The 222500-nt window shown below is 37.1% G+C and overlaps 2 protein-coding genes and 1 pseudogene across 2 annotated transcripts in view; 1 reads left to right on the forward strand and 2 right to left on the reverse strand.

Moving 5' to 3' along the window:
• Positions 1 to 43923: 43923 nt before the first annotated feature.
• On the reverse strand, positions 43924 to 179072 carry BTBD8 (BTB domain containing 8). The gene is given in 19 exon segments (XM_074221683.1): positions 43924 to 44814; positions 46124 to 48472; positions 49908 to 50044; positions 50552 to 50639; positions 51026 to 51734; positions 57530 to 57591; positions 59990 to 60119; positions 60935 to 61072; positions 62011 to 62193; positions 105616 to 105718; positions 106164 to 106252; positions 110393 to 110489; positions 114697 to 114777; positions 129566 to 129655; positions 151366 to 151483; positions 152980 to 153245; positions 171694 to 171896; positions 176553 to 176718; positions 177480 to 179072. Coding segments are annotated over 19 exon segments (7008 nt in total). The 5' UTR covers positions 179006 to 179072; the 3' UTR covers positions 43924 to 44341.
• Positions 67882 to 68843, forward strand: LOC141510828 (polycomb group RING finger protein 3 pseudogene; annotated as a pseudogene).
• Positions 179073 to 188793: 9721 nt separating the features above from the next.
• EPHX4 (epoxide hydrolase 4) overlaps positions 188794 to 222500 on the reverse strand; it is a 35307-nt gene continuing 1600 nt past the window's right edge. Inside the window, exons 2-7 of the mRNA XM_074221689.1 lie at positions 219040 to 219125; positions 206152 to 206309; positions 205011 to 205139; positions 200397 to 200500; positions 195658 to 195806; positions 188794 to 194141 (exon numbers count right to left, since the gene is read on the reverse strand). Of these exons, the coding sequence (XP_074077790.1) occupies positions 193910 to 194141; positions 195658 to 195806; positions 200397 to 200500; positions 205011 to 205139; positions 206152 to 206309; positions 219040 to 219125 (858 nt within the window). The 3' untranslated portion in view covers positions 188794 to 193909. The remainder of the gene's footprint in view (positions 194142 to 195657; positions 195807 to 200396; positions 200501 to 205010; positions 205140 to 206151; positions 206310 to 219039; positions 219126 to 222500) is intronic.

The raw sequence follows: 222500 nt of genomic DNA on the forward strand, positions 1-222500 counted from the left end.
ATTTTTCCTTCCCAGCATGTCTAGTGCATCAGGTATATTAATTAATTTGGACCCACAGGCCCAAGACTTGATTCAAATTAGGTCAGAGCTAAAAGAAATGAGGCTGAGTTGCTAAAATTTTTTTTACTAAAAATGGAATTCTATATCCAGAATACTGATATTATGCATTTCCTGGTTGTGGAAGTTTAATATTGTATAATTCATAATAACTAAGACATGAATAGATATGAAAAGGAATGGAAAGGAATTATAGAAATTTTTTGATGTGGTACTGAGGACACAAATCCAAAACATAGCACAGAAAATGGAAACACATTAGATTTTAATCTTGTACATACCACATATTAATTGTATGACTTAAAAATTCACTTTTGGGGAGGGCTAGGTGGTTCAGTGGATAGAGCGCTGACCCTGGAAGTCAGGAGTACCTGAGTTCAAATCCAGCCTCAGATATGTAATAATTACCTAGCTGTGTGGCCTTGGGCAAGCCACTTAACCCCATCTGCCTTACAAAAACCTAAAAAAAAAAATTCACTTTTAGGCTATTATTATGAACTCAACTATCGACAAACTTTTCCCTACACAAAAATAATATAATACTGTAGCACAATAAGGCAAACCAAGGTTCGCAAAAGGCTTTTACAAATATCTCAACTGATTCCTCACAACCTTAGAAGGTAAATCCTATTATCACCCCTATTTTATAGATGAGGAAATTGAGGCAAATCAGTCAAATGACTAGCCGAGGGTCATACAACTAGTGAGTGTCTAAGGCATCTTCTGACTCCAGTTCCAGTATTTCTATCTACTACACTGAATATGAAACCATGAAATTCCACTAAATAAAGCTTGATTTGGAGGTTTGGGGAGTTTGTCTGTATTGGTATAGTTCAAATATAACATCACAGTACCAACATTGTCCTTGTCTGTGTCTCTTGTACTTTCTTCTGTTCTCATGTTTATTTTTTGTTCAGTAATTCATTGAGCTCTTTTTTCCTTCCTTTTTTTTGTACTGTCATCACTACTTCCCCAAATAAAAGCAACCTTTGATAAGCAGTAAGGATAACATGTGAAACATACTTTTGCATTGGATGTTTGAAAATGTGCACCCCTAACTAATCACTTCCCAGCTTGAGAGATGGGCAACATCTTTTATAATTTGTCCACTGGAGGCCTGGCTGATCACTGCATTGACCAGAATTCTTACGACTTTCATAATTGCTCTTGTTACAAAGTAATATTCTATAAATATTTATATAGAAAGTATGATCAGGAATCTGGACAACTTGACCAGATTAAAGGGGTAAGCTTTTGTTTTAGTTTGTTCTTGTTTGTTTGGGTTTATTTTATCTTCACTTACACATTTACACAGAAACATTCTCAGCATCACCACATTTGGGGACTTTGGCTAAATCTTTATGAAGTTGTGAAGCTGTGACAGCTTGGTAACAGTGGAAAGAATGTTGAATATGGAATTAGGAAAACCTGAATTTATATCTTGCCTCATATCTTCACTAGCTATATGACCTTGAGCTATTTTCTCCCCTGTCTCAGCCTTAGTTTCCTCATCTTAATATGCTGATAATAATAACACCAAACCCCCAGGGTTATTGCCAAGGTCAAATGAGATAATATATGCAAAGCATTTTAAAAGCCTTAAAACACTAGGAAATGCAAACTTATTTTATCAGTACAGACTCACCACATTGAGATGACATCTTTTTTCTTTTTCTATTAAATATTTTATTTATTTTGACTTTTACAATTTTTCCCCTAATCTTACTTCCCTCCCCCACCCCCAACAGAAAGCAATTTTCCAGTCTTTACATTGTTTCCATGTTGTACATTGATCCAAATTGAGCGTGATGAGAGAGAAATCATATCCTTCAGGAAGAAACAAAGTATAAGAGATAGCAAGATCAGACAATATCACTTTTTTTCTCTAAATTAAAGGTAATAGTCCTTGGTCTCTGTTCAAATCCACAGTTCTTTCTCTGGATACAGATGGCATTCTACATTGCAGACAACCCCTAATTGTCCCTGATTGTTGCACTGATGGAATGACCAAGTCCATCAAGGTCGATCATGTTGCTGTTAGGGTGTACAATGTTTTTCTGATTCTGCTTATCTTGCTCAGCATCATTTCATGCAAATCTCTCCAGGCTTTCCTGAATTCCCACCCCTCTTAGTTTCTAATAGAACAATAGTGTTCCATGACGTACATATACCACAGTTTGCTAAGCCATTCCCCAATTGAAGGACATCTACTTGATTTCCAATTCGGCAAAGAATGGTGGCAAAACCATAAACAGGGCTGCTATGAATACTTTTGTACAAGTGATGTTTTTACCTTTTTTCATCATTACCCATTAGTGGTATTGCTGGATCAAAGGGTATGCACATTTTTGTTGCCCTTTGGGCGAAGTTCCAAATTTCTCTTCAGAAAGGTTGGATGAGTTCACAGCTCCACCAACAGTGTAATAGTGTGATTTCCCATAGCCCTTCCAACAATGATCATTGTCCTTTCTGGTCATATTGGCCAGTCTGAGAGATGTGAGGTGGTACCTCAGAGAAGCTTTAATTTGCATTTTCGAGATGACATCTTAAGTGTTTATACAGAATCTGATGTGGAGAAAGGTCCTCTTTTGCCCACATGTACAAAGGTCTAGACATGAACTTTATACTGAGATACCCTAGAGTAAACACTGGATTGGAGAAATACAAGCCAAAGAAACAGATATTTTAGGGTCATACTCAAGATTGGATTTGACCTATATGGGGAATCCTGAGCCATTAGTTACAAAATGGTAGAATGTTGAACATTCCATTATAGCATTAATAGAATGAAATGAAAAGAGCTAGGAGAAAAAAAGTATACAAATAACTGCAACACAACTGTGAAAGACAAGCCTTCTAATCAATGATATACACTAAAAACATGCTACTCTCTTCTTGAGAGATGATTCAAGGTATAGAATGAAATGTACATTTTTGACATAGTCAATGTAAGAATTTTACTTGACTATGGATATCTTTTTTTTTTTTAGTTTTTGCAAGGCATTGTGGTTAATGACTTGTCCAAGGCCACACAGCTAGGTAATTATTAAGTGTCTGAGGTCGGATTTGAACTCAGGTACTCCTGACTCCAGGACCAGTGCTCTATCCACTGTACCACCTAGCCACCCCTTGACTATGGATATCTTATAAGGTTTTGATTTTCTTTGTTTTTTTTTATTGGGGAGATGGGAGGGAGAAAAGAAGCTGATAATATTTCCTCAAAATGGAATAATAATATAATAATAGTGTATATATTAATATAAATAATAATGATAAAAAATAAGAACAAAGGAAAAAAGGATCATTGTAGCATGTTTTATTGAATTAAATGGAAGAGAAGGAAAGCCAGAAAGACAGACAAACAAGCAGTACAGCTTTGAAAGTTATATGCTGTATTTATTATAAACTTAAAAGGCAAAGCAAACTGTACATAATAAAAATTCATGGTTTTATATACATTTTTCTTTTTCTGTTTTTACTTTTTGTGTGGAAATACTGATTTTATTTGGTATCTGTTAAATTCAAAATAAAACAAACAAAATTTTAAAATAAACAAAAATCCCTACAGCATCGACTGCAAACAGAGAAAAAGTGAAGCCAGAGCTGGGTTCTTATCCTAGAACCTGCAAAATTTTTGAAACCTTTTTGCATCAAAATTGATTCCTTTTATAATCCTGTGTGTTTTATTTATGCATTTATGCATTAAATTTTTAAAATTTTTACAAAATTTTTCATCAGAATATGTTATTGGTTTATAAGTAAGAGAAAAAGAATAGGGGCAGGGGAATAGAAGCAAATTACACTTAACCTAATATATTAGTGTTAAGTTGACTTATCACACTTTATGAAGTTGTTCAGTTGTTTCAATTACATCTGACTCTGTGATTCAATTTTGTAAAAATTTTGTAAAAATTTTAAAAAGACCACTTGGAGAGATGCAAATAGGTCAGAGTTTATTTTTTTAATCTTGTTTTGTTCCTTACTCTTAACTAGAGAAAACAGTGGGCAGATGGCATTATCTTGTGACACCCCCCCATTCCCCCTTATGCACCTATAAAAGTCAATGTCTGAAGATGGAGAACTGGACTCAGAGTCAGGAAGACCTATCATTCAAATCATGCTTCTGACATATAATGGCTGGGAGGCTCTGGGCAAGTGTTTTGACCCCTTATTGATCTAGGCAGCTCTCTCAGACTCTAAATTTCAGAAAAGACAATCCTAAATTGAATTTCCCCAACAAAATGCCAGCACTGGTGGCTAGCACTATTCCCCACCTAACTCAAAACTTTCATATAGCTCAGTGATTCTTAACCTTTTGTGTCATAAATCCCTTTGGCAAATGTGATATATCTGTTAACTATCAGAATTCAATTTGGAGTTTTCTTGTCAGAGATATTGGAGTGGTTTGCCATTTCCTCTCCAAATCATTTTTCAGATCTGGAAACTTGGGCAAAAAGAGTGAAGTGACTTACTGAGAATCACACAGCTAGTGTCTGAGGTCACATTTGAACTCGGGAATATGAGTCTTCCTTACTTCAGTCCTGGCACTCTATCTACTGGTCTACTTACCTGCAAAAAGGGTGGGAATCAAGAAGGAAAAGTTTAAGAGACTAGGATGGAAGGGAATACATAATTAACAATTATAGGGGTGGCTAGGTGGTGCAGTGGATAGAGCACCAACCCTGAGTTCAAATCCAACCTCAGACACTTAATAATGACCTAGCTGTGTGGCCTTGGGCAAGCCACTTAACCCCATTGCCTTGCAAAAACCTAAAAAAAAAAAAACAATTATAACTGTGAATGTAAATGAATTAACTCATCCTTAAATGGAATAGGATAGAAAAATAGTTTAGAAAGAAGAATGTTATATTATTTACAAGAAATATATTTGAAACAGAAAGATGCACACAGAGAAAAAAAGGAGCTATAACAAAAGCTATTGTTTCAACTGATATAAAGAAAGCAGATGTAGCTATCTTTATCTAATACAAGGCAACAGCAAAAATAGACTTCATTAAAAGAATTAAAGAGGGAAACTATAGTCAATGAGCTAACATTCAATATTAAACATATATGCGCTAAATGATACAGCATATAACATTTAAATAAGCTACAAGGAGAAATAGTCGAACTACAATATTGGAGGACGTTAATTTACTTCTCTCAGATGTAGCCAAATCTAACAAAAAACAAACAAACAAAAAGAAATGAAGATCCTGAAAAGATTTTTAGAAAAGTTACATATGATAGATCTCTGCAAAATTATTAAATAACAATAGAATGAAGCATGCTTATTTCTCAATATTGCAAGACACCTTAACAAAAATGGACCATGTATCAGGGCAGAAAAACCTCACAAACAAATGCAGAAAAGATGAAATATTAAATATATCTTTTACAAGCACAACCCAATAAAATTATATTCAATAAAGTGTCACTGATAAACAATTAATAATTATAGGAGATTAAATAACACTCATAAAGACAAATCATAGAAATAATAATTTTATTAAAGATGACAAAAGTGAGATAAAATACCAAATACAGCCAATATACTACTTAGATTTTTTTAAATCTTCAAATATTTTTATGAGTAAAAGAGAGAGAGAGCAGATTAATAAATTGGTCATGGAATAAAAAAAAGAAAATCAACAAATTAACCCTTTCCACTTAACAGTGAGATAGAAATTCCAAAAACCAAAAAAGGAGATTTCATGAAATCAAAAAAGAAAAATTTTAGAATTACTAAGTAAAACTAAGGAACTAAGGTTTTTTTTTTGGGGGGGATATAATCCACTTATTAATTGATAATTGATTTTTTTAAAAGAATGAAACATCAATATCAAAAATGAAAATGGAATTCATAGTCAATGATGAAGAAATAAAAAGAAATTATTAAGAATCATTTGAACCAATCATATACCAGTAGGACTAACAATCTAAACAATCTAAATAAGATGTATAAATTTTTAAATATATAAAATACTCAGTAAAAAATAAAGTATTTAAAGAGCCTAATCTTAGGAAAAGATATTGAACAAGATATAAATACCTTCCAAAGTGGAAAAAAAGACCAAATGAATTTCAAAGCAAATTCTTCCAAACATTTACAATGAATCCCAATTTTATATAAACAGTTTGAAAAAATAGGAAAGGAAAGGGTATTACCAAATTTCTTCTAAAATACAAACATGGTTCTGATACCTAATGTAAGGAGGGTCAAAACCAAGAAAGAAAATTATAAACCAATATTTGCAATGACTATTGATGCAAAATTTTCAAGTAAAAGGAACTACTAGAATATAACAAAAGACTGTATAATAGGACTAAGCTGGATTTATACTAGGAATGTAGGGCTGATTCAATACTAGAAAGATTATAAACATTATTAACTATACATATTAATAAAAAACAATGAAAATCATAGGAAAAACTTTTGATATGATAAAACACTCATTATTGTTTAAAAACTGTAAAAAAAAATGATCAGAAAAGAAAGACATTGACAGAATAAGCATAGTCAGAGAGGAAGTAAAATAACTACCTTTTGTAGACAATACGATAATTTATTTAAAGAACTCTAGAGAGCCAACTAAAAAATTAGATGAAACAATAAAAAACTTTAGCAAAGTTATAGGATATAAAATAAATCCACATAAATCATCAGAATTTCTGCATATTATCAGCAAAGTTTAACAGGAAGAGATAGAAAAATTCCATTTAAAACAACAATAAAACATATAACATACTTTGGAAGTCTACTTGCCAAGATAAACACAAAAACTACATAAACAAAACTATGTTTTTATACATAAACCACCATATAAAAATAAAGGCATGTGGCAGCTAGATACTGCAGTACTGAACTTTAAGTCAGGAGGATCTGAGTTTAAACCTGACCTCAAACACAATACTTACCTGGCTGTGATTTGGGCAAGTCACTTAACCCCACTGCCTTGCAAAAAGCCAAAAAATAAAGACAGATCTAAATAATTTGAGAAAATTATGTAGACCTGTGTAGACCAAGCAAATATCATAAAAATGATAATGCTGTCTAAATAAATTTACTTATCGAGTATCCTGCCAATAAAACTATCAAAGGATTATTTTATAGAGTTTAAAATTTTATCTGGAGGAACAAAAGATTAAGAATATCAAGGGAATTAATGAGGACAGAAATAGAGAAGAATAGAGCCTAGGAGCTTACAAGAAGAATTTTTTAAAAATTATTTTTATTGAAATTTTATTTAATTTTCCCATTTTCATGCAAAGGTAATTTTCAACATTCTTTCATTTGCAAGCTTATGAGTTATAAATTTTTCTATCTCCCTCCCCCTCCCCAAAGCTGTGAACAAACTGATAAAGTTGCACATGTACTATAATTCCATATTAGTCATGTTGTGAAAGAGGAATTAGAGTTAAGGGCTGGGAGGAGAATCATGAGAAAGAAAGGAAAAATATAATAGAAGTTTTTTAATTAAAGATTTTATTTATTTTGAGTTTTACAATTTTTCCCCTAATCTTACTTCCCTCCACCCCCCCCAGAAAGCAATTTATCAGTCTTCACTTTGTTTCTATGTTGTACATTGATCCAAATTGAGTGTGATGGGAGAGAAATCATATCTTTAAGGAAGAAACATAAAGTCTAAGAGATAACAAGATCAGACAATAAGATAGCAGGTTTTTTTTTTTTCTAAATTAAAGGGAATAGTCCTTGAACTTTGTTCAAACTCCATGGTCCTTTATCTGGATACAAATGGTATTCTCCATTGCAGACAGACCAAAATTGTCCCTAGTTGTTGCACTGATGGAATGAGCAAGTCCATCAAGGTTGATCATCATCCCCAGAAGGTTTTTTTTTTTTTTAAGTAAACATAGTATGCTTTGCTCTGTATTCAGAATACACACTTTGTTCTCTGGATGTGGATAGCATTTTCCTTAGCAGCTCTCTTAGGATTATCTTTGGTCACTAAACTGTGGAGAAGAGTTGCAACCATCATAATTGATCATCTCCCAATGTTGCAGTTAATGTGCACAATGTTCTCCTGGTACTGCTCACTTCACTTAGCATCAGCTCAAACAAGTCTTTCCAGGCTTCTCTAAAACCTAACTACTCATCATTTCTTACAAAACAATAGTACTCCATAACATTCATATACCATAACTTGTTCAGTCATTTTCCAATTGATGGACATCCCCTCAATTTCCAATTCTTTCTCTCTACAAAAAGAGCTGTTATACATACTTTTGAACATGTAAAACTTTTCTTGCTTTTTATGATCTCTGGAGTATAGACCTAATAGTGGTATTGCTGGATCAAAGGGTATGCACAGTTTAATTACCCTTTGAGCAGAGGGTTGGATCAGTTCACAACTCCACCAACAATGCCTTAGTGTTTCAATTTTACCACATCCCCTCCAGCAATAATCATTTTCCTTTTCTGTCATGTAAGCCAATCTGAAAGGCATGAGTGGTACCTCAGAGTTGTTTTGATTTGCAATTCCCTTATCAATAGTGATTTGGAACATATTTTCATATGACTATAAATAGCTTTAATTTCTTCATCTGAAAACTACCTGTTCATATTCTTTAACCATTTATCAATTGTGGAATGACTTGTGACTTATAATCTTGTAATTACATATTTTAGAAACGAGTGCATCAGAAACAGCTGTGAAAATTATTTCCCAGTTTTCAGCATTCTTTCTTTTTTTAAAAATTTATTTAAGGCAATGGTTTAAGTGACTTGCATAAGGTCACACAGTTAGGCAATTATTAAGCATCTGAGTTCAGATTTCAACTCAGGTCTTCCTGACCTCAGGGCCAGAGTTCTTTTCACTGTGCCACCTAGCTGCCCCTGCATTCTTTCTTAATTTTGATTATTTTTAATTTTTATTTTAGGCAACAGGGTTAAGTGACTTGCCCAAGGTCACACAGCTAGGCAATTATTAATTGTCTGAAGTCAGATTTGAACTCTAGTGCTCCTGATTCCAGGGTCAGCACTCTATTCACTGTGCTACTTAGCTGCCCCTTTCTGCATTCTTTCTCATCTTGAATGCATTGGTTTTATTTGAGCAAAATTTTTCTAATTTAATATAGTCAAAATAATCCATTTTACAATTTATAATGTCTTCTATTTCTTGTTTGGTCATAAACTTTTCCCCTCTCCATATGTCTGACAGAGTATTTCTTGTTCTCTTAATTGGTCTGTGGTATTGCTCATTATGCCTAAATCCTGAACCCAATTTAACCATATTTGACTATAGGGTGTGTGAGATGTGGGACTATGCCTAATTTTTGCCATATTTTTCAGTTTTCCCAGAAGTTTTTGTCTAATGGTGAGTTCTTATCCCAGAAATTGGAGTCTTTGTATTTATCAAACAGTACATTATTATTGTCACTTACTGCTGTATCTTTTATACCTATTCTAATCCACTGGTCCATTACTCTATTTCTTAACCAGTACTAGGCTGACTTTGTAGTATAGTTTTAGATCTGGTATAGCTAGGTCACCTTACTTTGCATTTCTTTCATCAATTTTTTTTTGATATTCTTGACCTTTTGGTTTTTTTTTTAGTTCTGTAAAATAGTTTTTTGGAAGTTTGATTGGTATAGCACTAAATAAGTAAATTAATTTGGGTAGAATTGTCATTTTTCTTATATTAGCTCAGTATAACTATGAGCAATTGACATTTTTTCCAATTGTTTAGATATGACTTTATTTTTGTAAAAAATATTTTGTAATTGTGTTCATATAGTTTCTGGGTTTGTCTTGGGAGGCAGATTCCCAAGTATTTTATGTTGTCTATAGTTATTTGATTTTTTTTAACTTTTTAAAAATTTATTTAGGGCAATGGGGCTAAGTGACTTGCCCAAGGTCACACAACTAGGCAATTATTAGGTGTCTGAGGTTGGATTTGAACTCAGGTCCGTCTGACTTCAGGGCCAGTGCTCTATCCGCTGTGCCACCTAACTGGTCCATTTATGATTATTTTAAATGGGATTTCTCTTTCTATCTCTTGCTCTTGGACTTTATTGATCATTTAGAGAAATGATGAAGATTTATTTTATATCCTGCTCTTTTGCTAAAGTTGTTGTTTCAAGTAATTTTTGAGTTGATTTTCAAGGATTCTCCAAGTATACCATCATATCATCTGCAAAGAGTGAAAGTTTTGTTTCCTCATTGCCTATTCTAGTTCCTTCTATTTCTTTTTCTTCTTTTTATTTCTAAGGCTAACATTTCTAGTAATATATTGAATAGTAGTGGTGATAATGGGCATCCTTGTTTCACCATGATCTTATTAGAAATGCTGTGAGTTTATCTCCATTACATATAAGGCTTGCTGATGGTTTTTGATAGATATTGCTTATCGTTTTAAGGAAAACTCCATTTATTACTATACTCTTTAGTGTTTTTAATAGGAATGGGCACTATATTTTGTCAAAGGTTTTTTCAGCATCTATTGGGATAATCATATGATTTTTGATTTTTTTTCATAATGAACCTTGCCTATTTGGTATAAATTTTATCTGATCGTAGTATATTGTTCTAGCAATAATTCATTGTAATCTCTTTGCTAAAATTTTATTTAAATTTTTTTACATAAATATTCATGCCAAGCTACCAAAGGATTATTTTACAGAGCTAGACAAAATAATTTAAAATTTTATCTGGTGGGCCGGCTAGGTGGCACAGTAGTTGGAGCACTAGCCCTGGAGTCAGGAGTACCTAAGTTCAAATCTAACCTCAGACACTTAATAATTACCTAGCTGCATGGCTTTGGGCAAGCCACTTAACCATTGCCTTGTAAAAACTAAAAAAATAAAATAAAATAAAGCAATTATTAACTCAGGACTTCCTGACTTCAAGTCCAGAACTCAACTCACCATACCACTCAGCTACCTCAGAAATGGCCCCAAGTTATCATTCCCATATCACTGTCCTCACCTTTAAAGGATGGGCCTGCTGACCTTGAAGTTCCTTTCCAGTTATTCATAGCTTATGATATGTATATATACTATATATACAGTGTATATATAGAGTAACGCAGATGTATATATCTATGTCTATATATCCATGTGTGTGTATATATCTAAAAATATGGAGGCCACTAATAATGCAGAAAAAGTATTGATTCTAGAGTCCAGGTACCTGGGATCAAATCCCACCTCTGAGGTTTACTACTATTGGGATTTGGGGACCTAATCTCTAGAGGCTTCAGTTTCCTCATCTATTAAATGGGGGTGTTGGATTAGAGAGTTTGTGAGGTCCCTTCCAATTCTAAATCTATGATTGAAGTGCACATGACTAGGACAATCACTTCACAAATTGGTCTGTCTCTATCCATCTCAATCCTAGTGACAGATCAGGTTTGTAACTGAGGCAGGTCAATGGAAGTCGGCAGTAGTAACCCATCCTTTCTCTACTGCAAGTATGGCCCTTGATTGTGGAAAGGTTATGGAAGAGTGAGCTGGTCTGGATTTTGAAAAGGTTAATGGTGGCAGATGTCATAATGGAAGGGAGATCACAACTGGTTCATATATAGGGTGATGACAGCTCAGAGGCCTGAACAGAGAAAATGTTTTGAATCTTAACATCCATGCTAGACTGAGGAGTAACAGAAGTAGAGGTAGTGATAGAAATAGTCTCTCCTTGGTAGCAGTGGTTTTTTGCCAACCGTATTTTGTAGTGATGGAGGTGAAAGTAGCCACCAAATTGCAGATGGTAATGGCAGGGGACACATGGAAATAAAAAGTAGAAAGAACATGATCTTCATAGATAGTATTGGAAGTCAGGAAAATCTTATGGCAGAAGACATAAATCCCAATAGTCTATAGGGACATTTTTGAGGAGCATGCATCCACAGTTCCATTGGGAATTTTCAGGAAAATGGTGATTCATTGTTTGCATTTGAGGCATAAAAAACTTCCTGCTTCTGGTCATGAAAGGGTTTGAAATTTTAAAATGATGTGGGTAGTCCCTTGGTCCTGCTCCTACCATGTGATAACATCAGGACACGAAGTGATGTCAAATCAATCAACAGATATTTTATTAAGCAAAGAAAAATAAAACATGGTACCTGTCTAAAGAAACTCACATTGCAATGAGGGAAATGCCTTGCAAATAAACATGCTGCATACAAGTAAGGCAGTTGATTCTCTTGGCTGTGATGCCTCTATGGGACAAATAATAAATATACTCTGTCACTAGGTTCTAGTAAAGGGGGAGTAAGCATTGAATGGCACTTCCTTCACCCCAAATATGGAGTTCTCTGAACATAATATTCCATTTTTCCATCTCCAGGCTTTTGCAAGCTTGTCCTCCTTGCAAACTGGAAGGTACTCCCTCCTCTCTTTCATCTGAGACAATCCCTAGTTTCCATCAAAGCTCAGTTGAAATATTAGCTCCATTTGGAAGTCTTACTTTGATACCCTCAGCTGCTGAAGCTGGGACTTTCCCAGAAATTACTTTCTTTTGTATTTAATTTTTGTGCATTTGTTTGTTCCCATCTCCCAAATACTGTGGCCACTCTTTTTTGTCTTCAAATTCCCAGGACCTAACACAACAAGTGCTTAATATTTTCTTGCTGAATTGAACTAAGAATCTTTCATTCTTTCTTCTTCCCTTCACATTTCTTATCCAATCACTTTCCAAATCTTGTTGCTTCTGCCTCCATTACATTTCTCATATCTATCTTCTCTCTATTCATGAATCTGCCACACTAATTCAGGCCTTCATCCCTACTTGCCTGGACAGTTATAGTCTGCTCACTAGTATCTCTCCCTCTAGTCTTTTTCTCATCAGTTAATCCTTCTTACGGCTGTCAGCTGCCAATGGTCAACTTCCTACTGCTGTCGATTAATATTTCTAAGGTACGACTCAAAGTATCTCATCTCCCTACTCAAAAAACTTTCTATGCTTCATTTTCTCTAAGATAAAATACAAATGTCTTGACTTGATCTAGTTTCACATTTCCAGCCTTATCTCATATTATTCTCCTCATACTTTACTTTTCAACTAAATGGAATCAGACACTGTTCTCTAACTCAAAATTGCATTTTCTACCTTCTACCTCTAAATCAATCTGCATATCTGAAATGCATTACTTTCTCTCAGTCTTTTAGAAGCCTTCTCATTATTGGTAGGCAACTTGTATATATGGTGGTGAGAAGTAGTGATTTGGACAGGGACCAATGGGATTGGAGTAGATGGAGTAGCATGTTAGATACCCAGAAAAGGGATTGCTCTGTTAGAAGCATTTAAATAATGAAAGACCTTAAAAGATTAACCTACCTTCAAAGAAAACAAAGGTCTAAACCACTTATTGAATTCCACTCTAATAGAGTGCCAAGTATCCATAGCTTTCAGGAAGCTCCCCCACCATCAATTAATGTGAAGAAAGGATCCAGATTTAAAAAAGCTTTCAAAAAGTGGGAGGAAATGTAGCTTGCTTTATTTCAATTTTAAAAATTGTGATTAGGTGACACTTTGTTCATTAGTAACCATAGTGACTTTCAAGGAATCTCTTAGTTTGAAGGGACTAGCCAAGATGGTTATACCCTGTTTTGCCAACATCTACAAAGGTACTACCTCCATGTTCAAGAATTTTGAAATCTCCTTACCCATCCTTCAACTATTGGCTTTCCACCTCTCCTTCTTTCTTCCCTCATATAACGGTATTTTTTGTCCACATTATGACCTCCAATCCTCCAACTCCCCAATTTGCTCCCAGGTCATCACCCCCAATCAGTTTTCTCCTTTTTAATTCTTAAATCTTAATCCCTTGGTGAACCAATTCAATTATAGACTTCTTCAAGCCCTTGATGCCCTTATTATAACATCAATTGTGCCCTGTCAAGTCTTTGCCTTGGACCAGTCTCTCTCATTATTTATAGCCTTTGTTATGAGACATGCACTGGTGAAGAAAGGTGGAGAAATCATCTAATTGTTCCAACTGGGTTCATTAAAAATTTGTTATATCATCTCAACTGGATCCTCACTGCTGTTTGGTGGTCCAACTATGCTCCCATTATCAACTCATTCTCCCACTCTCCACAGCAGTTTTTCCAAACCTTCTCACCCTTCAAAGCTCCCATGTTTCTCTTCCCCAAACTTCTCAGTTGAGAAAATTGCCTCATGTTTTACAGAAAAAATTGAGGCCATTCACTATGAACTCTCTCATCTCCTACCACTTAGGTGCCATCCTCTCTCCTCCTTCATTCCTGTCTCATATGAAGATGTGGTCTTACTTCTTACCAAAGTTGATCCCTTTACTTGCATAAGTGATGCCATTCTATACTGTCTCCTACTGTATCCTTTCTGTCATCACTACTCCATTATCTATTTTCACTCTCTCCCTCTCTACTTGCTCATTCCCTACTTTTACAAACATTCCCATGTCTCCCTTCTCCTCAAAAAACCCTTACTTGACTCTTATATCTCTGCTATAAATCATCCTATCTCTTTTTTGCCCTGTGGTGACCACAGTGAATGCCTCTACTTTCTTTTCTCTCACTCTCTTCTTAACCATTATCATTCCACTGAAACTAGTCTCTCCAAAATTACCAGTGATCTTTCATTTGCTAAACTGTCCTTTCTCAATCTTCATTCTCTTTGACTTCTCTACATTTTCTCCTCTTTGATACTCTCTTCTAATTTTGGGGATGCTATTCTTTGTTGGATCTCCTACCTAGTAGACTGCTTCTTCTCTGTCACCTTCTCTGGGTCTTTCTCGAGATTACACCTCCTGACTATAGGTATCCCTCAGAGTTCTGTCCTGGACCTCTTTCCTTTTCTCTCTATACTACTTTACTTGAGGATCTCATCAGCGCCCAAGCATTTAATTACTATCTCTATCCTGATGATTCTCAAATCTCCCTATCCAATTCCAGTTTCTTTGCTGAACCCCAATCTTGCATCTCCAATTGATTTTCAGACATTTTGAACTGGATGTTAAAAAGACATCTGAAACTCAACATATTCTAATCTTTACCCCCAAACCCTTCCCATCTCTTATGCTCCCTATTATTCTATACAGAAAAACTACCCTCCCAGTCCCTCAGGTTTGCAACTTAGGTGTCATCCTCAAATCCTCACTATTCTTTTATTGTCAATATTCAATCTATCTTTAATGACTGTCAATTTTACCTTGCAACATTTTTTTTTTAGGTTTTTGCAAGGCAAACGGGGTTAAGTGGCTTGCCCAAGACCACACAGCTAGGTAATTATTGTCTGAGACCAGATTTGAACTCAGGTACTTCTGACTCCAAGGCTTTACCCACTACGCCACCTAGCTGCCCCTAACATTTTTCAATTTAGCTTATCAATGTCCTTAAAATAAATCAGCTCTCTTAATGCGATTTATGATTTTACCAGGTTTTTGGCTACTATGTCATTACCATAAATGGACTCAGTTGCTTACTCTGTATGACAGCTCCCCAAATTTCTTTACTCCTCAGTTGTGTTCATATTCTCCTATTTTGGAAAAAAAATTTTCTCTGATTTATATTGAATTTTCAGTCCATTAAGACTCCTAGATCTTTTTCAGATAAATTAATGTCCAGTTCTATCTCTCCCATCTGGTGCTTGTGAATTTGTTTTAGAACCTTTACTTTTAAGATCTGACCTTTTTTTTCCTTTTTCTCTTTAAAGGCATTGTTTCACACTAAAGAGACAAGGAAAAAGATCTGTTACAGATGGTTTCAGGACTCACAAACAAATATGTCATTAGGAAAACTCAAAATTAGGTCCATTAATTTGGAGCTTTTAGTAACACATTTCATTTTCAAAAGGAGGATCACCCTTTTCCCCCACTAAAATACTTTGACTTTAAAAATTAATATGACAAATAGTCATTGAAATTATAATATAATTATTTGAGTTTTAAAATAAAGGGAACAGAAGTATAAGAATGGAGGTTATTTTAACAGAAATCCAGTATGGCACAACTCCCACAGATGACTCAGGCAACCACTCACCTCCTCCCTAGAAACTGCTCACAAAAATCTCACCAATTTGCTAAAAAAGGATTCCCTGAGAATCATCATGGCAAGTAAACATCTTTCTTCACTTGGTAGCATTACTAAGCTGGTAATCTATTGATCAAATAATAGCTTCAAAGGCTCAGAGGCTAATATGGGATAGTGGAAAGGAATGGAAAGAACAGAGTGGACTTGAAGTAGGATGACTAGGACTTGGGTTTGGAGTCATGTGACCTTGGGTCAGTAAATCAACAAACTGCTCTGGTTCTCATATATGTCAGTGACTCTCCCCTTAGACTGTAAGCTCCTCCAGGGCCAGGGCTCGCTTTTGTCTCTTTTTGTATTCCCAGTGCTTGGCATAGTGTCTGACCCATAGAAGATGCTTAATAAATATTTACTGAATGATTGATTGAGGCACAAGAAACATAGCCTAGTACTTGAAGTCAGAAAAACTTGGATTCACATCTTACTGACTGTGGATTCTGGACAAATTGCTTAAACTATTTCAGCCTTAGTTTCCTCATCTATAAAATGGCAATGATATCACCTTGAACTAAACCCAGCCTTGTTGAAACAATGAGGTACTGTTTATAAAGTACTTTGCAAGCCTTAAGGTCCTATGTTACAGACTTGTACCCATCAATTTTTTCCTATTCCCACCTCTAGTTCAAATGTTACAAAATGTACCTTCATATCAGCTTCTTAAGACCAATTATGTTGTGATGATAAAAGTTCCTGGGAAACTTATTTTAGGGGCCAGGAGCTGGAAATGTGCCTTCTCTCAGTCTCTTAACAAAATTTTTGCTAATTCAGTTCTCAATTTTTTTTTCTATCACTGGAATACAACTTATAGTTTGGCACCAGTTAGGGGCTCCAGATATAGGATTCAATATTATACATTAGTAGGGACGTTACAGGCTGTTTAATACAATTCCCTCCTTTATCAGATGAGGAAAGGAGACCCAGAAAGGCTGAGACTTGGTCAGGATCACATAGCTCATTAAGTAGAGATCTAGGATGCAAATCAAGGATTTCAAATCCAAGTATAGCAAACTTTCCAATGTAGCATGATGACTCAGTTACTCTATTCTACTTATCTCTGGTCTAATGTACCAATATCACAATCACCCTTGGGAGTTCTTATTGAAGAAAGCATATTACTGCCTCCTTTGCAATCTAATGTATCATGGGGATCATCACTTTAGATGAGAGTAGATATTAGAGTAAGGGCAATTTGAGTTCAGATCTTCCCTCAAGTGTGAATCTGAGAAAGTAATTTAACTTTTGTCTGATTTCTCAGTTTCCTCTTCTGCAAAATGGGGCATTTGTTTCCCAGGGTTGTTATGAGGATAAAACGAGATAATATTTGTAAAGTACTTTGTAAACTCTAAGCTACTTTATAAATTTTAGTTATTATTATTATCATCATCATTATTATTATTATATTATTGTGATTATTTACCATCCACCATTTCAATTGAGACTTGCTTTTCCTTCCCTATTGCTGAATTCTTGTTATGTGGCAAGGCAAAATAGAACACCAAATAAAACTATCCAGATAGGTACAGATGCTTCAGTAGGAGGTGTGAATGGAGAGAATTTTTAGAAATTCCCAAGTCTGGTCATTATTAAAGATGATGTCAAGGTGAAATGATTATAAGAGATTTTAGATGTATCAGTAGTTTGAGGGAATGAGCTAAAACTGAATGGTTTACTTCCTGCCACTCTCACAGAAGGACAAAGTAGCAATAAGTAACCTTCTCTGATATATATCTATGTTGCAAATTTGAGTGGCAACATAAATGGAGTTAGGTGCTTGATCTGTATGATGACTTCCAATGATTTTCATCCATCCCTCTATAATGTTTCACATTGTAAATCTGGGAAAAAATACCAATGTAGTCAATTTAATAAGTATGTCAGTCATGTCTTGATCCAAATTATGGAGAATTGTAGGTGCTTTATGAATACAGATTGATTCACTAATCATTTTTTATTATTTTTAAACTTTTTTTTTAACATTCTGAGTTCCAAATTTCATCCGTCTTTTTCTCATTCCTTCTCTCCCCCTTCCTCCTCTCTGAGGACAGTAAAGCAATCAGATATAGGGTATATATGTGCAATTATGTAAAAGATTTCCATATTAGTCATTCTATACAGGAAGACTCGAATAAAAGAAAAAAATGAAAGAAAATAAAAAATAGCATGCTTCACTTTGTATTTAAACAAATCAATTCTTTTTCTGGAGGCAGGTAGTATGCTTCATCAGTAGTCCCTTGGGGTTTTCTTGGATCATTGTATTGCTGAAAATAATTAGGTCATTCACAGTTCTTTATTGAACAATTTTATTGTATATATCACTTTTCTAGGTCTGTTCACTTCACTATGCATCAGTTCATATAAGACTTTCCAGGTTTTTCTGAAATCATACTGCTTGTCATTTCTCACAGCACAATAATTATAATCATGTAACACAGCTTGTTTAGCATTCCTAAACTGATGGGCATCCATTTGATTTCCAATTCTTAGCCACCAAAAAAAATTGCTGTAAATATTTTTGTACAAAGTCTTTTCCCTTTTTTTCAATATCTTTGGAACATAGACCTAGTAGTGGTATTGCTGGATCAAAGATATGCACAATTTTATAGTCCTTTAGCCCTAGTTTAAATTGCTCTCCGAAAAGGTCGAATCAGTACATAATTCCACCAAAAGTGCATTAGTGTTCCAGTTTCCCATATTCCCTCAACATTTTCCTTCTGTGTCATATTAGCCAATCTGATAGATGTAAGGTGGTATCTCAGAGTTGTTATAGTTTTCATTTTTCTAATCAATAGTGATTTAGAGCAATTTTTATATGATTATAGATAGCTTTGATTTCTTTGAAAAGTGCTGTTCATACCTTTTGACCATTTATCAATTTGGGAATAACATGTACATTTATAAATTTGATTCAGTTCTCTATATATTTGAGAAATAAGATCTTTATCAGAAATACTTGTTACAAGGTTTTCCCAGTTTTTTTGCTTTGGTTGCATTGGTTTTGTTTGTGCAAAAGCTTTTTAATTTTTATATAATCAAAATTATCTGTTTTACATGCTGATCAAATATAAATGAAGACCTCTGAGATAGTGCTTTGACCAGAAGTAGTCATTCTAAAGAACCTTTCTCTTGTCAATGAAATTTGTTTGGTGGTGTCTAAAGTCAGTGTCACTCATTTTTTTTCTGAATTGTCAGTTTTTTCTGACAGTGAAATATTCAGATTTCTTTTCTTTTTTATTATTGTCATGTGAAAAGCAGCTTGGTATAATGGATAGAAAGGATTTAGGCTGATTATAGTTCCTTATATAGATATGTCACAGGTCTAACCCCCCCCCAATTTTTTTGTTTTTAATATTAGCCAAGTTTTAAATTAGTAACTACTTTTTTTTTTAGTAATTACATGATCAGGTATGTTAAAGGAAGACTTCACATCATCTTTTCTTTTTTCTCCTTCTCCTTAGACAAAGATAAATTTTCTTTTCAAATCCCTGTTTAATAAACTGCTGTTGATTTGAATGAACATGAAAAAAGTTAATTGGATGCTATGCTGTTAACCTGGGGCATGAGGGTTTCCTGATATCTCCTAAGAAGTTTTTTGAGTAACCTAGGTCCAGTCTTTGCTTATTAAAGCCAATGCCTTTAAATACTTTCTTTCAATTGACAAGCTTTTATTTTCTTTTACTATTCCTCTACTGGAAAAAAATGAAGAAAACCTTTTTAACAAATATGCATAATCAAGCAAGACATATTTCCATATTGGCTATGTCCAAAAACATATCTCATTCTGGATGATTCTTCAAAAGATGGGTATAATCCTTCATGATCAGGCTTCTAGAATAATGTTTGATCAATTGTGGACATTATATTGATCAGAGAACTGAAGTATTTCAAAATTTTTGTCTTTACAATGTTGTTTTGATGCAAAATGTTTTCCTGATTCTGTTTACTTTACTTTGCATCAATTCATACGAGTCTTTCCAGGTGTCTCTCTCAAACTTATCTCTTATGGTGCAATAATACTCCATTACATGTATATACTAAATAGGAAAGTGATGTATTGGATAGAATATTGGGCTTGGGTATCAGGAAGACTCATCTTCATGAGTTGAAATTTGACCTCAGACACTTACTAGCTGCATGACCCTGGGCAAGTCACTTAATTCTGGTTGCCTCAGTTTCCTCATCTGCAAAATGAGCTGTAGAAGGAAATGGCAAGCCACTCCAGTAGCTTTGCCAAGAAAACTTCAAAAGTGGGGTCATGAAGAGTCAGACACAATTAGACAACCATACATATATATGCTATTCAAAGAAATTTCCAATTCTTTGCCACTACTGATAGAGCCACTCTAAATATTTTTGTATAACTGAAACTTTCCCACTCTCTTTCTCCCAAAGAAAGGTCTAGCAGTAGTATTTCTATATCCAAGGATATGCACAATTTTGTAACATTCTGGGCATAGTTCCATACTACTTTCCAGAATGGTTACACCAAATGACAGTTCTACCAAAATTGTACTAATGTGTTTATTTCCCCTTGCCCCTCCAATGTTTGTTGCTTTACATTTTTTGCCATTACCAATATGACAGGTATAAAGTGGAAACTCAGAGTTGCTTTAATTACAATTTCTCTAGGTATGAGTGCTTTGTAACATTTTTTCATATGATATCTTATGAAATTTTTTCCTCTGAAAAGTGGTTGGTCAGATCATTTGAGTATATATATCAATTGGGGAATGATCCAATGCTTTTTGACAATAGTGTCATTTGATCCTTTGATATTGGCTCTTTCTATCATTGTGAAGCTAAATAATTAGACCATCGAGAGATAGGTTAGCTGTACCACATTGTCAGAAATTGTAAATGTACATGCTGATGATTAGATTATCCAGAGACCAGTTAGCTATACCATCTTGTCACCAATTTGTCACCAGAAAAGCACATGCTGGCACTTTGTCCAAAGTTGTTGGAGTATATGGTGTCTTGCTGATATGGGAGGAACCCAGCCCAAACCAAAGACTAAGGACTCCCACAGCATCCAGACCATCAAATCCTGTTTCCTATCAAATCAGACCATGGGGTGAAGAAGGTTCTGGAAAAGGCAGTGAGGGGCAGCTATGTGGAGCAATGAATAGAGGACCAGGAGAACCTGAGTTCAAATCCGGCCTCAGACACTTAATAATCACCTAGCGGTGTGACCTTGGACAAGTCACTTAACCCTATTGCCTTGCCAAAAAAAAAGCAGTGAGAAGGATGTCTTTGCACAAGATTCCCCTCACTATAATATACATATTGTCCAAGTCATGCCATCATTTATTTGATGTCATGATGGAAGACAACAATGACCATTCTTTCTACTTTTCATGAATCCATGGACTTGGTTATAATGTGGTTTTATAATGCCTATATTCAGATTATTTGATTTACTCTTCTGATTTTAAAAATAGAAAAATCATCAATCTTTTTGACAGTCACATGGACACAGGTAGAGAGAAAATGTTGCAAAGAACTTCATTAGCTGCCTCTTTCTTCAGCATTCCTGCGTAATTTGCTCCAAGGGAGTTGAGGGAATGAAATAGTGAATGAAAACATTTATAAAGCAGTATTCATGTATCAGGGGCTTTGTTAAGAGTTGGGATTATAAAAAAGAAAACAAAACAGTCTACCTTCAAGGAATTTATAGTCTAACAGGGGAGACTATGTATATGGGGATCCACAGCCAGATATGGTTAAGCAGAGCCATAAGAGAGTTAAATGACATTCCTTTTCCAGAAGCACTAGCAATATTGATTTATAGTTCCAAGAGCAAAAGATAAGGTAGAAAGGGAAGCAGGAGGTGTTGGCTCTCCCAGTATAGTGCTGGCATACATCCTATCCCACAGGACAGATTCCTGGATGATTGCTCCAGGCTCAGTGAATACTGAGTCAGCATTCCTAACCCCATCTCTCATAAGCCCCTCTTGATGTGTTTGCTTTTAATAGCCAGCCAGAGGACACAATTAGCTCAAAGCCTGAATTAGCATAGTAAGAAAGTGGTAATAAAACCTCTTCTCCATAAACCTGGAACCACTCTCCTACAAATGTATCTGACATCAGCAGGGAGAAAAAATAGATACACATGGAGGGCATAAGTAGGGAGGTATACACAAAGGGAACATAAGCCAAGGCTCATATATAGAAAGGGCAACACACATCTCCAGTGCTGAAAGTCTATGGAAATGTTGAGGTCCCATGGCATAGGAGAAAGGTCAATGGCAAGAAAATGGCCAGAGTGGATGACTAAGTGGGAGGTGAAGCATAGTCTGATCTGGGCCTTCCTAGATTTAATGGATTTTGTGAATCTGTGCTTATAGACGCAGCAATTAGTACAGTTCAGCCCAAACTGAGTGGATTAATTCTCCCAGGGAATGGTCTTTGGAGCTCTGATTATGGGGGGGGGGCGGAGACAAGGGCATATGGATACCAAAAAAAAACTAGAGGAGACAGATGACTGGATTGGGAAGGATTAGTATTTATAAAATGGAGTTACAAATAATTGAAAAAAAAGCAATTAAAAAGACATTCTTTATCCATATCTGGGATAAGAGAAAAGTAAAAGAAATAGGATCATTTCTCAGGGTGAATGAGATGGTAACAGAAGAGCAGAATTATCAGCTCTAATTTTGCATCTTATTTATATCAAAGAGATCATCATATGGGGAAATAGAGAGCAATGTTATTTAACAAGAGATTGTGATCCCAGGTAAATGAAAGGGTAGTAAGAATTGAGTTAGCTGCCTTCAGTGAACTTATGTCACCAAACCCCAACAAACCACTTACCTGTGCCCTAAGACACAGTGACTGCTTCTTTGAAATTTCACATGAGTCTGTTTAAGTGACTCCCTTGCTCAAGCATCTTCAGTGGCTGCCAATTTGTCTCTGGGATAAAAACCAAATTTTTTAGCTTGATTAAATACTAAAGAGTTTTAGATCCTTCTAATCAGGCAAAAACTTGTCTTTCCAAACTTATTCACATTATTCCTTTTAACACAATTTGCATCCTAGCAGAACAAGACAACTTGCCATTTCTCAAACTCAGCATCTCACCTCCCTCCACTGTATTGATGCAGACTGTTTCCTATGCAAGGAATACATTTCATCTGCACCCTTGTCTCCTCTTCTCCCCCAGTCATTAGTACTCTGACATGTCTCAAATGACTTTGAATTTATCTTTTTAAATATTTTTGGCACAATGGAAGTCCTAATAGAGCCAAAGATTATTTGATATTTTTGTCTTTGTGTTCCTAGCAAATAGCAGAGTAACTTGAATATAGCAGGTGATTAATGTTAATTGGATTGACCCAATGATTTTTAGATATAAGTTCTTTCTACAACCACGAACACCATAATCCCTCCATTCCTCATTGCATTCTTCCTTGATTCCTCTACAAGGTGACCACCCAGTGTGCAGGGGGATTTCCTTTGGATCTCTTGTCAGGTGTGGAAGCCAATGGAGCATGGATATTCTCCTCTTGCTACATGACCAGCCTCACTCACTTTTTTGATCATACATTTCTTTGATGACATTCTTTATAGTTCTCACTTTATCAAAGTCAGGCAAATTCAATAAACATTTGTTAAAGTCTCTACTTTGTGCAAGCTACCATTCTTTGTGTCAGGGTCCAAATGAGATCCAAATGCACTCTATTCACACAGATAAACTAAATGAATAAATAATGCCTTTTATCTAGACTCTTATATAATATGTAGATGATTGAACAATCATTGTCATCAGTAGATGTATCTTAGTCAGACATTACAAGTGAAGAGTGAGTTGCTCTTGGAAATGAACAAGAGGAGAGTAGGTTGCCTTTGGGAACATGCAAAGTTCTTTTAATAGTTCCATACATTTTTCTGAAACAAAACCCCATCTTTTCAATACTAATACTCTTGTTTTATTTTTTTAATTTTTAGGGTTTTTTGAAAGGCAATGGGGTTAAGTAGCTTTCCCAAAGCCACACAGCTAGGTAATTATTAAGTGTCTGAGACCAGATTTGAACCCAGGTACTCCTGACTCCAGGGCCAGTGCTCTATCTACTGCACCACCTAGCCGCCCCCAATACTAATACTCTTCTAATGTATATCCTTGAGTCATAGAACACTAATGTCTCCAAAGAACTGAAAGTGAAGATCACCAAAAAGCCAATGGAAAGATACCATGGCAGACTCCAATAAGTTATCATTATTTCACAAATGAAATATTGAAGATTATAAGTGCAGATGTAAATAAAGAAAGGTATGATCTACAAAGAAGTGGGATTCGTCACATAGGGAGAGTGAGGACTATGGACAGTGATATTGAGAAAACTCAAGCAAGGCCTTTGGCAGATCTCTTAATGAATCCCTCTCTTCCCCAGTATGCACAGTGGACTTATGGAAGAACATAGACAAGAGAAGCAAAATGTATGCAGGTTGGGTTGGGGTCTATATCATAGGAAAGTGATGAGATCACAGAGCCATTTGAAGATAAGAGCTTTGGTTTATTCCAAGTATCTGACATCCATCTTTTTTTCAATTACATAAAAATCAGTGCTTCATTGATTTCACAATTACATCACCTTTCTCCAGGGACCTTTTCTGTGTATGCTAGTGCCAATACTGGTCCTTATATTTATTTTAGAGCCCTTCTACTTAAAAATACAACACATCAGAGTGTCTAAGTGTGGAGGCTTTACTGTCATTGACAGAAAGATGAGATTGTTACAGAAATATTCACAAATCATCTTCATTTTTCTTAGGTTCACTGTTGTACCATGTTCATTCTCCAATATCTTTGGGATAGTCCAGCTTAGAGAGGTCTGTTTCCAAACTTCTAGAAAATTTGTTTTTTTTCTAGTTCTTTCTCAGTATTTTTCTGAGGTAATATTGCCTGTCGTTTTTTTTCCATAAGATATTGCAAATGAATTTAAATTCTAAATGAGTGTTGCCCCTGGCTGCCAATTCTCTCTACTTGTCAAGATCAAGTGTTTGCTTTTATATTCTTTTGGTTTCCTCATTGTGGAGATTAATTCATGTCAGTTAAATTTCCTAATGAAATTATGATAGTTGGTGTTCATATATGTTCTTTTATCCATTTTCTACTTTTAGAACATCATATTGCTAATTTAAATGCTAGAATGGAGTTAGCTCAATAGTATGCTAAATCTTTTCATTTTTTAAATTTCATTTTTGTATTGATTTTGAAACTTTTCCCAACAATTCAGTGATCTGTCATAAAATTTTATTTGACAATGACTCCCCCATCAATCTGTCTATCTGTTAAAATATATTTAATTTAATTTCTTGCAATGTTATTTGGAAGTCATGATACTTAATGTCTAAAAAAATTAAACAATCTTTAAATGAACTACTAGAAGGAAAAAAATAGGTCCATACAGACTTACAATTGAATCCATTAAACATTAAAAAAAATTAATTCTAATTCTACATGAATTGTTACACAAAAAACAGAGAAAGAAAGAAAGCTACCAAATTCCTTCAGTGAAAAAAATATGGCCCTGATACCCAAGTCATGGAGAGATTAAAGCAGAGGGGAAAAATTCTAATAGATAAAGCTCTTCATCTTTTTTTGTATTATGGATCCCTTTGGAAACAGCCTCATGAAGCCTAGGAATCTCTTCTCAGAAATATCTTTTTACATGCACAACATAAAACATGTGGGATTAAAATGAGAAGCAATTATACTAAAATGTAGTTATTAAAATATCTTTGAAATATATTAGGAATTTTTGTTATAGACCAATGGCTACTAATAAAGTTCAGTGCAAAATTATTGAATAATGCAAAGAGGCCATAGAAATATATTAAAAAGATTCTATCCTATATGAGGAATATAGGGATGGTTTGATATTAGAAAAGTGATAATAAAACTGCAAACCACATAAATAATAAAAAATACACAATTTTATCAATAGGTACATATCTAGAGCCTCTTCACACTCTTTTTTGAACAAAGTATATTCGTGATAAAGAGATGTGAAGCTTTTTTTATCACTTCTACACTTCTATCCTCTTGAATTTTGTATTTTTTCAAACATGTTTTCAACCATCTTTCCCTGTTCTCACCTAATTAGGAGAGTCTTATTGAATTCTTTATAGAATTTCTCTTCTTTCTTATACTCTACCATAGATGTTGGTGCATCAGTTCTAATTATTTTCAGGATAGTCATTTTCACAAATGCTTATTTTGAATGTTAAAAAGACCAAGTGTTTCATGACATAGATTTTCTTGTTGCATTTGTACAGAGGCTACACCAAACACAAATAAATCCGTTGACTCTTTTACTTTATTATTCAATGAGATATAGTTAACCAAACTTTCATTTAGATGCAATTTCATTTTGCCTTCCTGTTTGTTTCACTTAGTGATACTTTAAATATTGATATGGTTCAGTTCCTGCAATAGTATATCTATTCATATTGCTCAATGGACAAGACTCTTACACTGAGAATACCATTAGCTAAGTTATTATAGTCTAAGATGTGTGATTTTTTAGCAGTCTCTACTCTTTTTTTATACCCCTCTGTCACAATCACTGAAGAATCAGAAGGAAACCATATAAGATTGAGAGAAATTTTGTATTTTTCTTGGATTCATGTATTGCCACAGTCAAACAATTCATCATAAAATAGTCAATCCATTAATGGCAAGTTTCTTTCTATAAATCCATACTATGCTGGTCTTCAGAAAGAAGAGAGCATCCAAAACTTTTCTATTATGCCAGAACCTGCCACAACCTTCAATCTATTGGCAAGAATACAGGGTTGTCTCCAGTTGAAAAGTATAGAGTCAGGAGATATAAAATAATAAGGAACAACAATAAAGCCACTTTTGCTGGATTGTAGAGTATAGGAGAGTAAGGTATAAAAAAAATAAGAAATGGAGGGAGGAAAAAAATTGCAAAAGATTTAAAAGCCAATCAGAGAATTTCTTATATGGTCCTGGAGGTGAAATGAATGGGGAGGAGGGAATGACATGGTCAGAACCACCCCTTAGGAAGATCACTTTGACAGATGTGGAGAGGACTTGGGAGAGACTTGTGGCAGCAAGACCAATCAGAAAATTATTGCTGTTGTCCAGGTGTAAAGTAATAAAGATCCACACCAGGTTCCTAGCTGTGTGAATGGAGAGAAAGAGATTTATATGATATAGTGAACCTGGAAATGACAAGACTTGGGAGGAGTGAGAGTGAGGAAGTGAGGACACAGAGACTGTGAGCTTGGGGGATGGTAGTGGCCTCTATAAAAATAGGCAAGTTCAGAAGAGGGAAAATTATTTTGGAGGGGGATAATGAGCTCTGCTAAGGACATGTTGAACTTGAGATGTTTACAGAAGTTAGAGATGTAGGCAGTTGGTGATGTAGGACTGGAGGGCCAAGATAAAGTGTCTGATAATTAAATACACAAAATAATATGAAGGATGAAGAGAAGGCCAAGGACAGAGTTTTGGAGGAAACCCATAGTTAGTGGATACCACTTGCATGAAGATCTAGAAAGGACTGAGAAGAATCAGTCAGATAGATAAGAACAAAATCTAGAGAGAATAGAGAAAGAGAAGGTGACTGTCAAAGAATGCAGACAGTTCAAAAAGGATGAGAAATAAGAAATGTCTCTTCATTTTAGCCATTAAGAGATCATTTGGAGAAGGAGTTTCAATAGAATGATAAAGTTGGAAGAGACAACAGAAGTTTGGAAAGGAGAGGGGAGGTATTTTAATTGAAAATGCCTTCCTCAAGGAGTTTTGTCTTTAAATAAAAATTCTGGGGGATAGGGAAAACATGGGGTATGTTTATAGGCAGCATATAGATAAGAAGCATTTGAAGATCAGTGAGAAGTTGAGGACAATAGAGAAGGCATTCCATAAGAGAAGAGAGGATAGAATGGGATCAAGGTTCATGAAAAGAAAAGAAGGGTCACCTCTTCATGAATGAAGAAATAGTAGCAAAAGTCTTCTGGGTGATACGAAATAAGGGGAGAAAAAGAGAGTACATGATGAATGACAATTTTTTCAGTGAAATATGAGGCAAGAACCTGGCTGAGAATGTGTGTGAAGGGTGGGGATGCTATGAGAGGATTGAGAGATAAAAAGTTTGGAATAGCTGCTATGATGAATAGCATATGAATTGTTTTGGAAGGAATAAAAGAATTGCCTTGCTGCAGTGAGGGCCCAGTTGAAATTATGTAACATAAATTTGTAATGGACCCAGGTCAATACAGTTTAATAATATTATCCAGCTCTGTTTAGCACTACGTGACTAGGGAAAAAGGCAGTGGGATATAGGAATAAATCAAGGATAGGGCAAAGAATGATTGCTTGCCTGCAGAATAAGTGGACATTGGATTTTAGAACAGAGGATACAATATAGTTGAACTGGTTCATCAATGAGTTGAGAGAAGGAATGGAGAAGAGTAACCCATGCAGGGATAATGAGCTAGGAAAGAGCTGAGAGCGATCAAGAATTAAAGGTCATGGTGTTCAGGGTTCACAGTTACAAGGTAGAGGGAAAGATGGAATTATTAAATAATCAGATAAAGGAATTTCAGAGTCCATCACTAAAATGAAATATATTTGAATAGGAAATGGGATGGAGAGAAAGACTGTGAGGCAAGCACTTCAGTGAGGAAGAACAGAGTATCTTGACTGGTTAATTAATTTGGATTGAATAAATCTCAAAGTAGGAAAGGTTGTAATGGTGGCAGAAGGAGAGCCTGAAAATGATAAGGAACAAGGAGTATTGACTCTCCCACCATAATTCGTGAGGATGGCAATGTGTGGGTAGAAAAGGGAGGATTATGAATGATGTACAACCAGTTCTGGAAAAGGAGAGTCTGTTACCAATGCAGTGGGCATCACAGAAAGTACAGTGGAAAGGTGGGGAGATCTAGGGTGTGACTTTGGCTAGGTTGAGGCAGATGAGACTGAGGGAGCAGACAATGGGACCTGGGAATTATAGTTTGTATTAAGACAGCTGAAGATTCAGAATCACAGAGAGTATGGGGGGGAGGGAGTGTGTTCTATTTGTTGAGGGAAGCAAGTAATTAGATTATTCACAGCCCTACAAAAGGTCCTGTGAGGCACAGAAGGTAGAATCTAGAGGAGTTAACAGAGGAGGTAGGAGCTGGCAATTCAGGGTGGGTCTTAGAGACAGGCCTCTGGAGCATGGGGGTGAATACAGAGATTACAGACCCAGCAGCCTGGATCCAGGGCCAATGCAGGGATAACTGGAAAGTCTCAGGAGTCAAATGGGGAAGGGGAGACTTAGATCTGGATCTGAAACTCTATCAGAGTGGGACTTTGGAAAGGTACTATACATGATCTTTGATAAATCAAGGAGAAAGGTAGAATGCTTTAGGACTGGAAATAGGAACATGCCTTTATTTCCCAAAAGGATAAGGTTTAGTCTTTGGAATATGTGATCTTAGCTTTGATGGCTGGTGAAATTCTAGATTGCATTGTTAAAAGGGCTTATTTGAGTGTATTTACAAAGTAAAGCAGTGATCAGCAAGAAGCTTAAGATCATGCATAACAGGTTATCCACATTAAAATTATTTTCTTTTTTGACATAGTTATTAGATTAAGAGGCCAGAAGAATGCGGGAGGTAACATTATTGAGTAATAAAACCTTTATTAAAATCTCATGATATTACTTGTGGATGAGAGGGATAGATGTTTGCTGGGTAAAGATACAGATAGGTGGATTTCAGACTGAATAACTAGACACCAAAAATAGTCATTGATGGTCCAATGCCCAACTGAAGTGGTATCCCTCGTGTAGTGTTCCAGTGAATTGCCCTTGCTTCTGTGCTTTTTTGACAGTGTCAATGAATTTTATGAATAGATTGCATGCTTATCATACTTGTAACTGGGATGAATAGCTAATCTTCTGAATGACAGAATCAGGATCTTGACAAGCTTGAGTATGGCAGTGACTCTGATGAACTGTTTTTTCATTGGAATAAATGTAAATTTGATTTGCAGTGACACTAGTTTTCTTTCTGTTCCTTCCACATGATACTTTATGTCTCAACTCAGGATCTTTTTACTGGTTGCTTTTCATCCCTAGAACTCTCTCCTTCTTCCTATTTCCATTATTTTCTTTCCAGTCTCAGTTTAAGTCCCCCCCCCTTTTGCAAGAAGTCTTCCCTAGGTCACCTTAATCTTGGCTTCTGAGATGACATCTAATTTATCCTGTATATGTCTTCTTTGTATATAGTTGTTTATATGTTGTCTCCCCATTAGAGGGTAAGCTCCTTGAGGGCAGGGGTTGTCTTTTGTCTTTGTCTCTCCAGAGCTTAGTATGGTGCCATTTTTGTTTTGGTTAAGAATTAACTGTACAGTGGTGGCTAGGTGGCGCAGTGGATAGAGCACTGGCCCTGGAGTCAGGAGTACCTGAGTTCAAATATGGCCTCAGACACTTAATAATTACCTGTGTGGCCTTGGGCAAGTCACTTAACCCCATTGCCTTGCAAAAACCTAAAAAAAAAAGAATTAACTGTACAGTGGGTATAAAGAAGGAAACATTGCTAGACAACAGGTCCATATGAGAAGAATTTTCCTGCTTTAGTGAACTACAAACTCAAATTGTGGTCAATAGTGTGATGTGACAGCCAATAAAAAAAAAAAGCTACTTTGTCCTTGGGTTGCAAATCTGATGGAGGTGAATGTCACACTACCTTAGCCATTCCTCCTTGACAAAATTACATTTGGAAATATTGTGTTCAGATCAGGTAATCCATTGTAGGAAGGGCATTTATAGGTTGCAAGGTTAACAGAATGATAAGGACACTAGACCCTGAACCATAACAAGGACACATGAAGGAGCTGATAATCTTCTGCCTAGGAAAGAAAAGAATTAAGGTGACATGATAGTTATTTTCAAGTAAAGTATTATAATGGAAGTATTGGTCTTGGAATCAAAATATCTATGTTTGAATCCTATATCCACTATTTTTTAACTTTAGGCAAGTAATCTCCCAAGGCTTTAACTTCACCTTTGAATGCTGATTCAGTTTTTAATTTTTCTTTGTTTTCCTATTACTTGCAAGAGTGTCTGGCACTCACCATTTCATAAATGCTTATTGATTGCTGAATCCATAAAATAAGGGGGTGATGGTTTTTGAGGTGTTTGTGAATCATTCTATAGTTCTCTTTTCACCCCTAACAAATCATATGCAGTATTGACAGGAGTCACCAGGATAGAAAGACATGGATGACTTGGGAGGGGAATCATTACAAGGAACATCCAAATGGATGAAATCAGAGATTCATATGAGTAATGAACTCTTTCGATTTGTAAACCTGTTGTAAAGTCCTATAATCAGTGTCAGCTAATAGAGTTGTTTTTTTGTCCCCAAGGGAAGCTTCAGGTTGTAGTGATACAAAATTCAGTTCAATGTAAGAAAACTTCCAATGAAAGGTACCCCCAAAGGAATATGAGTGAGATGATGAATTCTTCATACAGGAGGCTTTCAGGTGGAAGCTGGCTGTCCACTGTTTGGGGCAGTTGGGGGCAGGGTGGATAGAGGTCAGAAACTAGTTTGCAGGAGACAGCGAGAACAGCAGGAGTGGAGGCAGTGAAAGCTTTCTCAAGTTTAGTTAAGAAGAGGAGTTATCTAGGACAACAGTTGGTGAGAGTTCTTTAAAGATGGGGCAAGTGAGTGCTTGTGGGAGCAGGGAAGGAGCCAGTAAATAGGGAGAAAGGAAGAGTGGGGAGGATTCAAGGGCCATGTGTTGGGGAAATTAGAAGGGATGAACATCTAGCCATGCATTTTGTGGGACTGGCTTTGGCAAGGAGGGCCATCTCTTCATGTGAGACTGGAGTGAAGACAATGGAGGAAGATGAATGATATGAGAGGAGCAAGAGGGGAAAGGGGGAACTCTCAAGTGAATGGCCTCAATTTTTTTTCAGTGGAGGAGGAGACTGAAGGGATGAGGGAGCAGGTGCTATGGGAAGTTTGAGGAGGTGGTTTGAAAGTCTTAATTGAGAGTGGAAAAATTGGATCAATTATAAAGAAATAGCTCCTATTAAAACACTTAAGCTTTACATCTTGTAGTTAGCAACACTATTAAAAGAGGAAACTACCAGATGGCATACTCTCCTGACATGCTGTGAGTTTCTCCTTTCATGAGGCTCCCCAGTGTGGCAGTATCCTGGAGTCTTTCTCCTCATCCCCCAACTGAATGCTTGGGTACCACAATTTCCAGTGACAGTTTCTAATCAGTTCTTTCAACTAATATTCAGAGGACATTATCTCAAGGCTCTTTTCTGTATGCTTTCCAGAGTATCAATGCTATCCTAAATACAGTATTGAGAATTTAATACAACATTCTAGGTATATTCTGACATGACAGAATACAGGGGGACTAGTCCCAAATACTTCTATTAAAGCCTAATATCACATTGGCTTTCTGTGCTACCCTATCAGCATATTGGCTCATAATTAGCTTGCAGTTCACTAAAGTTTACAGATGATTTTCAAATTTCTACAGTTATGCATTCTCCATTTCTCACTTGTGAAATTCATTTTTTAAAACTCGGAAGACTTTTGAAAAAAATATTGTTAAAGTTTCTTGTAATTTCAAACTCCATCCTTATAGATTGAACCTTCCTTTGTACCAAAAAAACAGTGAGTCTCTTAATTCTACAGCTTTCAGCCAATTCCTCCAACCAATGGGTATTCACTTTGCTTCCACTTCTTTGATGCCACAAAGAACGTTATGAATATTTTGATTATTTACTGGACCTTTGTTTCTGTCTTTGACTTCTGTGAAGTATGCACCCAGTAGTGGGATTGCTGCATCAAAGAATACAAATGGTTTTAATCACTTTTCTGATGCAATTCCAAACTGATACCCAGAATTACAGAAATGGAGAGCTGGAAGGTACATTAGTGACAATCTCGCAGTCCTTTACATGAAAGGAATCCACACTATATTGAGACTGACAAATGATAGCCTCTGTTTGAAAATCTATCACGAAGAGGAATTGCACCACTTCGTAAGGTAGTCTGTTTCAGTTGTGGACAGTTTGAGCTGCTTTCCCTAATAAATCTAAATTTGTATCTTGTACCTCCACTCATTGCTACTGCTTCTACCCTCTGGGTCCAAACAGAATGAGTCCAATCCCTTCTCTGCCTGAATTTTTCATTATGACCCTCCAGCCTTCTCTTCTGCAAGATAAGTACGTCCACTTGCCCTTGACCCTCACATTCCAAACATTAAGCCATGCTTTTGTCTTTCCATTATTCAAATAGCTGATTTAAATCAATGTCTTGATTTAAACAGGGGATCCCAGAACAGAAAACAATGCAACATTTAATGTCTGATAAAGGCAGAACACTAACATTCCTACTCTTGGAAATTTTTGTCTTTTAATGTAGCTCAATGCATTCTGTTTTGGCTATCACATTAAACTATGGACATATTGAGATTGCAGCTCCACTAAAACCTCCAGCTTTTCTTTTGAACCATTCCTCCTCAATCATGCCCTCCTTGTGTAAGACTTAATACTTCATCTCTTACTAAATTCCATCCTAGCACTCTAACTTGTCAATCTCTGGGTCTAGGCTCTCATCCACTGTATTAGCTATCCCTCCCAGTTTTGTGCTGTCCCTAAGAGTTGATCATAGTTCCCTTCTAACTACAGACTATTCCTTTTTGTCATTTGTTAATAAGCATAGTGTCTATTGCATTCCTACTACCATTAGTGATTTGGAACATGATTTAATGTCATAGGTCACATCACATCAAGTCTTAATGATACCTGTAAAGTAAAAAATCCTTGTTTTAGGTTTTTCCAATTCATTTTGCTCATTACCCATACTTCATGTATTTATAAGCCTTCTGAGTCCTCCCTTACTTCCTATTCATCCTCCCACCATGTGTTATCTTCCTCCATTAGAATGTAATTTGGGATAGAACACCAGCTCTGCAGTCAGGAGTACTTGAGTTCAAATCCAGCCTCAGACACTTATTACCTAGCTGAGTGGCCTTGGGCAAGCCACTTAAACCTATTGCCTTGGAAAAACCTTAAAAAAAAAGAATGTAATTTGAAGAATACTGCTAAAAGCCGTGCCCCAATTACATATTTACATATATAGAAAAAGACACAAACTTTCATGAAATTGTATTACTAGAGAATAATTCCTTTGATGTATTACATCCCAGGAGTTTCCCAATTAAAACCGTTTATCTTTATGAAGAGGAGAAAAACAAGCCCTGAGCTTAAGAGTCCCCCTAGAGCAGCACAGTGGATCAAGCACTGGCCCTGGAGTTAGGAGGATCTGAGTTCAAATTCGTCCTCAAACACTTAATAATTACCTAGCTGTGTGACCTTGGGCAAGTCACTTAACCCCATTGCCTTGCAAAAAAAAAAAGAGTCCCCTAGAATTGAACTCAGGTCTGAAATTCACCTCTGATCTTAAGTCACCTAGACTTCAATTAAGATTTGAAATCCCCCCCCAGTTAAAACCCTTCTTTCTGGTTTTGTTTCATCATTTGTAAAATGAAGGAATTCAATTAAATTAACCTTTTGGGTATCATGGACCATCTTGGCAGTCTGTGGAAACCTGAGTGTTTTGTTGCTTACATTCTAAAATGTTGCCTACGTGCCAAGTTTCATATATAATCTGAGGCCAATTGGGCTATTAGCTTTCTTGGACTTCTGTTTCTGGGAAAATCTGGGTGTTTTAACTCTTCTTCCTATTCTATGTTCTATAACTTGGGAATACACTAAAGCTGTTTTCTCCCTTTCAAAACCTTTTTTTATTATATTGCAAGACTCCATCCTAATACATTCTTACCAGCCCTTGTTACATTCAATGAAGAAAAATAAAGATTTCCATGTGGAGGGCCCATTAGAATTAGGGAATATCTTTAATGTTCCAGGTAGCACCACCTCCTCTAGGACTTGAATTTTTATTTGCAGGGTGTATCTTCTGGTAAACAGGTCTCGCAGTTTCAGCCTCCATCTCTGCTTAAAATGGAAAATGCCTTAATTCAACTGGGATCTAACATATCTATTATTACCCTATCAAAACCCCAGACAAACAACAGTGTAGGAAAAAAGCATTTAATTTGAACATAAAAGGAAGCATTCTTAGCTTTCCATCCTCCAAATATTCTCCTACAGACTCACATGTCATTGGGGAGGGTTTTTTTTAACTTGAGTGTGCATTTTTGTCTTCCATTGAAGCTGGAAAACTTGAGTCCTTATTACTTTGTCTCAACTTCCTGCCACAGATCTGAAAGCCCACTAAAGCATTTATCTTGACTTACTCCTCTGGGAACATCGGGTTTCTTGAAGGATTCTTGAGTTTGAGATATGCCATATACCCCTGGTTCCTTTTACCTATTGTTTTACTGAATATCTTATTAATAACTGCTTCACTCTTGCAGCATTCAATAGTCTCTCCCCATCTCATAAATGGTTATTCTGTTAACTTTAGGACACAAATCTCATAGGAAATAAAATCTGAGAATTTACCCTAATAACTATGTTCTTTGGTCCCAAACATATTAGAAAATGGATTCTGGGGTATTTTCCCCTTGACTATAAATACTTAAATAACAGATTTGGTAGGATTGTACAACTTCTTCTTGTGGTACTCAGCAATAAACAGGAATCAAGAAAGCAGATGTAAGTGATGATACAACACTAGGACTTGGCAAGATATGAAAAGAGGACAGGACGGGGGGGTAGAAGTCTATATATGGAGCAATTGGCCAACTCTATAGAGTTAGGTTTGTGAAGGGACTCTAGGTCTTGGTGAGAATGAAGAATAGGACTAGAAAGAGATACAAAAACAAGGCTCATGATAGGGGGTGAATCAGGGTGGCAGTTATAATTTGACATTTAACTTATGATCATCTCTTTGGGTAGTTAAGGGGAGAATTAATTTGGAATGGAGGAAACTGAACTGGGAAACTAGTCCTTTTTTAAAAAGAGACAAACACTTTTGTAAATCAAGGAAAATGATCTATTATAAACAATTTCCTCTTCTGATTAAGACAGTGACAAAAAGTGGGGCTCACCTAAATGCTTAGGAATCAATCACCTAGTAAATAGGATAAAATTCAAAAAATTTCTGCCTTCCTCTCAGGTACATATTTACACTCTTACATTTTTTTCAGAAAAATCTTGATATTTTATTATAACCTGATATTTAAGCAAGTCATACACAAAAATATTACGTCAATTCAGTTTTAAAAAAACCAAACCAAACCAAACCATTTTCTAAACATGTGCAAGGCACCGTGCTGGTGGAAAAATGACAAAGTCTGCATGTTAATTGAGGGCTGAATAACAACATCTTAATGTCTTAATAATATTCTATTATCTCTATCAATACTACATTGCAGGGGTGGCTAGGTGGCACAGTGGATAGAGCACTCTCCTTGGAGTCAGGAGTACCTGAGTTCAAATCTGACCTTAGACACTTAATAATTACCTAGCTGTGTGGTCTTGGGCAGGCCACTTAAACCCACTGCCTCGCAAAAACTTAAACAAAAAAAGATTAAAATACTATATTGCAGTCCAGTTTTTAACTACAGTAAATTAGCCAGGACTTTCCCAAGGGTTATGCAATTTGAAGGACATAGATATTAACAACTGAATTTAAGACCTACTTAGCAAAGCTAATAGTTAAAATGAAGTGCCACCAGCAACTATGGTAACAATTTTCTCCTTTTATTGTACTAAATTTATTTTAATTGCTTGAATTACTTTTACATTATGATTTTCAAAGTTGATTTTAGTGTTGCTTCATGGATCTCAGCATGTTGCTTGCCCTGGGCACCAAAACTGTAAGTTAATGGCTCTGTCAAAATCCTCTAGAAAACATTACAATTTTGTTACATCAAACATTACATCAAATTAAATTTAAATTAAAGCTATTGAGATTTAAATTTAATTTCTTAGGATACTAATTATATATAGCTCATTAAATGAGTACTTATTAAAATTTAGCATCTTAAATCTTAAGTATTTTTGATGCTTAACACTCCAATAGCATTAGCTGACATATTAAAAGTTAATCACTGAAACTAGTGTAACATTACCTTGACTATTTAATGATAGTGCAGTCGACTACTATTGCATCTGGAATGCCAAGACTGCTTCTATCAAAGCTGTGCTATATTAATGAAAAAAAAAGCCACACAAAACTTTTAACTAGGTGTAACTGATATTCACACAAAAGATAATACATAGAAAATGAGTTTAAGTTGCAGTTATGAGAAAGATTTCTTGATGTTAATGTCAAGGCTTAACTAGATGATTTAGGGTCATAAGGTCATTAGATTTAGACCTTTAAAAAAGAATTTATTCAATTATAAACATTAATATGAAAGAGATGAGAAAAGCAATTATTCAAATAATTCAAAATATCAGGTATCAAAAATAGTTGCCTTAGCTCATATATGACAGATTAGTATTTGCTGAAATACTCTTTTCTTAATCTTGTTTTCTTTAGAAGAATGTAAAAATTAATATGCATCCCTCCACTGTCCCAGGCACAAACCAAAGGCTAACAGAAAAACCATATAAATTTCCCAGAGAGTAGTAACCACTTGGGTTGGGATTGAAAATTTATTTCTTAAACTCTATAAAGTAGGAAATTAAGAGCTGGTTCAAGTTAGTGGATAAAGGTTAATATAACAAACACAAAAAGTGAAGGACTGTATCACACACTTCTTGAATACATATTTAAATATATTCTATCTTTATATGTTTATTAAGAAGGAAGAATTCAAACTTATCTTCAATTATCAGATTGAAGAACAACCCTTGGAGTAAAGTAGAAGAACCAAATCAAAAGATACTGGAAGAAATTCATCTACAGACCTGACTCCTATCAATATTCAACAAACATTTATTAAACATCCCCATGTGTAGAACAATGTGCAGGGGCTAAAAGAAATACAAAGTTTGGTAAATGAGATATAGTCATCACTCTCATAAAGTTTATAGTCTAATAACCCTGGGCTAGGATGCATTCACCAATAACCATAATATAAAATATTACATAAGCACAAAAGAGAGGTAAAAAATTATGTAAAATATGGGGGGAGTCATGATCTACTAGGCAAATCACTTAAGTTCAATATGAAAATAAATCAACTAAAATATAAGAAACATCACTATCTCAGCAAAAGTTTATTTATTGCTGGAGAGTGAAATTTTTTCATTATATCTTTTTTTCATATGATTCTGAACTTTTCAAGTGCCTTATCACTCTAACAAGGAGTATATTTCAAATGAAGCAAAAGTTGGGGGTGGGGGGGAAGAAAAAGCCATACACAGAACACTCAGAATCTGGCAGCAAGCCTATAAGTGCTCCAAACCAGCCTGACCCAGAAAGAAACCTCTCTATAAAATTGCAGCCATCCAACCTTCTTTAACCTGAAGAACTCAAAGGAAGGAGACAGACCCATTGCTTAGTCTATGCTTGGTGAACTCTCCTTGTTACAAGAGCTGTCCTCAACCACCAACCCTAAATTTGCCTCTTGTAACTTCCATCCATTTTTCCTAGTTCTGCCTGCAGGGCTCAAGCAGAAAAAGCCCAGTCCCTCTTCCAAACAACAGGCCTTCAAATACTTAAGATAGCTCTCTTAATTTTAATTTCTATTTGCTGTTTACAGAGTACTTCAACTACATCATCTATTTTAAACCCTTCAACAAGCCTATAAGGTAGGTACTACAGGCTTTATTGTCTTTTCTCAGAATGGAAGGTTTTAAAGGGACTTTACTTGGAGGGTGTGATTTTCCTATGATCAAACAAGTGGCCAAGGTAAGAGGTAGCATCTGAACCTATGTCTTCACGTCTCCAAACCCAGAACTCTGTCCAATATGTTCTGCTTTCTTGTCTACCTCTTACTCTTCTCTCTTCAGGCTAAAAAAAGCCAGTCCTTTCAACCAATCCTGAAGGCATGATCTCAAAGCCCTTTGTTATCCTGGTTCCCTTGATTCTGTCCTGGAACTCTGTGAAGAATTGAAGTTAAGCTCATTGATGTATAAAGATTGCTCTTTTACTTTAAAAAATGGAAAAATAAATTGGGACAATTGCCCTTTTCCAAATCTGCAATGCCTCTTTGCTTTCTCCATGATCTTTCAGATAATGAATAGTGGCTCAGCAACCACATCAGCCTTTGATGGAGTTCATGTTGGCTTGGTGATGGTGAATTTATGAGGACTAGAGCTAAATGCTCTCTTATTTTCTCCCTACTTATCTTTTTTTATTTAGTTTTTTTTGTTCTGTTTTGTTTTGCAAGGCAAACGGAGTTAAGTGGCTTGCCCAAGGCCACATAGCTAGGTAATTATTAAGTGTCTGAGACCAGATTTGAACCCAGGTACTCCTGACTCCAGGGCCGGTGCTTTATCCACTACGCCACCTAGCTGCCCCATCCTACTTATCTTGTTTATCAAATCTACCTGTTAGCCACATTGGTCCCATCCTTTTCAGTCCAGAGGTCATTCTCCCTAGCAGAGAAAACAGAAGAAAAGTAAGAGATGAGCAGCTCTGCCTTCTTTTTGTTGTTTGTGTTTGCTGTCCCATCTGTGTCAAACTCTTGTCAGCTTGAAAAGAATTAAAAATGGCCCAAAGTAAAGAACTCCAACTATAAGCATTTCTTTGAGTTAAGCCAATGTCAAAAGGTCCCATCACAAGTAGATTGACACAGACACCACCTTAATCAGAAATGTGCACTCTCCTAAGCAAATAGTTATATGACAGTTAAGGGCAACAATGGTGCAGAGGACAAGTTCATTTGCAAAACAATAGTAATGCCTTTGGATGATATAAAATTATGAGCAACATATTATTCACCAAGCACTAAAAAACACAAATAAACCCTCAAAGAAACTAGACGTGAGATCCATTTATATATGAAAATAAAAAGGACAAATCAGTATAAAATGGAATGGTTCTGCTGAGATTTCTATACTGATCTATTTTCATTAAAGACTAGATGATGATTATGATCTATCAGATTTAGATTATTAGAACTGATATTCTCTAGTAAGAAAGTAGCAATGATACTTAAGATGATTAAATCAGAAAAAGCCACCAACCTGATTAAATATATAATAGTAGGAGTCTATTTTGGAGGTAACATATCAATACATTTATGGTATTCCTGATGAAAATTATAACATGGACGTTTTGAAGATTATTTTTCCAACATCTCTGCCATCACATAATTAGTTAACAAATATAGAGGGCAAAAGATTCCTGTTTTTTGTTAACTTCAACTCAGTGAAACAAAAATGTTCCTTTGAAAGTTCTTTAAAAATAAGATTTCTCAGTTAAAATCAGACCAGACTCTATGACAGATGCAACTGTGGAGATAGCTTTGTTCAATAATTTTCTCAAAATGAAGTATAAATAAGATTTTATCAATTATGAGGTTTTCCAATTTGCAAGTGACATGTACTAATTTCAATGAGCCCTAGAGGGCTATAAAACTAAACAGACATGTTCTTTCAAAAAAATCAGACTATCGCAATTGGAAAAATCAAAAAGGATAAAAACATGCATAATAACACATTATATGTAATTGGATAGGCAACAACAGTCTTTAATACCATTTGTAAGTGATACAGACGGCCAATGAAGATGCCCAAAATTAAGTAGAAGATGGGGTTGGATTACATTTAACTGGCAACTAGGTGGTTCACTGCAAAGTGCCTAGTCTGGAGTGAGGAAGATCCAAGGTCAAATCTGGTCTCAGTTTTGTAACCCTGGGCAAGTCACTTAATCCTATTTGCCTCAGTTTCCTGTAAAATGAACTTTGCCAGAAAACCCCAGAGGGATCATGAACAATTGGTCTCAAACTGAAAAACTAAACACCACACAACAATTAAGTATTGTGTGCTTAGGTGCTTTTTCAATTGTGTTACTTGTCACAAAAGTCTGGATTTTTATCATCAATGTTCTTCAAGAATTATGGAACCCAAAGATCACAGAAGATTCAAAATACCCAAAAGGCAATGGAAAGAATCGTGGTTGGCTAAAGTAGACTGTTGCATATCAACAATGATGTCTTGGATATAAAATGTGACATAAAAATCATTGAAGATGTATGTGATAAGAAAAGAAAGTAAGCTGGTCACACACCAAGTTGGGGACAAATCAAAGTCAGAGTGCTTCATAAATATTAAAATTAACTATAAATATTAAGAGAACTAGGAGTTCTCTAGTACATTGGGTGGAACATATAGGAAGGAATTCCTGAAACACACTGTACTGAAATTTCACCTAAAGATGTTAAGTTCAGTATCAATAGAAAAAGCATTCAAAAATGATAATTACATAGATCCCCTGAACTATCTAAAAGATATTCAGGTTACTAAATAATTCCAATATATAATAATCCCACAAAATAAACTATTACTGATGATTATATTTACTGCTAACAGAGTTGCAAGTTTCCAACTACAGAATCTTTGCGACAAGTCTTGTTTTCAAATACAGGGAACTGCGTTGTTATCTCACTCTGCTCTCCTCCCTCACCCCTAACCCAAGAATATAATTCAATTTGATATATAATTAGTTAATAATGACCTTCCATGTGCAAAGGTGATTTATTAAATGCTGAAAATACAAAGATGAAAAATAATAATCTCTGTAGCTTATCTTATAGTGGGAATAGGACAAATGCACATGATACAAAGTAGAATGACAAAATGGAGTCAGGCAAAGAGTTCTAAGAAAATTTGAAAAAAAAATCAATTTAAGTCTGGGGGGGGATTAAGAAAGGCTTCACAATACAGGAGAAAAAAAAAGATGTGTACTTCAGGCCTGTACGAAAACAAGGTGGTAGGAAAATGCTGGCCTCAAATATCAAACAGGTAATAACTTAAGTCTGCTAGGAATATCAAATTTGTAGAGAGACTGGAAGCAGAATATCCAAGGGCTGAATGCCAGGATAGAAGCTTGTTTTTTTCTCCCTATCAAGGGCAATAGAGAGCAGGTTTTTGCACAAGTGATGTGGCTGGACCTGGACATTAGAATCTCTCATGAAGCAACAACAGTAGATGAGGTAAAAAGTAATTAGGTGCTCCACCAAGAAAGGAAGAAAGGTACAGTTAAGAAGACTTCTAGGAAGCAGGGAACAAGTCAAAAGGGAGCCCAACTTAAGCCTGGGTTTCTGGAAAGATGGTAATGCCCTTAAAACTGGATGACAGCTAAACTCCCTTCTAACTTCAAGTCTATCATATTAGGAACAGAAGTAAGAAACCTGGGAGAAGGTGAAACAAAGAACAAGGTTATGAGTTCAGTTTTAGTTATGTTGGTTTGAAAAGACAGAAACATTTAGAGAAGACACTTAGGGGGCAGGGGATACTGTGATATTTGAGCTCTGGAGATAGGTTGAGGCAAGCTACCAAATCTGAATCATTCATATAGAATAGATCATTGAAACCTTGGGAATGGCTGAGATCCCCAAGGAAAGTATAGCAGAGAGATAAGAGGGCCAATGATAAGACGGTGGGGGGGTGGGGTGGGGGCGGAGAAGGGTAACCATACTCAGAGAATAGACAAAGTAATGAATGAAATCAGGCTGAGAAGTTAGTGAGTTTCAAAGGAAAATTGTTATGGAAGCTAAAAGAAGAGAGAATGCTATCAAGGTTGAGTGGTATTGATCAACAGTATTGAATCCTGTCTAAAAACTGAGAAAGTTAAAGAAGAAATAGTTTTTGGAGTAGGCAATCCAGAAGTCTATGGGATTGTATATCAGAGGGAGATGAGGAGTATAGTGAGCAAAGAGAAGCAAGTGGAATGACTCTGGCAAGGCCACATCTTACTACAAGAAAGAATTAAACAAGACTGAAGACGAGAGTGTTGGAATGATCAATGAAACAACATCCAATTAGAAGGGGATGGGATAAGGTATAAATGGAGGGGTTTGCCTTGGGGGGGAGAATAAATGAAAGCACAGACATTCGGAGAGATGGCAATCTTTCAAAAAAGTAGGAAGTAAAGTTATCTGCTCACAGAAAGTAAGTTAGGGATGGAGCTGGGACCTTAAAGAGAGAAGAGGTTCAGAAGAGTCACTGAAGAGACTGCTATAGTTAATCTGTCAGAGTATAAAAGTATTACTGTCTAACAGTGAAAGTTCTCTGTAACATAATTGATTTGCAGTGAACCAATCCTCATTGTTCTATGACTTCACAAAATTTCAAAGCTGAAATCATTTCAAGTAATGAGGAGATATAAAATGTGAACTTCCCCAAAATGGCTAGGCTGAGGTTGTTAAATTAAAGGGACAGTGTATTAGAGCCTATTTAAAATAGTTGATTACATTTTATGTCAATCTAAGTCAAACTTAGTTATTCAACTACTTATTTAGGGGTAGAGTACAGAGTAACATTTCATCTTCAGTCTTATGTGGTAATCAGAAAAAAACAGGAACTAGGAATTAGAGCCAAACAAAGGTCACCAAGTCAACCAAATCCTAAAGAATCCCCAGAAATCTCCCCTTACTTAGGGGTTGATATCCACCCCAAATATACTCTTCCAAGAGATTTCTCTCATGAAGGTAAGGAAGAATATCTGTTTTAAAGAAGGAAGATGAACTTCTTCATTCTTTCAAAGCAGGAGAATTGAGGCAGGGAAAATTTAAATATATGCCTCCCCCATCTCCCAACATGATTTAAATTATTTGCTGCTTCTCTCATCCAACAGAGTGTGGTAGTTAGTGGTCTTAGGTGGGTCAACATCATTATTTCTTTACTAGAAATCAACTCAATGCCAGCCCAATATGGCACCTAGCCATTCATCATTTGAGTGTTTTAAGCATAGAGGAGGTGCAGATAAACTGACACGAGCACAGTGAATCTTTTATTGTTGAAAATTACCATGTTACCATATGCAGAGCAAAAAGAAATGAGACTGCTCTACTTATTGTGCATTCATATCTTCAGTATTAAAGGACAAATGACCAGTTGGGAAAGGAAAAATGAAACAAGAATTTTCATACAAGTTCTAATTTCTCAAAGAACTATAGCAGCATGCCCAAGATATTTAGAAAAAAAATCTGCTGAAGCTTCTTCCCTGTCTGTGATTATATCTCATTGACAAATGAACTACAGTTACCTTGATAAACTGGAAAGACTGTAAAGTCCTCCATACCTAGGGCTGTCTGCCTTTGGCTAATGCAGTCATCATATGGATACACGCATAAAAAATAAAGGGTAACAAAGTTCAGAATTTTCCAAAATGTTTGACCTCTCTAGTGTTGAGTTTCTAGTTCAAGAATTGTCCATTCTCCTTGGGGAGAAGAACAATCATCAGAGGAAAAACTTGTCAGAGTGAGGCTTGTTGAAGAATCATCAAGTGGAGATGTGAGATCACTCCATCTGCTCAAAGTGTCCACGTGTGCTTTACCCTGAGGTTTTGAACTGTCTCGTGCTAGAAGCAATGTCTGATTGATCAGATACTGTGCTAAATTTAGATCTTCAGGAACAGTGTTTTTTATGTTAAGATTTGAATTCTGCTCAGACAGCAATTGTTTTAGAAGAGTCCAATCTTGCTCTGCAAAGTGTTGGTCATCTTCATAACCCATGTCTCTGACACGTGTTTCTGATTCCATTTTCTGCTCAAAAGCTTCTACAACATCCATTTCATAGATTGGAGAAAGGATTTTTGAAGGTCGATGGTCATACATGCAGGTTTGGGCCAATGTGCCACAATCATCTATGACTCCTGAAATAATTCATAAGACTACACAATGTAAAAACTGCACAGGTGGCTGCCCCCTCAGGGTTCTGTAGATCAATATTAACTCAACAAAACAGTGACAATTCAACAAAGTAATAGAACAAAAAAAAGTTTATACAAAATTGACAATTTTGAAGCATTTGTTTTTTTACATAAAAACAAAAACAAAAACAAAAACAAAGGATGTCATTTTTAAAGTGGAGTTTAAGCAGCAAAATCACCACTAGTAATTCACAATAAATCTCCCTACTATAATTAGAAAACTTCTGATACAGAAAAAAACATAAATCATATAAACACAAACACAGAATGCACACAAGCATCTAATAACATAAAGAGAAAAAAAGACATGGTAATTTAATGGTGACTTTTAAGGTAAGTCAGTGTGAAGAAGAGAAACAAAAGCATTCCATCCCAAGGCTTGTTCCTCTACATTGCACATGCAAGAGAAGCTGCAGGCAAGGACAAACAGACATACAAAAAAGTCCAACTTGGAGATCACCTGATCCCTGGTTATGGTTTTGCTGACCGTGCTGATCAGCATGTCATTAGTTCAGAATACACAAGAGCTGATAGATAGCTTTTGCATACTTTAAACATGGGTCACTAGTTTTAAGTACTTGAATAATAAAGGCAAAGGCAAAAAACCAACTAGACAAGAACTAATAGGATCATATGAAACAAGTCAAAGCTCTTTCTTATGTGATCATTGCTTAATATAATCTCTTTTAGGAAATTTATTTTTTTATTGGAAAATTTTAGAATAGAATCATAGAGATCCAGAAAGTCTTAATCTCTGTAAAATTTATATAAATTGCTATAATAATGGATATAATTGTTAAAATAGGTCAATGCTCTTGTTACATTGTTTCTATAGTTATTGCACATCCCTCTTAGATAAACATTGGCATAGTTCAATAAGCACACTTGATATATACCAAAATTTCTACTAATAGTCAATAATGCCTGTTAAATTAGACAGAAAATAAATATATTACAGGAAATTGAATTCTTATTCCTTCACATAAAATCTCTTAATAGAATGGCTCTAATAACTATCAAAAATTTTTACTAAAGAGTAAATTATTTTCATTAATATTCCAGAGAAGCAGTAAAGAAACAAACTAGCTGATTCAGATTTAGAAGAACTTTTAAGTTTCATTTAAATTTGAGATAGTTGGCAAACAATTATTCTACCTTGCTAAAATGGAGGCCACAATGCCAGGCAACTTTAAAATCTGACTGATAATTTAAGTTTTCTGAAGGATTTAGTGTTTCTAGTTCTGTACATTACCTGCAATGAGAGCAGTATTAGCATTTTCAGTAGAGATATGGCAGATTTCTCTCACTTGACCTTCCTGAGTCAGAACCTGGCTCCGCCGGGAGTCCACAGACCAGGTAGAGTTGATGGTCTTTGGTGTGTCTGAACTGGGTTCTCTTTGATGAAGCGCCAAATGACAAGGTCTTTCTTGAGATTTTATTTCCCCATCATAAAGTTTGCTGCACTGTTGTGCTTCATTGTTCTCTTCATTCCTAACACTAACATTCTTGTCTTCTGAGAGACAAGGTCCATCTGTTTTGCTCAGCATATCCACTGCATGATTTCTTCCTGTAGCTGAAGTACCCTGTTTATCTTCTGCAGATTCAAATCCATTAGGATCCAAGAAGGGGCTCCCATTTTTTTCTAATTTGTCACTTTTTTCATGCTGTTTGCATTCTAAAAAACTATCTTCAATTTCTAACGAGTATCTGGTATTTGAGGTTTTTCCATGATGTTCAAAAGAAAGACCATCAAAAACCTCAGAAGTCAAAGAATTGACAGAACGGTGAAAGGGAATGATAACTTCCCCATCATCAGATCCCAATTCCTCACATTCATCCACGGAAAGTAAAACTGACCTTTTAAAATTTTTGGTTGCAGGAAACCCTCGGCTCTCACTGTCAGCTGCATCTTCAAAAGCCAAATTGACAATTCCCTGAAACTGCTGAGGAGCTGGGTCAGACAAAGGGAATTTTTCTGTAACATTTTCAGCTTCAGATCTTTCATCTTCTGTTTCATCTGCTGAGGAAGAAACTTGATCTGTTTCCTGAGTAAATGGAACACCTGCCCGTGGAAGATGTTCTTTCTCCTGAGGCTGATCTACTGCCATGCCTTGTGGAGACAAATTTTCAGGCCTTTTTCTAGGAATTTCATCATCACTTGTAGAATTAACTTGGAAAATATCAGTGTTGCTTTGCTTTTTCACTTTTACTTCTATTCTTAAACTACTATCATATATTTTTAACTCCTCAGGAGTGCTGGTATCACTGCTACTTCTTCCAAGAAAATCATGACATAACATAGTGCTGCATTTAGAAATTCCTCTTTCATTTGACCCATCATCATCCTGAGACCCTCCAGCATCATAATCTTCTGATCTAGGCTTTATGTCATCAGATGAGGTGGTTGCACTAGCAGTATCAGATTCAGGACTTTCCCTCTGGTGTATAATACCTGTATTCAAATTCCAGTCTCCCACAAAATGAGTTCCCAGATTATCATGGCTCTCTGGTGTTTCTGTTAGGTTCACATCTTTAGGAGAATTTCCATCTGATTTGTTTGCAACATGCTCATTTTCTTTTATGGAATGTTCATCAGGTAAATGACTAGTAATGGTCAGTTCTTCTACAAAAGTATTAGGTTTCCTTTCATCTTGTACAAGATTAAAAGTAGCATTTATCCTTTCTGAAAGGCTATCTGAAATATCTTTCTCACTTTTAATGTCAGATATTATATCTGTACCCTTTTGCTCCAGATGGTTATCCCACTCTGATGACAAATGCTTTCCATTTGCTGAGTCTAAATATTTGTTATCCACAAAGTTACAAATAATTTCACACTGTTTGGTGGGATTTGGACTTGAAATCATAGATTTTAGCTTAGTGCTGCTAGAAAATGTTGAGTCAGCATCACCACTCCCATCAGTACTGTGCATTTTGGGTACAATGTAGTTTTCTGCTTCTACATCACCAAGATATTTTATGTCATTTTTATCCTTAGAAATCTGTTTGTATTTTACTTCATTTTTTGCTGCTTCATTTAATTTAGGAACAATCTGAATGCTCATAGGAGGGAGTGATAATTCTGATTCCATTGTTGATTTATCATTTTCTTCATAATTTAATGGCTTTTGTGGATCAGATAGACTTGATAATGGACATGCTTTCACACCATTGGTTTCCAATACAGGATTACTTGGTACCCTATATTGCTTTTGTTTGGCTTTGTTACTATCATTTGCTTGGAACCCAACAGGTTCGATTTTCTGGCTCCAGTTTTTTGGTCCATCATTATGGGAATTCTTTAGAGTCACAGGTGATTCACTTCTTGAAGGTCTTTGAGAAGAAAACTGGCACTTTACTGTATACTGCCCAGAAATGGTTTTCTGTTTCTGGTCTTTATTGATAATGGTTTCCCCTTTCTTTGAGGGCACTTGAATTTTGGTCATCATTTTTACATTGGTTCTTGCCAAGGATGCATGTCCTTGCTTCATGACTTTTTTCTTAACTGTTGGTATAGAATAATTTAACTGTGTCACATTTTCTTCAGAATGTTTTAGAGAGGCTGTAGATTTTAATGAATTTGGTGAATCTCCTTGGGATCCTAGCAAAACAAAGTTTAAAAATACAGTATCTTTTAAACAAAGAATGAAAATACAACAATTAATTTTATATTACTTCAAACAAGTAGTTAAACTGAGCAAAGACAGTACTGACTACAGCTAAACAGGAGATAATAGAATCTTTATCTCTTAAAAAACCCCCAACACTTTGCTGCATTTAATCAAATAACCATAAGGAATCTTAGTCCTCAGTGAAAAACTATCAAAATAGGAGCTATCTATCTATCTATCTATCTATCTATCTATCTATATCTATATATCTATATAGACCTCTTAGGTTTTAATATATAGATGATTATTTGACACATTTCAGGGGTAGGTCTTTTGTGAACCTGTCACTTCATTTTATTCACTTGTTGAAAAAACATCAACTACTTCTAATTCTCAACTTTGAGGTAGTTCTCATCAAGTTCATAAATATATTAAGACAACGAATATATGTTGAAATATTAATGGAAAAAAATGGTGAAGGTGGGATGAATTAAATTTTGGGAACCCATTAAAAATTAAAATCCCCTCTTCCCTTAATTTCTAAAAACTTTAATTTGGATATTCAAGTTTTCCAAGAAGTTAAACATTTTAATCATTTAATTTTAACCTCTCATAGGAACCTAAATAACAATTTTCATCTCCATTATAATTTTTTTGGTTCTTGTGGGGCAATGGGGTTAAAGTGACTTGTCCAAGGTTAAATAGCTTGTAAGCATCAAGTGTCTTGAGGTCAAATTTGAATTGAGGTCCTCCTGACTCCAGGGTTAGTGCTCTATCCACTGCACCACTGAGAAGTTCCTCCATTATAATTTAATTCATATTCATATACTTTGTGCTTTTAAAGTTGTTCTCATCCACATAAAAGTTAAATCTTAAAAGAATAATGTTATAGAAATCAGATGCTGCATCTGATTCATAGTTTAGTCACTTTTCTAAAAGAACTGCAAATTGGCACACACTACACATTCAGGAAAAATTTTCTCCTGCACATTTTAAATTTCTTAGTTATATCATCAATTTAGGTTCATTTTGTATAAAGAACTCCCATATGTATCAATGAAACTTTCACAAATAATACATGGGAAGAAAACAAGGACCTAAAGTGTAGAATTAGATGGAGATTTTTCATGATTATTTCATCTTACTTATAAAAAAAAGTTAATAGGAAAGAAAAAAGAAACTCAACCATTTCACTGTTCCTCAACTAAGAAAAGCATATACTGCACTAAAGAAGTACAAGGTATAAAATACTTCATATATTCTGAGACTATATGGTAAATTAAAAAAATGATATGCAGATTCAATGGAGAAAAGCAAATTAAAAAGCTTTCTATGGTATTTTCACTGCCTACTCCTCCAGTTCCAAATTGGTGTTGAGCAGATGAAGCAATAAAACAGCTCATTTTCAAAGTCTTTTCACTTTACCTTGGGTTTTAGTAAGACTAGATGGGGCACTCTTTGCTCGTTGTAGGACTGCAGCAGAACTACTGTTTACTCTCCTCTTCAAAATTGCTTGGGAGGTATAATCACCAGACCCCTTGCCAATTACCTTTTTGATTGTACTATTAAGGAAAAAAAAAGAAAACATGTATCAAATTTAAAACCCAAAATGTTGTGAAGCCAAAATAAATGTTCATGAAATATACATTTTTATTAATAAATTACAAAATATTCATCCTACAATTAGTACTTCTCTTTTGAAAAGCAGATGAAAAACTCCAAGTTTTACATATTGACAGTTTTAGAATTGAGATAAAACAATCAATTTTAAGTATCAAAAACATCTTATTCTCTTCTTTCTACAAAAAAATGCAAATTTTTGACACTATTTAGATCAAGGTTCTTAATATGAAGTCTGTAAATTTGTTTTAAAAACCGATTGTTTTTATAATTTTATATTTTTTTCTTTATAAATTTAAAAATATTATTCCCAGAAAGGGCTTGGAGTTCATTGGAGAAGTTATGTAGGAGGTCCATAACACAAAAAGAATTAGAATCCCTGATCTAGACACAATCAGAATATGATTAAAAAACTAACATGCTTACATTAAGTTTGAATGAAGACCTACCTATTATTTGTATGAGTCTCATGTTCATACACCCTCTTTTTGTTGGAAGCTCCCTCAATATTCCTTGAAATAGGTCGAGATTTCATTGCTATAAATTAAGCAAAATGAGTTATGGGCTAGAATATATTAAATATAGAGTAATTACACAGGGGGTCAAATTGTACATTGGTCAAATTAAATGGCCGTATTTCTAAAGAAAATTTAATATTACAGGACACAGATTTAGAGCTGAAAGACCTTGTTCATCTTGTTCAACCCACTCAGTTTTACAGATAAAGTAACAAGAGTTCTTGAGATTAGGAAATTTGTCCCAAATCAGATTGCTAATTATTGAGTTAGAATTAGAACCCAGATCTGTAGTATAGTGGACTTTTTCCCCCACAGCCCTTAAATCCTATTAAAGGCCATTCAGGTTCACTTTTTTCTAAGAACTTCAGTAGAAACTATTAAACTCTAAAGGAAGTCTCCACTCACCTGCAGCAGAACCTTTGGGAATCTCCAAGATGCTTCTCATTGTTTGGTTTCCTTGAGGAGAATTACAAGATGTTTTACTGTCCAAAGGCTTCTCTTCCCTTACAGACCCATTCTCCTTTGGTTCATCCAGGGACTCAGTGGGACTTTGTAATTCCACGCTTGAACTGGTAGATTTGCTGAGAGGGCCTAGACAGGAAGAATCCTTCCCAGTGGTTTTCCTCAGAGGCTTTGCTTTAGCTGGCGTGTTTGAGTTTCCAGTGAGGGTTTTTGGCCGAGCACCTGCCCCTTTTCCTTCCTGGGTTTTTACTCCTTTGACAATCGCTCCTGGATTTTTCTGTCCATTTATGGAGGAGGAGGAAGAGCGCTCGATATCTTGTCGAGCAAATATATCGGTCTTAGTGTTATCATTATTTTCTATTTTGGACTTTATAACAGCTCTAGGCTTTCCAGAAGCAATCTTTTCCCCAGTTTTAACATCTTTTGCAATCTTAGAGATTGTTTTTTTAATGTCCTTTCCCTTTAAATCATCATGTTTTGAAGATTTATTCATAGTATTTCTATTTGTACTTGATGAATGTCCAGAAGCACCTAGCCCATCGGATTTCATTTTCCCTTGATCGGTGGAGAGGTAACTACAGTAGTCTTTCTTGTCTTTTCCTCTCCAAGATCTGTTTTTTATATCACTAGAGTCTGAAATGGATCTACTTTGCTGAAAAGAAGAGAAGATATGTAGTGATATAAAAGAACATGTACCATTTTATGTGTGTGTGTGAAGCAAATATATATTAATGAATCAAATTCTGATACATGAATGAAACACTACTATACTGTAAGAAACAATGAATGCAATTAATACAAAGAAACATGGAAAAATCTACACAAATTGATGAAGAGTAAAAAAATAAGCAGCATCAGGACACCAGCTGATAATTAACCACAACAATAAAAAAATCTAATGCACGACAATAAAAACTGAATTTTCAAAATTATAAAGACAGAACCTGGCCTCAAAGAAGGGATATCATTAAATTTATATTAAATTATATATAAATTTATATTAATTTTTTTCAATGTGTTGCCAGGCTTTGTTGAAATTTCTTTCCCTTCATCTTTTTTTCTTCTGTTCTTTGTTATAAGGGAGGGGTTTTATAACAGAGGGGAGAAGGGAAGTATGCAGAGGAATTATGGATAAACATAAAAACAAAAGTTCAATAAGTATCTATTTTTTAAAAAAAGTTATCTCCTGCAGAAGACTCTGATGGAATATAAAACTAAAGATCAAAGAAGCTTGCATGGATCAGGGAGACATTTTTAAGCAGGTGTAATATAAGGAAAAGTCCTTGCTTAAAAATCTCCTCCCCAATTATGCCTAAATTCTACCACTAAAGAAAAACATTTTTTTTGTGTTAAGAACTGCCCATTTTTGGCAGTCTTCTTATACAATACAAATACTACCAAGGAGAAGAATAATAAATTGAAATCCTTATATTATAGCATGGAATGGTATAGTAAATAGATGAGGGGAAAAAGAAATGCAGAAATGGAAAGCAGTTGGGCACCTTCATTTGTTTTACAACTCTGTTTTGCCTGACTTGTCATGACATAAGTGGATTAAAATTTTGTAAGGTGGTAGCCGGATTGAGAGGGACTGGAAAGTGATGAGGAAATAGAAAATGATGAGTTGGAAAAAAGCCTTCCTAGGAGTTCAACCATGAAAAGGAGAAGAGATAAAGGACAATGGCCTGTGAGGGTGGTAAAAAGATCAAGTGAAAGATTTTGGTTGCTTTTTTAAGAATGGGAAATAAGTAAGCAAGTATATAGATGGTGAGAAAGTAGTCAGTGGTTAAAGAAAAAAATGAAGATGAGAGAAAAAGGAAGGATGAGGGATAAGCTTCTAGTATCAAGATCACAGGGTTAGCAGGTCAACCTCAGTAAGGAAAAGGAATCCTCTTAATTAGCTTTGTTGAAATTCCCTGGGAAGACATGAGCTGGAGCTCTCTCCACTATCTCAGACTATGCCCTCCTCTCCTTCTTGTTACTGTCTCATTCCAAAATCATTGCCATCTGTAAAGATTTTTCAATTTATTATTGATGAATTGTAATGTCAATACTTTTTTTTTAGGTTTTTGCAAGGCAAATGGGGCTAAGTGGCTTGCCCCAAGGCCACACAGCTAGGTCATTATTAAGTGTCTGAGACTGGATTTGAACCCAGGTTCTCGTGACTCCAAGGCTGATGCTTTATCCACTACGCCACCTAGCCGCCCATGTCAATACTTTTAACTAGATTCTGTATCCCATTCTGTATTTCTGGTACTTTTATTTACTCCAGATTATTGTTTTTCATTTATTATGCTCTCAACTAATGCTCTATTGTGAAAAACTTATTTAGGACACCCAACTTATTGGAGTTAGTCACACTGTCTTGGCAAAGACACCAGAAATTTAGTAGATCATGAGATTGTCCATAGTGAAATTGTTCTTTCATAATCTACAGCTGCTCACAGATCATTGGAAAGGGTTACAAGTACATGGAACAAAGATTTGACTTATTCTGCTGGAATTTAAAGGCAGTTTGGCATAATGGATCCAGTGAACTTGGAAGAAAGAAGACTTGGCTTTAAATCCCACCTGAGATGCTAACTACCTGAAAGGACTGAATTTCTCTGTGCCTTAGTTTTTCCTCCTCTGTAAAATATATGTCTGTGTGTATGTGTGTGTGTGTGTGTGGGTAGATTCTAACATCTCTTCTAGTTCTAAAAACTTGCGATCCTATGAACAATGGGGACAGAAAGTAAAAAAAAGAACCAGAGTCTAGAAGTATTTTAAGAGTACATCACAGAGCTATCTCAAAGTGGAATGGTCAGCCTCCACATGGGGAAAGTTCCCTCTCGTTGGATTATTTTCAAGCAAGTGAGGACCACTTGTCCAACAGGTCATAAAGGAGGCTCTTGTTCAGATTTGGCCTTTGAGATCCTTTCTCATTCTTTCATGCTGTAGTCTATGAAGATGATTGCTTCTAAACTGCCTCAACCAACCAAACCATCAATACACTGCTCAAGAGGTGAATTTAAATTCTTGACCCTGAGCCCCTGGTATTCAAACCTCTTATTATTACTAGCCAAATGTGTCTGTGAGCCATGGAATACTCTTATCCCCAAAGATTTAAATTTGAGAGGCACCTGAAGGGCAATAGATAGGAACCTGGGGAAGGCTGTAATATGTTATCCTACCAAGAACATGTAAGTGAAACTATGTGAAGGATGCTGTCACGGAAGGGCCCAGTCATATGGAAAAAATGAATCATAACTGGTGTATAGCAGGTATATTCCATATAATATCAAGAGATTTAGATTAAAATCCCTAGTATTACCAGATGTATAGAACCTCAGGGAGGATATTTGAATGAAAATGACTGGTAATCCCATAAGATGAAAGTGTCTGAATGGTTTGTGATATGTATCATAGGAGGAATACCCACACTGATGTCATCATAGGATCTAGACCTGTAAGGGCCCTCAGAGGTCACTGAGTTCAACCTCCTTATTTTATAGAAAAGAAAACTGAGATGAAGTGACTTGCCCAAAGTCATACTTAGGTAGTAAGTATCACAGGTAGGATTTGTACCAGGCTTTAGACTTCAAAACCAGTGTCCTCTGTACTAGACCAAGCAACCTCAAATGACAGCGCCATTGTAAATGTTCTGTGCACTGGGTACTTTACAATTTCCAAAACACTATCACTCTATCCTTAAAGTATATATGCATGATGTATCAGTACTAGCAGTATGGGCACCATTTCTTTTTCAGACGATGAAATCAAGACTCAGAGACCAAACAATTTGCCCACTGACAGCTGGTAAGTAATAGGGATTAAAGCTGAACTTAGGCCTTAAATCAAATCAAAGGCTTTTTTCACCATATAAGTTTGCTTCTCTAAATGTAGAAATAGTCTTTTGTGGGCCTCTACATGAGTTTGGTGATTACTGAATTTATTTCTTAACTGCTAGGATTGGGACAAATTGCTGATTTGTTTGCTGATGCTTTAAATTTTTTAATTTAATTTTTTTCTATTAATAACCCCTCTCTCATTATCTCTATCTCTCCTCTTTCTCTTTTCCTCTCTTTCTCTCTTCTCTGCCTCCTTTGCCCACTCCCAGTGAAAAACCAAAAACAAAACCCTTTTATCAAACATGCACAAATGTTAAGCAAAACAAATTCCTACATTGGTTGTATTAAAAAATATTTTGCCTAATTTTAAAGTGTTATTTAGTATTTGGCTGTTATTCCCAACCCCCTTCTCTGCTTTGGTGCCAATTTTTCTCTTTTATTATGATAAAAAAAAATCATCAATAAAAACAGTTAAGTTAACAAACAAAATTACATTAAATAACGTATTCCAAAGTATTTTAAGTTTATATGTGTATACCTATATAAAAATTTTATTAAAATAATAGCAATCACATTTGCTTGTGTGTTCCTATCATTTTTTCCTCTACTATCTTCAGAGATAGTCATTTTTAAACATATAATCATAACTAGAGTTTCTTTCAATAAAGTCTCATCCTGGAGTGGCATTTTGGGGTCTTGAAGGTTTTACCAATCTGTACTGGATGTGGAGTCATAAGACCTGGGGGTTCCAGTCCCACCTCAGACACATAGCTGACTGAGCAAGTCCCTTAACCTCAGCCTCAGTTTCCTCATTCAAGAAATGAAGAGAGGAGAATGACAAGAGGAGAAGGGGAGAGGAAGAGAATAGGAGAGAGTGAATGAAAGAGGAGAGGAAAAAAAGAGAGAAAGAGATGAAAGAACAGAGGAAGGGGAGGTTAAGAAGGGAAGGAGAGAGCTCTTGAACTTTAAACTCCTCATCCAGGTCAAGGACAACATGTAGCAATGAATACCAGCTTTTGTTACTTGCCTCTCTGTATTTGCTGCTTTCTGCTCTTAGATAAAGGAGGCAGTTAGGTGGTTCAATGGATAGAGCCAGATTCAGGTCTGGAGTCAAGAAGAATGGAGTTCAAATCTGAACCCAGACATTCACTAGCTGTGCAACACTGGGCAAGTCACTTAACCTAAGTTTGCCTGAATCTACTGGAGAAGAAAATGGCAAAACCACTCTAATATCCTTATTCAAATATATATGATTCATCATCCTGGTTCTTTGATCAAATCTTATTTTAAGGTGTAGACTTTAATAACTAATTTCAGATTGTTCTCAAAAACTTGCAAAAGGATAAATGTTGAAAACTACCTTAGATGTAATTGGAAAAAAATTATAAAAAATAAAATAGGGGGTGGCTAGGTGGCACAGTGCATAGAATGCAAACTAGATGACAGGCACTGCTTTATTCATGTCTTTGTATGCTCAGATTTGCCCATAGTTGGTGCTCAATAAATGCCCATTGAACATATGAATGCTGTATTTGTAGGCTGAATGAATAAATAGTATAATATCATTATAATGTAATTGTCCATTGTGAGAAATTCCATATAAAATGGATCTATTTGGGATCTTGCTCAAAGGTATTTTAGATCTTGATGTAACATAGTTTCACCTAATACATGAAGTTATGCTATGAAATCATTTATGCTTATGTTTCATGGTGAAATGCTTTGATATACTATGGATGAGCTATAGCCCTGAAGTATAAGTCCAGTGAAATCAAATATTTTGAGAGGCCACCAAATTCATTGCCATGCAGTCTTCAATGTGACTAGTTTTGGAAGAACTCCAAAGATGGAACTGCATGTATATATATATATATATATTCATTGAGTGAATAACTGTGAAGTCTTTATTTTATTTTTTTTAACTCAGGTCCTCCTGACTCCAGGGATGGGGCTCTATCCACTGTACCACCCAGCTGCCCCCAAAAATTAGATTCTAAACTGTCTGGGATGTAGCGTGGGACTGACAGGCCTGCAGTCCCTCAGAAGGGTCTGGCATCTACTGCTGCTATCCCGAGAGTAGACTGGCATTAGTATCTGTCAGTTCTGTTAGTATTCTGGAATGTAGTTCATCTGGGCATGGGAATTCAAATACTTTAGCTTAGGTGAAAGAGGAACAAGTGAAAAATGTAGCTTGTTAAGAATTAGGTTAATTAGGAAATTTTAAAATTGAAATAGATCTACAATTCAAGTATTTGAATTATTGGTACAGCTCCAACATGCTTAGTTGCCAATAGGACTTTCAAGGAAATGGAAGAAGTATACCATCCACCACTTGTGCCAACAAGATAGTAAGTACTACAAAATAGTCTAAAATAAAACTTATTTATTATCTATTTATTACTTTAAGTAAAACTCATTAAAACTTAAAAACTGCACTAAGGTTTTTGGAACTTCTATATAAAATGTTAACTTAAATGACAAAAATTATCCAGTGAAAAAGAATCATTAACAATGAAGTAACAGAATTGAAACATGAATAATTTCAATACTCAACCCAATCTGAAATTATTCTTGAAAAATATTTTTCTAGTTGACATGTGAAGATGAAGAGATTTACCTGAGAACTGCTGAATACAGGCTTTTTGCCAAGTCTTCGATCATCACCCTTATCAAATGCAGCTGTAAAAGAAATAGTGGTTCATTTCTTTAGGAATCAATTTGTTTTCATAAAAGGAAAATACAGTAGGTAGGAAAAACATGTTTGGGTGGAGATATTTTTGAAAACAATTACAGCACACTTCAAAATTCCCTGCAAACTTCAGAATAAAATCTGCATGGTTTGCTCTGGTTCTCATAGTTTCCTTTTCAGTTAGTGGCGACATTATGCTCACATCAGATCTGAACATGTCCTTAAATGAGATGAAAAATTGATTCTCGTGTACAAAAGATTTATAAATTAAGTGCAAGTTTAAAAATTTTTAGAAATGAGATAATTAACTTCAATTAATTTTCCAATTTCAAAGAATCAACAGCTTTTAACAACACATAGATCTTTTTAAAAAACATTTACAATATCTCTATTTTTTTAAAATAATTTTTTAAGGCAAATGTTGAGTTTGGGGGGAGGTTGGAGGAAAGTGGTGTTGGGATTTTGACAAGATCTAATGATATGGATTAAGATATCTAACTAACCATATGTATTGCCATAAACAAAACATTCATATGCATCATCCTTTGGGGCTAGCATTCATGTATTTCTTCAAATAAGTGTTCTATTGGCACAATGAAAATAGAAATAACTGAGTAAGGTTATCAATACTATAGAGCTGATATCTATTTCTCTGGAGATTTTTAAAAAATCTATTTAGATCATGAAAATATAGTTTTCTTAAATTATATGATTTATATTAAAACATCCAACAAAAAGTATGCTGAATTTATGGAGGAAGTCACATAGCAATCTTCTCCATTCTATAGAGTCCATGCTCTAGGACAAAGCAGTCCTGAAAATGGCATTGCAGGGATTGATCCTTGGTAAGCAAGTGAGTCTTTACATTCACATCCATAAATATATTAACAAAAATCACTTCCAAAGATTAGTTAACTTCAGTGAGATCATAAGAAATGTATATGTGAAGTTATTCAGTTTCTTCTCTTTTGGGGGATTGTGGGGTGGGGTACCCAATGCAGTATTTCTGCTCAGCTTAGGTCTCACCATAAATTTGAACCAATATGAAATTTAAAGTGTTTTATTATAATACTAATATTTTTATAAATCAGTATTTGAAAAGAGGATGTTCTATGTATTAATCATCTTTATTACTAACTAGACATTCCAAGTTTTGAATGATTTTCTTATAGTTTTAAATAATTTAAATGCAAAACATTATAAGAATCTCAATTTGAGGACATGAAATATTCAAAGAGAGCAAAGCAAAAAAAACAAACAACCCCCCCAAAACTTTGCTACCAATCAGGAGAGAGTTTTGAATGACACCTAAACCACTGAGACTTAGTTTAAAAAAAAAAAAACTATAGGATTATCAATGGATAAATATAGGTGCTATATAAATTTGCAACAAAAATGCACACCATGAAAAAAATTATTCTAAATTTTTAAATGCAAAAAAATGGCAAAACTCTAGACTACACACTTGTCAGATTGTACTTAACTATACCCCCACATCATAGTAATAAAAGGTAGATAGATTAGATCATTCACTCAACATGTAATCAAGGAATTTAAAGGATGAAAACTACCACCATAAATACTTTCTATTACATGCAGATTTCATGTATATAAATTCATAAAATGACTTGTTTTGTAAAATACATAAGGCAAAATAACATAATCCAAAACATTTTTAAGTATATATTCTTACTGAATATTTCAATGTTTTCTGTACCATCTGCTTTAACAAAGATGGTCCTGAAGCCATTTTCAGTTCCACACCCTTGACAGTTTATTTTTAACATTTTTGAAACAAAGAAATATTCAGAGCAAAAAATGTTTTTAGTTCAGTTCAAATGTGTCAAGTGGTATCTGTTAAATGTCAGAGAGCATGATGCTGCTCGTTAGAGATTCTGCAATAGCACACACATATCACTTTACTATCAGTTGTGGAATAAATCCACGTAATTTATACACAACTCACATGAAACAGATTTTATGTAAGAAATAAAAAGCTTTAATAATAAAAATAAGTAAAAATGAGAACGTATACTCAGTAAATTGTTCTATGCAGATGAAAATTTAATGTTTTATGTAAATAACATGAAAACATTTTTACTAATATACAGGAAACAGAAACAGACAGATGTATATAGGAAAAGGGAGTCTTGTCTCCATTTTACACGAGTTAAAGCTCTATAAAAACAAAACAAAAAAGAAATTCTCCCAAAACTGTTTCATCAGTTTCAAGGCTGACTGAATATACTATCACTAGTTGTAAATGGCAACTTAGTACTTTAAAGAATAGAAAGCATCCCACCTCTAATCCTGGTACTTAAGAATTTTCAAAATATATATAAAAAAATAATCCTCCTATACAGATCAAGAATTCTATAGTTAACACACCTGCTTGGATCTTCTGTTGATCATCTGGTCTCATCAAACTCCAGCTTTCTGTGTGACGAACAGCATAAAAAGACTGAACCAGGAAGAGCCACAGCTTATCACGCAGAGCCTGGATCTTGCACGTAAAACCCTGTGTTCAAGCAACAAATCAGCAGCTGGGGAGAGCCATATTGTCATAGCAACCGGCCATTATTCCTTTCAGAATCTACTTACTCCTTAAGCTAGATGAATGATGTCATCACTTAGATTTTTAAGACTGTAGACTACACATTCCTAAAGAAAGCTTACTGTCCAGTACAATTCTGTAGTGCTGTATTAAACCAGATCTCTTCCTTTCAAAGCTGAAAAAAAAACACTGCTTTAAATCGCCAGTGACCTCTTTAGGAGAACCTTCCACGTGTTTTATAATAGGCTAAGTCACTACAAGGTCAAATACTCGAGGGAACAGCATTAGATTTGATTAAATTTTTATCACTCTTGCTGGAAAAATACCACTAGCCTATAGTAACTTAATAATTAACATCGGCTAATACATGCATGCAAAGTATTGGTATAGTTTAATTTTTATGTTTTATTCAAATCACTAAAAAACTCAGGATCAAAACCCAAAATCAACACCAAAGAGAAAAATATATATTACCTCTGCAAGAATATTTCAGGTAAATTTTATACTCAGAAAATTCTGTATGGTTACATCATTGTTTGGGGATAAGTATTATTAACTAATAGTATATAATACTGTCTTATTAACCAATGGGGTACTGTTGGCTGTTAGTAGTTTAAAATCTCTACTATTTCAACAAAAGGGAATTGATTATTAAAAATTTTAATGTAAACCATTTAAAAATTCCTAATTCCAAATCATTACAAATTTATTTCTTAATCTTAAAAATATTCTAGATTTGAGTAAATGTTATATTTTTATTATAACATTTATATCAATACCATTTCCTTTGTACTTTCAGCATTCAGCAGTGTATCCACAGCCATTAGGAGTAAACAGCTATTCTCAGTGGTGATGTTTTTCTTAATTGCTTTAAGAATTTTATCCAAGAGATCTGCTGTGCTACTCATTGCTTGTGACTATGGGGAAAAAAAACATACAAATATTCACATACAATGAAATGTACAATGGGATAATTTTCCCTACAATTAATAAGATTAAAACTTGAAAAATTGGCATAAGAGTAGAAGACTCACCATAACTCTGGTGACATGAAGTAATCCAGAAGTTAAATAATTCATTCCTTTATTCCATCACTCACCAAAAAGTTATGAGAATTCCATTAACCCTCTCTAATTTACTAGAACCTAGAAGGTCTTCTGTTTTACATGGAAATTCTTATAATATTAGAAATGCCTTTCTATTAGTACTCTGGTGACCAATCTGGATGGGCAAATAGATTTATAAAAATTTGAATCTAGTGAGATAGCTAATTTTGCCCAAAAAACAATTCTATTATTAGTTGAAAAACACCATCACCATCAAATTGTGCCCAAGTTGTTTTTATACGTTCAGTTGGAAATCTGTGAGCCACATCAACTGGAAAAACAGAGTAGGCTATTTTAATTTTGGATCATGCTGAGGCCACTTCAGCCTCCTCTTTAACCTCCAAAATGCCCATCATTAACACAAAAAGGATTATTAAACATGTAATATGGTAAAGACACTATCCTGGGAATTGTGAAGTAAAGCAGAAATAAATAAAGCAAGATTTCTATCTTGTCAAACATACAATCTAGAAGAGAGGTGAGGTACATACACAACTAACTGCTGGACAAGGTAAATAATGACAAATACCATAAGGGAAATAGAAAATAACATGCAATTTCAAAGGCAAAAGAGCATACTCAATTGTGGGGAAAAACGATAAAGGAGGTGGCATTTGCACTTGGTAACATTTATGGAAATTGTGTTATTTTATATTTAAAAAATATTACTTCAAAATGCTACATAATATAATAAACAAAAAAAATAAAGGGAGAGGGGGATTGAAAAATAGGGTAAGGTAAGACAGTACCTGTAAAAGAAGAGCAAAGTTTTCACTCTGTATTATCTGGGAGAAGTTCGCCACAATAAATGCTATGCATTCCTCTTGTAGCTTTGAGGCCATGGTCAATGCTGCTTCAGTCCACTTCACTCTGGGAAGGCTGATGATTAGTCTGTCACTTTCCATCAGAAGAAAGGCGGCATTTTTGTCATTCTTTGATTAGGAAAAAAAAAATGTAAGGAATCATCTTCTGAAATGATTTTTCTAGTGTTCTAGAATGTTTCTGATTTCAGAGTTGGTCAGCAGGTCTGGCCTGCTCTGTGGCTACCAAAACAATTCCAGGTCTCAGGAAGTTGAATCTAATGGAGATGACCTGCCAAGACCACATACAAACAAGCTAGAGGATAGATGGAAGATGATCAGTGAAGGGAATACATTAGCATTAAGAGGGATTAGGAAAAACTCCTGAGAGCAGATGAGAGTTTACCAGGACTTGAAGTCAGGAAGGCCAGAAGGTGGATAGAAAGAGGAAGAGAATTCCAGGAATATGAGACAGTCAAAGAAAATACCCAGACACAGGAGATGGGGTATCTTGTGTGACCTAAAGCAAGAAGACCAGTATCACTGGCCCTGTGAGGGAGGTATGTGACAGGAATTAAGATTATATATAAATATAAATAATAAAAAAGCTAAGGAGACTATATGGGTAGAAAGGAACTAGGTCATGATGGCTTTAAAAGTAAAATAGAGGTGCGGCTAGGTGGCACAGTGTAAAGCATCAGCCCTGGAGTCAGGAGTACCTGAGTTCAAATCTGGTCTCAGACAATAATTACCTAGCTGTGTGGCCTTGGGCAAGCCACTTAACCCCAATGCCTTGCAAAAACTAAAGTAAAATAGAGAATTGTACACATTTTGATACTTGAGTTATAGAAAGTCTTCCAGTGAAGCATGGACTGGAGAAGGGAGAAAATATGGGGCAAGGAGACCAATTAGAAAACTCAGGTGGGAAGTGAAGAGGACCTGCACTAGAATAGTGACGGCGTCAGAGGAGAGAAGGAGCTAGATTCAAGAGATCTTGTGAATGTAAAATGAAAGACTAGGCAACTTTTTGGATAAGGGGGAGTTGGTGGGGGAAGAGATGAGAGTAAGGAGTTGAGGATGGTCCCTAGATTGCAAACCTGGGTGATTGGAAAGATAGTGGAACCCTTGATAGTAAAGTTAGGAAGGGGGGAAGAAGAACTTGGGGGTAAAGATAAAGAATTCAATTTGGGGCAGTTTGACTTTGAGATATCTCTGAGATATCAGTTTAAGAAACCCAAAAAGCAGCTTCTGGTGAAGCTAGAGAAGTAGATCTAAAAATCATATGCATCAAGACAAAAATTAAGTCTGTGAACTCATGCAAGCTCTCGAGATTTTATCATGAGATTTGATGATATCATCAAGTAAAACAGTATGAAGAAGAGAAAGCCTAGGAAAGAGAGTTGGGGGACTCACCCAGTGGGTTAGTTCTGAAGAAGATACAGCAAAAAAGACAGAGAGTGGTCAGACAAGTAGGAGGAAAACCAGTAAAGAACAGTGTCCTGGAAACCCAGAAAAAGAGGATCAAAGAAAAGAAGGAGATTGTCAAGAAGGATGAAGACTGAGAAAAGATTTTTGGAAGTGAGAGGGGGAAAAAAAGTGGAAGAACTGACTGTGGATGGCTTTTTTCAAGAAGTTTATCTAGGGAGGCTAGGTGGCGGGTGCAGTGGATAGAGTACCAGCCCTGGAGTCAGGAGGACCTGAGTTCAAATCTAGCCTCAGACAGTTAATAATTACCTAGCTGTGTGGCCTTGGGCAAGTCATTTAACCCCATTGACTTGCAAAAAAACCCTAAAAAAAAAGAAGTTTATCTATAAAAGAGAGAAGAAATCTAAAACAGTAGGTAGGGAGGATGGAGGGGTTAAGTGAAAAATACAACAGTTTCCCCAAAATTACAGTTAATACGATAAATATACACACCTTTGTGTATATATGCATATCTACACACACATCCTACACCTATACATCCATGGATTTATATATGTGTGTGTGTGTGTGTGTGTGTGTGTGCGTGTGCATATATATGCTCAAGTGAATATACAATCCATTACTTTATGTAAATCACTGAAGATCTGTTAAACAACTCAAAACTAAGCACAGACCATTAGGCCTCCTGTCATGCTGCCAATGAACCCTTAATAACTCTTTGAGTCCAGTCATTTAACCAGGTTTAAAACCAGACAAATGTAGTATTGTCCAATCCATACCTCTCTATCTTCCCCACAAGAGTAGTATGACATGCTTTATTAAAAGCTATTCTAAATCTACAGGTCATACAAAGCCACTGCATTCTATTTGTAACTTAATAAATTTATCTCATAAAAGTGTAAATAAGGGGTGGCTAGGTGGCACAGTGGATAGAGCACCAGCCCTGGAGTCAGGAGGATCTGAGTTCAAATATGATCTCAGACACCTAATAATTACCTATCTGTGTGGCCTTGGCCAAGTCATTTAACCCCACTGCCTTACCGCCCTCCAAAAAAAAAAAAACTAATAAAAAAAGTATAAATAAGCTTTGTCTAGCATGATCTAATCTTGTTGAAGTGATAGGCCTTCTGTAATCTACTTCCCTTTGAGGATTTAAACATTGGATCTGTTCCAGAATTTGCCAGTCAAGTTCACTAGTCTATTGTTTGCAAATCCTGTTTTCTTTTATTTTTTAATATTTGGGTCATTTTTCTTGTCCTCATATTGAGGTGTTATTTATATTTTTTATGATTTTTCAAATATTACCAACAATGGTTAAGTAATTACAATTACTAGTCCTTTTAAGACTTGAACTGATAGTTTATCTGGCCCAAAGACCCTGAATTCATCCTGGGCACCGAGTTAAAGGTCATACTCCTTTTGCAGAGAAAATAGGAAAAAAAAGTAAAACTGGAGCACTTCTTTCTCTACATTGTCAGTCACAATCATCCCATTCTCTCAAACCAGGTCCTAATCTTTCCAAGACCTCTTTTTCCTATCAAAATGATTTCAAAAACCTCACCAAAAACCCAACCCTTTTGACTACCCTTAACTTTGGTGCCAACCTCAAGCATGTGAAAACTCTGAAAATTCCTGATTGCTTCTACAGGACTGAGTTAAACTCTCGGGTGTCTCTCTTTTGTTACCTGGTCTTGTTTCTTCTCCAGTATATTTCTTTCCAAAATCTATGTTAGGTAAGCTTTGGCCAAATACCATTTTTCCCCTCCTTATTGGAATTAATTCCTTTTGAATCTTCAGAATTTGAGTACCTCCCAGGTGTCCTGAGCTAACTTCCCTAGAAGCCTATCTATTTTTCTGAAGTCTCTAAAATTCAACTTTCCAAAATCTAGGACACATGTTAAATTACACCCAGGAAAAAATTCCTTGAAAGACTAAAGTGAAACTGTCAGATTTATAAATTAAGATTAAAACAACAAACAACAAAAATAACCCTTCTACTGGGGGGGGGGAGGGGAGAAGAAGGGAAATCACATCTCATTGTGAAGAAAACAATAAAAAAACCCCAAAAAACAACCCTTCAGTCAGGCTGACAGTCAATTTACAAGGGAAAAAAAAAAGGCTGTGGAAGAACATAATGTGAAAGTAAAAAAAGTCCCTCAAATAAAAGACTGTTCAACTAGGTCTTTTTCAGAGGAAGATAACCTCAAATTTAACTGACTCATCTAAAGGAGAGAGCTTCAATTAAGGCTAATCACAGGAGAGAATTTTGGTGTCCATGGTAAAGGAAAAGGCCTAGTGGGGGGGGGGGGGGTAAAGGAAACATTCTTATCTAGATTCCTTCCTGGAGAAGTGAAACCCCAGAACTTAACTCCTGAGGCCTGAGGCCTCAGAAACAAGAAATGAATAAACAAACAAAAAGGACTTCTAGGATGCCAGGGATGACTAAGACACAAAGATGAAAGAGAATAACTCAAAAATATCTATAATCAAAAACCTCAAAGGAAAAAAAAAGTTTGTCAAAAGGAACAAGTAGAATTCTTCAAAGAAATAATATGAGAATTTTAAAAAGATATTATAAAATAAATGAGAGTTATGGCAGAGAGAACTGAAAAAATAAAAAGAGCCTGTTAACAAAACAACATAACAAACTCCTTAAAAATCAAAATGGATCAAGTAGAAATTAATAACTCCAGGAAATAAAAATTCTTAATGCAAAGTCAAATGAGCAAATAGGGTAAAATATCTCATATCAAAAACAACTAACTCAAAAAAAAGATCAAGGAGAAATAATTTTTAAAATTATATGATCACATGAAATTCAAAATCAAAGAGAAAATAACCTAGATGTCTTATATCAAGAAATTATTACTTAGATATAATAGAACAAGAGGACAATGCAAAAACAGAATTCTCCAATGATCTCCTGAAAGAAACTTCAAAATGAAAACTCTGGGGCGGCTAGGTGGCAGAGTGGATAGAGCACCAGCCCTGGAGTCAGGAGTACCTACCTGGGTTCAAATCTGACCTCAGACACTTAATAATTACCTAGTTGTGTGGCCTTGGGCAAGTCACATAGCCCCATTTGTCTTGCAAAAAACAAAAAACCAAACCTAAAAAAAAAAACTCTGAGGAATATCATTGCCAAAATTCAAAGCTTCCAGACAAAAGAAAAATTCAAAAAATAATTCAATTCAAATAATTAAAAAAAATCTAAATATTGAAAAAATAATCAAGATTGTTCAAGATTTAGCAGCTATAAATATAAAGAGATGAACATAGAATTAGGCATGAGACAAAACTGAACATCAAGAATAACTTACCCAACAAATTTCAAAACAATCTGACAAGAAAAAAATAATCTTCAATGAAATAGAAGATATTACTGATTTGAGTCAAGGGAAAATTAAAAATGTAGCTATAAGGGAATAATCTGTGCAGAGTCAAGTCAGGTCTTGATGCCACCTCCTCAGTCTCCTCAGGTGGGTTAGGATGCAGTATGTTGTTGGAGGAAAGATTTTGGAGGCCAAGAGGGTATTTTTCTCATTTCTAGCTTCAAGAGTTCTGAAATCAATGTGTCTCATCATAATCTAATGACTTTTTAACCTCTCCCTCTGCATTTCCTTTATCTATAATGTGGCCTTGATCCTTCAATTCTCTCCCAAGCCATTTTCCCTGAACTGTTACTCTCTCATCTTCACCCTATCTTAATTCTGTGATAAATTCCAGGACCAGATAAATTCAGTGGTAGAATTCAAATAAATTAACAATTGGTTCTCTGCCTTAATGACTGTTTTAAGTATACAAAAAGATATATCAAAATGTAGTTTAGTATTTCATGCATTTAATACTCAAATAAAAACAATAAAAGAGATACATAAAACTAGATTGCATTACAATGTGAAACGTATTCTTATGGTGTGAAAACAACCATATGACCATAGTAGCCAATGTAGGAACACATGCAGAATCAAAACTCATTCCACCTATTCTCTTTTTTTCTTTTACTTTCATAGTTTCCAAAACAGGCAATAAGATAAGCCTTGAAATCTGTATTTTTATCGGTTCATTGTGTCCCAACTTCCTATTGGTTTCACTGATCAGGGAAACCAATGCACTAATTCTCAGGAGAATCCTGGGCATAACACAAAGCAGAAACACGTGTCAGCTTGTCATCCCCTGTTTATTTGGCACTTTTTCTCTTTATGTTATATTTGTTTACTGAAGTAACAGAAACAAGGGAATTAATTAAAATGTAGTATTTCATCAAAGGTATAATGAGTTTTAAAAAATGAATAAATAAATATTACAAGCATAGTTTGCCTATGGATGGAATTTTTTTCACTTAAGGATGGAATGAACATTACTTAAGGGTGCTTAGAAAACACTGTTGCACAAATGAACATTAAAAAGTTAAGGAATCCTTTTCCCCTTCCCGCGTGGCTCCCTGGATTGGCGACTCACAGGTTTCCGCAATGTAGCGTGAGATTACAGTCTGTCTGCTAGAAAATGGAAAATATACAAGGGACAGAGGAAAGGAATAAGGGTGAAGAGCCAGAATACAAACTAAGACAGACTCCCTGAGATAACAGAGTAAAGCCAGTAACATAAAAACCCAATGAGAAGACAGACTGAAGACAAAACATCTAGAAGACACCAAAGATGTTGAACAGAAAGATTTAGCTTTGGGATATAAATGCCCATATCACATCTACCACTTCTGCAGAAGTTGCCTAGTAAAATATTTGGAAGAAAATAACACTTGTTCTACATGTAGAATTGTTACTCATCAGAGTCAACTGCTCCAATACATTGGTCATGACAAGACAATGTAAGATATTGTTTACAAATTGATATCAGGCCTCCAAAAAAGCAGAAATGAGGAAACAGGGAGTTCTAGAACAAATTAGGCATGGAAGTGCTGGGAGACATCAAAGGCAGACACGTTTTGCCAAGCAGCACTAGACTCACACTGGAACAGTGATAGTAACAACAAAGAAAGAGGGTAATAACTATCACAGAAGTGATGAACTGGTAAGCATCTGCCTGGAATTCAATAGGAGGAAAATTATGTGAATTGGAACGAAAATGGATCCATTGCACAGCACAGGCAACAGTCTTGCTTCTAAAGAAGTTCACTGCCAAAAAACTTAATCTTTCATATTTCAATGAGCTGGATATACATTATGCCATGGAGAAATTCTTGGCAAGGACCACACAGTCGAGTTGTAGTTGTTACTAGATGGAGATTTAACAAAATGCCTCTCCTGCTACATTACAGACCCCAAATGGATTTGCTATAAGAGACCTTTAGTGTCCTTTGGGACAGAGTTTTTTGCAGAGACTATCACCAGGCACCTTCTCAGTATGTCACTTAACTCTCATCACATGACCCAGTAGAATTGTTCTGGAGGACCAGTGATCTCACAGCACACCACACTTCAGAATCTTTCTTCTGGGTGACATGGGAACCAGATTTCTGAAAGAGAATATTTATACCTTTTTGTACGAAAAAAGAATTCACAACTCAACAAGATACTACTGGCATTAAGTTTACAGATTATGAAAACACTTCAGTTTTATGTAGCTTTAGCATTCGTTTCTTTGCTGCGATTTCACAAGATAGAATAATAAATGTAATAGTAATATAAACGTCATTTTCCTGACAAAAAAAAGATAAGGAATGTAAATTTCACAAGGTGGAGGAAGGGCAGTCACCCACCTTAGAGAGAACCCTGATTACAAGTGTCATTTCAACAACTGGTTTGCTGAACCCAACATAAAATTAGATAGTGGTTCTGCCAAACTAGCATGAACTGGTTGAATCCCCCCACTTAATAAATTCAAAGGTAAAATTCCATTAAACACTGAAAGAACAATTAATTCCAATATCACATAAATTATTTGCAAAAATAACAGAAGAGCTTATACTAAATTCTTTCTATTTCATAGATATGGTTGTGATACATAAATCAGAAGAATTAAAACAGTACAAGAAAAAAGATCAATATCTCAAAGAACATAGATGCAAAAGTGAAAAATAAAATATTAGCAAAGAGACTAAAAATAACATTAACTCAACTCTGTTTAAGTCTTTATCTTTCAAGTGGGTTCTATAAACAATATATCACTGAATTTTCAAAAAATTAATTCCAGGGCCAGCTAGGTAGTACAGTAGATAGAGCACTGGCCCTAGAATTAGGAAGACCTAAGTTCAAATCCAGCCACAGACACTTAATAATTACCTAGCTGTGTGACTTGGGCAAGTCACTTAACTCCATTGCCTTGCAAAAATAAATAAATAAATAAATAAATAAATAAATTCCACTCATCACTTCCATTTTATAAGTGGATTGATTCTATTAACAATCAGTTATGACAGTAACTTTTTATTTTCCCTATTGTGTTCTTGTATTTTCTTCTCAAAAATCTTCCTTCCTTGTTAACTTTAACTTATTTTACACTTTTTTCTTTTAACCTTCTCTATATTATAAGCTCAACTATATGCTGTCTAATAATAATAATAATAATACTGATGATGATAATCGCAGTTGATATTTATACAGCACTTTAAGAGCAGCAAAGTGATCTACATATATTACCAAAGATTGTATATTATGACCAGATTGCATTTATATCAGAAATGCAAAATGGACTTAATATTAGGAAAACTATACCCTTTAATCACATTAGTAATAAAATTAATGAAAATCATAAGATTTTTCAAAGGGTCAAAAAAGATTTAAAAATACTTTTTAAAAAAAATAACTAACATATATCTAAAACATAGAGCCATCATTATTTGTAACAGATAAACTAGAATTCTTTCTAATAAATTCAGAAAACTTCTATCTGATTAAGTAGCAGAAATTAGCAATAAGACAAGAAGAAGAAATTTAGGGAACAACTACAGGTATAAAAAAAGAATCAAAATTATTACTTTTTATTCATGATATAGTGTACATAAAGAACCCTTATAAGTCAGCTAAAAATCAGTCAAAACAATTAAAAAGTTTAGCAAACTTGCAGAATATAAAATAAATCCACATGAAGCATCAACAATTCTATATGATACTAATAAATGCAGAAAGAGGAAATAATAGGACAAATTCCATTTGAAGTTACTATAGAATGCACCAAAATACTTGAGAGTCTACCTTCCAAGATACATATAAATACAGCTAGAAACAACTGTTTACAGAAATAAAGAACTAAATAATTGAAAAAATATTCACTGGTCAAGTATAGTATGGGTCAATATGATAAACATTTCAATACTACCTACTTTAATTTATTTATTCAATCTCGTGCCAATCAAATCACCAAAGAAATACTTTATAGAACTAGAAAAGAGCAAAATTCATATGGAGGAAAAAAGTTAACAATCTCAAAAGAAATAATGAAAATAAATGGAAACAAAGGAGGACCTAGGAACAAAAACAGTTAATATTAAAACAATTTAGTATTGCATGAAAATAGCTCAATGAGCATATAGAGCCAAAAGTGGAGTGAAAGGCAGGGACACTTGCTTGAGCTCTCCCCCAAACCCCTCCAAATGACTTTAAATAATGACTCTAAACAAATTCAAGAACAGTAGAACCTACAAAAAGATGGAGTGAAATAATTTTCCAGTCCAAGACAAGTTAGAAGGTTGGCATCAGGGAGAGAGAAGGCCCAGGCCAGTGCAGGTCAGCCCAGACCTGGCCTCAGCAAACTAGGAAGAAACCTGGGGATGACTGCATGGAGAAGCAGCAGGGGTGATGTCCAGACCTCAAAGTCCACAGAGGAACCCAAGGACAGAAAGGGGGGTTGGATAACAGTCAGAAGGATACTTATAGGGGGGTCCCTTGCTGCTCCCAGGGGCAGGACTCTATTGCAATACCTATATTTTGAACTGAGGTTGCACTTCTGGGTTTTGTCCCAGTGTGAGGGGGAGCACTAACACAGCAGAGCTTATGGCTTCAGGGGAGCAGAGACCCTGGTGACAGTTCTAGGGTTGAAAAGTGTGCTTGTGGTCACTCACATATCAATGCACAGTATTAGAGTAGCAAACACACCTCTCCCTGGACCATACAATCTTGGAAGAACCACAACTTACAGATCCTCAGGATTACACAGCTGCACAAAAAATCTGAAACTTGGGACAGTGCTCCTTCTACTTGGGAAGCAGAATCCCATTTTAGCATAGAGCTAAAAGTCAAGAAATAAATTGGCTAGAAAATGAGCAAACAAAATAAAAAATATGACCATAAAAAGTTACTATGTTGACAAGAAGATCAAAATACACACAGTCGGAAGACAACAAAGTCCAAATTCCTGCATCCAAAGCCTCAAAGGAAAACATGAACTCAGGTCTTGGAAAAGATCAAAAAGGAATTTAAAAATCCACTAGGAGGTAGAAAATAATGGAAAAAAGCTAACAATTTTGGTAAAGGAGTCACAAAAAGGATACTAATACCTTGACAGGTAGAATCAAAATGTGGAGTTAAAGGTAGGGACTTTCATGGACTCTCCCCCAAACCACTTCAAATACTTTTAAATAACTCTAAACAAAGAAAGACTGAGTGAAATAATTTTCCAGTCCAAGACAACTTGGAATATCCAAGGGAAGGGTTCACCTGGGTTAGAAAACGCCATAGGATGGACTGGCTGTGTTGGTGCAAATTGGTTCCAGCCATCCAGGAACCAAGGGACCCCTGAGGTTGGGGGTGCTTTCCAGATCTCTCAGCCCAAGGATTGCCAAAGATAACTGGGAAGCTCAGAAGGAAACTCTACCAAACCAGAGTGTGAGGAGCCCAGTGCAGGTCTCAGGGCAGGCCTCACCCAAAGGGATTAGGAGCAGGTCTGCAGAAGCACCCAACAGCTGCTTCCAGAGCTTTTAGTCCACAGAAGGTAAGGGGGGATTGGAGAGATTGCAGAAGTTTTTGTTACTATACCTGAGGCAGGACTCTGTTGCTTCATCCATACTCAGATCTGGGTCACAGTCTGAGGCCCAATCCCAGCATAAGAAGCAGAAGCTTATCAGAGAAACTGAGAACTTGCACCTCCCTGAGGGGCAGGGGGGAGTAGGTTCCCTGAGAACAGCTACCAACCCCCCCCCCCCAAAAGCCTGGGACAGTTGTGGAAATGAGCAAACAACAGAAGAAAATGAATCCCATACAATTACTTTGGTCCCATGGAGGATCAAAATACACTCACAGAACATAACAAAATCAAAGCTTCTGAATCCAAAGATTTAAAAAAAAATATGAATTGGTCTCAGACTATGGAAGAGTTCAAACAACATTTTGAAAATCAGGTAAGGGAGGGAGAGGAAAAATTGGGAAGAGAAATAAGAGTAATGAGAGAAAAATCATGAAAACCAAGTCAGCAGCTGGGTGAAGGGGATACAAAAAAAAAAATAATACTGAAGAAAATAACATCGTAAAAATCAGTCTGATCAAAAGGAAAATGCAGTCAAAAAGGTCAATGAGAATGCCTTAAAAAGCAGAATTGGTCAGATGGAAAAGAAGATTCAAAAATCCCTGAAGAAAATAATTCATTCAAATGTAGAATTGAGCTAAAGGAAGCGATGGCTTTGTGAGAAATCAAGAAACAATAAAACAAAGCCAAAAGAATGAAACACTAAAAGAAAATGTGAAATATCTCTTTGGAAAAACAACTGACCTGAAAACAGATCCAGAAGAGATCATTTAAAAATTATTAGACTACATGAAAGTCATGACTATGAACCTAAATGTCATTTTTCAAGAAAATAATCCAGGAAAACTGCCCTGATATCCTAAAAGCAGAGGAAAACATAGAAAAATGAGGGAACCCAATGGATCTCCCAAAGGGGATCTCAAAATGAAACCTCCCACGAATATTATAGCCAAATTCCAGAACTCCCAAGTCAAGGAGAAAATATTACAAACAGTCAGAAACAATCAATTCAAATATCCTGGAGCTACAGTCAGGATTATACAGGATTTAGCAGTATCTATATTAAGAGCTCATAGGACTTGGAATGTGTAATCCAAACTCTTGCCTTCTGGAATATCAATCAAGAATCATCTACCCAGAAAAACTGAACATCTCCTTACAGTGGGAAAAGATGAATATTCAATGAAACAGGGGACTTTCAAACTTTTCTGTTGAAATGACCAGAACTGGGGCGGCTAGGTGGCACAGTGGATAGAACACCCGGCCCTGGAGTCAGGAGTTCCTGAGTTCAAATCTGGCCTCAAGACACTTAATAATTACCTAGCTGTGTGGCCTTGGGCAAGCCACTTAACCCCATTGCCTTGTAAAAACTAAAGAAAAAAAATGAAAAAAAAAAAAAGAAAGAAATAACCAGAACTGAACAGAAAGTTTGAACTTCAGGTACAGAACTCAGGTGAAGCATAGAGAATGTGGACAGGAAGGGCAAAATTATGAGGGATTTAATGATGCTGAACTCTGTGTATTCCTGCATAGGAAGATGATACTGATAACTTATATGAACCTTCTCATGTATTAGAGCAGTTAGAAGGAGCATATATAGACAAGGTACAGGAGAGAGTTGAATATGAAGGTATAATATATTACAAAGATGGAGTTGATGGGCAAGAAAGGAATGTACTGGGAGAAAGGGAAAGGAGAGGTAGAATGGGGTAAACTATCTCACATAAAAGAGACAACAAAAAATTTTTGCAGTGGAATGGAAGGGGGGGGATGGTGAGGGAGAGAGTGAACCTTTACTCTCATGGGAAGCAGCTCAGAGAGGAAATAACATATATACTCTGTTGGGTACAGAAATCTATCTTACCCTAGAGGAAAACAGGAGAGGAAAGGGATGGAAGAAAGGGGACAAGAGGAGGAGAGGGCGAGGGGTTAGGTATAGAAGAGAAGGAAGATCATGGAAGAGGGTAATCAGATACAACACACTTTTAAGGAAGGATAGGGTAAAAGGAGAGAAAGAATAGAATAAGCAGGGGTGGGGGAATAGGATGGAGCTAGCAATAGCAACTGTAGGGAAAAAATAATGAAGCAATTTCTCTGACAGATTTATAACGAATGTGATCCAACCCAGAGATAGAGAAGACAAATACAGATTGAAGCCTATTTTGCCCTCACTTTATTTTTCATGAAGTTTCTCTTTCTTTTGGGGACAGGAGAATGTTTACTTTACAACATGACTATTGTAGTGATGTTTTTCATTTTAAACCTATACCAAGTAACTTGCTTTCTCAATAGGGGAAGTGGGATGGGAGTAAGGGAGAGAATTTGGAACTCAAGGTTTTGCATCTAGCTGAGGGAAAATATTTAAAAATAAAATAAATAATAAAAAATAAAATAACAATAAAAAACAGAATAGACCAAATGTTAAATGAAGCACAGAAATCCAATGAAGAGAAGAATGCTTTGAAAAACAGAACTGGCCAATTGAAAAAAAGATAGACAAAGAGTAGAATTGACCAAATGGAAACTGGAGGTCCAAAAGTTCACTGAAGAAAATAAATTCCTTACAAGCAAAAATTGGGCAAGTAGAAGCTAATGATTTTATGAGACACAAGAAACAATCAAACAAAATCAAAAGAAAGAAAAAAATAGTAGAAAATGTGAGATATCTTACTTAAAAAAAACCCTTGGAAAATAGATGAAGGAAGGGGGTAGCTGGATGGAACAGTGGATTGAGCACTGGACAGAGCATTGGTCCTGGAGTCAGGAGGACCCGAGTTTAAAAATCAGACTCAGGGGTGGCTAGGTGGCGCACTGGCCTTGGAGTCAGGAGTACCTGAGTTCAAATCCAGCCTCAGACACTTAATAATTACCTAGTCGTGTGGCCTTGGGCAAGCCACTTAATCCCATTGCCTTGTAAAATTAAAAAAAAAAATCAGACTCAAGCACTTAATAACTGCCTGGCTGTGTGACCTTGGGCAAATTACTTATTCCCATTTCCTTAAATAACTGATTTAAATATGAATAGGTAGGTCCTTAAAAGATGAATTCCAGGCTATCAAAAGTCATATAAAAAATTCTACAAATCACTATAGATTTGAAAAATGAACATTAGAGCAAGTAAGAACTTCTAACACATTTATCAGAGTAACAAAGATGAAAAAATTATAAATGTTGAAGGAGATATGGGGAGAACAGGAATATTAAAGCATTGTTAGTAGATCTGTGAATGGAACCACTTTGGAAAGCACGTAGAAATATTTATAGCAGCTTTTCCTGTGGTGAGGAAAAAAACTAGAAAATCAGTTGCTATCCATCAACTAAGGCATCAAATACAAAATGCTCTGTTTGGCTTTCAAAATCCTTCAGAACCTAGCCCCTTCCTACCTTTCTTGCTTTTTCATATCTTTTTCCTCTCCCCCATTTTCTCTTGTAGCAGCCAGAATTTAATAAAGGGCAAACTAAAGAAAATCTTCAAGCAAGATATTCTTTATTAGCAGAGGTTCATGACTGTTTTTGTACCATGGACTGACTCTTTGGCCTTATAAAAGTCTATGGACCCCATTTCAGAATAGTATTTTTAAATGCATAAAATATATGGGATTATCAATTAAACAAATTATATGAGAATAGATATAATTTTTTTTTTAAGTTCACAAAGCCCGGGTTAAAAACCTAGGTCTTAAAGGGGTTGGTAAAAGAACAGGAGGGGCATTTCAGGCATGAGAAAATATTAGACGAAGAATATTTAGGACAACTATAAGGCAAAATACTCTGAAATGAAAAGGAGGTTAAATTCTCTTTAAAAAGTAGTGGTGGTGGTGACTAGTACATATTATGCTAGGGGTACTCTAAATCTCTCAAAACAGAAATAATGGTTGGAAAAAATACTTAAAAGGCATCAGCTATTTACCTTCTAGTTAATGAAAAAACTATCTGTATTCTCTGGGGAAAGAGGCAGGCCAGAGTCAAGTGTGATAGAGGGGAAAATCTGGAGCCAGATGATTAGGAAATTTGTTATTTGGGGAGGAGGGGTTTTTGTAAAGACATATGAGAGCACTATTTTATAGATGCTGAAAGCCTTGGGTCGATTTGGAAAAGTTAAAATTATTCTACTAGTCCACTGGTTTAAGAAAAATGCTATATATTTAGCAATGGCAAAGTGTTGTTAATTTAGGGAGTTAGAAATTATTTCGGATTTCTGACAATGTGAGGGAATAAACGCTGACTTGTTCAATAAACAGCAGGGAAGGAAAGGGGATCAGGGAACGCTCATAAATTTCTGTTAAGGAAAGTTTTTTTTTAAAGAAATAATATTTGATTTTGATATTAAATTGGTTGTAAAGTTTAAAGATGAAGTTATCAATGGGAAATTGGGACAGTTATTATTTGGGCTATCACTAATAACAGAATGAAGTAACACTTATGAAAAGCAGTGTACATTAAATTTGATTGTCCTCTGTGGTGGACTTCTAGAAATATCCAAAAGGAAATCAGATCAGTGGACTAAAATCCAGAACTACTAATCCTCATACCTAATTTGGAAACTTGCAAATAGAGTGCATTATTTAGGGGGAATTCTTTTTTTCAGGAGAAAGATGGGTGGTAATTGACAACTGTTAGGTTTATCTTTCATTTAATTACAGATCTGAAAAATTACTATGCCATTTGTGAATAAAAATGAATGAATACCAGATGTAATCCAAATACCTGAAAAGGACTACATCTATATCATCATTCTAGGAATGTACTTTGTAATAAGATGGATTGAACTAGAGTAGATTTTCTTTTTTTTTTTAATTTTTTTTTTTTTTTTTTTGGTTTTTGCAAGGCAATGGGGTAAAGTGACTTGCCCAAGATTAGACAGTTAGGCAAGTGTCTGTGAGTGGATTTGAACTCAGGTTCTCCAGACTCCAGGGCTGGTGTTCTATCCATTGTGTCACCTAGCTGACCTAGAGAATAGGTTCTTAACCTTTTTTTGTATCATGATCTCCTTTGGCAATATGATAAAGTCTTAAAAGTCCTTTCTCAGAATAATTTATTTAAATGTATAAAACAGGGGCAGCTAGGTGGCTAAGTGGATAGAGCACCAGCCCTGGAGGCAGGAGTACCTGAATTCAAATCTGGCCTCAGACACTTAATAATTACCTAGCTGTGTGGTCTTGGGCAAGCCACTTAACCCCATTGCCTTGCAAAAACGTAAATATATAAAACACTTAGGATTTCAAAGGAACAGTTATCAAAACATATTTTTTAAAAATTTACAGAAAGATTCTAGGGAGATGGCAAAGGTCAGAAAACCTTTAGTCTTTCAAATTTCCTCCACAAAAAAAAGACAGAATGTCATTTTCAGAGTGAACATAGCAGGGCAGCTATATGGTGCAGTGAATGGGGCACCAGCTGGTGGGGAACCCTGCTGACTGTGAGCACTTGTAGGGGAGCAGAGTATTTAGTTTCACTTCCAGGACAGAGAGAACTGCTGCAGTTTGCAATCCTTGGAGGATCACAAAGAGTAAGAGAATTTGCAAGACAACATGTCTGGGGGGCCCCAGGTGAGGCTTAGGAGTGGAACAAGTGCCCAAGGCTGGACCCAAGAGAGACAGCTCAGAAAATAACAGTAAGAAGGCAGCTTAGAGCGTCATTCCCCACCCTTCAGGGGAATATTTCCACTTGTCATTTCTTCCTTTGAAGGTATAATAATAGTTGTCAAAAATAAAACAAACTAGGGGCGGCTAGGTGGCATAGTGGATAAAGCACCGGCCCTGGAGTCAGGAGTACCTGGGTTCAAATCCGATCTCAGACACTTAATTATTATTTAGCTGTGTGGCCTTGGGCAAGCCACTTAACCCCGTTTGCCTTGCAAAAACCTAAAAAAAAAAATAAAACAAACTAAAAATAAAAATGATTAAGTAAAGAAAAATGCCCCAAATCATCAATAGTTATTTTGGGGATAGGAAAGATCTGGGTTCATATTAAGAGAAAGATAATGGAGCTAAAAAACCCACTCCTTTTTGATAATTGTAAAATAGTGCAATTATCAAAACTAGTCCAAAAAGAGTTCTTGGAAAAACTTAGAAAGGGCTTTAAAAATCAAATAAGAGAGAACAAGGAAAAATTAGAAGGAAAAAAAAATCCAAGAATATCAAGGCAATTATGAAAAGAAAGTCAACCAACCAGCAGTAGAGAATCAAAAACTCAAGGAAGAAAATAATTTCTTGAAACTAGAATTGGAAAAGGGAAAGGTAATGATGTCATAAGACATCAAGAAATAATAAAACAAAATCAAAAGAATGAAAAAACAGAAGAAAATGTGAAATATCTCATTAGAAAGCCAATCAATCTAGAGAACAGATCAAGAAGAGATAATAAAAGAATAAATTACCTGAAAGTTACAATTAAAAAAAGAATCTTGATACAATATTACAAGATATTATCAAGGAAAATTGCTCTGAAGTTTTAAAGCAAGAAGGCAAAGCAGAAACAGAAAAATCTGAAAGAAATTCCAGAAGGAAAACTTACAGGAATATAAACCAAATTTCAGAGCTCCCACACTAAGGAAAAAAATATTGTAAGCAACAAGAAAAAAAACAACAATTTAAATATCATGGAGCTACAATAAGGATAACAAAAGACCTAGCTAGTGACTACTACAATGAAGGTTCTTTGATCATGTAATACTACTTTCATAGAACAAAAGAAGTAGGGGTTATGATCAATGCTAAGTTATCCTGAATGGGGAAAAAACTGACATTTAGTGAACTAAAAAGTTTTGAGGTATTTGTGACAAAAACTGCAGAACTTAATGGAAAATTCAATATATAAATTACAGGAGAAATATATGGTAAAATATTAAAAGACTATAAGGCACTCAATAAAGTAAAATATTTTACTTCTTATATGTGAAAATGTAATCAATACTTTTATGACTCGTTATTTGGATAGTCTGAAAGAAAAGCTTGAGCTAAGCTGTATAAGATAGAATGATTCTAAAAATATAAAACTAGAGAGAGAAGTAAAAAGGAGTAATTATCTCATACAAATGAAACATGAAAGGAGGAATTGATATAAGAGAAGCATGTGGTGGGGGAAGGGTGGGTAGTACTAGAATCTTACTCTCATCAGAAATGGGTTAAGGAGGGAACAACAAATATATCTAGAAGGGTTTAAAAGTCTAAATTTATAAAGAAATAAGAGACCATGGAGACAGGGCTAGGGGCGAGGATAAGGGACAGTAGGTAGATTAAGGAATAGGAGAGCAAGGTAGTAGGTAGAAGTAGATTAAAGGAGTGGGGTAGGGTAGATAGGATGAGAAGGTTAGTGAGAGAAAAATAGGAAAGAGGGGAAATACCTAAGTAATTATAGGTCTGAACGTGAATGGGGGTTGGTGGAGCCAAAATGGCAAAGAGAAGCTAGGAGCTTCCTTAAGCTCTCCTGGGTTTCCCCTCAGAAACAACAATAATCAAGCTCTAAATGGATTCTGGAGTGACAGAACCCACCAAAGAAGAGTAGAGCATCTTCGAGAAAGGCCTGTCTGGGTGGAGCATGAGTGTGACTGGTAGCAGAAACTGAGAGCAGCAGGCAGGTGGGGTGTGGAGGGGCCCAGCCATAGCAGAGATCCATAAGGAAGTCCCAGGAGTTCTGGCTAGGCAGGCCCACTGGGAGGGCTCTAACACAGGTACCCCAGACCCCTTGCTCAGTCAGAGTGACTGGATTCTCAACAGGGAAGGTCTGAGAGCAGCTCCCCTCTGCTAAGAGAAGAAGCTTGAGTCAGGGCCCAGGGTCTCAGAATGAGTAAGAAAAGTCATAGAAAAGTTGGGACGATAGAAAGTGACCTTGTAGATATAGACAGGCAAAACACCATTGCAGAAGAGGATGGCAGAGGGGCAGCTAGGTGAATAGAGTGAATAGAGCACCAGCCCTGGAGTCAGGAGGACCCGAGCTCATATTTGGCTTCAGACACTTAATAATCACCTAGCTGTGTGACCTTGGGCACGTCAGTTAACCCCACTGCCTTGGGAAAAAAACTAAAAAAAGAAAAGAAAAGAACAGGATGACAGAAAAAGTACTACATGTGAATAGTGATAGCAGGAAACAATGAGCATAATTGACCATGTCAATAACAAAACTAACAGAAATCATATATTATTTCAATAGATACTGAAAATGCCTTTAACAAAATACAGCACCCATTCCTATTAAAAACATTAGAGAGCACAGGAATAAATGGATTTTTCCTTAAAATCATTAAGTAATATCTATCTAAAACCATTGGCAAGCATTATAAGTAACAGGGGTACGTTAGAAGCATCCCCAATAACATCAAGGATTAAACAAGGATGCCTGTTATCAACTATTATTTAATATTGTAATAGAAATGCTAGCTTTAGCAAAAAGAGAAAATAAATTGAAGGAAGTAGAATAGGTAATGAGGATATCATCACTTTGTAGATGATATGATAGCATATACTTAGAAGATCCTAGAAAATCAACTAACAACTACTTGGGGGCGGCTAGGTGATGCAGTGGATAGAGCACCGGCCTTGGAGTCAGGAGTACCTGAGTTCAAATCCAGCCTCAGACACTTAATAATTACATAGCTGTGTGGCCTTGGGCAAGCCACTTAACCCCATTTGCCTTGAAAAAAAAACTAAACTAAAAAAAACTACTTGAAACAATTAGCAATATTAGCAGATTTGCAGGATATAAAATAAACCCACATAAATCATCAGCATTCTATATAACCAACAAAGCAGCAAGAGATAGAAAAAGGAATTCCATTTAAAGTAACTATAGACAACATCAAATACTTGAAAGTCTACCTGCCAAGATAAATTCATAAGCTATATGAAAACAATTACAAAACATTTTTGCACAAATGAAATCTAAATAAGCAGACAAATGTCAACTCCTCATAGGTCGGGTTGAGCTAAAGCAATAAAAATGACATTTTTGTGTAAATAAATTACTCATTCAGCCATACCAACCAAAATACTAAAAAATTATTTTACTGAGCTTGAAAAAATTGTAGCAATATTCATATGAGGAAACAAAAGGTCAAGAATAACAAGGACATTAATAGAAAAAACAAAAAGGAATGGTCTAGTCATAACAGATTTTAAATTATATTCTAAAGCTTCAGTCATCAAAACTGTTTGGTACTGGCTAAGAAACAGAATGGAGGATTGGTGGAATAGATTAGGAACAAAAGAAACAGAAGTAAATGACTATAGTAATCTACTATTTGATAAACTCAAAGACTACAGCTTCTTGGATAAGAACTTATGCTGTGGAAAACTGCTGGGAAAACTGGAAGACAGTATGGCAGCAACTAGGCAGAGACCCACATCTCACACTCTATACAAAGGTAGAAATGAGTGCAGGATTTAGACCTAAATCTATAGGTCTAAAGTGACTATAGCCAGTTTGGAGAACAAGGAATGACTTATCTGTCAAATCTATGGAAAGGGGAATTGTTTATAACCAAAGAAGAGATTAGAGAACATTATTAAAATGCAAATGAATAACTTTCATTACATTAAATTAAAAAGGTTTTGCACATATAAAACCAATGTAAACAAGATTAAAAGGAATGCAGTAAGCTGAGAAACATTTTTTAGTGTTTCAAAGGTCTCACTTCTAAAATATGTAGAGGACTAACTCAAATTTATAAGAATAGGTCATTTTCTAATTGATAAATAGTCAAAGGATATGAATAGGCAGTTCTTAGATGAAGAAATTAATGTTATCTATAGTCCTATGGAAAAATGCTCTAAATTATTAAAGAAATGTCCATTAAAACAACTCTGAGGTCCTACCTCACATCTATCAAAATGACCAATATGACAAAAAAGGAAAATAATCAATGTTGGAAGGGATGTGGGAAAACTGGACAATAACTGATAAGAGTTATGAACTGATCCCACATTTCTAGAGAACAATTTGGAATTATGCTCAAAGAGCAATCAAACTGCTCATACCATTTGATTCAACAATACCACTCACTCCCAAAGAGATTACAAAAAAGGGAAAAGACTCACATCTACAAATATACTCACGGCAGCTTTTTGTTAAGGCAAAGAATTGGAAATTGAAGGGATGCTCATCAATTGGGAAACGGCTGAACAAGTTATGATATATGAATGTTAAGTATTATTGTTCTATAAGAAATCATGAGCAGAAGGACTTTAGAAAAGCCTGGACAAACTTGTATAAACTGATGCTGAATGAAGTGAGCAGAACCAGAAGAACACTATGTGATGATCAACCATGAAAGACAAAGCTCTATGTGATCAAAGACAATTCTAAAGGACTTGCGATAAAAAATATTATGCACATTCAGCAATGCAGACTTACTATTTTCAAATTTGTTTTATGTCTTATGGATTTTCTCCTTTTTGTTAAGATTCTTCTTTCACAACATGATTAATCAGGAAATATGTTTAACATAGGTATACATGTATAATCTATATTATATAATTCTAACTGGGGAGGGGGGCAGAAAGGGAGGGAAAAAGAAAAATTACAAAAAATGATTGTTGAAAACTATCCATGCATGTAGTTGGGAAAATAAATAAATAGAAGAGAATGTGAATAAGATGAACTTAACCATAAAATGGAAATGGATAAAAGATTAATAATGTGAATTCAACAATATGCTCCAACAGTATATACACAAAGATAAAATAAAGAGCTGGAGTAGAATTTATTATGCAAAAAAGCAAGCATAATAATCATGATCTCAGATAAAGTTAAAGCTAAAACAGATTTAATTAAAAAGAAAAATAGGGAAACTACAATATTCAATACTATTAGGTCATTTAAAATAAATAGACAGTATAAAGTATCTGAGTATAGTTGACAAAACAGATATAAATACATTTATATTTAAATAATTGGAGAAATATTTGTTGTTTATGGGTAGATAAAAGCCAATATAATAAAAATTTCAATTTTATCTAACTAATCTATTTTTCAATGACATCACAATGAAATTACTAAAAAATATTTTATAGTTAGAAAAAAATAATAACAAAGTTCATCTGGAAGAACAAAAGGTCAGGAATTTCAAAGAAACTAGGAAAAAAGCTGTAAAAAGGAGATTCCACATTATCAGATCTTAAACTATATTGTAAGGCAAGGGTATTACTGAAGTACAAAATACTTCATAATAATTTTAACTTTATGTTAAAAAATTTTGCAAAAACAAAACCAATATAGCCAAGAATAGAATGCAGAAAATAAGAAAATTGAGAAAAATGCAAAAAACCTCCAGAAAAAAGATAAATGGAAATATGTATACAGTAATCTTACGTGTACATGTATATGTATACATGTATAGATATTTGTGTGTGTGTATACATGTTTAATTATAGCCTTTAGGGCAAGGGGTAGGAGGGAGGGAAAAAAATCTAGAAGGAAGCAAAGAAAAGCTAGGTAGCTTAGAAAACAAGTGTACATGGAAGTAATTTTTAAAAAATTTTCTCATTTTCTTTTAAGTTTAGAATGAATAAAAAAAGAAGAAATAAAAAGTTTACAGACTCCAGGTTAATGATCCCTGATCTAGAGAATTATTAATATATTTTATTAGTCCTTGTAATCTTTTTCAATGACTCAGATCTCATGAAGACTATATAAAACTAATTAAAAAAACCCAAAGATACTGTAAAATTATCATATCCCTAATTTTACTACTTATTTATATTTATGCTCATTTTTTTAAACTGGTGTTTCTGCAACTACTAGAATAAGCAACATCCATGCAGAGAAAAAGGTTGCTGTATCTGTCTAAAAATAATGAAGCATATGATATAGTCTTACATGAATGAGAGGTGGGGCTGGAAGCTTAGAAATAAGAGATGGAAGGAAATTGAAAAGTACATTTCTAACTATGGTTTTGGTAAATATATTGGGGAACCCTTAAGAATCATACCTGTGATTAGTCATTATTCTGACATTGATTCTATGATGATGCTCTTAGAAAGACATTTGCTTTGAAATAATGCTGAGATGAGCAGAACCATAAGAACATTGTACACCCTAACAACAACATGGGAGTGATGATCAACCTTGATGAACTTGCTCATTCCATCAGTGCAACAATCAGGGACAATTTTGGGCTGTCTGCAATGGAGAATACAATATGTATCCAGAGAAAGAACTGTGGCGTTTGAACGAAGACCAAAGACTATTACCTTTAACTTAAAAAAAAAAAACAAACCTGTTATCTTGTTATGTAATTTTACTATCTCTTATACTTTATTTTTCTTCCTTAACTTAGATCATGTATACCATGGAAACAATGTAAAGACTAACAGACTAAAGACTAACAGATTGCCTTCTGGAGGTGGGTCGGGGGAGGGAAGTGAGATTTGGGTGAAAATTTTAAAATTCAAAGTAAATTAATTAATTAATAAAAAAAAACACATTTGCTTGAGTACAAGCAGTCTTACTTATTCCCTACTGTTTGTTTCCTCAATGATCACTACCATGATCTTATAAATACTCTTCCATGACACTATGTCACCCTTACACTGGTGAAGCTGGAAACTGAATAGAGTACTGGGGGAAAAAGATAACCTATCTCAAAAAAAAAAAAAAAACTGAATGGGCAAAAATTTAAAAAACATGTAGGCAAATTGTATGAACTACAATTAGGAAATAATTCAACCCAGCATTCAAAATAAGATAAGAAGATTAAAGAGATCAAATCCAGTAACAATGTGTAAATCTATTTCTTTTATAGTCTTGACAAAGCTCAGTTCACAAAACATCACTCTCCTTTTTCCTAGAGTAAAAATTTTGAACAGAAACACAACTTCTATATAAGATTTGGGCCACAAGTTAACTTATGCAGAAAAAACTGGGTCCTGGGGGATGGAGATTGGCAGCTAGTTAAGTGAAAATGGGAGAAGGAAAAATTGAGCCTAATGGAAATGAAATGTAACCATACTCGGATTGGAAGGTTAAGAGCAAGTTGTAAGAATCAAGCAGAAATAGAAAATATATGACTCATGCCCCAGTTAATAATTCAGGAATAAATCAATTAATGACTCAAAGATTTATTAAACGTCTATTACCAATTTGGGCCTGGCACACAAATACAAAAGACAACTCCTACTGTCAAAGACCTTAAATAGGAGGCAACAACACTCAGTAGGATGCAATGGCCAGGGAAAGGAGCTTTGTCTGCAGAATCTCTGGGAGTTCTTGACAGAAGCAATGGTGGAATTGATTTCATTATTAGTGCCAGAGTGGGGTAGAAGAGGGCTGGTGGGGCGAGGTCACCCAGGCTGGATGGATAGATGGATGGGAAGCCTGGTCTGCAAGATAAAGTTGACTAGGTAGGGCTGTACTGAAATGCAGAATCTCTGGAGTTCTGGTGGGTAGAGTGAAGTGTTCCAGGTCCAGGGGGAATCAGGAGAGTTGGGGTATAGGTAAGATACATCTGGGATGGATGGACAGTCACTAGACATTCAGAAGAATGAAGTTATGCTGATTTTAGGTATCAAAGAAGATTTTATAATTAGTGATAAACACTTTTGGGTATGTTGGAAAGGAGATCTAGGGTGGAACAGATGGTTTCTGAGGTTCATTCCAAATCTTGAAATTGTTTACATGTTTGTCATAAATTAGAAAAAGGCATAGATGCTTATGTCCATCAAATGTTCAAATGATACAAAGTTATAAGGGACAGATAAGGATGGCATCAGGATCCAAAAAAACTTGACATTTTATGACATAAGGTCAAATATAATAAGATAAAATTTATTAAGTAAAAATGTAAAGTCCTATATTTGAATTTTTAAAAATCACCTAAGTACCACAGAGAATAGACAGCATTTGATTGGGAAAAATCAAGGTTCAGTAGTTTAACATACTTAAGGGGTTTTGGTGCATTACAAGCCCAAGAAGTCAACTATATGATTACAGCAGCCAAAAATACCCAACAGGATCTTTGGCTGCACTGAGAGCCAAGGAGTAAAGAAAATGAGAGCAGCCACGTACATTAACCTGTTCAGACCACTTCTGGAGGATGGTGATATTTGGGAGAACATGCTGAACTACAGGGTATCTGGAGGAGGTCTAGAAGGAAGACAAAGGATTTCAGGTTTGCAGCACATAAAGAGACATATTGTTCCAAGTCCCAGCCTCCAGTTGATACACTATGCAAGCATAACAGAAAAGCCTTCTTTTTGGACTTTGTGCAAGACCCCCTTCAGAACACTGGTAAACACATTAGGTAATTATATGTCTCCCTGTTTTATGGTTCTCTTGATGACAGAACTTCCCAGGCCATTGAGAAAAATCATCTTTGCTGTTGCATCTGTCACAGAATTGTATAATTAATAAACATGGAAGACCCTTTGCTTTAGACTCTTCTTCAAGGCTGCATTTGGTGCCATAGAATTTTTTCTTTTAAATCCACAAATATACCATAATAATAATGACTGAGTATCTTGCACAGTGCTTCAGGAAAAAAATTAGGGCCTGACCCTCTGGGGTTTTTTGACCTACAGGTCTCAGATGAGGTGGCATATTCGCTGACCCATGTTCTTAGAGAGCCCTCTAGTGGAAACCCATTGACAAACACTGAGTCACTTAGGGTCCCACAACTGAATCCATTTTGTGGATTACAGACTTCTGGACTAGGCTCTCAGCCAACCCTATGAGTGAAGAAAGGAGACATGATGCACAACGCACACTGATGAAGTGCCACTTTGGCCCAGGCATGAGGCCCTTCACAAAGGGCTGTTAAGATTGTCCCTATTTCATGCAGAGGGGAAGTGACTTGCCTAAGGTCACACTAGCTAGGGCATGTGTGTTGTATGAGGGAGAGGTGAAAGAAACATGCCTTTCACAGCACAGGAAGGGTCTAAAGAAGCATGCAAGGCCGACTGACTCCAAGTCTGGCACTATTTACAATACATGGACCACCAGAGAATAGAGCACTGACCCTGGAGTCCACAACCAGATCCAGACCCTTCCTGGCAGAGGGAACCCTGGGAAAGTCACTTAACCCCTGCCTACACCAGCTTTCTCAACAAAACTGGGAATAATAATGGCACCCACCCTTCACAGCTTGTTGAGAGGATAATACTTGTAAAGTGATCTCAGTCAGCTGTGTGACTATAAAAATGTAGTCTTATGGAGAAAGTAGTTTGTGATGTTGAATGAGGACTTTTTTTAGTTAATTAGCAACTGCTCACAAATAAATTAAAAAAAACCCAGGGATTAGCCTTTCACTATAACCTCCTTCTGCTAGAAATGTTTCCTATTAATTTGGTTTTACATTTAAGATGAAGTTAATGGGTAATAGGGTTCCTTGAGGACCATAGTTGTGAAATGACAAAGGTAATAGTTTAAAGACCTCCTTGGCCTCTTGTTGTTTTGCAAACATACTGGTTTGGTTTCCCAGGAGACCAGCATGACCCAAATTCCTTTGCTTTTCCATAAGATCAGCATGACCCAGCTCCTTTGTATCTCCTGACATTGATCAAGAATTGCATTATAGCAAGAGCAATGAAGTATGCATGAGGATATGTAACTGTTTAACCAATGTGTAATGATCTAACCAATATGTGATCTTTAATATGATTGATGCTTAAGCTGGTAGCATGAATTGTCCACGAGTATAGAAGTAGACTAGCAGTTGTGTGACCCTAATAAAATTTGGAGTGCTTTGCCATCTCTGCCTCCCATCTCATTCAATGCAAGCTGAGAATGGTTCTCTGCAGGTCAGAGAACTCAAAGTAGTTGGTGCACTGTACATGTGGCACCCAACGTGGGGCGCCCTAGGGGATTAGAAGATCAACCACAGGGTGGATCAGCCTCTAGAAACAAAAGGGGTCTCTAGCTGCAGCCCAGTATATACGGACTGGTGAGGTAAGAAAAATCTTATCATGGGACGAGTACTAGGAGTTTCAGATAAAGAAACTCATATAAGGTTATTATATAAGGCTTTGAAGAAGCAGGGGTGTACAGTACAAATTAGAGACATAAAGCAATTGATAAGAACTGATTGTAATCTTGATTGTGAAAAAGCCTTAATAGGGAGTAGGCAGGATGCTTCACTGGCCAGCATGGGTTCTGCCACCTATTCTGCACAAATCATGGCACAAAGCATGACTCAGGGCTTTCAAAAAAATAGTATAAAATGTTTTAAATGTGGAAGGATTGGATATATAAAAAAGGATTGTAGAAATAAAGGGGGAGGTCCTTGGCTAATACCTCCGTGTCCAAAGTGCAAAAAACCAGGACAATGGATAAGTGAAAGCTGTTTAAACCCAATGTGGGGCCGAACCCCACAGGCCCAGGAAAACAAATGGGGACTGCTAGGAATGGAGGAGGAAGAGGTCAACTCTGGGACAAAAGAATTAAGAAAGAAATATCAGGAGTTAACCTCTCACAGGGAGCATTCTTAATCCATCTCTATTCCTGAGGAGATTATTTAATTAGAGCTGGTACCACAGTCACAGTCACTCTTCCTATACAAGAACCAAAAAAATATAGTAGTAAATGTTTAGTGATAAATGCACCAAGTATAGACTATACTGGCTTACATATCCAGGTTGCTGTAATAGAAGGGAATGAAATTTCAGTTTTCAATCCCCTACAAAATCATATAGAGATTGAAGTCAACCAAATAGTAGCACAAGGAATATTATTAGAAAATTCAGGTTCTACACCAGTAATGGGAATGTTTACAAAAAAAAAAAACACAAGTCCTCTAAATCTATGATAAACATAAAGGCAGTTCAAAGGAGTGTGTATGTTTATCTGGTATCTTCTTGTATTTTGTCTTTGTGTAATGTTTAAGGGGACTCCTTAGTGTGAGAGCAGAGTGGGTTTTCCCCAGATTTTGGGAGCCTCTCTGGTTCTAAATGCTCTGACTCCATTTATGTGTCTATATCTATTTGCAGAGAAAAAACTCTTAGTTGTCTCTCAGACTTGCTGTTCTCTGTGTTCTGATTGGCCAATCTTATTTCCATTCAAAATTAGATCTTTTTTTCGAAAATTCATGACTGGCACCAAAAAAGGAGATTTTTCCTGAGAATCATGTTGTTTTTGGAAGAGAAAGGGTTCTATTATTTTTCTCTTATTTTCTATTGTCTCTTTTCTGGTCTGATAGACTAAAAGAATTTTATTTATTGATTTGGCAAATTATACTTATAAGGGACCTAGAAGAAATTGAAATTGTCCCTAAAAATTATTTTTGGACTGGTCTTAATTAGCCTGTTTAAATAATTAGTGCATAGTACCCTGATATCTTAAAATATGGGGAATTTACAATTCCCAGAACATCATTTGTCAGTGAGGATAGAAAGTTCTTTTGAGTTAGAGCATTGAGAAGTTAGAATAGCACTGATGTAGACAAGAAGGATTTGCAAACTTTTATAATTTGAATAGGAAAGTATTTTAAGGTAATTTTGAATATGAGTTTGAAATTTATAAGATTATTAAGAGAACTATAAAGAAAATCTTGTAATAATATAAAGGGATTTTAGAAACATCTGGTCTCAAGAAATTTTTATGTATTACACAAGTTTTAGGAAGTAAAGGTAATATACATTAAATTGAAATGTGTTATGTATAAATGTGTTATGTATAAATGTGATGTATAATATGTATAAGGTTACGTATAACCTTATGTATAAGAACAGATTCAGACTATTTTTTGAAACTTTAAGATTGTGTTACAATAACAAACAATGAAAGAATTGAAGTATTATCCATCACTTTTGTAAAGATTTGTTATAAGGAAACTGAAGAATACCTTGCCAACAAGGTCATATCTCTCCAGGTTTTTTAGCTCTGAGATTGTGAAAAGCTGTGTTCTTCCACCTAGTGTTTCTTAAAGGGAATATTTCTTACTTAATATCTATTATTTAGGAAGAAGAAATTATATATGTATCCTGTAATTCTGGCATTGGTAAAAGTTTTACATTGGATTTTTTCAAATTATTATACATATATATGTATAATTATATATATTATATGTATATATATAAAACTAAATTCACATACAGATAATTTAGTTATAAGGTTAACTTTAAGAGAATGAGATGTCTCCCCAGTTGACAAATGATCAAAGGATATGCAAAGGCAATTTACAGATGAGAACAAAGCAATCCATAGTTATATGAAAAAGTGTTCTAAATCATTACTGATTAGAGAAATGCAAATTAAAGTTTCTCTGAGGTACCACCTCACACCTCTCAGACTGGTCAATATGACCAGAAAGGATAATGGTCATTGTTAGAGCTGTGGGAAATCTGGGACACTATTACACTGTTGGTGGAGCTGTGAACTCATCCAACCTTTCTGGAGAGAAATTTGGAACTACGCCCAAAGGGTAACAAAAATGTGCATGCCCTTTGATCCAGCAATACCACTACTGGGTCTATACCCTGAAGAAATGATGAAAAAGGGTAAGAACATCACTTGTACAAAAAATATTCATAGCAGCCCTGTTTGTGGTGGCAAAGAATTGGAAATCAAATTCAATTGGGGAATGGTTTAACAAACTATGGTATATGTATGTCATGGAACACTATTGTTCTATTAGAAATCAGGAGGGATGGGAATTCAGGGAAACCTGGAGGGATTTGCATGAACTGATGCTGAGTGAGATGAGCAGAACCAACAATGTACACCCTAACAGCAACATGGGGGCGATGATCAACCTTGAAGGACTTGCTCATTCCATCAGTGCAACAATCAGGGACAATTTGGGGCTGTCTGCTATGGAGAATACCATCTGTATCCAGAGAAAGAACTGGGGTTTGAAAAAAGACCAAGGCCTATTACCTTTAATTTAGAAAAAAAGACTGATATCTTATTATCTGATCTTGCTATCTCTTACACTTGATGTTTCTTTCTTAAGGAGATGATTTCTCTCTCATTACATTCAATTTGTATCAATGTATACCATGGAAACAATGTAAAGACTAGCAAATTGCCTTCTGTGTGGGGTGGGGCAAGGGAAGTAAGATTGGGGGAAAAATTGTAAAACTCAAAATAAATAAAATCTTTAAGAACAAAAAAAAAGGAGAATGGGATGTCAGCATGGAAACATTATGTTTCAAGCAAGTTAAGAATTTAATGTTTAATTTTAAAGAAGCAAAAATGGTAAACTTAGAAGAAGGTTGTATAAGAGATTGGGAATTTGAAAAAAAAGGGAAAATTAGATCATATCTGGTACAAGGACTTCCCATGATTTTATGGGGAAGAGACTTGCTCATGCAAGCAGGACTCACCATCTCTATGGATTTTTCATAGGGCCACTGAAAGAAAAGAAAAATTAATGCCCCCTAGAATAAAATGGAAATCGCTTCATTTGATCTCCTGTTTCTCCCAGTTTCCATTAAAACAGATAATGGTCCGGCATATGTTTCTAGATCTTTTAGAACCTTTTGTAAGGAATTTAACATTATTCATATAACAGGAATACCTTATAACACCCGTGGTCAGGCTATTGTGGAATGTGCAAACAGGACACTGAAAAGCTTTCTTCAAAAGCAAAAGAAGGGGAATTTTGGGAATAAACCTAAAGTTAGGATAGCATGTTATACATACAATTAATAACAATGTATAACTCTAGCCATGAAATACTATTGCCATCCACAAGTAAATGGCAATAGCAATTCTAAATTAAACAAACAACTTGTACAAAAGGTACATAATAAATAAGTTATGTGGAAAGATCAGGATGGAATATGGAAAGGACCTAACAAGGTATTAACAAAAGGGCCAGGTTTTCTTTGTATCTCTATAGATGGAGGTGAATACTGGATTGCTCAAAGAAATGGGAGATCTATCATTAAAAAAGATCACATAAAAGGGGTAAAAAGAAAAACAAGCAGAGTATACAAAAACTATGGATTGTTGTGATGCTGTTATCTCAAATGCAGACTGGTGTGGTGGAATGCCCAGAGGAAGAAAAGAGATGTTTTTTTTTTATCCTCAACCAACTTGGGTCCGAGTTGTGGAAGAAGGAGAAAAGACCCTTAAATCTTTCACAAATAGTTCAACCACAATTTGAACATGATCCATTTTACAATCATACTAATCCTCCTGTTTGAATTAATTTTACCAGATTATCAGCAAAAATCTCCTCTCTGTTTCTCCAAAATAACTGCATGTGTATTCTAGTAGTTCTGGTAACTTATCATCTAACAGATACCCAATGACATTATTCCTTTACTGCAGACAAGCCACCTGCTATAATAGATATATTTATACTTTATCATGGATTCCCTGCTCCATTATATATATAGATACGTGGGGCAAAACTTTAGGAGAAGGCTGGAAAATAGCTATAATTATGGGACTAAGCCATCAAATAAAGAGATACTTCTAACAGTATCACTTCAAATGAGACACTGATGGGAAGGGCTTGTCTGGGGAACAATTAATTATGCCTTTATGTATGAATCTACTGTAAATATATCAGTAATGGATGGTTATTACAATGTATCCTGTCTAAATTGTACTGTGACAATATATTGGTAGTAAAACCCTAGGAACAATATTTATCATTACTAAACCAAGGTATATGATGATACCCATAAAAGCCCAGAGGTGGTTTCAAAGTAGGGCTGATCATGTGTTTTCTGAAAAAGAAACAAAGGATTTCTCAATATCCTATAGAAATAAGAGGAAAAAAAAGATGCATTTTATGTGTTATTTTGGGATTTATTATTTGGGATATATAAATATTAGTATTTATTATTACTTTATCAATTGTTCTAGCAATGTCTGTAAGCACAGTAAAGAATGAAATAGCACAGGCTCAATTTCTAGAAGAGCTAGCTAAGAACATCTTTCTTTGGGATTCAAGGAATAGCAAATTATAGATGAGGAATTTTATAAAGCCACCAAAGCACTAATGGATATTATTGAGAATGTTGGGGATAAAGTAGATATGATAGAATCTATATAAGGCTAGTTTGGCATGTGATTATCGATATTCATCCTTTTGCTTGACAAAATTACAATATAATGAATTCCATCACTGATGGGAAAGAATTAAGAATCATCTTAATGGAATTATAGATAATGGTAATAGTTCTATGCAAACTGAAGATTTCTATGATTTAATACAACAAATTAATGATGCTTCTAAACAACCAGATAAGACAGCTCAAAAAAATCATTGATTACTTTAGTCATCTATTTTTTCCTTCTTGGGGACAGCACACCTTAATATACCATTGATACCACTATAGGAACAACCCTTCTAGTTTTAATCATACTATCATCTCTTGCTCAATTTGCAAGGCCTGCTCTGCAGAATAATCTTGATCAAATGAAGGCCCAATTATGGAAAAATTAAAAAGAGGAGAATTGGTAGGGATCCTTGAGGACCATAGTTGTGAAATGACAAAGGTAATGGTTTAAAGACCCTCTTGGCCTCTTGTTGTTTTGCAAACATACTGATTCGGTTTCTCAGGAGACCAGCATGACCCCAAATCCCTTTGCTTTTCTATAAGATCAGCATGACCCAGCTCCTTTGCTATCTCCTGACATTGACCAAGAATCACATTATAGCAAGAGCAATGAAGTATTGCATAAGAATGTGTAACTGTTTAACCAATGTGTATTGATCTAACCAATATATAATCATTAATATAATTGGTGCTTAAGGTGGTAGCATGAGTTGTCCACAAGTACAGAATCAGACTAGGATATAAGCAGCTGTATGACCCTAATAAAATTTGGAGTGCTTTACAATCTCTGCCTCCCATCTCATTCACTGCAAGCTGAAAATGGTTCTCTGTTGGTCAGTGCACCATATAAATGGGAGCTTTTTTTTTTAAGGTTTTTGCAAGGCAAATGAGGTTAAGTGGCTTGCCCAAGGCCACACAGCTAGGTAATTATTAAGTGTCTGAGACTGGATTTGAACCCAGGTACTCCTGACGCCAGGGCCGGTGGTTTATCCACTGTACCACCTAGCCGCCCCCAAATGGGAGCTTCTTGAGTGTGATTTTACTTCTTCAGATCAAGTATATTTTATATATTTTGTTTTACTTTACTATGCATATTTATTATAAAGCTTTGTGTTTTTTTTGATTTTTTTTGTTTTTTGTTTTTTCAAGACAGTGGGATTAAGTGATTTGCCCAAGGTCCCACAGCTAGGTAAGTATTATGTGTCTGAGGCTGTTTTTTTTTGTTTTTTCAAATGGGAAGGTGAAGAGGAGAAAAAAATTTGGATATCTGTCTATTGACAAAATAAAAATAATTAAAAAAAATCTAAAATAAATGACAGATACTTGACTGAAATACTTAGTTTGATAGTCTTTGGCATTATGGTGATTTTGGAAAAAATAGTTAATGTTTAAAAAGGAGGGAAAGAAAAATCTTTCTAGAAAACAGGCAGCAATTTTAAGAATTGGTATAACCATCAGATTTTAACTCCTTATAAATTTCATTTTAGTGTTGTATAGAATATTTATAAAGCTATACTGATGAAGTATATTTAATTGTTATCCAAAACAATGTCTTCTCCATACTGTCAACAGAGGGACAGCATGGTCTTCTCTACTTTCTAGTTCAATTAATCAATAAGTCTCTATCTGGTGATAAATATAGGTTCAGTATGGTGCCAGATACTTTAAGTAATAAAAATAAGTCCTGATGAATCAGAGTCTTTTCCAATTGATCAGAAGTGAAATAAAGATTTCTCATCACTCCTATTTGACAAAATGCTAGAAATGTTAGTGATAGAAAAAAAATGAAATTGAAGAAATAAGATTATGTGAAAAGTATATAAAATTATGGCTTGTCACGGGTTGATAAGATGTTATACTTTGAAATTCCTAGAGTCACCTAAAAATTACTTGGAACAATAACTTCAACAAGGATATAAAATAAATCAACACTAATTATTAACATTAATACCAATAAGAACCCACCAGGAAGTAAAAGAAAGAGCAATTCCATTTAAAATAACCGCAGACCCCCAAGGGACCAGTGATTAAAAGAAAATCCCCAAATACATCAAAATAATTATAACAAAACATTCTGTGACAGTACATATTTAAAAATCAAGTAGATGCTTATTGATTGAGAAATGGTAAAAACAAACCATGGCAGATCACTGTAATAGACTATTACTATGTTGTTAGAAATCATGACTAAGAGGAATACAGAAAAGCATGTAAAAAATCTACATGAACTGATGCAGAGGAATTTAAGAGAGTGAAGAAAATAATATACACAATGTCTACAACAATGTAAATGGAAAGAACCACAAAAAAAGATCAAAAGTGTATTCTGCCAAATTATAAAGAATTATCATGGCTCAAAAAAAGACCCACCTTCACCTTATCCCTTGGTAGAAGGAGGCCCACAAAGATACATAATATATTTTCAGACTTTTTATGCTGATTTACCCCCTTCTTCCTCTTTAAAAAAATATTATTTGTAATATGAATGCCTTTCAGAAAGAGGGAGACAGAGAGGGAGAAATACTAGGGAAATTATGGGCATGTAAAAAAAGACAATAAAAATTGTTAAAAAAAATAAAAACAAAGTAATTACAGAATATATATAAACACTTAGGAATTTATGTCCCAAAATATACAAAGGAACTGTGAATATAACCATAAAAAAATTGTTCATAGAAGAAAAAATATCTAAATTGACATAAAAGAATTAATTGCTCATGGAAAGTCCAAGGCTATGAGAGAGATGGCAGAACCAGAAAAACATTGTACATCCTAAGAGCAACATGGGGGTGATGATCAAGCTTGATGGACTTGCTCATTCCATCAGTGCAACAACCAGGAACACTTCTGGTCTATCTGTAATGGAGAATACCATCTGAAAAAGAATTGTGGAGCTTGAACAAAGACCAAAGACTATTACCTTTAATTTAGGGGGAAAAAATTGGTATCTTATTGTCTGATCTTGCTATCTCTTATACTTTCTTTTTCTTCCTTAAGGATATGATTTCTCTCTCATCACATTCAACTAAGATCAATGTACCATGGAAACAATGTGAAGACTAAGAGACTGCTTTCTGTGGGGGGTGGGGGGAGGGAAGCAAGAATGAGGGAAAAAATTGTAAAACTCAAAATAAAATCTTTCTAAAAAAAGTCCAAGTCTATATAATAAAAATTAAAATGATAATAAAATTATGATCAACTTACTTATTCAATGTTACAATAAAGTATCAAAAGACTGCTTTAAAGAATTAGAAAAACAGGGCAGAGCCAAGATGCCAGCTTGAGAAACTCCCAGAAACTCGTCCCCAAAAATTATTACTACTCTAGCCAAAATTTTGAGGGGCAGAATCCACAGAAAGACTCAGTAATACAATTTTTCCAGTTCAAGACAAGAAAATCTGTGGGAAAGGTCTGTTTGGGGGTTGGAAAGAGCTGCAATGCAGTTGGCCGCAGCCAAACCTCATCGGAACAAACCAGTCCATTCTTCCAGGACCAGCCCAGGGGTGCCTGAGTCCATGGCAGAGGGGGCAATTTCCAGACCTCTTGATCTAGGAATTGTTGGGGATGGCTTGAAGGGGCTGTGAGAGAACGCTGAGGCTCAGTACCAGTGAGTGCAGAACCTGGGTAAGTGCTCAATGGGAACCTATGGAGTCACCAAATAGCTGCTTCCAGAGCGTTCAGTCCACAGACAGTAAAAGAGACTTCAGAGGTCTCTCTGCTCTCCCTGGGACAGGACTCTGCTGTTTGCCCATACTCAGATCCAGGTTGCAGTCTGGGTCCCATATCACTATAGAGAAGCAGGGACTCTCCTCACAGCTTCAGGAGAGAAGGGAGTGCTTGTGGTCATCCACAGACCATTGCACAGGCCAGGAGACAGTCAGAACCTCACATAAGACCTTGGAGGAATTAAGGTCCCGTTGGGGTGTCCAAAAATGCCCCCAAACCTTGGAAGTATGGTAAATCAATCATAGACTGAGTAAATGAGAAAACAATAGAAAAAGAAGAACCTGACCATAGAAAATTACTCTGGTCCCATGGAGGATCAAAATACATAGTCAGAAGATGACAAAGTCAAAGCTTCTGTATCCAAAGTCTCCAAGAGAAATTGGTCTCAGGCAATGGATGAGCTCAAAAAAGACTTTGAAAAGCAAGTAAGGAAGAGGAAAAACCAAGCCAGCAGTTTGGTGAAGGAAATACAAAAAAAAATCCTAAAGAAAATAACACATTAAAAACCAGTTTAGGCCAAATGGAAAATGCAACCCAAAAGGCAAATGAGAAGAATGCCTTAAAAAAAAGCAGAATTAGCCAAATGAAAAAAGGAGATAAAAAAACTCTCTGAAGAAAACAACTCCTTCAAATGTAGAGTGGAGCTAAAAAAAGCTGATGACAATAAACAATGACAAAAGAATGAAAAATTAGAAAAAAATGTGAAATATTTTACTGGAAAAAAAAACTGACCTGGAATACAGATCCAGAAGAGATCATTTAAAAATTATTAGACTACCTAAAAGTCATGACCAGGAAAAGAACCTAAGCTTCATTTTTCAAGAAATAATACAGCAAAATTACTGAAATCCTAGAAGCAGAGAGTAAAATAGAAATTGAAGGAATCCACTGATCACCTCCTGAAAAGAGATTCTCCCCCCTCAAAAAAAAAACTCCCAGGAATGTTAAAGTCAAATTCCCAAATTCCCAAGTCAAAGAGAAAATTCTACAAGCTGCTGGAAAGAAACAATTCAAATATCCCTGGTGCTATAGCTAGGATTACACAGGACTTAGCAGCATCCACATTAAGGCCTCATAGGGTTTGGAATATGATATTCCAGAAGGCAAAAGAGCTTGAGTTACAACCAGCAAAACTGAACATCTTCTTTCAGGGGAAAAAGATGGACTTTCATTGAAACAAGAGGGGGATAAAAAAGCTACTCAATGAAATAAGGGACTCTCAAATGTTCCTGTTGAAATGTCCAAAGCTGAACAGCAAGTTTGATCTTCAGGTACAGGACTCAGATGAAGCATAGAGAGGGTGAACAGGAAGGGAAAATTATGAGGGATTTAATGATGTTGAACTGCATGTATTCCTGCATGGAAAGAAGATACTGTTAACTCATATGAACCTTCTCATTTACTAGAGCAGTTAGAAAGAGCATATATAGACAATGTAAAGAAGGGAGCTGAATTTAATGGTATAATATAATATAGTATAAAGATGGAGTCAATGGGTGATAAAGTAAAGTACTGGGAGAAAGGGAAAGGAGAGGTAGAATGGGTTAAGATATTTCACATAAAAGAGTCAAGAAAAAGCTTTTGCAATGGAGTGGAAGCAGGGAAGGGGGGGGGGAATGAGTGAGCCTTAATTCTCATCAGAAATGGCTCAGTGAAGAAATAACACACGCATCAATAGGATACAGAAATCTATCTTACCTAGAGAAAAATGAGAGGAAAGCAAAGGGATAAGGAGGATGTGAGAGTATGTGATAGAAGAAAGGGAAGATCATAGGAAAGGGTAGTTAGATACAACACACTTCTGAGGAGGGACAGGGTGAAAGGGACAAATGGGAGTGTTCAAGAAGAGAATGGAGAATTACAGCTAGTAATAGCAACTATGGGAAAAGATATTGAAGAAACTTGTCTAATGGACTAATGATAAAGAATGCAACTCATCCCAGAGACATTTTTTTTGCCTTTCAATTCATTTCTCTTGAGGTTTATCTTTTTTTTTTGGAGGGGTTATGTTTACTTTCACAACAATATTATTGTAATAATATGAAAACAAACCATGAAAAGGAGAAAAGCAAAAAAAGAATTAGAAGAATAATAATAACAAAATTTATCCAGAGGCACAAAAGGTCAAGAATCTGAAGGTAAATTATTTTTAAAATGAAAAGAAAAGGAGCCTGGCTACCAGATCTCAAACTACACAACAAACAGCTATTTTTTTAAATTTTTAATTAAAGATTTTATTTATTTTGAGTTTTACAATTTTTCCCCAATCTTACTTCCCTCCCCCATCCCTCCACAGAAAGCAATTTGTCAGTCTTTACATTACAAAACAGTAATTATTAAAATGACCCTGGTAGACTATCTTTTGGGCTACAACTCACCAATTGATGAAAACTGCAGAGAAAACTAGACAGGAACATGGCAGAAATTAAGTTTAGATCAAAATCTCCTAATGTATACCAAGATAAATTTCCAAATGGATACATGACCCAACTATTAAAGGTCATCTCTTAAACAATTTGGAAAAACAAAGAAGAAATTACTTTTTAGAGCTATGATTGGGGGAGAGTCATGCTCAAATAAGAGATTGAATGTCACAGAAAATAAATAGATAACTTTAAATACATAAAATGAAAACCTTCCTGCACAAACAAATTCAATACAACTAAGATTAGAAGGGAAAGATTTAAGTGAGGAAAAGTTTTTTTTTTAGCAAATTTCTTTGCCAAAGATCACTATTCCAAGAAAAGAACTAAGTCAAATTCATAACAATTAGACCCACTCCCAAACTAGCATATGACTGAATATGAAGATAATTCCCAAGAAAAGACAATCTAAGCTATCTTAGAATCATATTAAAAATGTGCAAATCACTAATAATGAAAGAAATGCCATTTAAAGCAATTCTGAAGCTCTCTCTCATACCCATCAGATTGGCAAGTCTACCTAAAAAAGAAAGTAACGATGTTAGAGGGGCTATGAGAAAACAACCAATTGGTAGAACTGTCTAGAAAGGTATAGCCAAAAATAGTAATTTTAAATTATGGCCCCCCCAAATTACTAAGCTATTGCCATGCTCTCTGGACCGGATTTCACTACTAGGCCTTTATATCAAAGAAGCAGAAAAAGAGGGAACTGTACTATTTGTATGAAAAAAATATTTATAATAACTTTAGTAAGGCAAAGATTTGGAAATTAAGGAGTGCCCATCAATTAGTGAATGGCTGAATAAATTACAGTATATGAATGTAATGGAATACTATGGTGCTTTGGGAAAAGAAAGATAGTTTTTTAAAGAGACTTGAGAAGATCTGCATGAACTGATGAAGAGTGAAGTGAACAGAATTGGGAAAATAACTTACACCACAGTATCAAGATTGTAAGAAATGAATTCTAAAAGACTTAAATCTGATCAACAAAATGATCAAGCACAAATTCAGAGGACAAAGAAAGAATGATGCCTCTGTCTTGAGAGAGAAATGATGGACTGGCATGCATAATAAGAAATGCATTTCTGGGTGTGAGTGCATAACTGAGCACAAATGATAAGAGGATTCCATTCTTTTCCTTCTCCACTTTTTTTCTTTCAGTGGTAGTAGCAGGATGGGAAAGGAAGACAAAAATAAATTTTTGTTAAATGAAAAAAATAATTAAAATAAGAACTGTACTTATAAATGTGAGATAGCTTTTAAAATACATGTTTTTTTAAAATGATCCTGTTATATTTATAAATGTAGAGCATGGGTCCATAGAAGCATCTGTCTGTTTCTTACTTTTCACCTCAACAGATGAGGCTCCTCCAAACCTTATAGGGAGGCAGGAATGACAGGCTCATTAACTTTTCAATACTCCAGTAGATCTGTCATCTTATCTCCAAGGGTTACAACAGAGTTGGTCCCATCACATTCATACCATCAGACTTTGTGAGACTCTGATCTATGTCCACTCATAAATCCTCCCGAGGGGATTCACCCAGTGTGTCAGTGGTCTTATTCTAGGTTTTTGGCATCAATGAGGCATTGCCTACATGACTGCTCAAACCCTTTTTCCAGTCATACAACTTTTAAACCTTATTTTTTATTTTACTTCCTGTGCTCATTTTATTGATAGTTTAAGAACAAAAACTATTCTTTTTTTACTACTCACTCTACATGTTCTGTTGGCAATTCACAACTTCAATTTCACAGAGGTTGCAATAAGTTCACTACCATATAGTATGCTTTTTAAAAATGAGGCAATAAAAATGATATTTTCTTCCAAGAAGATTCAACTGCTCTTTTTTGGTAGTACAATGTGAATTTTTTAAAAAAATTATTTAATATTCTTTCATAGTTTGAGAATTTATCCTTCAATGTCCTTATAATATCTCCAATCTAGAAGAAATTAAAGCTATCTATAGTCATATAAAAATGCTCTAAAACATTGATTAGAGAAATGAAAATTAAAACAACTCTGAGGTATCACCTTACATTAATCAGATTGGTTGATATGACTAAAAAGGAAAATGACCAATGTTGGAGGGGATAAGGGAAAAACGGAGACACTGATGCCTTGTTGGTGGAATTGTGAACTGATCCAACCTTTCCGGAGAACAATTTGTAATTCTGCCCAAAAGGCAATAAAACTGTGCATCTCCTTTGATCCACCATTGCATCTATATCGAAAGAGATCATGAAAAATGGTAAAAAAAAAAAAAAACCCCGTATTTACAAAAATATTTATAACAACTCTTCTTGCCTTGGTTTATTCCCCTGCAGGCTTCAAATTAGGCTAAAAACTGGAAATGAGATTTCCTTTTGCTCCTGAAGTCTGAGTCACACAACTGCTGACTAATTCTGAACCTGCTCCCCTTTCAGTACATTGCTCAGAGACTTTTTTCGTTCCTTACCCTGAAATGTCACTCCTGTGCACAAGTCTCTTCCTCCATCTGCTCTGGATTTGAGACTAAGAAATGAATAATGGATGATAAAGATTCCAAGTGGCACCTGTTCCCATCAAGGAATAAATCTGGTATAAATCTGGGATCCACTCTTGCCCAGGGACACAGACTGGAGCATTACATGTGGCTGTTCCTAGCCAGATCCCTTCACTAATGACTGCAGACCTATCTCATCTCTCTAAGTTATCCTGGAAAAATGAATCGCTGTGACTTTTTAGATTTTCCCAATGGGATTCAAATTGTATAGTAGAAATTTGTTTTGTTTTTGTTTTAGGGTTCACTGAATAGCTTCCTACTGCTCCACTATGTGCTCTCAACTCCTCGCAAGGAGGATAGATTATACTACAACTTGGTAGACTTCCACTTACAAAATCATGGACTTGGAGACAGCTAGTTGGTATGATAGAGCACTGGAGTCAGGAGAACCTGAGCCCAAATCTGGTCTTAGACACTTGACACTTCTAGTTGTGTGACATTGGACAAGTCACTTAATATCCTTGCCTTACCCCTCTTCCCCGCCCAAAATCCAAAACATCACAGACTCATAAAATTAAAATTACTATCTGGCCCAATATAATCCAGAATCCTATTCCATGTCCAATGAGCTCAATAACTAGTTATGTACCCTTTGTTTGAAGAAATCATAGGAAGCCCATAACTCTTCTGAGTAGCTCTAAAGCTTTTCATATATCACACCTAAATGGACATCTTTGTAGCTTTTAGCCAAGTTTCCCAGTCATGCTCTCTGAAGGCAAGCCAAACACGTCTGCTCCCATTTTGAACAAGAACTCTTGAAATAGACTCAGTCTTCACTTTTCACATTTAAATAAGTGCAGTTCCTTCAATTTTCATATGGCACGATCTCAAAGTTCTTCACCATTCTGTTTGCTCTCCCCTAGATGACTTCTAACTCATAAGTATCTTTGCTAAGTTATGCTGCCCAAACTGAACACCACAATTCCCTGGATACTAGACTTCAAAGCAAATCTAACTAGTTACATCACACCTGAGCTATAGTCTTTTTCTTTGACGTCAAGTATAAAACAGAGTCCTGTTAATCTGACCTTATTCAGTTCAGTCCAATATCCCAGCCAACAGAAATCTTTTCTAGATAATGAATCCATTATCCACTGTATGTCTCTTTCAGCTCTACATCCTCTACAAATGTTATAATTATGTCATTTAGTCCTTTATCCAAATCATTGATAAAAAAATAAAACAATTTTATGTCAAGGAAATTTGAGGCTATTTTCTATATATGAAATCTCAATATGATGAAGTTTGTCCTTCATTCTTGAAGAAAATCATCTCATGAGAGATGATGCCATAACAAGCAAGTGAACTGGATTGGAGTGAGGGGGTGCTGGGTCCAGAGGTCAGACATGAATCAGGATGACTGGAGATGGTCTTGGATGTGAGACAGTCAGGGTTAATTGATTTGTCCAAGGTCACATAGCTAGTAAGTGTCAAGGGTCTATGATCAGATTCAAAATCCCATCCTTCTGACTCCAGGGCCAATCCAACTGTCCAATATAAGACTCATGACACTGGAGTTCTACTTGATATGAAATCATGAAACCAGCCCTAGGTATAATATAGTCAGAGTTGAGATGAGAAGTGGGGATAGGGAGGAGGATTAGACAGACCCCAACAAAGATGCAGTACCTATTTAGTTGCTACTCTGGGAATCCAGAGAAGAAAACAAAAGAGCTCCCCTACCCTTTCCAAGCCCTTCAGTCCTCCAGGGACAATACAGTCTGTTGTTGGTAAGGACAAGGTACATCAGAAGGAGAAGAGAGGGTCTGGTCAGGGTGTTCATACAAGGAAGCATGTGCACTGAGCCTTGATGGTCACAGCTGGTTCAGAGGTGGACAAAAGGAAATGAAAGGCCAGGTTGAGGGAATAAACAAGTGGGTCAGTTTTGTTTTATTTTTCCTGAAACAATGCAGGAAGGGAAGGAATACAAAATGTCACTAGCTGGAGGGATAGACTGGTGCCAAATTGCTAAAGGTTTTCAATACCAATTTGAAAAGTTGGCATTTTATCTGAGAAGATTTTTGAGAAGGGAAATGATAGATTAACGCTAAGGGTTGCAATGTTGCTGCTATCAGGGAGCGGACAAACTTGAAGTATCTGGAACTGGCCCCACTGCAGAGCATCATGAGGGGGTCAATGCCTTGTCCAGGGTCACACAGTCAGTTTTCTCTCTAACCACTATGATATGCTGCCTCTAATAATAAGTGACATAATAATTATAACAACTAGTAATTGTACAGAACTTTAGGGTTTGCAAAGCACTTGACTTATTTCAGACCCATGGAAAATACTGTGAAGAATGAAATGGGGAAGGAAAAAAGTGGGAAACAAAAGACTAATAGGGAGACTGCTGAAGAAATAGTTTAAACCTGAGGTGATGTGGACATAGGACACTTGTTAGGATCTGGAATGGAGAGAACAGAAGGGAAAAGGGAAAAGATTCAAAAGATGATGACCAGACAAAATCAACCTAACAAGGAGCTGTATCTGAGGGGAGGAAAAGAAAAGAGTCTTGAATGACTCTGAAAGGCTGCACACCTGGGCAGCCGATCTGGTGAACTTAAACTGGAATGAGGAAGTAGGGAGGAGGGAAAGGTTGGGGGGGGGGTGTTGTTAGAGTAGGGGGGCAGAAAAGGAGCCCTATTGGAGACATCTTACTTTTGAGCTGAGAAGGGGAGATTCCAGGTCAGGCTGTCCAGAAAGTAGTCTGGGACATCATTGGGGGGTAGAGTTCAGTAATGACAAACAGATCCAACAGTCATCTCCCAGGGATGGTATCACAGAGTAGGGGGAAAGGAGAGATGGGAGGGTGGGTCCAGAATGGAGCTTGAGGTTGGATAAGCAGGCTAATGGGCAAGAAATTACAATATTTATTCTTTTTTTTCAATTATATTTAGGGAAAAAAATCAAGACCAGAGTATCTGGTAGATTCATGGTACATTAACTGCAATTCTGTATCTTTCTCAAAAGCAACCTTCTAGTAAATAAGTTATTACTTTAGTAATGGTCACCAACCCTGTAAAATAATGATAAATATCTATTTGTGATTATTCTGTCAAAAACATCTATAAGGAGCGGCTAGGTGGCTCAGTGAATAGAGCACCGGCCTTGGAGTCAGGAGTTATCTGGGTTCAAATGCGACCTCCGACACTTAATAATTACCTAGCCGTGTAGCCTTGGGCAAGCCACTTAAACCCATTGCCTTGAAAAAAAAATCTAAAAAAAAAATCTGTAGTACTCAATTATATATGTAATGCTCTAAGCTTTTTTCTTTTTTGAGTCAATATTCCTTAAAAAAATCAGAATCTTTTCCAGTTCTTCATATAATACAACCATATAAATTTAGTGACTAAAAATTATTTAAGGATCAGTTGATATATTTTTATATAAAAATATATTAATAATACAAAATATAGACATTATTTTAGAAGATAATATTAATAGCAAAGTGTTTTGTTTAAACTGCCTTAATTAACATGTTTAAAAGATTAAATAATTTAGCCCTACCTTTAAAAAACTGAATAATCTCAATAATAATTTTTTAAAAGTAATTCAGGATATACTTACTAAAGACTGAATCACCATGGTAAGGCAATTTTCCTGGATCTCAGGAGGTATATTTGCAAAACTCCTCTCTGACCAACACCTGGCAAAATGCTTTACAAGCCACCTATTAGAAGGTCAAATTAAGAAGAATTAAAATTATCTCCTACTATCTTTTAATGATACAAATAAGATATCAACAATTAAAACTAGATAAAATTATGACTAGAACTTATGGTTAATATTCTTAATTCATTTCATGATAGTATTAACTGAGCTATCTTTTGTAGAAAAACAGCTTTCAGCCCAACATTGGGTTTGGCCAATATAAATAGAACGAAACACAATAAACTATATTTAACAACTGTGGATGCAGTTAATTCTGTCTACCTTCAAAGTGAGGACTGAACTGGGAAATTAGTTCAATTATCCTAACCACTTGGACAATACAATTCTAAAATTATGCCTAAAAACAAAAAGAAAAAACAGATCTGAAAGTGCTATCAAAATAGGGAAATCATATAAATAGAATTGCCAAATTGATAGCATGAACAGTATTTCAGATCACTTACTTCATACAATCATCATAAAGACTTTCCACTCCCACTGAATGAGCAATAATCAGACATTCTAGTATAGCCTCCAATCTCCCTGGGACAGGCTACAACAAAAAAACAACAAAGCATTGTTCTTTATCAATTGAAAGGAATAAGCCTTCATTATATAAAGAATCAGTGAGCTAAAAAAACATATTTTTAAAAATAATTTGGTACAATTTACACATCTATAAATTTATGTGAATAAGTGCCCTCAAACAGTCTAGAATTCTTTTATAAAATCAAAACAAGTTAGAAAAAAGCCTTTGGTTTTTACAGAAGAGCATTTGACTCATTTAGATTCCAGAATGACCAACATTTTGATTGTAACTACTTTGCCTTGCCTTATTGTAATCATTTTTTTCTCTACACATTTAGCTCTGTCATGGCTAAAGTCATGAAGAATGGAAAGACCATTGGACTGGGAATGAGAAGATCTGTCTGCTGTTCTTCACTTGTAACCATGGATGGGGCACATACTTTCTGGGTCCCAATTTATTCATTTTTAAAATGAAGGAAGCAGAAGAATTGACATGTAATTACAATAATTATAAACAATGTGGTTATTAACTAAAATATATATTCTAAATGGCTATATTTATGTGTGTATGTTTGTAAATATATATGTATTATATGTATCTATCATTGAAGTTTCTGCACTAACCTAAAATAAAAACAGATAAAGAATTAAAATAGATTAGTGAACCAGAAAATCAACCAGAAACAGAGAAATTTAGGCATGATTAAAAGATAAATATCACGGGGGAAAAAAAACATGGAATCTAAAGGTCAGCATTGCAATAATATTCTGAAATATCCTCAAAATTTAAAATACGATGTTTAAGTCAAGACAGTCCTAATAAAATATTTCCAAAATAAAACTTCTGGGTGCTAACTGGTCCAAATGAATTACATAGAAGTTAATTTGCTTTATCCTTATTTTAAATTTGGAATCACAATAAGGCATAGCAGTTGTCAAATTTAAATATTTTATAGTACACAATTTACATCTAAAGTAATACGCTTGAGAATAGAGAAAACTCATCTTCAGCTGAGCACAGTCACTACCGTGAGAGCTCTTCTAACATGACCATCATTTTTTGACTCATTTTATAAAATGCCATAAGTTTGGTTTTATAATAATTCCCTCTGCTTCTGGACTGGCCTTCTGTGTCCTCAGCAAATGGAACTCCTGTTATGAAAGTGGTGCCTACTCTGCATAGCTGGATGAGGCCGTGAGATGTCAAGGGACTAACTCAATATCACATAGCTAGAGTATGTCAAAATACAACTGTAATCCAGGTTTTCTTAATTTTAAGTCTGGTTCTTTATACCACATGGCCTTTCTTAAAACAAAACAAAACTGAATTAAAGTTCATCTACTTAAATAAACAAGCTTGGAGATAACTTAAAATACCCTGTACCCTGATTAGTTTAACAGACTTGAAAATCATTTTATAGGCAATAATTGCTAAACAAATACCTAACTTACAAAGGACTACATATTTTTGAATTACCATCCCAACTCCATCATTAGAGTTCTTCTTTCCACTCTCTCCTCCATTTCCACAATGATTATATATATATATTTCATCTGTTTATTATAGTAATATAATCTACTTTGAGGAGAGCCTAACTCTTGTTTTGGAGAAAACAGACTGAAAATTGCAAAGAAAGAAAAAAATGTCCATTTTTAGAAAGTTAATCATCAGAAGTATTCTTTATCAATCCTTTTTGTCTGCTTGTGGTTAGGTTGCAGCTGTACTTCTCAATCTAGAAAGAAGTGGGACACAAAGGAGGGAGTGAGTCCACTAAGTCAGTTCCAAAGAGAACAAAAAAGGATAGCTCTCCTCTGTAGGTTACCAGATTGCTTTGATCTCAAGGAGATGGTAGGTACTTGAGAGAAAAAAAGCTGAATATGAATGGAAGTTTGTGACCAATAGATAAGGGGTCTTACAGGCCAAAATGCAAGGGAAGGCTGAATGGAATAGGGACAGAGGAGCATGCAAAGGTAAATGAGGAGCTGAGGGATGTTGGAGAAGTCAAAGGGGAGGGGAGTTTTTACCTAGCGACAAATTCTCAGATTTCTAATCACAGCCACGAGAAGAAAGGGCTTACTATCCTCAGATCATAGAAAAATAGCTTGAGTTGTTGTCGTCATTATCATCATCATCATCTTCATCCTCATCAACATTACTACCTTAGTCTGACTAGGTCTAGTAGTAAAAGGCCTGTTGGTTGGGCCTTTGCTGGTTAGGGATCAGTGGGATTTTTCATTGACCACAGCCCATGCCCCAGGACTGACAGTGTGTGGAAGAGGGGAAGCTTCTTGCCCTGGGCAAGTCTGAGGGCATGGCAAACAGAGATCTGCATTTTGGACCCACACTGATCATGGGGAGGGAGATTTGCTCACTCTCTCTAGTCAGGAGGGAAACATTCTAGCTTCCATGTTGATTTGATTTGATTGCCTTCCTAGTTCAGAGGACAGGCAGAGGGGGTCTGAGGCTTTGCTCTTGGTCCTGACTACATCTTCCAGTCCTTCTTGAAAGGTACATGTTATTTTTTTCTTGTCTAGCTGCACATTTTTATAGTCCTGAATACAGTAATTCCTATATCTAATGTTGAGCATAAGAGATATAAAGGGACTGGAGTAGCTGAGTGATTTGGGCAAGTCACTTAATCCCATTGCTTTATCAAAAAACAAATATTTCCTTTCTTTAAAAAAAAAGAGAGGAAGAGGGAGGGAGGGGGGGGAGAGAGAGAGAGAGAGAGAGAGAGAGAGAGAGAGAGAGAGAGAAAGAGAGAGAAATAAGGAATATACTTCACCTTTAACAATTCATTTTTTTTTTGGTTAAGAAAAAAAGAGATGCCTCAAGGAAAAGACAAAAAAAGTTCTATTTTAAATTATCGTGATTCAATTGCAATTTTAATTCTATTAGCAACCCATTCAAGAACAAGCTCCTTTATATAGAATTTCCTTCTGATATTGGATCAAGCTGTGATTACATTTGATCCTTCAAATCAGGAGTACGCTTTTCTCCCTTCACTCAGGAAACCAGTAACTGAATCTTAATTTTTTTGTAAAAAAGAAGAAAACCATAAAATAGATTATCAACATTCCTGGAAATTAAGGACTTAAATGGTGACAATTAAATTGTCCACCTACTTGAAATCATTCACAAATGTTTGTAATCCTTTCTTTCTTTTTTCCCTTTCTGAATCACCTTCCTTTATTTTTCAAATATTTTATTTTTTCCAATTACATGTAAAATTTTTAAAGATTCAGTTAAAAATTCTTTCCAATTACATGTAAAGACAATTTTTAACATTTTTTAATTCTTTTTTTGTAATTTTATTTACATTTAAAGCAATTGGGGTTAAGTGATTTGCCCAAGGTCACACAGCTAGGCAATTATTGTCTGAGGTCACATTTGGACTCAAGTACTCCCAACTCCAGGGTTCTATCCACTGTGCCACCTAGCTGCCCCTTAATATTTACTTTTTAAAGATTTTTGAGTTTCGAATTTTCTCCCACAAAACAGTAAGCAATCTGATATATATGTTGCCTGTTTCCAAAATGAGTTGAGAAAGGTAGGGAAAAACACAGGGGATGATAAACTATATAAAAATGGAATAGAGGTAGTTTAAAGGAATATGTAGATGCTTTCTCTGGCACTTGAAAACAATTTATCACTCAATTTTATTCTAAAATTTCTCTAAAATTTTGCTAATACAAAAAGGGAAACACACTGCTATGTAGATTTGTTTTCTGACAAATTGAAAACATATTCATTTATAAAAACAAAATTATTCCCAAAACTAAATGCAAAGGAGGAATTTATTGTACGCAAGGATCCTTAGATAAATAGAACCATGCATAACTAAAATTCCCAACCATACAATAATCAAAATGAAGAATTATTGACAGGCTTCCTATCTGCTTTTAGGCAAAAAGTTTCACATTAAATCATAGCCTAGTAAAGGCATTTCTATAAGGCCCTGAGATAATGAGGTCCAAGTACTTCACTTTATGATGGTCTAATATAATGCTTGATAAATACATAAGGCTGATTGATTTTTCAAATGGAATCAACTTTTCCTAAGTATAGGAAAGAGCTAAACATTATTTTCTCTTAAAATTCAAAATCCTCTGGGTATTTTAGCTCTATACACTGGATATAAGATTTCAGTTATACAGTACATACCTTTTGGAAGAAATTGCAGTAGTCTCTTTTAAGAATATAAAGTGTTACTTCTTTTAACCCTTCTAATCCATACATATCTGCCAGATTCAGTATTTGACTAAAGCAAAAACAGTAATGATCAAAGTCAGATAAATAGATTTTTGTAATTACACACAAAATTTTCTTTTTTTAATAAATATTTTGTTTTCCAATTATTTACAATAGTAGTTTCTACTATCATTTTTTGTAAGGTTTTGAATTTTATAATTTTCCTCCCACCCTCCTCTCCCTCCTCCCACTCCCTCACAGAAGGCAATCTGATAATCTTTACATTGTTTTCAGGCTAGATATTGATCAAAATTGAATGTGTTGGAAGAAAAATCACATCCTTGAGGAAAAAAATAAAATATTAGAGATAGCAAAATTATGACAACTTTTTTTTAAACTGAAATTAGTAGTCTTTGGTCTTTCAAACAAAATTTTCTTAAAAAAAATACAGCACATGTTACTTCCACTTCTTTTTGTTCTAAATAACAAAATTCATCTTTTATCATAGATGTCAGAAGGCAAGCATGGATGCCAACTGAATGAAGGGCTTGTGGTGCTAACTACTTGATCAGTGGAGATCAAATGGAATAAAGGAAGGCAAATCAACTCTGATCTTTTGGGCCTTTCAGGGACAAGTTATTTGTCCAGTGGAAGTAAAAGAGAATACAATGAAAAGTCAATTTATGAAATAGAAAAGCAGATCTCTCAGTAAAAAAATAACAAGTCAAATATGGGGTGCAAGTCAATGATTCTTTTACAATTGCAAATTAACTTCTCAGTGCTTAAAAATCATCTCATAGAGCTGAGAGAAGTCAAGATCATCTAGGAAATCAGAGAGAATGTCAGGGCTTTTTAACTAGAACTACCAGTTTGGTCAGTTTCTACTGTTCTTTTTTTAGGACTCAAAGAAAAAACAGAATCCATAACCATATTGTTACATAGAAAAACATGAATTTTGGGGCGGCTAGGTGGCATAGTGGGTAAAGCACTGGCCTTGGAGTCAGAAGTACCTGGGTTCACATCTGGTCTCAGACACTTAATAATTACCTAGCTGTGTGGCCTTGGGCAAGCCACTTAACCCCATTTGCCTTGCAAAAACCCCCCCTAAAAAACCCCCAAAACCCCCCATGAATTTGGACCAACTTCTTAGATTATCATTTCTATTATAACCTATCACTGAAAGTCACATTCCTCAAAATTACCTTTACTGATCATTTTTCCAGGGAGTTAAAGAAAAAGCTTTAAATTTAAGTCATAAAATCAGTTACTATAATTATAACTTTTTTATGAAAACACTTTAAATTTAAGTCATAAAATCAGTTACTATAATTATAACTTTTTTTTATGAAAATACTGAAGAGGAAACCATAAGTTTATGGGCAATTTTGTCCTGCTTTTACTTTTTGGAAGGATGGAAGAGGGTCAACAGAACCATGTCATACAGGGCAGTAATTACAAATTAGAGAAAAGTCATTATCTCCACACTCTTGTAACTGAACCTTAATTTTAAACAAATAATGTTAAATTAAATCACAAAAGGCAATAAGGCATAGCAAGTAGCTAGCTAGCTTCAGTCAGGAAGACTTGAGTTCAAGTCCTTCCTCAGATACAATCCTGGATTTGTGATATTGGGCAAATCACTTAACCTCAAAGCTGTCAAATAAAATCACAGCTCTGAACAACCTCATTTTCCATCCCAATAAAATCTCAGCCAACATCCCTATTAAATAAGAGGAAGAACATTTTAGGCCAGAGTAACCTATCATGATTTTTTGAGGACAGGTAGAGAATTGTCTGATTATTTTATTTCTTTCATTCTAAAATTATTCTTAGTATATACTCCATTATTTCAAGGACTGTGCATATAAAAGGTAGACAATGAAATACCTGACCTACTGAAGTTTACTTTGCGAATAAGAAGACAAAATACAAAGAGAAGAAAACAATTATGATAAATCCAAATGCTAAGGGGATATGCAGGGATGAAGCTATGAACTTATCACAGAATACACAGATTTGGAGCTGCAAGGGACTTGGGAGACCAGGGAGGCCAATCCTTCCTATCTGTGAATGAGTTCAATTCACTCATTCACAAGAGTGATGAAATGAGCTGGCCAGGGTCACTGAGCTGGTTCAATGCCTGAAGTGAGAATCAAACTCAAGTGTTCCTGACTCCAACCTGTTTTTCAACATTAAAATGAGTACATAACATAAACAATAGGGAGAAATGATGATCTAAAAACTTGCTGAACAGCAGGGGGATTCAAGAAAGATCTGTAGATACATTCACATTTAGTAAGATCTAAGAGAATCAAATTTTAAATCTAGGAAACAAGTGGTTTTTATGATTATTTGGCTCAGACCCTCTTTCTTACTTCCTCTATTCATTCAGTTCCTTTCTTACATTCATTCCTTTCTCTTTCATCTCCTGAAACCAGAAGTAGTCCAATCCCATTGACTTCAGAAACAATTTCCCCACAGTTTTCTTCAACCCTATTTCATTTAGTATAGCTCAGTCATGGAACTCACTCCTTTGCTCAAAACCCTTCAAAACTATCTATTACTAAAAATTCATTCTCCCTTGTTAAGTCCAGAGCTTCCATTCCCTCTTGCTATCCAAGCCTTCTCCCAGAAGTCCTTCCCTATACTCTCTAGTTCAGTCCAACCACACACTAGCCGTCTGCACTAGATGTTCCTTGAATACTTTGCTCATGTGGCTATCTCCTATATAGAATGAGATCCTTACACTCTACCTCATCCCACCCCCCGGCAATTTATTGATCTCTTTACAATCTTTCAAAGTCTATCTCCCACAGGATCCTTTGTTGATGTCCCTAATTGCTAATATCCTTTCTCTTCCACTGACTTCACATACCACTCTGCTTGTTCCTCTCAAGGATGTATATTATTTTGTATTGTTGGCTGTGTCACATTTATGTTTTGGAACCTGCAGAGTTCTCTGCAGAGTACTTAAATGTATGTTGAGTTTTAACAAAACAAAATGTTCATTTAAGTTTACAGTGGCAAACTTTCAATATTCAATCCTTCTCCCTCATGGAATTTTTTTCAATGGAATATATTAATGAAGGTAATAGAAAAATAGCAAAGGGAAAATCCATTTTAGGAGATTAAAGTTATAAATGCTTATGCTTTTATTCTTTTGGAGCTAGCTTATAAACAAAAAAATAAGCTTTCATAAAAACTGATGGAGGGGGAAACTTTATTAGCTTTCTAATAAATTAGGTTAGACAGTTTGTTGAATTGGCATTTTGCAATTTAACAAAAGCTTTACTGACATGACACTTTTAATACCTATATTACCAAATTAGTCTAATCTTTGAGAAATTTTTTTTCTGGTAAAGGTTAGATCTAAAACTCAAAACAAATATTCAATATTTCAATAAAAAATTCACTTTAAATTCAACAGTTAAAATTACATAAATGTAAAGATATTGAAAATTATCCTATCATTAATTTTCCTTATAGAAATGAAGACTTTCTAAAGCCTAATCCAGATATCTAGACCATGATTTCTTTTAAACAAACAAGAAGCACTATTTCTAGTTCTTTTAAAAGCTTACTTTGAATGTATTTTAAAAACAATAAAATTGATACAGTTTTAAAACAAAAACAGTTGGGCTGATGTTTGTTTCATTAGTCCTATAATATATAATTCATTAAGAGAGAAACAAAGATATCATGGAATACTATTGTTCTATTACAAAGCAGTAGGGATGGGAATTCAAGGAAGCCTGTAGATATTTGCATGAACGGATGCTAAGGGAGATGAGCAGAACCAGAAAAACACTGTACACCCTAACAGCAACATGGGGGGTGATGATCAACCCTGATGGACTTGCTCATCCCTTCAGTGCAAAAAACAGGGACAATTTTGAGCTATCTGCAATGGAGAACACCATCTGTATCCAGAGAAAGAATTATGGACTTTGAACAAAGACCAAAGACTATTGCTGTCAAATTAGAAAAAAAAGCATTATATTATAAAAAGCATTATATTACTATCTCATACTTTATGTTTCTTCCTTAAGGATATGATTTCTTCGTCATCACATTCAACTGAGATCAATGTATAACATGTAACCAATGTAAACACGAATAGAATGCCTTCTGTGGGGGGTAGGGGGAGGGAAGCAAGAATGGGGGAAAGATTGTAAAACTCAAAATAAATAAAATCTTTCTTAAAAAAAGAGAAAAACAAAGAATCAACATAAGATTTTGTCGATTAAGAATTAAAATCTAAAATGGTGAATACATACCCTGCATTAGCTTTATCTGGAAAGCCCAGTGTTCCTCCATATATAAAATGCAACATAATATTCATTTCTATTGGTTTTACACTGAAAAATAAAAGTATATGTAAATATGAAGTTTCTATATATGTATATAGGAATAATCAATTTTCTTATATTTTATTAATATATACTTGAAGTACTGAAATAGTAACTAAATCTTTTCTTTGTATAAAATATTATACAGAAAAATTCTAGCAGTTCAGATTCCCAATTTTTTTGCAATAACTGTATATATATATATATATATAAACATTATATAATAATCACTATTGTTATACCTATATATGCAAACCACTAAACTTAAAAACCACTATTACCACGGGAGTAATAGAATGTCATAAAATGTAGCTGATCAAATCAAACAATGTTTGTTAAGCACTTCATGAGAAATGACAGTTGTTAAACTGTCATCCCTAAATCATTAAAGGAAAAAGAGGAAAGGTTTTAGGACATGGGATAGATTTTTTTTTACGACGAATTTATGGAAAATCCTATGCTGTGTAAAAGGCAAGAATACATTAACTTATACAATATGAAATAAGAAGACAATCCCTATATAAATCAAAATTCTTTTTCTGTCCTTGTTTTCCTGCTAGTATTTTTAAAATGTCAATTCCTGCATTTATAGATTAAACTGTTACTATTGACATATACATATATGTATATGTTCAATAAAAACATTTATTTAAGCATAAGTAAACACTAATTATCAAAAATAGAGGAAAAAATCTAAGAAGCAAGAAAAACCTTGGCTAGAAAGAAGATTGGTATTTTATTTTCTTTGTCCACAAATGATCCAATTTAAGGATGACATTGCAAACATAAACTATAATAATATTTGTTTGGATGAGCTGAGAAATAAAACTAATGTACAAGATGACAGAATTAGTATATAAAAATTGCTGTAGGGTCATCAATAATGTCAAATAATATGATATTTAATAGGGATATAGGAAAAGTCCTAGACTTGGAATTTAAAAAATATCAAATGCAAAGGAAAAAGACAACTCTTCTTAGAAAAAAAAGGATCTAAGGTGACTACAGTAGATGGCCAGTCAAATTTGTGTCAAATAGGTAAGCTGGCGATCAGAACAGTGAATCTTAAGTTGATTAAACAAAAGGGAATTGAGAGTCCCACTGTGTCTTGTCCTACATTGACCAGAAAGGAAGTATACTGTCCAGTTCTGGAAGCTATGCTTGTGAAAGGAAACAAGCTTCAATGGCAGAGAACATCAGAAAGAGAAGGGGTTTTAGTTAACAGCTAGTGGAACCCATGCCTGAAAAAAAAAAAAACGATCACTGCCTAACACTTTTTTTTTTTAGTTTTTTGCAAGGCAAATGAAGTTAAGTGGTTTGCCCAAAGCCACACAGCTAGGTAATTATTAAGTGTCTGAGGCCGGATTTGAACTCAGGTACTCCTGACTCCAGGGTTAGTGTTCTATCCACTGCGCCAGCTAGCTGCCCCTGAATAACACTTGACTTATTATCTATGTCTTCTATCCCCTACCTTCAAAGGCACCTTATTCCCCTTCTCTATCATGCTGATAGGTGGTCTTTCTTGACACCATGACTAAATTTTGCTTGCAATTTCTACCCATTATTCCTGGTTCTGCAACCAAAGACCAAATAGGTTATCCATATGGCAGCCTTTTACAGACTTTCAAAGACTAATATTACTGCTGCTCTCAAGTCTTTTTTCCAGTCTATATTTCTCCACTTCCTTCAATTCCTTCATTCAAGTCTCTTTGTCATCTTGGTCACCTTCTGTCTGTTCTTCAGCTGAATCAGTATCAAATTGTATTTTCCTCCATTGTAGTTAATCCTTGGCCCTTCAGTGTCTAATGGGTGTGAGATAGACAGCCTGTTTTCTTTTTTCCTATCCTTTAAATATGCTCAAAGGGCTTTCAGAGGTTAAAGGGTCTAAAGTTCAAGACATATAATAGCTATCACAATAGCTAGCTCTTGTCAATATAGTGCTTTCTGGTTTGCGGAGTGCTTTTCTTTATCCCATATGAGAATGTCAAAGGAAGTAGGGATATTGAGAAAAGAAGAATGAAGAAGAAAAACTGATAGTTTTCTTTAAGTACCTGGAGAACTGTCATTTGGAGGAGAAAGAGTGTTGTTTTATTTGGCTTCAGAGGGTGAACCTTAGAGAAATGCATAAAAGTTTCAGAAAAGTAGATTTAGGGTTTGAGAGGAAGAAAAGCTTCTAACAATTAAAGTGGTCCAGAGGTGGCCCTTCAGGCTAAGCTAGATGAGTATGTGGGATGTAAAGAAGGGATTTGTGCTTAGGTATGAGGTTGAAGTTGATGATCTCTGAAGTTCTAGCCAACCTGGAGATGCTGTGACAAAATCATCTGTTTAAGGGAGAAGAATGACCTTTAGAGCTCATATAGTATAATCTCTTACTCACAGAGGAAATATAGCTTTTAAATCATCCCTCACTAATTACCCTCCAGGCACAGCTTTAAAATGTTCAGCAAAGGGGAGATCACAATCCTGTGGGAGGCAGTTCTATTAATTAGAAAGTCCCACCATATGTAGAGCTAAAATTTGTGTCTTTGTAACTTTTCTCCATTGGCTCTAATGTGTTGTGTTGTGAGGGAACAAAGAACACTAGGTCTTGGTCATCAAATCCCCAGTTTTGGTCTTCCCTTCTTTAGTCTGAACAAACAGTTCTTTTAAAGTACACGACTTCTAGGTTCTTCAGTCTCCTACTCATCCTCCTCTGTACACATCACAGTTTGCCAAGACCCTTCTTAAAGTGTAGAACTGAACTGGAGATGAGATCAATGGAAAACAGTACAACTCTTCTTTGCTGTCACTGCAAAGGTAGGAAATCATGGTTATGTAATATTCCATGGAGTATCAGATGGGGTAAGTGGGTTTTGTATAATTCTTTTTTTCTATTCACAAGAGAAGCATTGTAGAAGGGGAGGATGGTAAAGAAAATCCAGATGGAAAGTGAAAATAAAAGAAATTAATAAAATTAGCAAAGAATAAAATAAACATTCATGTTAACAAATAGCAATGTCTAACTTACTGGATACCATATTCACTTATCCATTAAATATTTACATACATGACAAGTATATAATGATGTTTAAGATTCAAGTCTGTGGCCTTAAGAAATTTATAATTTGATTGGAAAAACAAAAGTTGACATTTATGTAGAGATTTCAGTTTTAAAGAGTACTTTATATTCATTATCTCATTTGATCCTCACAAAGTGCTAAATAAGTAGTACAAGTACTATCCAAATTTTATAGAAGAGGAAATTGAGGCTCAGTGATGTTAAGAAAGTTGACCATAGGGCGGGAGTCAGGAGTACCTAAGTTCAAATCCAGCCTCAGACACTTAATTAAAAAAAAAAAGTTCACCATGAATTAAATTTTAAACTAAGTTTTTCCTTTCTTCATACCCAATACCATAAAGCATTTTAAAGCTGATGTATACAGTCATTGTACAAAGAGAAGCTGGGTCACAGGTAGAATCATGAATTGAGGCAAGTTTAGTCTAAGGATAGACTAAAACCTAGGTTCTGAAACAAACAAGTCAAAGCTCTGATGCTTTGACCAATACTTCATAGGAATGAGGGTTTTTAATTACAGAGATTGTCTAAGGCTTGGAGGTTTGGGGTTGAGGGGTAGAAAAGACAGCCCTTTTTCAGTCTTAAAAAGTCCAAGACTTATCAATACAAATTGGATTCTCACTGGCAGAAGCTAAGTGCTCATATATCATGTAAGTATCTGTACACCTAGGAGGGTAGAGTGCCAGACCTAGATTTAGGAAGACCTGAGTTTCAATCTTTCCATTGTTTCTTCAACTGTACATTGTAAAATAGCACCCCCACCCCCTTTCCCAGGGTTGTTGTAAGGATGAGATATTTATTTTTAAAATTTTTTTCTATTTAATTTTTAAAAAAATTTTTCCTGATTATGTAAAAACAAGCTTTTAAAAATTTGAGTTCCAAATTTTCCTCCCTTTCCTCTTACCTGAAACCCATTTATTGAGAAAGAAAGTTATCTGATAAAGGTAGAAATATACAGCCATGAAAAATATTATCACAACAATCATGTGTTAAGAGTAAACATAACCTCCCCCAAGAAAAAAATAAATTTCAAGAAAAATACAGTTTTAAAAAAAAGTATGCATCAATCTGTATTCCAGTACTGTCAGCTCTGTCTTGGGTCATAGCACTACTAAGAAAAGTTAAGTTATTCACAACTGATCAGGATGAGATATTTATAAAGTATTCCATTCTGCCGTATATTTTGAAATGGTTTGGTCTTCCTGGGGAGTAATCAGGTTCCCCAGTAACTGAGCTGAGATGTTGCCCTTGGTTAAATCTTTCTTCTGGAGGGCCCCCCCATACCCATCCCAGCATGGCAGGGATTGTTCTACAATTTGAGATAGGTCCTTTAAGCCCTCAGAGACTAACTTCCTCCTTTCTAAAATGAGATAACTGGCCTGGAAGGTTTCTGTATAAAGACTGATGATATAGTTTTAATATTGGACCCGGAGTCAGGAAGACCCAAGTCTAAATCCAGCCTTATATACTTTCTAGTTGTAGGAGCTAGACAATCCACTTAGACTGTCTGGCTCAGTTACCTCAAATGTAATTTAGGATAATTATACCCTTCCCTGATAGAATTGTTGCAAAGCTCTGCACAGTACCTGTGTAGGTTGTGTAGTAGGTGCTTATTTCCAAACTTAACATCTAAATATTATAAGTAAGGTCAACTGAAAGAGAACTCAGAAAAACCTGGCACTTATGGAAATCACTGAGGACTCTCAAGGATGTTTTCAGGAGAGAAGGATTAAGAGTCAAAAAAAAGGGGGGCCTCTAGATGATGTGGTGGATAGAGAACTGGCCCTGGAGTCAGGAGGATCTGAGTTCAAATCCAGCTTCAGACATTTAATAATTACCTAGCTGTACCTTGGGCAAGTCACTTAACCCCACTGCCTTGCAAAAACAAAAACAAAAAGTCAAAGAAAAGGAGTTATGTCTTGTATTTTAATTATCTGGAACAAGACAAATATACTTCAGTCTGCCCAGATACAGCATAATGAGCATTTAGATTAAGTCTAGGCAAGTCTCCAACTCAACCAAAACACACATGTCTAGGTGAGCACCCTATGATCTGAGTCCTCTGAGAGACTCCATTCTTGGGCTTATGCAGTCAACCAGCTCCCAAGTCTCTGGTGTAAAGAGAAGAAGGGGAAGCAAAAGGGCAGATTAGTGGGGAGTACGAGTATTGGACTTCTATCTCCTACAGGGTTCTATCATGGGTCCTCTTCTCTGGCTATAATACTTCACTGGTGATCTCAAAAGCTCCAATGAATTTAATTATCATCTCTATGCTGATAATTCTCAAACCTCCCTATCTAGTCCTAACTTATTATGTCTTTACCTCCAGTCTCAGATCTCCAACTGCTTTTCAGATATCTTAAATTGTATAACCAGTAGACAATTTAAATTTGACAATCCAAACTAAACTCACTACTTATTTCCCAAAACCCTCCTCCTTTTTAAACATCCTTATTACCACCCAGTGCACCCCCATCTTCCTAGTTCCCTAGGCTCACAATCTAGGGGTCATCATCCTTGACACCCCACCATTTCCAACCTGCTGCCAACTAACAAGCCTTTCAATTTCACCCTTGCAACATCTCTTGAATGTGTCTCCTTCTCTTCTGATACTGCTGCCCTCTAGAATAGGCCTCCTCATCACAAATATGGACTTTTGCAAGTCTCTGGTTGGTCTGTTTGCCACAAGTTTCTCCTATTGCAGTCCATTTTCAGTAAGTCATCAACTTAGTTTCTCTAAAATACAACTCTGACCATGTCAGATCTCTACTACCTATCCAATAAACTCCATATAATAAACCCTATCTACCTTTAGGATCAACACAAAAATCCCATGTTTGGAATTCAAAGCACTCCATCTTTCTAGTCTACTCACATCTTACACTTTGCCTCCTCCATGTGAGTGACACTGGTCTCCTTGTGCTTCCATGGGCAAGATATTCCAGCTCTTGTTCCAGGCATTTTCTCTGCTAGGTCCTATGACTGGAAAGTTCTCCTACATTTACCTTCTGGCTTCCATAGGAAGCCTTTCCTAATCCCTCTTAATCTTAACACCTTCCCTGGTTTATTTCCCATTTATCTGGTATATAGCTTGTTTGAACAAATTTTTTTTTTAGGTTTTTGCAGGACAAATGGGGTTAAGTGGCTTGCTCAAGGCCACACAGCTAGGTAATTATTAAGTGTCTGAGACCGGATTTGAACCCAAGTACTCCTGATTCCAGGGCCAGTACTTTATCCACTGTGCCACCTAGCCGCCCCTTGAACAAATTTTTACTTATTGTTTCCCACATTAGATTTTGAGCTTCTTGAGAGCAGGGGGTTTAACAGGGTACCTTGCACATAGTATGTACATGACAGATCCTGAATGACTGCTATCTGGACCTTCTGTAGGAAAGGTTCCAGGGGTTGTGGCTCCATGTGGTGAGCAAGGTCAAAAAAGTTTCTAGCTTTTTTTACTGGGATTAAGTAGCAATTTTCCAATAGAAAAGAATGTTTAAAATGGTAGTTAAAATCTTATAGTCCATTAGCATATTTTAGTCGTACTACAGATTTTTTTAAGTTCTTGTAGATGAATCTTTCTTTTTAAAAAAAATTTTAGTCCTTTTTTTTTTGCAAGGCAATGAGGTTAAGTGGCTTGCCTGAGGCCACACAGCTAAGTCATTATTAAGTGTCTGAGGCCATATTTGAACTTAGGTACTCCTGAGTCCAGGGCCAGTGCTCTATCTACTGCGCCACCTAGTCCACCCCCCCAATCTTGTAGATGAGTCTTAAAACCTAACTACCACTGACAAAACGGAAACTCCAAACTACTAACAATCAAACTTTTGAAAAACAATTGTTTTGTAAATTTAGAAGTATTTATTAAGGCTTACTATGTGACAGACAATGAGGATACAAAGAAAAGTAAAAAAATACAGTCCTTGCTCTGCTCTTGAAATTGAATTTTCTAATGGAAGAAAAATATGCAAAGAATTTAGTACACAGAAGATATACAAAAAGTAAATAGCAAGTAATCTCAGAAAGAAGGGAGTAGGAATGATTCTGCCAGAAAAAGGATTTCCTTTTGCAAGAAAGAGAGCCAAAAGGAAGAAGATCAAAAGGTTGAAGTAAGAGGAGTATTCCTGGCATGGAGGGCAGATAGTGAAAGACACTGTCATATCTGAGGAACACCAAGGAAGTCAGTGTTGTTAGACTAGAATACTTTGGTGGGTGGAGAGTATACAAAGACAGGAAATTTAGGAAGGGGACAAGATGTGAAGGGTTTTAAGAGACAAAGAGGATTTTATTTTTGGTCATATAGGGACCTGAGAATCACCAATATATATTGGGGGGCAAGAAAAGGGAGAGGTGATGTAGTCGGAACTGTGTTTTAAGAAGGTTGCTTTGGCAATTAAGAGAAGAAAGGCTGGAATGGGGAGAGACTTGAAGCAAGGTAAGCAACCAGAGGGCTATTGCAATAGTTCAAGCATGGGATGGCAAGGACCTGTACCAAGTTACAAGCTGTGAGTGAAGAAAGACTATTTAAGAGATAGTGTGAAGGTAAAAATGGCAAGACTTGGCAACAGATTTGATATATGGGGTGAGAGTGAGAAATTCAGAATCATCAAGGGCATAATTTTGGCTGACTAGGACAGTGATATGGGAAGAGTTTGGGAGGGAAGATAATGAGTTACTTTGGATGTGTCAAGTTTGAGATTCCATGAGATGTCCAATTTCACATGGATGAGGTAGAATTGCAACTCAGGAGAGAGACTAGGGTTGGATATGGATTTTTAAATTTGCTCCATAGAGATAAATGGTTCCATGAAAACTGATGAGCGCAGCAAATGAAATAGAATAGAAAGGGATCTTAACCTTTTTTAAGTTATGGACCCATTTAAATGAATCCATAAATACTGAAATTGCTATAAAAGTATTTTTCAAGATTTGTGATAATAATATGTACTTCTTTATTAATGTATTAAATAACAAGACAATGTATTTAAAATATATACATATTAAAATTAATTTTTTTAAGATATGAAATGTTAAGTTTGAATAAGAACATTAAACTTGGGGTAGTCTTTAACAAAAAAAAAATGACTGTTAAATTGGACATCCAAATGATTGCTTTTTGGTTGTGCTGGTACCAAGTACTGAAAATTCCAATTTGCAAAGATATATTGTTTGCAAATGAAACTAAAGCTTCCATGGTTCAATTTAAAGGTGAGGGCTCTTTTAAGGAACATCAGAGTTCTCCAAGGCAGGTGGAATTAAGCTCCAATTGTAGTTTTTTTTTTGTCCTAGAAGTAATGAGTTGGTCTTTAGCTAGGTCACCATCTTCAACACAATTTCCATCAGAAAGAAAAGGATTGCAAAGACAGGATTAAACTGTTAATACCATCAAGACAGAAACAACTTTTCAAAAGAGTTCTAAACTGTTTTCAGGTATATGCAGAGTTCACTTTTCCAAGAAACAGGAAAGATAATTTTATATCTCAACTCCATCTTGGTAAAGCATATTTGAAAGTTTTTAAGGATGCTGGCTTCTACTTTCTTTTTCCATATTGGCACCTTAGTGAATCCATAATGATGACTTTAGGACCCTGAACTGAAACATTTATTTCAATCATATGGTTTAGACATTCTCCAAGTAAGCCAACCAAACCTTTCCTTCAAAGTACTCTAAAAGTGTTTTTCCCGCTTGAAAAAAAAAAGGGGTGGAGGGAAAGAGAAACTTCTCCTTTAGTATAAACAAGCACTCTAAGATTTGTCCTACTGAACCTCAGCAAATAACTGTGGTAGAGAAGTACTATATTTTGCTCCCATTTCTTGACAAAAATCTTTTCAGCTTGCTTCTGATAAAGTTGATGACTAGTCTGTTGAGAAAACTTTCAAGGTTAATGGGAGAATCTTTGTTTCCAGTTCACATTTGGTAAAAAGCAATGAATGATGATAGTGATATAAGGAGTTTCCTTTTTCATTAAAATAGAAAAATCAGATTATTACAAAGCATTAAAGGAACTCCATCTATGCAAAAAAGCAGATAACTCTTCTTTCCATAAGAGTTCTATTTGGCAAAACAACCTTTTTTACAATTTTTTCAGAAAATGGCTTTTGGGGGTGGTTAGGTGGCACAGTGGATAGAGCACTGGCTTTAGAGTCAGGAGTACCTGGGTTCAAATCCGACCTCAGACACTTAATAATTACCTAGCCGTGTGGCCTTGGGCAAGCCACTTAACCCCATTGCCTTGAAAAATCTAAAAAAAAATGGCTTTTGTGTCTTTCCAAAAGGGATTCAAAAATAAGAATTTTTATTTGACAGCATTAGATTGCATGGAGCTGGCTACACTGAAATAATCCTGACATTTCACCTGGTTGCCCACTAAAGAGGAACAGCAAGACTACTAATTTCTTAATCACCTGCTTCAAAAACATTCAAAGAACTTGGAAATCTAGAAGTATTGCATCACCTAACAACAGAACCACTTTAGTCCACAAACTGGTTCAACCAACCCTAGTATACAATGCTCTACTAAAGCCTCCACAATGGGGCTTCCTTTGTCAATCCAGTAAACAACTTTATAGGATCCTTTAAGAAAAGTTTTGTAAAATGGCAGATCCAGTTTTGGAAGGGTTCCAATCTCTTCAAATTGAGCTTTCTTAGCATGAAAAGACCTGAGATCTTTAGATGTATCTTCAGGATGGACAGATGAGAAGGAGCTCTTTCAGTCCTGCTGCCTCCATGCTTTCATTCACAAGAATTTTCCCCCAAAAAACACTGGCTTTTTAGTCCACTCACATTCATTAGAAGAAGTGAAACTTTGTAACATAGTTTTCATCATACTTCTTTCTTCTTCATTATTTTGAACTAAAAAAACCTAATTCAATTGATTTTTTGAAATAATATTTTTGTGTGGTTTTAATAATTATGATAACTCTATTCAGAAAGAAATATGTGCTGGTATAAGATTTGAAAACTTCTATGATTAGTAAAACAAAGTAGATTTTACAATTTAAAAATCAGTAGCTCAAGGGCAACATATCCTCCCAGGAATTTGGATACTCCGGTAAAGGGAGTTGCTGGGCTTCCTGTGACTTCCCACATGTGATGGCTCTTATTTCTGCTCTCACTGACAGTTTCATGGAATAATAATATACAACTATCACTTGCACAAATGTATTTTGTGTGTATGACTTGATTTTATAACACAGAATGTACCAAAAAAGGAACATGAAAAAAAAGTCCAATGGCCTCTCTCCCCCAGAAATGACAACCCAGTATGGGACCCACATCACTGTAGTCAGTCAGCACAAGAAGGAGCCACTTTACGAAACACATTTCCACAGTTATCTTAATGTCAGATGTGACTCTTGTCTCCCTTTCTATGAAACAAAAAGCCACAGGGAGATTCAAGGATTCTCACTGAACTGTGGAGAAGATGAGAGAAGAAAAAGTGCAGGCCTTAAATCCCAAAGGGAAGACAATTGTTGGAATGATTGGATCAAGTGAGGGTTTATTAAGGATGAGGGAGGAATGGCTATTTGTAAGGAGCAGGGATGCAGCCAGGAGATCACAGAGAAAAATGATGGAAAGAGAGCAGGAATGACAGAAGAAACCATCTGCTGGAGAAGACGGATGAAAGGAGATTAAGGGTTCAAAAAGAAGGATTTGCCATGGTAGGAAGGGCTTCCCCTTTTTCTAAGGGAGAGGTGAAAGAGATAGGGAAGTTACCAGAGTTGATGGGAAGGAGAGAGAACTTTCTTATGACTGGCCTCAGTTTTTTGAGGGAAGTTGGAAACAAAGTTCTTACCTGCAGTGGGGTAAAACTTGAGAAGCTGGTGGTGCAGTGGGTGGAGTGGTGGTCTTGGAGACTGGGAGACATGCGTCTCAAACTTAGCCTCAGACAATGATGAGTTCTGGGACCCTGGGGAAGACATTTAACTTCTCTATGCCTCAGTTTCCTCATTTGTAAAATGAAGATAAGAGAGGTACTGTTGTTATCATTATCACCAATGTCATCATTCTGAAAAGATTGGCATTAGCGAGCCCAGTAATAACACTTAGCATCTACTAGGTATCAGGCTCAGGCTGTTGCAGGGAGGACCCAGGGAAGGTCATGGAACAAATCTGTAGGAGGGAGAGTTGCAGATGGTCAGAGCAGGCTGGGGTCGGATAAGGGAAGACTGGTGAGAGAACATGGAGCTACTGACGAGTCTTAAATGTGGAGCTGGTACTCTGTGCAGAGGTCCAGAAGTTTCTGAGAGAAACTTTACTTTTCAGAAAACCCACTTGAAGGGTTGGGCTGTCAAAGGAGACATGAAGCATCTTCTGCCTTTTCCTGGGATGGGGATGTAAAGGGAGGGGAAAGTTTTTTTAATTCCTACTGGCTAAGGAATCTCAGTGGACAGTGGACGTTCAGGGCCCTTCAGTTGCCCATGTGGCTGCAGCTAGCTGAACCAGAAGCCATGGTCTACAGAGAGCTATGTGATCTCTCCAGGGACAGAGTGTGCTCCATGAAGAGTGGTGAATTCATATCCCAAGTGTCTCCCATAGGGTGGGGAGCATATAGGTAATAACATTTTGCGTGGAGGAATCCTCTTCCCTTTAGATCTATATGGGGCTGTGCAACATGATACAGAATTGGGAGTGTTAGGTTTTTAGTATAAGAAAAATATAGGTTCAAATCTTGTGCAGGACACTAACTATGTAACCTTAAACAAGTCATTTACCTAATCTGAGCCTCAGTAAAATGAGGTTAACAATAGCAGGAGTTCCTAATTACAGGGTTGTCTTTAGAGCAAAATGAGCCATTTGTTAATTATTTTATAAGAAATTAACATTTGTATTTATAATCTCTTTTACTTAAGGCATTATGAAAATGTCTCCTATTGTCAACATTCTTATTAATACTCAATAAATATTTGTGAGTTATTAAGGAATGAATCAATCAATGCACTGGAAAGTAGTTTCCCAAACTATAAGGGGAAGGAGGAAGGAGATGCAAATGGAGAGAATCATAGATATTTTAGAGTTAGACAAGAGAACCATATTTCTTACAACTACTACACATTGATTAAAAATTATTACCATCTTTGTAATACCTAAATGAAAATGTCAGATCTAATAATTAAGATATAGTTGTGTTTTCTATATAAAACTTTAAAATGATTACTAAAATAAAGAATATCACATATTAGCTTCTTTCACATCCTAAGGAGCTATTAGTATTAATGAGAATGAGACATACAACTTAGAGAAAAGATTCTTTAAACAAGCTCAGGCTTAAGTAATAGATAATGATGACTAAACAAAGGAAAACCTGGTTTTTAGCACAGTAAGGAGCAAAATCAACAGACAGTTCAGTCTATGTATTAATACACTGGATAGCTATAAAAACAGCAAGAAATAGTTTCCCTGCTGTCTTAACAGATGTTTCACTAAGCAGCATTTTCATTATTACAGAGTAAGTCATCTGTACTTTATATCTGTTTAGAAAAACATGACCACCGACAATTTAACACCTACTGACAAAAAACAATCTATCTTGCCAATGCTGAAACAGTCCTTAAATAGCTAACAGTTTCTATTAAAATGAAATTACAGACACTTAGAACATGAAAAGATTCTATACAGGTAGTATTCCAGAGAAGATAGACATTGCTGCTAAATATCAAGTAATTTTGTGTCCTAACAAGAGCTTCCCTGAAGCTAAGGCTTATAAGCCTGAAGTCAAACAGCTATAAAGTTATTTCTCTTGGTAGAGGACAGTGATTATTTGATAGATCAGTCATATACATAGTCTCTCCATGATCAAACACTTCCCTCTTCTTGATAAAGAGGGGGACAACAGGAGGAAAATAATACATAGACTAATGTTACATCCCCATTCAATTTTTCTTTCTCAGCAGCTTGTCCCTTTCTATTATCCCCATTCTCTCACTTACCTTCACTCTCTCTGGGCCTAATGGCTTCTTCCTACTACCTACAACAGGACCCTGAAGCCATATCCTCAAAATACCCTCATTTAATCTGTCCATCCTTGCTGACCATCATCCCATCTCTTCTCCCTTTTGTGGCTAGCCTCCTCCAACAGGGGCCCTCCACTTCCTCTCCTCACACTCTCTTAACTCTCTATAGTCGGGCTTCTGACTTCATCCTTCAATAGAATGAATTCAACAGAACTTTCCAAAGTGACTAATGATCTTTTAAATACCAAACCTAATGGCCTTTTCTTAATGGTTATCCTTCTTGAACTTCTCTGCAGCCTTTGACTTTGTAGATCACCCTTTCTTGATAGGTTTTCATGACATTACTTGCTTTCAGTTCTCCAACTGTCCATTAACTTGTTTTTAGGGCTGTAAGTGTTCTACAAAGCTCTCACCTAGGTCTTCTCTTCTCCCTCTATGCTTTTTCATTTGATGATCTAATAAGATCCTATGCTTTTAACTATCATTGCTAAAAAGACAATTCTGGGATTTATTTTTCCAGCCCTAACACCTCTCCTGACCTCCAGTCTCACTCACATTTCCAACTGCCTACTGGACATTTTGAACTGAATTATCTACAAGATATCTTAAATGAATTCAAAATTAAATTCATTATTTTTCCCCACAAACCCTCCAGTCTTTCTAACTTTCCTATTAAAGTCAAAGGTATTGCTATCTTCCCAGTCTCTCAAGCTCATAAGCTAAGAATCATTTTCAGTTCTTCATTCTCCATCCCATATCCAATCTATTGCCAAGGCCTGTTGGTTTTACCTTCATAACACCTGTCCTATATACCTCCTCACCTTGGATACTAACTACCCTCACCACTTCATGCTTGGACAGTACAATAACCTGCTGGTTGGTCTCCTTGCTACAAAACCCTCTCCACTCCAGTCTATCCTTCATTCAAATGTCAAAGCAATGTTTCTAAAGTTAATTCCTAAAGGTCTAATCATGTTACCCACCTACCGATAACCTTCAGTGGTTCTTTCTTACTTCAGGATTTAATATTAAGTCCTCTAGTATTCAAAGCCATTCATTATCTGACCCTCCTACCTTTCCAGTCTTCTTACACCTGACACCCACCATCCCCTACAGTCACTATGTACTCTAGCAACTTGGTCTTCTTTCTCTTGTACAAGACACTCTGTCTCCCAACTCCACCTATTTTAATTGCCAGAAAAGTTCTAATTCTTGGATGCTATCAAGTTTGCTTTTTATATATCTGTTTGCATGTCATCACCTCCACTAGTCAGTAAGCCTCTCGAAGACAGGGATTGTCTTTTGTCTTTGAGTATATCCCCATACCCAGCACAAAGTAGCTGCATAATGTATACACTTAAACCTTTGTGAAAGGCATTCCAAGGTATTAAATTATTTTTAGCAACTGATGAAAGGGATATGAGATCTAAATAAAGTAAATGGAATAGGAAAGACAAAAAATTCTAGAAGACAAACACAAGGACATTATTTTAGACAACATACAGATTAAAATGTAAATATGTATCAAACACGCTCAGGGTTCTATATGCTGAATAGGTACACAAGTGTATCTGATTCAAACCTTTATTTACTGAACTACCCATTATATGCTGAAAATAGTAAAAGAAGTAAACAATGCTACAAAATTCTCCTACATGAGGTACCTTATTACACTGAACATTCTGTCAAAAGGGACTCACAAAAAGTGCTTTATATGCAGCATTATCTGCAATGATTTGTAGTCAAACTGCCAACTGCTGTTCCCATTTGACCTGCAAAAACTATGCTTACCCTTGAAGCGTGATGTGCTCTTGGGAGCTTTCAGCCCAACATCCACTCAGCATTGCTGCAAAATAACGAGACCTGGCACACAAAATCGCCCTAAGAGGGAGAGAAGAGAATAAAGGAAAATGATCTCTGCATCATGTAAAATTATTTTCCCTGTATATGGTATGTAGTGATATTTAAAGTCTATATTTTCATTAAACTACTTCTGCATATATTTTTATTAAAAATGACAAGCCCATATTTCATGCTATCAAATTAATTCTGACCACTAAATTACTATAAGAAATTTTTTTTAAAAAATCTTTAAGGCCCTTTGACAAGAACAATAAGAACTAGGAAAACAATATAATCAAATAATCAAGAAAATATATTTAGTGCTTATTATGATTTCAGTAACATGTGAGATGCTAATAATAAAAAAATTAAATCATTCCTCTCTCTGAGAAGCTCATATTTTATGGAGAAGACAAGACACATAAATATTAAGATGTGTACAAAATTAAATGAGGAGAGTGAAACTCTGAGTTCATTGATCTAGGAAACCCTAGGGTGAGGAGAAAGGTTTTTCTCAACTCATCTTTAAGAACTGCCTAGAACACTGCAAGGTTGGGAGACTTGGCCAGGGTGGTCAGACAAGAGGTCCACAAGATGGTTCAGTGGAGGACAAAGGTAGGAGCTGAGCCCAGAGATCAGGGATAGAGGGAACATGACCAACATGAAGGGCGCAGGAGTAGCTAACCAATTAGAAGAAGGGGGATCGGCCAAGATGAGGAGGCGTCTGGGAGATGATGGGGGGAAAGCTTGGAGGGGAATGCCACCTCAGAAAAGGACATTTTTCTTTACATAGTTCTGGAAGTAGCAAGGCATATGTAGTGAAGAGAGGCCTGTACTGGGGCAATAGCCTGTTATCAGGTCACCCTGCCTCAAGTCTTTCTACCTTAGACCACAGACCACAGAGCTGACAAAGTGATCTTCCTTCAGTACAGGTCTAAACGTCACTCTTCTAACCCAATAACTTCAGAAGCTTCCTATTGCTGATAGAAAAAATATAAACTCATTTGGTTCTTCAAGCTCCTCGCAACCTGGTCCCAAACTACTTTTTTGGTTGTACTTTCTATCCCTGTCTTCCTGTCCTCTCTAGTGAAGTCAAACTCACCTTTTCTTTGTTCCTCACAAGGCATTTCCATATGCCTGGAATCACTCTGTGTGTGATAAAAATACACTAAACTAAATCTTCAGGGTCTGAGCAAAAGAAAGTTTCTATTTGCTTTCCTTGAGAGAAGGGTACACTCCAAGTCTCACAAAGAAGATCAAGGAGCTGCCCCGAACTGACAAACAAGCAAGATTACATGGCTTACAATATGACCAGAAAGGACAGTGATCAATGTTGGAAGGGATGTGGGAAATCTGGGACACTAATATATTGTTGGTGAAACTGTGAATTCATTTCGATCTTTCTGGAGAACAATTTGGAATTATACCCAAAGGGCAACAAAAATATGTATACCCTTTGATTCAGCAATACCACTATTGAGTCTATACCTTGAAGAGATTATGAAAAAGGATAAAAACATCACTTGTACAAAAATATTTACAGCAACTCTGTTTGTGGTGGCAAAGAACTGGAAATTGAATGAATGTCCATCAATTGGACAATGGCTTAACAAACTGTGTATGTGATGGAACACTAATGTTCTATTAGAAACCAGAAGGGATGAGAATTCAGAGAAGCCTGGAAGGATTTGTATGAACTGATGCTGAGTGAGATGAGCAGAACCAGAAGAACATTGTCACCCTAAAAGCAACATGGGGGTGATGATCAACCTTGATGAACTTGCTCATTCCATCAGTGCAACAACCAGGGACCATTTGGGGCTATCTGCAATGGAGAATACCATCTGTATCCAGAGAAAGAATTGTGGAGTTTGAACAAAGACCAAAGACTATTACCTTTAATTTAAAAAAAAATAACAAACCATTACTTTATTATGTAATTTTGTTATCTCTTATACTTTATTTTTTTTCTTCCTTAAGGATATGATTTCTCTCTCAGCATATTCAACTTAGATCGTTGTATACCATGGAAAATATGTAAAGACTAACAGACTGCCTTCTGTGGAGGGGGAGGGGAGGGAAGTGAGATTAGGGGGAAAATGTAAAACTTAAAATAAATAATTTTTTTTTAAAAAGATTATATGGCCTAACACAATCCCTTCTTCCTCCCCATTCTCTATTACCTCATTGGTTAGTCTTCAGAGTTACATTCTACTGGTAAGAATCTACCCCAGCAACAAAGAAAAGAATGAAAGGTTTTCATAAAGTTTTGTCTTAGAACTCAAGGTCTTTCTAGGAACAGTCTACAATGCTCCCAGTTAGTAAAAATATCCTTATCAAGAAAACAGGTGGTGTTTCAAGTCTCATTTGGAATGCAAGGCCTTTCTTCTAAGAATAATCTATGAATAATGGTTTGTTTTTCCTTAATATTTCTTAACCCTGAGAGGGTTAATATTCCTAGTGAAGGCCTAAGAATGTTTAATGGAACTATTCCACTCAACTCCCCTCTCACTTCCACCTCAAAGGACCCCTTGCTTTCTTCAAAGTTCAGCTCAAGCATCACCTTCTACATTATGCTTTACCTAATCTTGCAAATTGCCAGTGCCCTGCTTACCAAACTCCTATATATATATACATATATATATATATATATATGTATATATATATATATATGTATATATACATATATATATGTATATATACATATATATATATATCTTCTACCACTTATTTGATTTTTAAATCTTTTTTAAAAAATATCTTTCTTTGGCTGTTCTTAATTTCTTTAGCTTTCAGAAATATTTGCATTCTTCTTTAAGACTTTTCAGGGGCAGCTAGGTGACCACACCTAGAGCATCTCTGCAGTCAGGAGGACCTGAGTTCAAACTCAGCCTCAGACACTGAGTGACCTCAGGCAAATCTCTAAATCCCAACTGTCTCAAAAAAAAAAAATAACTTTGTGTCTTGAGCTTCCCTCTCACCTGAGTAACTTTTGGTGATCACATTCTTTTGACATTGTTTTTCAGCTTTCCAGCCTAGTTCTTGATTTTGAACAGTATGTTAAAGTGGGGCTCTGTTTACCTCTAGAGATACAGCTGGGGTGCAGAATGTTCAGTCTATCTACTGATTTTTATATCTTTGTTGTTTTCACACTTAGGTCTGGAGGTTTCTAAGTTTTTGGTACTTCCAAGGTAGAGTAATGCAGAGAAGGGTCACTGCTTACCCAGCCTATGCTCTGGGCCTTAAGCAGAAAGAGTCTCTGCTCCCTTATAACCACAGCTGCGAATCTCAACCTGAAACTGAAATGAGTAATGGGCATCGAGTTGTCAAATAGATTAACAGACCTGATCCTGCACCCAGGGCTAGCATAGGTGTCCCCTGGAATCTATTTCTGACTAGATGGTCAATGCCTTTCCTGTTCTTTACACTGGCACACTTGATGCTATCACCTACTGAAGTACTATCACTTACAACCAGTGCTGCTTTCATTACGTGGTGTTCCCAGTCAGACTCCCCTCCACTGTCTGCAGATCTCTCAGTCTTCTTAAGCTTCCTGGGATTGGAAAAATGACTCATTTGGGACTTTTTGTTGACAGAATTTAATGTGATACACTTTTTAAAGTTGTTTAGAAAAGCAGGTTGGAAGAGCTTGGCAAAACTGCTGACTTCTCTCCTCCGTTTTGACTCCACCTACTGCCCTTAACTTTCCTATTATTGTTGAAGGAACTACCATCTAAGTTTGAAAACTAGTTGAAAACTAGGTGGAAAACATCAATATAATTAATGATCTTAAAAACTAAAGTATCCAAAGGCACATAATCATCTCAATAGGTACAGAAAAATCTTGAAGAAAATTCAATACTCTTTTATGCTAAAAATTATACAAAATATAGGATTAGAATGACCTTTTAAGAACATAAAAAGTGTCTATTTAAAACCAAAAACAAGCATTATATGAAATAGGAATAAACTAGAACTTTTCCCAATAAACAGGGAAGTGAAGTTAGGATTCCTACTCTCCTCAATACATTATGATGCAGTTCTAAAAATGCTACCAACAACAAAGAGACAAGAAAATGAAATTAAGAGTTTGTAAAGAGGTAATAAAACTATCCTGGTTTGCTGATGTGACCGTTTATGTGAAAAATTCTAGGAAATAAGCATTTAATACCTTTCATAATGTGTCCCTCCCCTGATCTTTCCAATATTATTTTTTTCTTAGGTTTTTGCAAGGCCAGATTTAAACTCAGGTGCTCCTGACTCCAGGGCCGGTGCTCTATCCACCGCGCCACCTAGCCACCCCTCAGTTCCATTTAAAGATAAATGCCTTCTATTGATTCTCTCCAATTGGCCCTGTATCTATCTGATTTGTAGGCAATTGTTTGCACATTATCTTCTCAATGAAATTGTCATCGTGAAATTTTTTTGTATCCCCATCACAGAACAATCTAGGATTCAATAGATATATAATAAATTCTTACTGACTTAATTTGATAAAAAAAAAAAAAGCTCTACACACAAGAAAAATTGCCACAATAAAACTCTCAAAAGCTGTCTAGTTAATGCTTGAGGGGAACCTCTCGCCTGTTCCTTGAACCAGTCCACTCCATTTCTGAACAGACAGTTTGAATTGTTAGGCAGCAGGCCTAAATTTGCCTCTTAGTGACTTCTATCTCACAGCTCCTGGTTCTGCCCTATGCAGTCAAAAAGAACCAGATTAATCCCTCCATATGAAAGACCTTCAAATATGTAAAGACAACCCCCCCCAAAAAAAAGATTTAGAGGTGGCTAGGTGGCGCGGTGGATAGAGCACCAGCCCTGGAGTCAGGAGGACCTGAGTTCAAATCTGGTCTCAGATACTTAATAATTACCTAGCTGTATGGCCTTAACACCATTGCCTTGCAAAAAGCCTAAAAAAAATGTAAAGACAGCTATTCTGTCTCACTAAATCTTCTCCTCTTCAGGATAAATATGCTTTGGTTCCTTCATCTGATCATCACATTCAAGTCTGCTGATTCATAATGAACTTGAGTCCTCTAAAACTTCCACTCATAATGAACATGAGTCCTCTGAAACTTAGACTTTACCTGTGCATACTTTGAGAATTATTTCCTTCAGAATTTCTTGTACTTTAGAGATACAAGGATGCTGTCTTTCTTTGCTGCTCTCCACTGAAAAATAACTCACTGACTTTTTATTGGCTTTTCTTTTTTTGTTTGTTTTTTTATTTTTATTTTTTGCAAGGCAATGGGGTTAAGTAGCTTGCTCAAGGCCACCCAGCTAGGTAATTATTAAGTGTCTGAGGCCACATTTGAACTCAGGTACTCCTGACTCCAGGGCTGGTGCTCTATCCACCGTGCCACCTAGCCGCCCTGGCTTTTCTAATCAAAATTCAGACTAGTACTCTGATAATCAGTTATTAGATAAGAGGATGATAAGAAGCTAAGGCAAAACTGATAGATCTCTTTCTACTATCTTGATTTTCATCATCCCATACTACACGTTTGAAGCCAATGTATTGTACCCAGGATAAGACTTTACATTTACTTCTATTGAATTTCATCTTATGTGTTAGCCTATTAAAATCTTTTAGGATTCCAAGCATTCCTCAATGTTTCAGTCACCTCTCCCAAATTTGATGAACATACCATCTATCCAAGACATTAATAAAAATGTTAAAGAAAACATAGGGATAAGCACAGTTCTCTGGGGTATTTCCCTGGAGACCTGCTCCCACCTTAATACTGAACCATTAACAACTATTCTTTGAATCCAGCTATGTAACAAGCTCTGAATCCATTTAAGTGTATTGCTATCTAATCCACAACTCTCCAGCTTCTATACAAGAATAAGAGGACCAATTTTATCAAAAGTTTTGATAAAATCTAGATAAACTATATTCACAATAATCCCATCATCTAATAGTTTAGTAATTAATCCTATCCAAAAAAAAAAAAAGGAAGAGTTCAGTTTTAGGGGAAGTCTGCTAGCACTCTGTAATTACCACTTCCTTTTTACAATCCTCAACTATCTCTCTTTTAGGGTTTTCCCCATGAATTTCAGTCGAGTTTAGTGAATGATCCATAGTTTTCAGACTCTACTACCTCTCTCATCCTCTCTAAATCAAGACTTCTTTCTTTTTCCAATACCGTGGTACCCCTTTCTGATTTTCAAACATCAAGACATGTCAACAATTACATCAGGTGGTATGAGCCAATTGAGGGCTGCTTGGCACCCTCTTACAAGGTCCTCGAGTATCAATTCCCAGTTGATTATGTGGTTCTGTAATTTCTAGAACAAAGGTCCTTCTCACTGGCAAAGAAAAGGCTCAACAGCTCTGCTTTCTCCCTGTTACCAGTTATCATCTCTAGCAGTCCAAGCCAAGGTTTATCCTTTTTTCTCTGAATAGAGCTCTAAAACAATAGAATCTCTTCTGCTTGTCCTTAGCTTCTCTCATCAGGCATGACTGAGTCTGACATAAGTACTTCAGACACTTATTTGTACACGACCATCATGCTTTTTATATTCAAACAAATTGGAAAACTCTATGACCCTGAGAAATAGCCAAGTCTCCTGGATCCTAGTTCCTTGTTCTTCCTGCTATAATCACAAACACTGATAAACAAAGAAGTAACTATCAATTTCATTTTAAAATTAATTAAAACTTTATTATAAATATTAATCATAACAAAACTAGTTGGTAAAGAGAGTCTTAACTAAATTCAAAAAATGCAAATTATAAATCATGGTCGCTTTTTATATTTACACTTGCCTTCTAATATCTTGCACATCACGAAACAAAGAATCCAATGATACCAATGTGTTTTTTATCCCCTTGAAAGTATTATTTATAGGACTCTGTAAACACCTGGAGCCGCAGCTCATGGCAGCGTGGGTAGTCTCCTGACCTATACCCCTGGGAGCACCTGGCACAACCTGGAAGATCAGTTGGGGGGGGGGGGGCTCTGCCAAAACAAGCACATGAAACCCAGTCCTCAGGGCACTCAGCAAGCAGTGTGGCCAGGGCAGCCCAGATCCAGGAAAAGGAAGCAGGTGGAACCTGTGAGCAGGAGGCCCCAGGCAACTGAGCGCTCAGCCTACCAAAGGTAGGGGAGTGGAAATAGACTTCTGAGGACTGTCCTCTATACCTGGAACAGGACTCTGGGGCTCTGATCACATTCACAGCCTAATCACAGTCTAGGCCCCCCATAGAACAGCAGAGGCCCCCCCCATCTCAGCCTCATGGCAGAGGGGTGCGCTTGGGGTCATTCGCAGACCAGGAGGGAAGACAGAGCTTCACACATTGAGATCCTTGTGGGGGGTGTCCTAATAATACTCAAAAGCTCAGGAAGCACCCCAAAACCAGGCACAGGCTAGGGAAATGAGTAAACAGAGAAAAAAGAGGAACACCATTGAGAAATACTTTGTCTATGATCCCAAGAAGGATCAAAACACTCAATCTGAAGATGAGGAAGTACAAGCTCCTGCATCTAAAGACTCCAAGAAAAACGGAACTGGGGCTCAGGCTATGACACAGATCAAAAAAGATTTTGAAAACCAAGTGAGGGAGATAGAAGAAAAATTGGGGAAAGAAATGAGAGTGATAAAGGAAAAACATGAAAAAGAAGTCAGCAGCTTAGTTAAGGAGATTCAAAAAGATGCTGAATAAAATAGCGTGTTAAAAACCAGCATAGGTCAAATGGATAAAACAGTTCAAAAAGTTACTGAGGAGAAGAATGCTTTAGAAAGCAGAATAGGGGGTGGCTAGGTGGCGTAGTAGATAGAGCACTGGCCCTGGAGTCAGGAGTACCTGAGTTCAAATCTGGCCAAGCCACTTAACCCCATTGCCTTGCAAAAAATAAAAACTAAAAAAAAAAAAAAAAGCAGAATTGGCCAGATGGAAAAAGAGATAAAAAAGCTCTCCGAGGAAAACAAATCCTTCAGATGTAGAATGGAACTGAAGGAAGCTGCTGACTTTATGAGAAATCAAGATAATACTTCAAAACCAAAAGATGAAAAATTAGAAATGTGAAACATCTCATTGAAAAAACAACTGATCTGGAAAACAGATTTAGGAAAGATAATTTAAAAACTATTGGGCTACCTGAAAGTCATGATCAGGAAAAGAGTCTTGACATAATTTTTAAAGAATTCCTAAGGGGCCGCTAGGTGGCCCAGTGGAGGGGCAGCTAGGTGGTGCAGTGGATAAAGCACCCAGCTCTGGAGTCGGGAGTACCTGGGTTCAAATACGGTCTCAGACACTTAATAATTACCTAGCTGTGTGGCCTTGGGCAAGCCACTTAACCCCATTGCCTTGCAAAACCTAAAAAACAAACAAACAAAAAAACTGAACATCCTCATCCAGGGAAAAAGATGGACTTTCAATGAACCAGGGGAATTTCAAATGTTCCTACTGGAATGGCCAGAGCTGAAGAGAAAGTTTGATCTTCAAATGCAAGACTCAGGTGAAGCATAGAGAGTAGAGAAGGGTAAAATATAAGGGATTTAATGATGATGAACTGCATGTATTCCTACATAGAAAAATGATACTGATAATACTCATGAGAAACTTCTCATTTAATAGAGCAGGTAGATGGAGCTTTTATAGATGAAGCACAGGAGAGAGCTGAATTTGAAGATATATTGTAAAAATAGAGTCAGTAGCTAAAAGGGAAATGTAATGGGAGTAACAGAAAGGAGAGGTGGAATAGGCTAAGATATTTCATATAATAAGATTTTTTTATTACAATGAGCTATTGCAATGATATGGAAGGGGGGAAGGCAAGGGGGAATGAGGGAATATTCGCTCTCATCAGAGGTGGCTAGGAGAGGAAACAGCATATATAATTAATGGGGTATAGGCATCTGGAGTAAGAAGGAGAGAAGGTGGGCAGGGGGAAGGGGGGGGGGCGATGTGAGTGATGGAGGAGAGGATGAACCATGGGGGGAGAGTGGTCAGATATAACACATTTTCATTTTTACTTCTTGCAAGGGGCTGGGATTGGATGGTTTGTCGGGGATCACAGGGCCAAGTGGATTCTGGGAGTAAGGGGTGGTATGTGGGCTTGGGGCCTCTTGGACCCAGGGCCAGAGATCTGTCTGCTGTGCCACTCAGCTACCCTAAATCACATTTAAGAAGAGGGACAGAGTGAAAGGAGAGAGAAAATATAGTACATGGTAGTGGGGAAGTACGAATGGAGGGAGCTGCAATCAGCAATGGTAGAAAAATATGAGAGTAGCTTTTGCAATGGACTTATCATAAAGAATGTGATCCACCCACGACAGAGCTGGAGGTGTTGGAACATAGACTGAAGCAAATTTTTTATTATTATTATTTTTGGGGGGGTTGCAGAGCAAATGGGGTTGGGTGGCTTGCCCAGGGCCACACAGCTAGGTAATTGTTGGGTGTCTGAGGCTGGATTCAGACCCAAGTGCTCCTGGCTCCAGAGCCAGTGCTCTGTCCACTGCACCACCTACCTGCCCACCCCTAATATTATTATTACTATTATTATTATCATTATTTTGGTTTTTGCAAGGCAATGAGGTTGAGGTGACTTACCCAGGGTCACATAGCTGGGTGGGTGATTGTTGGGTTCTGGGGCCAGATTTGGGCTTGGGTGCTCCTGGCTGCTATTATTATTATCATTATTATTATTATTATTATTAATTTTATTTTTTTCTCTTTACTTTATTGCTCATGAGGGTCTATATTTTTTTGGGGGGTATTATGTTTACTCTTAAACAAGAATATTTTAGTAATGTATAAAAAAAATCATTTGTACAAAAATAAGGAAAAAATAAATAAAAAAACATAAAAAAGAAACAAAGCTGGGACACAGAAGTTGGCCTACACCAAGCAGCCCCAGGGGTGGCTCAGGAGAGAGATGGCACACATTTGAGGGCTCTGAGGAACCAATTCTGAAGAGAGCTAAGAGGGGAAGATGTCAATGGTGTAAAAAAAAAAAATCTCATACTTTTATTTCCCAGAAAAAATTTACAAAAACTTGAATAATTACAGACCACTCTAGGTAAGGTCTAACTCAGGCCAACCCAATAATACAGGCTTGAGACTGAAACTTTAACAATTAGGGACTTTATTAAGAAAAAAAAGAAATTTACTTAATAAAAACCTTAAAAGGATATAATCACTAATTCAAATATACCATGGAGACAGTCTCCAGTCAGACCTGCACAGTGGCAGGCAATTCAATCAAGTCTGACAGCTCTCCCTTCCCAGAATCTGGGCTTTTAGGTGTCCAGTGACCAGGAAGCCATGCCGATAGCTCAGACCCTAGTCATCAGTCACAGGTGTCTAAAGGTATCAAACTCAGCAGAGTCACTAAATCAGACATAAGAATTCCTGTGCACTACACATTGACTTAGCTTTGAAATATAATTCTATATTTTAGTTTAATTTTATTTATTAAACATTTCCCAATTACATTTTAATCTAATTCAGGCTGCACTCAGGACAGTTGTGAGCAGACCACATGCTTGATCACTGAGGACCACCTCCTCAGTCAAATCAATGTCAGATCTGCATCTACACACAAATGCCCTTCCTAGCAGCCAGATCCATATGCTTATGTCCATATCTATGAAAATAACAAATAATCAAAGAACTCTGTGGTTCCAAATTCCTAAGACTATCTAATTCTACCCAGTTCTAGCTAGAAGTGGCTGATCAAATTCTCCAACAACCTTGCAGAGTCTGCATGGAATTCTATCTTTCTCATCTTGAGTCAGCTTTCCTGGTTAATTTTTTGAACCTTCCTCCCCACCAGAGCTACTAGTCATGTTCTCTGACTTTACCATCCTGTCAGCCATATGACAACTGCCAGGACAGATGCTCCATCTTAAAACCCTATATTAATCAGGACCCCTAAAGTTCTGAGTTTTCCATAGAAAATGAATTCCACCTTTTATTTGTGCCACCACTCAGTATGTTATTCTGTGGAACAATGGAGACAAGAGAAGTCACGTGCAACATCAGTGATTGCAACTGCTCACACCCTTCCTAACTGTGCAAGCCTGTGATAATCACAAACAATTCTAACCCACCCCTTTCTTGAAATTCTGCCTTAAATTTGCATGATAAATTTTTATAAGACTAATATACACACACAATGAAGGACTTTCTTAATAAAAAGAATGAGAATGAGAAAGGAACAAATAATATTTCACAACTGACAGTCAACAGCAGACTATAACTTCATTATCACACAACTGAATGGAAAACATGGAGAAGGCAAGATACCCTTGTACCTATTTGCTGATTATTTAAAAAAGTATTTTGGTAAAATAAAACACTATCTTAAAGGCCCTACTCCAAAAATGGTATCTCTCAAATGTGAAAATCAAAATCATGCAAGAATTAACAATAGCAATGACCTTGAAAATTATTAATATAAAAAAATATATAAATCAGGGTGATTTCCAAAGGTGATTACTGGGGGCGGAGCCAAGATGGTTGCATGAGGGGCAGCATTTCCCTGGAACTCCCCCCCCCACCTCCAAACTCCAAAAATACAAATGATGACTCCAGAACCCAGAAAGGGGCAGAAAGACTAAGTGATACATTTTCCCAGTCAAAGATAACTTAGAAGTTCCGCAGGAAAGGTATGTTTCACCAGGACCAGGGGTTGGAAAAAAGCCACAGTGGCTGTGAAACCCAGCCCAGCCTAGAGATCACCAGCAGCAAATTAAAGCTTCTCTGAGGTACCACCTCACACCTCTCAAACTGGCCAATATGACCAGAAAGGACAATGATCATTACTGGAAGGGATGGGGGAAATCTGGGACACTAATACATTGTTGGTAGAGCTGTGAATTCGTCCAACCATTCTGGAGAACAATTTGGAATTATGCCCAAAGGGCAACCAAAATGTGCATACCCTTTGACCTAGCAATACCACTACTGGGTCTATACCCTGAAGAGATGATGAAAAAGGGTAAAAACATTACTCGTACAAAAATATTTATAGCAGCCCTGTTTGTGGTGGCAAAGAATTGGAAATCCAGTAAATGTCCTTCAATTGGGGAATGGTTTAGCAAACTGTGGTATATGTATGTCATGGAACACTATTGTTCTATTAGAAACCAGGAGGGACGGGATTTCAGGGAAGCCTGGAGGGATTTGCATGAACTGATGCTGAGTGAGATGAGCAGAACCAGAAAAACACTGTACACCCTAACAGCAACATGGGAGTGATGTTCAACCTTGAAGGACTCGCTCATTCCATCAGTGCAACAATAGGGAACAATTTTGGGCTGTCTGCAAAGGAGAGTGCCAGCTGTATCCAGATAAGGAGCTGTGGAGTTTGAACAAAGTTCAAGGACTATTCCCTTTAATTTAGGAAAAAACACAGTTATCTTATTGTCTGGTCTTGTTACTTCTTAGACTTCTTGTCTCTTCTTTAAGGATATGATTTCTCTCTCATCACACCCAATTTGGATCAAGTTACAACATGGAAACAAAGTAAAATCTGACAGATTGCTTTCTGGGGGGGGGTCGGGAAGTAAGATTGGGGGGAAAATTGTAAAACTCAAATAATATCTTTAATAAAAATAAATTAAAAATTAAAAAAAAACTAATTTAGGCCTAATGGGAAAAAAAGCAAAACAAAAGGCAAATGAGAAAAAAGAATGCCTTAAAAAAGCAGAATTGGACAGCTGGAAAAGGAGATAAGCAGAGGGTAAAATTGAAATCGAGAGAATTCACTGGTCACCTCCTGAAAGAAATCCCAAAAGAAAAACTTCCAAGGAAATTATAGCCAAATTCCAAAACTCCCAAATCAAAGAGAAAATTCTAAAAGCTGCCAGAAACAAACAATTCAACTACCAAAGCTTAATTATATTGAACTCTTTGTATTCCTGCATGGGAAGAAGATATTGATAACTCATATGAACTTCCTCATTTGTAAGAGCAGTTAGAAGGAAAATATATAGAGAGGACACAGGAAGGAGTGGAGCATAATGGTATAATATAGTAAAAAAGATGGAGTCAATGGGTGATAAAGGAAAGTACTTGGAGGAAGGAAAAGGAGATGAAGAAGAAGCTAAGAAATTTCACATAAGAGTCAAGAAAAAGCTTTTTCAATGGAGTGGAAAGAGGGAAGGCAAGGGGGAATGAGTGAGCCTTCATTCTCATCAGAAATGGCTCAGAGAGGAAATAACATATAAATTTAATAGGGTAAGGAAATCTATCTTACTCTAGAGAAAAATAAGAAGAAAGGGTTGGGATAAGGGGGAATGGGGCAGAGGGAAAGTGGGAATAGGTGAGCAAAGAGAGGGAAGATCGAGGAAGAGGGTACTCAGATTCTTCACACTTTTGGATAGGGCCAGGATGAAAGGAGAAAGAGAATAGAATAAATGAGATTGGGGAGAAATAGAGTGGAGGTACAGCTAGTAATAGTAACTGTGGGAAAAATATTGAAACAACTCTGGTGGACCTATGATAAAGAAAGCAACTCACTCCAGGGACAAAGCCATTGAAATCTGAATGTAGACTGAAATACAATTTTTTTTTCTCTCTCTCTCTATTCTTGAAGTTTCTCATCTTCTTGGGGGGGGGTGTTATATTTACTCTTATAACACATTCAATTTACATCAATATATAGCATGGAAACAATGAAAAGACTATCAGACAGCCTTCTGGGGGAGGGGAGGGAAGGGAGGGTGGGGGAAAATTGTAAAATTCAAAACCATACAAAAAATGATAGGTACTTATTGCTATTGCATATAATTGGAAAAGAAATACAATGTTAAAAGAAATACAATGGTGATTACTACTATCATGGAAGACAAGTAGGACAGAGTCCAAGTGGAAGGAGGATTCCCTCTAGCAGGGTCCCTTCAGATGATCCTGAACTTTAAGCACTAAGCGTGAGGCTCCCTAACTTGGACTATAGGATCACATATATATTATGCATGTGTGTATACATGCATTACACACATACAATCATGTATGTATTATACACATACTGTATGTGGTATATTATGAAATATATTGTATATCACAGAACACTATTGGTGTTGTTATTTGTTTTTCATTCTCAAAGACCACATCAGGGAGGTGATGCCATGACATGAACATGAATTGGATTTGAGTCACCAGCCTCACTTTCACCTCTGGTGTCATCTGGATCCAGTGGCCAGATAAGAATCAGGACAACTGGCGATGGTCCTGGATGTGAGGCACTCAGGGTTTAGTGACTTGGCCAGAGTCACACAGCTAGTGAGTATGAAGACTCTGAGGCCATTTGGACTCAGGCCCTCCTGACTCCAGGGCTAGTGCTCTATCCACTGGCACCTTAGCTGCCATCTAGAACATTATACAGCATAACAGTATAGAATATTATTTTACCAAGTATATCATAATATATGTGGCCCTACAAATTTAGCACAATATGACACATTTATTATATGATCAATAACAAATTGTATATTACAATAATATATCAAATATAAGATCATATATATATATATATCTAATACATATAAACTGAGTAAGTGCTATTAAAGGAAGTTTGTGTGTATGTGTATGTGTATGTGTATAAATGTGAGCTATACATGGAGATGCACTTAGATAGCCACTGAAAATGGACAATGAGGAGGGGCCCAGGTTAAATAAACAGAATGGACTGAAGAACATTTGGAAAATGGTACAATCCTTTAAGGATCCCAAGCATACTCCTAAAATCAAAGCATGCTTGATATTATCAATATTGTTTCAATGATGTGTCTTAGTCAGAAACTACTACAGTCTTAGAGGGTCTGCAAGTTGAGGGCCAAGTAATGAACAACAAAAAAAGTATATATGGGCCTAAGACCATATGTATGGCTCAATATATCATACATGGTGCATAGAAGTAGTGTAAAAAATTCCCAAAGTGAGAAAACTGGGATACTAGGCAATGTTGGAGTTGTGAACTTATCCATTCATTCTGGAGAGTAATTTGGAATTATGCCCAAATGGCAATAAAATTATTGTCTTTTGCTCCAGTAATGCCACTACTAGAACTCTATTTCAAAGAGATCATGAAAAAGGATAAAAAAAACCCCATATGTTCAAAAATGTTTATTGGAAATTGAGGGAATGTCCCTCAATCAGAAAATGACTTTAACAAACTGTGGTATATGACTGTGATGGAACTATATTGTTCTATAAGAAATCATGAGGGACTGGACTTCAGAATAGCCTGGAAAGACTAATGCAGAGTGAAGTGAGCAGAATCACAAAAACATTATACACACTAACAGCAACATAGGGTGATGATCAACTATGACTGACTTGATCATTTCTGTAGTACAATGATCAATGATGCTACTAAAAGACTTGTAATGAAGAATACCATTCATATTTAGAGAAGAAATAGTGGAGATGCAGACCAAAGTTTACTACCTTCAATTTTTAAAAAAAAGTTGTCTTTGATTTTTGATAATTTATTATGTTCTTTTTTTCTATTTTTTTCTTCTGCTTGGATTTAATTTTTCTTTCAAATATGATTCACATTCAACCAAAGTGGTGCTTCAAGGAAAAATTGACTACTAGAAGAATTAATGTCAAGAGATTAGAATGTCTCTCTGGGCAGAAACAGCTTACTTCTAACTTGAAGGGAAAACAGAGCCAACACACAGCTGTCACCAGTGGATCAAAAAAGAGTAGGCAGCTTTGAGAGATCTGGTGTACAGCATTGTATTTGCTCATCAGGATCAGAACACTCACAAACATAAAAACTGGTTTGATGAAAATGATGGGAAAATACATAAGTAGAAAAATGAAAAACAGCTCCACAGGATTTACCAGTTGGGTAATACATCCACTTCTAAGAAGGTAGCATTTAATTCCATCAAAAGTAAAGTTCAAGTGAAGCTTAGAGGGATGCGGGATTCTTGGCTTAGTAAAAATACAGATGAAATTCAGGTTTATGCAGACAGTAACAAACCAAAGTGTGTCTATGATGCCTAGAAGGCTATTTATTTGAAGACCTATGGTTCATCTCAACTACTCAGTGTTGATGGATCCACATTGATCAACAATAGGGACATAAATGGGCTGAACTCTTTCATAGTAACAGACCATCAATCAATGCAGAAGCCATTGACCGTTTACTTCAAGCTGAAGTCAATCAGTCCCTAGTTGAAGTTCCAACTGAAGAAGAGGTTTTGTGCCATTAGGCTCCTTTCAAGTGGCAAAGCACCTGGTGCTGATTCTATTCCAGCTGAGATCTACAAGGTATATGTGTTGTTGTTGGGGGGGGAGGGCAGGGGCAAAGTAAACTGAAATTTTCCAGGTTATATGGCATGAAGAGGCTATCTCCCAAGAATACAAGGATTCCTCCATTATCCATCTCTATAAAGGTAAAGGAAATAGATTATCCTGTGACAATCACAGGGGTATTTCTCTTTTAGTCATTGCTGGTAAGAGTCTTGCCAGAGTCCTTCTCAATAAGCTGGATCCTTCACCTGGAAGATACTCAACTTCTTGAGAACCGGTGTAGCTTCAGAAAGGGTCAAGGATAGTCAATTAGGTGTTTTCTGTCTGACAACTCCAGGAAAAAATGCCAGGAACAGTCTCATGACATCATGTTTGCTGAGGTTCATGATAGTGGACGAGATTTCCCAGTCCCAGTCCAATGGAGTAAAACAAGGATGTGTCTTTGCTCCCATACTTTTTAGCATGATGTTTTTGGCCATGTTATCACATGCCTTCGAGGAGGATGAACATGATACTGCACTGCCAGCAAATTCTTCAGTGGAGGTAGTGTTTTGTGTGGTCTTCTGTTTTCAGGTGATGGTGCCCTCTATGCAGCCTCTGAAGCTGAGATGCAACAAAGTATGGATTGATTCTCTGTAGCTTGTGCTCATTTTGGTCTAATAATGCACACCAAGAAAACACAGGTGCTCCATCAGCCAGCACCACACCATCCATATGTGGAACCAATGAAAACAGCAAATGGAGATATGTGAACAAGTTCACTTACCTTGGCAGTATCCTTAAGGAGGTCCCCACTGACAATAAGGTTGACACTCATTGCTAGAGCCAGCTCAGTATTTTGGAGGCTCCAAAAGTAAGTATGGGAGAGTATTAGTATGGGTATTAGACTGACTACCAAACTGAAGGTCTACGCAGCCACTATGTTGATCTCATTGCCACAAGCCTGTGAAACCTGGACAGTGTACCAACTCCATGTCAGGAAACTGAATCACTTCCATTTAAATTATCCTGGGAAGATTCTGAAGATCACCTATCAGGAGAAGATACCAGACACTGAGGTCCTTTCTGAGCTGAACTGCCTGTATTGCAACATTACTATAGAGTTCAACTATGATGGGCTAGGCACATTGTTAGAATGCCAGATGTACACTTGCCAAAAAAAAAAAAAAACTATTTTATGGAGAAGTCACACAGGGTAACACTCACAAAGGGATCAGAAGAAGCGATACAGAGACACCCTGATATCTCATTGAAGAACTTTAGAATTGATTGTACAGCATGGGAGACACTGGCAAAGGACCACCCAGCATGGCATGCCCTCATCAGTGAGGGGGCTACACTGTATGTAGAAAGCAGAAGTGAAGCAGCTCAAAGGAAATGGGTTATCCATAAGTTTAGAGTACTCAGCCCAGGTGTTCCCATGGATTATTTGTGCCCAACCTGTTGTAGAGCATTCTGACCTCTTAACGATCTGATTAGCCACAGTTGAACATGTAACTTTTTTTAAACTATTGTCAGTTTTATTCGATCTTAATATACATTTATACAGGCAATAAGAAAAAGGCTCCCAAAAACAGTTCGGTGAGTTATTCCCTAGTTTCCAGAAGGCATGCAACACACTGTAATTTATTTCAAACAAAGTGATGTCATTTTGGTCTTCTTCGATAATGAAGGACAAGAATCAACCAATATGGATCTGTGTTTAGCATGGTTAGAGATGTAGAACCTATATTAGATTGCTTTCTGTCTGGGTGGGGAAAGAAAATGAGGGAGAGACAAAACTGTAAAAAAAGATTGTTGAAAACTACTGTTATATATAGTTGGACAAATGAAGAAATGAAAAATAAAAGACTGCATCAAAAAAACATGAATAGAAAAATGGAAAAGTCCCTTCCTAACAATAAGGACCAACCGACAGAAAGCTCCTCTGATATCCATATCATGTTAAATAAACCTGAGAAAGACTCTTAGAACAGTGAAGTCAACAGTTAATTTATTGGAAGACAAGTCACAATCATACAAGACAAGCTGACACAGGGTGGGTCATGAGCTGTTATCACTATTATCACAGAATACCTCCCCCTGTTTAGATCACAGATCCACTGGGGTATGATGATTTTTTAAGCAGAGATGCCTTAGAAGTGATGAAGAAATCCCCTCTGCTAGGCACACATCCAGGGGTGTGCTAGGTAAGTAAATGTTTAACAACTAAATGTCTGGAAAAAAATCTACACACAGATGATTTTTATATTTAATCTGTATTATCAATATTTTCTCCATCAATTTCTTAAGTCTACACAATCAGTAAAACCATCACTCAGTATGGTTTGTAGCATTTGCTGGTTTCTGAGGCATAAATGCCCACACTGAAAATTTAACAGACTCCAAAAACTGGTTCATCCCCTAAGAAGGCAAAGGAAGAATGATAGGCTCCATATAGATAACATTCACAAACATGCTTTTTGTAGAAATAAAGAACTGAAAACAAAGGAGAGTCCAATTCTGAGAGAATAAGATGATGATATTCAAAGAAGACCATGAATCAGGAAGGTGATGCCATGACAAGCACCTGAATTGGATTTGAGTGGGGGGTGTATGGGTACACAGGCTATTCTAACAGCCATGACACAAATCATCTCCAAGTAATCTGCCACCTGGACAGTCTCAGGAGCTGGCATGCCGCCCTGAGAGATAAGGTGAGCTGGAGTCCTTGGGAGCTGGACATTCTGCCCCATTGACCAAGGGCACTAGACACAGTTGTGCCTCATCGTCTCCTCCCTAACCTACCCTCCATCCTGTAATGCAAGATGCTGCACGTACACCCTGATTTAACCACCCATTACCTCATTATTCTTTGTTCTACCCCGGAAGACCTAACAGTATATATGTAATAGCTAAGCAATAATAAAATTGAGCTGGAGGCATAAGGCAGTAGTGGCTTGACTCCTTATTCTCAGCTCCCCTCCTGGAGGGAGGTCACCGCTGTGGGCCCCAAGGAAGCAAGCCACAACAAATGGTGCAGAAACCCGGGATTCCCCCGCTGAAGGACGCTTCAGACTCGCACTCCTCCTTACTGGCCAAGGTAAGTGCCCCATTTGGGCCTGTCTCTCGACAGTACCCCCTGCCCCAGTGGCCCCATGGCTATTAGAGCCCCTTGTAGTCTTTTATCCTAATGGGGAATCTTCCCCCTTCTTCCCAAGATACACAAGTACGGGTTCTTAAGCAACTCCTAAGTTCCCGTCACCTGAAATGCACTGAAAAAGAATGTAAGATAACACTCCAGGTGGTTTTTGTTTTGGCCCCCTGGATTGAAGCTGGTCACATCCTGGATCCTGATGTTTGGGGGCGTGTTTTGACACTTGCCCGCAGAACTGAGGTCCGTGGTGACTTTTCTCCCCCGCTGCCCTTCTATCCGATTGTCACTGCAATACATGCCTGCCTTTCAGGGAGAGAGGAAAAGCCTCAAGATATTTTACAGGCAGCTTTAGATGCAGAAAAGGCAAGAACAGAGAGCCCATGCCACCTCACTGAGGTCTGCGATGAGGGCACTCAAACTGATGAGAAATCCATTTGCCCCCCCTCCACCTAAGCCCTCCCCAGATCCTCTGCCAGACAACCCCCCCGCCAAAAGCCTTCTCATCTCTACCCTAAGTTGCCTCGGGGAGATGACTGGATCCAGCCTCCCCCGAAACATCAAGATGCTCCCCCTGCCCCCTCGGAAGCAGCTAACAACTTCACGGATTCCTGTCAGATGAGAGATTTTTTTCTGGGTCTATTGGTAATTATTACCCATCCTCTCCTCTCCTCAAGGGGATTTCAGCACTCCCCATCCTGCTCCTCTTCTCATCCCCCCCCCCCCCCCCATTCTACAGGCATATCTAGCCTTTATAGATACAAAAGAAAGTGCCTGGGCTATGTAATCTACAGTAATGGATCCATTTTATTCACTCACAGGAGCTCTCTCACCCAGTCTGTGCAACGGGCAGAATTGCAAGCCCTAGCCTTGGTCCTTGCCCGCTTCCATTCCTCCCCCATCCTAATGCAAGGGAGAGGGTTTGCTTGTGTTTTTCCCACATATTGCACCGGCCCACTGTAGATTCCCAACCCTCTGATCTGATCCAACAAGCAGCAGCAGCAGCCCCCAGACCACCCAGCTCTGTAGCAGCCCTGACCAAAGGAATGCAGAGAATGTCTCTAAACAACAGTAGATGAAACCTGAGATGCAGAGGACTGAGGAGGGAAAAGACGATCCCCCCAACCTCCCCGCAGCACTCCAGGACAAGTTCCTCACCTTGGCAAAAAGAGTGATGGACTTTTAACCTAGAGGACACTTGTCTCTTCACCAACTCCTTGTTACTATGTTACCCCCAAAGCATGAGTCACCCCTCAGTGCACACTTATCCCCTCCCCCAGATTCTTTTATGATGCATCTCTTTTCCCTGCTCTCTTTGCCAGTAACAGAACTGTGGGTCTCCCCACACGCTCACCAGAATAACAATCAGCCACACCATGTCCCAGGACTCTTAAAGTTTCCAGTTCTGTTGGTCCTTGCATATCCGTACTGGGTCCCACTAACCCGCTCATTCCAAGGGGATCCTTTTGCCTTTGACTCCTCTACTATGAGGATCAAACTCCACACCCCTCCCTGCCCTTTTCTCCCTGACACTGGACACTCCCCCCACTTCTGGTCTCTACAGATCCCCTGGACCCCATGTAAAAAAGCCCCTGTACGTTTCGTGTTGTTTATTATGTTCATTACTATTTCTTGGTGTTTATTATGGTTATCCAGTTCCCCCAGCCCTAAATGAAAAACAAGCGGGATATGTGGGTACACAGGCTATTCTGACAGCCATGACACAAATCATCTCCAAGTAAACCGCCACCTGGACAGTCTCAGGAGCTAGCTTGCCGCCCTGAGAGATAAGGTGAGCCGGAGTCCTTGGGAGCTGGACATTCTGCCCCACTGACCAAGGGCACTAGACACAGCTGTACCTTATCATCTCCTCCCTAATGTACCCCCCCATCCTGTAATGCAAGATGCTGCATGTACACCCCGCTTGCACCCCCCAATTACCTCATTATTCTTTGTTTTACCCCAGAAGACCTAACAGTATCTATGTAATAGCTAAGCAATAATAAAATTGAGCTGGAGGCATAAGGCAGTAGTGGCTTGACTCCTTATTATCAGCTCCCCTCCTGGAGGGTGGTCGCCACTGTGGGCCCCAAGAAGGCAAGCCACAACAGGGATGCGGCTGTGCTAAGTCACCAGTCTCACTTTCTCCTCCAGATTCATCTGGGTCCACTGGCCAGATATGAATCAGGAAAACTGGAGATGACCCAGGATGTGAGGCGATCAAGGTCACACTAGGAAGTGTGTGAAACTGGACTTGAACTCAGGAAGATTAATCTTTCTGACTTTCAGGCTCTAACTGCTATTCCACCTAGATGCCCCATAATCAAAATAAAATTTTATTTTATATTTAAGGTAACAATACCGTATAAAGTTTAAATTGATTACTCTTTTACTTACCTGTGGGCTTGAAAACTTTTCCCATCAATACAAATATCAATATCTGGGCAGCAGTGCTTTTTATAAAGTTTCAACAAATCTTCTCCTAACTCAGATGCAGGTTCCAGGTCAGAACTGTCTATAAAAGAAAAAACAGTATACTGAAACTTTTCCAGTATTCTATTTTTTACAAATAAATGATTTTTTTGTAAACTAAATTCCAAAAAAGCATTAGTAACATAAGGGAATGAATAAAAAGCACATGATTTTAAAAGTAATTTATATTTGACCTTTAGAATATTTTTATACTTAAATGTGAGCATGTTTATTATTCTGGGGAAGCACATTCTATGACTTTTCTCATCTATAAATCCTATGAAGCTATGAATACTTCAAACAAACTAATGAAAATGCTCTGCTTTACAAGAAGCTATGAAACTCTGAAAAGTCCATGGCTTCTTTTATATACTTAAGTTCTCACAACAACCCTGTTGTATAAATGAGAGGATCTACTATGAGATAAGCTTGGTGCTAGTCACTGTACTGTAGCCTGCAGACATTTCCTATAATTCTTGATATAAAGCCCAAAGAGCAGTTAATATCTTTTGGTTGATTTTAAAAAACATAATATTTATACAGTACGTAATTCTGTTAATAGACTTGAACTGGTTTTCAGCACATGAACTTGTTATTGAAAAACCAAATTTAAGAGATTGTACTAATAAATTGTATTGCATTTTCTGAGTAGAATAACCTAGAAATTTCTGTAACTTGAAACCAGAGAAATAGATCTACTTCAGAGCTGCCTCAAGAATGAGACCTATTCCAGAATGTCCAAGAGAAGCTGTTTCCTGGGACATCTGGGACTCATGATGAAGTTGCTAATTAAATGGACATTGGGAGTGGGTTACCAGGTTATAAGATTTGAAGTTACTTAATACTAATGATCATTGTTATATACTACTTTAGCTCTTTGTTTCATTATGCTTATGTTTGCTGAGTTTTCTTAGTTACTATGGTAACATGGAAACCTCTCTCAAATTAGTCCAAATTAGCCCTCTAAATTTTTTGCTTTGTAGTCTTAATTTTCCCAAGAAGTCTATTTAAGGTTTGTCTCCTTAGGGGATATATGAGAAAATGAGTCTGCTTGTATTCTTTGTGCCTCATTCCTTTGATGTCCCTTAAAGTAGACTACTATTCCATCCAGAAATCTCTAATAAATAATGCATAAATTTATATACATGATCCTAAAAAGTTGAGAACCCCAGGATTAATTTTGCCTTTATTCACCACATTGTGAAGCTAAGTTTCAGCTGATTTTGGAGGAATAATCCTTTCCAAAGATCACCAGCCTTTAGGAGTATCACAAAACTCCCTCTCTTTTTGTCTCACCTCAGTGTTTCCCCATACTGTCCACCAATGAGGGTAGGTGTCTCAATTCCTATGATTTTTCTTTTTCATTACCTCTAAATTGTATATTAATTGTGAGGAGGACTAAGTTTTGGGATCCTTGGTTTACTCAACTCGGACCCATTTTGTTTTGCAACTGAATGCAAAGCTAAATTTTTTTTACAAATTATATTAGCATATATTCTTGTGTCAATATAATTGTGATCCTCCACCAACAAGTCCCACCTATAAAATCGGAGTTGATCCCATTTTCACTCATCTCTTCTGGAACTTCACATTTAGTAAGAGAGGAATCAACCAAACTTCCATCTTGAACTTCCATTTTTGTCAAATTACTCTGGGAAGTGGGTGAGCATCCATTGCTTTCCGCATACTTTCCAGAATATACATCAGCATTTAAGAGTTCCTGTTGTAACCTGTCCCTAGGCACCTTCTTTTTCAGAATTTCTTCTTCGTAGTTTTTTATGTTTTTGTCTGATGAATACACAACTCTGTGATAAAATAAAAGATAAAAGTTTTCATTAAAGATAATATTTTGAAAATTCCCAATGCAGTGTGTTCTGAGATATTTCACTGCAACAAAATCCCAGTAATCTAGACAATATAAAAGCCAATATGAAAGATTATTTTAAAAGAAATAGAATTTCAGTAGTTTCAGAGAATGAAGAGCATCAACATGGTAGAGACTGGAGCATAGATTGCCAGGCTAAGATCTGAGAAGTCCCAATCTAGCAGGGGCCCTTCTGCTACTAAGTTCCTCTGCTGCTGGAGGTGAGGATTGTAGCAGGAAGTAGAGGTGTCATTGATAATGGTAAAGCTAAGAAGGATAGGTGCTATTTATATTGGCCTTTAAGGTTTGCAAAATACCTCAAATATATTAGCTCATTTGAACTTTACAACAGACCTGTGAAGTGGAGGCAATTATTACCCTCATTTTTCAGTAACTTCTAAGAGGGTCATACACAGGTGGGGTGGGACCTGAATGCAGGTATCTCATTTACTCCCATTTAGATGGAGTAAAAAAAAAAAGCAGGTTTTAAAATGAAGGAGTTGAACTAGTTAATTTTTTTCAGGGTTTTCCCATTTAATTGACATCATTTTGATAAGATCAGTCAGATTTACATAACAGACAGGCTCAATCCTTATCACAGACTTCACCTTTGGGTTTAGCCTCATCCCCCCCCCCCCCCCCTCCCAGTATTACAAATTCACAATCCTGTTTTCACAAAGCACAAAGCCACAAGGAGGGAAGGCTATAAGGGACTGCTGGATTTTAGGCCATTTTCTTTCAGGGGTTAGGGGGTAGAAGGGAAGAGAAGAAGTTGAATGGGGAGTTCCAAAGCATTGTTCTGGGGATGTGGAGTATGAATCAATAAAATAAGACCTACAAAAGGGAAGGGAATGTGCACCATTCACTAACTTTCTGTTTTAAATCTGAAGAGAAATTAAAGATTTGGAATAGATTTGGAAAAGAAAAAAATACACCATTCTTTAAAATAGATTGAAGCAATGATTTTTAAAACAAAAAATAAGAACTAGAACATATTAAACTTTTAATTTGTTTACTGCAGAAAATTAGTAACTGCCATAAGTTAACGCCAGGAGATGGCCTGATTGTGGGGTGTTGGAAATGAATACCATAATTGAACGTAGAAAGAAATATCTGTCCAGGCTTTGACTTTGTCAAGACTTAACTTGTGCAGAAGGAATTGGAAAATCTCCAAAAGAAACAATCAGATGCTTAAAGGACTGTGTACAGACCATGCTGTGAGAGGACCAAGAAAAGGATATGAGGGTGGTTAGAGCTTGGAGAAGAGACTGGGGAGATGATGGAAGGATGAGATACATTTCTTTGACTAACTGAAGAGATGTCACAGAGTAAATCAAATGTTCCACTGACCTAAAAGGGTCAAATTACAAGGAGCAATGAGTAAAAGTTGCAATCAGGCATACTTGGGCTTGATGTAAAGAAAAATCACAAATAAATGTATTGAATAATACTTCTGAATAGAAGTGAAATGAGCTATGTTAGGAAGTAGTGAATTTTCTATCGAATTGGATATTTAATCAGAGGCTAAAAGAACATTGATCAGGAATGGTGTAGCTATGGGTCAAACTAGTTGATGGCAAAGGTTTCTTCCAACTGTGATTAATTCTATGTAATTTCAGAGGTCAGAACTACAACAAATGGAAAGAAGGAAAAAGTTACAAGGAGACAGATTCAACATGAAGAGCTTGATTAAACAAGGATTCTGTTTCATCAGTTAATGTGATTTGTGTTCAAACTGCCACCAGCAAAATAGGCAGATCAGTGGCAATCACTAGATTAAAGTTCTAGGGCATTCCCTGGGCACAAAACAGTCCAGGTACCAGCAATACCTGTTTTATGCACATTGGGATGGTTTCACATTAAGGAGGCAGAGAGGTCACCTGGGGGAGATAGTCCTTAAAATTAATGATTCCTTGAGACAAAAGGGGGAACTCGTAGTCTAACAGTTTTAGCTGAGCTGTCAGTTGCTGGAGATAAGCAAGGGGAGTTAGCTTTCATTTGAATTAGGAACCATATCCTTTTTAATCTGAGTACAAGAAAAGTTGAGTTTAGTTTATGGTCCTTGAGTAGTTCATTGCATTCTAATCCCTAATCTGAACCCCTGGAGCATCTAGAACTAATCTTGATCCAGAATAGTTATCAGGCCAAGAATGAGACTTGAATACAGATCTTCCTGACTTCTGAGTTCAGTATATGCTGCTCCTGCCTTACACATACTGAATACTTAATAAATATCAGCTGGATTAAATAAAAGTTAAAGCTATCTAAAAATAGAAGTAATAATAATAATAATAATAATAATAATAATAATAATAATTCATTAAAGACTGAGTTTCCCATCAGTGGAGCCACTCAAACAAACACCAGACAACCACTTGTAAAAGGCTTCCCATAGGGGCGGCTAGGTGGCGTAGTGGATAAAGCACAGGCCCTGGAGTCAGGAGTTCAAATCCAGTGTCAGACACTTAATAATTACCTAGCTGTGTGGCCTTGGGCAAGCCACTTAACCCTCTTTGCCTTACCAAAAAACCTAAAAACAAGCAAACAAAAAAAAGGCTTCCCATAGCAGATTAGAGTTGGATTTGTTGACCATTATGGCCCTTTTTACTCCCAGATTCAAGTAAATATGATTTTGTTAAAAAAACATTTCATTTCTACAAGGCTTTGCACAGATTGCCTCTGCCCCTCAAGTCAACCCCTCTTTACCAAATCTATCAGAATCCCTTGTTTCCTTTAAGGTTTAGTGCAAGTGCTACCTCCAATGCCAGGCTTTTCTCAATGCTTCCAGACACTAACAAAGACACTTATTATTTTTTCCTGTGTTTTGCTTCCTTATTTCTCTTTGCATTGCTTTGCCCAACAAAATTTTGGGAATGGTTGTTTCATTTTTGTTCCTGTTATCACCAGAAGCTAGTACAGAGACTGGCATTTAGTAGGTACTTAATAACTGCTTTCAAAATTTAAAGTGAGTTATACATAGTGATCAAACATAATTCACAAGATGATAATGAAATGATTCAGATCCTGTATAGAAGAAGTTCACTTTCAGACTCAGCCAATGTATGATTTTGTTTTGCTTCCACAGATGTATTTTTTTTTACAAGGAAAGGGTTCTATTTGGGGAAAAAGAAAAATTAATAGTAATAGTGATCAGAGAAAAAAGAATAATAAAAAAATTTATCAATGAATCATTTAAAAATACCCAAAAGAGAACAGTAGGTGGTTTAGAATGGGGAAAAAAAACAAGCAGTCTTGTTATTTTCATGCTAAATTCAGTCAACATTAAAAAAACAAATTATGTATTGAAATTTCAGTTTGACATTTATATTCTAATTTTTTAAATACTCATGTTAGTTTCATAAACTGATTTAAAAAAAGAAAAAAATTTACTTTGACCAATCTCTTACAATATTGTGATTTCACTGAGCATGTTTTATAGTGTTCCTGATCACAATGCAATTAATATGTCAAATGTGAAAAGGAAGATTTGCAGAACTCTGGAATCAATAAGTAATCCTTCTATTTGGATTCCACCCAGATATTTTTCATTACACTGGAGAGCAGATCTCCTTGTTTTATAATTTGTTAATATCAATGCTTATCAAACTACTACTACTACTACTACTAGCTTTTGTCCTGTGTCTTTCCTCCATTCTTTTTGTAGTTAAATTCAGAAGCCCAACTAGATCAACGTTTCTACTTCCCTTCCTCTCTTAATTCTCCACACAATTTATATTCTAACCTAATTGCTCTCTACCAAAATCATCAAAATTACCAAATCTAATGGACTTTTCCTCAATTCTCCTTGACATTTTTGCAGCCTTTGACACTGTCATCTCTCTTTAGATTGTCAAGACACCCTCGCTCCTGGATCTCCTCCTATCTGGTTGACCATTCCTTTTCAGTAACCCTTTGTAAGATTTTCATCAACCTCTCTCCAAAAACTTTTATCTTTTCCCTTTATATAATTTCATTTGGTGATCTCACCATTTCCTATGGAATCATTTATCATCTGTACTAATCCTTTCTCCTGATCTCTAATGTCCCATTTTCAACTGTCTCTTGGACATCTTGTCCCGTAGAAATCTTAAATTCAACAAGTACAGAAATGAACTCATTATCTTTCCTTCACTTCTCTTTCACCTTCAAGGATAACCGCCAGGACCTCACTCTCCTTTACTACATCCAATCAGCTGTCAAATCCTGTCCATTCCATCTTTATAACACCTCCTATATACAATGCTTTCTCTCCTCTGACCTGTTGCAGGCTTTCATCTCCTCATGCCTGACTGGTCACTCTGACTCATATCTCTCTTCATTCCAGACCATCCTCCATTCACTTGTCAAATCAATCTTCTAAAGTACAGGTCTAACCATGTCAATAAGCTCTAGAGTCCAGGACAATTAGGTGGCCCAGTAGATAGAACATCAGCCCTAGAGTCAGGAGGTCCTGAGTTCAAATCCAACCTCGGATTCTTGATACTTATTAGCTGTGTAACACCTTGTGCAAGTCACTTAACCCCACTGGCCCACAAAAAAAAAAACAAAACCACCCACACTCACACACAAAAACAACTAAAGGGTATGCTTGCCAAAAAGACTATTTTATTGGGGGGGGGGATTGGGGGGAGTAGAGCCAAGATGACAACACGGTGGCAGGAATTCTCAGAAATTCTCCCCCAGAACACTCCAAATGCCTTAAAATTATGACTGTAATCAAATTCTAGAGTGGTAAAACCCACAGAAAGATTGAATGAAACAATTTTCCAGCCAAGATAACTTGGCAAGATCCGAGGCAAGGGTCAGTTCCACCAGGTTGGAAAGGGCCAAAGTGGAGCCCAGGGTGCACTGTGCCAGAGTCAATGAGCTCCAGCCTTCCAGGAATAGCCTGCAGAAGTTTCTAGATCTCTCAGTCCAGGGATTGCCAAAGACAACTTGGAAGTTCAGCAGAAAATCTTCTGCACCAGAGTGAGCATGGAGTCCAGGACAGCCCTTCCCTGGGCACCTGCAGAGCCACCTGGCAGTTGCTTCCAGAGCACTTAGTCCACAGTTGATAAGGAGGTTGGTGAAGATCCCAGAGGTCTTTTCACTATTTCTGGGGCAGGACTCTGTTGCTTTGCTCATACTCAGATTCAGGTTGCAGTCTGGGGACCCATACTATCATAGCAGAGTAAGGACCTTCCTCACAGCTCCAGGATAGAGGGGAATGCCTACAGTCATACACAGACCAGAACACAGGCCAGGAAAGTAGTCAGAGTCTCTCTTAAGACCTTGGGGGGGGGGGGGGGGGGGCGGAGCCAAGATGGCAACATGAAGGGATCGAGTCTTAGGAGCTCTCTGATAAAAACTCATAAACTAAGGGCTCTAATTAAACTTTCAAGAGACAGAACCCACAAAGGGACCCAGTGAGGCAGTTCTCCTACTCAAGGTAACCTGGAAAAGAGCAGAAAGGCTCTGCTCCCCGGGGTCGGAGGGGCGGCCCACCAGAGAGGTGGTCCACCAGAGCCAAAGAACTTCAGCCTCCCGGAGGCAGCCCCAGCTCCCAGCAGTGGGGGAGTCTCCTGAGCTGCACTCTGGGGAGCACCAGACACAAAGTGGGGGAACAGCAGGGAACCTCTGCCAGAGCAAGCACTTGGAGCCCAGCCCTCAGGGCACACAGCAAGCAGCTTGGTCTTTCCCCAGCCCTGATCCAGGAAACAGAAGTAGGTGGAGCTGGTAAGCAGGAGCCCCCAGGGCATGAGCCCATTGAGCTGAGGGAGGGGAGTGAAGAGAGAGAGAGAGAGAGAGAGAGACTGCCCAGCTCTGTCCTCTGCCCCTGGAACAGGACTCTGGGGCTCTGACCACATTCAGATCCTGATTCCAGTCTAGGCCCCCCCATAGAACAACAGGGCCCCTCCACCTTGGCCCCATGGCAGAGGGGGGCACTTATGTTCATTCACAGACCAGGAGGGAGGACAGAGCCTCGCACGCTGAGACCCTTGTGGGAGTGTCCCAAAAGCTAAGGAAGCACACCAAAAAAACAGGCTGAGGCTGGGAAAATGAACAAGCAAAGAAATAAGAGGAAGACCATTGAGAAATATTTTGCAAATGAGCCCAAGAAGGATCAAAATACTCAGTCTGAAGATGAGGAAGCACAAGCTCCTGCATCTAAAGACTCCAGGAAAAACAGAATTTGGGCTTAGGCTATGATAGAGCTCAAAAAAGACTTTGAAAATCAAATGAGGGAGTTGAAAGAAAAACTGGGAAAAGAAAGGAGAGAGATGCAGGAAAAACATGAAAATGAAGTCAGCAGCTTAGTCAAGGAAATCCAAAAAAATGCTGAAGAAAACAGCATGCTAAAAACCAGCTTAGGTCAAATGGATAAAACAGTTCAAAAATATTGAGAAGAATGCTTTAAAAAGCAAATTTGGCCAGATGGAAAAAAGAGATAAGAAAACTCTCTGAGGAGAATAAATCCTTCAGACAAAGAATAGAATTCAGGGAGATTGATGAATTTACCAGAAATCAGGAATCAATACTTCAAAACCAAAAAAATGAAAAATTAGAAGAAAATGTGAAATATCTCACTGAAAAAACAACTGATATGGAAAACAGACTTAGGAAAGATAATTTGAAAATTATTGGAATACCTGAAAGTCATGATCAGGAAAAGAGCCTTGACATCATTTTCAAAGAATTACTACAGGAAAATTGCCCTGATATTCTAGAAGCAGAGGGAAAAATAGAAATGGAGAGAATCCACCGATCCCCCAGAGAAAGAGATCCCAAAAAAACAACCCCTAGGAATATTATAGCCAAGTTCCAGAACTCCCAAGTCAAAGAGAAAGAAAATATTACAAGCAGCCAGAAGGACACAATTCAAATATCGTGGAGCTGCAGTCAGGATCACTCAGGACTTAGCAGCATCTACATTGGAGGCTCATAGGGCTTGAAATACAATATACCGGGAGGCAAAAGAGCTTAGAATGCAGCCAAGAATGAACTACCCAGCAAGGCTGAATGTCCTCTTCCAGGGAAAAAGATGGACTTTCAATGAACCAGGGGAATTTCAAAGGTTCCTTTTGGAATGGCCAGAGCTGAACAGAAGGTTTGATCTTCAGATACAGGACTCAGGTGAAGCATGGAGATTGGAGGAGAGGGGGGAAATATGAGGGACTTAATGAGGATGAACTGCATGTATAGAAAAATGATACTGATAATATTCATATGAACCATCTCAGTTAATAGAGCAGGTAGAGGGAGCTTTTATAGTTGAAGCACAGGAGAAAGCTGAATTTGAAGATAAAATATGGTGTAAAAATGGAGTCAATAGAAAAAAAGGGAAATGGAAAGGGAGAAAGAAAAAGGAGAGGGGGAATAGTCCAAGATATTTCACATAATAAGATTTTTTTTATTACAATGAGCTATTGCAATGATATGGAAGGGAGGAGGCAAGGGGGAATGAAGGAACCTTTCCTCTCATCAGAGATGGCTAGGAGAGGAAACAGCAAATATACTCAATGGGGTAGAGACATCTGGAGTAAGAAGGAGTGGGGAGCAGGGGGAAAGGGTGGGGATGTGAATAAAGGAGGAGAGGATGGACCATGGGGGGACAGTGGTCAGATATAACACATTTTCTTTTTTACTTCTTGCAAGGGGCTGGGATTGGATGGCCTGCCCAGGACCATAGGGCCAGGTGGATTCTCGGACTAAGGGGTGGTATGGGGGCTCAGGGCTTCTTGGCCCCAGGACCAGGGATCTGTCTGCTGCGCCACTCAGTGACCCTACAGCAGAGTCAGAGTGAAAGGAGAGAGAAAATATAGTACATGGTAATGGCAACGTTGGAAAAATATGCAAGTAACTTTTGTGATGGACTTATCATAAAGAATGTGATCCACTCACGACAGAGTTGATGGTGTTTGAACAAAGACTGAAGCACATTTTTTGTTATTATTATTTGGGGGAGGGTGCAGGGCAAGTGGGGCTGGGTGGCCTGCCTGGAGCCACATAGCAGAATGATCTTTGGGTGTCTGAGGCTGGATTGGGACCCAGGTGCTCCTGGCTCAAGGGCCAATGCTCTGTCTGCCACCCAGCCACCTCTACTATTATTACTATTTTACTTTATTTTGGGTCTTTTTTTTCCTTTCTTCTTTTTGGTTTTTGCAGGGCAGTGGGGATCGGGTGGCTTGCATATCACATGGCTGGGTGATTATTGGGTTTACGAGGCTGGATATGGACTCGGGTGCTCATGGCTCCAGGGCTGGTGCTTCGTCCATTGCGCCACCTGGCCATACCTACAATTATTACTATTTTTTTATTTTAATTTTTTTTCTCTCCCCTTTACTTTTTTGCCCAAGCAAGTCTATCTATATTCATGGGGGGAGGGGCATTTTGTTTACTTGTAAACAAGTATATTTTATTAATGTAAAAAAAAATCTGTACGAAATGAGAATAAAAAAATTAGAAAATAAATTTTAAAAAAAAGACCTTGAAGGAAGTGAGGTCCTGTGGGGGGAGGGGTCCCAAAAACCCTCAAAAGCTTGGGAAATTGCATCCTCCACTCTGGAAGCAGAAGCAGAGAGTTAAAACCAGGGCACAGGCTGGGGAAATGAACAAACAACAGAAGAAAACAAATTTGACCACAGACAATTACTTTGGTCCCATGGAGGATCAAAATACACACTCAGAACTTAACAGTCAAAACTTGTGGACCCAAAGCCTTCGAGAAAAATATGATTTTTGTCTCAGGCTATGGAAGACCTAAAAAGATTTTAAAAATCAAGAAAGGGAAGTAGAGGAAAATTTGGGAAGAGAAATGTTAAGAAAATTAAGATGTTAAGAAAATCGTGAAAAACACTGTAGAAAATAACATCTTGAAAACCAGCTTAGGTCAAATGGAAAAAGCAATCCAAAAGGTCAATGAGGAGAAGAATTGACCAGCTAGTAAAGGAGATTAAAAAAAAAGTTCTCTGAAGAAAATAATTCCTTCAAATGAATAATGGAGCTAAAGGAAGCTGATAAGTTTGTGAGAATTCAAGAAGCAATAAAACAAAACCACTGGAAAAACAAGTGACCTAGAAAACAGATTCAGGAGAGATAATTAACTTAAAAATTATTGGGCTATCTGAAAGTCATGACTAGGAAAAGAGTCTAGAATTCATTTTTCAAGGAAATTTCAGGAATTCCAGGAAAACTGCCCTGATAAGCAGAGGGTAAAATAGAAATTGAAGGAATCTCCTGAAAGAGATCCCAAAACACTCCCCCCCCCCACCCCGCCCTGGAATATTACAGCCAAATTCCAGAACTTCCAAGTCAAGGAGAAAATATTACAAACAGCCAGGAAGAAACAATGCAATTCAGGATTACGCAAGACTTAGCAGTGACTACATTAAGGGCTCATAGGACTTGGAATGATATTCCAGAAGGCAAAAAGAATTTGAGTTACAAGCGAAAATCAACTACCCAGTAAAACTGAACATTCTCTTTCAGGAGAAAAGATGGACATTCAAAGAAACAGGGAACCTTTAAACGTTCCTGTTGAAACGACCAGAGCTAACAGAATGTTTGATCTTCAAGTGTAGGACTCGGGTGAAACATAGAGAAGGTGGATGAGAGGGGGAAATTATGAGGGATTTAATGATGTTGAACTGTTTGTATTCCTACATGGGAAGATGATACTGACAATACTCATATGAACGTTCTCATTTATTAGAGCTATTAGAAGGAGCAGATATTTCAAAGCACAGCAGGGAGTTGATTATGAAAGTATATTATAAAGATGGAGTTAATGGGTATGTATTGGGAGAAAGGAAAAGGAGAGATAGAATGAGCTAAGATATTTCATATAAGAGTGTCAAGAAAAAGCTTTTGCACTGGAGTGGAAGTAGAAAGTTGAGGGGGAATGAGTGAGCCTTCATTCTCATCAGAAGTTCCTCAGAGAGGAAAACACACACACTCAATAGGGTACATACCTTACCCTAGAGGAAAAAAAGGAAAGGAAAGGAATGGAGAAAGGGGATGGAGGGGGAGAAGAGGAAGATGTAGGGGATAGAAGAGAGGAAAGATCATGGGAAAGCAGGGACCAAGGAGGGAAAGGGTGAAGAGAGAGAGAAAGAATAGAATAAATGGGGGTAGGGAGAAATAGGATGGAGGTAAATACAGCTAGCAATAGCAACTGGGGAAAAATACTGAAGCAACTTCTCTGTTGGGCTTTTTTTTTACAAGGTAATGGGGTTAAGTGACTTGCCCAAGGTCACACAGCATGGTAATTATGCGTGTTTGAGTCCAGATTTGAACTCGGGTCCTCCAGACTTCAGGGTCAGTACTCTATCCACTATGCCACCTAGTTGCACCCTCTAATGAACTTTTGATAAAGAATGCAATCCATCCCAGAGAGAGTTGATGGTATCTGAACACAGACTGAAGTACACTTTTTTCCATTCTGTCACTACTTTTCTTGAGGTATCTTTGTGGGGGGAGGAGGGATTATGTTTACTTTTACAAGAAGTCTATTATAATAATGTGTAAATAAATTCATTAAAGGAGAAGTCACACAGATAAAGTGCTCACTGGGGGGGGGGGGGTGTCAGAAGAAGAGATATCAGGACATCCTAAAAGTCTCTCTTAAGAACATTAGAAGTGATTGTAGGGACAGCTAGGTGGTGTAATGGATAGAGCACCGTCCCTGGAGTCAGGAGGACCTGAGTTCAAAACTGGCCTCAAACATCTAATAGTCACTTAACTGCACTGCCTTGCCAACCCTCCCCCCCAAAAAAAGAACTGATTGTGAAGCTTGGGAGAAACTGGCACAGGACTTCCCAGCATGCTGTGCCTTCATCAGAGAGGGTATTGGCTCTAAAAGTCAGTCAGAACTTATGCAGCTCGATGGAAATAAGAGATATATAGGTTTAGAGTCACCACCCCAGGTGTTTACATGGATTATTTGTGACCATTCTGTGGAGCATTCCAAGCTCATAATGATCTGCTCAGTCATGGCTGGACACACCACATGTTTCTAACATAATGTCATCATTTTGGTCTTCTTCATTAATGAAGGATAAGAACCAACCAATTAACTCCAGGATCAAATAAATTGTATTTGGTTTTTAAAATCATTCAAAACATCCTACTTTTCTAATCTTCTTATATACCTTACTCCCATCTATATATTCTGTGATCCAGAACTGGTTCCTTATAAGACATTGTATCTCCCAACTCCATACATTTTCATTAATGGTCCTCCATGCTTGAAATGCTTTCTCTACTATATGGCCTCCTTCAGCTGTCAGCTAAATCACACCTTTTGGAAGGAGTTTTTCATAATCTTCAACACTAGGGCCCTTCTTTCTGTTACAATCTCCAATTAGTCCTACAGATATATCCTGTGGGCAAATAGTTGTTTGCATGTTGTTTACAGAACCATTTTTTAACCTTTCTTCATATTCTCAGCACTTATTATGGTCCCTCATACATAGTAGGGTTCTATATATGTGTGTGTGTGTGTGTGTGTGTGTGTGTGTGTGTGTGTGTATGTGTGTCACACACATGCATATATTCACACACACACACACACTAAATAATAACAAATGCTTGTTGACTCGACTAAAAGTCCTCCTGTAATTGTATGCATCAGAGTTGTCATCCCATAATTTTAATCTTAAATGTGGGAGGCAACTTTCACAAAGAGCTACCATATTAGTCATGGATGTACAGTATAAATATATACTGTACAGTATACTATACTGTATTTATACTGTACAGTATAAATACAAAATAGTTTAGCAAGGACCACACTAGAAATTGGGGAAGAAGTTCAAAGGTAAGGAGGAAACTACAGGTAGGGAGGCCAGAGACAAGAGCATCATATGTGGGAAATAGAGAAGGTCAACTTGGAAGTATCAATAAGTGAGGGTCTGGGGAACATGGAGAAAAGAAAAAGACTGTAGTTTAGTGGTGCTGGGTTTTATAAGATAAATGGAAGAAAAAGAATCAAAAGAATAATTTCTACAACACTATTAACATTGTAACTACAAAGAACCGTAAAACACTTAAGTCATTTGATATAATGACCAAACACAATTCCTGAGAACCAATGATAAAGCATGGCACCCACCCACCTCCTAATGGACAGGTGATAAACTCAAGATAAAGAATGAGACCTGTATTTTTTGAACATGGACAATGATGGGATTTGTTTTGTTTAACAATGCACATTTGTTACAAGGTTCCTGCAACCTCCTGGAAAAGAAAGGCAGGAGGAGCGGAGGGGAAGAATGCATGGAAAAGATGGGGAATGAACTTTTAATTGAAAAAAAAACTTTCTATTTTATTTCAGAGACAAAAGAAAGTCTTTGGAGTAGATTGAGTAGTAGTCCTATGGTAAGATTTGCACTTAAAAACAATCACTTTGGTTATAGTAGCATGAACCTAGAGTAACTGAGAGACTCAAGGCAGAGAAATCAATTAGGAGACTAAGTGATCTAGGCAATGTTATTAGGACTCAAACTATGGTATTATAGTGTGATCAGAGAAAAAAGCATTTCAAAGATGTTGTGGTAATAGATATGGCAAGAGTTGGCAAACAATTGGATATTAGGGATGAAGGGAAAGTATAGGATAATCATAAGTCATTCTCCCATAGATAAAACAATCAAAGGAAATGATTAGGCAGTTTTCAAAGAAAGAAATCCAAGCTATCAACAGTCAAGTCATTAATAAGAGAAATGCAATCTAAAGCAACTCTGAGGTTGCACTTCACATTTATCAAAGTAGGAGAAATGACAAAAAAGAAAAATGAAAATTATTAGAAGAGCTATAGGAAATATGCATATTAATACACTACTGGTAAAACTGGGAATTGGTTCTACCATTCTGGAAAGGATTAGAACTAAGCCCCAAAAGTTAATAAACTATACCCTTCAGCTCAATGACACCACTAGTTGATCTATACTTTCAAAAAGTTCAAAGAAAGGGAAAAAGGATCCTTATGTTAAAAAAAAAAAGAATTAACCTTTTTTGCTATAGCAAAGACCTGAAAACAAAGGGGAGTTATCAGTTATGCAATGGCTGTGTAAATTAAGGTATTTTAGTAGAATGAAATATAATCTGACTGCAAGAAATTATGAAAAAGTTTAAGAAAAACCTGGGAATATTTGTATGAACTGCTGGAGAGGAAAGTGGGCAGAATCAGGAATATTTCTGTAGTAATCACAACATTGTTACAAAAATTAATTCTGAAACATTTAAAAACTATGATCAATGGCTGTGGTCAACCACAATTCCAGAGGGCTGATGGTGAAGTATGTGACAATACCTCCTGATAAAAAGATGCTGGATTCAAGGTGTGGAATGAGATATATATTTTTAGAAATGGAAAATACATAAGCTTATTTTGTTTGTTCATGCTTATTTGTTACAGGGATTGTGCTTTTCTTTTTTAGTACAGAGGTGTGAGAGAAGCATAGTGCAACCAAAAAAAAAAAAGCAAAGAAAGAAAAAGAAGTAATTAAAAGCATCTTTCTGAAGAAAGGGGAAGGAAGTTTAGGAGGGGAAAAGACCAAGTTTTAAAAGTAACATGATAAGTTATTTACAATTAAAGGGAAAAGTTGGATGCAAAAGAGTTTTGTGTTTTCAAGTAAGTCTCATTTTTCCTTCATTTATTTTTGGTTTTTATTAAAGCCAGAATAAAAAGTACTTTAAAAAAGCCCACAAATAACAGATATGGCTGGATTTTATAGTTGCTATCTTTTCTAGTCAGTTGAGTAACTTTAAAAATTGTCTCCTGTAAAAAAGCTTGCAAAAAATTAGCAAAGATGTATTTGTATTGGTCAATTTTTCTAAAATCTTTTCTGTTCTCTTTATTTTTTATGACAAGAGATAGTTATTGCTTGAGTAACAGTAATAAGTATTTGAGGGGAAAAGGATATATTAAGAAAAGAAGTGGGTTGAGCCAATATAACAAAAATTATTTTAACTACCTAAATTTATTTATTCAGTACTGTACAACTAAATCCCCAAAAGACCATTTTATACAGACAGAAAAGCTATTAACAAAACTCATTATAGAAAAACAGAAGGTCAAAAAGGTGTGAGAGAAATTAATTTTTAAATACTTATATGAAAATTTTAAAAATGAAAAATCAAATGAAGGTGATTTAAAAAGTTATCAATAAAAATACTAAGAAAAAATAAAACTGTAAAAGCCTACCCAATTCTCGTTTTCATCAATGATGTCATGAAAGTATACCATTCTCACAGAATTTGCAGCAGTGAAAGTAAACATGGGTACATAGTTGATGTCTTATTAAATGACTTGCTAAAAACCTCAATATATTATGTATGCCATACAAAATCTACAATTTCACCATGATCTTCCAGTCTGTGTTTTTTTGAAGAAGGTGGAACATGTCAATGATTTCAATGCTGTTAGGAAACCATCTCCTGGCCATAACTCCAAGAGGTAAATCTCTTTGTCAGTGATTAGACTTAAACTGAGATCTTGCAGTTGTCCAAGGTCAGGTTTCTGCCGCTATGGCTACTCTCTCTACTAAACCGGTGACCTTCGCCAACCTTCATGGTTGGGTTTTTTTTTTGGGGGGGGAAGGGGAAGGAGACAACCAATGGTGAATGATTTGCCTGATGTCACATAGCTAATGCATATCTGAGGCCACATTTGAACTCAGGTCCTCCTGCCTTCAGGGCGATAGTTCTCGTACTCTACACCATTAAACTGTCCCTAATGGCTGGCACTTAATGATCACTCAAAAACCTTCCCTTTAATGATCCATTCTAAAATGTTGCCTGGAAAAAGAGGCAAGTCATTTGTTTCAGATTCTACTCTTCTCTCCTGTTAAAATTCAAGAAAACATTGCTAAGGCACCTCTTCAATCTTTGAAAGAAGACTGTTAAATCAAGTTTTTTCAGTGCCCCAGAGTATAGCTTGTCAATACCTAGGGATCTTAACTCACTGAGGGCTACCTTCTTCTTTAGTCATCTCTTCTTGGCTTTCTAACTCTATTAACAACTTTAACCACTTTTTCCCCTATAATTCTCATTCTGAAGGTTTTTCACTTTTGCAGAGAAAAAAGACTTGTGTAGTTCTGCTTTTTCCCCATTATCCATCATAGCTGTTTCTTGTATCCTGTTGTAAAAACAATCTCTATCATCTAAAGCTTGGTTAATTTTTCCTTAAAAAACTGAAATCAAGATTTATATCTAGGGGCGGCTAGGTGGCGCAGTGGATAAAGCACCTGCCCTGGAGTCAGGAGTACCTGGGTTCAAATCCGGTCTCAGACACTTAATAATTACCTAGCTGTGTGGCCTTGGGCAAGCCACTTAACCCCATTTGCCTTGCAAAATCATAAAAAAAAAAAAGATTTATATCTAAATTGACTCATCTCCAGTGAGATAACTGATTAATATGGTATGCTGATTTGAATAGAGGAAGTTCTTCAAAAAATTTCTATACAGCCACTGTTAAACTAAATATAAAGATCTTATGTCAGTACCCTTTCTCAGTTCATCTTAAGCACTGCAAGATGAGATAGCCAAATATCTCAGGAAACAATGCTTATTGTCTCTGGCTTTATGATAAAATAAATTCCAGCTACCAATTCCCTGATCCCAGGAGGATCCTTCTTGCCATTAAGCTATGACTTCTGTCTTCTAGTTTCTTCTATAACAAGAATAACAAAAGAGATACGGTTGTTACTCTAGTTGTGTATACATTATATGGCTGTTGCTATCAAATGTTAATAAGAGTTAGTAGTTTGTAGATTACTTACAAACTTTTATTTGTGACTTTCATTATCTTCTAACACCTTTACTACAATTCCTCTGACATCACTGGGAAAAATAGGACTTCATACGATGGAAGGTCATTGAGATTTTTTTCTATTTCATGGGCCAATAAAATGAAAAAAATTTCTCATCTGGTAGTCAACATTTTGATGATGTTTTGCATATTATGAACCAAGTCAGGCCTTAGATAACCAACATGATTTGCTACCAGATCATTTTTTGAAGCCTGTTGGAGCTTACATTCCATTTTCACAGTTTTCAAAAATCAAGTTCATCTCCATGCTATAATGAAGCATATAAAAATAATACTATTATGGGAAAAGTTAACCTTTGCTACTGAAAAAAATTTAAATTTCTACATGTAAATATTTTTCTTTTCCTCACAAATTTCAGAAACCAGAGATTCCAGAGGATCTAAAAGCTTAGCTACAGAGAAAGAATAAACACTTTAACAGGGAAATTTCTAGGATGACAGAACTTAAGTTCCATACTGAAGTCAAACTTTCTATGAAACTTTCACTTAAGAAAACTTTTTTCCCCTGATAGGGAAAAGATTAATTATAGAAAAAATATCATTTTTCTAGAATGGGCTAAAACCAAGACATCTCAGAAAGATTACAAAAGGAAAGCATTTATATTCAGTGTTTTAGGGTAAGATCTTCTTGGTAGCAAGCTTTGCTTTTTTGTCTCTTGGAATATTCTACTCCCAAGATTTTTTTTTCCCACTTAATAAAGGTAACTAACAGGTCTTATGCTATACTAACAGGTCTTATACATGGAACTTCTTTCTGTCTCCTTGAAGTATTTTTTCTTTGAGTTGAAAGCTCTTTTTTTCTTTTTTTTGGTAATTGCATTTCTGGGAGTTTTTATCAGGAATTTCTTTCAAGAAGTCCCACTTCATGGATCAGTGGAATAGAATAGTAATCTGCTGTTTGATAAACCCAAAGAGTCCAGCTATTGCGATAAAAACGCTCTCTTCAATAAAAATGGTTGGGAAAATTGGAAGTTAGTATGGCAGAAACTTGGATTAGACCAACACCTCACACCCTATACCAAAGTAAGATCAAAAGGGATACAGGATTTAGACATAAAAAACAATATTATAAGCGAACTAGGAGATCAAGAAATAGTTTACCTGTCAGATCTATGGAAAGGTAAGTAGTTTATGACCAAGGAAGAGAAGGAGAACATCATCAAAAGAACTTCCACCTCAGACACATCTTAGCTGTGGGCAAATCCCGTAACCTCTCTGGGTTCTAAGCATCTATTTTCGGAGATTATAAATTATAAAGAATATGCCAATTTACACGTGTAGTGGGGGTCCCTCATCTGAGAATTCCTTTTGTGAAGAATATCATAGGTCTGGCCACTACTATTTAGGAGATGATAGGTAGAATCTTCCTATTTTCACTTTGCCTTTTGGTTTTAGTAAACTGAGGCAATTTTCACTCGATACGTTGAGATATGGTAGCTAACTATTTTGCTGTTGCTTCTGGTTTTCAGATACTTTAAAATACTTATATTCTCTTTCCTTTACCTTTTTCCAGGTCAGTCGTCTTGGGTAGCAGAGAACTTAACATTTTTTTCTATTTTAAAAAACTTTTATTTTAGAATGAAACAGTAGAATAGATTAGGTATACAATATACAAATAGTAAATGAACACAATTTGAGGGCAAGGCCTCACCCTTCAACAAAAATTACTGGGAACAGTAACTGTAATCTATGGAATTAGACACAACAATTCTGTGCTTCAAGAATAATCCTAATATGAAACTATCATTATTATTAATAATAATAATAATAATAATAATGATGATGATGATAATAATGATAATGATAATAATGAAAAATTCCAGGATAATTTAACAAATTAATCCTGATAATCAAAAACTTGTTTTTGTTTTCTTTGCAAGGCAATGGGGTTAAGTGGCTTCCCCAAGATCACATAGCTAGGTAATTATTAAGTGTCTGAGGCCAGATTTGAACCCAGGTATTCCTGACTCCAGGGCCAGTGCTCTATCCACTGTACCACCTAGCTGCCCCTATAAACTACTAGTACTCCAATAATAACTACTAATTTCCTAAATTATGAATGTAGAATTAGTTTTAATGTTTTTTTCTAATTCAAATATTTTCTGGTTGATTACTTTTAAAGTCTTGAGGATTTCTATACAGAAATCTCTAAACAGTCCTTAAAGCATGTCCTTTAGAGAGAAAGAGTAAACAAAAATTCCTTTCAGTTTCTTTCATTTTTTAGAGTAAAATTTATGAAGTTACAGAAACTGCTAGAGGTCACTTATATTCACCTCTTAATCATTCTTTTTTTTAAGTCAATTTCAGATAAACTACAAGGAAAAAATAAGTTACAATTTTGTATTTCTGTAAATGTTTATAATTCTAAGCTTAAAACTCTAAATCTCAAGATGATAAATATCAACTGACAGAAAATATACCAAGACATCTTTTTGTTTCCCTGAAATCACTATTACTTCACCCATGTTAAGATGAATTAAAATCTAATTGCAAAAATAGGCATAAAAAACAAAACATGAAATTAAACAATGCTTAAAGCAAAGTATGAAATGAGTAGAGACTAGGAAAACATACTTACTGTAAAAATGTTCTAAATTCTGAAGGTTCAAAGTTCTCTACAACAACAGGAACATGGTTCTCTGAATTATTTAATGTTTTTCCAATTGTGTGAAAATAGAAGTCTGGAACCCTTGCTAAAAGCACAGCTTTGTGAGCTTTGAACAATGTAGGACCTATACAAAAAGTGACATCTGTATGGATTTCTTCTCTTAGAAGCCTGTTAAGGATAGGAATCACAATTTGATTACTTTTAAAACTTAATATATCAAACATTGGTCTTGTTTTTCTTTTATAAAAGACAACAAATAAAATTCATTTTCAACCTAATATATAAAATCATATTAATCCCTTAGGATATACCTGAGTTATTTTTATCTAATTCAGCTGCAGAAACCTGGCACAATCTTTCCTTGGAAATGAAATTTTCACTATAATGTACAAAGAGAATTCCATTAAAATAACAGAGAATTGTTAAAGTGGTATATTATTCTTAAATTTGTTGCTAGATGAGTGTCAGTCACATGCAAATTCTTGGCATTCTCTACTTAACTTTAAATTTCTTTTTGCTAGTTCTAAATTTTGCAGTCTTGATAAAAGTACATATAATGCTAAGATAGTAATAATAACAGTAATATATAGCTAAAGTCATACTGAAATTGAAAAAGAAAAAAGCTGTAACTTAGCAAAAAAAAATACAGATCTTAAAAGACCAAGGTTTAAACAATACTGTTTACTATAGGGAAAACTGATCCATGAATTTTCCAGAATGTAAAAAACTGTTTGAAATTAAAGACTCCTTAAAAAGAAGCTGACAACAATATTGTCTCATTCTTTTTCCTTGTCCCCAAAATGCCACTGTGATGTTTTAACCTACTATAGAAAATTATATAATTATAATTTAATCTCATTGCAAAAATGACAGGTTTGGTTATATTGAGGACAAAATAAATTATTCTGATGAGCAATCAATACCCAAGTCTAACACTGGTATTATAATGGAGATGTATATCACTGTCTTTTAAAAATAAATTTTTATGTTACATCTTACCAGAGGTGTTCAATAAATATTTTGAATGAATTCATTACATAAATACCAAAAAATTTTGATAAGACTGTGTTCTCATTAGGAGAGTGAATATTCTCAGTAGATTCCATATTGCAATACTGCAAAGTAACACCTATTCTAGTAAAAAGTGTGGTTAAATCAGGGACAATTTTGGGCTGTCTGCAATGGAGAATACCATGTATTCAGAAAAAGAACCGTGGAGTTTGAACAAAGTTCAAGGACTATTCCCTTTAATTTAGGGGAAAAACTGATATATTATTGTCTGATCTTGTTATCTCTTATACTTTATGTTTCTTCCTAAAGGATATGATTTCTCTCTCATCACACTCAATTTGGATCAGTGTACAACATGGAAACAATGTAAAGACTGACAAATTGTCTTCTGTGGGGGTGGGGGAGGGAAGTAAGATTGGGGGGAAAAGTGTAAAAGTCAAAACAAAAAAAATCTTTAATTTAAAAAAAAGTGTGGTAAAATTAGGAGAATGAAGCCTTTTGTTATCATGGATACCTACTTGTTACTTTATAAACAGAATAAGCTTTCATTAGTAAGATTTTGCAACAGTGCTCAAAATTTCTTTTAGAGCACTACACCTTTTCAAATACTGCCATTTACTTTCTGGGCAACAAAAGACGGTACTGTCCTGAGGCTTCATGATGCCATTTGGGGATAATCTGTCATTCCTTTCTCTAGGTCATTTTACAGAGATGGGAAAGCAAAGGCAAACAGGGCTAAGCTAGTCGTTATATGGAAGGCCAGATGTGAACTCAGAAAGAGGAGTCTTTTTTTAGTTCCAGGCTTAAAGTTCTATCCCCTGCAATACGGATAGGCTTTGGACTAAAGATGAACTTCCCTTTCTGTTTCATTTATGGACTTGGAATGCCCCAGTCCCCCCCCCCCCCCCCCCCCCCGGCAGCCTGTCAGCCTCGTCTCCTCCCAGACCCTGAAGTTGGACGTGACCTGGGCTGGACTTTCGGGGCCTCTCCTGGGCTGATGAGGCGCCGGGGGCCGGGGGCCGGGGCCGGGGGCAGGGCCGGGGCCGGAGGCAGGGCCGGGGCCGGGGGCAGGGGCAGGGCCGGGGGCCGGGGCAGGGGCCGGGGCCGGGGGCCGGGGCCGGGGCCGGGGGCAGGGGCAGGGGCCGGGGCCGGGGGCAGGGCCGGGGGCAGGGCCGGGGCCGGGGGCAGGGCCGGGGCCGGGGGCAGGGCCGGGGCCGGGGCCCGCAGGCTCTGTCCGGGCTCAGTTTCCCCACAGACCCTCGAGGGGCCGAAGCGACGAGTCCGGCTCCGGGGGCCCCCCGGGAGCTTGGGGGGGCCCAGGGCCGAGGGCGCAGCTCGCCGGGGCCCGGGTCTCCCGCCCGGCTCCCCCACGGGGGGGGAGGTGCGGCAGGCGGCCGGAGACCAGCGGGGGCGCGCGGGGGCCCCTTCCCCCCGCCCCCCACCTGCGGCCCGGGCGGGGCGGGGCCGGGCACCGCGCATGCTCCGGGCGCAGGGACGCGGCCCGCCGCGGCGGCCTCCTACCTCAGCAGGTCCTGGCTCAGCTGCTCCGCCACCGCGGCCCGCAGCCGGCGACGCTCCGCCGCCGCCTTCTTGCAGGCCCCCGGGAGCCCCTGGGAGCCCGCGGCCCCGGGCCCGCACCTGGCCATGACTCCGGGCCGGGCGCCGCCAGCCCGAGCCCCGGCCCCAGCGCGCGCCGCCCCCGGGCCGCGCAGACTGCCCTTCCTCCTCGGCGGCCCCTCGAACTCGGGCCCGGGCCGCCAGCGAGCCTCCCTCCGGCCGGCGGGGCGCAGGCGTATTAGGTTTGTTTACCTTCGCCTGGGAACGCCCCCGAGCCGACGCGTCTCCCTATTGGTGGCCGCGGAAGTCATTCCCGTCGCCGAGCCTGTGAGGCGCGAGCTTCCGGGCGGCTCGCCCCGCCCCTCGGGCGAAGGCTCCCTGGGGCTGGAGGAGGAGCCGCACGTGCTCGCTCCAGGGCCGGCGGATTCCGGGGCTCCTCGAGGTGCCGGGACGGTGCGGGGGCAGAAGCAGGGTGTCTCCAAAGTCTGGGGGCGCAGCCCCCCCCAGCCCCGCGATGCGAGCGCCCCGATCGTCCCCGAGAATCCCTCCTCCCCAGCCTGGCGGCCGAGAACGGCCTCCGCCTCGTGGACCCCAGAGTCCAGAAAGGGTGGCCAGGAGGTGAGAAAGGCCAGGGGGCAGCTCCCGGAGCCAGTGGCTGTCATTGAAAGGGCTGCGTTTTGAACGGGCATGGGGATATAGTGAATAAAATGGAGAAAGGGTGGGACTTGAAATCTGGAAAACTCCTCTGACTTACAATCCAGTTGCGGGCACTAACCGGCAGTGTGACCCCCAAGCAAGTCATTTCATTCTGTTTGCCTCAGTTTCCTCGTCTGTAAACTGAGCTGGACAAGAAAAGGGTAAACCACACCAATGTCCCTGCCAACAAAAACCCCAGGTAGGACCAAAACCACAAATGTTTTCAGCTGTTGACTTCCTCGGGGATGAGAGACAGCAGAAGAGAATAAAAGGGCAATAATCCAACTACTTAAGTTTCCATCACCAACACAAATAGTGAAAACTTCTGGCTTCTGAAAATTGCAGGAGTGTAATGATCTATGACCCAATTCATACCTACGGAGATTTTCTCCTATTAAACTGGCCAAGAAATTATTCCTCACTCTAACTCCCCCAAAACTTATCCCAAATGAAAATTTTTGATTCAGGAACATGAAACCATATAGTTAATTCTTGATCTGTAATAATGGAGTGAAAGAAGTATTAAGGCAAATGAAATGGTAAGCCCCTGAAAAACGTAAGTCACCTTGAGTCTAAGGATAGTTTCACATATGTCTTTATATCCCCAGGATTTAACTAGCGCACAGTAGGAACTGAACAAATCCTTGGTCACTGACTGATAGTACAAAACATTAAGATAAACCAGAAACATTTATAATTGGTTTTGGAATGAACTGAAAACATCATACCCAAATAAGTCTATAACATTCTGTTATGTAGTGAAAATAGCCAAAGTGGCCAAAAATGCAAAACTTGAACTATGATACCCATTCAGATTTTTGCATAGCTTACTTTGAAATAGTCTATGCTTCAGATGGAAAATAGAGCTATTTTAAGTAAATGAAAGAAAAAAGTATAATGCATTGTGATGGGATCTTTCTTTTTAAACCTTATAGAATTCTACCCATTCCTATTTCTGTGGTTTCCAATTTGTTTTCCTGTCAGCCTAAGGAGCAACTGAGTTATTTATATTCTCAGGAGCTCTGGATCAGATAGCAGAATGGGGTCTTGAGAATAGGGTTAATTTCCATGAACAGAACTGGCCTCATTTTTAGGCACAGTAAAGTCACTACTTTAGTGTTGTGAGGGAAGAAAGGTCACATAACCTGGGCAACAGGAAGAATTAAACTTCCCCAAGAGACCTCCCTAAAATTCTACCCGAGATTCACCCCTTTGACTTAAGGTTTGTGCAAATGATCCTTATTAGCTACACATTTTTAAATGTCAAAGATTTTAACATTATTAGGCTGGAAGGGAGAGAAATCATAAAATCAATGTGCACCTGAAATGAAGGTGTGTAGGCAAGAGTTTAATGCAATGAAAAGAAAGCTGAAGATGAGTGTGTCCTAATCTTTGTGTGGATTTCTTGACACTCATGGATCCAGATTTAAAGTCAAAATACTCCTTTAAAGAATCCCACTCCCATAATATGGCAGCTTAAGAGATGTGCTTATTGAATTTTCAGTAAGTGTGAAAGAACATTATCTAGATAACCTTTTGAGTAGCACCATGTGGTTAACCTGTTTTTTGGCAGTCCTCTCCCTTCCGACAGTTCTGTTTTTTTGGTGAATCAATGAAGTTTCAAATTTAGCACAAGCCTCTCCACTGGAGTTTATGATCTATGAAACTGGTTGTTGCACTTTGTACGATGTCTTCTTTTCCAAAGCAGTCCAGACTGTTAACTTTCCAATTCTTCTAGAAATAAATGAAAATAAACAAAGCCTTCTTATCAATTCAGTTTGTATGCCCACCCCTTTTATTATTTTCAGAAACTTCATTGGGCAAGTATTGTTATCATGACACAAGGCCTATCCTTTGTAAACCAAAATCAAAGTTTTTATTCCCTGTTCTATCATTTAGTGATGACAGGAGGCAACTTTATATAGTATGAACCTGTTTCAGTACATTGAAAAAATAGCTTTTGTTTTTAATTTGTACTGTGAAATTGAAAAATTTATGTGAGTCTGGACCAGAGAGGTAAAGGAGATATGTCTGTGGAAGCCCCTCTGGCTTGAAGAGTAAAGAGGGAGCTCTTAATATAAGGTATAATAATCTTCCAATAACACTGCCAATGTATGCTGTGAGTGTGGTTGAAGTGTTTCAGCGTATGAATGCTCTTCCACTCTGGTTTTAGGCACTACTCCAATCTTCAATATGCTAGCTACACCAGGTGACTGTGTTTTGTAAACCTGCTTCCCAATCTATTTCCAAGAGGTTTTATGACCATCTTGGGCCTTCTCATGAGAAAGCTGGTAAGGAAAGGCCCAAATAAAGTAATCTACAACCATATCTTAAATATCGCTCAGTACCCGTAACAACCTAAAGTATAAGCTCTGGAGTTTTGCTCAGTGAAAATGACTTTTCAGTTATTTTTTTTGCCTTCACCGTCTTCGGGGCTGACTTGGTTGTGTGAGTTCACTCCTTTAAAGGTAATGGTTTTGGGTAATGTAAACACGTGGCTTGTCTGGAGTTCTAAGTATGTGGTAAACAATCTGGCATATTCTGGAGTCTTCATCGCAAAACGTTTGAATTCCGAATAGGAAATGTAATTTAGATTTTCTTTGGCTATTTCCTGGAAGAGACTCGAAACTTCCAGATTCCTAACGCCAAGAGAAGACTGCAGAATTCTGGCAAACTCCATCTCGGTTACGAAGCCATCCCCGTCAAGGTCAAAGAGCTTAAAAGCCATGTGGATGAGGTCTTCCGTGTTGGCGGGGTTGCACAGCACCGACAGGCCAATCACGTATTCTCTAAAGTCGATGGTGCCGTCTTTGTTGCGGTCGAAGAGCTCGAAGAGCTGCTTCAGGGTGTCGTTGACCGGCAGCATGAGGTAGCTGGCGAACTCTTCGATCCCGATCCTGCCTCCTTTGGACTTAGTCGCGATCGTGGCGTATTCCTCCAGGTGTCTCCTGAGGGCGTCCCAGTCCAGGTTCAGCTTGTGGCTGATTCTGGCGAATTCCACCAGGCCGGCCTCCATGGGCAAGGTCAGCTTGCCGGCCGAGATCATGAGCCTGCAGTCTTCGTAGGTGTGCTCCGTGACGGGCAGCTGCAGGGCGCTGGCCATGACGCCGCGGACGCGCTGGGCATAGAGGGCAGGGTCGCTCCTCTCGTCCTCCTCGGGCGTGTAGACGGGCAGGAACTCCAGCTGCATCCTGGTGAAGGGCTGCGCCAGGGTCAGCAGGAAGAGCCGCAGCGCCGAGTCGCCCTGCCAGGTCCAGGTCACCGTGTCCGTCTTGTTGGGGTAGCGCAGCAGCAGCGGCTGCACGGGCACCCCGGGCACGAAGGCGCCCGGCTTGAAGGTGATGAGGCACGAGCGGTTGGTGCAGGTGGCCTCGGGGAAGATGAGGATCTGCGGCCAGCGGCCGGGCGCCAGGGCGCGCCGCTTGATCTCGTTGAGCGTGCTCTTCCTCGAGTCCGGGTCGCAGCGCGACACCAGCACGGGCTGGCCCAGCAGCAGCAGCCGGCCCACCCAGGGCACGCCGGCGTTCTCGCGGCGCGACACCACGGAGGGCAGGCCGGCCACCACCCAGGCGATGCCGTCGAAGAAGGACGAGTGCGGCGCGGCCACCAGGATGGGCGCCTCGCGGGCGCGGGCCGGCGCCCCCTTCACCTCCACCAGGAAGCCCATGACCAGGAGGAAGAGGCGCGCCAGGGCCCGCAGCAGCGGCCGTGCCAGGCGGCGGCGCCACGAGCGCAGCGGCCGCGGCGGGCAGGGCGGCTGGAAGGCGGTGGCCAGCAGCAGCGGCGGCCAGGCCAGCAGCAGCAGCGGCAGCAGCAGCAGGCAGCGCAGCGGCAGCAGCAGCAGCCCGCCCAGCGCGATGGCCAGCCAGCGCGCCCGGCTGAAGCGCCGCCTCTTGGCGAAGGGGTTCTCCACCGGCGGCGCCGGCAGCGAGCGCTCGCGCAGGGAGCGCGGGGCCGGGGCCGGGGCCGGGGCCGGGGCCGGGGCCGGGCGAGGCGGCTGCAGCGGGCCGCTGTCCATGGCGGCTCCGGCCGGCCGAGCGGGCCGCCTCCTCCGGCCCGGCCCAACGTCCGCCGCGGCCTGACCGCGCGCGCTCCCGGCCGCCCGCGTCTGCGCAGGCGCCGGCCCCGCCCCTGCCGCGGGCCCCGCCCCCGTCACAGGCCCCGCCCCTCTGTCGCGGCCCCGCCCCTCCACCCTCCGAGGCCCCGCCCCTCTGCCGCGGCCCCCTTCCCCTTCGCCGCGGGCCCCGCCCCTCCACCCTCCGACACCCCCGCCCCTCTGCCGCGGGCCCCGCCCCCACCCTCCGAGCCCCGCCCCTCTGCCTCAGGCCCCGCCCCTTACCCCTCTGACACCCAGCTCCCTCAGCCGCAGGCCCCGCCCCTCCACCGCAGGCCCCACCCCTCCACCCTCCGACACCCCGCCCCTCCGCCACGGGCCACGCCCCTCCGCCGCAGGCCCCACCCCTCCACCCTCCGACACCCCGCCCCTCCGCCACGGGCCCCGCCCCTCTGCCGCAGGTCCCGCCCCTCTGCCTCAGGTCCCGCCCCTCTGCCTCAGGCCCCGCCCCTCCACCGAGCCACCCCGCCCCTCCACCACGGGCCCCACCTCGGGAAGTTATGTTCACCCCACCCTGCTCACAATGATCATTTTCTGGTTTTTAGGTTTTTTTTCCGGGGCCTTGGAGTTAAGTGACTCAGCCAAGCCCCTGCAGCTAGGTCATGATGAAGCTTCTGAGGCCGCTGGACTCCATGGCGGCGCTCTATACCCTGCGCCACCTGGCTGCCCCAGAATAATTTTTTTTTTGGAAGATTTTATTTATTTTGAGTTTCACAGTTTTCCCCCTAATCTCACTTCCCTCCCCCACTTGACATTGTTTCCATGGTAAACATTGATCCAGATTGAGTGTGATGAGAAATAACATCCTTAAGAAAGAAACATAAAGTATACAAGATAGCGAAATCAGACAATAAGATAGCAGTTTTTTTCTAAATTAAAGGGTACTAGTCCTTGGTCTTTGTTCAAACTCCACAGTTCTTCTCCGGATACAGATGGTGTTCTCCATAGCAGACAGCCCCAAATCGTCCCTGATTGTTGCACTGATGGAAGGAGCGAGTCCATCAAGGTTGATCATCACCCCCATGTTGCTGTTGGGGGTGTACAGTGTTTCTCTGGTTCTGCTCATCTCACTCAGCATCAGTTCATGCAAATCCCTCCAGGCTTCTCCAAATTCCCATCCCTCCTGGTTTCTAATGGAATAATAGTGTTCCATAACATATTTATATACCACAATTTGTTCAGTCATTCCAAGTCAATGGACATTCACTCAATTTCCAATTCTTTGACACTACAAACAGGGCTGCTATGAACATTTTTGTACAACTGATGTTTTTACCCTTTTTTATGATCTCTTCAGGGTACAGACCCAGTAGGGGTATTGCTGGATCAAAGGGAATGCACATTTTTATTGCCTTTGCCTGTAGTTCCAGGCTGCTCTCCAGAAAGATTGGATGAGTTCACAGCTCCACCAACAATGTATTAGTGTCCCAGATTTCCCACATCCCTTCCAACATTGATCATTATCCTTTCTGCTCACATTGGCCAGTCTGAGAGGTGTGAGGTATTACCTCAGAGATGCTTTAATTTTCATCAGAATAATATTTTTAAGGTCCCACAGTATATAGGACTAATCCCCAAACCCACAGATATAGGACTCTCTCTGGACTGGTTGAAGGATTATGCCCTTTGATATTAGGAGAGAGTGAAGGAACTCTTTAGGATCTCTTCTGGCTTCCAACTTCCAGAGGGAAAGCTGAATGAGACCAAGCCCACTTCAGGTTACTGAAGAAAAAAGACTGAATAGACCCAAGATACATGCCTCTATCCCCAGCTTGTTACTCTAGAGACTTTGCAGAAATTCTCCTTAGGTCTAGGATCTTCTCTATTGATTGAACTGAGTTTAACCTCACTGTCTTATCCGCTATATATTCTCCTATGCAATCCTTTCTGATTTCAGTTTTGCTACTCATTTGGTTTTCTCAGCTAAATTCATTGTGAAATTAATATTTAGAGTGAAATGGAGTCAAACCTTGGATATAGAGCTTGGGCTCCTCTATCCCTCCAGGAATAAAATAGTCATCAGATCACATCCCCTAGATTTAATATCACTATTTAGGGGGAGCAAATAGATCTAAATGTAGCCCAATACCTTCTCTCTGTAAGGAGAGCAGAGTGGTTCCCAGTGGCCTTCAGTCTCTCCTATTAGAAATTAAAATGGAGAAGACGATGAGCCAAAGAAGCTAGAGATGTTTATTCTGCCTCCTTTTGAACTACACAACATGCTACATAACACATGAACCTTAATGCAGATAAAATACTTAAGATGATAAAATTTTATTGAAATATCATTAAAATTATTTTTAAAAATCCCAAGTTGACAAACCCTAGGCCAAAAACCTTAGATCTATATTTTATCAATCTGGAATAGTTCTCCCTCTGCCTGTATGACCCAGAAAAAGCCAAATAACCCCTCAGAATTCTGAGTAGCTTTCTAGACTATAAGGTACAGAGAGAAGGTGCCAAATTGCATTGGTAGAGTATTTCTCTAATGAAATCACAGGTCTAATCACTGTATCTATTTAAACTTTTCTACTGGCTGATCTTATATCCCTTCTCTAAGAGAAGGTTATCTATAAAAGACACTTCCACTTCCACTCCTTTTCACTCTCTTCTTGATTCTCTGTAATTCAACTGAAGCAGTTGTCTCTAGAGTTTTCAAAGATTTCTTCATTGCCAAATCTATTGGCCTTTTCTCAGTCTTTAACCTCTTAACATCTCTGAAGCCTTCCATTCTGTTGCTCAAATGTGTCTACCACACTATTCTAGTAGCAGCAAGGCTATTTCAACCCTCCCAAGAGTGTTGTAAATTGTAATTGCAAAATATTTTTTAAAATGCATTAGAACATATGTAATATATTGTTTTCTAAGTCAATATGCAGCTTGTAGGGTTTGTCACGGTTTAGTGGCCCCTTTGTATTTAAGTTTGAAACTATTAATCATCCTCTTTTCCTTTTAATACCCTGTTTTCATGGCGCTACTCTCCCTTTGTTCTCCTCCTACCTGTCTAATGCTTCTCAATCTCCTTTGCTGTATCTTCATCAAAATCCCAGCTGCAGGAACCATGTTAGTGAATGTTTGTAATATTCTTCCTCCCCCAAAGTTTTGTCCTCTTTTCTTTACTGCTAGGTCATGATTCATGTGAATTAAAATTTATGAGAAATTCGATAAGGTGTGAATCATAAAATAATGCCAGGTCACATTTGATGTGAGCCAATACTCAGTTAATACCACACACACACACGCAAATTAATCCTTGGTTTAACACAATATTACTTGCCTATGTGAGGTGTGGATGTGACATGCCAAATTTCCAACAATTTAAAACATCCCCTTACTAAAAGGAACCAGAGGAAGAATACTTCAGTCTTATTAGTGCCTTGGAACAAAAAGTTGATATATTTGAATGACATGAATATGGTCATAAAGACTCTAACACTAGAGATACTGAAATTCTTGAGTCATGGGATGATTAAAAAAAAGGCAAGTGAAACAAAAGAAAAAAGCAACATTGTATCAGGTTTTTGAGGTTTGCAAACAACCATAGGGAATATTCACGTTACAGTTGAAGACAATTGAAAATGCCTTCCTCTTGCCAGAACAGCTCAAATTCATAATTTTTTTTTTGCTTTTTGGGGTTTTTTTTAGGTTTTTGCAAGACAGATGGGGTTAAGTGACTTACCTAAGGCCACACAGCTAGTTAATTATTAAGTGTCTGAGGTCAGATTTGAACTCAGGTACTCCTGACTCCAGGACCGGTGCTTTATCCACTGCACCACCTAGCCACCCCTCAGTTTCATAATGTTAAAATAACCAGAAAGACAGTTGGTGCAAATAAAGAAACTTCATCAAAATATCCTGAATCCTCAGACACCAGATGTGTGACCCTGGGCAAGTCACTTGACCCTGTCTGGCTAGATTCCTTCATTTTTAAAGTGAACTAGAGAAGTAAATGGCAATCCACTCCAGTATTTCTGCCAAGAAAACTCAAATGGGGTCACAATCAGAAATATCTGAAAAAGATTGAACTTTCAACAAATGCAGATGTAAATCCTGAAACAATGCTTGTTTATCAAAGCTACAACCATCAATCATTTCTAGTTCTTTGGTGATCAAATAAGAACTCAAGTGTGACCACTTTTCAAGTTATTTTAGTCCAATATCACATCTAAAGTCTGAAATGGTTTTTGGCAATGCCATTTGTCATCCAACTAGGTTCATTGTTTGAGAATATTCATATGAAAATTTGCCCAACATGCATATAGTTTTCTGCACATGTATGGAGATTTAACAGAAGAGGAGATAATTTAATCCATTCTGCTAAAATATTTTAAATGAGAAGGAGAAAGAATTCAGAACTCCAAATCTTTGAAAATGTTAAAAAATTGTTTTACATGTAATTGGAGTAAAATAAAATAATAAAAAATAAAATACTTTAAATGATAATCATTTGATCATTTTCATATATTTATCTTTAGATACAATATTCAGTCTTTTTCTAATATTAGTTTCTATGACTATTTTAATACTTTAAAATAAATTTAACTCAGAAATATAATTCTTATCATTTGCTATTATATTTAAGAAACTTTTTTGTTTGTTTTTTATTTTTAATTGATATTTTATCTAATTTTATTATTCCATTTCCATGCTATGGGAGTTTGTTTTTTTAATATTCATCCATTTGCATGTTTATAAGTTAATACATTTTTTATTCAATATTTATTCTCATTTTGTACAAATAATATTTTTATGCATTTATAAAATATTCTTGTTTAAGAGTAAACAAAATACCCCCTCCCCCAAAAATATATAGACTCTCTTGAGTGATAAAGGTGAGAGAAAACAATTAAAATTAAAATTTAAAAAAATAATAGTAATAATTATAGGTATGGCCAGGTGGCGAAGTGGACAGAGCACCAGCCCTGGAGCCAGGAGCACCCGAGCCCAAATCCAGCCCCATACACCCAACAATCACCCAGCTGTGTGACATGTAAGCCACCCCAACCCCACTGCCCTGCAAAAACCAAAAAAAAAAAAGGAAAAAAAACCCAAAATAAAATAAAATAGTAATAATAGTAGGGGTGGCTGGGTGGCAGACAGAGCACTGGCCCTTGAGCCAGGAGCACCCAGGTCCAAATCTAGCCTCAGACACCCAATGCTCACCCTGCTATGTGGCTCCAGGCAGGCCACCCAGCCCCATTTGCCCTGCAACTCCCCCCAAAAAATAATAATAAAAAATATGCTTCAGTCTGTGTTCCAATACTACCAACTCTGTTGCGGGTGGATCACATTCTTTATGATAAGTCCATCACAAAAGTTACTTCCATATTTTTCCACTGTTGCCATTGCTGATTGCAACTCCCTCCTTTCCTATTTCTCCACTTCCATGTACTATATTTTCTCTTTCCTTTCATTCTGACTCTGCTGTAGGGTAGCTGAGTGGCGCAGCAGACAGATCCCTGGCCCTGGGCCCAAGAGGCCCCGAGCCCCCATACCACCCCTTAGGCCCAGCATCTACCTGGCCCTATGGTCCCAGACAGGCCGTCCAATCCCAGCCCCTTGCAAGAAGTAAAAAGGAAAATGTGTTATATCTGACCACTCTCCCCCCATGGTCCATCCTCTCCTCCATCATTCGCATCCCCCCCCGTCCCCCTTCCCCCCCTCCTTCTTACTCCAGATGCCTATACCCCATTGAGTATATGTGCTGTTTCCTCTCCTAACCACCTCTGATGAGAGCAAGTACTCCCTCATTCCCCCTTGCCTTTCCCCCTTCCATATCATTGCAATAGTTCATTGTAATAAAGAACAATCTTGTTATATGAAATATCTTGGCCTATTCCCCCCTCTCCTTTTTCTTTCTCCCATTATATTTCCCTTTTTTCTATTGACTCCATTTTTTACACCATATTTTATCTTCAAATTCAGCTTTCTCCTGTGCTTCATCTATAAAAGCTCCTTCTACCTGCTCTGTTAATTGAGAAGGTTCATATGAGTATTATCAGTGTCATTTTTCTATACAGGAATACATGCAGTTCATCATCAAGTCCCTCATATTTTCCCCTTCTCCTCCACTACTCTCTATGCTTCACCTGAGTTCTGTATCTGAAGATCAAACCTGTTCAGCTCTGGCTATTCCATCAGGAATATTTGAAATTCCCCTGGTTCATTGAAAGTCCATCTTTTTCCCTGGAAGAAGACATTCAGTTTTGCTGGGTAGTTGATTCTTGGTTGCATTCTCAGCTCTTTTGCCTTCTAGCATATTATATTCCAAGCCCTACGAGCTTTTAATGTAGTTGCTGCTAAGTCCTGTGTGATCCTGACTGCAGCTCCACGATATTTGAATTGTGTCATTCTGGCTGCTTGTAATATTTTCTCTTTGACTTTGGAGTTCTAGAACTTGGCTATAATATTCCTGAGGGTTGTTTTTTTTTTGGATCTCTCTTTCTTGGGGGGGATCGGTGGATTCTCTCCATTTCTATTTTTCCCCGTCTGCTTCTAGGATATCAGGGCAAGTTTTGTGGAGTAATTTGAAAATGATGTCAAGGCTCTTTTCCTGATCATGACTTTCGGGTATTCCAATAATTTTTAAATTATCTTTCCTAAATTTATTTTCCATATCAGTTGTTTTTTTCTATGAGATGTTTCATATATTCTTCTAATTTTTCATTCTTTTCGTTTTGAAGTATTGAGTCCTGATTTCTCGTACATTCAGCAATCTCCCTGAGTTCTAGTCTTTGTCTGAATGATTTATTTTCCTTAGAGAGCTTTCTTATGTTTTTTTCCATCTGGCCAATTCTGCTTTTTAAAGCATTCTTCTCCTCAATAACTTTTTGAACTGTTTTATCCATTTGACCTAAGCTGGTTTTTAGCATGCTATTTTCTTCAGCATTTTTTTAGATTTCTTTGACTAACCTGCTGACTTCATGTTCATGTTTTTCCTGCATCTCTCTCATTTCTTTTCCCAGTTTTTCTTCTATCTCCCTCATTTGATTTTCAAAGTCTTTTTTTGAGCTCTGTCATAGCCTGATCCCAATTTCTGTTTTTCTTGGAGTCTTTAGATGCAGGAGCTTGTGCTTCCTTATCTTCAGACTGAGTGTTTTGATCCTCTTGGGCTCACAGGCAAAGTATTCTCAATGGTGTTCCTCTTTTTTCCCTGTTTACTCATTTCCCCAACCTGTGCCTAGTTTGGGGGTGCTTCCTGAGCTTTTGGGACACTACCACAAGGATCTCAATGTGTGAAGCTCTGTCCTCCCTCCTGGTCTGTGAATGACTATAAGCACCTCCCTCTGCCATGGGGCTGAGGTGGGGGGGGCTACTGTTTTATGTGGGGCCTAGACTACGATCAGGACCTGAATGTGGTCAGAACCCCAGCATCCTGTTCCAGGTACAGAGGACAGAGCTGGGCAGTCTCTCTCTGCTCCCTCCCTAGGCTTAGTGCTCTCATGCCCTGGGGGCTCTTGCTTACCAGTTTCTTCTTCCTGTTCCTGGATCAGGGCTGCTGCTGCCATGCTGCTCTCTGTGTTCTTAGGGCTGGGCTTCACATGCTCGCTCTGGCAAAGGTCCCCTGCTGCTCCCCCAAGTTGTGCTGGTGCTCCCCGGAGCATAGATCAGGAACCCCCCCCCCCACGCCCCCTGTGAGCTGCTGCTCCCAGCGCCCTGGGGCTGCCTCTGGGAGGCTGAAGTTTTTGCGCTCTGGTGGGCCACCCCTCTGGCGGGCCGCCCCTCCAACCCTGGGAGCAGAGCCTTTCTGCTCTTTTCCAGGTTACCTTGAGTAGGAGAACTGCCTCACTGGGTCCCTCTACAGGTTCTGTCTCTCGAAAATTTAGAGTCCTTAGTTTAGAAGTTTTATGAGAGAGTGCCTAAGATACAATCCTCTCTTGTTGCCATCTTGGCTCCACTGCCCCCAAGAAACAATAATTTTAAAAAGATTTCAATGCATATTTATGTTGGGTTTGGACAAGTCATAATAATTTAATATATATAATTGTAATTTTTGAAATCAAATAGCTTGATCACTCTACAGGATTCATTCACATTAGGACCTATCCTGCACTTATTTAACTTGATGATTTTTATCAACTCCCATGGATTCAATTATCATCTCTATGCAAATAATTCTTCTATCCACTTCTCTGGCCCTAGCCTTTCTCCTAATCCCAGCTCACATCTCCAAACTGGATGTTTCAGTAACATATATAATATTATGGTTATTTTTTCCCTAAAGCCATCCCTTTTTCCTAACATATTATTACAGTGACAGAACCACAATTCTCCCAGTTACTCAAGTTTGAAATCAAGAAATCTTCCTCCAAACTGCCTTCTGTGGGGGGTGGGGAAGGGAAGCAAGTTTGGGGGTAAATTGTAAAACTCAAAATAAAACCTTTCTAAAATTAAAAAAAAAGAAATCTTCCTTAAGTCCTCACTCTTTTTTCATTCTTCATCTATTGCCAAGGCTATCCTAACTTCATAGCATCTCTTCTTCCCCACCTTCTCTAATACTGCTACCACCCTGGACTATTGCAATAATCTGCTGTTAGGTCTGCCTGCCTCAAGCGTTTCCCCATTCCAGACCACCTTCTACTTACCTATCAAATTGATCTTTTAAAAATACAGGTCTGAATTTGTCACTCTTTCCTCCTCCGTTCAGTTAAACTCTAGTGGCTCTCTATTACCTCCAAGAAAAATGTAAAATTCTTTGTTTAGTTTCCAAAGAGCTTCGTATTCTGGTCTCTTCTTATAAGTATTACACCTTATTTCATGTTTGCTTCCATCCAGTGACATTGGCCTCCTCAGTGTTCCTTTGGAAAGCCACTTAACCCCTCAACTTTTCATTAGCTATCTCTCATTACTAGAATTCTCTCCTTCCTTCCTCATCTCCAACTTCTTCTGACTTTGCTAGCATTCTTCAAGTCTCAGCTTAAATCCCATCTTCTGAAAAAAAAGTATTTTTTAATGCTCTTTAACTCTAGCATCTGCCCTCTCAGATTATCTCCAATTTATCCTGTATAGATCTTGTTCATACAGGATTGTTTGCATGCTATCTTTCTCAATTCAATCTCAGACATTAGTTATATGACCCTCAACATGGTACTGTACAAGACATCACTGTTAAGTGACTATCTCTTCTTTCTTGATTGTGAAATGGAAAATAAGAACCCCTAACTCACATTATTAATGTGGGGATCCAAAGAGATAATTGCTATAGATAACAAAGAAGATGATAGTACTAAGCAAAGTCATGGGCATTTAATAAAATACTTATTCCCTTTCCTTCTCTAGTACACTTTGAGCTCCTTGTGAGCAGGGAGTTTTTGTTTTACTTTTTATCTCCATCATTTTATTACAGTGCTTATAACATGGCAAGTGTTTCATAAATAAATGCTTATCGGAATCATTTTTATTATTGGATAAAGTATAAATAACCAGTTATGTGACCATAACCAACTCACTTAATTCTATCAGCTCCCTAAAGCAACTGTAAATTATAAAAGAAGTGCTTATCTTTTGTTCCACTCTAGGAGTTCTAGTTCATGAAGTTGCAGGTCCATATTTTTCTTAAAAGATGACAGGTTTAGGGGGTGGGGAGAGGGAAGTAAGATTGGGGGGGAAATTGTAAAACTCTAAATAAAATCTTTAATTAAAAATAAATAAATAAATAAATAAAGTTTAAAAAAGAAATAGTTCCAGTGAAGCTTTTGTTTAATTATTAATAATAAGGATAAATAATAATAATTAGCATACTTTTTACAAAATGTTTTCATGTCCTCTCTCATTTGATCCTCGCGATAGACATGTGAAATCAGTTGTACATGTTATCTTATAATAAAAAACCCAGTATTTGTGCTGTACTTTAAAATTTAAAAAAAAAAAAGACGACAGGTTTATCAAATTTGCAAATGACAGAAATCAGGAAAGAATTACTAATATGCTGTTGGACAGGATTCAAAAAGAACTTGACATTATACTTTGAGTCAAATTGAGTAATATGAAAGTCAATAGAAATAAATGTAAAATCTTATATTTGGGATTAAAAAATCAATTTCACAAAAACAAAATTGGGCAAGCATGACAAGAATTTGTCCAAATGTGATCTGGGTTACTTAGTACATACTCAGTATATAAGTCAGCAGTGAGATAGTTAAGATAGCTTATATGGTATTAGACTACATAAGAAAGGCATAGCATCCAGGAATCAAAATGTTTAACTCCCACAATACCATAAGTCATGCTACATTCTTTTTTTGGGGGTTTTTTTTTTTTTTGCAAGGCAAATGGGGTTAAGTGGCTTGCCCAAGGCCACACAGCTAGGTAATTATTAAGTGTCTGAGGCCGGATTTGAACTCAGGTACTCCTGACTCCTGGGCTTGTGCTCTATCCACTGTACCACCTAGTTGCCCCTTACATTTTTAATATTATTTTTAGTTACTACCTTTTAGGAAATACACTAATTGTCTTGAAAACATCCAAAAGGCAACCAGAGTGTGGAACTGAGTTCATTATATCTGAGAAGCATTTGAAGGAAATGGGGGGTGGTTAACCTAGAGAAGACTTAAGGGGACAGAAGAATTGTCTTCATATATTTAAAAGGCTATCATATAGAAGAGAACTAATTAATGCTCATGAATCACCTTTTAATTCTATTCTAGAATTTTACCAGGAATCAATGTCATATTTTGAAGCATTTCTTTCCAAGGTCTCCATGCTATAGATAAGAGCTAATGACTTGGGTTCAATTTTTTCCATTGTTACTTAATACTGTGGCCTCTGACAAGTTCCTAGTTTCTCTGACATTAGATCAACTGAATTGTGGAGTGCTGGGGCTGTTGGGATATGCTAGAGTTAATTTGTTAAATTTGTAGTGTGAGCATTTACCCCAGCCTCAAATCAGGACTTAGTTTATTGTTTCATTGTTTGTCTAGATTTAAGAAAGTGATGGAGACAATATTAATCATTCGTTTTAGCTTAAAAAGTGTTTTTGGAGAGCTAGTTGTTAAAACATTTATCAGTATTACTGAATTTAATTGAGAACTAGTATAGAAAAAAGTTCTATACTCTGTTTTAAGCAAAAGCTTACTTAATTTATTAAGTTTTCTAATCTAAGCATTTTGGGCTTAGAGATAGAAAGATTCAAAAATGGACAGTTTCCTTATATCTTTGAAAATCTCTCTGGCACAAACAATTTTGAAATTATAATATATATAATATTCTCAAACAACAGACAAAATTCCAAAGTCTAGTTTAAGCAAGTGATCAGAATATAGGTTAACAACCGCAGAATACTAATTATGTAAAATGTCTGCACACCCTCAAGTATAATTTTCTTAAAAAACAATCTTCCTTTAATCACTTTTCCCAAGATTTTTGCTTCTCACTTGTCAAAAGTGAGATGCTTAAGTAAAGTAATCAGGAAGGCAGGTTCCTAATCAATTCAAGGAGACTTTCTTGTACTAACGGTGAAGGAGAGGCCTAAGGGATGGGTTATAAATTGGCAAGGAATTGAGGCAAAAAGAGTTAAGTGACTTGTCCAGGATCACACAACTAATTATATGAGGCTATGCTATTTACTGCACCACCTAGCTGCCCCGGAAACTGTTAAATTTTCAAAAAGAATTTCCATGCAGAATATTGTTTTCCCATAATATTGATTAAGTATTGATTAGCATTTCTCATATTTGGGAGATCAAAGATTTTAGACTAAGAATATATTATTTTGTACTATGTAGCCTAAAGAAGTAAAATGTAGGCAGGAGGCACTCTGTATCCTTCCATGCTACCATTCAGTCTTTATCACTATTCATTCACATACTCTTCCAAATTATGAGGTTCAAAGCATCAAGAATCAAATTATATTCATTCTATTGGACACATCTAGCCAAGGGATCCTCTCTTTCATGTTGTCTTCCACATAAATGCAGTCATATACATCAACCACACAGAAAATAAAAATTTGTATTTCACAGATCCTGGGCCCTTTGAGAGTCTACAAGACTGTTTTATTGGACAATTCACAAAATTTGCTGAATGCAAATGGAGTACCTGAACAATTGCTATTAGTAGTTTTGGTTCTAATAGTCTATAAATGATTTTAAGGGGATCTAATAAGTAAAGGGGTTGTGAGCCAAGTTTCTTATATATCTTATAGCATTAGTGATGTCTTGTACAGTACCATGTCAAGTACTAGTTTTAGAGTCAAGGGGCCAGGAGGAGTCGGTGCTGGTACAGACATTAAGTGACCCTATCCAAATCATATAATGTCCATTTCCTCATTTGAAAAATGGGAAAAATAATAGGATCAAAAATTAAGAGCTAAAAAGGAATTTAGATGCCCCTGAGTAAAATTTCCTGGTTTCATTGAAGAGGAAACTGAGTCATGGAATGAGTAAGTGACTTTCCCCAGATCACAAAAAAAGTATATATCTAAGGCAGAATTTGAAGTCAACACTTAACTGATTCTAGGTACTGGGCACTGTCCACTACACACCATTGCATAGCTTCACAACTTTGTGGTAAGTGATATTTTGTAAACTTGAAATCCTTTTACAATAATAATATCACACCTGACCTGGAGTCCAGGACTGAGCAAGTCACTTAACCTCTGTTTGCCTCAGTTTTCTCATCTTTAAAATGTGAATAATAATAATATTCTACAACCTACTTCCCAAGGTTGTTTTTGAGGATCAAATGAGACAATAATCATCAAGTTTTAGCACCTAGTAAGCGTTAACACCTATATAAGTGTCAGCTATTATTACTTAAAAAACACAAATTAGTATGACTTTATATTTGTTAATTACTGACTTCTCTTCATTTCCATAGAATTAGTACATTGTCAAACCTTGATTACAAAGTAGAACTTTTTTGGTTTATTGGAGTGTTATCAGGTTACTAATAAAAACCAGATGTGATAACATGGGCACTATAATAAATTTTAAAAAATTTAATTTTAATTTTATTTATTTAGATACTATAATATCATAAGCAGAGAAAGAATAATTCTCATGCTCTTCTTTCCCTAAAAATTAGCACTGAGGTATAATGAATCTTACTTAAATGGATTTGGTTATCTTTAACGATGCAAAATGCAATAGTTGGAATACTGGACTTGGGGTCAGGATTACATATATTTGAATCCTGTCTCAAATGCTTACTGGGCATATAGCCCTAGGCCATAATCTCTCCCAGCCTCAATTTATCCTACCTCTAAAATGAGAATTTAATTGTGACTACTCCCCAGACTTGTGAGAATCAAATAAGATACCCTAAAATACTTTGCAAACCTTAATAGTCTATATAAATGCTAGCAATTATTTTGAGGAATTATTTTTCAATCTAATTACCCTTTGGTTTGCCTCTCTCTGCTCTGGTCATTGCCCCAATGTTACCCATCCTTTGTCCTGCCAAAGAAGTGTCACTCAGAGTCTGGACAAGGGCAGCCTTCACTTTGTTTCATAATTCTCCTTTGGGACATTAAACATACGTTTTAAACTAGTTTTAAAGCTTTCTGAGAGCAGGCACTTAAAATGCTTCTGTTTCCCCATATTGCTGGACACATCAGTCAATAAAATTCTTCTTGTATTGAACATCCATTTGTGCAAGAGAAGGAGTCTTTTGAGTGCTCTAATGGATGTGGTTGATTAAATGGATAAATCAGAATAATATTTTATGTTGATATCCCCCCCCCACTTTTTCATTTTGAAATGTTTTGAGATGAATATAGGGATATATATAAAGAATAAAATCATTGTAAATGTATTTTGCTATTTAGTCATTTTAGTTGTATTCAACTTTTTGTGGTTCTTTTGGGATTTTTCTTCGCAAAGATACCAAAGAGTTTGCCATTTCCTTCTCCAGGCAAATTTACAGCTTGAAGAACTAAAGCCAATAGGGTTAAGTGACTTACCCAGCATCACCCAGCTACTAAAATGTCTGAGGCAAGATTTGAACTCAGTTATTCCTGATTCTAGACTTGGCCCCTCTATCTACTGAACCACCTAATTGCCCATAAATAAATGCCCTGTAAATATGTTACAATATTATCACTGTAAGCAATATTATGGTAAATATATTACTATTTTATTATAAAAATAAAGTAAATTTCACTTTAACTAATAACAACAACTGACATAAGGGTGCAAGCCTGAACAAACAGCATTCACATATTAAGTAAATTCTATATATAAAGTTCCATTTTTTTCTGCCACTTATTAGGCTGTGTAAAACCAATTTTCACAAATCACTGATAGTGAGAAGTTCACAGCACAAGAGGGTAATCTTAAGTCTCCTAAAGAATCCAAACACCTCTAAATATAACTGTCTTCAAATTAACATGGTAACATGCCATGGGACCAAAGATTTGGTAACAGACTTTCTAATGGTTAAAAAAAAGTCAAAACAAACCAAAACTTTTCCGTTAATAAAATGAAAACTGATATCTTCACATAAATGTCTTTTCATATGGCACACACATCTTCTCATTTTAAATTCGTAAAAGGCACCACATGTTAACATAAAGAAAATTTTAAAAAATCAATTCACATAATTTCATTTTTTTAGATAAGTAAATATATTTTTAAGGCAGGTATTTTATGTGCAAAACAGAAGAACGGGGGGAAAAAGCCCACATTAATATGACACGGTCTTACACAATCTTCTTTTTTCAACATAGTGAAACACCCTGTGCCAGCATAGTCACAAAACAGACAATAACAATAGTGTCTTCCCTAACAAAGCCTAAACAGAATGCTGAAAATATAGACCCCTTTCACATCAATTTTTTGGCTGTTGTGTGCTTTTCACTTGTCCTTAAAATTACTCATTTTTCCTCATTTCTTCTTTGAGAAATGTCCATATTAATTTATTCACTATGTCGGGCTGATCTTGCTGAAGCCAATGGCTTGCTTCAGACAAAATTGTTAGCCTGAAATGGCTCTTGACATAAATCCTTGTGACTTCGGCCATCTCCACATCCATAAATGCATCTCTTTCTCCCCACAAGAGCAATGTTGGGGTGGTCACCTGATGATACTTTAGTGGCAGGCAGCTGTAAAGAAAAGATACAGGGGGCTTAAAATTCATACTCAAAATTAATACATCATCTTTTTCTAATGTGACAGTATATGCTCTCCTGGGGAACCAGCCTCTATATTAAAATTCTCTCTAAATAATATTTTAGTCCTAATATTTGATTAGGACTTTAAGAATTACAAAGTATTTTGCATGTATTATATATATCATTTGAGAAGTAGATGCCTTATTTTCCTTAGGTTATCCCTATTGAAGAAACTGAGGCCGAGAGATATCAAAGGACTTGCTTTAAATTCATAAAGCTAGTATCTAAGATAGGATTCAAAATCAGGTTTTCCTGACTCTTAGTGATCCACTTAATTTAAATTTGATTCTAGTGGGTTAATTTATTTAAGAAGATTCATTTAATTTGCAATAGGGTTAAGTGTTTGTGGTCGCATTTGAACTCAGGTCCTCATGACTCCAGGGCCCATGCTCTATCCATTGCATCACCTAGCTACCTTAATTCATTTACTTTTTTAAAAAAGATACATAAGAATTTCTGAATGATAGGATGAAAGGGATGACACGGTCTTGTGTCTGTTTTGTGACTGTGTTGGCATAGAGTTGTTTTACTGTGTTGAAAAAAAGAAGACTGTTTCCCTATAATTATCATTCATTTTGTTAAAGTCATATCTCACTATTTAAGACTATCTGACTCTTCATAATACCATTTGGGGTTTTCTAAGTAAAGTTAATGGGGTGTTTTGTCATTTCTTCTTCTAGCTCATTCTACAAATGATGAAACTGAGGAAAATAAGAATAAATGAGTTGCTTGGGTTGAAGTCAGATTTGAACTCTGGGCAATCTTCCTAACTCTAGGTCTGGTGCTCTATCCAATATATACCTTAGCTGTCCTATAAACATATTTAGTGATGCTTGCAAATAATTTCTGAGATTTTTTTTTTTAATCGACATCTGTACTCAGAAATTTTCTTATGTATTTAATCAGGCTTAAATATCATTTCTCATATCTAATATTTTGTTCTACTAATGATATCATTTATTTTATAATAATTATGTTATAATTATAATAGTAATTATAATAATAAACAACTATTTAATGCCATGTTAATTTATTAACTATTGCATACCAAACTATGTCATACAGGAAGGAGGTAGAACAATGGCCAGATCTTCCCTCCATTTATTAGGATGTAAATCATTCCTTTCAATCACAAAACATGCTGGTTTGTGTGATTTCCACAAACTGTTAGCAGCAAGTGACACAGACTAGAGTTTCCCCCTTCCATGACTAATAAGCTGTAAATTCCCACCCTCTTAGAAAAAAATAAGATAAATTTCACAGAAAAAAAGTTTCCATTGTTCCTAGTGATACAAAAAGCAAAGCAGACTAATGAACCAAACCCACACAACCAAATTTCCCCCAAAGATTAAAAAAAAAGATGGCACTCTCCTCTCCTGTCCTTGAGATGAGGCCTTGGATTTCCAGAATTCAACTGGAATATTTTGCCCAGCCAAAAGACACTGACCTGAAGATATTTCGGAAATGGTTAATTGGGCCCGTGAGTGCTCCAGGTTGAGAAAAGACATAAACATAGGCTTCAAGATCTTCTAGGGTTAATCTGCACCCTTTTTTTCCAATGCCAGTCCTCTGGCTAGTAAATAAATGTTTCAAAGCCTATGGTAGAGAAAAGGTGAGTCCTTCATCTGTTGTTCATAAATCTAATCATTGCCTTCTGATGAGAGATTGAGGTGGGGGGCAGCAGGTACCCCCTCCTCTAGACAGATCAGTCTGCTCACTATCCTCACATGCCCCACACTCATTGATAGCTTGTGATACTTTTCCTGTATGTGCATCCAAATTCTAGGAGACCCATCACCTTGAAACTTTGCCTGAGTCAATTCAATACAACCAATATTTATTAAGCTGTTACTATGTATATAAGCAATCTTTCTGCGTGCTGGTTATACAAGGAATGGATCCCTCCTCTCAAGAGGTTTACATTATTAAGAGAGAGATATAATGTGTAAATGAATAAATGATACAAGAAAGATTATGATGGAGGCAAAAGAGAACTCTAGGAATAGTTGAGGAAGGAGAAAACACTAGTAGTGGGGGGATTCAGGTAAGATAAATTATTTTACTTTTATATTAATAACAAATCATTAAATTGGCATTCAGGCTTTTCTCCCCAATTTCCCCATTAAGGCCCAGCTCTTGTTAAAAAGTCAGTCCATGAAGGACATGACTATTTGCTCTTAGCACTCCAAGAGCACTAGAAGACCTAATTTCTGCATAAACAGAATCCAGTCCGGGGAAGCTCTTACCCTAGAGAAAAGAGCCCTTTGTCCTTGTACCCCTCTATTAAAGTTCAGGGTGATAAAGGAGAAAACCTTTCTTCTCATGAAGGAGAAAACTAACCAGAATGGTTTGGATGGAGTGGGATCTCCCTGTGCAAAGTGCTGAACACCACTGAGTTTCATGATCAAGTCACATTCTCATCTGAAAACCTTTAGCCCACCTCCTCATTAAATGTTCACCAACTAGGGCTGCTTTTCATTTGTCAAAGGAGTTCCCGTTCAAGAAAGAATTTAAGGCTTTCAGGATTTCCATTAAATATCTTTTATTACTGAGAGAAACTATTGACCATCAGTTTTTTGATTGCTGGCTAGCCTAATTAATAAAAACTCTGTCTTAGGGGTTTTCATTGCTTACACCAGCACTGGGCTTTGAAAAAAGCATTAGGAGTCTAAGGGGTGGAGATTCATTCATTCAATAAACATTTATTAAGTGCCTACTCTGTGACAGACATTGTGAGGTAAGGAAAGGGTACATACCAAGATGGAGGAAGGAGATGGAATATTCAATTTAAGGAATATGTGGAACAAAGAATACAGAGAGGAGTGTAATGCGAAATAAGGTTAAAAATGGGGGCGGCTAGGTGGTGCAGTGGATAAAGCACCGGCCCTGGAGTCAGGAGTCCCTGGGTTCAAAATGAAGGTTGGAGTTAAACTAGATAGGTATTTAAATGAGGGTCTACAGAATTTGAATTTTATGTTAGAGGCAATAATGGGTCACTGAAGACTTTTGAGTAGGAGTGTGACATAGTCAGTCCTTTACCTAGGGATGATGGTTTTGGCAGTTGTGAAAGATGATTTGAAGAGAAAGGATACTGAAAGTAGGGGAACCAGTTCAAGGGCTTTTAGAATAATTCAGATGACAGGTAATGAGGCCTAACAGACCTTCAGTTTGAGAGAGAAAGGAATAAATGGGAGAAATGATACAGAAACAAAATTAACAAAACCTGTCAAGGGTTGGTAGACAGTGAAAGAGGGATATAACTAAGTTTTCAAACTTGGATTTCTGGGAGTATGGTAAGTATCGAACAAAGAAAATGGGCAAGAGGTGGAGTTTTCCAGGTTGTGTTGCTGGACTGGAATTCAGGGAAGAGCTTGGGATGGGATATTTAAATTTGGGAGTCCTCTGGTAATCTTGAAATCATAAAGGAGAAGAAGAAAAGAAGAGGCCAAAAGCAAAGTCTTAGGGAACATGTAGGCTTTTGAGAAAGGCACTAAACAAATAAAGGAGAATGAAAATGGGAGAGAAATAATGAGAATAATGGTACCTGTTATAAGGATCAACTGAGATACTATATGTAAAGCACTTTGCAAACTGTAAAACACTATTTAAATCCTATCATCATCATTGTTTTCACATTAAAAGGAGTATTCAGACAGGTTCAAAGGAGAACCATGGAAAAGCAACATCACGGAAGCCAAAGAATGAATCTCTAGAAGGAGGTCAAGACAAGAGTAGGTCAGTGAAACCTGGAGGGATCTGCATGAACTGATGCTGAGTGAGATGAGTAGAACCAGAAAAACACTGCACACCCTAACAGCAACATGGGGCAATGATCAACCTTGATGGACTCACTCATTCCATCAGTGCAACAATCAGGAACATTTTTGGGTTGTCTGCAACGCAAAGTGCCATCTGTATCCAGATAAGGAGATGTGGAGTTTTGAACAAAGTGCAAGGACTATTCCCTTTAATTTAGGAAAAAAAAAAAACCAGATATCTTATTGTCTGATCTTGTTACCTCTTAGACTTCTCGTCTCTTCTTTAAGAATATGATTTCTCTCTCATTACACCCAATCTGAATCAATGTACAACATGAAAACAAAGTAAAGACTGACAGACTGCTTTCCATGGGGGGGGGTGGGGGGAGGGAAGTAAGAGTGGGGGGAAAATTGTAAAACTCAAATAATATCTTTAATAAAAATAAATTTAAAAAAAAGACAAGAATAGGGCACTCTATGAACAAAACAAAAAGGAAGATTGTCCTGGTCCTCTAGGAGCTTATCTTCTAATGGACGAAGACAACACATTGCAAGGGTGATAAGAAGGGGAAGAATGCAGGAGAGTCAACAATACTGAAGCAAAGTTGGGGCTGTGATAAGGCCAAGGAATTCTGAAATTAGGAAAGTCATTGAAGCATTTAGATTCAAAAGCAGATCTAAAGAGGTTGTGCAGGAAATGATGGGATGATAGGCTCAACAAGTAAAGAAAGCAACACTAAATTGAGGAGGGAGACAAAGAAACATAGCAAGTACAGATCTGATGTGAACAAGAGCAATGAGCTCAGTTGGAATTAATTCCCCCTTCTAAAGTGGATTCGGGATCATGGGCAGTTCTATTCCGTGACAGGTAGGCTAACCAAGGGGGAAAGAAAGATTTTGGAATTCCATTTAAAAAAAAAAGACACCCAAGGAGGGAACACACTGCCCTGCTCTTGTTGAAAGGCAAAAGTGTTGCTTTTATTCTTTCTAAGAAAAAGAAGCAACATCTAAATTATGATCTTGTGAGCTACAAAAGGGCAAGAGAGGAGATCCAGACCTCTTCTCTGTCACAGATCCAAAAGGTGGAGTCCATCTAAAATTTTGTAGATAGTTGAGTGCCAGGAGGGCTGAAGTCTCAACTGATTCCCTGACTTTGGCACTACAGAGAATACAAATCAACAAGCAATAATGATTTACTAAGGACTGAGGCTATATAAGGGAAAGTGTGCCTCAGAGGATTGAGGGCAAATGTTTGGACTTCTGTTTCTTACTATATTTTTTCAGTAAACATCTCTGTAAAAGCTAATTAATGTCAATGAGTTGAATGATTCTGGGATCTAAATCACTGTGGGGGAATTGATGATATGTTTTTTATTGATGATAAGTTGTAGTTAAGTGGCACAGTGGATAGAGTCCTGGATCTGGAGTCAGGAAGTCCTCAGTACAAATCCAGTCTCAGACACTTAACTAGTTATGTGACCCTGAACAAATCACTTAAGGGAGATATGAACTGTAACTAGAAGTTGATTAGGGAAGAACACAACACAGTGAGATCTCAAACAGACATCGCTAAAGAAGGACACCCTCAATCTCTCAAAGGAATCCCTAGAAACCTGAAGGAGATGTAGTCTTGTCAGTTTGAGAGGAAATTGAAATAAGGATTCCAGAGCCCCAAGGCTACATTCAGGATGAAGAAAACTTGAGAGGATTTCAGGGTCTAATGAGTCACTTTAAAGGATAGTAGATGCTTAGATCTATACAGGTAAGGAAAGAGTTGAAAAATGGAGACTGATTAAAAAAGAAGAGAGAAGGGATGATTGATGGGGAAAGGCAATTCCAATCAACATTTACTACTCCCCTGACTGTCCAAAGTATTTACTGATTCTGTTCAATTTGACACTTCATTGTATAGTATTTTATGATGTTCTTGAATGATTTTAAGCCTAATTATTTGTTGTTTGTAAGTACAAAATGGTGACATCATTTCAGTGTGCTCTGTATAAATAAACTGGTGATCATCTTTAGAATTCCTTTATCCACTGCGGTCACCTTTTTCTCTATCTCTCCTCTTAACATCTCCACCCCTCCTTGCCCTCCCTTCTTCACCAACACAAACTTGGCAGTGCCTGGCTTTTTATGGGAACAGTTCAAATGCCAGCATACACCAAGCATTTAGACTAATGGCAGGTTTTTAAAGGCTTTCTACAAGATGCAGTCTGGAATGGAGACCCTGAAATGTTACTGAATGAGGACCTTTGCCTAAAATAGAGAAAATAGCAACCTGGAAAATAAACAAAGCAATTAGGTGAAAATTTAAAATCATATGGTACAGTTCCCCATTGCCCATGTGTTGGTTTTTTTTAAAAAGGACCAAATTTGCTTAAAAACTTTCTCAGGAATATTGATACTATCATTTCCATAACCTCACCTTGAAATCATTTATGGTGAACATGAATTCTGGGAACCAGGGCATTTGAAAGAAGAAGTAGTAACCAGATTTGATGAGCTGTGTAGGGTGCCAGAGGATGTATTCTGAAACAAAAATGCACAGGAATTAAAAGCAAAAATTGCTAAACTGGGGAGGGGAAAAAAATGACTGGACAGGCAATAAACTGAGTTAAGACTATAAGGAAGTTAATAAATTAGCCCTACTACATGCTGATTTAGGTGGGGATATAAATGTACATTTAAGGAATACTAACATTTAAGAAATGTTAATAGGGATAATCTCTAAATAGATATAAATACAAAAAAGCTTTTACTCTCTAGAGAGGAATTTAATATGAAATAGGTCTATCTTAGGTCACATACTAAAAGTATTTAAAAAATAATAATATTAAAAAATAATAACAGGAAGGGTTAGTACTTTTACATATGTTATCTCAACCCAATAAGGTATCATCTCCATTTAACAGATGAGGATACTAAGACTTCAAGAGATCAAGGGATTTGCCCAGCATCACACAGCTGGACCATATCTGAGGCAGAGTTGGAACTCATGTCTTCTTAACTCCACAGCCAACAAACACTCTAACCACTTCATCACTTAGCTGTCAATTAATTTTTGTTAATGAAATATCAAAATGGCCTTGTTCCATGGTGACTTCATCTCATATCGTGCTTTATATCTCATCCAGTCATCTACCTGCCAATTTTCTTGCCCATTCCCCTGCCTTGAGCATATGTTCTTTATATTCACCCTAGTTTTACATCTCCTGTTCTGGAAACAGTAATCAAATCCACTCTCCCTCACTGCTTCTGGAAAGGGCTTGTCAATGGATTCTCTTTACCATCCCCATGACTTCCCAAACTAAAATACTCTTTCTTGGTCTCTGGTCTTATATCTGTATAGTTTCCCTGTGTCAGAAGCTCCTTGAGGGCAGGGTCTATCTGCATTTGTTTCCCTGGGTTTAGTATTATTTGTGGCATCTAATCAAGTTTTTTTTCATTGATCCATTAAAATGATCCCATTGTCTGGATCATATGAACTGCTGTGTCATGGTGATATAGTTTTACATTTCTTTTTAACAGGAGCATATTAGATGTTCAAAGAATTCACCAACTTCTGTGAAAGTCAGGGAGACACATTGTGAAGACCACTGCAAAAAAAGGGAAGGGAAAGGCCGGATACTACCCAAACTCAGGTTAGTTTGTACAGTATCATCCCTGAAATTCATGCAGTCTGAGTCTTGGCCTCTACCTCTTAAATTCACTCCAGAGTGACTCAACATGTCTCCAAGGATATATGAGAGGGTAATTATTTGTTGTTATTGTTTAAAATGTTTCCATAGTATCATAGGATGAACAAGGGAGAAGGAAGGGGAATTGAGACTTCATTAAATCAACCACCCTCAAAGATTGTGGATTAAGATTTTCTCCCTTGTAGAAACTTCTCTCTGATCATAAGGTAGCTCAAATTTTGGAGGGCATTTGTTTGATAGGTCCCATCCAAGTGACCTCAAGGCTTTTTCTAACTCAAAATCTATGGTCAGTTATTATGCAGTGTTCTAATAGAACAAGCCCTAGGTTGTTGTACATTTTAAAATTCAGTCCCTTATGTTCGACACTGTCCCTTTTCACAATTGTTCTTGGGTGTTCATTGCTTTTAACACACTCATCTCAATCTGTTGTCTGGGTGAAGGTATCAAAGTACTAAGTCCATGGGCTTTGGGATAGCTATTTTCCTCAATACTCAGAGGCCACTAAGACAATTATTTTTGCTTACTTTTTGGTTCACAGAGATAAAGTTTTCAGAAATGTGATCTGGATAAGTATTAAGTTTTTTCTAAAAAATATTATTTAGATCCACATCCAGAGAAAGAACTATGGAACTGAAATGCAGGTTAAAGCATGCTATTTTCACTTCTTAAATTTGTTTTTTTGTTTTTTTCACTTTTGTTCTGATTCTTCTTTCATAGCATGACTGATATGGAAATATGTTTAATATGATTGTGCATGTATGACCTATATCAGATTATGTACTAGCTTAAGGCAGAGAAGTGTTAAAAACTATCTTTACATATAATTGGAAAAATTAATAAGTAATTTTTTAAAAAAAGCTCTATTTAGCAAGAAACTCTATTTGGCAACATGGTTAGAGATCTCAGTCAAACTAAGGAAAGAGTATCTACTATTAGGTCTAATATTCACAGAGCAAAATGCCTCAGGATCTCATCTTTGTGAAATGTGCTGGTTATTCTCCCCACTTCACAGGTGAGAAAGCTGAGGCTGAGGCTAAGGTTGAGCTGTCCAGGGTCACATGGCTAGGTAAGAATCTGAAGTTGAGTTTAAAATCTAGTCATCCATCCTTTCTTGAAGTTTAACATTTTATTCACTACAGCACTCAGCTGCCTTTAATATAGAATGGTTGGCAAATTGTAAAGAGAAATAAATAGCTGAACATGTTCTTTGATGCTCATATTGACTCAGGCTGTGTCCTAGTTCTTATCAATAGAAGTTCTAGAAACATCCCTGACTGTAATTTTAGTTGAACTGATTAGCCAGCTGTCTCTCTGACAGAATAAATTGGGCAAAAAAAAAAAAAGACTTCTGGGTCATCTGGGTAAACATATAGATGGTTCAATACAAAGTTATGGGTGAAAAGGCCTGTGAGAATGTAGCCCAAATCTAAAACTCAAATTCTCTGCTGTTGGGTTGGGGGATGAGATATTCTGCAGAACTTGGGACAGTGAGAAGTTTCAGAGAGACTCACTTAGGCTTGATATAAGGAAAAACTTCCTACAATTAGCTCTATCCTCCTGGGAAGATAATGGGTTTTTTTTCCCCTCATTGAGGGCTATGGGGTCCCTACTGGTGAAAATTATAATAATGTGAAAGCCATTTTCTAGCACATCTCAGGCAGTAAAGGTCATGAATAAGGTGGGTTCCTAGCAAAAGTTTTATAAGGGAAAGACATTATAATAATAATATTATGTTGTCTCTCTCAATGAATAATGAAAACAAGATTAATGTAAGCCAAAAGAAAACCCACTGACTGGGGCATGACATCAGCAAGGCCCCGTAGACTCTAGCCAAAACAGAACTGATATGGCACCCAGGTATCTGGAACCAAAGTCCAGGCATGAACAGAGTGAACTCAAAAATATAAGCCAATCCACACTAAAATGCTTTATAACTTCTCCCTTTGTCTAATTTCTTTAATTATTATGGGGGGGGGGGTTGAGGGGTTTTTGTGGGAATTCCAATATGCTGTCTAGCTGCCACCCTAGACTGACCCAATTTAAGTTCTCACTTTGATTATTAAACTACTTATATAATCAATTTGGAGCTCCCTAGTCTCTTTCTTCAGATTTGGCATGGGCCCCCTTTGTTTAGGAGAGACTTGACTATCCCACTGTGGGGGGATTTTTCAGGCAAGGCAGGTCTTCGAGCAAAGCTTAGATTATCACTTATTGGGTGTGCTGCAGGGTGGAGGAGGAATTCTTATGACTATAGGTTGGAATCCAAGGCTTTTTTTTTTTGGCAATTGGGAGTTTAGTGACTTGCCCTGGGTCACCCTTCTAGTAAGTGCCTGAGGCCAGATTTGAAATCATGAAGATGAGTCTTCCAGTGTTCTAGGCACTTCAGCATTACTGAACTACTCCCTTTTCATGTAAGCCTCTAGTAAATGTTTATAAACCTGACTTGAGCTCCTGAAAGCTTGGTAAGAGCCAGTGGAAGAGGTGAGAATGGATAAATGAAATCTCATTTGCTAAAAGTAAATATAAATGAGCTCAACTTCTGTGACCTGTCCAGGCACACAGCTAATAAGAGTGAGGCTGGATTTGAACTCATGAAGAGGAGTCTTCCTTGTCCCAGGCCCTGAACTCTTTGCACTATGGCCACATTGCTGCCTTAATCTATCCTCTACGCAGCTGTCAAAGTGATACTTCAAAATAAAGGTAAGACTATGCCACTCAAATTCTTATAGAATCTTAGCGAATCACATTCCAGCTTTTATAGCCTTCCCAACCAGACTCCAATCTACTTTTACAGCTTCTGTAAAGTGCTTTACAAATATTATCTCACTTGATCCTCATAGCAACCCAGAAAGGTGGGTCCTATTGTTATCTTTATTTTACAGAAGAGGGAACTGAGGCATATTTGCCTAGGGTCCCATGAGTAGGAAGGGTCTGAGTCTGGATTTGAACTCAGATCTTCCTGACTTTGGGGGGGGAGAGGTCCATGCCCTATGGTGCCATCTAGCTGCCACCCTGTATATGTAAATACATACACCCGTATATGCTTACAAGTGGGTATATGATATACTTATGTCCATCAGGTCTTCCTTGATAGAATGTAGGCTCCTTGAAGGCAGGGATCATTTCATGTTTCATTTACCTCTTTGAATCCCCAACACCTATCATCAAACGCAGTGTCTGGCTCTTAATAAATGCTTAATAAATAATTGCCAACTAATTGATCAATTTAGTTGTCACTGCATCATACCCAGCTGCAAGGTTGGTGCAAATGCCTATTTTTATATGTCTATCGACTTGGGCATAAACATGGAAGCTTATGAGTAGTGACTTGTAAAACTCACCTGTGAATACATTTGGATGAGGAAAATTAATCACAACAAGTTTGGTCACCAGTTCTGGATAACAGATGGCAATGAGCCAGGCAATCATCCCTCCCCAGTCATGGCCAATCAGAACACACTTACTGTAACCTGAAAAGAGAAACACATAGATATATGCCTACTCATGTATATCCACAAAACATTTTACATACACACATCCATACATAATCATATGAGGGGAAAAGAGAGGAGAAGAATGAAAGGGGGTGGAAAGAGAAAAAGAAACAAAGAAGAAAGACAGAAAGACACAAAGGAGAGATTGGTCTACCCTCATGAACAACAATCAGGTTTTACTTCATATTTGCCCTTCTGAACCTTCTAGTAAGAACAACTAACATTTATATATATTATATAGATAGATAGATAGATAGATAGATAGAGAGAGAGAGAGAGAGAGAGAGATCATTGTAGAATTTATTTTAAAGAAATGCAATTTATTACTTGGACATCGATATATATATATATATGTATATATATATATATATCATTGTAGAATTTATTTTAAAGAAATGCAATTTCATTACTTGGATATCGATACACATTCATATAAATCAATCAATCAATCAATCAATCAATCATGGTAGAAGTTATTTTAAAGAAATGCAATTTTACTACCTGGAATTAGAAGAACAATGTCCCTAGCTTTGTGATTTTGGGGAAATAACTTTCCCTTTCTGGTTCTCTTTTTCCTCATCTGGGAAGTGATGGGGTTGGACTAAATAATAGTTTGAATTTATTTTGTACAATAAAGTCTGCAAATTACTATATATACATACTCATCAGTGTTATGAGGTAGGTAATACAAGTATTATCAAGTTTTAATAGATGAAGAAACTGAGGCTCAGAAAAACTGTAATGGAATGATCTCTATGGTCCCTTTGCTAATCTAGGCTAATAAGATGTTGCTAAAGAAAGATTCCACAAAGACTTCTTTTTTAATGAATGAATAGTGAAAATACTTGTTTGTAAATCAGTAGTTCCACACTATTTTTTAAACCTTCTAATTCTTTTAGATATTTATAATAGTCCCCTTTGGATTCCTGTTCACACTAGGGATTTACTTAGTGAAAGGAATGAGTCTCTCTTTTCGTTGCTCACATACCTAAAGAGTCTAAGATATCTTTGATGTCCACAACAATGCAGTCCAACTTATAGCTCTCTTGATGAGAGGGAGCATCTGTTTCTCCATAGCCTCTCAAATCCAAAGCTACAACTCGATATTCACTTTTAAATTCCCGTAATTGGTGACGCCAAGAGTACCTGTGTCAGAAAGAGAAATTAAACATAGGAGATTAAATTATCACAATGTAAATAAATACTAAATAAATAAATACTAAAGACTAAAGAATTTTTAAACAAAAAACCATAAACTTATACATCTTTAATATAAAAAGGAGTAACTAATATTTACATAAGGCTTTAAAGTTTGCAAAATGCTATATATATGTATATATACATATATATATATATATATATATATATATATATATATATATTATCCCATTTGTGCCTCATAACAACCCTGTCTGGTAGGTGGTATCATTATTCCCATCTTACAGATGAGAGAACTGAGGCAGACTGAGGTTAAGTAGTAAACAACTGGTAGGTTTGAGAAAGGATTTGAACTCGGGTCTTCCTGAATCTGGGTCCAGAGGCTTAACTACAGTCCCTCCTAGTGACCTTCAACAGGAAGAGAAGTGATGCGTCTATTAGTAAGCAGAGACAAAATGATGTTTAAGACAGGAACATTCGTTTTCCTCATCAGACAAGAATATGAGATCTCAAATTCAGGTTTGGAAAAGACTATAGCAATTACCTGATTCAACACCTTCTTGGAACAGATGAAGAAACTGAGGCCAGGAGAGGTGAGGTGATTTGTCCAGAGGCAGACAACTAAGGAGAGAGCCAGATTTTTGAAACTGATTCTCTTTGCCTTGAGGAGCATTTCCTTTTACACTCTACCAAACTGAGCTGTCTTTGTTGTCAAAATCACCTTTCTGTTATATTTTTATATGATCTGACACTATCAATCTGTGAAGCATTAACTGAATGAAGAAGCTAAGTTACAGCTGGTGTGAAGTCACATCTTTTATTTCTAGGAGTAATTAAAAGATTTCATGATGACAAAAAAAAATAAGTGAAGAAAAATTAGAGAAATTGGTCAAAGCTCATTATCTAGACCAGCAGATGGTAAAATGCTGGTCTAGATAATGAGCTTTAACCAATTTCTCCAATTTTTCTTCACTTATTTTTCAATGCAAGATCATTTGAAACCATCTATTTATTTCCCTGAAGATGCACACTTTACTCACCTTGCTCCACTGTACAATGGGGCCCCATTGTTTTTAAGCAGTAACAGCTTAATAATGGATCAAACAGTCTAAAGATAAAAGAAAATTTTACCAATTACCATAGAAATAGTAAAATATAAAAGAGATAAAACCTCTGCTATTATTAAATCCTCCTATGGTAATGATTTCAAACAAAGAATAGAAGTGAAATAAATATTGGGAAGATGAAACTAAAAATTACTAATGAAAGAAGAGTTTGTAGGATTTTGTGAAATCCAGAGATTGAGATTTCATTCCAGATGAGAAAAGGGTTTATGATAAAAAATAGATTAGAAAAAACACAGAAGTTTTTCAGAAAGAAAGGACCTTTGAAAGCATTAAGATGAATCCTCTCATTTTACAGATGAGAAAACAGAGGCCCAAAGAGGAAAGGATTTTGCTTGGGTGGGTTTATCTGCAAAAGTTGGAATTTGAGCTGAATCTCGAAGGAAGCCAAAGAAAACAAAAGATGGAGCTGAGGGAGTAGAGAATTGTGTGTGAAATGGTCAGACAGTCACTTTAGGAAAATCACCATGTGGAAGATGAACTGGAGGAGGAGACAACTGAGGCATTAGAAGTCAAATGTCCTAGTTAGGCTGTATGAATGAAGAGAAGGTTGATGAGAGATGTGGAGAAGATAGAAACAAGATCTGATAACTGGTTGATATAGGAGGTGAATGAGAGCAAGGAAGCGGGGGGGGGGTCATTGCAGTGTCTCCCTATTAGAATGTATGCTCCTTGAAAGAGGAACTCTTGTTGCTTTTCTGTGTTTGTATCCGCAATACTTGGTAAACAGTAAGCACTTAATATATGTCCATTCATTCATTCATTTATTCATTCACATTGACGTGAAGGCATTAAGTACAAAACTGACCTTTACACTTATGACTGTTCTGACAGCTGATGTCTTCCCCTCCCCTCATTACACTCCCTCTACTGCTAAGGAAGAGTGAAGATTTAGAATATCATAACTCAGGTGACAGTTTAAGGAAAGACAAGTCTGAAAGACTAAGGCCATCCTAGGACATCAGCCCTCAGTGATTAGGTACCAGTTCATTCCTTCCAGTCTCTCACAGTCAGATACACAGAGAAAAAAAGTCCTGTAAGGAAACTTTATTCTCCAGGAACAAGGAGGACCAATCTTAAATGCCTGCCCTAAGCAATACAAACAGTTTTAGCCAGAAATAGGACTTCTATTCACAATTCTCCACACCAAGAAGACCAGCACTGATAACCAGATACTGGGAGAACACAAGTCCTTAGCTAGCAAGGTCAAGTTATCACTGTGATGAAAACCCTCAACAAAGGAAAGGAGTGAGGGTGAGGGAAAGGGAGACCAATCTTGCCTACCTGCTTGCCTTGCATACAGGATAAGGCAGAGCCAATGTCTAGCCTGGGTAGGATGGCTGTGATGTCTGGGCAGTCCCTGGACTAATGTGACATTCCTAGACTAATGAAATGCAGGAAGCAGGTAGTACTGTAATAGTGTCAGCACCATGGCCAGTGGTTAGTGGGCAGGTAGTGCAAGTATTATAGTCCCCATTTTATACTGATGTAAGAGGGATTTTGGAAATGCTGATACCCTTTCTAGGTTGGGTGATGGTAGTTTACTTTATCATCATTATCATCATCATCATCATAACAATTATTATTATTATTAGTGGTAGTAGTAGGAGGAGTAGGAGAAGGAGGAGAAGAAGAAGAAGAGTCTAGATTCTTTTGACTGGCATCCAACTTCCTCTACAATTGGTGCCCATCTTACCTTTCTACATTAATCTTGGTGTCAGAATGAATAACTTGGTGCTTTCCTAGACACATGAATTTGTTTGTAGTATTCTAGGACAACAGAGTGTTAGGCCTGGAGATGGGAAGACCTGAATTCAAATCTCACCTCAGATATTTACTAATCATTTTAACTCCTGTCTGCCTTAGTTTTCTCAACTGTAAAATGAGTATTATAATAATAGCACTTACCTCTCAGGTTTGTTGTGAGGATAAAATGAAACAGTATTTGTAAAAACACTGTACCTGGCAAGCTATAGGTATTATATACATGTTAGTTATGCTGATGATAATATTATCATGATCATAATCATCATCACTATTCACTTCAATTTTTCCTTGAATGCTGATTCCTTCTTTGTGTAATGACATTCCATCATAGACCTCCCATGGTACTTTTCTCATATACCTCTAATTCACTTATCATATTCTTTGGATTCTGTTTTTGTGTGTGCCATATTCCCATAGCTATATGAGGGAAGGATTAGTAATCTAAACTTTGCATCTACTCCAGCAAATGGATTGTTCTGTACACAATTGGTGTCTAATCAATATTTGCTAGTTTTAATTGAATATTTGATACCATAACTTATCATTTCAAATGATAAATTTGATTTATTTATATTATATATAATAAAATTACAATATACTTACATGTTTAGTAAACAAATGATGATTCTGTAGGCCAAAATTTTGGTGTTCTGATTATACTTGTCATATTTTATTTTTAATTTCTTACATATTATTAAATATTTTAAAGTATCAAAATATTTAATAATTTATCTTTTTTTCCCAAATGAGACAAGTTTGCTTTCACAGTTAATAACTCTGGCAACACTTTTTAAAAATTAAATAGTTCCTTATATTTTGATAAATAATATACTAGAAATTCCCAACAGGTAGAATGACAATTCTTCTAGTAAAATGCAAAAGACTAATTGAAAAATATATTGTGTTCAAAAAGCTCCAACCCTAAGTAAAAAATGTTCTGGCATGTAATCTGCATTTCAACTCTCAGCTTCTCCAACAAACTATGAGCTCTTTAAGGAGATAGAGTACCTTTTGTTTCTTTTTTTTAATCTAAAGTGCTTGGCACAATCCATGGTAGGTACACAACAAATGTTCACTGATTTATTGATTAAACTTGTGAAATTATCCATATGCCCATTTCCTACAATGATAAGAAAAATCTATTCCGGATACTGTTGTTTACACTCAAGCTCTTAAGTTAGTTCCTGAGAAAAAATGTCAAATCTCATTGCAATAATGAAGGGGACTTCAAGAATGGCAATATCTTGGCAATTTTCATTTATTTGACCAACTATTTGAGGGACAGCAAAGAGGTAAAGTGGAGAGAACACCTAGCTTGGAGTCAGGAAGACTCATCTTCCTGGTTTCAGACTCAGACACTTTCTAGCTGTGTGACCCTGGGCATTTCATTTACCACTGTCTGCCTCAGTTTCCTCATTTGTAAAATGAGCTGCCAAAGGAAATGGCAAACCCCCTCCAGCATCTTTGCTGAGAAAACCCTGAACAGGATCTTGAAGAGTCAGACTTGATTAAAAGAAACTTAACAAGAAAAACTATTTGGCTTATTTTTCATCTATATTTCCTTTTGCTTCTGCCAAGCTAGTTAACAGCAAGGGGCTTATCAACACAATGGGCACTTTCCCAGATTTTACTATATTAAAATAACTAGAACAGACTTTAGATGCAGAACATCCTCTCTTCCTCTGATTTCTGGATTTCTTGTAGAGGTTGGGCTGTTATGCTCAGTGGCATAAATAACCCTTTTGTAAAATGCTCACATGCCTCATCACTCAAGAATTTTGATGAATGCATTTTATACAGCTGGTGAGAAAAAAGGACTCTAAGCACTCAAAGAAACTGCTTTGTCAGCTCAAAATATTTTTAAAACTGATTCAGAAGGAGGAGGGGAAAGGACAACAGAATGTCATTTCTTGACAAAAGTCAACTTCATTTTCAAGTGTATATGGTCAAGCTACCTTGGTGTGTATTTATTTATTTGCATCAAGTCTTTGATAACTTCCTTTAGTTAGATAAGGAATTACATTTTTTTAAAAATTTTTAAGTCTATGGAAGCAAAGCTTGTGCAGGGGTAAAAATACCCTCTCTGGTGTTAGAAACCTGAGTGTTAGAGACCTGGGTTTCAAATCCTGCTTCTGGCACAATCTTTGTGTCATTGGATGTCATCTGCCTCCACTGGGATTCAGTTCCCTTGTCTTTAGATTGATAGGATTGTTGTCCATGACCTCTGAGGTCATGTCCACCTCTAAATTCATGCTCCTGTGAACAAGATGATTAACCTCCCTGGGCCTCAATTTCCTCATCTGTAAAACAAAGGACTGTGGCTTCTAAAGTCCCTTTCAGTTCTGGAGCTTTGATCCAGTTTCATGGACAGCTCTTAAATGGTGATAAGGATGCAGTTTGAGAGGCTGTGTTGTTGAGTAGAAGGGTGATAGTCTTGGAGTCAGTGAAATGGGTTTGAATCCCATGGTTCTGACACTTCAGTTGGTATATCGAGATGGAGCAATCTCTGACTTTTCTGACTCTAGAATGGGAATTGTAACTTGTACTGCCTATTTTTTCAGGGTGCAAGTAAGAAAGGTACTTTGCATACCATCAAAGTTTCCATACCATCAAGCCTTTCATAAAAACAATATTGGAGAAAAGAAAACCAAAGAAGGGTGAGAACTCCCACCCTAAATGGATAGGATGATGAGAAGAGAACAAAGAACTTTTTTTTTTTTTTTTAGGTTTTTTAGTTTTTGCAAGGCAAATGGGGTTAAGTGGCTTGCCCAAGGCCACACAGCTAGGTAATTATTAAGTGTCTGAGACCGGATTTGAACCCAGGTACTCCTGACTCCAGGGCCGGTGCTTTGTCCACTGCGCCACCTAGCTGCCCCGCAAAGAACTTTTCAATGCTCATTTTTCACCTCTTCCCTTCCAAGGATAACGATCTTTGTGCTAGAAAGAATAGGAGGAAATGAACCAATAGAGAGCTAATAACCAGGATAAGTGGGGAGATAGTAAGAGGGTGCCTAATAGTTCTTCCTGAGATCACATCACCCAAAAGAACAGCATCTTAGGGTACCAAAAGGAAGGACAGATAGGGTTGCTGAGCTGTAGTCAGTAACCTCTGAAAGTTCAAATCAATGGGAAAGGAACTATGGTTTTGGGGAAGAGTAGATGTCTTAATTTTTAGAAAAGTGAAGAGAATGGAGCTTGTAAATATTGGTTAGTTTTGCTTGACTTCACGAAATTAGATGAGGCAGTGGATAGAATGCCAGCCCTAGAATCAGGAAGACTCATCAAAACCAGCCTTAAACACTTACTAGCTAGGTGACCCTGGACAAGTCACTAAAACTCTGTTTATCTGTTTCCACAACTGTAAAATGAAGATAATTACAGTCCCAACCTCCCAGGGTTGTTGTGAAGATCAAATGAGATGTTATTTATAACTTGACTTGGCATATAGGAGCTATTCAATAAATACTTATTTCCTTCCTTCTTTCCTGGCAAAATCCTAGTACATATTTTTTCACTGGCAGCACTTCACTATGTGGCACAGTAGAAAGAGTGCTGAACAAAAGCTGTTCAAATTCAAGACTGCATTCAAATTTCTAAGCTGGAACTTCTTAATATGGGAACCTTCACTTGATTATGTTGCTTTTTAAAAAAAATTGAAAACTGTGTTTCAATATAATTATGTAATCCTATATATTTAAAAACCTTTTCTAAGAAGCGTTCTATAAGCTTTACCAAATTGCTGAAAAAGCCCATGACCTTTGGAGAGCAATTTGGAATTATGCCCAGAGGTAAAAATCAATGTAGATTCTTTGATCCGGCAATGCCACTGTTAAGTCTGTTTCCCAAGGTGATAAAGGAAAGAGGAAAAGAACTTATTCAATCTAAAATATTTAAAGCAGTTGTCTTTGAGGTGACAAAGAACTAAATATGGAGCTGAAGGCCATTAATTGAGGAATGGCTGAACAAGTTGTGGTATATGATTTTGATGGAATGTTATTGTGCTGTGAGAAATGATGAACAGAATATTTCAGAAAAACCTGGAAGATTTACATTAACTGATGGAGAGTGAAAATGAGAAGAACCAAAAGGAGGTTATAGATATAACAGCAATATTATTACAGGAGAAACTGTGAATAGCGAAGCTATTCTGAGTAATATGATCTTTCAAATCAACTATGAAGGGTTTACAAATATATGGAAGTATGTATTGTTTGGTTACACACACACACACACACACACACACACACACACATCTATAAAACATTGGCCTTCTCTAATGTGGGATTGGGAGGGAGAGAAGGAGACAACTCAGAACTCAAAATGTAAATTTAAAAAGCCTGTGACCAAAAAACTGAAAGTCTTATTCTAAGTCTTTGCAACTAAATTATAGGCAGGTTTGGCACATTGCCCTATTAAAGGAAAAGTAAACTATTAACTGGGCAATGAGCTGGAACAGTCGATAAGAGCTCTGGACCTGGGACCAGGAAGACTCATTTTCATGGGTTCAAATCTGGATTTGCACACTTCCTAGCTGTATGACCCTGATGAACTCACTTCACCGTTTTTCTCAGTTTCCTCATATGTAAAAGAAGGAAATGACAAACCACTCCAGTATCTTTGCCAAGAAAACCCCAAATGGGGTCACAAAGATGCAACTGAACAACAAGTTGTTAAATAGCAATATTTTCACTTAGGACAACTGGGTATGCACTATAGATCAGAAGTATTAAACTCAAATAGAAACAAATCCTTGAAGCTAAATTTTGACTTAGAGAATCACAAATTAGCATCATCTATGTTGTATTATATTTTCATTTATTTTGTTAGACATTTCTCAGTTACATTTTAATCTGGTTCCTACTGCATTTGGGAATTATGTTGGCATCATATGGCCTTTAGTAATCAAAGAACTAACTTTGAGTTTGACATCTCTGAAACTATCCAGAGAGTTCTGCCTTGCTGGAAGGGTTGCTGTACAAGTGAGGTGACACTGCCAAGGATGGAGCTTGGCAAGAGAAGGGTGCTGTCAATGGATGAGGCCATCAGCCACCAGAGATAGAGCAGGCCCAGTAAAAACCCTCCCCTCTGCCCTTAGGAAGAAAATGCTTTCCAAGCCCTGTATGGTTATCATGATGGTGCAAATGTATGACTGACCCCTAGCTCTGAATAAAGGGATGGCTAATGAAAAAGGACAGCTAAATACAAAGAACTAGTATATGGCTTCATCAAGATTAGGACATGCCACACTAACCTCTTTTTCTATCTTTGATAAGTTTACTAGACTGGTAGATTGGGGGATGCTATAGATATCTACTACCTGGTCACCAACAAACCACTTTGGCAAAGGCTCTTCTGTTAATTCTTGTGGACAAGGTGGAAAGATGTGGGTCAGCAAAAGGATTTACAGCTAAGTAAATTTTGAAACTATTTTAAACACTAGACCCAAAGAGGATTCATTAATGATTTTATGTCATCTTGATAGATCTTCAGGGTAGTAACCCAGTAATTATTGATGGCCCTGCACTTATTTTATTTTATTTTTTTGCAAGGCAATGGGGTTAAATGACTTGTCCAAGGCCACGCAGCTAGGTAATCATTAAGTATCTGAGGCCAGATTTGAACTCAGGTACTCCTGACTCCAGGGCTGGTGCTCTATTCACTGCACCACTTAGTCCTGTACTTTATTGAACATTGTTGTCATGATTTGATAAAGGCAGAGACAAACTGCTCATCAGATTTACAGATGAAACAAAACAAGAAGCATAGCTTCAGCTAAATCAGAATCCAAAGACCTCCACAGGCTAGAAATAAGCTCAAAAAATGAAATGCAATAGGGCTAAACACAAGGCATGATAATCCAAAATAGGGGTTTCAGTGGACTGCAGACTCAATAGGAGGTAATAATGTGACATGGGAAACAAGCTAATGCAATTATTGAGACAATAAATATAGGAACATATGAATGTGAGCTTCTTGATTGCAGGAATTTAAAATTTTGCTTCTTCTTGTATCCTCAATATATTTAGTGTTCTATTTCTTTTTTTTTAGGTTTTTGCAAGGCAAACGTGGTTAAGTGGCTTGCTTGCCCAAGGCCACACAGCTAGGTAATTATTAAGTGTCTGAGACCGGATTTGAACCTAGGTACTCCTGACTCCAGGGCCGGTGCTTTATCCACTACCTAGCCACCCCTCCTCAATATATTTAATAAATGTTTGTTAATTGATTGATTTGGCACATCTGTACTACTCCATCGAGTGATTGAGGCACATTTTTAGGATAAATTGGATCATTGAAAAAGTTGACCAGAATGGATGGAGGTCACAAAGCTCAAAATATTAAGTCATGTCTTTGTGATCCCATTTGGGATTTTCTTGGAAAAGATACTGGAACAGCTTCTCCAGCTCATTTTACAGATGAGGAAACTGAGACTAGCAAGGTTAAGTGACTTGATCAAGGTCACATGGCTAGTTAAGTGTCTGGGGCTAGTTTGAACTCATAGATGAGTCTTCTGAATTCCAAGCCCAGCTCTCTATACATGTGGTGCCACCTAGTTACTTGCCATGAAGACTGAGTCATCATCAAGTCTGAAAGGCTGTTATGTGGGAGGGGGATTTGACCTCTTTTATTTGGTCCCACAGGATATAACTAGAATCATCAGGAAAAAAATTACCAGGAGGCAGATTTTGACTCATTATGAGAAAAAAAAAAAACAATAGAGCTGTGCAGCAATGGAGTGTCTGATTCCACAATATTCAGTTCCCTACCATTAAAGTTTTTCAAGTTGTTGGGATTCATGCTCTGGGTCATTCTAGGAAGCCTGGAAATCTTCCAACTCTGGGGTTTTATTATTTTGTGAATATAGAATAAACATTCTTGCTGAAAAGTAAAAGGCAGCTCATCAATGACCATCTTGTTAGTAATCTGTGATTATTTGAATCAGTTGCTAAACTATTAATGACCAAGGGAAAGGAGGATATCTTTCACAAGGATAAGAAATTAATTTTTCACTACCTCAAATATACTATCCATAATATGTCTGAATATTTCACATTTTGAGTTCTGATCATATCATCTAGAAAATGCTTTTGTTTAACAAAGACTGAGTCCTTCATTTTGCTCAAAAGTCTTCAGGAGTTCTCTTTTGCCTATAGGATGAGGTCTAATCTCTCAAAGCTTTCCATGATTCCATCTCTCTGGCTTTATTTCCCATTACTCTCAGGCACCATATGCTCCAGCAAAATTGTCTATTTACCATTCCCCAAAAGCTCCATGTGCTTGTTTGCCTCTCCACCTGGAAAGCTCCCAGTGGCTGCTTGCCAAATTTTACCCACTGATCAAGGTCCAAATCAAGTGCTGCCCCCCTTCCATGAAATCAAGTAATGATCTTCTTCCAAATGGATCTTCTAACCCCCATCATATTTTATGCACACCTCTCTTATGACACTAAACCTAATTTGTTTTCTATTATAGTTACTTGTGTGGATCTTATTTAGATTGAGATTCTGCACACAGAAGGTGTTTAATAGGTGCTTGCTGAATTGAATGGAATTAATTAATAATAGAATCATTTCAATAGGGTGGATATTTTGGGGCAAAGCATAGGATCCTGCCCTGAACCTCTCATACCACACTCTCTATTTTACCTCCTTATGCAGCCCAAAGTATTAATCACTTTATCATAATTAGAATCAAATCCCACTGTCCTTAGTTTAAAAAAAAATGACCAAACATTCATTTTGACATTTTATCTAAAATAAAACTCTATAAAGGACTCTAGCACCAATTTTGTGTTCATTCAATGAATTTGTTTTTTTTCATGCAGCTGTTGACTGGGCTGACCTATTTAGCTTATGAAACATCACAAGATCACAGCTCGATCTATGTGATCTAAAACAAATTTTTCCTTTCACTAACTTAAAAACATTATTTTTCAACTTCTGGCAAAAAATAATGTATTTATATTTGTCACCCAGTGTTCACATGTAGATCAGACAATTCCTCCCTCAACTATAACTGGACCAGGTTGTTAGTTGTATAATAACGGGGGGGGGGGGGGCAGTGACAGAGCTATGGATTTTCTTTCTAAAATCTGTGCTAACCACTGTCAGGAACTATAGTACATATAACTAAAAGGAAAAGGTTAACTACATGTCTACATGTTTGTATACTTTATTTGTATAAATACTATAATGTGTTTATTGGAGCACAATGGCCACTTTCCAGAGCCTCAGTTTTCTCAGCTGTTAAATGGGAGAGTTGGTTGACGATGCTGACTTTCTGTTCTAATTTTCTATGAACTTATTAGCTTGTTGGTATGTTGATAACATAATCATGTTATGTCCTTATGATGTGTTATTGGTTTTAATAACTATAGGCAACATATGGGCAGTCTCCTTTTGGAAAATCAGCTTGCTCTTGGGGAGCTAGATCCCTCAAATAAATTCTCATGCCCCCATACTCTTCTTTTCTGTTTATTCCCTGATGATGGCTGCAGCTGATGCTGCTAATCACCTCAGGGGATGAGCCCACTGCCTTGATTTTCTCTCTCCTTTAGCTTCTGCTAACCACAATAACATGTAATAAACCTTTTAATGTCCCTAAAAAAATCACATTGTTTGGGCAATGGCTAACAAATTATGATGCATGAATGTAATGGAATATTACTGTGCTGTAAGAAATGATGAGTGTGATGAATACAGAGAAGATGGAAAGATCTATATGAACACATGGAGTGACATAGTGACACAAGCAGAGACAAGAACATATAATATATAATGACTACAATAATCTAAATGGAAATAATCAATGGTTAATGTAATGAAAATTTAAAGGCCAAGAAGGAACCTAGTAAAGAGATATGAGAAAACACCCCAACCTATCCTTTCATGGAGGTGGGAGATCTACCCAGGTTGCTCGTAGCTTTGATTGTGAGACTTTTTCAATATATTCATCATCTGTACTGATTTATTTCCCTCTTTTAAAAAAATACTATGTGTTATAGAGGACAAGACTCTGGGAAGGGGAAGGGGGAACGATACTGGGGAAAACTAGGATACTGTAAGAAAGAGAAAACCTAAATAAAAACTTATTTTTAAAAAAAGTATTTGATGATTCCTGTGGATGTTCATGTGCTCCCTCCCTCTCCCAAGAGTAAGCTTCCTTAAAAGCTTAGTCTTTTCTTTATTTTATCTTTTTAATTTTTTTTTTTTTATCTTTTCTTCTTCTCCACTGCCTAGCTCCTAACTCCTAAGGTCTAAGAACAGTATTTTGTACCTAGGATCATCATCATCATCATCATCATCATCATCATCATCATCATCATCATCATCATATTGGACCTGTGATAGCATTGGCATAGATTCCCTGTATGGAATCTCTCTTCATTAATTCCAACTAATTCATTTATCCATATCTTAGTCATGGTGAATTAACCAGAGCACTGAGAAGTGGCTTCCCCAAGGTCACACAGCAGGCTTGTGCCAGAGGAAGAATTTTAACTTAGGTCTTTTTGGCTCCAACACTATCTGCTTGCCATCTCCTGAAAGCGTGCCTCTTGGTCTATGGAAATTTGTGGCCTAAGTTCTTTGCAGTTGTCATGGGAAACAGATTTATGTTGTAAAAATATAAGCTTAGGAGGCTGTGATAGGTGCCCCGGACAAACCCTCATCATTCAGGCCCACTTAAGAATAAAGTAACTCAGTGGAAATCCCAGTGTCAGGAACAATAAATTAGAAAGGGCTCTGTCAAACACCATGACTTGAACATGAGAGGTCATACCATAAAAAGGTCAGTGAAATCTTTAATGAAAGGAAGGAAAGCGCTTTTACCAGAACTCAGGAAAGCCATGTAACAGCAACATGAGTGGCTTGCCTCTCTCTCCAGCAGCTACATAATGAAACCTTAGACCTGAGTCCTGCAGGGGAAGAAGAGATTTGCATATGGATTTCAGAGATATATTTTGAAATATCAAAATAATAGACTTAGTTTGTATATTTGATTTTTTAAACAGTCATTTTTATACATTTAATTTTTAAAAAACCCATTTGTATTTAGTTTGTACATTTTATTTTTTAAATAGCATTTATATTTAGTTTATACATTTGATTTTTAAAATATCCATTTGTATTTAATTTATACATTTGATTATTAAAATACCCACTTGTATTTAGTTTGTATATTTGATTTTTAAGATACTTAATTGTATTTATACATTTGATTTTTAAAAATAGCCATTTATATCTAGTTTATACATTAGATTTTTAAAATACTCAAATACATCATTTGGGAACATCAGTAAGAAATAAAGAAAACTCTGTAACATTCAGTAACTTTCCTCTCTAAGGGCAGATCCCGCATGATGAGGTCGGGCGGCAGGATGACTGACCACTGTGACTTTCATCCCACTGAGGCGTCACATTTCATCAGTTAGGCTCCGCGAGGCTCAGGCTCAGAGAAAATTCTAATCGGGGGGGACTGAGCTCCCTGTCTTGTTTACCTCCTCATCACATATTTTGCTCAGCATATTAGCCAGTATCTATGCCATCAGTTACATAATTCACACCTCTTCTCCCTCCCTTTTTTTAGGTCTTTGCTTCCCACATTTTTTTTTTCCGGTTGGAAGCTGTTTCTACAGTTCTCTTTGCTGCCAGTTTCCTCCCTGTCTTGGCCATTTCAGTAATCAGTCCTGACAGTGGAATGCCCAGAAGGTTCAACATTTCACTTCATAGGTGAGTGCCGTGACAAGACAAGGAGAAGAAAAATTACAGGAACAGAGAAAGACAGAGAAAAAGAGGCAAAGGCAGAGAACTGAAGAGGGATCAGGATGATGGTTCTGGATGAGAGTCAATCAGGTTACACAACTAGTTAGAGGCTGAATTCAAACTCCTGTCCTCCTGACTCCAAGGTCAGTGCTCTGTTCCACTGCACCACCTAGCATTCCCTTGGGGGATTCATATGAATAAAATAATCAAGACAGAGAATCAAAGATGACAGACAAGTGAGAAAGAGAGAGACAAAGATAAACTGGCAGAGAGACAAGGAGAGACAAAGGACAGAGACAGAAAGACAAAAATGAGAGACAGAAAGAGACAAAGAGAGAAAAAGGAGAGAGACAGAGACAGTGAGACAAAGATGAGAGACAGAAAGAGACAAAGAGAGACAAAGGAGAGAGACAGAGACAGAGAGACAGAGACAAAGAGAGACAAAAGACAGAGACAGAGACAAAGAAAGATGAGACAGAAAGACAAAGAGAGACAAAAGAGAGAGACAGACAAGATGAGAGACAGAGACAAAGAGAGACAAAGGAGAGAGACAGACAAGATGAGAGACAGAAAGAGACAAAGAGAGACAAAGGAGAGAGACAGAGACAGAGACAAAGAGAGACAAAAGACAGAGACAGACAAAGATGAGAGACAGAAAGAGACAAAGATAAACTGGCAGAGAGACAGAGAGACAAAGATGAGAGACAGAAAGAGACAAAGAGAGACAAAGGAGAGAGACAAAGAGAGGCAAAAGACAGATAGAGAGACAAAGATGAGAGACAGAGAGACAAAGATGAGAGACAGAGACAAAGGACAGAGACACAGAGAGACAAAGATAAGACAGAAAGAGACAAAGATAGGCAGAGAGAGACGGAGAGAGACAGACACAGAGACAAAGATGAGAGACAGAAAGAGACAAAGATAAACTGGCAGAGAGACAAAGGACAGAGACAGAGAGACAAAGATGAGACAGAAAGAGACAAAGAGAGACAAAGGAGAGAGACAGAGAGACAGACAAAGAGAGACAAAAGACAGACAGACAGAGAGACAAAGATGGGAGATAGAGAGACAAAGATGGGAGACAGAGACAAAGGACAGAGACACAGAGAGACAAAGATGAGAGACAGAAAGAGACAAAGAGACAAAGGAGAGAGACAGAGAGACAAAGATGAGAGACAGAGAGAGACAAAGAGACAAAGGAGAGAGACAAAGAGAGGCAAAAGACAGCTAGAGAGACAAAGATGAGAGACAGAGACAAAGGACAGAGACACAGAGAGACAAAGATGAGAGACAGAAAGAGACAAAGATAAACTGGCAGAGAGACAGAGAGACAAAGATGAGAGACAGAAAGAGACAAAGAGAGACAAAGGAGAGAGACAAAGAGAGGCAAAAGACAGATAGAGAGACAAAGATGAGAGACAGAGAGACAAAGATGAGAGACAGAGACAAAGGACAGAGACACAGAGAGACAAAGATAAGACAGAAAGAGACAAAGATAGGCAGAGAGAGACGGAGAGAGACAGACACAGAGACAAAGATGAGAGACAGAAAGAGACAAAGATAAACTGGCAGAGAGACAAAGGACAGAGACAGAGAGACAAAGATGAGACAGAAAGAGACAAAGAGAGACAAAGGAGAGAGACAGAGAGACAGACAAAGAGAGACAAAAGACAGACAGACAGAGAGACAAAGATGGGAGATAGAGAGACAAAGATGGGAGACAGAGACAAAGGACAGAGACACAGAGAGACAAAGATGAGAGACAGAAAGAGACAAAGAGACAAAGGAGAGAGACAGAGAGACAAAGATGAGAGACAGAGAGAGACAAAGAGACAAGGAGAGAGACAAAGAGAGGCAAAAGACAGCTAGAGAGACAAAGATGAGAGACAGAGACAAAGGACAGAGACACAGAGAGACAAAGATGAGAGACAGAAAGAGACAAAGATAGGCAGAGAGACAGAGGGAGACAAAGGAGAGAGACGGAGACAGAGAGACAAAGATGAGAGACAGAAAGAGACAAAGATAAACTGGCAGAGAGACAAAGGACAGAGACAGAGAGACAAAGATGAGACAGAAAGAGACAAAGAGAGACAAAGGAGAGAGACAGAGAGACAGACAAAGAGAGACAAAAGACAGAGACAGAGAGACAAAGATGACACAGAAAGAGACAAAGATGAGAGACAGAAAGAGACAAAGAGAGACAAAGGAGACAGAGAGACAGAGATGAGAGACAGACAGAGATGAGAGACAGAAAGAGACAAAGATAAACTGGCAGAGAGACAGAGAGACAAAGATGAGAGAGAAAGAGACAACGATAGGCAGAGAGAGACAAAGATAGGCAGAGAGAGACAAAGAGACAGAAACAAAGATGAGAGACAAAGGGACTAAGATAGGCAGAGAAAGGGACAAAAGAGACAAAGGAGAGAGAGAGAAACAAAGACAGAGAAAGAGATAGAGATAAAGAAAAAAGGAAAAGAGCAGCCAGGTCGGGCAGTGGATAGAGCATCGGTCCTGGAGTTCAAAGGACC

This window comes from Macrotis lagotis, chromosome 2 (assembly GCF_037893015.1).
Source record: "Macrotis lagotis isolate mMagLag1 chromosome 2, bilby.v1.9.chrom.fasta, whole genome shotgun sequence".
NCBI classification, from domain to species: Eukaryota; Metazoa; Chordata; class Mammalia; order Peramelemorphia; family Peramelidae; genus Macrotis; species Macrotis lagotis.